At 46.5% G+C, this 288358-nt stretch overlaps 2 protein-coding genes and 2 long non-coding RNA genes across 6 annotated transcripts; 1 reads left to right on the top strand and 3 right to left on the bottom strand.

Moving 5' to 3' along the window:
* Positions 1-1719: 1719 nt before the first annotated feature.
* On the bottom strand, positions 1720-2586 carry LOC106992723 (uncharacterized). The gene is made up of 2 exons (XR_013402335.1): positions 2381-2586; positions 1720-1907 (listed from the first exon to the last, which is right to left on the bottom strand). It is a non-coding gene; the product is annotated as an uncharacterized LOC106992723 (long non-coding RNA).
* Positions 2587-62246: 59660 nt separating this feature from the next.
* Positions 62247-181219, bottom strand: LOC144333477 (uncharacterized). The gene is made up of 8 exons (XR_013402147.1): positions 180904-181219; positions 179148-179150; positions 176464-176474; positions 163255-163330; positions 110695-110817; positions 74069-74205; positions 70323-70395; positions 62247-63508 (listed from the first exon to the last, which is right to left on the bottom strand). It is a non-coding gene; the product is annotated as an uncharacterized LOC144333477 (long non-coding RNA).
* Positions 180103-200833, top strand: IGFBP5 (insulin like growth factor binding protein 5). Its single transcript, XM_001087664.4, has 4 exons — positions 180103-181226; positions 193856-194085; positions 194703-194822; positions 196050-200833. The coding sequence occupies exons 1-4, from the start codon at positions 180890-180892 to the stop codon at positions 196179-196181; spliced, it is 819 nt and encodes a 272-aa protein (XP_001087664.1). The 5' UTR covers positions 180103-180889; the 3' UTR covers positions 196182-200833.
* Positions 200834-208556: 7723 nt separating this feature from the next.
* IGFBP2 (insulin like growth factor binding protein 2) lies at positions 208557-237846 on the bottom strand. Of its 3 annotated transcripts, XM_077957524.1 has the most exons (6): positions 232271-232474; positions 231763-231987; positions 230882-231052; positions 212223-212452; positions 211006-211146; positions 208557-209052 (listed from the first exon to the last, which is right to left on the bottom strand). In XM_077957524.1, the coding sequence occupies exons 4-6, from the start codon at positions 212394-212396 to the stop codon at positions 208888-208890; spliced, it is 480 nt and encodes a 159-aa protein (XP_077813650.1). In that variant the 5' UTR covers positions 212397-212452; positions 230882-231052; positions 231763-231987; positions 232271-232474; the 3' UTR covers positions 208557-208887. The 3 variants fall into 3 exon arrangements, with proteins under 3 accessions (XP_077813650.1, XP_014966421.3, XP_014966420.3); XM_015110935.3 differs by lacking the exons at positions 230882-231052; positions 231763-231987; positions 232271-232474 and adding an exon at positions 237372-237846; XM_015110934.3 differs by lacking the exons at positions 230882-231052; positions 231763-231987; positions 232271-232474 and adding an exon at positions 213259-216650.
* Between the last annotated feature and the right edge of the window lie 50512 nt (positions 237847-288358).

Raw genomic sequence — 288358 nt, 5'->3', positions numbered from 1 at the left:
ATGGCTGCTATCACCTGCAAAGAATAAAACACCTGCTATCTGGCCCTATAACTCTGTCGGGGCTCTCTTGAGTGGCCCTATCACCTCGTATAACTCACAAAAGCTGCTGTAAGGTATAACTTGGGTCATGGTTGCTTACCTCATACAAGACTTTCATCAATAAATATTAAATACCCTAGACAGAAGATTCAAATGTTTCACATCCTGTAGTTCTCCACTATTATCAATTTCAAAATTTTCTTCTAAGTTTCAAATTTGAACATGTGATAGATCTCCTGGTACTATTAGATTTATTCTGGTTTTCTCCTGGACTATATGTCTTAGACTATATACACTATGTGTACATTTCTTAGAGTACATAGACATGTGAACAGGACCTGGCACATGGGCATTATTCAATAGTAAAACATGTCCTATGTAAATGTAGCAAAAATAGTGAGGGTGGTGTGGAGGACTGCGCCAGAATGACGCAGGGAAGGCTATTGACCTCTTTGCCTTTGCCTTCTCCCTGAGATTATGTCAGTGTATGCACAACATGATTACAGCCTACTACTGCCAGACACACTTATAACCCGTTACTGTAGCCAGTTACTACCAGAGGTCCCTGTTACCTGTTACCATGGCCTACTACCATAAGACATGCTTATATCCAATGATATAGCTATATTACTACAGCCTGCTACCACAAGAGCGACTTGTATTATTACTACATACACTACCTCAGGACACCCCGCTCTTGCGCCCAGGAACACCTGCCATAACATCTTTAAGCAGTAAATTGCCATCTCTCCGCACCCCTACACTAAGACCAAATGTGACCACCAAAGAGCAAAAGCAATCATCAAAGAAATGCAAGAAGCTCATCAACATCTAGGAAATAGGACAAAACCCTGGGGCCCACCTAAGTCAGCCGAACAAGAAAAAGGCAGTTTCTGCATCTTTCATGTTCCAAAGGAAATAGAGAATTGAGTTGTGAGGCCCCAACCTTACAGATTAGCTTTGGTCTTGCTGGTAAATGGTTTTTAAAGATTGCATTTATGATTCTCGGGGGGAGGCAAGCTGTGCTTAGCAGAACTTTTGCAGTTTAGTGGTAATGGATTGGGAGTAAGAGATGATTTGGTACCTTTACATAAGTTATACAAGGTTCACGTTTAATTACACAAGGGATTCTATAAAGCTATAAGAATTATTTGATCCCAAATTGCCCAAACACTACATGATATCTAGAGCATACTACCAGGAGAAGCTCGAGGATGTTGTCCTTTAAAGAGTTCCAAATGTACATATGCCTTTGTAAGCGTATGTTGTGTCTTTGCACTTCCTCACATTTACAATTCCGGGACTTCATGATGGATGACCTGGGCTTGTTTCTAGGAAAACAAGCATCTTCATTTCTGCTAACAAATGAATGAGAAGTGTGAACTGTGGTGATCTGGTGGTTCACCTGTCTTAGCCTGCACTGGACTTGTTTAGATGGTCTATCAAACCAAATAAGCCCTTATCATATCCAGAAAGCACCTCAATTTATCCCAAACCAAAGCCCAACCACAAACATCATAGTAAATCTTTCAAACAGGAAAAAAAGGGTAAACTACATATTTCCTCCTGACTCATGTGGTTCTCCCTCTACTTATCACACCCAACTGATTACATGAAGGGCTAGGGTTCTAAGGTCACCCAACGTCACTCTTCAGCTGAACAGTAACACTCAAACACACCTTTGTCAGAGAAAGAAGAGAAATTTTATTTAGAGACACTGGGGTGGAGAGGAATAATCAATGATGATTATGGTGGTCTTGGGCCTGTACCAAAAGCCTTTCTTAGTGCTGGTTGTGGGAGAACACATGGCCCAGAAAAGCCCAGATTCAAGCAGCTTCTTCAACCAAAACATTGACATATTCTGCTGACTAAAGAGACAAATAAGAATATTAAAGATATACACTCCAAAAACCCATGTGTTTTTCATATAGGGACCTTCCCAACTCAGTTTCTCAGAGATTCCATCAAATAACAGACCTTCAAAGAGTTTGAGAGTCCCACCTCAAAGAGGTAGTCCAGGGTTTGTATGATCTCTCTTTACTGCATGGACAAGATTAGAAGGAGGCTCTACAGCACAAAGAAGACAAGCCATGAGCACAGAAAGCCTGGCTCTTCACAGGACTCATGGGGAAACAGGGAGAGAGTTGGGTGGTTGTTTTTTATTGGTGGGTGGGTGTTGGTAAGGGAAGGGATTGTTAGAGAAGTACTGGGGCCAGTCTTTAGAAGGTGATAGGAGATCTTTGCTTATGAAGAGGCATGACAGTTTGGGAGACTGGCAGGCATGGGTGACAATTCCTCAGTCCTGAGAGTCCCCTTTATAATCAGAAAATGTCATCAATACCTTGTCTTCTCATTCCTTTTCAGAGATAATTTCCTTGCTTTTTGCCTCTGTGGGGAATATTTCAGATGACATGCTGAATACCTACATCTGCAGGCCTTCACCATCTTCTGTTCCTCAGCTCTGGTCAGTACGAGGTTTTGGTTGAAACAGCAATATCCACCTGCTCCTACTGTTGTCCCTCTCTCCTACCCTAAATCCATTTGTCCAAAGCAGTCCACCCATCATTTCCTTTATATAGTGGCTTATGACATGGACCCTCCTGGTAAAGGGTCCATGATTGATGGTGCCTTGTCACAATGGCTGAAAGTCAACATGAAAGCTTGGTTGAGTGGTTGGGGCAGTACTGAAATGTTGGATAAAATTAAGAAAATGCCTATTGGGATTCCTTAAATCAGCTGGCTTCCTATCAGGATAGCCCATTGGAACCCCCATGAATTACAGAAACCAAGCAAAATTCTCTATGCCTTTCAAATACAAGTCTAGCATTTTTAAAGCCTTTGTCTGCTGACACATTTAGGCATATATTCCTGGTTTCATTGCCTTACTTCTAGAAAGAGCTCCTGAGGGAGGATTTGAATAATGTACACTTTTTAAATGAATGTATTGAAGTATAATTGATATACAATTAACTGCACATATTTTAAGTGTACAATTTGATAAGTTTTGACATAGGTATACACCCATAAACCATTACTACAAATCAAGATAATAAGTACGTTCTACTGTGCTCCCTTTGTAATCTTCCCCTGCCCCTCCCCCAAGTTCTACTCTAAGTCCCCAAAATGTGGAATTTAAAGCTCTATTCCAGTTCATTTTCTAAATCTACTACCCCTGCCCTATCCCCTAGAGCCCCACAGAAATATAGCTTGAACTTCAAGAAGCTTACATCTGGCCGGAGAAGGCATCTTCTATTGGTAGATATAAAATGTAACTAAACAAAGAAGTAACCATAGAGTATAGGGCCTTTGTTTTGAGTCTTGAAGCACATATGGAAGTTGAATAGGTGAAGATGAAAAAAATAGTACAAATCACTGAATTTCCTATGAACACCTGTACTTTTTCTACTTTTTAAATAACCCAGTTTGGTTATAACAGAGGTTCCCTGAAGGAAATAATAAAGGACATGGCTAAAAAGCCAGGTTGGGGTTGGAGATGGGGATATGGAAATTGAAATGCTTTAGTCAAAATGTCTACATCTTGTAAACAATAAAGAGTTTCTCAGATTGAACTGAAGAGTAACATGATTAGCCTTGCTTTATGAAGTTTCACTGGGCAGCAGTTTGCATGAAAAAAGAGACTCCAGCCACCTCCACAGTGATGTAGCCCAAAGGCTGATGAAGGGCTGCCACCTGGCATCATAGAAACATGGGCCTCATAAAGGGGGAAGAGCCCAACAACACACCTGGGCTTCAAGCCTAAGCAATGTAGCTCTGGGTGGTGCCAACCAGAAGGGTCAGGTTGGCAAGAAGGTCCCAAGAAATGTCATCACCTCTCTTCCTTAAAAGCCTGGTTTCAAACACACTTCCTGAACAAGGGCTGTAGTGATTCACCCACTTCAAGAGGGCCAACTTCATGTTGAGGTCGTAGGGGGTGGAGGGGTGGAGGTGATCATCCAAGCATCCCCCAGTGTCCCTCTAATATCCCACCTCTTGCAGACGCCCAAGAGGCAGAGAATGCTACAGTTCTCTTGTCATTCTTTTAACATAAGACCTAAGGTTTTAATCCTGGGTAGGGCAACAAAGGCAGAAAAGAAGAGAAAGAAAGAGAAGGAGGTAGAGTTGTATTTAAACCACATATGTGATGCTGAGCTTAATGTATTCTAACTCTTCTCCGATTGTCAGATGCTCTGCAGGAATCACCTAAGGTAAGGACAGAGAAATGAGATGAGGTTCCTCAAGCGCTCACACAGTGCCTGACTCTTAGTAGGTCCCCTAAAAGTGCTCTGACCACCTCAAGTGTCGCAGCTTCCAGTTTTGCATGCCTTACTTTCAACCCCATTCTCTCAACCCCATGTCTCTATCCCATTTGTCTACAGGGCATCCTTGGGAACATTGGACCTGTCTGGTAGACATTCAACCTATACAAAACTAAAACCAATTTTTTTCTGTTCACATCTGTTTCCCGCTCCTGTATCTACTCAGCAGCATTCACTATTCACTTAGGGCAGAAGTCTAGGATTAAAACTTTACCCCTCCACGTAAATCATGTCAGTATTTTATAACACACCCCATTCTTCTCCAACTCCATGGTTGGCTTGGGTTAAATGGCTTAATATCACTAGAGAACTTACCATGTTGCAGGCACTTTCCTACAATAGATAACAAGTTAGACTTCAAGTCTTCTGTTGATAGCTGTCTTTATGGTGAACATTAAGTCAAAGATATCACCCTCTGGGTAACTGACCATCTTCCTCTGCATCCCTTCTGTGGCAGCAGTTAGAGCACATGCACTAAAATTAAGTAGATGTGGATCTAAATCCCAGTTCTGCTGTTCAGTATTTGCATACCCTTGAGCGATTTCCTGAAGCTCTGAGCCAGTAAGGAGGTGATCTCCAACTAGGTGTTTCGTCTCCTCATTAGTAAAATAATAGGATTGCCATTAAGCCTGAGTCCTTCTCTCTTTAACTTACTGAAGATTTTTAAGGCTGGGAGAAATATAATGATTTGTCCACATGTAGTAAGTTGAGAAGCTTGGATCCAGAAAATCAGTCTGACTAAATATTGGAGGAAATCATCCCAGGTCCCCTGCTCAGCCCTTCTCTTGTAGATTGGTTCACTGACCTCATGTGGACTTTGTGATATCCCAGAGAGGGGAAGACCCAGTCACAGTGGCCTAGCTTCTTTGCAGCTGGGCTCCTTCTGTCTCAGAGCTGAGAATACAATCTTCAGGCAAATGACTGGAAAACTACCTTCAGGCCCCTAACATCTCCCATCACTAAGTATAAGCACTAAGTGAGTGCATTCAGCCACACTAGGATACAGCAGAGCTGCATGTACCCTAGGACTCAGCCAGTTTCCTACAGGAGCATAGAAGAAAGCACCACTAAAGGAGAACAAGGAGAAGGAAGAGGAAGAGGGCAGTGATTGGCAAGGCTTGAGGGTAAGAGTAGGAGAAGTGAAGACAGGAGTAGTACCAGCTATGGATAGAGGATGTGTGTGAGGAGGGGAGAGGGGAGATGGTCATGGACCCAGTAATGAAGAGGCTAAGTTCATTCTCAGGCAAATGGCACAGCCTCAGTATGAAGCAAGTCATTTGCAAGTATTCCTCAATCTCCCATTATGAATAGGAGATTTGACCAGCTCTCCTGGACTATAAAGGTGAACAAGATAGGGATTTTTCAATTTAGTTATCTGGTATTTGCCATATGTAGTGCCTTAAGTGAGGCAGAACAGACAGGGTGGGCTTCATAGTCATGGGACCTGTGCATCACAAACGGTCTTGTGCCCACTTACCCACACTGATCTCAGATTTATGCTCTTCTGTCACCACTTTGAAATTCTTAATAACTTTTCAGCAAGAGACTAGCATATTCATTTTGCATTGGACTTCACAAATTATGTAGCTGGTTCTAGGGAGACATAACTTTTTTTATCTGGAGCATGTGGAGTCCTAATAAGTAACAACAAAGAAAGGTAGGGGAAGGCCGGCCCCAGGTTGGAGGAGAAAAATAAACAATTTTTCTGAGAAATGGCTAAACACAAATAACCTGTGGGCACAATGACCTCCTTCCCCACATAGACCCAGCAGCACAACGTCATTCTGCACATAAATCCTATAAAACCCCCCCTCCAGCCCCTGCCTCTTTGCAGACAGCCCCTTCTTTGCTGTGCTGCCCATTGCTTTCTTGCAACATACCTTCATACTTTGTCTAATAAATCTGCCTTTCTTTACCTATGATTGTCTTGGTAAATTCCTTTACTGCCCACAACACCAGCCCTAGCTAGTCACACCCACAAGAAAGCAGATGTCACAGGAAGTAGCAAGTAAGCTAGGTCAAACCAGAGCTAAAGAGGTAACAAAATCATAAGGGAAAATTTGGAAAATGTCAAGTTAGCCTTGTGTGCCCATCTGAAGAACTTCCTGTGGCTATCCTGCTCTAACCAGGGACTTTTAAACCTCAGTTTTGTCTTTCCTCTCTTGCAACATGAAGAAAGTGCACTTTTACTGTTGCAGTAGTCTTAGAAAACAAATATTTCCACATGGTGACATGGTCCTTACTAGAACCCCAGAACATTTCCATGGTATGACCTACTACATTTCCTCCCCACCAAATAATAATAATAATAATAATAATAATAATAATAACAGTAATAAGGCTGCCAAGTATCTGGAATTTCTTGATCAATAAAATCTGATTACTTCCACACTCTAAAGCATCTGGGTCTTTCCTTGGTCCTTACTAAAAACAAAAGCTTTGCTTTGAACATTTCTCTAGGCAAGTCCCATCTGCTTCCCCAGAACAAGAATGTAATGAAGAGGGAAGTGTTACTAAACCTTTGTGCTTTGGACCACAGAACTTTAGGATTAGAAAGAGCAGCAAAAGATCGACTTTTTTCTTTTTATTTAGTATAAATACAACTAAACCTACTTTTTGAGATCTCCAAATACGAGAATTCTGCCCCAAAGAACAATGGGGAAACCTGACAGTGATACTGTCAAGCAAGCCTTCATTGCCAACTCTCTCTTTTAAGAGTTTCAGGACATGTAGTAAAATTATGCTTTGAATCTGCCTGTTCTTCTCCCTCAATCACCACTAAGACTAGGAAGTAGAGGCTTGGCAAGCCAAGTCAAAGAGGTAGGGCTCATTGTGATGCTCTCTCTTGGCCCAATCTTGGTCAGTAGAGTTAGTCAGATCTCCTGTATCCAATGCACTCTACCAGCCTGATGGTCACAATGCTTTGAAATCACCCATTATGAAGCCATTGACCTTCTTCATGTGTGGCAACCTCAGCCTGTCTCTGCGGTCCTTTTCCCCCCTTGATAGCAACTCTTTCCCCGCTTTCAAAGGGTCAGGTGCCCTAAAACTCTGAATGATGGCCCTTGGCAGGTGGGATGATTTTAAGAGGGCCAAGGCTCCTGTACATGGCTCTTAGCACACAAGGGGAGAAGAGAAAAGCAGACCAAATGCACAGAAAATAAAAAAGAGGCCAGAAATTATAATTGCGGTGCATCATTGCATAGTGGCAGAAGCCTGGACTGGAGATTAAGAGATGTAGGTTTGAGATCTCACTTTGCCTATGATTTGTGACTTTGTCTGTTACCCTTCATCTCAAGGTCTATTTATTATAAAATTGTTCTCTAGCAACACTCCAACTCAAAGTTCCTTACTCCAGTTGGTGGATGGATTAAAACATATTATTCGTGACCACATGAGGCCAAATGATTTTAATATGTGTGATATTTTTGTACCATAACACCCTTTTCTAACACCCTGGGATGCAGCCCTACTTTTAACTTAACAGCTGAATGGAACTGTATTTCCAGTGTATTCGGAAAAAGGACATATTTTTTGTTACTATGTTATAGATGGGGATTAAGGGAGGCAGGTTAGTGGCTAGTGGTCAATGTGAAAACTTTATTTAGAACCCTCTGAAGCATACAATTTGAATTTTCTTTATGCACCATTATACCATGTAGTTTTATTGTTAGTGGGACTTGGAAAGATAAAAGGAACAGAAATGATCAATTTTCAGAAGTCTGAAAATAATTAAAAGCAAATGAAAGTTTGAATGCTCTCAAAATGAGAACTTGAAAGTTGTCCAGAGGTCATCCAAATTCATGCTCTGCCTCTAAAAAGGACTACTTTTTTCCAGTACTCCCTCTTTAATATTAGGTTCCTTCACTGTGATCATAGCAGGCATGCATGAAAGAAAAGGCTAATAGAGTGGAGACTCAAGGACAGGTTTGTTTTTAAGTCGAGTAGGGAAGGCACTATGGTGCAGCAGGCAGTCCTTGGCCTGGGGTCGGCAATCTTGTCACTATCCTGGCTCTTCCACCGCCCAGGTGTGGCCCCTGAGATAAGCCTCTTGGCTCCCAAAGAAGCAGGACAAGGTAGACCCTAAGAGCCTCCCATGACCATTGCTCTTGTGATAAATCTCTCACTTTAAGCACCCCAATCTCTCTCCTGAAAAAAGCAGAAATTGTTTACTGAAAAACAATTTGAGAATGCAGCAGAAAGAATAGGAGAGAAGCCTGATGGAAAAATGGGAAGGAACACCACCATATCTTCAGACAGACTCCAGGCCATCCTCAGAACCAAGATGCTGCCTATACCTCCAGAACTGGATGAAAAAAAGGTGTATGGAGTTAAGATCCTTCCCCCATTTTGCTCTGCAAACTACCCCTAGGCCTTGGTCTCTGGCCTCTTCTTATTCCCTACTGAAGACAGTGAATGTGTTCTGAGTTCAGAGAGCTCTGCCCCTTGGTGAGGCACCTCTGTCAGCCACTTTCTCCTCCTCCAATCTGTCCCCACGCCCCTTTGGCCTGTTCGAACAGCAGCAGCAGCAGCAGCAGCAGTAGAGAAGACAGGGTGTGCATGTGAACAGGGTAAAAGGCCCCCGCTTTCCAGCCGAGGTCAACATCTGGAGAGACTTAGATTTCAGAGAGGGATTCAGACTGAGTCATCGACATGTGTAAGGACTGTCAGCAACTTTTCCATGTTCCCTCTTCATAAGCCCCAAGTCTCAGCCTGCTGGGAAGATCCAGCCCTGTGAAGGCATCCGCTGTACTCCCCGGGAAAATTAATGGAGTGAGTTTGAATTGGAGAGGTGACATGGAATCTAACTAGAGATCTGACTTCCAAAACAGTGACACCCTAAGCCTACCTTTCCTAGCCTAGGAAAGGGACCAGTGAGAGCACTGGCCCCCAAGCCCTTTCCTGCACTGCAACCCAGGCTACCCATCTAGGAGATACAGACACCATCCTGTCCATTTACCTGTCTCCAGGCAAGACATCCCTGGGCCCCAAGAAAGAAAAGGCTGATAGTGTCTCTTCTCAAAAGGCCAGGAATTTAGTTATCTCTCTTTCTGTGCCAACAATGATCAGAACATAGTCATTTCCTTTCATCAAGGGGAAAAAAAGTTAAGTCCCACCAGGGAAGCTAAGGTATGAAGGAAGCAGGTTTATGGGGCTGTCCCTGTTAGTCCTATGCTGAGTTATTTGAAGTCACTCATATGTCCTCTCTGTGCAAAGATAGCAGGAAAAAAAAATGATGAGACAGTCAGCAGACTGGATTAACAGATGGTTCTCAAGGAAAGGCCTCATCCTGGACCTGCTAAGGGTTAGAAGTAGCTTACTGGGCTCTATCTAAATTGCTGCTAGCTTGAGCAACACTGGGGCAGAAATGGAAAGAGAAACAGAGACAGACAGCAGTGGCCAATGCTCAGCTCTGCTCCGTCCTCCCTCCAGGAGGTCCGATACAGGAGCCAACCCAAACAGCCTCCACACACCCCCGCCTTGAGTGGCCTGTGAATCGCCTACCCCGTCCCCCACTGGGTTTTCTGCTGGTCAAGTTTCTCAGCATGGGTGTCTGGAACCAGAACTGCTCCTCAACTCTGGGCAAAGGGGACTTTTTTGTTTGTTTCTTCATCAGTTCCCAAGTCTGGCTGTCTTCTTCCCTGTGATCTCAACTTCTCCTTGGCACAGCAGGTCTTTTGAGGGTGGGAGGGACTGAGGAGAGAAATAGTATCCAATCTTCAGGACCATCCAGAAAAATACCTCTAAAACCAAAGAGGCCAGTTCCTCTGTAAACATTATAGCCAATGGTGTCAGGCATGAGAGGCGGGCACAGAGCACCAGAGGACCTGTTGTGAGGACAATGTCTTCTCTCTTCCCTGCCTAGAAATGCCCCCACTTGTGCAAAGTCACTGTGATTGTGTTGAACTATCCTCATAATACACCAAAGCAGCTAGACTGAACACATATTTACTGACCACCTAGTGTGGGCCATGCTAGTACCTGTGGAAAATGCAGTAGAAATAAAAGGTACAGTCCCTAACGAGAAGGAGGCTATCACCAAAGTCAGATCATTTCAGAGATCACCTAGCCCAACCTGCTTATTTATAGAACAAGGGAGCTAACGTCCAGAGAAGTCCAGTGAGGACCAGAACGAAGACACACCACCTCCTGTTGAAACCAGTCTAACACACATGGCTGGCAATGCAGGCATAAAACACGATTTCACACAATTAGGGTTGGTTGTCTAGACTTTAAAGCCAAGGTCATATGGATAATAAACTCTGAAGAAGTTTCAAAGGACAGTGAAAATTTGGTAAGTTGGGAAGTCTTCCTTAGAGATGTGGGACAAAGTGGGAAGGAACAGGATTTAGAAAAATAAAAGGACTTTTTATTCACTGACCAAATGCATTTCACAAATATTTACTGAGCTTCTATTCTGTGGCAGGACTGATTAACTCCCAGGGAATATTCAGTGGTGAGCCCAATTTCTCAATTCCTGCTTTCACGCAGGTCCCTGCTCTCATGGGAGCAGGTTTGTAGAGGAAACAACCAGCCTTGAGTGGACACAGAAGGTCTGGAGTACCAACAAGCAAGCCAGTAGTCTGTTTTATAGAACTGCTTCTTTGTGTGAATAAAAGTCACCAACAAATCACCAACAGAAGGTCTCCAGAGAGACCTGCCTGGAAGAGGAAAACGGAAAGTGTCACATATGGTGGCTATTCAAGGAATCTGGGTTTCAAAACACAATTTGCCATCTATAGATATCAGAAAACCAGGGAGTGGGGCTTGAACTACATTCGCTCTTCTATTCAACCAACTTTTGCTAAGGATCTCCTGCACACAAGATGCTCAGTTCTTGAATGAGGATAATGGCAGTGGAGAGAGAAGGAGGGACAAATGGAAGAAATAGCAAACAAGTTCTATAGAAATCTGAATGAGGCGGGCACAGTGGCTCACGCCTGTAATCCCAGCACTTTGGGAGGCCAAGGTGGGCGGATCACCTGAGATCAGAAGTTCAAAACTAGTCTGGCCAACATGGCGAAACCCTGTCTCTACTAAAAATACAAAAATTAGCTGGGCGTGGTGGCATGCCCCTGTAATCCCAGCTATTCAGGAGGCTGAGGCAGGAGAAATGCTGGAACACAGGAGGCGGATGTTGCAGTGAGCCCAGACTGTGCCACTGCACTCCAGCCTGGGCAAAAGAGCAAGACTCAGTCTCAAAAAAAAAAAAAAAAAAAAAAAAGAAATCTTTTCAAAAGCATTTACTATGAGGTATAATGGAGGAAAAAGGAAAGGCTGGATGACTTATACACCAATAATCCCTCAATATATCTATTTGTAAGTGTCAAAGGCACTTCAAAGCCAGTATGTCATACCAAGTACATGATCATCACTCTCCCCATGTCTGGCCTTTATCCCCAAGAATGGCACCAGCATCCAGATAACTGCATTATGCAGAAACAAAAGCCACACCCTTGACACCATCTGTTTCACCTCCCAAATCCAATCCATTACCAAGTCTTGGTCTCTTGTCTCCTTTATATCTCAATTACCCTTCCTGGCCAGACCTAAGCCATCATCAAATCTTTCTCTCTACTGAACCATTGATGTTGACAGTAGCATCTCCCTTTACACAGTTCCTCCAGTCAATACATCACCCAGTTGGCACCCTCTAATCTCACAAGCCATCCTCTTAACATTTTCAAGTCTTCCCAATGTACTTGATCATGGTTTGATCTCTCTCTCTCCAACCTCATCCTGAACCATGCAGGGAGTTTCCCTCTGTCCTTCTCCAGCCAAAATGACTCCCTAAGTACTTATTCACTGACTTATGTAGACGCCTATGAATGGCTTTCTCCCTAGTGGGCTGAGAGTTCCACGAGCACAGTTTCTACATGTTTTTATCCTCCACTGATTTTCTACCACCTAAATGTATGGCATATGCTATGTGATCAATATCTGTGACCAAATTTTAAAAAATGATTAGGTTAATTGTTCTGAACCAGAGTCATTTTGTCCCTCACTTCCCCAGCCTCCCGAAGAAACAGGTGGCAATGTTTGGGAATATTTTGGGTTGTCATTAGTGTCCAGTGGGTAGAGCCCAGGGACATTGCCAAACATCCTAGGATGCACAAGACAGCCCACCAAAAGTTACCCTGCCCATTGTGTCAATAGTGCCTAGACTGAGAAATCCTGACCTAGACGAAAAAGAAGGAATATTTCTATTTTGATCTTACTGAATTGGGTTCTCTAGAGTCAAGTCCTTATAGAAATATATTTATTATCTCCGGATGCTGTGAGAGACTTAAACAGTGATGCATACACACACACTCAATGACTGTTACATTTCCTACAGGCAGGAGAAGCATATTCGAATGGTCTCTTGTACTCCTCCAATGCCTGGCACAGGGCTGGGATTCGGTTGCTCAATAACACCTCTGGGAAAGCCTCACTTAACATCAAAAGGACCTCAAAACTAAGGGAAACCCTTGAGCTGCATGAAAAGGACCACCTTATTTCACATATATGACCAAAGTGCAGCAAAGGTGAGTGACAGCACAATAGAGCCCCGCCCACCTGCTGAGCCACGCCCCTTCCCTGTCACAATGGCCAAGCCCTTAAATATCCAGACTCCTGGCCCCCGGGCCTTGCAAAGCCCCTCATTTTGGCAGAACTTACCATGTCGACCAGCCGCAAATTAAAGAGTCATGGCATGAGGAGGAGCAAGAGCCGATCTCCTCACAAGGGAGTCAAGAGAGGTGGCAGCAAAAGGAAATACCGTAAGGGCAACCTGAAAAGTAGGAAACGGGGTGATGATGGTGAGTGAGGAATGGGGAGGAAACTGCCAAACTTAGGCACATATTGCTGCCAGGCCCTCCCTCTTGGAGGCAGCCCTCACAGGACCCTGAAATCTTGGCCTGAGATTATTTCCAATAACTAAATGCAGATTTGAGCAATAAGAGTATTGATGGGAATGTTCTAATTGCGTCTCTGTTGCAAACCTGTCTTTTCCCACAGCCAATCGCAATTACCGCTCCCACTTGTGAGTCCTCGGCGGGCTCTGCCCTGGTGCACTTCACACAGCACCAGGCAGCAACAAGAACAGCAGAAGGGGGACTGCCAAGGAGAACTGATGTTAGATCAAAGCCAGAGAGGAGCCTATGGAATGTGGATCAAATGCCAGTTGTGACGAAATGAGGAATGTATATGTTGGCTGTTTCTCCTCAACATCTCAATAAAACTTTGAAAGCAGAAATGTTTCCTTTGATCCTTTGGTTGAAAAGACTTGAGTTCCTGAGCTAGGTGGGTTTGGGGAAGAATTGGCTAGTGTGAAACCATTAAATGTGACTTGGAAAATATCAAAAGTAATTTGTCCTCCAATTCCCTCCCACGGTGGTCCTACTCTGGCCACACACTATCACCATATTTGTCTTCGTCCCAGTGTGCTGTCTCCCTCCCTGACATGGAAAGGGAGAAGAGATAAAAAGGGAGAAATGCATTCATTAGCATAAACCAAAGGATTCAAGCTGTTTTTGTTAGAGCTTAAACCAAAGGATGCAAGCTGTTTTTGTCAGAGCTTATATCACAGAGGTGTTGAAAGCTAAACTCTAAAGACTTGGCCCGGAGATAGAGATCATTTGGAGGAGCTTTTAGAAGCTCTTAATTCATTGATCATATGGGCAGGATTAGCAGGCTAAGAGATGGGAACACCTTCTGGACAGAGATCAACATGCTATTTGTAAAGGATCCTATTAGTAACAGTGGAAGTGATGAGAGTTTAGATTTCTTTAGGTTATTTTGGTAGCTATGTTGGGCTTGAGGTGGGCAAGACTGAAAAGTGGGATATTGCCTCGTAGCATGACTCTGTCATAAGCCTTAGTCCAGTGTGCCTGGAAGTAAGAATTGTCTCAATCTGAGTAGGCCTTATTAATCATTTGAAAGAACTGACTTTAGGGATAGAGCTGGTTCTGCTCATTTAGGAAATTCCTAAGCCCTCACTTTACCTTGTCCCTGAGTTGTAACACAATTTATGTCTCTGGTCAAGGATATGACATTCACCCACTCAGAGGTGGATCGTATTTTTCTTGTGTTTCCTGTTGCCTCAGAGGTAGCTCCAGGGTAGAAATGAGACTCATATTTAAACTCAAGAACCAGCCACCCACATGGTTTCTGGGGAAGTAACCAGGAAAGGGTATAAGCAGGAAGGAATGAGGGGGCATGAGGTTAGACACGAAGTTTCCAGCAGTCAGGGGTGTGAGACATGGGAAGAGGACACTATTAAGTCTGAGCCTCATGCAAATGTGTGGGTACCAGGATGTTGGGATGAAAAGACTATTAAGGGGTAGCAAGGAGTGTTCCTGTGGGTCAGAAATCTAGAAATGCAATAAAAAACATGTTCATTTTTCAGATAAGTCATTTTACTTGTTGGGGTAAAATATTTCAAGTCCTCACTCTTCCATAACCCTAAGAAAAGAATGCACATGCTGATTCAGTGCTGTTTTCAAGTTCATGTGAAAAACATCTCTGCTGACCATCAGGCACACAGATACTGCAAAGTTTCCCATTGTCAGTTTCCCTTTTTGTCAAATAGGGATAGGGAAAATGCTTCATAGCCCGGATCCTCCATGGTTATGTCTATTTTACCTCCTAAATGTAAACTCAGATTAGTCTCAAATAATCCTGTGTGTATCCATAATGTCACTGAACGAAGCTCTAACTTCTTAGAAGTTTGCACATTTCTGATCTGGATTCCCTCCTTCGGAAGCTCTGAAAGAACTCATCAGCCATGGCTCTCACCCAGCTCTCATGCCCCCTGGGACTTTCTCTGCCTCTGTACAAAATATAAATGCTCCTTGCAACATATGAAATCTATAAAATAAATCCAAAAAGTAAAAATGGTTTAATTATTTTAATGTGCTTTTGCTGCTCTTGCTGTAAATTCTTTTAAACTTAGCCTTATAGGTTGGGTTCTCAGGGAGCAGAGATGGAGTTTGAATGCAAGATGTTTATTAGAGGTCAGTACTTGAAGAGAGAGGCTGCATGGTTGTACAGAAGAAGGAGCCGAACAAACCATCAGGCAGTATAGCCAGGCCTTCATACCCTTTATACCCTACCCGGCTGGGCTGCGCCTGTAAGAAATGGCATTTCCCTGCTGAGGCAGACTCAGAAGGGAGCATCAGCTGGAGGTTGCTTGGTGGACCACACACCTGCAATCTGAGCAGCTCACCTTGGTGTCTATTACAATTGCTCTCTGGATCATCTGTATCTTTCAGCTTCTGGTCCCCATCTTCCCCTTCTGCCTCTTCACAGCTTGCTGCCTTGCCACTTCCTGCTATGACTGTGTGTCGTGAGTCTTCAAATGCTCTTGTGCACAGTTCACTTCTTGTGGATTGCCAATTTGCACAAAGATGACCTCTCCCATAGGACAAAGTCAACAGTCAGGAACAAACTAGAATACCATGATGCTGAGTGTGCAATATTTACTTCCCTCAGGAAACTTGTTATGATTAGGGAGCCACAGATCCCTGCAGATGGTCCAAATGAAGACTTTGTCAAAGGGATTATTTACAGAGAAGAGACACCTAGAGCCTAGCAATGGGGTCTTCAGACCCTTAGGACTGAGAAGGAAAAAGGGCAAAATAGCACGACAGGAGCCCATTGACAGCCAAAACTGTGTGTGGGGAGGAATTGTTGTGAATGGACCTCCTGGTAAAATCTGTACTAGGAGGATCACAGCTGTTGTCAGGCTCAGACACAGGGAAGAAACATTCCGACATTTATCTAATCTCCCGCTGCTGCTCTCATTGGCAAAATTCAGAAGTCAGCAGACAAGAGACCCCAGGTGACACAGAGCATAAGGGCCAGCCCCCTGGGGCATCAAAGAGCTGAGAGTGTTGGATAAAATCTCCAAAAATCCAACAGCGATAGCTGACACAACTTTGTAGACAAAATCTCTTCTTTCCTTGGACTCCTTAGAAGTTTGCCATTTTATCAACCTGCTTATCTCCTCCCTTATGTTGTCATGGACCAAAGTCCCTTCAGAAGCAAATTGTAGACAGACAGAGTGAGAAGAGAGACTCAGAACAGTTACACGGAGCTCCTGAATCCTCACCTTAAAAAACTTGTTTTCATGTTATTTGCATGACGGTATTATCCCCAAGCCAATACGATGCAATGTTCTAATACAGTGTTATATCTTCACAATACTCTAAACACTGAAATAATCTAATCATTAGGACAGGCATGTGGTGAACAGCCCAAGACTAGCCAGAGCAGACAGATCCTCGCCTGATGACTTCAGCCTCTGCCCTCTTAGGTTGTGAAGGAATGGTAGCCGCCCGGAAAACTCTGCTTTGCACTAGGAACATTTTCCAGACCCACATATTGGAAATTTTTCAACACTGGCATTGACTTAGTCTCTGTACCCCAGGAATATTCATTCTGTCCTTCTGTTTACAGTTCCTATAGGCCCAGCACCTACAAGGTTTGTGTACGGGTTTTTGACCATGGGGACGCTCTTTCAGAAAATCCAAAGGCCTCACCCCCTGTGTGCTTTTTCTCCATTTCCCTAACCAAGGAGGACTTTGTTTCCTTCCCCTGTTTTCTCCAGAATGCTATGTCCTAAAGTCATCACTTGTTTGGACTTTTGGAAAAGTGAAAAATCAAAAAAAAAAAAAAGAAGAAGAAGAAGAAGGATCTTGGCCACAAGCCCTTTTGGGTCACCTTGACCTTCATGTGAGCTAACTTGGATATGGGGCCTCTGCTCCACTGGCTTCAGAGCCCGATGGGAGTGGCGAAGCCAGAGAACCCATGTGTGGGTGGAGAAAACCCCAAGGAGCTATGGGGAACACAGCCAACTCCCACCTTTCACCCAGCCTCCTTCAGATGACCCTTGGGTGGGACCTGCATCTGTGCAGCTGCAGGCAAACAGGAAGTTCTGGAGAAACGCTCAGGGCTATGTTAAGGAGGTGAAAGCCCAGAAAAGGCAGCAGGGAGGAGACTTTGTGCTCTGGGGGTAGCTGGTGCAAGCCAGACATGGCCTGGGGCTTGGCTGTTGGGGTCACCCAAAGGTTCTGTCCTTTGAAACAAGAGAACGGCAGCAGCCTGAAACCTCTCTCACTTTCTGGCTTTGCAATCTGAGCACTCACTTCCAGGCCTACGCTGGGAGAAAACCCAAACAGGGAAGGGTCTTAATTCCTGACCTCTAGGAGCAATGGGTCTTGGTTCCAGGTTGATCTGCCTCACTAGGCTGTACGTGAGGAAGCTGGCTATTTCAATAAAGCCTGCCTCTCCTCATGGCTGGCCCCACCAAGCCTCTCTCCATTCTCTCCCTATCCCTCCCATGGCACTCCAAACATGAGCTTTCTCCTGCAGCTGAGCCCTCCAGCCATTCCTGAGCTCAGCGTTTCAGAAGTAGTTAGCATCAGGGTACAAGAGGGTTGAGAATCAAAACCCAGGGGCCTGACTCCTTCTGAGCCAACTCCTCTGGCTTTGTTACCTCAATTGACCTATTAGTCCTGCCTCATTTTAAGCTTTGCACACCTCCTCTCCTGCAACTGGGACCATTTCATCTCTTTCAATGGCCCGGCATTATCATCGCTATAAGCAGGCCTGACCTCAGGCAGAAGGCAGTGAGGCAGCATGACACAGGATGAAGCAGAAAGGCACTGGGGTGAGTGGGTCTGCGTCTGAATGCCCACTCTCTAGCTGTGTGATCTTAGGTGAATTTCATAACCTCCATTAACTTCATCTTCCTTATCTGTAGAATGCCAGTCGTAAAATCTACCTCTCAGGTGGCTTGTAAGAATCTAAAATGCTGTAAATTACAGGCCCTGAGTACATTGCACGACCCCTCATTTCTCTTTCTGGACTGGTCTTTTAGGGATCATTGTGCCTGTCTGATCTTGACTCATGACTGCTTCCCAGACCTTAGTCTCAGGATACCACACCAGAGGAGGAGGACCCCACACTTGAGGACAGATGTCCCTGGCGGTGCCTGCCTGCTCAGCAAAGAGCTAGCCCCAGGCTCCCATTGTGACCTAGCACTTCAGCCTCTCCTGATCCTTTTGCCTAGGCCAGATCCTAAGATCAGAGAGTACCTACATCTCCCTGGGGCTTGCTTTCCTCTCCCATAAAAGTTAGGAGTTGGGGATGATCTTATCCCTCTACCTAGACTGTAGATTCCTGGGAGCGGGAGGCAAGGCACTCACAAGTGAGGGCATCAGAGTCACATCAAGACATACAAACAGCCATGGAATCTTGGGAAACAAATCAATGAGTCCACCTCTTAAAATATTGTAAAACATAAAATCTGAGTATGAATGTTGGTGAAAAGGACCAAGGATGGATCAATAAACCCACCAATTAGCACCATACTTATCTTTTTCCATTAGCACTGGCAAGTATCTTTAAAATTAATTAGGTATGAAGTCCCTGAGTCTAACCCACACAGGTTTTTACTAAAAAGATGTAAAGAGCTTGAATTTCACCATCAGCAGGGATCATCCTCAAAAATGCTTTAGAACAAAAACTTTTCTAAAAGTTGAAGGAAGGATAGAGTCTTCAACAGGCCTAGAAACTGAACCTTTATTTGTTGAAGTTCCCTTCAGGAACACAGAAGAACAACACTACACCAGCTATACAATAATACTTCTGCAACTGTATGTGCATAGAGTCACCAGGGGATCCTGATAAGATACAGACTCTGATTCTGTATGTCCAGGGTGGGCCTAAGAGTCTGCATTTCTGAGAAGCTCCCAGCTGGGGCTGATGCTGCTGGTCCAAAGACCAGAGTGAGTAGCAAGGACATAAGAATACTCAATGGGAAGCTCTCTCCAAACTTCCACAACCATTCATTACCCCTAACTGAACCTGAGCTGACTTCCCAGGAATATCAGACAAAAAAATGAAAGAAGAGATAAGAAACTGCTGTGAAAACAGTCAGGCTTCTCCCACCATGGCCACCACTGGACTCTTGAAAGGGGATCTCTGGGTTGCTTGCTTGTTTGTTTGTTTGTTTGTTTGTTTTGAGATGGAGTATCGCTCTATCACCCAGGCTGGAGTGCAGTGGCGCAATCTTGGCTCACTGTAACCTCCGCCTCCCAGGTTCAAGCAATTCTCGTGCCTCAGCCTCCCGAGTAGCTGGGACTACAGGCGCGTGCCACCACCCCCAGCTAATGTTTGTATTTTCAGTAGAGACAGGGTTTCACCATGTTAGCCAGGCTGGTCTCAAACTCCTGACCTCAGGTGATCCACCAGACTTGGCCTTCCAAAGTGCTGGGATTATGGACTTGAGCCATTGTGCCCAGTCAGATCTCTGTTTTCACCACATGACCCTTTCCTTTTTTTCCTTTTTTTCTTTTATGTGCTCCCCTATGCTACAGATCATGAGCCATATCATCCCCAACCTGCTGCTTGAAATGTGCATTCGTTTGCAGAGACAGATTCCAGCTCACTTAGAAGTGGGGTGGGGTGGGGAGAAGATGATATCTATTAGAAGAATGTGGAAGAGCTTAGGGAATACGAGGATAAGCTGAACAACTGGGCCTCATAAGGGGAGCCAGGCAGGCATCAGATGGGGCCTCAAGCCCACCCTGCTGTGATTGAAATGACTGATTGTTTCTCATTCTTACATCACTTATGCTAAAAATTCAGAGTCCCAGGAGACAGAAAATGATGACCACACTTGTGTTGCTATGGAGATAACAAGGGTTGGTCCTAAAAGGAAAATTGAGAGACTAATACCAAAGATGGGTATATGCGTGTTGATCAGTCAGATATGATGATATCCTCTACAGATACAAGAAACTATTTCCCTGCAATGCAAAGAATTCCAGGGTACCGGTGGCAAAGCATAAAAATAGCACACAACAGCCACTTTCTTGAACCCCTAAATCTGTGAACACACTTATAACATGCAGTTTTTTCCTGTAAAATGGCGATCTTAGCACAAAGAATTTGTTTAGAATACATAACATACATTTTACTTTTCACCACCAGAACCAGTTCATTCTCAACTCCATTATTTTCCCTGTCTAGAAAGTTTTACCACATCAGGAGAGGTAACAGCAAATGGGGTAGGAAGGAGGGAGTCATGGAACACTGAACTGCAGGTCTACACGCTGGAGGGATGGCCAGGCTCATTTGCTAGTGAGCATGTTTTATATTCATGCCACAGCAAAAAGAAACGTGCCTGGGGGTTCTAGACTCTTTATAAGAGTCCAGGATAAAGGCTGTGATGTTCTTGAAAGCCAAGAGTACAATGGCATAAAGGTGTGGTGGTTGGAGGGGACCCTGGCCTCAGGGCACTCATCTGTCCCTGCCTAACTCCTAGCAAGAAAAGACCCCTCTTCCTCTCCTTCCACTCCGAACAGCCAGGAAGCAAGACATGCTCTGGCTTATTCAGCAGACAGAAGCTCCTCGGGGTTGAGGTCTGTGGCTCGCCAGCCTGGGATCCACTGGGCGCATGCAGCTACCAAGCACTGGAAAGAGGGTGAGTTTGAATGTCAAAGTGCTCCTATTATAACAGACACACCAGCAACCAAAGGCACCGTGCAAGAGAAAGAGTGTCAAATATCTCATTCATAATTTTTTACATTGATTACATGTTAAAATAATATTTTAACTATATGAAGTTAAATCAAATAATGAAAATCAATATTTACGTTTCTTCTTTGCTTCTTAAAATGTGGCTGCTAGAAAAATTGAAATTACAAATATGACTTGCATTATATCTATTTCCATATTTGGATAGAGTTGGCCTAGGCTGCCCTAGGTGTTAACTCCTCATTCCACACACTTTCTGCACTTCGCACTTAGAGCAGTGCCTACTAGCCAGGCCCTGTGCTAGACAGAGCCCATTATCTCCCCGCACCTTTCCTCTCTCTCTGTCTCCTTCTGTCTTAGTTTAATCCTATAGGTCTAGATGTGTAGGAGGTGATTGCTGAGGCACTGTTGTGATGTTCTTGTTGTTCTCATGCTCATCCTTGTTGCCTTTGATGGATCTATATGATCACCTTATCTGGAAGTCTGGAGGCAAAATTGTTCACCACTGTATATCTAAGGTCCTTATGAATGGGCTCGAAGTTGATTGGTTTATAAGCATATAAAATGAAACAGAAAATGTGTTCTTTTTGATATATGAGGAAGTTTTCTATGTCACACACAGAGGAAAGGATAACTTGACACCTAATTTTCACCATGATCTACTCACACCTCTGCCTTTAACTCTCTTTCTCTCTCTCTCTCTCTCTCTCACACACACACACACACACACAAGCACACACACACACAGACAAAAAGTAGAGAAGAAAATATCAAGACACACAAACACACACACACATAGACAAAAAGTAGAGAAGAAAATATCAAGGGAGTGGTACTCAGCTTTAAATTCTATGTTATTTCCCATGTATTATTTGAAAATACTAGAATTTCACTAATTTTACATTTAAGAAGAAGAATGACAGCAATACTCATAAAACAACTATACCAGATACTCTCCTAAGAGCATTATATGTATTAATTTCTTTCACTCTCATCACAGTCCCATGAAGCAGATACGATGATGATCTCTACTTTAGAGATAAGAAATATTTCCAAGGTCACAGGGCTAGCGAGCAGTAGAGTTGGGGTAGAGCAAGTCTGTCCTTTCTCTGTGTGCTTAACAACTAAGCTATGCATCTGTGTTTTACAGGCAGAAGAAATGAAGCCTGGAGATTGAGAAAGATGCACTCAACATGGCTCGGTAAGTGACAGAGGCAAAACTAGAAATCTGTGCTCTATTGCCCTCCCTCCACCCCCACAAATGCTGCCCCACCCCACCTCCCCATCTCTCTACCCGCAAAACCAGACTACGTCATTGTCTGAAGTGAACGGGGGTTTTGATAGCAGACCTAGGATGCTTAGGGGTAGAAGACAAGGAGGAGAAGACAGACGATGTTTCCCATATCTCTTGATCTGATAGAGACAGGGCCAGTTGATTCAAACCCTAAGTAACAAACTATAACAGAAAAACCCAGCAGCCTGATTCAAATCCTAAGTAACAAACAATATCAGAAAAATTCAGGCTTTCCCAACAGCCTGTTCTAGACTCAAACCTTACAACAACAACTTAGCAGTTATATAACCTTGAACAAGTTATCTAGCTTCTCCGAGTGCTGTCATTTGCTCTGTAAAATTGAGTTAAGAACAGCTTCTAGGATCAGCATGCAGATTCACATGGAATCCACATACAAAACAATTTACACCATACCCAGTACCTCCTGGCTACTTGATAAACATCAGTTCCTCCCCAGACCACCCTGACTCTTCTCAAGGTTAGTTGGAACCAAACAGGGACCCTTGAAATCTCTGCCAATGGGTCTATCATGGAGGACAATAAGTGTGTAGATCTAGAGAGTTGCCCCAGGAGCAGAGGAGCAACCTCCACACCGGTCACTGCATAGCAAGTCGGGCAAGGGTTACCACCGAGACATCCACCCCACAGCCTCGCTCTGTGTTGCTAGAAAGAAAGAGGATTGTGGGCTTTCGCTTGAGTCACAGAAGCCCTTTGTGTCTCCCCGGAGAGGGGAGGGTGGGACCTCAGACTAACGGAACAGTGGTGGGCGGGGTGATCTGGCAGCCTCGATTTCATCGAAGAAAGGCTGGCTTGATGCCCAGCCTGGCGTGTTGCAAGGCCAAAGGTGGAGGTACCCTGTGAGGTGGAGACAGGTGTGGAGGAAAAGCAATGACTTGGAAAAAGGAGATGCCTCATTCTTATTTATTTTAGATTGCATTTTAACTAAGTAAATTCCATTTTTAAGACTTTTTGTGCTTAAAGGGAGCCCATTTTCCATGCCCCGGTTTCCTCAACAAAAACATAGGAACTCAAATATTGTGGAGCTCAGAGGACACTCCCAGGCCCATCTTTTCTATCTGCCAGTAGACACCACAGACGGCTCTCACTCCTACTGAGCAGATGGAAAACAAATAGGTGAGACCCCAAGACTCCCAGAGACTAGAAAGCACCTTCTCTTTCTAGGCCAACTTGACCTTCCATGGTTTTGGTTGGAAGGAAACTAGGCCAAAGACCAAAAGAAGGCTCCCTTCTGGAAAAAGCCCTCTTCTGTTTCTCACTATCACCTTTCTCTTTGAAATTCCTCCCAAATGTTAAAACCTAGTTCCAAGGATCTTTTCCTAATCAACCCAGGCAAAAATGAATAGGCTTTATCATCTCTCAATTCCTGGCTCACTGTGCACGCCCTTCTAGAAGTCCTCACTTTCTACGAATACAATGATATTATAGCTGCTAAGGTCTCGTGTTCCTAATGGAGTATAATTTCCCTGAAGACAGAACCATTATCAGCTCTGTCTCATCCAAGTGGCTCACAACAGGGCTTCTCAGGCTGGGATAATACCCTCCTTACTAACTCAGGGCTTATTGAATGTCTACCCTATACCCAGACTGTATTTATAGTTTCCCACATTCATCCAGGATGACAGCCACCGTTCCATAAATGTCTGTGGAGTAAGAGCCCCTTACACTATAGACTGGTGCTTGTATAGAATGAGTGGTCCAGGTACCGATTTCACCCTTCAATGTATATGCCTGTAAGGTGAGCAGGCATCAAGATCCACACGAAAGAGACAGGTTTTACCATGGGTGTGCTGAGTATCTGAAAGATACTCCCAATTTTATTCATTCCACAATGCCTCAATTCTAAATGTAATTATTTGGCCAAAGAGGGTAGAAGAGGGCTCCATTAACCCAACTGCTACTCCAGGCCTGGACATCCCATGAGGACAGGTAGTGTGACATTTTGTACTCTACTGTCTCCAGCCTCTGGTAAAGTGCCTGCACATGATAGTTGCTCAACAAATATGTGTTGAATAGATGGACAGATGGAGTTGATGCTGCTGACAAGCGACCACATACATCTTAAGAGGAGGATGAGAATGAAGAACATTGCAGTTAGAAGGGACTGTGAAGTTTTGCAAGACCAGCCTCTTATGTTTAGATTAGCAAATGAGGGCCAAGGTCACATGATGGAGTAGAAAGAGCACTGAACCAGAGTTTGGGAGACCTGGAAGCCTTAACTCTGACAAAAAAAAAAAAAAAAAACTCAGAAAAAGGAATAGTCAGTAGGGGTGCTGTTGGGGAAGCAGTCCTTGCCATATTACCACCACCACCCCTCCACCAATCAGGTCATGTGCTCTTAACACATGTATGTTTATGCTCTCCAAAATCACATTTCACATTCTCAATTCTATTCCTATGTAATTCTCTAATTGTAAGCTCCATGAAGCTTGCAGTGGGGGGTCATAGTTTTGGTTTGTTCTTTTCTCACTGGCCATGGTATCCCTAACATCCACCACCACAATTTAGTTACATATTAAATATTTGTTAAACACAAGAAGTTATTAATTATACATTCCTTCTCAATTGCATGCTAAATTTTTCATGCAGTCTCTAGTGGCTCTCATTGCAAATGCAGCCACCCTTGTAACTGTAAAGTTGCATTTCAGAAAGCTGATCAGAACTGAAGCGGGTTGAATTCGGCCCTAGAAAGCTGTCAAAAACCAGAAAAAGGCATGGCTATTGGAGCAAAATCGATTCTGCCTTCAAGATGGATGGGGTGTCTTTCAAAACTCAGACTGACACTAATCTGAGCTGGGATTGACAGACTTGCTCCAGGGTGCTAGGTCTGGGGAAGAAGGGAATGCAGAAGATTCTGCTAGTGGAACTGAGAGAATAAGCAAACAGCCAGCAGTAGCCAAGTGGCAGCTGGGAGAAAAGTTTGGACCTCAATTTGAGAAGGTTCGTACCTACAACGCCGTTGGCAAGAACTGGGTATCCTCCAAACTCAGGACCAAGAGAGGTAGAAGAGTTAGCCAAAGACTGATGCGTAAGCCCTGTCATTTTTTATTCCATTCTGTGTTAAGTTGACCCAGTTATGTGCCTATAAATCGTCCTTCCATATATAAATTGTGTATTAAGATGTTGAGCTCCCATCAGAAAATTGAGAGCCATTTCATGAATTTGGTTTATCATCCAGAAAGACTTTAGATTTAGAACATGAGTGATAAGGTAGATCATGGTTCTAATGTCTGGTCTGAGCAAGAAAAATGTGACAAACTAAACAAGGCAGCCAACAAGTCCCATAAACTGGGAGAGGAACCCTGGGGCTATGTCTGGGGTGTCCAGGAAGAAATTCCAGCTCTAAGATTTTTGAAACCTTGGTGTGTAGAAGTTGAAATTTAAAAACAAACAAACAAACAACAACAAAAAAAAAAACACTTCAAAAGCCAATCTATAAAAAATGCAAATGAGGCTGGGTGTGGTGGTTCATGCCTGTAATCCTAATAATTTGGGAGGCCAAGGTGGGTGGGTCACTTGAGGTCAGGAATTCAAAACCAGCCTGGCCAACAGGATGAAACCCTGTCTCTTCTAAAAATACAAAAAAATTAGCCAGGTGTGGTGATGGGCGCCTGTAATTCCAGCTATTCCTGAGGCTGAGGCATGAGAATCGCTTGAACCCAAGAAGTGGAGGTTGCAGTGAGCAGAGATCATGCCACTGCACTCCAGCCTGGATGACAGAGTGAGACTCTGTCTCAAAAAAAAAAAAAGAAAGAAAAGAAAAGCAAACAAGCAAAACGTTGGGCTCAGAAATTTCACCTCTAGGCATCTGCTATGGTTTGAACATTTGTGGCTCCTCCAAAATTCGTGTTGGAACTCAGTCCCCAATGCAACAGTATTAAGAGGCAAGGCCTTCGGAAGGTGATTAGGCCATTAGGAATCCACCCTTATGGATATAATTAGTGCCTTATAAAAGGGCTGGAGGGAACGAGATAGGTTCCTTTTTGCCCGTCTACCTTCTCCTATATGATGACTCAGTGTTCATCTCATCCAGAGGACCCAGCATTCAGGACACCATTATGGAAGCAGAGACTGGATCTACTAGACACCAAGTCTTCTGAGGCCTTGATCTTAGACTTCACAGCCTCCAGAACTGTGAGAAATAAGTTTCTGTTATTTATATATTGCCCAATGTCAGATTTTTTTTATAGTAGTATTTGTTCTAAGCCCAAAGTTTTGCTTGTTTGCTTTTTTTTTTCTTTTTTGAGACAGAGTCTCACTTTGCCATCCAGATGGGAGGGCAGTGGCATGATCTCAGCTCACTGCAACCTCCACTACCTGGGTTCAAGAGATTCTCATGTCTCACCCCTCGAGTAGCTGGGATTACAGGTGCCCATCACAACACCTGGCTAAGGCAGCATCTATTCTAGAGAAATCATTATATCTCTGCACAAAAAGTGTTCCATAATAGTCATGGCAGGATTTAATGTTAACAAGACTCTTAATATATTTATTTAACTAATAAAAATATACTGCTGCAAAGTCTAATATAGGCTTCTCCATTGAAGTACACCCTAAGGGACTAGTCAAATCAATAAAATTACATCTGTACCATGATACATTCTATAGCAATTTAAAAGTAGATATGTGTATGTGTGTGTGTATGCATAGACACACACATATACATATGCTCTGATATGGAAGATTTCCAAGTCATATTACTAGGTAAGCAAAAAATGTAAGAAGCAAAACAATACATATAGTATGATCCCACTTAAATTTAAGAGGATAAAAGTTTTCATATTTAGAAATAAAGTGGATGAGTGTGTGTCTATGTGGTGTGTGTATCTATATGTGCATGTGTATACATATATTTACAAGCACACATACACACACACAGTTTTGTACATTTTTTTATGTCTGCACCAAGCTGTTGACAGTGATCATTTCTGGGGGGAAGAGTGAAATTAAGTGGTGAACAAAGAAGACTTTTGATCTGTCTATATTGTTTGAGTTTTATTACACATTACTTCTATAATTAACTTTTTTAATTTCTTCAAGCTGCAAGCAATTTTTATCTGGCAATAAATGGAAACACCACCAGTCTTTTAGCATAGAGAGTTTCTTTGTTCTGCGGAAATTTCCCAAATGAGGCTTTTGATGATATAAAAGGACTTTCTTCGGTGCTCAAGATGTGGTTTCCAGGAGAAAAGGTTATTTTGGGGGATTAATATTCCCTGTGTTAACATGTCCCTGTGTTGGAGCAGAGCAGACTGGACTAGGAAGTTTGTAAGGACATGTGCCCTAGCTGAGAAAGGAACGAAAACCCAGAGGGATGGCAGGCCACTTATGTCTCCCTCAACAGCGGCATGCTCAGAGTTGGGGCCCTTGTGGTTAGAAGTTTGAGGATGAGAGGCCTGAAATATTTTCATTCTGTCTTTCATTCAACTCTGGCTGCAAGCTGTACTCTTTCTGTGTGCAGATAACTAAGTAAAGCCCCAAGTCACAAGACACCCTCTCTCTCTCTGCCCTGTGTGGAAACTCTCCTGCAGACCAAGGATTGGTGGTTATTGTGAATGGCATTGTTTCCATTGTATTTTTCAATAGGTCATTACTGATATGCAATAAAGCACTAAGCCTTTTTAAATATTTATTTTGTATCTGGCTACCTTAATAATCTCTTATTAGTTCTCCTGAATTTTCAGCTCATTCTCTCCATTTTTTCTCGGTATGCCATCTGTTATGGGTTGAATCGTGTTCTCTAAAAGGTATATGTTGAAGCCGTAACCCCTAGTCCTTCAGAATGTGACTGTATTTAGGGTTAGGATCTTGAAAGAGGGGATTAAGTTCAAATGAGGCTGTTAGAGTTGGCCTTAATCCAATCTGACCGATGTTCTTATAAGAAGAGGACATTTGGGCACATGGGGACAATCATGCAGAGACAACAAGAGGTGGCATCTACAAGCCAACAAGAAAAACCTCAGAACAAACTCAACCTGCTTTCTCCTTGATCTGGGACTTCCAGCCTCCAGAACTGTAAGAAAACCAGTTGTTGTTGCTTAAACCACCCATTCTGTGGTATTTTGTTATGACAGCCTTAGCAAACCAATACACCATCATACAATCAGAAAATACTCAGAATTTTGGCTGCTCTTCCCCATAGTTCTGCCACTTATTTCTGTTTCCTGCCTTATCCCATTGGCTACCATATCCATTCTTTTAAAGTTTAGGATGCAGTGCAAGACGGGAAGTCCTTATTTGACATTCCAATAGGCCTGTTTTTATTAACTAAGGCACTCAATATGAAAGAGCTAACTTCAAAAGGTATTACATGTTGTTCAATTAATCCTAAAAAGTTGACACTGTCATCCTGGTGACTAGATCAGCGGACTGAGGTTTCATGAGGGTAAGTGACTTGTTTTGGTTGAAATTCAGACTCCAGCTTTCTCTAGTTTCTAAACTGAATTCCTTGCTTACTCTATCTTATCACCAAACAATTGACCAACAATGAAAAAAGAAATTGTAAGTATTTATTAATCAATGTGATGATTGCTTCTTTCGAAGTCTTACATTGTCCTTTCTGCCACTAATGCTTGCTTTCCCTTCCTTGGTGGGAAGAGTGTTTTCTCTAAACGAAAGGCTGGGCAGAATAGCTGTAGAACAGAATGCACACTTCTTAGGGCTGCCTTCCCAGTCCTCTCTGCTATATGACTGCGGGAGGCAGCAAATATTAGCAGGAAGTATTTGGTATGGTGGCAGCTTCCAAAAAGATGGTTCCTGCCTCTGCTGTTCAGGAGTGTGGGCTATACAGAGTGGCTTACTTCAGTGAATGAGATACAGAAAAAGTGATGATATGTCATTTCCAAGGTAAGGTTAGAAAAAGACTGGCTTCAATCTTGCTCACTCTCTTTTGCACCCTCACTTATCGCACTAATGGAAGCCAGCTACCACAATGTGAGGGGCCACGTGGAGAGTGATGCATGGCAGGGGACTTAGAGAGGTCTCTGGCCAACAGCCAATGGGGAACAGAAAACCCATTCCAACAGCCTTCAAGGAACAGCATTCTGACAAGTGAGCTCGTTGAGTGGACTTAGAAGCAGACCTTCTCCCATTAAGCCTAAATGAGCACACAGCCCCCTCCTAACACCTTGAGTGCAGCATTCTGAGAGTTTGTGAGTCAGAGGACCCAGCTAAGACACAATCATTTTTCTATCCCATAGAAACCATGAAATAATGCGTTTATGGTTTTAAAATCACTAATTTTGGGGTTAATTGCTTGCACCGCAACAGATAATGAATAAGTTCAATTTGGAAGTGAAAGGACCTGGGTTCCAGTCTCACCTCCACCAATAGTTTACGACGAACCCTTAGGCTAGTACTTTTCCCTCTCTGAGAAGCTGACAGCTCCTCTCCTGTGAAATGAGGAATGTGACAGATAGCTCTAAATATCTCTTCCAGCTCTCAAACTTTATAAGCCTCTTGACACAACATCCTAAATCTTTTCCTATGTCCCCTCCTACTCTTTTTCTCCCCTTTCATGTGCCCTTTCCTTCCAGGCCCCCTGGCCTCTACTTGGGCTCTGTCATCCCTGCTCTTTCCAATCCTGCAGTGGAAAAGAGAAAATCTTCCTGGGGAAAGAGGTCCAGCTCCATGGCCCAGCCCAGGACTTTAGTGGAACTTCAGAAGCTAAAGACAAAAGGAAGGGATGCCGCTGCAGTCTGTGAATTTCTCCGTGACACAGACATTCACAGGCTGCTGCTAACTGCACACCTCAGCTCTCAGCCCTCAGTCTCCTCTTCAACTTTTAGGAGACTCATGTCATATGTTCTTCCATGTTCCCCCAAAGGAAGCTCCAAGAGGCTCTCAAAGCCTGTCACCTGACTTCGGACAACACCTGGGCCCCAAATCAGCCCAGCACAGTAAGTTCAGCAAATGGCATCTCCGGAGACCGGGGTCTTCGGCATAGAATGCTGACCTGGTGCTTTCTCCAGAATATCCGGTCTGGTTCCAGGGGAAGCAATTCACAGGCCTGAGGAGGAGGCAAATGGACCATCTGGAGGGTGGGGACTGGTTTGGGAGCAAGCGCTCTGGAGTTCAACTCTCTGTAATGCCGCCGGATTGCCTGGGTGACAAGGAGCAGGTTCCCAGCATTAAGCCTCAGTTTATATTTCTACAAAATAGAGAGAAATCCCTGAAAGATTTCTACCTCTCCTAACACATCTGCACCCACATTCTACAAACCTGTCCTCATAGACTTCTCTTCAACACCCCCAATCCTTCCTTAGAGGGCCCCCAACCTCTAAGAGACAGTACGAGGGGAGAGTGCCGGTTTCCTTAAAGACAGAACACATGGCAAAGGAAAACCACTAGTGAAATTTAAATACAGAATCTCTCCCTCTATTGCCTTCTGGTTCTGTTCTCTTGAGAACACTCATCCGTGCAGCCCAATGTAATAATGAGCAGGTCCTGGCAGCTGTGATAATAGTCCTTGTGTTCTCCAGAAGGGGAAAATGAGGTAGAGAAAAAGAATTAACTTTTTTAACGCATTTTAATTATTTTTTTACTACACTTGCATCTGTGAAAGGAATCTAAAAGGCTGGGTGATTCATTCAAGTTCAGAAGAGTGCGTGCCAGAAAGGCAGTGCACCTACCTGCTGACTCTTTCGACTGCGTGTAAAAAAGAAAAAACACCTGACTCAAATAGCTTAAACTTTAAAAGGGGCTTATTAGCTCACCTAATTTTAAAAGATGAAAGGTATGCTGGCTTCAATAGTTTCACTTGGAATTTTTTCTCTTCCTTTATCTCTGTTCTAACTTCAACTTCATCTTAACACTGGTTCCCCTACTGTTCTTCAGATAGCTGCCAGCAGCCCCCAAGGCTATGAGCTTCCTCGTTCACATGGAGAAGGAATGTAGGAGCTTCTTTGCTCCAGCATTCACAACAAAAGTCATGAAGTTCACTGGGACGTGACTAGCTTAAACCACCCAGAGGTCATCATTATTGGAGACTGGATATGCTATCTGACTGAGCTCCCTACTGAGCCAACAGCAAAAGAAGCTTCCCTGAACCACTTGAATTCCCAAATAAAACTGGAGGCCTCTGGGGAAAAGGAAGGCAAAATGGATACTGGGAACATAACCAATAAGAATCTGCTATAGATACAAAGAGGTTCTTCAAGTTCAGAACCTCAGGGTTTTAAAGTGAATAATAGCCATACTACCCACCCTTCCTGGACCTCTGGATGATGACAGAAAGTCACACCCCACCCAGACAAGTGTGCCCATGCACACACATAGACACTTATCCTCTTTGGAACCCAATTCCTCATCTGGAACATGAAATGTTAGAATAGATCATCTCTAACTGATGGTCCACTTCCAAGATCCCATGACTGTATATGAAGCGGATGTGTCCCCGGGCTCCCAGAATCCACATACAGACCTATGCTGGTTAGTTCTTACTACAGACCCAACTCTGCTCTTCTTGGGCCCAGGGGTGCTCCTAGAACCTATCTCTATGAACTCTGTACCAGGGCACTCTTGCCAACTGGCTCTGGTTTGGTTTGGCCAACAGAAGACATCAGCTTGAGATGAGGAGTTGGGAGGAAAGACATTTGGACTGTCTTTCTTTCTCCATTCCTACTTTGGGCCACATTTCAGTAGTGTCTGTTCCTCTAAAACCGGGCAGCACCTCCTCTACAATTCCAGCTCTCACTGGGATTCTTGTAACACTGATCCCTCCCCTTCCCCTCTAAGGCCAAAGTGTGTCCATGGCGTTCCATTGTTGCTAATCTCTAGGTGCCTTGGCATTTCTTATTGGTTTCTTTAAACCCGTCCACACCTTTGAAAGTAGTGCTTTGTTGGTTTTTTCATCTTTTTCTTTTTGTTTTCACTTGAACCATTTGAGTTGAACTCTGGAACCTGACTGATACATACTTTATCAGTCAGTGCAACATTCTTGCATCCCACTTCAAACATGCTTCCAGGCAAAAACAAACAAACAAAAAAAATAAACACTAAGGATTCCTTATTCTTATACATATGTGCACACACATGGAGATGGAAATAAATGGGTACTACCCTAGGGATACAAATAGATTTTAATTTCTATGACAATACTGCCAAATTGGTAGCACCCGTCAGGAACACTGAGTTGAGAAGGATTCTGTCTGTGGAGTAGGCTGAATAGTGGCCCTAAAAATGACAGACCCACATCCTAAAGCCCAGAACCTATGAATGTGACCTTATTTGAAAATACGGTCTTTGCAGATAATTAAGGATCAAGATGATGTCTTCTAGGATTCAGGGTGTACCCTAAACCCAATGACTGATCATTGAGAGAAAGGCCAACACAGATTTGAGACACAGAGAGAAGTTTGTGTGAAGATGAAGCACAGATTGGAGTGATTCATCTACAAGCCAATGGCTCCCAACAGCCCCAGAAGCCAAGAGAGAGGCATGGAAGAGAGTTGCCCTCAAAGTCTTCCCGAAGGAACCAACCCTGCTGATGTCTTGATTTCAAACCACTGGCCACTGGCCTTCAGAACTAAGAGAATACATTTCTGTTTTAAACCAGCAAGTCTGTGATAATTTGCCCAGCAGCCCTGGGAAGCTAATCCAGTCTGCACCTTAACTTAGCTGAACAGAGTCCCATGCAGAGTCCGGGGCAGGAATCTACCGTCACTAGGCTATCCAGTTTGGACTGCTAGGAGAGCCACTGGCTTGTGACATCTGTGCTCCAGTGGGCTTCCTTATGAAAATGTTTGTATGTGGGCATTCTAGACTCCAGGAAACCAGTGAAATGCAGAACATATGGCACTCCAGAGAATACTAAAAGATGACCCAAAAGAATACGCAGACAGTTACAGGTAGAGTCTCAGGTTTCCTTGTGAGTATATGCATGTGCACACATACTCACAGCCTGAAGGCAGAGATGGTGTCTGTTTCATTTAGTGTTCTTTTTCTGCACCTGTCCTTGTGCCATATGGTGCTTTGCACACACAAGGCACGGGATCAGAGTTTGATGAATTAAGGAAGGAGAGAAGAAAATGAATTCATTAGTTACTTAGTGAATTCCCAGGATATGGACTGGAGCCAAAAGAAGCAGGTTGCTCTTGCATACACCAACAAATCCCTTTGCTGATCTATCCCTCCAAATAGGCACAAAACCCTAAACTAAGAATCATAAATCTGTGGGAAAGTCAGAATATGAATCTAATTGATTTACCTGTGCCAAGAATTAGTTCAAACCTGTGTGGGCTCTTGCCTACAACCCTCAGACACACTGTCTTCTCCAGCACACTTGGGTATATAAGAAGGACTAAGTGACCCTGCTAGGTTAAACGTCTCAGTTTGATGACCAATTAAGGCAGCATGGCCAGAGGTCAGAGATGCAGACTCTGAAGCAAGCCTTCCTGGACTCAGATCCCAGCTCTGCTACTGACTATTGGTGTGACCAAGAGAAGATGAGGTAACCTCTATTTGCCTCAGTTCCTGAATCTGCAAAATGGGGATAATAATAGTACAACTTCATAGGGTTACTGTGAGGATTACATGACCTACTGTTTATAGACTCCTTAAAACACTGTCTAATACAGAGAGCACCACATAAATCTTTGCTGTTGTTATTCTTCCTTTTTGCACTCACGTATAGCTTGACCAATGGACAAATTAGAGCTCTCAGCCAAGCGTGGTGGCTCACGCCTGCAATCCCAGCACTTTGGGAGGTCAAGGCAGGAGGATCACTTGAGCCCAGGAGTTCAAGGTCAGACATAATGAGATCCTTATCTCTACAAAAAATAAAAAATAAATAAAAATTAGCCAGGCATGGTGATGTATGCCTATAATCCCAGCTACTTGGGAGGTGAGGTGAGAGGATCCTTGAGCTTGGAAAGTTGAGGTTGCATTGAGCCAAGATCTTCCCACTGCATTCCAGCCTAGGTGACTGGGAGACCCTGTCTCCAACAACAACAACAACAAAAAACGAGAAACCAAACAAGCGAACAAACCAAACAATAAAAACAACACATTTGAGCTCACAAAGCTTCACACTGGACCTCAGGGTATTCTGGTGTCAGATGAAGGACCGAACGACGGTGTAGGCATGGACTCACACCAGGAGCCCATAGTAGCCCATCATCAAAGTGTGAGAAGTTAGTGGGACAGGCTAAGTCACAGAAGAGAGGGCAGTGGAGGCAGAAAGAATGCCCTCCGTTCTCCAATACGGACAGAAATATTGCAGGAAGCTGGAGACCTTATATAAAATGCCTTCTTTGCTTTGCATGGTCCTCAACCCTCTTTTCTTCTTTTCTGAGTTGAGAACACTGTCATTTTATGAAAAGAATAACAAAGATGCATACATGCCTATAAATGGAAGATGAAGTGGTGACTGAGGGCTTCCTCCTGCCAAGGAAAACAAGTGCAAGGCAGCTGGAGAGAGAGGAGCCAGGGAAGTCTGCAGAACCAGAAGCACTCCATCTCCCTGGGACCCAGCTCTGGCCTGTGCAGGCCTGGCCGTCTGGGAACGGCAGCTCCATGGTCCTGCAGGAGAGACCTGCCAGGAACCTTGGGGCTGCAAATCAGGAGTTGCTGGGAGCTGAATGCTGCAATTTGCCATGGGAAAAGAAAGAGACAATTGGAGGCTGGTGGCCCAGAAAAACTGCTGCTGAATTTGACAGGCATCGACTGAATGATTGCTGTGTGTGAGGCATGGAGCCATGGGGCAGAAGAAGCAAGGCTGGCATGCTTTCTGTCCCTGAAGACCTAGAGTCAATGGGGAGGAGACCTGTGAAAGTGAGAGTAAGACACATACAGATGTGACTGCACCTTCCGAAGCATCAGCTCTGCTTTAAATCAGGAAGAACTAGGTTTCTGAGCAGTAGAGGGCTCGCTCAGTTTGAGGAAGTGACATTGGAGATAAGCTGTGAAGGAAAGGCAGGATTTTGACAAGGGGAGATGGGGCCACAGAAGGGCAAGTGACTGATGTGACCAGGTGTGGAGGCAGGGAGACAAAGGCACCTCTTGGTAGAGGGATGAGGGGGAGCAAGGGATCCAATTTGACAGGTTGGGCAAAAATGTGACCAAAGATGTTTAAGTGCACAATGTGGTAGAGCACTCTTGAAACCAGGCTGGGCAATCTGTGCCTGGTTCTGGAAGCAATGGAAACTCACTGAAGGTGTGGGGGGCTAGAGAGCGTGCGACCAGCACTGGGCTCTAGGATAACTTATGGGCAGCAAATGAAGATGGACTGGAACAGAAAGAAAGAAGACTCCTTATGGCTATCAGCCCTTGGAAAGAAGGAAACCTAAAGCTTTTGTGTGACTTAAAAAACAAAAAAATCTAGCCGGGCGTGGTGACTCACACCTGTAATCCCAGCACTGTGGGAGGCCAAGGCAGGCTGATTGATAGCTTGAGCCCAAGAGTTTGAGACCAGCCTGGGCAACACAGGAAGACCCCACCTCTACAAAAAATAGAAAACTTAGACATACGTGGTGGCATGCGCTGGTAGTCCCAGCTACTCAGGAGGCTGAGGTAGGAGGATCACTTGAGCCCAGGGAGGTTGAGGCTGCAGTGAGCCACGATTGTGCCATTGCACTCCAGGCTGGGTGACAGAGAGAGATCCCATTTCAAAGTAATAATGATAATAAATAAATAATCAAAATTCCCTACCACAATTTACCTATGAGGACACCACTCTGTCCATCCTTCCTGCCTCATCTTGTGCCACCTTCCTGTGCTCCAGCAGCACTGGCTGGCTTTCTGGTCCTCCGACGCACCAAGACTTTTTGATCTCAAAGCCTTAGCTTGTCTCCAAGATGGTCACCATCCCTTCCTTCCTTGAAGACACCAGCCATTTTCCCTTTGAGAAGTGGAGTCTAATTCTCCATGTCCTACAATCTGAGCTGGACTGTGACTTCCTTGATCAAGAGGATACTGCAGAAGTGATACTAGCCCAGCCTAGGTCTAGTCTTTAGAAAGACAAGTGGTTTCCTCCTCCCTGCTCACTCTGGACAAAGCCAGGCTCCATAGAAGAAGTTCAACCATCCCGAGCCCTCCATGCCATTAGGAAGCCCAAACTAGCCATGTGGAGAAGCTGCACGGAGAGAAAGCATTGAGAGCAACCTCCAGCTATTCCAGCCAGCCTAACCCAAGGGCCAGGCATGGGAGTGAAGGAACTATCTTGAATATCCATTCAGCCAAGTCCAGCCTTCTGATGACTCCAGCCCCAGCAGCTGTCTGACTACCGCTGCGTGAGAGACTCCAGTGGGAACTGACACCCAGAAGAGGCCAATCAATCCACAGGGCTGTGGGAAATAATAATACCTTTATGTTCTAAGCCACTAAGTTTTGGGGTAGTTTTGTCTTCTCTCTAGAATATTCTGTCTCCCTCACCCATACGCTCACATCCCCTGCGGCTGGTCATTGTCAAACTTCAGGCCCCAGCCCACACTAGGGCCTTCCTTTCCCACCCTACATACATACCCCGGGTCCCCACCACCCTGAATGTCATTGTGTTACTCACACTCCTTGCTCCCTTCCTGATGTGTCTCATAAATGACTTATTCTGTTAGTGACTGCTACCTCTCTCCCTTCACTAAACATGGGCTCTCTGAGGTTAGAAACCATGAATACTTGAACCACTATTTCATTACCATATCTAGCAGACAGTATGTGTTCAATAAATATTTGTCAAATGGGTGAATAAGTCATAATCTCTCTACATAGCACAGAGCCACCGACAGGATGATGATAAATTTCCAGAGCCCCAATGGTCTACCAAGCAAATAAGTGAGTAATTACATTTAGCTGTGACATTAGTCTTGCTCCAAGGGGTTCATAATCTAGTTTAAAAGTCTCTCAAATACGTTCCTTCTGTATCCCCCAAAGCAGCTGATCTAAAAACGGCTGCATAGAAGCTGTTCATTACATATTTGCTGACTTATTGATAGAAAATTGGATCACACATCCAGTCTGGTCAACAGAGCAAGATCCCATCTCTACAAGAAAATAAAAATAAATTAGCTGCCATGGTGGTATGTGCCTGTAGTCCCAGCCACTCAGGAGGTTGAGGCAGAGGATGGCTTAAGCCCAGGATGTCAAGGCTACAGTGAGCAGTGATTGTGCCACTCCACTCCAGCCTAGGCAACAGAGTGAGACCCTGTCTCAAAAAAAAAAAAAAAAAAGGAATAAAACTGAATTTTTAAAAAAAGCAATTTAATGGTTGGGTTATAATAGTAGCATCAATTCTGGGAGGTCTAACACCATTGGGATCCCCCTAAACCTAAAGAGATCATTTAAAAGACACTCAAGAGAGACTGAAGTTGTTTTCTTCTCTTTTACCAACTCTCCTCAATGCAGAGAAATGTACAGAGTATGTCCATCTCCATCTCCATGGTAACAGGAGGCAAGCATGATTATTATTCTTCACATAATTATAAAGAGCCTCTACGTGGTTATTCATTTATCAGATGAAGAAACTGAGGTTCATGAGGGAACCTCAGGGAATTCTAGGGAATTCTAGGAGCCAGCCACAAGGCTACTGTTTCTTGTTTCCAGTGGGAGAGGGGTTAGTGAGGAGGAATCCAATCAGAAGGCTGATAGGAATTTAAGGAATTCAAGGATGACGTCAGGCAGTCGAACACTGTGGATCGCCAGCCCTAATCAAATCACAGACGGGATTTATGACTCCCTTGCCCATCAGTGGTCCAAGTCACATTGTGTGTATCAACACCTCCCTTACCATGACAGCTAGTTTTGGTCCATACTAGGTGTGTCCATTTTTATGTTGAAGGGTGTCAAAATTATCACAAAGCTCCATTCTTTCTTACCAGACCAGTCTTATGCCGCTTTCTTCTCCTGTTTCTCCAGTACTCTTCACCTCTCTCTATGTCAGCCAGTCTTTCCTGGTTTTTTTCTTTCGCCCCTCTCCTAATGGTCTCTGAGTTTCTGCCTCTTTCCTGTATCCTGATGGTACTGCCGCATACTACCGAGATGGTCTGGGGTCTTTTCTCAGTCATCTTTGACCACAGGCCACCAGGAAGCCACAGAGGAGAGAGACGGCTCTTCTATGAGAAGTGGTTGGTGCAGGTGAGGAGATCTGTATTACAGGTGATTGGGAATCAGAAGACCCAAGTCCTTCTCCCATTTCTGCTACCTCCAGCCATGTGACTTTTATTCAAATGCTTAACCTCGTGAACCTCAGTTTCTTCATCTGAAAAATGAATAAACCACATGGAGGCTCTTCATAATTATGTGAATAATAATAACCATGCCTGCCTCCTGTCACCATGGAGATGGACATACAGAGTATGTCTATGGTGACATACTCTGTACATTTTAAATGCTAAATATATGTATGGAAATACAATTTCGGCTGTCTGGTCTCACCTAGATTAAAATGTCCTGTGTTCCTGTCTTGGCTCTACCCTTAATGACGTCACCTTAAATAAGTCACTGTCCCACGTTGAGCCTCAGAATCTTCAACCACAAAATAAGAGAGTGGAGCGACCTTGGAGGCATGAAATAGGACCAACATTCTGGGTCTATTTCACCCACATTTTTTTATCCCCACCATTGTGTTTGGTGTATGATAGGCACTCAACAAATGTTTGCTGAATGAATGCATGTGTAACATGTGATATTTATGAATAAGCCCTAAAAATACACATTAAAAGTGGCTAAAGGAAGTCTGGCTAGGAGCAAGGTGCCACATAGAGGAGGCTTCCAATGAAATCCAGCTGGTCAAGGGCAGATTCCCCTCTCCCTCCACATTTCCACACTGTCTGTCCCCATTCCCTGAGAACCTGGCCTGGGATGGCATTTCCAGATGAGCTCTGGGCAGATGCTGAGCATCTCTAAGCCAGATCACAGCGGAAGAGGCAGAAGTAGAAGAAGAGAGATGAGGTGGATATGGAAAAGATGGGAGAGCCCAGGAAAAGAAGGCAGGATGCTTCAAACTTTAGACTCTGACAGCAGAAAAAAACCTTTGCAATCAGGTGATCAGGTAGTGAAGTTTCTCATTGTCTACACAAGGAACTTAGGGGACAGCAAGATCATTGGTGATTAGAGCAGTTTGAATTTTAAAGGAGAACAAAAGTGTTGCTCCCTGGGATGCCCGAACTACTTCACATAATTTCCACCTCGCCAGACTTTGCAGAACTTGGAAGCAGGAACCATACCACCTCCCTTATCTTTCTGTCCTCTTTCCTCCAGGCTCAATTCGCCACCTCACCCTCACCCCCACATCCCCGTAGCACACAACAAAGAGACCAGATGTGGGGCAGATGCCCTGTAAATCATGAGGCCCATGGGCTGGGAGCAATTTCCTACTCATTGGAGAGCCCCTCCTCTGTCTCAATGCAGCCACATCTGTTTCCCTACATCATGGAGGGACCTGTTGGTCTCAAAGGAGGAATCCACAGTGCTTCTCTATCACCTGCCTGGGAACGGGTGGGAGCTGGAGGAGGACGGCCATTGCCAGAGACCACATGAGTACTGACCTCTGGCCCTGGCAGCAGCAGTAGCTGCTGTTGCAATGGGCCTCTGCCATGCCCCAGTCCTGGGGGAACATCTGCAGATCAGTGGTTGTCTTGGAATAGGCCATGGGAAAGTCAAGAGAAGCCACGGCTCTTGAAAACCATCCCAGAATCCCACTGGAATGCTGTGCCAGAATACACTGAGCCCTAAAGGTCTTGGGTTTTATGCTATTTTACTCATTTTTATTTTTTGGCTGCACTTTTAGTTGGAAATTCAGAACACTAAAGTTATCCCAGGGCATTGGTTCCAAGCATGTCACACAGCTCTCCTGCAGCTAATTACTACGGGACCTGTGTTCAGGATCCACAGCAAATGATGCAAACCAGCCTAGCCCCCAAGAACAACCAGTCTCTAAAAGAGACCCAGGTCCAGGGGAGCAAAGACTCAGACCAAAACCCACATCTTGTCTCCACTCCTTAAATCTTCCTGCCATGGCCAGGGGAACATAAGTTACTCGAAGGCAGGCACTTGTCTCATTCACTTCTGAATTCCCAGTACCTGGAGCAGCCCCTAACACACAGTAGGTCCTCTGCATTTGACTAAAGAAATGGGTAGGCCGGGCGCGGTGGCTCATGCCTGTAATCCAAGCACTTTAGGAGGTCAAGGTGGGTGGATCACCTGAGGTCAGGGGTTCAAGACCAGCCTGGCCAACATGGTGAAACCCTGTCTCTACAAAAATAGAAGAAAAAAAAAAGTAGCTGGGCACAATGGTGCGTGCCTGTAATCCCAGCTACTAGGGAGGCTGAGGTGGGAGAATCACTTGAACCTGGGAGGCAGAGGCTGCAGGGAACCAAGATCACACCACTCACTGCACTCCAGCCTGGATGACAGAGCGAGACCCCATCTCAAAAAAAAGAAATAGATAAACTATTAGGCCATACAAAAAGAATCTGCAGGCAGAGTGACCTCACCCCACACCACCGCTCATCTTATAACGTGATAGAAGAGGTGATAGGAAGGCAAAGGTTAACAAACTGGCCAATGGAATTCTGTTTTTGTACAGTCCATGAGCTAAGACTCCTTTTCACATTTTTAATGGCTGGAAAAAATGCAAAGAAAAATAATATTTTATGACACATGAAATACATGAAATTCTAATTTTGGTATCTATAAATAAAGGTTTATTGGAACACACCACTCCCATTCACTTATTGGTATTGTCCGTGGCTGCTTTTGCAGAACAGCAACAGAGCTGAGCGGTTGCAACAGAGACTGCATCACCCACAAAGCTGAATGCATTTGCTATCTAGTCCTTTACAGTAAAAGTTTGCCAATCCCTGGCCTAAAGAATCTCCCCAGTTAGGTACATGTGGTCTAGATCCCCAATGTTAACTGTGTGGAGTTAAGCATTGGTCTCTCGGCTCTTCCTTTTTTATTTTTGTTTATTTTTATTTTATTGCAAATTGACAACTTGTAATTGTATCTATATATGAGCACAAAGTAGTGTTATGATTTATTAATAAAATGTGGAGTCATTAAATCAAGCTAATTAACATATCCATCACCTCATGGCTCTTTCTTTCAAATTGAAGCCTTTCTAGAGTGGTTTAAATTACCCTTAGCAGTATAAATTGTTGGACAATTTCTCTCCCTGAAAAAGGGACCTGATCAAGGATAAGGAGAAACAAGGGAAGAAATATTCTTAAAAGGGTAAAGGACTCAAAAAGTGGAATTTCTCTGAAGAAAAACTGGGTGCACTTTGTAATGTTCCTAAGGGCTAGCACTCTACCGGGGCTTTGAGAAAGGACGCAGAACAGGAAACTTCTCTTGAGTTCACAGAAGGACCCCTTACCTTGCCCTGCCCAGACTGGCTCCTCCAATCTGGCCTCCTTCAGTACCTCATCCATCCTGAGCCAGTATGAACAATGCTGTCTTTGGATGTCTCATCTGCACCATTCACAGGGCACCACATACAGCTCTGAGCAGTGGAAATCATGGTATTGTTTATTTAGATCCAGACATAGCAAATGACATCCATCCCTTCCTCCCCAGTCAGCAAACAAAATGACCACCACTTGCCATCTCTGATTCCACGCTTGCCTCGAGACAGTGAACTCCCTGCAAGTACAAATTCTTAGTGATTTTTATTTCCCTGCACCTAACACAACACTTAACTTGTGGTAGGTATAATATTCAACTAAAACTAGTCCTCTCCTCTTTTTCCTTTTCTTGCCCTGTCATGCAGCTAGGAGATACATGGAACCCAATGCTCTTTCCACTGAAGTGGAAAGTAGGCTGCTAACAATCTCCCCAGAATCCTTGGAAGTGACTCCTACCCAGGGGAGAACACACATCTAGAATGTGAGCCTGGAATTCAGGTCAGCTTGGTGTCAACATTCATCCAGGGTCTCCCCACGGCCAGTGTGGCTTTTCTCCCCCTTAGATAGGCTAGGAGGGTCCGAGGTTCCGACTGAGTTCTCTTGCTGCACCTTGGGCAAGAGGAGAAAAAAACAGTCACTTGTCCACCTAACCACAAACCCCTGACCCTCTTCAAGGCAGAGGAAAGTAACTTTCCAAACTCTTCTTGAATAAGAAGAAAAGAAGCTCTCCTCTTTCAACAGGTATTTCTGGCTGCTGGGGAGGGTGTTATTAGTACAAGAATCTAAACACAATAGCGTGTCTGCTGGCAGCTGCCATTCCCATGGCAACCTCTGACTTTCACGGACTGCTTTGGATACTAAAGGCCTCAGAGACAGACTTCTAAAACAATCAAATTTTCAAAAGTGACTTCTCAGGGGACTTATTCCTCTGGCAGAACAGACCCCTCCTAAACTTCCATTTAAAGAGAAAACCTAAAATCTGCCAAAAAAAAAAATAACAGAAACCCCCATTAAGTGCTGTTATCACACCAGCCCTCAAAGCTATGGACATGGACAATATAGAATTTAAATTTCACAGGTGAAAAAAAAAAAAAGTGTAGTAAGTGTGAGTTGAGGTTGGCAGATGGAGATCTGGTGGACTACCAGCAAATGGAGATAGCCATGAAGAGGCATATTTGGGAAGGTAGTTCACAAACCTGAACCAGAAGAGACTCACCAGGAGAACACATTCAAATACCGATTCCCAGGCCCTGTCCCCAGATATTCTGATTCTGTAGGTCTGGAATGAAACCCAGATCATTTTTGAAAGCTCTTTCAGTGATTCTGATGAACATTCGAATTTGGAAACCAATCTGAAGCCTAATCCTTGCGCCTTCCCCACCATGGTCCAAGGGTCTCCTGGCTCTTAGCTCTTTCAATTCCTGCCAGCCCTCAGTTCTAGAACCAGAGTAAAAGAAACTCATTTTCTTTAAAATAAAAGGAAGAAGTCGCAGCCCTGAAGTGCACATGTGCTCTGTTAGGCACTGTACCCAGGGAACCTTGGAGCTGGAAGCCGCCTCCAGCTCTGAGCTGTGGGAAGGTTATGTCACGCTCTTGGGTTGCTGCCTGGTTTCCACTGGGGTTGCTGCCTGGTTTATTTTAGGTGCTGGGTCTGCAGGCTAGTACTCTGACCTTCCTTGGCTCTCCCCCAGGGAGCAGCTACCAGGCTCCTGCTGCATCAAGAGCTACAAGGTACAATTTCCATGGCATCCAGGTAACAGGAACTGACTGGCAGCAATAGCTGCGACCTGCATTAGACCTGGGGAAGCAGCCTGCTGGGGAAGAAAGGTTCCCGAATGTGAGCCTTTGCATGTGGTCTCAGCACGGCTATTCACAGCTGTGGGATTTGGGGCTAGCCACTGTCCCTCCATGGGCCTCAGTTTCTCAGCTATGAAACTGGGGGTTCAACAAGGAGTTCGGCATAGAATAGTGGAAGGAATGTAGATTCTGGGGCCAGAAGACTGAGGCTCAAATCCTAGCTTCATCACGGATGCTTTGTGATGTTGGGCGAGTGGCTCAATCTTATCGTGCATCAGTTCCGTCATCTACAAAATGAGTGTAATGGTGCCTCTCTCACAAGGCTGATGTGCCAGGTAAAGATGACGTGTGCCAAGTGCTTGGCTTACACACCACTGGAGATCCAAGACACCCACACCCACACTCACCCCCCCCCCCAGACATACACACACTCACTTCTTAACCGGGAACCTGATGAAGTGGGTGCCAAATCTAGATAGAGATGGTCTGGAGGAGGTTTAGAAGATGGAGGGAGTTCTCTGTGCAGAGCAGGTAGGAAGAAAGAGGAACATGAATTTCTGAAGGAAACGAAGTTTGAGTTGGGATTTTGACAAATGGAGAAAATATGAATAAGCAACTACAGGAGAAAACACTGAAGAATAGAAGAAAAAAAAATCTGGAATCTGGATTGGGAAATTTGGGTTCTAATCCCAGCCCTTTCACTGTCCAGCTTTGTGGTTTGTTGATATGCTGTCTCTGCTGCCGGAAAAACACGTTCTTTTCACACTACCAGGAAAATTTAGGCACACAGACACATTGTAGGGTGAGATGCGGGGAAGGGATTATTGGGTGAAGAGGGAAAAAGGAAAGAGGAACTCCCAGCACAGCGAGAGAGAGTCCTGCTAGCAGGCCTGCACCTTACAGACTGAATCCCAGGCCACTACGTAGGAACTGAAGACGACAGGCTCCTCCTCCCTGCGCCACCTGCTTCCACCTGTGCATTATTCAGAGCGAATCAGTCAGGAAAGGGCGGGTTTCATCCGGGACCAGCAGTCCAGTTTTTCAGCCTTCAGGCCTGTTTTAGGTTTTAGGTGGGTTTTTGCCAGGGACCCTTGTCTGTCTCCTGTCTCTATCACCTCTTTATCTATGGAATGGGGCTGTGGCAAAAATTAACAAGATGACTTAGGAGAAAGCACCTTGTATAGTGCCTGGAACACAGTAGATGTTTAGTGGATGGACGGATGGATGGATGGATGGACAGAGGATGAATTCCAGATGGGGAAAGTGGGGTGGGCAAAGGAATAGAAAGAGGAATGCCCAAGGCATCTTTACAGTCAGTGGGTATATCTGCACAGTTCAGCAATTTCTAAAGAGTGTTCGTGGAACTCTAGCCCCTCAGATACTCCTAAGGGGAAAAAAAACATATTCCCTAGTCAATTAAACTTAGGAATGACAGTTTGATATATCACTCTCCTGATGATTTGCAATAAATGCCAACATATAAATAATTCTGCAAAGTTTTTTCTAGTTTTATTTATACCCAGTAGTCCAGAAGCTAGTTCACTTCTAAACCAGTTTTTCACATTAAATTTGTTAACTTCACACTGAACTTGGCAGAGGTCTTCCTGAAGTAAACTAAGGGGGTGAAGCAGAGACCCTTGGAAGAATTACTTGGGGTTTTCTTTGTGTGCCTGCTGCACTCAGCTTCAGGAGCTGTCTGTGCAGCACTGTGTAGAAGCACCCTGGACAAGACAGGCAAGCATATTGAAAACAGGGTCCTATGCTTCCATGCAGTCCCCCACCGCTGAGCCATATGACCTTGGGCAAGTTCCTCAACTTTCCTTTGCCTCCATTTCCTCACCTATAAAGTCACAGTACTTACCTCACAAGGTAATTGCAAGAATTAAATGAGCTAAGGTACCTAGGGAGGTTAGCATGGTGCCTGGCACTTAGCAATCTGTCAGTAAAAATGGTGCCAGTATTATCAGGTCACCATCTGAATATTCTCAACCAGTCATTCTGTAATATCCAGCAGGACTTGGACACTGAGTCCTGAGGGTAGGAATCACACCAGTTTCTGTCTCCCTCTTCCTTGTGGGGGTCAACCTAGAGCCACACACCAAGAGGAAGTGAGTCAGACCATTGCAAAGGAGGCAACGATGGTGATGTCTGCTTCGTGCTTTCTCTGAACACACAGCAAAAGAAGGGGCCTCTTTAAGAAAAGCATCAGGTCTTGCAGGCTGGCAGTTGGCTACCAGGAGATGGAGAATCTGCTTAGTCATTTCTTAACAGCAAGAACAAATGGCTTAGAGAAGAAGCCAGCTATACTCCCTGGGAGGTCAGCCAAGTACCACCTAAAAAGGGAAAAACAGGGAAGCACAGAACCTCCGAGTGCCTGGATCTGATCAGAGCCTCGGGGCAGAGACAATTGGCTCCCAGTATCAGAGACCCATGCCCTCTACGAATGCCTCCACTCCAGGCTGCAGGGGGATGGCCCAGCTTCACCTCTGGCCAGAAAACCAAGTCCCAAGCTCTCCTCCATTTGTGGAAGAATGTTTGTCGCTCTGCAGAGGCCCTATGGTCAGTTTCTCCTCCTTGATTCATTCACTCATTTAGTTAATATTTATTGAATGCTTACAAGACATCACAAGGGATACAGTTGTACACAACACAGGAAAAGTCTCTGCACTGATGGAGTTCACATCTTAGTGGAGAGAGACAGAAGATACACAACTAAAGAAATAAAACAATGTCAGGGAGTGAGAAGTGCCTTAAGGAGAAATAAGTCAGGGTGAGGGTGAGAGATCAGTAGATTAGGAGCTAGAGAAGGATGGAGAGCTAGAGGTCAATGGATTAGGGGCTAGAGAAGGATGGAGAGCTAGAGGTCAATGGATTGGGGGCTAGAGAAGGATGGAGAGCTAGAGGTCAATGGATTAGGGGCTAGAGAAGGAAGCCTCCTGAAAGAAGGGGCCTCAGAATTGAAATGGGAATGGAGCAAATGAAGGAACTGGAAGAAGATCTGGAAGGAAAGAGCCCCAAGCACAGCAAGCGCCATGGCCCTGAGACCAAACTGAGCCCCACGTACTGAAGAGCAGCCAAACTGGCTACGGCCAAAGTGGGGGTGGTCAGGAGAAGCAGGAGAGAGCTACAGGTGAGGTCAAGAACCTGGGCAGGCCAAGGCAAGGATTGTGATTTTATTCCAAATGCGATGAGAAGTCCCTGGGAGATTTTGAATGGAGGAAAGAATAAAGAGCTCACCCTGACGACTGAGTGAGGAACAGACAGTGAGCGGTGAGAGCGGGCTCAGGGAGAGCCCTTGTGAGGCAGGTGCACAGCACAGGTGCGAGGTGATGGCAGGAAGGAGGTGAGATTTGAAGGTGGAGCAACAGGATGTGCTGGTCGATGGGATGCAGGCTGTGTGCGGCACTGAGGGATAAAGGGGGACTCCCAGGGTAGCTGCCCTTTTCCTGAAGTGTGGAAGGCTCTACCGCAGGAGGAACCTTCTGGGAAAGGAAGACAACGTAAGGCTTTGGATGCATGTGAGAGGCTGGAGATGCCTGTTGGACATCCATGTTGAAATGCCAACCTGGCAGTTGACTGTGTCTTAAAGCCCTTGGGATCCCTGTGTCCAGACAGGATTGAGTGCACAATCAGAGGCATACCATTTGAGAATGAGACCCTAGCAAAATTATTTAGTTCAATCCTTTTGTTTTGCAAAGGGGAAACTGAAGCCCCAAGAGGGGAAGAAATTCACTCAAGGTCAAACAGTAATCTGCGTGTAGTGCCAGAACCACAGTCCATGTCTCCTGTGCCAACCCCCGCAAGCTACCCTTCGAGTTGGAGCCTTCTTTCCAATCTTGTCAAAATTGTTTCCCATTGATTTCTTGAAGTTATTTGCACATTCCCTAAAAATTTTCCTTGTTTCACTATCGGGAAAGTTCTTATTTCTTTTTTCCTTATCCAACTTAATTTTCTCCATCTACAATTTAAACTCATTCTCCATTTTAATCATTGTTTTGTTTTTTTCAAAATGTGCATGATGTTGCTATACCTGACTTTTAAAACAATTCTGTTAGGTAGTTAGAGTATGCATTTTGGTTACAATTAACAGATGAAGAAACTATAAACATAACGGTCAGATAAATTATATTCAGTCCCATAGCTAGTTTGAGACAACCAAACCAGAACCTAGTGTGTCTTGAGTCTTTGCCCAGGATTCTTCCTTGTGGGCCAGAAAATATTTTTAAACCCAGGTCCTGCCATCCTTCAGCAGCTGAGGACTTCTAGCTCTTCAGAAAAAGGAATATAATTAACATCACCCTAATCTTACTCTTCTTCGATTCACATAACTCTTTCTCCTTTAAACTCTCCTTTCTATGGCACAGATTGTTTCCTATTGTCTAAATCCATTTCCTCTTTTTCCTGGGCACAGAGCTGAACTACCTTGCCCAGACTCTTCTGTATTTAGGTGTTTCTATGTGAGTGATTTCTCACCAATGGAATTTGACCAGAATTAATGCACACCCCTCCTAGTCGGTCCTTAAAAATCTCTCAGGCTCAATTGCCTATGCTTTTTCCTCTTCCACCAGCTCAATGTAAATGAGCATGACTACCTTGGAGTCAAGTACCTAAGATGTCAGAACCGCAAGGAGGAAAGATCCTGCTTCCCTGTATCACCACTTGGAGGAAAACGGCCTGCTCATAAGGGAAACACATTTTAGACCTTTTGTGAACAAGAAGTAAACTTCTACCATGCATGGGCCGTTGTATGTTTTGAGATTCGTTTGCTACAGCAGCTAGTGTATTGACCTGGGTTACAGACAACTGATTCCGGTTTAGGAAAACACTCAAGAGTATCTACATTCCAACACTTACACTTAGCATAGAACCAGTGGTTGAAGTAAAAGGAAGAAGCTCAGAGACCATAACCCATGCCCTTCCTTATTCAAAAAAGAGAAGAAAATGAGATCCAGAAACGGACACGTCTGGCATGCCTAAGGTCATGGCAGTTAAAAAGGTCTCTACAGCACTCCAGGGTTCCTTGTCCAGTGCTCTTTCTAGACCACGTTGCCACTCTACTAACAGATGGGGGTATGGTGTCCGAGACAGGCCCGAGAACAGGACTCAGCTGAAGCTCACTATGTCTTCCATGACTGTAACCTGAGTCTCATTCGTAGAGGTTTACACCCATGTCTTCACTCTCTGAGCTCAGGGAGGAGTAGCTGGTCACCTGCTTTCGTATAGTAACCTTTCTGACACTTAAGAATGAATATTAAATTACTTCTTAGTCCTGGCTTCTCCAGCACAGCTGTATTCTCACAAGTATATCTCAGTATTATAAAGAGCAAAAAGCAAATGTGACCATAACAGTCCCAAACCTTCATCATGGTGGTTGAAATGTAGGTCCACACTGAACTGGCCCCCAGCTCAGTTGTCTCTTCTATCGCTCAAAGATGTCTGCAGTTTTTGCTCATAGGACAGTGCTCTGGTGGAAGAAAAAGGGGATGGTTTGGGTTGAGCCAATGTTTTTTGTAGACACACTGCCCAGTCTCACACTTTCTGAGGTCCCTTGAGCACCAAGCTGGAGACTACAGCTTTAGCCCTGTCTCAGGTAGGTGATGTACAAATATATGCTTTTCAAAGACCATTCCAGGGGTCTAGGGGTCTTTCTTTTTTCTTTTCTTTTCTTTTCTTTTTTTGAGACAGGGTCTAGCTCTGTCACCCAGGCTGGAGTGCAGCGGTGTGAGCACAGCTTACCGCAGTCTCACTCTCCTGGGCTCAAGTGATCCTCCCACCTCAGCCTCCTGAGTAGCTGGGAATACAGGTGCATGCCACCATGCCCAGCTAATCTTTATATTTCTTTTGTTAGAGATGGGGTTTCACCATATTGTCCAGGCCGGTCTCAAACTCCTGGGCTTAAACAATCCGCTCACCTCAGCCTCCTAAAGTGCTGGAATTACAGGAGTGAGCTACCATGCCTGGCCTATTATTCCAGGGGACTTGAACCCTTCAGCTCCACACCCTTATCAATAAAAATACTTCGATCACTTATCCCCAATATATATAAGTAATGTCTTTAAATATTTAAGTGATATGCCTGTGCTATATATGAGTCAGTTATGTAGCATTCACAAAAATGAAATTTTTTAAAGGATGAGATTAAAAAACAAATGGGATTAGAAGTGCCAACAATTTTTTCCCTGACCCTAGTGGACCATTCTACTCCCCTCTTCAGAAAACATTTGGTCCAGGCTGGGCACGGTGGCTCATGCCTGTAATTCTAGCTCCTTGGCAGGCCAAGGCAGGCCCATGACCTGCGGTCAGGAGTTTGAGACCAACCTGGCCAACATGGAGAAACCCTATGTCTACTAGAAATACAAAAAATTTAAAAATTAGCTGGGCATGGTGGCAGGTGCCTGAATACTGGCACTTTGGGAGGCTGAGGGAAGTGGATCACTTGAGGTCACGAGTTTTAAGACCAGTCTGGCCAACCTGAGGAAACCCCATCTCTACTAAAAATACAAAAATTAGCCAGTGGTGGTGGGCACCTGTAATCCCAGCTATTCGGGAGGCTGAGGCAGGAGAATTACTTGAACCCAGGAGGCAGGGGTGACGGTGAGCCAAAATCACACTACTGCATTCCAGCCTGGGCAACAGAGCAAGATTCTGTCTCAAACAAACAAACCAAAAATTTGGTCCATCAGAACTTTTGGATGCCACAAACTGACAACCTACAGGCCAAATGTGGCCCACAGATGTGTTTTGTTGGACCTGAACAATGTTTTCTAAACTTTCTATTAGTTCCCAACACTTAAAAATTGGCGAAGTTCACATGAAAATCTAGAGATTTTTATCAATTTTATTCACTGCCTTATCCCCAGTGTCTGATACATAGTACACACCCAATAAATATTTGTTCAATTGAATTTCTAGCTTCTCTCAAAAAAAAAAAAATCAAGCTGGCATTTCTTCCTGGCAGTAATCGCCTGGAGCTGAGTAGTGATTACTCCCTGTAGCAGGGTGTTGGCCCACCAGTCCTGAAACACAGTCCCCACCGCTCCGTTGTCCTGCATCCAAACAGCTTCGTACTGGTGATTTGCCCCACCCCCATCAGCATCTGAACAATTGTTTCTATCTCAGGGTTTTCTGGCTATGTGATGGCCTCAGTCACCCTCCACGAGTTCAAACAAGAAAGTATTCCACCTGGAGTCCAAAGACACAGGTTTGAGCCTGATTCTACCAATGACCACCCTTGGGAAATTTGCTCCCTGAGTCAATTCTCCTAATCTGGAAAATGGGGATGGCAATACCTTCTTCACAGGTTGTTTGACAATCAAAATGAACAAGACAATATCTGTGGGCTGCTTTATAAAGTTTTATGGAAATGTGAACCCTTTTCATTGTTGCGGTTGCATTCATCCTTTAAAAGTATCCACGGTGGTGATAGTGATGGAGATTCCTAATGCCAAGCTCTTGAGCTCACCACACTTCCCTATATCAGCCATGTCTCTCTGTATATACACCCCTTTCCCAGCCCTCCCCTCTCATCTACCACTTTGGATTTCAGGGTTGAATGGGAAGACAAATGAAGGAACAGGCTGAAGAGTAAAGAAGACGCCACAACCCTCAAGGTTGGGTTCCATTTTTTCTACTAATATTGACTCCTTTATTTCACTCTCATTTCTAAGTCACCAAACCCTTGTGACTTAATTCACTGTCATTGTACCCAGTGTCTCCACTCTGCATCCTGAGAGCCAGTCACTCACTGCCTCCTCCTTATGTCCTTGAATCCAGGCCCCTCATGGACTCCTAATCTGGGTATTCACCCCCTGGAAATATGCCAAAGAGAGCTTTCCTATTCCACCTTTTTATCAGCAGGGAGACTATTTTTGTCACATATAAGCCTAACTTATCAGCAACACCCTCACCCCTCTCTCTCTCTCTCTCTCTCTCTCTCTCTCTCTCTCTCTATATATATATATATATATATATATATCTCCTGCCTTCTAACTCTCCCATAAATGTTTGCCAGCTATAGGTTGGATTATATGAAACTACCCGTGTTTAACAATTTCTGATGTTTAAAAAATGGCAATTTTTTGGTTCAACTTGATACATTTACTCCAGTGGCCCAGCCTTGGGGTTTCTGTGATCTCCACCTCTTCCCATGTTAGGCCACAGCCAGTTGTCTTGTCCATTTTTTGTGATGATTGCATGAGAGCCTTGAGAAAAATGCTTCAGCATTTCAAATATGGCAGGGGGTTTCCTCCCTCCCAAACCTGAGCTACAGTTGCCAGACGACTCTGTGAACTAGAAACCCTAGTAAAAAGTTATATTCCGGATGAAACAGATTCTTGTCTCTTCAGTTTCTTTCCTGCTCCTTAGGGGGAAAAGTTATAAAATATGCATTGCTGGTCTATGGTTTGGGAAATGGAAGCCTTTTTAAGGAAGGGGAACCTTCCCTCAGAATCAACCATGTCTCACCACCTTGGAAGTTTCACATTTTTCCTCCATGTGTTCTTTCAGCCCTTTGTGAAAGAAGTTCCCAAATCCCCGACCTCTTGCTTATTTTGCTCTGTTGATCAGCAGAAACTAACCCTACTACCTGCCACTCACCAGAAGCCCTCTCTCAACTTCCCGCTTAAGCCCAATGGGGAAAAGAGGACATTCTGAGACTGTTAGAAGAATTCCCTCAACTGCCCACTGATAACTGAAATTCTATATGGTAGCATGTCTTCGTCCACTGGGGCTACTATAACAAAATGTCTTAGTCTGGATGGCTTACAAACAGAAATTTATTTCTTTATAGTTCTAGAGTCTGGGAAGTCCAAGATCATGGCACCAACATGTTTGGTGTCTAGCGAGGAGCTCTTTCTGGCTCATACATGGCCCCTTCTCATGTTTCTTCACATGGTGGAAGGGGCTAGCTAGCTCTCTGTGGTCTCTTTTATAAGGGCACTAATATTCATGAGAGCTCCAGACCCATGAACTAATCACCTCCCAAAGGCCCCACCTTCTAATACCATCACTCTGAGGGTTAGGATTTCAACCTAGAAATTGGGGGGACACAAACATTGAGACTATAGCACGGTATAAATCCTGGAGCAGTAAACATTACTCCATCTTGTGGGGAGTCCTCTTTGAAAGGGCAAATTCCCCACATATTAACAGTTTACAAAATGATTCCTGGGAATCCTAGTGTTCCAAGACATATTTTTGGCTGTTCATAAAAAATGGTTTTTTAGGTCCAATAAATTTGAAAATTGCTGCATGCCATAGCCCCTCAAGGGAGTCCATAATACACAGCACCAAACTAAAGGCTCAGAGAGACCCTGCAGTGAGGAACAATTTAACTTTGTTTAATCTAGTCTCTCCTTAATTTGTCAAAATAATTATTTTTTTCATGGAATTTTTTTTATCACTTCTTGATCCTTTATGCCTCACAGAACACACTTTGTGAAACCCTGAGCTAGCCCATGAGGGAGAACAGATGAGTCTAACACTTCCTCTTCCTCTTGGGTATATGGAAAGAGCAGGGAGAGTGAGGATACCACACGTCTTATCCATCATCCCACCTACCCCACACCCCCACTCCTGGAAAGGAACGCCACTCACACAGGCTTGCATATGACTCTCCTCCTCTGCCCAGGACACACACAGTATCTGCAAAGAGCAAGACATTCCCAAGTGTCTGTTCAGCCTATCATCCATCATCAGTCTGGGCCCTGGGAAGCCCTGTGTGAGTCTGCAACACTCAGTTAAGACAGGGAGATCCAAGACGACCCCACCCAAAAGGAAGAAATTAGAAGGCCAAATATGATACGCTCTCTTTAGTTCCATTGCCCAATTTCAATTAGACACACCCTTGTCTCCAAATTCATGCAACCTATTCCCACCCAGGTGGGAGCCCCTGGAGCACCCTGTAGAAACCAGACTCGGAGGTGGTGCTTCTTGGCTTGGTGAAATTCCTTGTGATTCATCTGGATCCCACACTTTCACATTTCAATGCTTTCTACTTTTTGTTATTCTGTGTCATCTATGGAATTATCTCCCCACCTTGAATGTAAAATCCAAGAGTTTTGAGGTACTTTCTGTTTTTCTCCTTACAGCTTCTGGTTTTCAGTGATAGGTATGGAGGAAGTACTTAATAAACAATACAAATTTGTGTTTAACAGAATCTCTTCTGTTCTTACCCATTCCAGGAAAGAAAGGAGGTAAAATAGAAAAGTTCTCTTAACCCACCTCCTGTTACTGCCTCACAGATTCAACCAGCACCATCACTTTCCACTAAGAAACACACAGAGAAGCTCCTGGCACACTCCTTGCTCACAGCACTGGGCCACTCACTCTCTCATGCCCTGTGCACTTCTGTTCTCACTAATCGAGTTGTTTGCTTATCAAAGGTCATGTGTTCCCCAATTTGTTCATGCCAGTTGTGTTACTGTAGTTATGTATTTTAAATGAAGTTACTGGGACAGACACTCATGTTCCACTACACTAGATATTCTCCATTCACCCTCCAGGCCCATTCTCCCCCTCCCCCTTCCTCCCTCCTCCTCTGTGTCCCAGGAGGCTGACCTAGATGGACTGCACTAGTCAGGCTTCCTTGCCCTCTGGCTTCTGGCTGGATTCAGCCACTGGAAGGTAACAGTGGGAGACAGAAAGTAGGGGATAAACAGGCTGAGCTATTTCTTCCCCTTACTCCCTCCTTGCAGGTATTCAGCTCGATAGTAACTGAGCCCTCTGCCAAAAATCCTAACCCCAACCAGGCAGCTGTCTCTTGTGCTACCTGATGACATTAGACCTAGCAAGGATAGCAGCTAGTCACCGTTACTAGTTGCTAATCCCTGAGTGCTTTGCTACCCCCTGTTGTTTTCCCTCAACTCGGTCCAAACTTTATAGTTCCTTTGTTAAACTCTTGTCAACGTTCCTTTTGAGTGTCCCATCTCTTTCCTGCCCCCTTTATCTTGACCGGTCCACACACCCATAACTATTCTTCTCTCTCTTATTTTCTAAAAGAGCCCCATTTTATTCTGATACCAGGATCCCAAGTGCTTCAGAAAGCATCTCTCCTGCCAAAGGGTAAAAAAAAAAAAAAAAAAAATAAGACTTAAAGAGATTAAGTAACTGACCTAAAATCACACAGCACCAAAGTGGCAAAAGCTGGGGATGGGATCAAACCACCTTAGCCTGGGTTGCTCTGACAAATCAGAGAACCAGGCAACATCTTGCGGGTGGGTAGTTTACTCAGGAAAGTGATGTCACGGAGCAGGTGTGAGGGATAAGGGAACTGAAACAGTAATGAAGGGGGAACCAATACTAGAATATGTTATCAAATTGGTCATTGTTAAGAGAACTGCATGCTGCTTGCACCTGCATCCACCTGAGAAATCTTATGAGTTGTATCTTTTTGTCCATCTGAAGCAAGAATAGGGAGGTACATTTATCCATCAGCTCCCATGCACCATTGGCCAAGTGTTGTCCCCGCTCTGGAGTATTAACTGCTCTGCACTTGCAGGTGGCATATAGGGGAGAGCCTAGGGGTTTCCCACAGGTATTCCATACTGTGCCATCAGTAAAAACCCAGGAGAGATTACAGGAGGCAGTCTATACCAGTGTGAGGTGAGACAATTGTAGGTTACATCTTTGTAAAGTGGGTCAAAACCTCTGTGGAAGTGGTCAGCGCAGCAGAGGCTGGAAGGGGTGAGCCCAAGAGGGTATAAAATGATGCCCAGGCCGGGCACGGTGGTTCACACCTGTAATCTCAACACTTTGGGAGGCTGAGGCGGGCAGATCACGAGGTCAGGACCTCGAGACCATCCTGGCGAACCCGGTGAAACCCCTACTGAAAATAAAAAAAAAAAAAATTAGCTGGGCATGGTGGCGGGTGCCTGTAGTCCCAGCTTCTAGGGAGGCTGAGGCAGGAGAATGGCATTAACCCAGGAGGTGGTGGAGCTTGCAGTGAGCCAAGATCACGCCACTGCACTCCAGCCTCGGTGACAGAGCGAGACTCCGTCTCAAAGAAAAAAAAAAATGATGCCCAAGAAATGGCTGATACAGTCCACCTCTTTTACTACTCAGATCCACTCACACCCTTCATCCTACAAGCCCCGTCTACACAGAGTACCCTGGAGTGGTGACTGGCCACAATCTCCACAAAGACTTAATGCAAGATTATTGTGGAACCAGCTAGAGTCCCTACATCTGCATCTGTCCAGAAGCCATAATTAATATTCATCATCTCCTTCCTCCACCACCTTTTCTGGGTTCCCCCTTCTTAGTCAGCACTTTCGTTGGTCTGGGTTGCTTTCCAGGTGGGGCATCACAGGCTCTTCAGGGAAAGGTCTGAGTCTTTAGTTGCCTTGCCCTTTTTAGACCATGTGTGCTGAAATTGCTCATTCACCAATATTACTGGGCAAGGATGCCCAGTGCACCCCATGAGTTCCAATAGACTCCTCTCTGCCCTTCATCATATGGAAGCCACCATGGTTCCGCATATCAGTCTGGGTCAATCACCCCTGCCCCTACCCCAGGTAGCATAACTCCTTTCTTTGCCTGCTATTCCTTCAGCATGTAGGGCCTAAAATCACCTAGTAGTAAAGAAATGGTAGTGGATCTAAAGTACAACAACTTGTCATTCATCTCAGAGGTATGTTTCGGTATGTTCTAAAGCAGTGGACCCCTGAAAATCCACTTGATGTAGTAGATCTTTGGATCTTTGTGGAGTTTATCTCCCACTTTCTGGCATGCATGTGTCTTAATAGGGCCACTTCTGCCTACCAGATCCAATTAGCACGATTTCGGCACTATTGTGAGCAGAGAGTGGGAGAGATTGTTCTGAGAATTAAACTCTCATCACAGAGAAAGCATTTACCATCTTTGGTCTTTCTTCCTTCTCTCGTGTCATTCATTTCTTCTGTTCTCCCTAGTGCAGGTGCTTTCTTAAAGGTTATGGGGTCCCCATTTCAAGTCTTTGGTGTCATGAATCAGGTCCATGCCTCCCTTCTCGGGAGACTTACCTTTGTGATCCACAGGACCATGGGCTTCTGCAAGCATGAACCAAATCATAAACCTTGTTAAGAACTCTTCAGACTTAGGAAGTTCCAGACACAAAAATCTGTGAAACTGAACTAAATTATTTGAGTTGGGTTGATCCAAGGAGACTCGAAGCAATTCCTCAGAAGCAATGCTGCCTTTGTCCAAATTCCCCGTCTCTGGTGTCGAAATTGAAGAACAAGCGTTTCCACTAAGAGTTTTCACTGGGTCTCTTTTCCTGAAGAGCTGCCTTTCTTGGATGGTCTGTAACTATCTAGAATTCCCTTGAATGATCTGTGCACATCAGAGCCCACAAAAGCAACAGCAAGTGGAGAGAGCCATAAGCCCGAAGGCAGAGACTTGCCACAGAGACATATGGAAATATTTTGCGCCATATCACAGCTGACCTTTATCCATTCCTTTCCCTGTGTTATTTTATCCTGACATTTACCATGCACCTGCTGTGTGTTAAGCACTGTGCTTTTCTATAGATTAGTTCACTTTACGAGAAGCAGAAATTTCAGATTATCCACGGGCTAGAAGCATTGGAAGATGGTCTTAGGAAAGTCTCTGGCCTATCCAATATCTGTTAAATGTATGGGTGTGCTACATAATCTCTCAGGGTTCTTCCAGCCCAAATTTGCTAAAATTCTGTGCAGCTCTGAGATCTAGTTTCTCCTTCTAACAGAAGCCCCAGTGAGCCTCTCTTAACCTTGAGTTTCCCCCCAGAAAGCCAAGCTTGAGACAAGGACTTGAGTACAGCTGTTTTGAAGTGACTCCAGGAAATAGGAGTGGGTAAAGGGCAGGAAAGACGGAAGAAAAGAAGGGAGGGAAGCAGAGAGAGCGCATGAGGAAGAGAGGAAGGGAGGAGAGATTGAGGGAGGAAGGAAGAAAAGGAGGATGGAGGGAGGGAAGGAGTATAACATAAGACTGCATTATGAACCAGTCACCACTGCAGGAAATTGAGTTCAATCCCACTGGTATCCTCTAAAGAGCCATATAGAACGCACCTTATAATTGTCCACTAGAAGGATGAAAAGAAAAATGTTTATCTGCCTACTTCCTCTCTCCATCGATGAGAGGTTGTCCCATGGGTGTTAAATCCCTCCCAGTTTGCAATTATACCAGTGTCCAGAATTTCCAGACAGTAATATCAGAGAAGCCCCAGGGCAAAACAAGAGATACAAGACACAGCTTAGACATGGACTGTCAGGGGCTCCAAGCTGGTTATCACAGCAATTATGTAAAAAGTGGGCCATTAGGGTTTGTAAGATTGAGCAACCATACAGTATACTCCGTTAAATTTGAATTTCAGGTAAACAATAAATACGTATAAGAATGCCCTCATGCAATATTTGAGACTTACTTATACTAAAGTTTTTTACTGTTCATCTGAAATTCAAATTTGACTAGGCATCCCATATTTTATCTGGCAATCCATGTGCAATGCACACGTGGGCACAGGACGAATGCAATACAAAGCCCCAGCCCATATCTACCATCTCCTTTAAGGACCTTATCTATCTCCCTTGAGGATCTTTGAATTTCCCATTTCACCAAGCCTTGAGTATACAACTGGCTCGATCATGAGTGACGAGCTGTGATTCCTTTGTATAAGGACAGGAGAACTAACAGGAGAAAATGCAGGGTGAGGTGAAATGGGATACAGAATTTCCCATTCTTTGGGGACTCAAAGCCCAGGGAGGGAGTCTTGTGCTGGATACTGCCAAGACCCCATGCTGAGCAAACCCAGGCTGGTCCTGGACTTGCCCTCCATGCCCTTTGCTAGCTGAGGACATCTATAACAATGTTAAGATATGAAGCCCTACAGGGAATGAAGAAACCGAAATGTTCATTAGCACTACAAATGAGGATGCCAACGTTTAAAAACAGTGGTTTTTCCCTACAAATTCTTCTGTTGTTTTCAGGAAGACTTCTCATCTCAAAATATACCAAATGTAATTGTTTTAAGAGCATTTAGAGCTAGGAGATGTTTCCTATTTTGAGTTTAAAAATTGAGAAAAAAATAAGATGCTTAAAAATTACATTGCTTATACTTCCATGTTTCCATATACTGCCTATATTTCCTTTAGCTTCAAAATTTCCAGAACTTTCACATCTGTCCCTTGGTGAGGACTCCTCAGCCCCTGCGCCACCAGAAGCCTGCTTTTCCCCTGCCCAGTTCCCTCATCTAGACAGAATGACAGCTCCATTTGAATCTCCTGTGAGGGTAAGGCTAAACTGTATTGAAGCTGTGTTGTTTTTTGTTTTTTGTTTTTGAGATGGAGTTTCCCTCTTGTCGCCCAGGCTGGAGTGCAGGGGTGCTATCTTGGCTCACTGCAACCTCCACCTCCTGGGTTCAAGCGATTCTCCTGCCTCAGCCTCCCGAGTAGCTGGGATTACAGGTGCATGCCACCACTCCCAGCTAATTTTTGTATTTTTAGTAAAGACAGGGTTTCACCATGTTGGCCAGGCTGGTCTCGAACTCCTGACATCAAGTGATCCACCTGCCTCAGCCTCACAAAGTGCTGGGATTACAGGCATGAGCCACTGTGCCTGGCCTGAAACTGCATTTTCTATGTTGGAACCTTGAATCTGCCTCCCATGCAAGGCCTCTGGGAAAAAGGCTGAAGTTGCTCAGACACCTTCGCATTACATCAGCCTCTTCAGGACCTGATTCCAGAGCATCATTCCTATTGAGTCTCAGTTCCCCAAGTGAGATGGAAAGGACCACGGTGTCCCCTCCTCCAGCCTCCTTATTCCATGGGTGACAATACTCAATCCTGAAGGTGGGAGGTGACTGGCCCAAAGTCCATAGCTGGATTTTGCCATTTGATGGAGCCAAGAGAGGAGTCCAATATTCCTTCTGTTACCCAGCCACAGTCTAACCCCACTCCCCCATTCTTCTGTCTGACTGTGGAGTAAAGCAGAGCCCCATATGTAGGGACCAGTGTTCAAAGAATACTACAGTGAACATTTCACCTTACTGACTCAGAAGGCAGATGAGAGCCTCAGATGGTAACCATGAACAGCTTGTAGATGAAACTAGATGAAGACCCTGTTTCTGTCACTTAATCGTCATGTAACTTTAGCAAGTCATATAATCTTCCAGAACCCCTTTTAATCTGAAAAGTGGACAGGTGATCTCTGCTCAACTCCGAGTAATTGTGAGGAACAATGACTTCTCAGATATGATGGTGCAGAAAGGTGTACATGTAAGTCATTGTGATAGGAGGATATTCTGAAAAAATATGCCAATTATGGAAGTTTTGGGACTATATTCTGCATGAATGACCTCATACCACATGCTATGGATTGAACCGTATTCCCCCAAAAGACACTGAAGTCCTAACCCCCAGTACCTGTGAAGGTGGCATAATTTAGAAATAAAGCCTCTGCAGATAATAAAATTAAGATGAGGTTATTAGAGTGGATCCTAACCCAATATGATCCATGCTAAAAAGGGGACATTTGGACACAGAGACACACATAGAGGGAAGACAGTGTGAAAACACGGGGAGAATTCTAGCTACAAGCCAAAGCATGACTGAGGATACATGAAGCTAAGAGAGAGGCAGACAGCAGAATCCATCTCAGTCCTTGGAAGAAACCAACTCTGCTGACACCTTGATCTTGGACTTCCAGCCTCCAGAACTAGGAGGAAATAAATTCTGTTGTTTAAGACAGCCAGTTGGTGGTACTTTATTATGGTAGCTCACAAATACATTGTACAAAGTTAGTTACTGGTTCTATGTTTGTCATTACATCAACCGCACTCTTATACTGGCCCTGTTTCCCATCGAAGCAGCTCCTTGTTGCCCAGAGCTGTGCTGTCCCATACAGTAGCTGCTAGTCACATGTGGCTATTAAAACTTAAATATTGATTTCAGTAAAATTCAGCTCCTCAGCCACACAAGCCACATTTTAGGTGCTCAGTAGCCACTCGTGGCTATTGGCTACCATATTGGACAGTGCAGATACAGGCATGTCCATCATCACAGAGTTTCACTGGGCAGTGCTGCTGGAAGATGGTAGCAACTCACATGAGCCACAGAGTCATTCACAGTTGGGTCCCAGCCACACTTGTTCAGTCTCATTGACTGCCACACCCAGACCATGTGTTCTTCTGGGCAGGTGCCTCCACCTGTCCCTGCCTATTTTTGTTGTTGTTGTTTGAGACGGAGTCTCGCTCTGTCACCCAGGCTGGGGTATAGTGGCGCAATCTCGGCTCACCACAACCTCCACTTCCTGGGCTCAAGTGATTCTCCTGACTCAGCCTCCTGAGTAGTTGGGATTACAGGCATGTGCCACCACACCTGGCTAATTTTTGTATTTTTAGTAGAGACAGGATTTCACCATGTTGGTCAGGCTGGTCTCAAACTCCTGACCTCATGATCCACCTGCATGACTTTTTTCGTGTGGTGTCCTTTGGCAAGAATGCCCTCCCTACCCTGTACCCCACCCTACCCACTGTTCCTGTCTGCCGAAAAAGCCCTGCTCACTATTCAGACCCACTGTCAAAAGTGCCGTGCAGGGCTCCATGACCCTTCCAGGAAGAATCAGTCTGTCCCTTTCCTCTGGCTCCACAATTGCTGTCTCATTACATCTGTGCCATGATGTGTGTTTGGCATGAGGCTCTCTATTAAGCCCTTGAGGGCAGGGACTTTTATATATATACAAATATGTGTATATGTGTGTGTATATATATGTGTATATGTGTATATATATGTGTGTATATATATGTGTGTGTATATGTGTGTGTGTGTAAATATATATATTTGAGACAGAGTCACTCTCTGTCACCCAGGCTCTGGAGTGCAGTGGTGTGATCATGGCTCACTGTAGCCTCAAACTCCTCAGGGTCAAGCAATCCTCCCACTCCAGCCTCCCAAGTACCTGGGACTATAAGGGTGCACACCACCACGCCTGGCTAATTATTGTATTTTTTGTGCAAAAATTAGTCAGGCGTTTCACCACATTGCCTAAGCTGGTCTCAAACTCCTAGGCTCAAGTGATCTGCCCGCCTCAACCTCCCAAAGTGCTGGGATTACAGGCGTGGGTGACTGCACCCTGCCTCTATTTCATCTTTAATTGACAAATCATCATTGTGTAAAGGTATGGGTATGGGGTGCAATGGAGTGTTTTGATACACATACACATTATGGAATGATTAAATCAAGCTAATTAACATATCCATCACCTTAGATACTTATTTTTGTGTGTGTGGTGATAGTGGACATTTAAAATCTACTGTTGGTCAGGCGCGGTGGCTGACGCCTGTAATCCCAGCGCTTTGGGAGGCCCAGACGGGTGGATCATGAGGTCAGGAGATCGAGACCATCCTGACTAACACGGTGAAACCCCGTCTCTACTAAAAAACATATTTAAAAAATTAGCCGGGCGTGGTGGTGGGCACGTGTAGTCCCAGCTACTCGGGAGGCTGAGGCAGGAGAATGGCGTGAATCCGGGAGGTGGAGCTTGCAGTGAGCAGAGATCGTGCCACTGCACTCCAGCCTGAGCGACAGAGCCACACTTCAAAAAACAAACAAAAAAAAAAAAAACTACTCTCTTAGCAATTTTGAAATACATACACTACATTATTAACTATAGTCATCCGCTGTGTCATAGGTCCCCAGAACTGAAACTTTGCACCCTCTGAACACCACCATTTCCCCCCACCCCCACCCCACCCCCTATCCTCGCTTCCTCTCCCCAGCCTCTGGTAACCACTATTCTACTCTCTTCTTCTCCGAGTTGGACTTTTTTAGATTCCGCACAGAAGAGAGATCATGGGGTATTTGTTGTTCTGTGCCTGGTTTCTTTCACTTAGCACCATGTCCTCCAGGTTCACCCATGTTGTCACAAGTGACAGGATTTCCCTCTTTTGTAAGACTGAATAGTATTCCGTTGTGCATAATACCACATTTTATTTTTGTAACCCTGGGGCTGAACCCAGTGCTTGGCAGAGAGGAGACACCTGATCGATGTCTAGTTCATTTCCGTTCAGGTTTGGGGCGGGCTCCAGCTGCCTCGCTTCCCCATCACAGTGGTTCTCAGCTCTGGCTCAGCCTCAGTTGTTCTCCCCAAAGGGCAGGACTTCCCCACAGGCCCCTGGTTCCTTCCAGAGTCGGCGAAGATGTGGGGGAAACCCAGATTGTAGGCAGAAGCTCAGACCTTGGTGGCTCTGGGGAAGCCGTCAGCTAAACAGAGCATGCCCTGAACCCTTCTCCACGGCACAAGAGTTGCCCAAGCAGGGAGGTGGCGCCGAGGGGCCATCTCTGCACACACACTGACCATTCTCTTCCAGTGGAATATTCTGTCTGACCGCTCTGGCGACCAGCACTGGCAGCTCTCCCGGCCTCCCACGAGGACATTCTCCTCAGGGCACTGACCCACGTGCCTGCCCTGGCGAGCCCCAGGGTGACAGAGCCTCCCGTGGCTGAGAGTCCCCTGCCTGTTCCCCGAGCTCCCTTCCAGACTAGCCCATCCGCGCTGCGTTCCTCGCCGCCCCTCCAGCCGTGTCTCCCGCTCTTCGGCTCCATGTTGGGTTACCTGCCCCACCATCCTTCCAGCTTCCCTGCAGAAAGCTCCCTGCCGGTGCCGGCCTCCTGCCCATCTCCCCCACAGCCACCTCCGGCCGTAGAGAGCCCTGTCCGCTGGGCTCCGGCGGTGGCCTGAACTCCCTACCCTGATTCACTGAGACCCCATCTCCTCTCGGGTTGCCTACAGCAGAGCGTCCCTCCCCTGCTCTTTCACCTTTTCCATCCACCCCATCATCTTCCTAAAATTCAAATCGTTCTTCTGCTCTAGGCCTCAGCTCCTCCCAAAGTTCATGGAACAAAACAAAAGCCAAACTCCTCCCACAAGCATTGAAGCGGCTCCCAGATCTGACCCCTACTGACCCGGGCTGCCTCCCTTTCCCAGGGCCATGCCACACGCTGTCCCCCTCGTCTGCCTTTTGTCCACCTCCTGCGCCCCCCATGTCCCCGCCCCACACACTGTCTTCAGGTTCAGCTCACACACACACACCCTATGTGTGACGGGGGCACAGGGGGCTGCCTGCCATACTCACCTAGACGGCCTGGCTCATACATGACACCCAGGCACGTGAGCCGAGGAAACTCCTTGTGCCTCAGTTTCTTTGTCTGCAACACGGGGTCATACGATGCCTGCTGGTCGTTGAGCAGATTGAATGAGATGTGTTACATGCACACCGCGCCGTGCCTGGCACATAGCTGTTCATTCCCATCACTGGTATTGCTGCATGGTCTCCCGGGAAGATTTCGCCAAACCTGCCTCCTCCCTTTTCACCACATTTTGCCTGAACTCTACACTGGGGCTTTGCAGCAGGCTTGGTTTTGCCCATGGCTGCCTCGCTCCGAAGACACCGGGGTGGAGTCTCGTTCACCTGGCACCTCCCCAAGACAAGCACAGATGAGGCCCCGTGAATGTCGAATTCCTTCTGCTCCCGTCTCCTGAGCTCCCGCCACCGACACCCACTCCAAGCGAAGGCCCCTTTCACTCTGACTCCACAGAAGGCATGTGTCAGAGACTGAGTGTGTGACAGATGTGTGCGCGTGAGAGCATGAGTGCGTCTATGTGGGTGAGTGTGAGAGAGTGAGAAATGCATGTGTGTGTGAGGGCATAAGTGTGAGTGTGTCTTCGTGGGTGTGTGAGTGTGAGTGCATCTGTGGGAGAGTGTGAGTGTGACAAATGAGTGCAAGTGTGAGGGTGTGTGTCCATGTGGAGCACTTGCTGTGTGTAAGTTTGAGTGTGTGACAAATAGGTGTGTGTGAGGGTTAGTGTGTGTGTGTCTATGTGGGTGTGTGAGTGTGAGTGTGTGTGTGACAAAAATGGGTGTGAGTGTGAGGCGTCTATGTGGGTGTGAGTGTGTATGTGTGACAAAGTGTGAGGGTTTGAGTGTGAGTGCATCTGTGGGTGTGTGAGTGTGACACAGTGTGAGTGTGTGACATGAGTGTGAGAGTGTGTATGAGTGTGTCTATGTGGGTGTGTGTCTATGTGGGTGTGAGTGTGTCTATGTGGGTATGAGTGTATGACAAATGTGTGTGTATGAGTGTGTGAGAGTATGAGTGTGACTATATGTGGATACGTATCAGAGAGCGTGTGACGAATATGTGTGCAAGTGTATGTGACCATGAGTATGAGGCATCTATGTAGGTGTGTGGGTGTGAGAGTGAGCATGTGACAAATGTGTGCTCGCATGTGTGAGGGCGAGCATGAGTGCATCTATGTGGGCATGTGAGTGTGAGATGTGTGAGTGGGGGTGTGGTGTATGAAAGTGAGTCTATGTGTGCATGTCTGTGTCAGAGTATGCGGGTGTGAGTATAAGAATGTGTTAGAGAATGTGTATTGTGAGAATGTGTGAGAGAGTACTGTGAGTGTACATATGCCTGTATGAGAATGTGCAGGTGAGTGTGAGAGAGTATGTGTGAGTGCAGTGTACATGTGAGTATGAGGTGTATTGTGGGATTATGTGTGAGAGAGTATGTGTGTGTGTTTATATGCACATAAAAGATGTATGTGTGCGTGCATGGTGTCTACATGTGAGTGCACATATGCATGTATAAGGTGTGTGAGAGAGAAGATGTGTGAGTTGCATACCCATGTATGAGGTGTGTGTGTGTGTGAGTGCATGTATGTGTGTATGTGTGTAGCTCATGTTTATTGAGCATTTGCTGTGTGCCAGGCATTTTACTTATCAGCAACAAGTAAACTCACAGAGGTACTCATTATTTCCATTTTTTCAGAAAAGATAATAATAATTAGGTACAAAGAAATTAACTTGCCAAGGGAGCCCAGATTCAACCCAGAAAGTGTGACAATAATGCTTGTGTGTGCAACTACTAGAATTACTGCTAGAAATGGCTGCTTCTAGATTCTGTCTCACCCCCATGTCCCTGAGATCTGAAATCAAGGAGTGTGAGTGTTTATGTGAGTGTGAATGACTCAGTAACCAGGAAATGAAAACTGGGCAACTTGGGCAGGGGCCAGAAAGCAGAGTAGAAGAATGGGAACCACACAGAGGTCTTACGGTTCTCAAGCATTCAAACAAGCTGGTCTCTGCAGAGCGCCCCTCTTGAGCTGGGGCTGAGCGGTTTCCAGGCCTAGAAATCAGCCTGATACCAGGAGAGTGCCAGTTGGCCTGTAAGCAGCAGCCATTTGTTCCTGGTTGAAGCCAAGCCACTTGGAGTTGTAGGATCAGCAGATGTCAGGGCAGGGGTGGGGCTGCAGGAACCCAAGTGAGCAATCATCCCATTATTGGTCACTCACGCTTCCAGGGGAGCTACAGTGGTTGTTCCCAAAATGAGGCCCCAGGACCACAGACAGCAGGATTCACATGGAGAGTTTGCTAAATTGCAGATTCCTGAGACCCATTCTCCTGGATCACCCAGTCTCTGGGATATGATCTTAAAATCTGCATTTTTAACAAGAACCTCTGGTAATTCTGATTTGCTGTCAAATCAGAGAATCACCAGTCTACAGACATGCATAACTGTCTGTCTTAGAGCATTAAGAACGATGGGCTGGGCGTGGTAACTCACACCTGTAACCAGCACTTTGGGAGACCGAAGGAGGCAGATGACTTGAGCCCAGGAGTTTGAGACCAGCCTGGGCAATATAGCAAGACCTTGCCTCTATTTAAAAACAGGAAAAAAAAAAAAAAAGAGTGATAAAAATAAATTGTTTTTGTGAAATGAATGATATTCACAATATGTGCATTGGCGAAAGCAGTTTAGAAACACTCAGGATGTGAACCTGTGGAGACCTAGGCTGCACCTAGGATGGCTTCTGGAACTTGACCCCCCAGCATCCCTGTGTCCAGTCGTTGGCCAAGAGAAGCTTTAATTGCCTAATGCCAATAATCAGGGTAACCAGCTCCCGCCTTTGAAATTGTGTTGTTTCTGCCTTAAATAAACTGGTGGAAGATAAGAGGATCTACAAGGACAGAGATCAGGGACTTATTTAAGCAAAGCAGATGCCTGTTTGATCATGAATGCTTATCTAATCATCATAGGGATGAATCTGGTCTGAGACTTGCTTTCATTAGAAGACGCTGGCGAGGATGAGAAGGAACAGCTAATCTCACCCAACTTACGTTTCCTTGGTTCTACCATTAACCACTAAAAAGCACCCTACAGTTGTGCTCAAACAGATTGACTCAGGTTGGCTTGTAACAAGGCAGACAACCCAGTAGTGACTCACTTCTTATGGGACAAGCAGAAGACACACTTTCAAGTGCTCACAATTATAGTTGGGGTACCCTAGACCACCTGCTTTGGATTCACCTAAGGAGCTAAGGTGCAAATTTCTCAGTCCCTCCCCAGACCTACTGAATCAGAATCAACTGGGGTAGGGGGAGATTGTCTAGAAAGGACATGTTTTAGAAAGCACTCCAGTGATTTTCTGCACACTAAAATTTGAGAACCACTGCTAAGAAAATCTTTTCTTGCCGGGCGCGGTGGCTCAAGCCTATAATCCCAGCACTTTGGGAGGCCGAGACGGGCGGATCACGAGGTCAGGAGATCGAGACCATCCTGGCTGACACGGTGAAACCCCGTCTCTACCAAAAAAATAAAATACAAAAAACTAGCCGGGTGTGGTGGCGGGCGCCTGTAGTCCCAGCTACTCAGGAGGCTGAGGCAGGAGAATGGCGTGAACCTGGGAGGAGGAGCTTGTAGTGAGCTGAGATCGTGCCACTGCACTCCAGCCTGGGCGACAGAGCGAGACTCTGTCTCAAAAAAAAGAAAAAAAAAAAGAAAAAAAAAAAGAAAATCTTTTCTTGCTTCCCCACTCCCAGGGTCAAAGCTCATCACTGGTAAGGCCGACCTCCAGAGAACGAGTATTAACCACTTATCCTTCTTCCTTAATTGCATCTCCTGGTCTACTTCTGAGAAGAGGAGAGCCATCCAGGAGGCCAAAGTAGAAATAAGTCAGAAATAAGGGGGCTGTGGTTTGTGAACTCCACTGTTGAGCATTCAAACAGGGCAGGGCGCGATGACTCACGCCTGTAATCCCAGCACTTTGGGAGGCTGAGGCAGGCAGATCACAAGGTCAAGAGATCGAGACTATCCTGGCCAATATGGTAAATCCCCAACATGGAAACCTCTACCAAAAATACAAAAAATTAGCTGGATAAGATGGCACGTGCCTGTAGTCCCAGTTACTCGGGAGGCTGATGCAGGAGAATAATTGAACCTGGAAGGCGGAGGTTGCAGTGAGCCAAGATTGTGCCAATGCACTCCAGCCTGGCGACAGAATGAGACTCTGTCTCAAAACAAAACAAAACCAAAAAAAAAAAAAGAATTCAAACAGGAGAGTATACCTCCTCAACTCTGACCACCTTGCAAGGCCATCTGCCAACCATGGTCACCACTCAGCAGCTGCTAGGAAGATGGCGCCTGGCAGAGAGAAAATATCTCAAAGAAGCAGGGGTGAGAATGGCCCTGCAAAATTGGTTCAATGACTAAACCAGATGGTGCCATCTCTGATGGCAAAAGCTTCACTATAAAAACTAAGAGCACTCTGAAAACAACACGGTTTTCTTCTAACCTTGGAGAGAAGTATGAAAGAACCACAGGTGATGGCAGAAAAGTCTCAGACTATTTGTCTGCGACGTTACAAAGCATGCATTGGTTCAACACTGGGAATGGGATGAGGAAGGAAAAACGCAAGAAAAAAAGTAGGAGACAAAATAGTAGGGATAGGATGCATTATGAACAATGTCACCTGTACTGAGATCTGTGAAAATAAAAAGAAGCAGAATAAAAATTTCCTTACTGCTTTGGAGAGCAATTAGCTGATAGAAGGAATAATTACAGTTCAATGAACTGAAATCTCCATCCTGCCTATTTATTTTTGTTTTTATTTTTCTATTACTGTGTTTAATTATCTTCATCACAAATATTTTACATGCAGCTATTTTAAAGTGTTGGCTTAGATTAGGATCAGCCTTTGGTTAGTAAATAAATGTGTGTTTTTGCTCAAAATAAAATAAAATAAGGAATTCAAGCAAGAGGCAAACATCCAACATTGTTTCTAGCTATTATCCCAACAGGGAAGTTATCATTCAGGTGTATGCTTGTAGGACCTGACGAAGTTCTAAAATTTTTATAATTATTCCTGCATTTAGTAAAACAAAGATGTAGGCAGGTGGGGTGGGGAGGTGATGGGCTTGTCTTTGGAGGCAGCGAGGAAAGTGGAGCCAGGAGGAGAGTGTTCCACTCCGCCTTTATTGGGGGAGAAGCAAGTTAAAGAACAGAAAGGATGGCGGCAGTTCCCAAGAACAGGTAGGTTCATCACCTACCGTAATGAACCAAAATCACAGGGGCTGCTGTCCCTGGGGCAGGGACTCAGAGCCAGGCCTTGGACTCGATACTTGCCTTATCCAATCCCAACTCTCCCAGTCAGCCAAAGGTTATGTCTAGTTTTTATCTTTACAGATAAAGACACTGAAACTCAGAGGGGTTCAGTGACCTACCTGGGACACTCAGCTTGAAAGTGGCAGAGTCCTGAAGGTGACCTGCATCAGAAAGTGTTCCAGGCACAGGGGAGACATGGCAAGGCCTGGGAGTGGTAGGGAGCAGGAGAAATTCAAGAACCAGAACCTGAAGGGCGAGCCATGAGAATGGGGCACAGAGCATTTGGGAGCCGGGGAGCGGGGACCAGGCCTCTCTCCATGCTAAGTTATCGGGAGCACAACCAGCACTGATGAAGCAACTGCCATGTGCCAGGTGTCAGGGGAAGTGCTCCCTCTGCTCTCAGAGACTCTGATCAATGGGAAGAAAACAGACAAAAGAGCTCATCACTGAGTGACCAAGTGCAAAGACCCAGTGAATCCTGGGGCCAGAACCTGCAGACTCAGCAGCCTCTAAGCCCAGTTTGCTTCATATTTCAGTGCTTGAAAAGACAGGAGTCCCAGAAAGTTCTGCCTTCCCTCCTTTCCTCTCTTCTTCCCTTCCTCCTCGCTCCCTCCCTCCCTTCCTCCCTCCCTTCCTTCTCTCCTTCCTTCCTTCTTTCATTTTTGCCAATACAAACTATGAGCCAGACTCTAAGAAACAATTTCCCAAGCATCTTCCCCCTGCCCCGATGTCCATGATTCTGATATCCACTCCAAGAAGTGTGAATTTTCATCATTCCCATTTTAAATTATGAAGAAACTGAGTTCTCACAGCTGGTTGGTGACCCTGCATGGACTTGAACTCTGATTTCCAACTCTCTACGCCTTGCTTCGTGTTGTTTTCCCCATACCCTCTAGTCTCATCCTCGCTTTTTCCTTTCTGAGGCAGCTGTTGAAAAAACCCAGCCAATCCCATGAGCTCCACCCCCACTCCTGCCACGACTGCCATCAGAAGGCGGACAGGCCAGGACAGTAAAAGGGTGCACTGGCATGCTGCCCTGAGAGCAGCGGGTCATGGGCTGTGCCAGGGCTGGGCTCCAGCATGAGCTAAATCTGCCCCTTCCTTCCTGCCCCTGCCCCCTCAACCCGACCCTGGCCAAAGTGGCGGGGAGCAGGAGACTAAAGAAAAGAACATGTTAACCATCTGCAAATATTATGAGAGGTGTGAACACAGAGAGCAAGGATACGATGTATACCCACTCTCCAGGGCACCCAGGACTGGGGGCTGGGCTGGAGCAGCTGCTACAGGACCAATTTATAAAAGACACAAAAGAAAGATGAAGGTGGAGGGAGCCTGACCCAGACGGATTAGGATATGGAATTGCAGAGGGATAGGGGGTCAGGATACAGCTGTAGAAAGGCCTGTGAGATGGCCTGGCTTGAAGAATTTTCAGCCTCACCAGACCCTAGCAGTGGGGTTCACTGCCCCAGCCTCCTGGCTGGGAGTCCGGGCTGGGCTGAGTGGAGGAAGGTCCCTGCTACTGCCTTCCAGAGCTGAGGGGAAGAAAGAAAGGCTGACCTTTGAGGAGAGGCTTGGGGTGGGGATGAGGAGACAAGCACTCTACCCTGAAAGATGTGTCTGGCAGCAGAATCTAGAATCCTGGCTGACCCAGAGCCTCATCGTGTGCTTTTTGTTTTCTGTAATGACAAAGATAAAGAGTGGGGAAAATAAACCAATGAAACATGCAAAACTCCTCTCTCACCTGCCTTGACCCTGAAGAAAGCAATCCCATTGGCAGGCTAGGGGCCGGAGGGAGCACACAAGTTCAGTAGCAGGCTCCGAGGTCCCGCCACCATGAGCAGTAACTGGTAGCCTGCTCCACCTCTTCCCACTGCCATCCCCTGGCTTGAGACGATTGTCAGGCTAAGCTGCCCCTGAGATGGACACCAGCACGGGTCACTCAATCTCTGCAAGTGTCGGTCCATCCCCTTACCCCCGCAGCTGTCAGGCAGCCTCTTTGAGAACAGGCTCTGGTTACAGGGTATAAACAGGCCACAGCATCAGCTGGCCCTGATCTGGCCCATGCTGCTGGTGCTTCTAACTTGAGGGGTGGGGAGCGGTGACAAAGCTGGAGGAGGGATTTGCAAAGTGGGATGGCCCCTCTCTCTGCATGCCACCTCGTCCCCTCCTCCCCCACTCATCTGAATTTTCTCCAGAGAATAGAGATCTTCCTTCCCGGCAGTGGTCATGTGTGCCAGTCCCCGTGACCTTGGCATGGGCTGCAATGCACATGAGCAGCCCATCTTCCAAGTCAATCGTGTCAGAAACATGCTGTTTGAGACCAAACACCACTCCCTGTCATCACTGTGCCGACACAGAGATCCCTTTCACTGGAGCAACAAAATCTTCTATGTATTTGTCTTCCTTCCAACCCTAACCAGTGGGATTGAAAGTTTGTATCTTTTTGGCTCTAGGAGACCCTTGCTGTACCCGAAATGGTATTCTGAATCTCTAAATGCTCAGCCAAGACCTGCAGATGATTAGGGTAAGTGTGCAGTGGGGGCTTCCAGAGTAAATGTTGCAAACCCAACAGAAGGGGCCACTCTCATTCCGGAGGAAAAAACAGAAATTCAAACTGATTTTCCTACTGAAGGGCCACCACCGTATATCCTTCAGAACCAAGGATTGCTGGGGCTGGAATTCTGCCTGGTGACTGAGAACTTCAGAAAGCAGATGACATCTAGGGGACCCATCCAGGTCTATAAATTCCTAATACAGCGCAAATATCCCAAATAGAGTAGAAGAAATCACTGGAAGCTGAAGCAAATAGTATAGATCCAAGGGGAGTGATCAGCTATCAAAAGGGCAGAAAGATTGACTTGACTCAGCCTCAAGGCCACCTCAAGGCTCCTAACTGGCAGGCTTGTGGAATTGTATCTGTAGCTCTCACTTGAGAATTATAGATCAATTTCAGATCAGACCAATGGGCTAGATTGCTGCTATTCAATAGCTGTATAACCTTGGGAGTCTCTTCACCTCTCTGCTAGTCTGTTACCTTCTGATAACAGGCAAGGATCTCCAAATCAAATTCATCCACATGCGCAGATCAATCCACACAGAGGAATGACACAGAGCCTTTGTTATTTTTAAGATGTGAAAAGACAGGGGTGACTAGGAGAACAGGGGCTTTCAGAAACCGAGAATGTGGAAGGCCACCTCTGAATGGATAGAGCAGAAAGAAGAGGAGGCAAGGAACAAAAGAAGAACATCAAAAGACTGAGCTATGGGATCTAGAGGAGGCTCTGTGCATTTCCAACAAGGCCAGGCCAAACCAGGCAGAAATTCTGTGGTTTTAGCTATGCAGCTACCAAGGTCCTCTGCTTTCTATCATTTAAGAAGTAGGTTTGTGCAGGTTTGGAGTGTAGCGTGTATGTGTGTTTTAACTTGGCTAACTTGAAACTTCCTTCCCCCAGATTAATCAAAGAATCAGCATATGACTTACCCAGAATATAGGTCACAGAATTATAGAACGTTATTGCACGAAGAGGCCTTTGAGGATACACACTTGTAGAAGCACACACACACCAAGAGTGGCTTAATAAATGCATGTTGAATGAGGACACTTCATTACAGGGTTAAAGAATTATTCATCTATTCAACAATTACTACATACCTATTATGTGCTGGACCTGTGTTAAAATTAGGCCAGTCGCACAAATTCATCTGCTAGAGCAGAAAAAAATATATATTTGATTCAAGGCTGTTTAGCAGTTTAATCAAAAACTAAACTATTTTTTTAAAAGCCCTGAATGATATTTTTTCCCCTATACTTGGGCAATCAGGCATATGGGCCTTGGCATAAAAATGTTCCAGATCCAAGTTGGAGTAAGGCATGTGGCTAAAAAGACCTTCAAGCACTTCCAGTCCTTTCTACACTCCTGGAAGGTTTTTAAGAAAAAAAGATGAAAAAGAAACACCCTTTGGTTTCGGTGTGCACTCTCTGTACTTGCATCTGTCTCTTTGGATATGGTTGGCCAAAGAGTCTGCTAAAAATATAATGAAAGAAGAGGGGTGGGAAGGGGGGAATATAGAGAGAAAATTGAAAAAACTAACCCTGTTCCTTGCTGGCTGCCTCCCCCCACAAATTCACCACAATGTTTAAGCATGTCACTATTTATCCCTCTTTTTAGCCATATTTTTGACACTTGACATATGGTATATACTGTCTTTTAAATAAAAGGTAAAAGTGCTGTCATTTTTATTCTTCCTGTTGGACTCATGAGTCTCTGAGACTGAGAAAAACTCTCTAGCTTCAGGCAGGTCTTTGTTCTGATTTTGCTGCCTCCCAATGCCTAGGAGGCAGGCTGGGGAGTGGTGGGAAGGGTGTTTGAGCCAATGCCCATTGTATGGGTAGCAGAATCCACCAAGATCCTGAAGGTATACGGGAACCAGTTTAATAGACTTCCAAGGACCAGCCAGCTGGGAATACCCAAGTCTCCGGTTTCTCAGGTTCCAGGATCTGTTCATCCATGTCATGGCTGGAGTTTGCCCAAAGGGAACAGAGGAAGGGAGCTCGGCAGGAGTTAGTCCGGGAGCTGGGTGGTTGGATCATTGGGCTTCTTGGAGTTTGCTTCAGCTCTTCCCTTTCAGCAAAGGTTACTGGAGCAGGCTGGGCCTACTTGGGCTAGGAGAGCTGAGTCATGCATGGGAAGGGACAGCAGCAGCTATAAATTATCTTGTGTGTAAGGCTGGCTTTTGAAAACTCTGGCTTTGGGCTTAGAGGCTTTATTTATATCTCTCACAGGAGTATTTTTCAAACTCATGGCCATGCACTCTGTATTGCTTTGGGGACACTCCAAGCACCTGGTCTCCTCTATGATGAGTCCTGCAGGTGACAGTCCCCAGAGGCCCTGGGCCTGGACTCTGAGTCTGCTGTCACTCACATCCACACGTACACCCCTTGTTGCCAAGGCCAGGACCCCATCTCACACATAGAAGCATGTCCAACGTCATTGGCACGATGTTGTGTGCAGACACACAGATGACATTCAGCCAAACACACACACACACACACACACAGTCTGTCTCGCGCTCTCTCTCTCTCTCTCCTTCTCTCTCTCTCTCTTTCTCCGTTTCTCCCTTTCTCCCCATATGCAAACTACTACAACCCACTGGTTCCCTGCCCATTTCAGAGACAGCCTCTGCTCACTGTGAAACCTGCAACACACAAGAACACTCCACAGGCTGAAGGGCCTCTCCAGGAGTCAGATGCCCACTTCTCTGGCTGAGGAGCATTTTGTAACTGACTGAACACATTTTTTATGTGCTTTGGTAATTTGGTTTGCTTGCTGTTGTTGTTGTTACTCGTACCTTACAAAGTGGATAGCGAGGTACCATAAAATAGAAGCTGCCACATAATTCACACTCTTGAGAACAATTTCTCTGGTCGAATCCTCGCAAATCAGAGTGAGGTGCCATGGAGACGCAGGTCCTCCCTCTTAGATTATCTGGCAAAGAGAAGCAAAATTTCCTGAGCAGAGGTGAAAGAAGGGGCAAGGTTATCTCTTCTAATAAATGTGAATGCTTTTGTCTCTTCTTAGCCCACACTGACATTTTTTCTGTATCTTCCACCTCCCTAGCCTTTTCTTTTCTCTTCTCGGCTTTGTAATTCGATGATTTTTGATAATTTAATAAATTAGTGATTGTTATTTATTTCCCTTGGTTTATTTACCATTATTTGTTTTTAATCAAACAAAGTCTCTTCAAGATAGATAGAAAGTATCTCATTGTGGCCACTTTCCTGAGAGACACAGGAAAAACAAAACACTTTGTTGCCTAGGATCACATAGGACAGTGGCTGTGACGGATTTGAGTCCAACACCTCCAGACCCTGCCTAGCAGCTTGCTTCTGGAATGATGACCACAGGTCCCTCTAATTCATCCAGCCCAACTTCTATCCTCTGAGCCCTGTGTCTTCTTATTCAAAGGACATAGGACTGACCTCAACACTCATCACTACCTTTCTGGGAAGCGGTACTCCTAGACTTTGAGGCTAGATTTTATGGGGCTGTCTTTGCCTGTCAGTAGAAAGGATAGTTAGGGCTCTCCATGGGGCAGCAGTGATCCTACTGTTGATTGCCACAAGGCCAGAAATTTGAAAAAAATGTCATAGTTCTTCATTAGGTTAGTGTTCCCCAGTTCCTCCCTTTTCCCACCTGATTTCCCCATCATGATAAGCATACGCTGTTCACACATATCTAATACTCTTATGCCACCATCATCTCCAGCTATCTTCCAAGCACAGATATATATATGAGGAATCACTTTCTCATCCCTGGATCATCCAACCATCTTTCTCCCACCACTCAAACATTACTTAAATTTCTACTTCTCCCACCGGCTTTTTCAGACAATTTACTACACAAAGCACTAATTCCTGCCACATATATCTCATGGAAATGTCTGCACCTCATCCTTCCACGGCTGTTCAATGCTTACAGTTTAGTTGTGCTTTTCCAACAATGGGGTGCATGCCAGACAGCTCCACCTGCCCCTCCAAGTCCAACCTTCTCCCTCCTGCTGAGCCTCAGGAGACCAACCCCTAGGGGCCCTATCAAGGGGAGTCCCTTGCCCTACAGTTTTCATTTGGATTTGGCCAGTGGGAGGCACTATCTGGAAGTCAGAGAGCATGAAGAAAGGGGAAGCTGGGAATTTATTCCCTCATTCTCTCCTTGCAGCATTGTTCCAGGTTGTCTGGGCTCCTTACAGCTCCCAGCTCCTCTCTTTGGAGCTACTGTATTAGTTTCCTGTGGCTGCTATAATGAACTACTACAAACTTGGTGGGTTAAAAACAACAGCAATGTGTTCTCTCATAGTTCCAGGAGGACAGAAGTCTGGAATCAAGGTGTTGGCAGGGTCACGCTCCCTCTGGAGGCTCTGGGATCAACGGGATCTGTTCTCTGCCTCTCCCAGCTTCTGGTGGCTGTCAGCATTGCTTGACTTGTGGCCTCATCACACAAATCTCTGTCTCTGTAGTCACATTGCCTCCTCCTCTTCTCTGTGTCTTCTCTTCTAAAATCCCTCTCTTTCATCTAAAAAGACATTTGTCATTAGATTTAGGGCCCACTTGGATAAACCAGAGTAATCTCCTGATCTCAAGATCCTTAACTTAATGAGATCCGCAAAGACCCCTTTTCCGAATAAAGTCACATTCACAGGTTCCAGGGATGGCCACCAGGCCCAGCTAAATTTTTTTGTATTTTTAGTAGAGACGGGGTTTCACAGTGTTGGCCAGGCTGGTCTCAATCTTCTGACCTCATGATCCATCCACCTTGGCCTCCCAAAGTGCTGAGATTACAGGTGTGAGCCATTGCACCCAGCCCGTGAACATTTCATTACTTTCATTAAGCTCACTTCTAATCACCCAGTTTGTTTCCTGACTGGTACAGGCATCTTGAGGTCAAAGGCATCAGATAAAGCATCTGTGGGACTCACCCTATGCACTCTATGCAGAAAGTAAAGATTTATTGATGATAAGGATAAAAATGAGAAGAAGAACTTCAAGAGAGAAGGGGCCCAGCCCTCAGAAGCAGCATCATAGCAAACATTACATGCAGTTCCTTCCTAAACTCAGTCACGAGTATGAAATGAAGGGGTAGAATTAGAATGATGCTAGATTCTTTCCAGACCCTTTCTGTTAAGACTATTCCACTTAGAATATTTCAGCAGCAAATAAACAGAACCAAATCCTCCTCCAATCCTGACTCCAATGACTTGAACGGTGGGTCTCAAACTTTAGCATGCACCTGAAGGGCTTGTTAAAAGGCAAACAGCTGGGCCCCACTCCCAGAGATTTTGATTCAGTTGTTCTGGGTAAGACTCAAGAATTTGCGTTTCTAACACGTTCCCAGGGGATGCTGATTGGCGTTTCTGGTCCAGGGACCAGACTTGGAAAACCACTGGCTTAAAATATATGAAAAATTTACTCTCTCATATTTAAAAAAAAAGATGCCCTGGAGATGGTGGCTCCAGGATTGATTAACTCAATGGCTCAACCAGATCCTCAAGGACATGGTTCCACTCTGCCATTCTCAGCATGTCAACCTTGACCTTAACCAGGTCCTTACAGCTGCAGGCTGGGTCCAGCAGTTCCAGGCATCCCTTACAGACTGGATAGTGGCCAGCAAAAGAGATCAAGCTTCTTAAGAACTGAGAACTCTTCTAGTTGGTGTCTCCTTACATCATATTGGCCAGGATCACACCACATGCTTGTACCTAAACCAATCACTGTAAATGAGAAGAGAAACAGCAATGATTGGCTTATACCCATCAGTCATATGAAGGAAGAGTAGACACCAACTATGCTGATGGGCTCTGGTGATAGTAGAGAAAAGGGGGTACATGCCTGCTTAGGTCTTAGGTCTGCTAGAGTACTTTTTGGGTGTTGTCTGTTCGGCAAACATTCCCATCCTCTTTCATCTGCTACTTGGAGGAGTGGGCATAGGACTAAGGACGAACAAAGCCTAGTGGTCTGTATTTAGGCAGCGGTGACATGTAGCCCAAGTAGGGAAACTGAGAATCTTTCCCTGAGTTGCAGCAAAGAATACTGTAAGGGGAAAAGGCATTCTCTTTCTGCAGAAGTTGCTAAGCAGGGACAGCTGGTGGTTATGTGCCTCCTAGGAGACGAAAGCCTCTGGGAAGTACTCAAAATTAACTAGCAGTCAGAGAAGCACAGATAAGCAGAGATGAGCAAACAGTAATTGCTGCAGCTCTTCCCCTATTTCTGTGAGGCATCTCAGTGCCCTTCGTATCTCTGGAAGAAATGTCTCATTTGTCTACACTAATTGGAATTATGTTTCTGTTCTCTGCAACCAAACAAATTCAGATTTAGACACTGGTTCTGTCAGGAAGGACAGAGGGGAAGCAGATCTGAGGATTACAGAAGGGTGGAGGTGGCTAGCACCACCTCAGCTCCCATCTAGAACCTCCACTCTTGGCCATATCTTCCAGACTGGGAATGAACAAACAGAACCCCTACCCAAAACCCCAGGTCCCAGCCTACTCCATGATTGGCAAGCAAGAAATGCACAAGGCCCCTAGGACCTTCAAAGACAGGGCAGAGACAGAGAAAAGACAAACCAGGTTTAATGGGGCACCACCCCTTTCTTTGGAAAAGGAAAGTACTCCTGGCCACAGAGACTGGGGAGCATAAGAAAACAGTCTGCACTCTCCACATTTCCCTCATCTTCTCCAACAGCTGCTAGGGTGAGGGCAAGGTTAGGGCATCTTCCCGCAGGTGGAGAAGTGGACAGAGGATTTCTCCAAGGGTAGATTTCACAGGGAGGAGGACCAACCCCAGACCCACACTAGGTTTCCTCGTGGGACTTTTTTTCCCCTAGGGAAGAGAGTTCCTCATGCATGTGCTAAAACAGAAAGTTGCTTGTTTAATTTTTTCTTTTTTTTTTTTTTTGAGACCAAGTTTCACTCTTGTTGCCCAGGCTGGAGTGCAATGGCACGATCTTGGCTCACTGCAACCTCTGCCTCCCGGGTTCAAGTGATTCTCCTGCCTAAGCCTCCCAAGTAGCTGGGATTACAGGCATGTGCCACCATGCCCGCTAATTTTTTAGGAAGACTGATTTTTGTGTTTCTAGTAGAGACGAGGTTTCACCATGTTGGCCAGGCTGGTCTTGAGCTCCTGACCTCAGGTGATCCACCCACCTCGGCCTTCCAAAGTGCTGGGATTACAGGCGTGAGCTACCATGCCTGGCCCTAAATTTTTGTTATTGATACATAACAACCTACATATGCGTGGAGCACATGTGATATGTTGATACATGCATAATAATGTGTAACGATCAAATCAGGGTATGTAGGACATTCATTACCTCAAACATTTACATTTCTTTGATGTTGGAAACATTTCAGATCTTCTCATCTAGCTATTTTGAATTATACAACATATTATTGCTAACTGTGGTCACTCTACTGTGCTGTCGAGTACTACAACATATTCTTCTAGCTGTATGTTTGTACCCATTAACCACCCTCTCCTCCCGCAACTCCCCACCCTTCCCAAACTCTGGTAACTAGTATTCTACTCCCTACCTCCATGAGATCCACCTTTTAGCTCCCACATACACATGAGAACATGTAATATTTGTCTTCCTGTATCTAGCTTATTTCAGTTAACATAATGACCCCCAATTCCAGCCATTTTGCTGCAAATAAGGAAATTTCATTTTTATGGCTGAATAGTATTCTACATGTGTGTGTGTTACATTACTTTGAATGGCAAAAATCGCAATTACTTTTGCACCAACTTTATATATAGATATCATACACATACATATATATATATACACATCTCACATTTTCTTTTTCTTCCTTTTTTTTTTTTTTTTTTTTTTTTTGAGATGGAGTCTTGCACTGTCACCCAGGCCGGAGTGCAGTGGCGTGATCTCAGCTCACTGCAAGCTCTGCCTCTCTGGTTCACACCATTCTTCTGTCTCAGCCTGCCGAGTAGCTGGGACTGCAGGCGCCCACCACCACACCTGGCTTTTTTTTTTTTTTTTTTTTTTTTTTTTTTGTATTTTTTGCAGAGACAGGGTTTCACCATGTTAGCCAGGATGGTGTTGACCTCCTGACCTCGTGATCCACCTGCCTCGGCCTCCCAAAGTGCTGGGATTACAGGCGTGAGCCACTGCACCCAGCCATGTCTCACATTTTCTTTATCCATTCATTTGTTGATGGACACAGGTTGATTTCATATCTTGGCTATTTTGAATAGTGCTGCAATAAACCTTGGGATGTAGGTATTCCTTTGATATACTGATTTCCTTTGGATAAATACCTAATAGTGAAAGTGCTGGATCATAGAAAAAACAATTTTAAATTTTGAATTTTTTTTTAACGATCTTACTAGTAAAGTATACTAGTAAATCAGCAAGTTCTGCTAAGGCAGTAGAAGTCTACTCAAATAATGTTTCCATTTCCAATGACTCATTAAGTACAATAATTACAACAATTACCATCACTTCTGTTTCCCTCATGCTTTCTATTGATCCACATACTCTGCCCCTAAAACTGCGCTAAGCACTTAACAAAGAATTCACATACTAATGTGTGGGGTATCTGCATGACCCCGCCACAGAATAAGAGAAATAAATTGATCTTTTTTTCCATTGGCAATGGAATGACAATTTTTACTTTTCTTTTTCCTTGTTGCCATCCATAGATCTATACCCATTAGCAATCACAGAAAAAGAGCAGTAGGGGAGGAGTTCAAGAAGAGATGAGAGATAGGAAAGAAGCATTATAATTCGGCAAAATGTGAGTCAGGGAACCTCCCTTTTTCTAACCCCTGGAAGCTCTGGCTAGAGCTCATCTTGCCTCCAGATGCAGAAAGCAGATTCTACAACATAGAGTCACTGTCTACAGCCATATCACCCTGAATGCACCTAATCTCAGAGGCTAAGCAGGGCCTGACCTGGTTTATACTTGAATGGGAGCCACCACAGCATCGCTGATGCAATCTCTAGACTAAGTGGTAGCTGGGCCCAATGTGAGTTTTTGGCAAGAGGAAAATAATAGAAAAGGAAGAGAAAGAGGCATGTGTTTCTGCTCCTGTTGAAATACTATTTGTCCTTTAAGGCTGCCTGCTCTGTGAAGTTTTCTTCTAATTCTGTCCCATCCCACTCACCCCTGTCAGACATAACTACTCTTCCTCCATCCTGCCATAGGCATGTGTGATAAAAGAAATCAAAGAGGACTATCAGTCTTCTGTGCATAGTGAGGGTGCATGTGTCTAAAGCAGATTGCAGAAATGTTTGCAATTCTTTTCCCCTACTCCCATCAAGAGCTGGAGCTCTTCCCCACTGCTGGATTTGGCCTTGTAACTTGCTGGGGCCAACAGAACATGTTACGTGTATTCTAAGCCTGTCTTCTAGAGGCTTTGCAAGCTGCCCCTTGCCTCCCTGGAACCCTGCCTCTGCCACCTGAACAAGCCCAAGTCTGCCTGGGAGAGAATGAGAGAGTATGCAGAGAAAGACTCCAGTCATCCAGGCTATCACTGACCAGCCTGGCCCATCAGCCAGCCTACAAACACTTAAGCGAGTGCAGTCAAGAGCCACAGAGCCCAATCCGATTCAGCAGGACTGCCCTGCTGGTTTGGAGACTCCACAGCAGTGATGAAGGAATGTTGTCACACATCGCTAACTCCAGGGGTAGCTCAACATGCAAAAGCTAACTGATGCAGGTTGCTGGCCCCTCTAAAAGGGAATGCCAAGAGGGTGGTTAATCTTAGATATATCATTCCTCCACTAATATATTCTTGGGACATTCCTGATTCTCAACCAAAGCTCACAGACTGGAGAGGCATAGGGTGCAATGGAATGGAACTGAAATGTTGATAAAGGGCGGAGCACCCACAAAGCACGCCATGCATGCACTAATGGAACGGTCTGGCTCTTCTCCACGTCCCCAAGGCATGAGCTTGGGAAAAAGGTTACCTGATCTCCAATGCCTTTGTCTATTAATTCATTCAGGGCTGGATTAATCCCTGCTCAGCTTCTCCTCCACCTCCCCCACACCCCTGTCCCCAGTCTGGCTGCTCAGATGATGTAAGCAGTAACCAATCTTGCGGTCGGGGCAGTCAGCTGGCTGGCTCACTTCCGTATCCATTAACGGAAGGCAGACACTTTAGAAAGAACTGGAAAATATTACCAACCACCCACTCCACTCAACTCCCCACCCCTTGCCCCCAGTCTCCTCTCCCTGTCACATACACCCTAACCTCAAGAGACTGGAGCTGGAAAGTACTGAAGCCAAAGAAAGAAGAAACTGGAATTGTAGCCCCACAGACCTCATGGGTTGAGTCAGGAGACCCCTTCAGGCATGAGAAGTAGTCTTGGTAGAGACAAACCAGGGCTATCTGGGGAGCCCCATCAACTACCCTCCCCGTCATCCTAGGCACCCTCCACTCCAGGGGCTTTTCCATTTGGTACTAATGAAATGGGTATTCAGGGGCCAGTATGTCAACATCAGTGGCGGGAAGGGAGTCACACAGAAGATGCCCATCCCTTATCAGAAGCCGCTAGACTCCCTTACAGGGGCACAATGGGGACCCAAAGTTGATGACTAGGATGGATATGGGCAGACGGAATGTGGTCTGTTTGCTGAGTTCAGGGTTTTCAAAACTTATCAATAGTTACACTACTTTTCTCAACATCTACTATGAAAGGAGAATTCTACCATTGAAAAGCCAGCCCTTCTTCCTGCTTTGGAAACTTCTGCCCTTTGAAAGTGCCCAGAAAAATGCACAGTAACACCCCCAGATTTGTTCCTCAAAAGCTGTGAGGTCTTGGGCAAGCCCCTTTACCTTTCTAGGCCTCAGTTTCCCTATTTGAAATGTGCAGATAAAAATGCATCCCTACTTCACAAGAGTTTTTGAGTAAAGGAAAAACAATAATGTCAATAAAAGCTGGTTGCACAATAGTTCATGAAAAATATGTGCTGGACGGGATCTCTGTACTTTCCACTCAATTTTGCTGTGAATCTAAAATTACTCTAAAAAATAGTTTATTAATTTTTTATAAATGCTGGACAAATGAGTGTGGAATGGATAATAGATGGCTGGGCCTCTTTTTTTCAATGCCTACAGGCTGTAGAAAGGAAGATCAACGTTGAGGGTGGGATTTCTAACCTATAAAGTCTGTTAAAAAGGTGGGGGGTTTTTTTGGTTTTTTTTTTTTTTTTTTGAGACAGTCTCCCTCTGTCACCCAGGCCAGAGTGCAGTGGCATGATCTCAGCTCACTGCAACCTCCACCTCCCGGGTTCAAGCAATTTTCCTGCCTCAGCCTCCCAAGTAGCTGAGACTACAGGTGGACGCCACCATGCCCAGCTAATTTTTGTATTTTTAATAGAGACAGGGTTTCGCCACGTTGGCCAGGGTGTTCTCCATCTCTTGACCTCATGATCTGCCCACCTCAGCCTCCCAAACAGCTGGGATTACTGGTGTGAGCCACCATGACCGGCCAAAAAGGTGGGTTCTTAATCCATCAGGGTAAGAGGATGTATCTACCCTGGAAAAAATTATTGGCAGCCCCCAAACTGGAGTTAAATTTACATGAGGGATGAGAGGCAGCACTTTAAAAGGAAAATGGCTCTCATCGTTCATGTGTGTTTCCGCCCAGCTTAGGGTCAACCACTGAGAAAGTGCTATTCAAGGAAGGAAGACACTGAATGCATGTCTCTTACTCTGTCTGCCTGTCATATGTTCTTCTGCTTCTAAGAAATGCATCCCCCTTCCTCTGCGATGTCTTCCTTCCACCCCATGCCAGCTGTATTCTACTAGAAGCTTCCAGCTGTGAAAACAGGCCTCCCTGATCTCAGGTAGGGCACAGGACCCAGGGAAAGCCAATGTTCCCTAAGACTTTTTTAAGTTAGACCTCAGGGGTAGGGGGGAAAGGCAGCTCCTCTTCAGGGTAAAAATGGCAGGCCATGAAACCTGGCCATTGCTGGCACCCTTGGTTCCAAAAGAGAGTCAGAGTGAACAAGACTAGTACATGGGCAGAAACCAAGATGGGGGACGGTGAGTCCTCTCCGTTTGTCTTTTCCCTGTTCCCTGTTGACCCTGAGGCCAGTTGTACTCTGCCCTCCCTTAGTTCAGTTACAGGAACCAACAAATCCCCCTTCTAACCTAGGCTGGATATGGAAATTCTGCCATTTGTGACTAGTATAATCCTGGCTACTACAACTCTGCCTTTCTCTCTCAAAAACAGTATAAGTCACTGGGAGAGAAGACATGATAAATAAAGCAATTAGAAAGCCACTCAAAATAGCACTAGATTGGGTAATTTTGAATTAACTCAACCTTGCATTTATTTTTTTCTTTTCTTTTTCTTTTACTTTTTCTTTTTCTTTCTCTTCTTTGTCTATCTGTCTCTCTTTCTTTCTTGGCATTTTTCCCCAGCTAGCCGCTGAAAATGTAAAGATGAGGAAAACATACACACAAAAAGTTTGCAATCTAGCAATGAGGAAGCCATAAATATAACATGCGATATGCAATTTATACCTGGTGGAGGTGTATAGCAGCACTAGGAAAGCATAGAGGAGGGTTAATTTATTCTGAATGCCAAGGAAAGGTACTGTTGAGGCAGGATTACTAAAGGTGAGCTCTAATGGGTTTTGCAAGAGAGCCAAGATTGGGAGTTTACAAGAATGTAGATGGCATAAAGGAGACATAAATCCCAGAAGATTCCAGGGATGACTAAAAAGAGCAGGAATCATAGTAGAGGTGGCGCCTGAGGTTGCTTAGAGCCCTGGGCAGCACAAAGAACCAGATGTCTTGCTCCTACCTCCTGCGCCACCTTAGCATCTATATTCAGATGCTCTGCTGCTAAGGAGACCCCATGCCTGGTCCACAATCTTCTTTCTACTGCCAACCACCGTATCACCTTCACATTGAAGATCCTGTCCCTCTTCTGCTTGGTTTCACTTACTCATAACTTCAGCTTAGGGCCATTAGGGAACTTCTTGCCATAAACTGGCACATTGTCTGTGCTTTAGCATCTGGTAGGGAAAAGCAGAGAGTACTAAGCAGGCTAAAGCTCTACACACCAGGGGTTGGCAAAACGTGGCCCGCAGGCCAAATCCAGCCCACCACCTGTTTTTGTAAATAAAGTTTTCTTGGATCACAGTACGGGTCATTCATTTACATAGTATCTGTAGCTGCTTCTGTGCTACCACAGCAGAGTTGAATAGTTGCAGCTAAGACCACATGGCTGGTAAAGCCTGTAAGATTTACTATCTAGCTCTTTCCAGATAAAGTTCCCAACTCCCACCCTATAATACTGCTTCCTCTGAATTTTAGTTCCAGACTCCCCAGTACCAACCTTTATAGTTGGATTAAACCTTTTTTTTTTTTTTTTTTTTTTTTTTTTTGAGACAGAGTCTTACTCTGTCACCTAGGCTAGAGTGCAATAGTGTAATCACAGCTCACTATATCCTTGAACTCCTAGGCCCAAGGGATCCTCCTACCTCAACCTCCCAAGTAGCTGGGACTACAGATGCATGCCACCATACCTAGCTAATTTTCTCTTTTTTTTTTTTTTTTTTTTTTTTTTTTTTTTGTAGAGCTGGGACCCTCCCTGTGTTGCCCAGGCTGGTCTTAAGCTTCCGGGCTCAAGTGATCCTCCTGCCTCAGCCCCCCAAAATGCTGGAATTATAAGTGCAACCCACTGCACCTGGCTGACTAAACATTTTAATGCATCTATAAAAAATTGGCACTTGGGAATGATGGAGCCATCTTAGACCCTTGTCAGAGAAGACTAAGTAGAAAATGTAGTCACTAAACTGGCTCAAGCCATGAGAATATTTTTATACACAACTAAAAAATGTGGAAAAGTAACTCTTGAAATTTTTTTCCCTTAGAACTTTTTAGGGAAACTCTTTGGTACCCTCTTTCTTTTTAAGGAACACTCAGGTCAGTCATAGGACATTTTTCTCAGAAGCTTGAAAGATCATTGCATCACCTGCTACCCTTGAGTCCTGCACAAATTCTGTTGCAGCCTGTCCCAGAGCAGCAAAGCTGATTCAGTTTCTAAAGATCTCCCCCAAAGAGCATTTCCCAGCCTTCCTCCTCTTAGACGCATCCTCCCCCTTGCCCACCCCACCCCCTTCCTGAGCACCTGTTGCTACAACAAAGAGAAGCTCAGGGTTGAAGTTTCTGGGCTTGTCCAGGTGATAAACTGAGGCCATTCAGAGGAGATAATGCCATTTGATGGTTGAGCTCTTTTCAATCATCAGGGAAAGCACTGAGTGGAGAGAGGCATTCAAAAAAGCTCCCTGGATATAAAAAGGTGATTACATCTAAATGGGAGACGTGTCACTAGGCAAAGCACTCTGCCAGTTGACACACAGGCAACTTCAATGGCTAAACGGCTGCAGGCAGGGTGGGATTTGTGTGGCTCTGGACTCAGGACAGCTGCAGCTCTGCTAAGGGGACAGGCCTTCCTTGGTCCCTCAGTAGTGAGAGAGGCCACAGGCTGCCAGCACAAGCACTCTGCTGGGGGTTCTGTCAACCTTGCCTAAGCCATGAGCAACTCAGGCCAATGCTCTAACACTCCTGGAAGACAGGTCGGTATGAACTCCTCAAAGACCCAAAGATTTGAGGACTGTGGACATAGCCAGTTTTAATGCTTAAAGATCCAAGCTTAACTCAGCATTTTTATTCGCCTGGTTTTGTTATTCTAGATCAGGAGTCAGGCACCATTTTATGTAAAAGACCAGATGGTAAATATTTTGTCCTTTGCGGGCTGTCTGGTCTCTGTTGCAGCTACTCAGCTCTGCTGTTGTTGTCTGCAAGCAGCCGTAGGCATAAATAAATGAGCATGGCTACATTCTGAAGAAGCTTTATTTATGGACACGGGAATTTGAATTTTATATAATTCTCATGTCACAAAATATTATTCTTTTGATGTTTTTCAACCATTTAGTGTAAAAGTATTTTACTAAACGTTTTACTAAAATGTAAAAGTGTTTCTTAGTGCATAGGCTGTACAGAAATGAGCAGCAAGATGGCTTTGGCCCATGAGCCACAGTTTGTAGACCCTTATTTTAGGGGGTTCTATTTGGGAGAGAAAGAATTACAGGGAAAGATTGTCTGATTTAGCTCTATGAAGAGTTCTAAATGTATCAACTATGATTAATAACTTGCATACACACAGCACTTTAATGTTAACAAAATGCATCTGTGCTGTTATTCAATACCCACTGCAAGCCTGTGAGTTAGGTATTATTATGCCAATGTCTAGATGAGGAAACTGAGAGTCAAAACAGACACAGCCAAGATCAGACAGTAAATGGGAAGCCCCAAGTTCAAATACAGTATTCCACCTCCAAAGGCAGAGCTTTTCCCACTGCATCTTGGGGGAGCTTAGATTGTCCATTTCACCAAGTGTTTATTAGGGCTTGAAGGCAGCAGATGGGGATGAACACCTGGGCAAAGGCACAGAAGCAGGGGAGTCAGAACCTCCTGGTTGCTTCATGTTTTCCTTAAGGCCATGGACATTCAGGAAATTGACAGCTACTGTTCTCATTAGGAGCAGAGCTGACCATGCCCAAAGATACAGAGTAAGCCAAGTTCTCCGATGTGGTATAATCACTCAGCCTGGTCACCATGGCTGTTGCTTGGATTCGTAAACCTCCAGCAGGTCAGCAGGTGTCGTGGGGGACCCAGAGGTCAGCCTAAGGCCTTTCTCCAATGCCTGACCAGGAGCATTCCGTAGCGGAGTAGGCACCCATCTACATGGAATGATATCTGGGACCCCTAAGAGAAAGCCCTACTCCTAACACTCTTCAGCTGAGAAGAGACCTGAGTCTCTTCAGCTTTATGCCGTATTTTTAGAGAAGGCACTGGACATAGGGTGCTTGGTATGGCTTCTTGTCTCCACTATGGTGCCACACTGTGAGCTGACCTTTGGCCAGTCACTTCCTATCTCCACATATCAGTTTTCACCTGTGAAGTGGGGGAGTAATGGCAATGTGGGGAGAGTTTGATGGTGGTTTTTATGTGGTATCTAACATGGTGCTGGCAACACAGTAAGATCCCAAGAGGTGTCAGTTTCTTCTTGTCCTGAATCTTCATCTTCATGTCTTCTTGTCTGCACTGTTCTGCCTGCCTGGAATGCCTTTTCTTCCACTTCATTTTCCTGGTAAGCCTCCCCCAACACTCTGCCCATTACATACAAACACCTTGAGGAGTCACTTCCTCACTGGGCAATGTTATGGGTTGACTTGGGTCCCCCCAAAAAGACATGCAGAAATCCTAATCCCCAATACTCAGAATGTGACCTTATTTGAAAATAAGATCGGTGCTCTTCCTTTCCAACTTGGGCCCAGCAGAATGGCTCTGCAAAGAAGGGTGACAAGAAGAAAAAGGGCCGTTTTGCCATCAACGAGGTGGTGACCCAAGAATACACCATCGACATTCACAAGTGCATCCATGGAGTCAGCTTCAAGAGGCGTGCCCCTCAGGCACTCAAAGAGATCCAGAAATTTGCCAGGAAGCAGATGGCAACTCCAGATGTACACATTGATACCCGTCTCAACAAAGCTGCCTGAGCCAAAGGAATAAGGAATATCCCATACCGTATCTGTGTGTGGCTGTCCAGAAAACATAATGGGATAAAGATTCACCAAATAAGCTCTACACTGTGGTTACCTACGTAGCTGTTACGACTTTCAGAAACCTACAGTCAATGTGGATGAGAACTAACTGCTGATCATCAAATACATCAAATAAAGTTATAAACTTAAAAAAAAAAAAGTGAGCAGGTCACAGTGGCTTACACCTGTAATCCCAACACTTTGGGAGCCCGAGGTGGGCAGATTACCTGAGGTCAGGAGTTTGAGACCAGCCTGGCCAACATGGTGAAACCCCGTCTCTACTAAAATACAGAAATTAGTCGGGCATGGTTGGTGTCAGGCTCCTGCAATGCCAGCTACTCAGGAGGCTGAGGCAGGAGAATTGCTTGAACCCGGGAGGCGGAGGTTGCAGTGAGCCAAAATTGTGCCACTGCATTCCAGCCTGGGTGGCAGAGTGAGACTCCATCTCAAAAGAAAGAAAGAAAAGAAAAGAAAAAAGAAAGAAAAGAAAAGAAGGAAATAGAGAGAGACGGGGCAGGGAGGGAGGAAGGGAGGAAGGGAGGAAGGGAGGAAGGGAGGAAGGGAGGAAGGAAGGAAGGAAGGAAGGAAGGAAGGAAGGAAGGAAGGAAGGAAGGAGAAAAGAAAGGAAGGAAGGAAAGCAGAAAAAAGAAAAAGAAAGAAAGAAAAAGAAAGAAAGAAAGAAAGAAAGAAAGAAAGAAAGAAAGAAAGAAAGAAAGAAAGAAAGAAAGAAAGAAAGAAAGAAAGAAAGAAAGAAAGAAAGAAAGAAAGAAAGAAAGAAAGAAAGAAAGAAAGGAAGGAAGGAAGGAAGGAAGGAAGGAAGGAAGGAAGGAAGGAAGGAGGAAAGGAAGGAAGGAAGGAAAAGAGAGAGTGAAAGAAAGAAAGGAGGGAGGGAGGGAAGGAAGGAAGGAAACAGGGTCTTTGCAGAGGTAATCAAGTTAAAATGATGTCATTAGGGTGGGTCTTAGTCCAATAGGACCAGTACCTTTATAAAATGGGGATACATGGATACAGGGACAGATACACACTGAGGGAAGACCATGTGAAAACACACAGAGAGAAGATGGCCATGTGACTGGAGTGATGCAGCCACAAGCCAGTGAACACCACGGATGCCGGAAAACACAGAGGCTAAGAAGAGCAAGGAAAGATTCTCCCTGAGGCCCCTCAGAGAGAGTATGGCCCTGCTGACACCTTTTTGACTGGCTTCCAGAACAATCTATCAATTTCTGCTGTTCAAAGCCACTCATACTTTGGTTTTTTGTTAGAGCAATCCTGGAAAATGAATACAGGCAACCTCAGTATTTCATTCGACACTTGCTCCATTACACCAAACTTTAGTCGACATGCCTGGCTCCTCTCCTGAGTTGCAGGCTTACCTCTGTATCCCCAGGGTCTAGACACTGCTGGGAGGTGATCTCTATTTGCTCCATATACTGAATTAAAGTTCCATTGCCCTGCACACTCTGAGTCTGTGCCTGTGTGACTGCCTGTGTGTAACCACTTTGTTGATCCAGTGACATTACATCAGCAGGAGGCCAAGGATGAGCTATTTTTTTCTGGCTGTATATTCCGTGAATTAAAGACTCAACTAGGAAAGGCTCGGTGGTCAGGCCAACAGGTCTGCCCCCTCCTGAGTTTATGAATATCTGCTCCCAGTTCCTTTGCCTCTCATGCTGGGCTGGCTGCTGCCTTGCCACGTGAAGCCTTCACCCTCTCTTCCCCAGCTGGCACCACCATCAGCAATTCCCTTTCTCCTTAGAAAAGGAATTTCTCATGCCTCTAATCCCATCACTGTGCGAGGCCAAGGCAGGCAGACCACCTGAGTTCAGGAGTTTGAGACCAGCCTGGCCAACATGGTGAAACTCCATCTCTACTAAAAATACAAAAATTAGCTGGGTGTGGTGGCTGGTGCCTGTGATCCCAGCTACTCGGACGCTAAGGCAGGAGAATTGCTTGAACCCAGGAGGTGGAGATTGCAGTGAGCTGAGATCATGCCATTGCACTCCAGCCTGGGTGACTCTGAGAAAATAAGACTCTGTCTCAGAAAAAAAAAAAAAAAAAAGAAAGAAAAGAAAAGAAAGAAGGAAGGAAGGAAAGAAAAGGAATTTCTCAACCAAGAAAAAGTTGGAATGCTCTAAAGTAACTTCAATCAAAAGAAAAAAGAGGCCAAGGGAAGAGAAAGTAACATGCTAACACCTAGAAGCAGTAGGTCACATGGCCCAGAATTCTACCACCACCGGTAGCCCAAGATCACACACAGCGCTCTCAGTTCTCATTCTCACCTGTGACCCAGGTGGGACATTAAACCAAGCTGCTCATCTTTCTAGCCCAAGAGAAAAATGGACCCTCTCTGCTCCACCAAGGCTGGTGGAGGTTCCAGACTCTCCAAGAACCTGCTTTCTTGATCTTTGTCTGCATGTGGCTCCCCAGCCTTTGTCTCTGGCTTTGGACCTCCTTGCAGAGCACTCTGTCGCTGCCCTGGCCCCTCCAGGTTCCTCTGAGCCCTGCCCTGGTCTCTGCTTTTCTGAGTGAGAGCACCTGCACTGCAAACTGGCTGCAGAGAGTCCCTACCTTGATTCCCCTCTGCAGTCTCAGCCACGCCAGCTCCAGGGAGCCACCTCTCTCCATCGGTCCCTTCTCTGTCTTCTGCAGATGCCTGTCCCATGTTCATCAATGGTATATCAAGATGATATCTACCTTCAAATGGTCTATTTTCTTCCTAAGGAAGTGACTTTATTGTTTATTCAACAAATATTTATTGAGTACTATTATGGATTGTGTCCCCCAAAAACATATTGAGATCCTAACCCCCAAGACCTGTGAATGTGGCTTTATTTGGAAATAGGGTCTTTGCAGATGACCAAGTTAATATGAAGTCATTAGTGCAGGCCCTAATCCAATATGACTGACCTCCTTATAAAACAGGGAAAATCTGGACAGAGTCATGCAGAGGGGAGATGATGTGAAGACACAGGAAGAATGACAAATATAAGCCAAGGTATGTCTAAGGCTACTCGGAGTTAGGAGAGAAGCCTAGGACAGATTCTCCTTCTCAGCCCTGAGAAGGAACTAAGCCTGTCAACCCCTTGACTTCAGACTTCTAGCCACTGGAACTGGGAGACAACACACTTCTGTTGTTTAAGGTGTGATACTTGGTTACAGCAGCCCTAGGAAACTACAAGTCAAGTGCCCTCATTCTAGGATCAAAACTCCATGTCTTCAGGGAGTTCACATTCTAGAAGGGGACAACAAACAAGAAACAATTAAATGAACAAAGCATGGCAAATGTAGGTAGCCATAAGTACAGTGGAGAAAAATAAAGCTGGGAATGGAGTTAGAGAGTACAGGGGAATGGGAAGCACTGCAATTTAAAATAGAAGAGTCCTGTAATCCCAGCACCTTGGGAGGCCAAAGCGAGCAGATCACCTGAGGTCAGGAGTTCGAGACCAGCCTGGCCAACATGGTGAAACCCCATCTCTACTAAAAAAATACCAAAAAAAAAAAAAAAAAAAATTAGCCAGGTGTGGTGGCAGGAGCCTGTAATCTCAGCTACTTGGGAGGCTGAGGCAGGAAAATCGCCTGAACCTGGCAGATGGAGGTAGCAGTGAGCTGAGATCATGCCACTACACTCTCGCCTGGGTGACAGAGCAAGATTCTGTCTCAAAAAAATAAATAAATAAAATAAAATAGAAGAGTCAGAGAAGGACATTCCAAAGAGGGAACATTCAAGCAAAGAACTAAAAACTGTGAAGGAGACATCCGAGGAGATATCCATGAATAGTGTGGTTCAAGTCTAGGAAGCAGCACATATTGAGCGCCCTTTGTATGCCACCCTGCCCAGCTGGGTGCCAGGCAGGGTTGGGAGGGATGATTGGAAAGGCTGCTGTGGTGAGAGGGCTGCTGGCCTCCATGTCATAGCCCTACCAGCCTCAGATATATGTGCCAACATCATCTCCTGGTGTGATTTTGCACAGCCACACAGATCAGCAGAAGTGAAAGAAGACTATTCACTGCAGATAAGGTTTTTTCCATAAACCTGTAATTATGAATAGCATAAATATGTTTCATTTTTATGTAAGTGAAGTAAGACTGTTAACTTATTCCAGTTATCGTTTGAATTATATTGTGATTTTTATAACCTTGTTTTGTCCTTGGGTCCATTTTCAATCGATGTCGGAGTCCTCGAAAATGGAAGAGGCCGTGACCTCTCTTGACCTCTGAGAGGCCCTGGCACACCAGGTCCGGTGCTGGGTTCTGGCAATCTAAGAACAATAAGGTGCAGTCCCTGCCCTGGAGAACATGAGGCCTTGCTAAGAGAGAAGGGTATGTAAACATGTCATTTCAACAGAATGTTGTAAATACTCTGATGGGAGCACATGAGAGTTCTTTGGAGGGCTTTTTAAAGTTCTTTTTTTCTTCAGTACAAGGGAATCTTGAGGCAAAATTCTATATGGACTAGTTGTTTCCAGACACAATCTTACACTAATTGCTTGGCCAGGCATGGGTTTAAAAAACAAATCAGTCCAAGAACAGTGGCTCACGCCTGTAATCCCAACACCTTGGGAGGCTGAGGCAGAAGGATCACTTGAGCTCAGGAGTTTGAGACCAGCCTGGGCAACAAAACTTCTGACTCTTCTATTTTATTTTATTTATTTATTTTTTTGAGACAGAATCTTGTTCTGTCACCCAGGCGGGAGTGTAGCGGCATGATCTCAGCTCACTGCTACCTCTATCTGCCCTGTCTCTATAAAAAATCAAAAAGTTAGCCAGGCTTGGTGACACATGCCTGTGGTCCCAGGTAGGTGGTAGGCTGAGGCAGGAGGTTCACTTGGGCCTAGGAGGTGAGGCTACAGTGAGTTGTGTTCACACCACTGCACTCCAACCTGGGCAACAGAGACAGACTGTTGAAAGCAAGGGAAGGGGAGGGGAGGGGAGGGGAGAGGAGGGGAGGGGAGGGGAGGAGGGGGAGGATAGGAGAGGAGAAGGGAGGGGAGGGGACAGGAACGGAGAGGAAGTGGGGGAAGGAGAAGGTGGTGAAAGGGAAGCGGGGAGGAGAGAGAGGGGAAAGAAAAGAAAAGAAAAAGCAAGCACAAATCAACCCCTTCTGAGTACACTTCCCTCCAGCTGATGAAATTTTCCTAACCATGACCCTTTGGGGTCACCATCTTAAAAATAAACGGGGAGCTCTTTAACCAAAAGAAGATGCCAAAGTCCTAAAGAAATTGACCTCAACAAAGCCTCACTCCTTCTCCAGCAGTTTCCAGCTCCATCGTCTTAATCTTCCCATGAGAGTTGTGCGTCAAAATCTTGACCAGTCTCCCATGACCTTGCCATTGCCTCTTTCACCTCATCACTTGCTTCTTCCTCCCACTGCCAAAGTCATCCAGTCACTTCCATCACCTACTTCCACATCCTCACCACCCTCTCCACCCTAACTTACTCTTTTTTGCCTCTTTCTGTCTGTAGAACCCTGGGAAAAACCCTTCACCAAGCCATCAAGCCTCACAGGCCTTCTTTCAGGACTAGCTCTTCCTGCCCTGGCTGCCATACACGGCACTGTGGACCTCCCCCTCCTGAAATGTCTTCATTCTCGGACTTTCCAGATGAACTCTGCCCTATTTCTTCTGTCCCAGACCATTCTCGTTATCCTCTTCTTTGCCTTCCCTTCCTCCTCTTTCCCCTTAAACATGGGCATGTGCTAAAGTCCAGTCCTTTCTGAATATCCTGCTTTCTCTTCCTTGCAAACCTAACTTCTCATGGCTTCCACCCTCAGTTTTACAACAGTTACTCCAAAAGCCATAGCTCCATCCCTTACTTGATCAGACAAGCCAACTATCTACCCAGATTTCTGCTATTTTATATCACAACTGCCTGAGATTCAACATCTCTCAGCCTGAACACAATTTCTCTCTCACCAAATCACCCTCTTTCTGACTTCTTGACCCCAGTTCATGGTAGCACCATCCTCGTTATCCTGACCTGACACTTCACAGAAACATCTGATTCTTCACCTCTCCTAAGTCCCCCATACTCAATCAGCTGGTACTTTCTTCAAAATTTCTCTGTCACTTCTCCATGGCTATTTATTCTCATTGCCATTGTCCTCCCTCATCAGGACTATACAAGTAATCATCACACGTACCTTCTCCCTCCTGCCATTGGATCTTTGAATGGAGAACCCTCTTCCTTCCTAATCTACTTACTCCACGTCTATCATCCTTAATTCTTCACCCTAACATCACTTCCTCAGGGAACCCTTTCTGTCTGTGTCTGACTCTAAAATCCACACTCCTCCATCTGACAATGGATAAAATAACCAGAATATGTAAGGAGCTGAAACAACTGGACAGGAAAAAAATCTATTAATCACATTAAAAAATGGGCCTAAAAACTGAATAGACATTTCTCAAAAGAAGACAAACAATGGCAAACAGTATACGAAAACAGGCTCCACATCATTGGTCATCAGAGAAATGCAAATCAAAACTACAATGAGATATCCTCTCACCCCAGTTAAAATGGCTTTTATCCAAAAGACAGGCAATAGTAAATGCTGGTGAGAATGTGGAGAAAGGGGAACCCTCATACATTGTTGGTGTACATTAGTACAGCCACTATGGTGATCCAACAATCTCACTGCTAAGTGTACGCTGAAAAGAAAGGAAATCAGTATATCAAAGAGATATCTGCACTCCCATGCTTATTGCAGCAATATTCACAATAGCCAAGATTTGCAAGCAACCTAAGCATCCATGCACAGACAAACAGATAAAGAAAATGTGGTATCTAAGCACAATGGAGTACTAGTCAGCCATAAAAAAGAATGAGATCCTGTCATTTCTAACAACATGGATGGAACTGGAGGACATTATGTTACATGAAATAAGCCAGGCACAGAGAGACAAACATCAAATGTTCTCACTCATACATGGGAGTGAAAAATTAAAACAATTGAACTCATGGAGACAGAGAATAGAATGATGGTTACCAGAGGCTGGGAAGGGCAATGGATGGGTGGGGTATGGGGTGAGGCTGGTTAATGAGTACAAAAATAAAGTAATATAAAATGAATAAATCTAGCATTTAATAGCACAAGAGGTGACTACAGTCAACAATCATTTATTGTACATCTTAAAATAACAGAGTATAATTGGAATGCTCATAACACAAAGAAAGGATAAATGCCTGAGGCGATGGATACCCCATTTACCCTGATAGGATTGTTACACATTATCAAAATATCTCATGTACCCCATCAATATATATACCTACTATGTACCCATAAAAATTAAAAACAAAATAAAAAACATACCCTGTTATAGGAACTCATAGTCCCATGTTCCTCTCCAGGAGTTACCATAGTTGAGATTTTATATTTTTTATGTGATGATTTGATTCAAGTTGGCCTCCTTACCAGGCTGTCACCTCTAGGAGTTGGAATCATATTTGTTTTTTCTCATCACTATCTCCCCAGGCTCTCACAGGGGCAGGGTACCTAACACATAGCAGATGCTCAATACATATGTGTTTTGTTTGTTTGTTTGTTTTTAAGTGAAAGCAAGTTTATCAAGAAAGTAAAGGAATAAAGAATGGCTACTCCATTACCAGAGCAGCCTCAATACATATTCGTTTTGAATTAATGGCTTTTTTCATGACACTCTCTGTCAGACTGACATTAGTACAGCCACTATGGTGATCCAACAATCCCACTGCTAAGTATATGTTAAAAAGAAAGGAAATCAGTATATCAAAGAGATATCTGCATTCCCACGCTTATTGCAGCACTATTCACAATAGCCAAGATTTGGAAACAACCTAAGCATCCATCCACAGACAAACAGATAAAGAAAATGCGGTATCTAAGCACAATGACTAGTCAGCCATAAAAAAGAATGAGATCCTGTCATTTCTAACAACATGGATGGAACTGGAGGACATTATGTTGCATGAAATAAGCCAGGCACAGAAAGACAAACATCAAATATTCTGCAAGTATTTTGCAAAGGTGACCACAGCAGTATTTCTGGTCCCATGTGCTGTTCCTCCACCAACAGGGGATTCTACTTCCCCTCCCCTTGAACTTGGGCAAGATTTTGCAACTGTCTTAATGAGTGGAGTCAGCACATGACTTCTGAAGCTGTGTTGGAAAAGGCATTACAGTTTCCTGGGTCTCTCAAAACGCTTGCCCTGGGAACCCAGACTCCGTGTTATGGGGAAGCCCAGCCTACATGGAGATGCCATGGACATGTGTCTGGGAGGCAGATACAGCAGAGGACTCAGTCGACTGCAGTGTGAACTGCAAACAAGTGAGTAAACAAGCCTTCAGATGACACCAGCCACAGCCATCAAGTCGTCACCAACTTTCCAGTCTTCTAGCTGGAGCCCCAGACATTGGAGAGTAGAGACAAATCATTCCTGCTATACCCAGTCCAAATCTCTGAGTCACATAATTTGTGAGCATAACAAAAGATTGTTTCATGCCACTGCATACCGTGCAAAAGATAACCCAGCCACTTTCTCATCTACACCTGCAGTGCCTCCCACTGCCTGCAGGACGTACTGTGTGATCCTTGGCTTGGCCTTCCCGTTCCAACCTCTTTGTCTCTATTTATCACCCTCTAGAGCAAACTGCTACTCCAGCCCAACTGATCTACTCATTGTTTACCACTATCCTCTGTCCCTTCCTCCCTTCACCGTATCCTCACTGTTGCCCATAACTGCAATGGCCTCACCTCCAGCCTCACCAAATTCTCCCCATTGCCCAAGGCTCGGCCTCTTCCCTAAAGCCTCTAAAGCAATCCCAGGTAAACAACACTCTCAGTCTTGCAATCTAGACTTTCATTATCTAGTAATATCATTTTCTAAATGGAAAAATCAGAATCCATGGTCTGAATTATTTTTATAATTTGTGCACTTACTTTCAAGGAGAATTTCACACAAAAATTAAAACTTACTTCCATTTAGTGATGTACTCAACCAATAGCCTTCACTGCAAAGTATAAGATTAAAAACCTCATAAAGTAGGCGTGGTTATTATTTTACAGATTGAGAGGTGACAACGCACTAGCAGCGCTCACTCGCTCTCCCCAGCTCCCTGGCCTCCGCGTCCACTCCGGCTGTGCTTGAGGAGCCCTTCAGCTTGCTACTGCTCCATGGGAGCCCCTCTCTGGGTTGGCTGAGGCCGGAGCCTACTCCCTCTGCTTGTGGGGAGGTGTGGCGGGAGAGGCATGGGCAGGAACCAGGGCTGCACGCGGCACTCGCAGGCCACCCCGAGTTCTGGGTGGGCACGAGCTCAGCCGGTGGCACCTTTGGAGTGGCCCTCTGGTGCCACCGGCCCTGGGCAGTGAGGGGCTTAACACCCGGGCCGGCAGCTGTAGAGGGTGCTCCAGGTCCCCCAGCACTGCCAGTCCACCCGCGCCTCGCTTGAATTCTCACCAGGCCTCAGCCATCTCCCCATGCGTCAGGGCTCAGGACCTTCAGCCCACCATGCCTGAGCCCCCATTCCCCGGCAGGTGGGCTCCTGCATGGCCGAGCCTCCCCAGCGGGCGCCCCCCACCCTGCTGTGTGACGCCCAGTCCCATCAACCACCCAAGGGCTGAGGAGTGCTGCAGGCGGTGCAGGACTGGTGGGCACCTCTGCCCAGGGCCCTGGCATGGGATCCACTAGGCCAAGCCAGCTGGGTGAGGACTTGCAGAACTTTTATGTCTAGCTGGAGGATTGTATATGCATCAATCAGCACTCTGTATCTAGCTAATCTGGTGGGGACTTGGAGAACTTTTATGTCCAGCCAAAGGATTGTAACTGCACCAATCAGTGATCTGTGTCTAGCTCAAGATTTGTAAACACACCAGTCAGCACTCTGTGTCTAGCTCAAGGTTTGTAAATGCACCAATCAGTGCTCTGTGTCTGGCTAATCTGGTGGGGACTTGGAGAACTTTTGTCTAGCTCAAGGTTTGTAAATGCACCAATCAGCACCCTGACAAAATGGACCAATCAGCTCTCTGTAAAATGGACCAATCAGCAGGATGTGAGTGGGGTCACATAAAGGCATAAAAGCAGGCTGCCAGAACTGGCAGTGGCAATCTGCTCAGGTCACCTTCCACACGGTGGAAGCTTTGTTCTTTCGCTCTTTGGGTCCGCGCCACGTTTGTGAGCTATAACGCCACGGAGGTCTGCAGCTTCGCTCCTGAAGCCAGCAAGAGCATGAACCCACCAGAAAGAAGGAACAACTCCGTATGTGTTGCCTTTATGAACTGTAACACTCACCATGAGGGTCTGCAGTTTCACTCTTTAAGTCAGCGAGACCACGAACCCACCGGAAGGAAGAAACTGGACACGTCTGAACATCTGAAGGAACAAACTCTGGACACATCATCTTTAAGAAACAGCTGTAACACTCACCGTGAGGGTCCGCGGCTTCATTCTTGAAGTCAGGGAGACCCAGAACCCACCAATTCCAGACACAAGATGAGGGAACTGAAGTTTAGAAAGATTAAATAAATTACCTACAGTCATATACTTAATTTTGGTGGAAATGGGATTCAAGCCTGCATCCTCTTAAGACAGCACTTACTGCTTAATCTAGTAATTAAATATGTACAATGTTATAGTATGTTTTCCTTTTATAAATGTTCATTATAAAAAGTAATACATGCACGTAATAAAAAAATGTCAATAGTATCTGAGAATGCAACATGAAAGCAGATCTATCTCCAAATCCAGACTCTATTCCAGACTCCATCCAGTTCTCTTGTGTCTTTCCAGAAATATTATGTGCACATGTAAGCATCTCTTTGTTACACAGAGGGCATACTATTTACAACATTTTCTGTTTATAATATCTCTTGGCAAGCATTACATATGGACATGTATAGAGTTCCTATATTCTTTCCCTGGCTGCATAATATTCCATGGTTGCTTGTTAATGATCTTGGAGTAGCCAGAAGCTAGAGAGAGATGGAGAGAAAGAGAGAGAAGGAGGGAGCTGGATGGAAAACTACAGTAAAATGAGAAGGGATGAGGGGAGGCCAGTAGGCCTGGAGGAGGAAAGCCTGATTCCCGGGCAGACTGCAAAGAGAAAGCAAGCCTGGCTGGGAACAGAAGTGAAAACAGAGGAGGCTCTGAATACATTGTACACAAGTGGGCCTCAGAGGTAGGGGGAAAGGAGTTATTGAGCTCCACGGGGTGAACATTTACCTCTAACTTCTTTCCTGATGACTTCATCATCCCTCCTGAGGACCTCCCCACTTTTTCCAACTCCACCGTTTTTTAAAAAGTACCCCACCCAAAAGAAAACAAACATGTTACTATTTATTCATGCAAGAAGGCCCAGGAGACACAATAGACAGCAGCACCAGCCTAATTAAATGAAATGGGGTAGGTGTAACTCAAACCACCTCAGGAAAATATAATCTGCCACCAAAAAAATTCCCACCATTCAGACCACAGGGAAATCAGACCAGCCTCCTCGCCAGGTTCCCAAGCAAAGGCTGACTCTGCGGGCAGCAAGATAAGAGAAGGTCGGCTTTTTGCCAGTAGCCTTCCTCCCTCCCCTCTCAACTCTGTGCACCCCCATGGCCCCCCACCTCTCTGAGCTTGTTCACCAACATATCAGAGCTGCTCCCTTTGTGGGCTGGATTGTTTAGCTAATTCTCCCATGGAAAATGGTTCAGGTTCAGATTCCAGGCCAAGGCAACCAGACACCAATTGCAAATCCAAGCTTGGGGATTGTATCTCTTTCACCACTTTGAGACACATAAACGGCATCTCTCCTCCCCACGTAGCTTTTCTCTCCACCTAGGGGAAACTCAGAGATGCTCCAAGTTGGACCCTCCAAAGCTAAGACATGGGAAGGGTACTGGAGAATCTCTGAACTGGCCTTCTCTAAATTTAGATGTGGACTCTGAGAGTCAGAAGGTGAGCTTGACCTAAGGATGTGCTCCTGGGCACCTTTGTCTGAAGAGCCCTGGGGCCAGATGAAAAATCTGACTATGTCTCTAGATTTCCCTCATCAACTGCAGGAGAGCTCTGGAATTAGACCTGCCTGGTCAGGTCTCAACTGTACCACTCTCAATTGTAACTAGGTGAGTTTGGGTACAAGCTTTATCTCTTTTTGCTTGATCTCCTAATCTGTAAAATGGAAAGAACAGTTTCTTTCCTCCTTCCCCGACAGGATTATTGTAAAAATTAAATGAGGCCACCCACATAAAGTTCTTGGCACACGGAAGGTGACCCAGAAGTATGAGTTAGTTTCTTCCACCTGAACAAGACTATACCCACCCCCTCCAACCTCACTCCAGTCCTCCTTTCATGGGTCCAGTGTAAAAGTAGGGGGCTTCAGACAGGGCGCAATGGCTCCCACCTGGAATACAAGCTACTCAGAGGCTGAGGTGGGAGGATTACTTGAGCTCAAGAGTTCAAGGCTACAGTGAGCTATGATCGCACCACTGCCCTGTAGCCTGGGCAACAGAGTGAGAGTGATTGATGCATAGCAGGCATGTGTTCCAACTGTTCAAACCTGTGTCCACCCCCCGCCAGGCCAGCTGTCTGAAGCACCATGAGTCATTCTTCCAGGCCCCAAGGGCTTTAGGGATCTGTTAGCTGCAGTGGCTGTGAGTGTTAGTCACTCTCAATTACAGAAGGGGGTGATTGTGCTGATAATCTGAAAATGTAGCTACCCCTTGCTATAGGGTTTCTAACGCTCCAGGAACTCAGTCCATCCTCAAGAGCAAAGCTGCACTGTGACCCTAATGCCATCCTTAGCAAGGCCGGAGAAGAGCCAGGGCCTGAGCACTGGGGAGCAAGGCTCTTCCCTAACCCCTCACTTGCCCTCCCTCTCTTCTCCAGGTGGAGCCAGTCCCAATCCCTTGACCTTGCCACCAAGCTCTAGTTTCCAGCCATTTCATCACCTCTGGGTCCTTTCTCTGAATGCTCTCCAGGTTCCCCTTGTCCCTCTCAAGCTGCCATCCGTCAACACCCGTTCCTAAGCTCTTGCCCTGTTCGGATGACTGTACTCAGAGCTGGCCCTGGGGCTGCGGTCAGAGTCTGGCCAGGGTAGACAGAGTATCGTGGGGAAATGACCTCATAAGTCCTCCCTCGTGGAGTATTTTTAGGCACCACTTTCCTCCCCCTCCCACTCAGCTTCCATGCACTTCCAGTGCAGTCCAGAACTCTCTGGAATCTCTAGGGGTGCTGCAACTCTTGTTGTTTTCCCAGTGTTTAAGGGGTGGAAAGTGTAACTGCCCCTCCAAACACTCAACTCCTCATCCTTTGAATGATTCTTTTTCATTTCTACTCTGCTTCTTTTCAGAAAATAAAGATAGACTCCTGTCAAATTTTGAGGGATCCCAACCATCACCCCCGAGGCAGGCAATTCCAGCGCGGTGGCTGCATTCCCTCCTCTATGTGGCTATGGTGTGGTTTCCTTTGTTGCTAATCTAGTTACATGTCACATAGACTAAAATCCTGTGAGTCTGCCTCCTCCTCAGTGTGGGGAGAGACCCAGATCCTCTCCAAGAATTCCAAGTGGAATCCAGAGATCTCAGAGTCTACGAAACAGCAGCGTGTGACCATGAGAACTTGAGGCTGGGTCCCGGGGTATCAGGGTCTCTGTTTAGTCTCAGCTTCATTTTGCCTATCTTTCTGGAGAAGTTGTTTTACTGTTCTAGTTTCTCTGTATGGTCTTTGATTATTTTTTTTTCTTTTTGACCATCAATGAACTTGGCCACCAGTGCATCCACAAGTATCCACATACCTTTCAGGACCTTGAGATAGAAGAGATTCTGATGCTACCAGGCACAGCGACCCATCTCCTTCTCACCTTCATGCTCTGCCCCATCATTGCCAAGCACCTAATCTAAAGTGGGCCCTGGAAAACCAGCTCAAGGCCATGTCTGGCCATGGCTACCAGTCACTCACTGGATGCTAAAAAATGAGGAAAACCTTCCCAGCCTGGGACAAAGGGAAAGGGAGGAAAGGCTCAGTCAGGAGGTTTGGAGGATCCTGTCCCATCTCCATCTCACCCAACTTCAATGAACCCAGAAAGTACGGAGGGAAAGCATCTCAATCCAAGCCAGATGGAGAACAGTGCTGGCAAACAGCTGGCCTCAACAAATACTTGTTGCTTTTTTTGCATGATAAATGCTGCTGACAGCCAGAATGGCTGGAGAGGAAGGAGGCAGAGCTTCTCCTGGGCCCTGTATGTTCAGGCAGGATTTGAATTGAAGGCAACCTAGGGTCAGCTCCAGCGGAGTTTGGGGCTTCATACTGAACACAACTCAATAGTCTCAAATCTCTTTGTGTGTCTCACCAGTGAGGTTCTCCTTGCCCAGAATAGCCTCTGCTCACCCCACCCTTGCCCCCTGTCCTCACCCCCTGACATGCTCCAGATCAAAGGCTTCCCTTCATGAGCAGTCCCCAGTGCCCAAATCCAAAAGCCTCTCTCCCATCTTGGAGGGCCCTCACCAAGCACTTTGCTCAGAGCTCTGAAAGTATCCTTATCTCCTCCCACCACAGAGCAGGCAGGTGCCCATGGTGACAGCCCATTTGGGCAGCCTTGGGGAATATAGCTGCCTCTTGCAGCATTTGCTAAGTCAGAGGCACACTGGCAGGGAGCCAAGACAGGCAGTTAGAAGTGAATGGCTTTCAGGGGAGATGGCCAAGAGGACTAATTTGTGTCGCATACACAAGACATTCTAAAGAGGTTCCCAAACCTATCAGCGAGAAACTAGATGGAAGACTGGATAGAGTTCCCAAAGATACACCAGCCAGAGCACAGAAATCATGTGCGGGGGCTTTCTGTGACCCAGGTTTTCCCCGGTCATATATAACCCAGGAAGGTCGGATTACATGGAATGGTGGGAGGCTCCTCCAGGATTATGGGCTGTCTCTGTCCTCCTCAGATGTCTGAATTTCATCACCCACAACAGAAAGGGAGGGCAGAGCACAGCCCAGAAGCAGGAGCACCTCAGCTGCGAATGTATAGAATATTGAAATCAAAAAGCAAATGAAGACAAACACCATACAGGCTGAGCTGCTAGGCTCCAGCGCTGAACTGCCTGTTTGACATCCCCCTCTACTGCTCACCTGTCTGCTGGGACCTCACTATGCCTCAGTCTCCTCTTTCATAAAGTGGGGATAATATTATCTACCTTATAATTTTGTTGCATGGATTAAACAAGTTTATATATGTAGAATGCTATATGTTTGCTACGTCATTGTTGCTGTTGTTCAGATAAATTGCAAAAATGAAGAAGTCACAGGTAGAAGTTGAACGTGGAGTTCAGTGTGGAGATCAAAGAAAGAAGTGCCAGCAGGAAGGAAAAAGAAAAGTTGTGTGGGTGTGTGTGTGTGAGTGTGTGTGTGTGTGTGTGTGTGTGTGTGTGTGTGTGTGTTTGAGACAGGGTCTCACTCTGTTGTCTAGGCTAGAGTGCAATGGTGTGATCAAGGCTCACTGCGGTCTAAACCCGGGAGGTCTCAACCTCTTGGGCTGAAGTGATCCTCCCACTTCAGTCTCCCGAATAGCTGTGAGTACAGGCACATGCCACCATGCCCGGCTAATTTTTTAATTTTTATAGAGACAGGAGTCTCACTATGTTGCCCAGGTTGGTTTCAAATTCCTGGGCTCAAACCCAAGGGCTAGAATTACAAATGTGAGCCTCCACACCCGACCAAGAAAAGTAGTTTGAGAGATGTGGGGAAATACCCAAGATATATTGTTAAATGAAAAACAGCAAGGTAACAGTATGCATTTTGTGATACCACTTTAGAAAAATAAATAAAAAACAAGGATTTACATAGAATACTTCTTATGCAAAGAGTATTTGTGGACGCATACCCTACAAACTAGACAGGGGAACTGGGGAGATAAGGATGAGCAGGAAAAGAGAAAGTTGCTTGTCACTATAAGCTTTGTTATGTTGTATAAAATTTTGGCCAGTTTCAGTGGCTCACGCCTGTAATCCCAGCACTTTGGGAGGCTGAGGTGGGAGGATCCCTTGAGCTCAGGAGTTTGAGAACAGCCTGACCAACATAGCGAAACCCTGTCTCTACAAAAAATATAAAAATTAGCCAGCGTCCGGGCATGGTGGCTTACACCTGTAATCCCAGCACTTTGGGAGGCTGAGGCGGGCAAATCACTTGAGGTCAGGAGTTCAAGACCAGCCTGGCCAACACAGTGAAACCCCATCTCTACTAAAGACACAAAAGTTAGCCAGGTGTGGTGGCACACACCTGTAGTCCCAGCTACTTGGGAGGCTGAGGCCACAGAAACACTTGAACCTGGGAGGCAAAGCATGTGGTGAACCGAGGTCACCCCCACTATACTGCAGCCTGGGAGACAAAGCAAGACAAGAAGGAAGGAAGGAAGGAAGGGAGGGAGGGAGGGAGGGAGGGAGGGAGGGAGGGAGGGAGGGAGGGAGGGAGATGAAGTGGTTCTTAACCTGTGTTTTGTGGTGTTTGCTCATCATGATCCTGTCACGTGTGTGCTTCCAAAGTTGCAAAGCCTAACACTGTGTTACACCTAGCCAGGCATCGTGGTGCACTCCTATAATCCTAGCTACTTGGGAGGCTGAGGTTGGGGGATCACTTGAGCCTGGGAGGTTGAGGCTGCAGTGAGCCATGATCACACCACTGCACTCCAGCCTGGGCAACAGAGTGAGACTCTGTCTTAAAAGAAAAAAAAAAAACTGTCACAGATATATGTTTTTATAAAAAATAAACTAATAGGTAGATGAATGACTGGGTGGATGAAAGAATGAGTGAGGTGGGTGGATATATGGATGGACAAATGGATGGATACATGGATGGATTGGTGGATAGGTGGGATGAATGGATAGATGGGTGCATGGATAAACTGATGGAGTAATGAATGGTAAAAATGAGGAACAATGTAAGGCAATTGCTGAAACCCATGATTGTGGTTGGCTTTGGTGTGCCAGCCACCATGGAGTGACAGGGTGAGTCAACCTTGTTTTCAGTGCCAGGAATGAGCAGATACCGCGTTCTTTCTGCTTAGTAAATAAAAAATTAGGAACCACCAGAAGTTTACATTTGAATTTGTTGAAAACTATATACTCAATCAGGCCAACTCCCTCCTCACTCTCACATATTAGACCACTTATGAAGAGGGAAAGGACAGGGTGGGGGGACCTGGTCACCTCTGAAGAGATGAGAAGCAGCACCAGGGGTTGGAATAGAAACAAGGCAGCAATAAGCAGGCCAGGAGCAGAGACAATGTGCTTGCAAATTGTTTCTCAACTGTGAGCTCCCTCAGGGCTCAACCTTAGCTCATTCTACCATTGTGACAGACACTGCAAGTGGCCCCAGTGAAGCAACTTCCATGGGGATTTGGTTTTAAAGTCAGCGTCTAAGGGAAAAGTCTCGTGTGGCCAAGCTTTGAATTCCCTCCATTGCAGAGTACACAACACTTCTCAACAGATCCAGCAAGGTCTGCTTTAATTCCAACCTTGTAGAAAGGGATCAGTTTCTTCAATTGTGCAGCCAGTGAAGCAGTTCAACTGTGTTTAGGGGCCGTGTTGTAAACACCATAGTCATCCCCCACCTAATGAGCTGCTTGCACTCGGGGAGGTACTTGGGGATAGAGAGGCTGGGAGGTGATGGCAGATTGACAGCACCCATCTCAGGCTCACGTCATCACACACACCGATTCAACTTGTTCATTCTGTCCTCTGTCTCTTTGAATTACATGTATTTGAATTCAGGTTATTTAATGTGACTCCATTTCCATGGATGCTCACTTTATAATGACTGAAATAAAGCATCTAACATAAAGAGGTTGACTACCCAGAACCATCACCCCCTAAGAAAATAAAAAAAGCAAAGGGAAAAAAGGAGGTATTAACACTTGTGCTGTACCCGGAATTCTACCATTGGAGGCCATCTGGAACTAGAGGATCATGATAAGCTGCACCAGGGTAGAGGGAACTGATGATACATTGTCTTCATATCACTAGCTTTAAGGAGTAGCTATCTCACTGAAGCACTGGAGAGGTGGGCAAGTGCCAACACCATGCTTTAATGCATAGTGCAACAAACAGAAGTGCCAGGAAGAGGCAGAGACTGTCTTTTGAAAGGACAGCCCAGGGAAGCGGCATTTTGTTCAACCCAGCTTGGCTTCTTAAGAGCACACACTTCCAGGGCACACCCTGGGTACCATTGAAAAGCCATTTCTAGACTCAGTAAGAAAACTGGAAGCTGACCCTTTACGCTCTCAGATGTCCTGGTCACAGGTTCTCCACTTTGTCTCAGGTCCCATATTTGCCCATCCTCTGTCTTTAACGTACATGTGGTTAAACTATACCAGACCTCTGTTGGGCTGTTCATCCAGGCAAGAGCACCTCCCTTAATGCTCTGTAGGGATCGCTATACTCCCCAAGCCCTTCAACCTGATTCTCCTCCCCTCCCATGAGAACACATCTAGCTGGTCCTGAGCACTGAATAGGAGTTTACTAAATGGAGAAGAGACATGGCTTTCCAGATAAGGGGTGGGGTGCTTGGAGAGGGGCCAAGGTATAAAATGTCATGGGTGTTTGGGGGAAAGGGAACTAGTGTGGTTGGTATACAGGGTGGAGGGTAGGGACTGCAAGGAGATATAACTAGAGAGATAAAGTTACTAAAGGGAAAATGTGACAGCCCTGTTCATTGGATTTACTCGAATAAGCTACCCATTCTGCTTCTAATCTCTCCCCACTCCAACTCTGCTTATACATCTCTGCCAAATAAAGCTTTGACGTTTCCTAAAACACTGCTTCCATCAAATTACCCAAGAAACTTCAGTGTGCCCTGCTTGTGAGAGGTCAAGTCCAAGGCCCTGTTTGGGACTTCAGGGCCTTCCTATCAGTTCCAGCTCACCTGCTTATTCTGCAGAAATCCTCCAGGGCATGCTCTCCTCTAGCCAGGGAGACAGTCTCATTGCCCCCGCAAGCCAAGGCCACCCCGCCTCTGGGCCTTTGCTAATACGCTCCCATCAAGCCTGGAAGGACCTTAAGGGCCTTCTCCACAATCAACCCTATCTCTTCTTCGTGGCCCAGCAGGAATTCCACCTCCTCTGGGAAGCCAGGCTTGACGAGTCCAGTGTTCTTCTCTAACCACCACTGCAGTGAGTTTAGAACTTAATTTTTTTTCTTTCTGTAACAACTTTATTAAAATGTAATTCACATATGAGTCATCCATTTAAGATGTACATTTCAATGGTTTTGGGTATATTCAACACTGTGCAACCAGCACCACAATCTGTTTTAAAACATTTCGCTACTCAAAAAGAAACCCCAAGCCAGTTCCCCGCCACACTCCTCCATTCCTTCTCACCCTCCAGCCCCAGTCAAACACTAGTCAATTTCTTTTTTTTTTTTTTTTTTTTTTTTTTGAGACTGAGTCTCACTTTGTCACCCAGGCTGGAGTGCAGTGGCACCATCTCAGCTCACTGCAACCTCTGCCTCCCAGGTTCAAGCGGTTCTCCTGCCTCAGCCTCCTGGTCAATTTCTGTCTCTATATATTTGACTATTTTCTGCCTGGCTGCTTTCACTTAGCATAATGTTTTCAAGGTTCAGCCATGTGGTAGCATGTATCAGTACTTAATTCATTTTTATTGCCAAATAATAGTCCATTGTATAGTTATACCACATTTTGCTTATCTATTCATCAGTTGATAGACATTTGGGTTGTTTCCATTTTTTGGCTCTTAGGAATAATGCTGCTATAAACTTTAGTGCATTATTTCGTGGACATATGTTTTCAGCTCTCTTGGGTTTATATACCTAGAAGTGGAAATGCTGGGTCTTACGGTAAGTCTATATTTTAACTTTTGAGGAGCTGCCACACCATTTTCCACAGAGGCTACACCATTTCACATTTCTACCAGCAATGCATGAGGGATCCAGTTTCTCTACATCCTCACCCATATTTATTGTTACTATTATAATCATTAGCAACAGTTAAATGCAATGGATTTTCTTGAAATTAAATGAACTCTACATGGTGAACACCAGTTATCTTATGCATTAATGGGTAGTTATGTTTTTGATATTGGAGATTTGAAATGTAGAATACTATTTGTAAAGATTTTAATTGTAAATATTTCACAACATGAAATTCAGGTGATAATAAAAGAAATCATGAGATCTTCTGTGGTGAAGGGAAAAACTAGAGAAGCTATCATTTAATCCAAACTCATAACTTTTCAGAGCAAATCTTAATTTTAACCCAACCTCTTAATTTTAATCAGAGTCACCAGAGGACTTGTAAGGATCCCACATCCCTTATCCAATTTCCTGCTAAGGTAAAGTGATTAGAATAGGCGTTAGATCCGATACACCTTCAGGGTATAAGAATACTTCCCTGGATGGATTATGAATCTGGTCAAATGTGGAAATTCCCAAGTATTTTTTATCTTTTAAATTTGATTTGATGTTAAGCAAAACAACCAGGTAAAATATTGCAGGTCTGTCCCTGACCCACCACCGTCAAAGTCAGAAGGCATTTACTAATGATCATGTACTGACACTGCGCTGGGTTCTGTGCAGGCGGAATGCCAGAATCCCTGACCCCTGGAATTGACAAGCTCAGGCAAGACTGGCTGAGCTACTTCTAAGCAACCAGGAAGAATGGAGATGAAGGAGAGAAGAGGCAGAGGAGGGAGACACAAGACACAGAGTGGAGACACAGCGTGGTGGGTACCTGATAAGGATCAAACTGGGCTGCACGGAGGTGGGGACAATTCATGAACTGTAATGGAAGAGTTAGCTACACATGAATTACAGCCCTGTTTACCCTTCTCCTTTAATGCTAATCATTTGTTGGTTTAAGTGCAGCTTTGCATCTAGACCAACTGTGTTCCATGCTGGAGCTCATGCTGAGCCTGACTTCCTGGGGAGAATTCCATCAAATGCTAAAACCACGTTATTTATCTGTAGGCACTAATAGTGGCCTGATAAGTCTGAACCTTTTGAAAGCATTAGCTTTCTAAATGGTTTCTTCAACAAAAGAACATCGCCACACCTCCCACCCTGGATTTGCAAATTGTTCTTCTCTGATACCGACCATATCACTGATCTCCAGGGTTATATAGGCAAGTCCAAGGTGAGTGAACTGAGAGAAACAGAGCTTGGTGTACAAAGACAAGGTGACCTGGAGGCCTTTCTGTAGGAGGTGTGGTTTAACAGGAGCAAATTGCCAAGTCCCAAACCCTGCCTTATTTGTGAATATAATTGTGGACTCAGGAAGTATAGGTATTCTTCTAGAAGAGGGACTTTCTAGTGTCTTATAATATTGGTTGGGGGAAGGCTCAATAATTCTTTTTCCTCATCCCTTTATCGTTCTCTTCATCTACATATTTTCTAGATCAATACCTCATTTGGGGGTGGGAAGGGGGGTGTCATGGCTCTTCCTGAAGCTTCTCATACCCAGTTTTCCATCCTCCATCGTCCCCAAAGCTTCTCTAGGTGAGAGCCCTGAAACTCAAAAACCAGAAAGTGCATGAAGTAAACCAGCCCCTGAAGTAGGAAAGGCTGTTGTGAGCTCAGAGGACACCTGCTCCCCCACCCCCAAACCCCAGGCCCCTCTTCTCTCCAGGGCTGGGCCCCCAGCCTCACTCCTGCCACCCGCCTTGGGGAGCTAAAACAAACAGTTCTTTGGAAAGGCAATGAAAAGAAATGGCTGAGTCAGGCCTTCTGTTTAAACAGTCCCCACCTGTTCCCTCACCACTCGCCTCCCCCCACTGCCCACCCTGTGCTTCCCCCACTTCCCTTTCTCTTCTTTTCTTTTTCCCTTTGTTGCTCATTTTCAAAAGGGCAGAGTTGACAGCTCTTGCCTTGAGCAAAGCCAACCCCAGAGCCAGTGAGCAGCGAGGAGTGGCCTCGGGCTGTGACCCAGTGCCTTCCTGCCCCTCCTGCCTGGCTCCCCAGCCTCCCACCCTCAGCCTGCAGTGGCTGTGTCTGGTCAACAGGCAGTGAGAGAGAAGGGAGGAGGGACTTAGTTACCAAGAAAGAGAATCCCAGCCAGAAACGAGAGAAGACCGGAGAGGACATGAGAAGGGACAAAGGGAGACAGATAAGGTGCAGCCTCACAAAGGGATGTGCCTTCTCATTGGCTGGAACTCACAATCACCCCATACACCTGTTGCTATGTGTAAAAATAATTTCCTGGCATTGGAGGAAATGAATTATTTGCCCATATTAAAAATTAAGGAAAAGAAATGTTTCCAAAGTGACGCAGGTTAAGTTAGACATTTCCCTGACCAGCTAACTGCTCCTTTCCAAACCGATGAAGCCTTTTAGAGCTCCCCTGCAGGAACAGTAACTGTCTCTCCAAGTCCACTGCTGGCTCTTTGAAATCAAAAGTCTTTTTTTAAATTACATTTTCTATTTTGAGAAAATTGTAGAATAATATGCAGTCGTAAGAAATAATGCAGAGATCTCCTGCACTCTCTACCCAGTTACCCCAATAGTAACATCCGGCAAAACTATTGTACAATAGCAAACTGGGATATAGATTTTTATAGCCAAGATACAGAACATTTCCAAGACCAGAACCGCTCATGTTGCCCTTATGTAGCCACACCCACTTCCTACCTATCCTACCCAGTACCCTTAACCCCCGGTAAATACCGATCTCTTCGTTTCTATAATGTTTCTATTTTGAGAATGTTCTATAAATTGAATCATTCAGCATGTGACTTTTTCAGATTGCCTTTTTTCATTCAGCATAATTCTCTAGAGACTGGACCAAGTAGTTGTGTGTATCAATAGTTCATTCATTTTTGTGGCTAAGTAGTGTTCTATCGTATGGCTTGACCACAGTTTGCTTAATGCGCTCACCTGTTGAAGGACACTTGGATTGTTTCCAGGTTTGGCTGTTACAAATAAAGCTGCCATTCATTTTTGTGTCAAGATAAGTCTTCATTTCTCTGGCATAAATGTTCAAGAATTGATTGCTGGGTCCTATGAAAATTGCAGGTTTAGTAGTATACCTTTTAAAAGTATTCTTTAAAATTACTCCATACGTATGTCTAGAGGTGTTCCAGGCTGGGAGGTGAGCAGAAGAGGAAGCTGGAAGTAGAAGGAGGGGGTCTTGGGGACCTTGATTCTTGGAGCTGAGTTGCTACCAGTACACCCCCTGTGTCTATACCCCACAGTGAATGTGAGCCAGCAGCAAACCAACTGTGGTGGGTAGAAGAATGACCCGCCTCCCAAAGATGGCTATGCCCTCATCCCCAGAACCTGTGAATATGTTAAGTTACATGGCAAAGACAAATGAAGGCTGCAGATGGAATTGGGGTTGTTAATCAGATGACCTTGAGATGGGAGATTATCCTGGGTGGTCCAGATGGCCCCAATGTCATTACAGAAACCTTAAAAGTAGAAAGAGGCAGAAGAGGAGAGTCAGAGAAAGCAAAGTGACTATGGAAGAACACCCCAAACAGATGATGTGGTTGGTTTCAAAGATGGAGGAAAGGGGCCACGAGCAAAGGAATGTGAGCAGCTTCTAGAAGCTGGAACAAAGAAAAAAAGCGGGTTCTCCCCTAGAGGCTTCAGAAAGGAACACAGTCCTGATTTAACCCAGTAATACCTGGGTCAGACCTCTGACCTCCAGAAGTGTCAGATAATAACATTCCTGCTGCTCCAAGCCACCAGCTTCATGGTTAGGTTGTATCTTGATGCTCTCACAGATAAGCTCTCAAGGCAGTGATCCTCACTGTGTTACAGCTGCAGATAGAAAACAAATGCACCAAGTGACCTCTATGTGGATTTCAGCCTTCAGAGTTGACCACCGCTGCTCTGAATGAGCAGACTGCAGCTGCCTGCCATTATGAGGGAGAGACCAGAAACTCCATACATGGCACTTCTCTTAGCTCACTTGGCTGAAGACACCCTGGTCTTTCTTTGTGTGTCTAGACACTTTCCAACACAGCCACAGGCTTCCTGCCCACTGGACCTGCTGCCTGTGCCGTCTTTCCCACGTACCCCAGCCTGTCTGGGCCTTGTTTCATCCCTTTCCAAGGTACCATCTTCAGCATCAAGGACTCTTGGAGTCTCAGTCCAGCAAACCCACACACCAGCCCAGCCTTACTCATCCTGAAGGCTTAGAGTGAGAGTTAGGACTTGGAACTTGTCTATGGGGACTCAGTACTTAATTAATACAAACCCATGTGGCCTGCCTCTCTTACAGTCAGAGATTGCTCTGCAAATGCAGGCAGTGGATGGTTCATTCGCATATTAATGACCTGGGCTTTTTTCTCCCTGATAATGACCCTAGGGAGTAGTGAGCCTTGGGTGCGGATGGAGGAGATCCAGAGAAATAATGCCAAAAGGATCCTTTCATGAGGAAGCAGAAGTGAGATGATGACTCTCTCAATCAGTAGTTCTCAAGGGAAGTGGGAATCAGAATTACCTAGGGAATTTTTTCAACACAGCACACACAACATACACATTCTACTCTATCTGAATTATTATAATTCTATGAGGATCACTGCCTTGAGAGCTTATCTGTAAGAGCATCAAGATACAACCTAACCAATAAGCAAATAATACCTATGAACCACTCTACTCAACACTTCTCCCAGCACACACACACACACACACACACACACACACACACACACTTTTAATTTGATCAATTGTTTTACATCTAGTTAGGCTTTGGCATAAAGCCAAGACTAAGAAACTGGTCTAGGCTACAAGACCCCTCTAATTAGCAACCTCCCCCCAACTGAGTCCTCCCTCTCACCTTCATGTGGCATTCCACACCTAGCCTACTTTCTCATTTGATACACGGGTTTGGACAAGAGGAGGTGGAAAGGAAAATGGATAGGTTGTCACTCCTCCAAAGATTTCCAGAGATACAACCAAAGAAAATATCCCACTGACAATGAGACCTCTGAAACAGCAAGAATACCTCCCTCACTTATTTAACAAATATTTGTTCTGCAAAAACATAAGAAGTATCACCCAGGATCAAGCCAAAGGTGTGTGTAGCCCACTGCTGCAAGCTCTCTGACCATGTGCTGGAGCAGGCCATCAACAAGGGCAGCAGCCCTCAACCAATCACACCTGACCCTCACAGGGCAGCCAACAAATCTGAATAAGTATGCTCTTTTTTTTTGCCGCACCTGAGTGCACACACTGTCAGGGCAGTGGTGGTCCTGTGTCCTTTTGAGGTGACTGTACCATGTAACTCAGTTGAGAGCAGGTGCTCCTTGCATTGAGTAAGGGGGCAGGGTGCCTTCCAAAGAAGGAGTACATGCTCAGTGGAACATGCGAGCACCACTGGTGACAATGTATGGGAGCATGGTCAGGGTCATACAGAGTTCTGCGCATCAGGAGTTCAAGATCAACCTGGGCAATATAACAAGACCCCTGTCTCCAAAAAAAATTTTTTTTTAATTAGCTAGGTGTGGTGGTGTGCACCTGTTGTCCCAGCTACTCAGGAGGCTGAGGTGGGGAGATCACTAGAGTCCGGGAAGCCAAGGCTGTAGTGAGCCATGATCATGCCACTGCACTCCAACCTGGGCAATAGAGCAAGACCTTGTCTCATTTTTTTAAAAAAGGGAGACAAGAGAGTTCTGCTCATAAGGACCACGGCACTGAAAGGAACCCAAGATAAATATGAGGTGACTGAATGCTTTCTTGGATACTAAAACACATCGTTGATTGTATTGTAATAATCACTGACTCATCAATTGCTATCTTCAGTTCTTTCATCATATCAAGCGTGTTTCCAATATTATAAGTACAAAGTGATTGGAAACCACTAGATTAGACACAGACCTGAATCCCATTAATTTCACTGAAGTTTTTCTGTGACCCACCTGTACCACCTTTGAAAGGTAATAATCTCACCAGAATGTATTCATGGCTCCATAAAATTTAAGTTCTGTTTTTGTCTTTTTTTAGTTTTTTATTGATACATAATTGTACATCTGTATGGGATACATGTGATATTTTGATACATGCATATAAGAGATAATGATCAAATCAGGGTAATGAGGATATCCATCACCTCAAACATGTATTATTTCTGGATCTTGGGTATGTCCTCTTAAATTGTCTTCTAAAATTACCCATTTCATCCTTCTAGGGATGCTCCCTTCTTCTCATAGGGAAGGAGTTTAAAATCATATCCAGGTTCACCATATTTCAACCCTGAATGGCTTCATAAAAGTGTGCTATAGGCCTCCATACTTTCAGGATGAAAATCCTCTTTAAAAGCAGATGGAAGGTCTTTCATGAACCAGATCTATTATTTTTAGATAATAGCCTCTCTATTGTTTTCATTTGAGACCCGGCAACTAGAATGTGTTTGCACCAAGGTTTGTATGAGGAGCAGAGCAAACACTTCTGGTTTCAATATCCTTTTTGACAAAGTTCAACACCATGCTGGCTTGCTTTCTGCTACAGCTAACAACCCTGTCTTCAGGAAACAGTCTGCAAAAGACTCTTAGTTTCTGTTTTTAGGGCTGCAAAATTCCAATAAAAGTTTAAAAAGTCTTGCCTAACCCTAAAAAGTCAGGGTGAAGAATTTCCCACCCCTCACATATGTGTAGTAAACTTAACATATTTTTTATTATAAAAGCAATATAAGTTCACTGCAGAAAGTTGAAAAATAGAGAAAAGGCACAAAGAAAACAAAACTCGCCCATATTCTCTCTGTTATTTGTATATAAATATTTTAACATAAACAGGATCATACTGTATCTAACTAGATCTAACCTGCTTTTTGGATGTATTAATAAGACATGAACACTTTGACAAAAAAGCTTGATCAAACTTTAGTAAGGATATTCTAAGGCCTTGAGGTCTCAACCTTGACCTCCATCTTTGTCAGGCCTGTATTGACCAGCTGTAGCAAGAATCTTGCAAAGTGGGTTTAGAACAACTCCTCCAACCTTGATATCAAATACCTCATCCTCCCTCCTTGGTGTCTGACCACCCTGGTCTGCCTTCAGCAATAATTCCATCAAGTCTGTTTAGCCAGAACCCCCTCCCTTATCCTTGATGTTTCCTCTTAGCAATTTTCCATCCACTGACTCCCACCCTGCACCTGGGCCATAAACGCCCCAACTGGTCCATGCTGTATTCCGAGTTGAACCCAGTTCTCTACTGAGGGCTCTCTCCCCCCATTGCAATGGTTCCAGAATAAAATCTGTTTTTACTGTCCTAATGACTGTATGTCGGGTGTGTCCTCTTAAATTGTTTTCTAAAATTACCCATTTCATGCTTCTAGGGATGATCTGGTTTTCTTTAACAATTTTCTCTTGTTATTTATGTAGATCTTTTTCAACATAATTTTTCACGGCAGATGGCATTCTATCATATGGATGCATCATGATTTATTAAACGTATCCTTTATTGTGGGCTAGTCATCCATTCTTAATTTTTCACTACTTCAAGCAATCTTTTTAAAGAGTATTGCATATTGAATCCTAACTTATAGCTCACCACAGAGAAAAAGGATATGAAACGTAAAGTGAATCTTCAGAATGCTAATTTTATGACTGTGTGACAAGTAGCTAATGGCTATTCATTTAGGCTGATGACTTTGACAGGAGCAAAGATAGAAACAAACCAAAACTCTTTACAGAAATTTATATGACAGCCTGAAGATGGTAGTTGCTTTGGTAGGTTTGGAACAGTAAGTACATCAACCAACTAAATGATAGTTCATTGAATGTAAAAGGCATTTATTCATTCAATCTAAAATAATAAGATGTACCATTTAGTTTAGGTTCTATTAAGAAAGGGGCGGGAACACTGCTAAGAATCACATGATCTTGTCATTTGTAAACAGCATCCTGGTTGTTCCAAAAACCAAAGGCCCCAGGAAGAAAGTCTTGCTAAAGAGATGGTGGGCAGGAATTGGATCTGGGTTGGAAGGGAATCAGCAAGCAGCCAATTCTAAGGTAGTTTCACCCTAAACCCAAGGCCTGTATTTAGAATATTTCAAATAGACACCCTATGACTTTGATGAAAATCAAGTTGGCAGCTCCAGAGAAAATCAGCCTGGGATTGCCAAAGCATGATTATTTTATTAGATTGCATGTTATCTTGAAATGGTAAAATAGGCCAGGCGCAGTGGCTCACACCTATAATCCCAGCACTTTGGGAGGCCGAGGCTGGTGGATCACCTGAGATCAGGAGTTCAAGACCAGCCTGGCCAGCATGGTGAAACCCTATCTCTACTAAAAATACAAAAATTAGCCGGGCTTGATGGCACATGCCTGTAGTCCCAGCTGCTTGGGAGGCTGAGGCAGGAGAATCACTTGAATCCAGGAAGTGGAGGTTGCAGTGAGCCAATATAGTACCACTACACTCCAGCCTAGGCAACAGGTGAGATTCCGTCTCAAAAAGAAAGAAAGAAAGAAAGAAAGAAAGAAAGAAAGAAAGAAAGAAAGAAAGAAAGAAAGAAAGAAAGAAAGAAAGAAAGAAAGAAAGAAAGAGAAAGAGAGAAAGAAAGAAAGAAAGAGAGAGAGAGAGAGAGAAAGAAAGAAAGAAAGAAAGAAAGAAAGAAAGAAAGAAAGAAAGAAAGAAAGAAAGAAAGAAAGAAAGAAAGAAAGAAAGAAAGAAAGAAGTGGTAAAATAAGCCTGTGACTTGCCACACGGTGGTTTAGTCCATCTCACCTACTCACCGCTCCCTGACTTTACCAGGCTACTTAGCTCCTCTGTGTACTTTCCAAAGTAGTTTTCTCTGCCTGAAACATCCTTGTTCATCCAGAAAATACAACTCAAGGCTTACCATCTTGGGGAGACTTTCCCTGACCTCCTCACCAAGGAGGAGCTGGAGCTGCCAGCCCCCCGAAATAGACCACTCCTTCCTTAGACCTACCGCTAACTATACACCCCACTTCTGGATAAACTAGGCCCTCTCAGACCAAAACAGCTTGACAAAGACAAACCTGGCACGGGGCTCTTCGCTTGGTGTTGCTGACTCTAATAGCCAGAATCTTGCCTGATTGTCAAGCAAGATTGTCACGGTCTGGTAACAATAAGCTTACCCTGCGGGCTCTTTAATTCTGAATGTTTTGAAGATAGTGAAAGGATTTGATGAGAAAGGCAGAGCCCAAATGAGTTCTACATACATTTTACTAAAAAGCCCACTTTATCCTGTTCAAGGCAACCACCAGGCTAGGGAGTGTCCTCAGATCAGCTGTCAGTTTCCCTCCCTCTGAAGCAGTAAAGAGCCTTCACCTTAGGGAGTGGGTTGTTCAGGCATGGCCTTCTCTCCTCCAGCTGGCACTCACAGTTCCTCCAGTCCTCACCTGTGCATGCCACGTCTTATTCTGCATTGCCAGTTCTCAGTTACCGAATCTCTGAATTGTTGAGTTTGTTTTTAAAACTGTTCTTAAAACCCAACAAAAACCCTCCCTTACTAACAAGCCGTGCAAGGAGCTTGGGTCTGTTTGTACAGCCCAGCAGCTTTCTCTCTAATCTGGGCATGAGGATCTCAGACTCCCAGTGTTCTCTCTGCCTGGGAGGATCATTTCAAATTCCTTTTGGCGGGAAAGGGAAGTTCCTACCAGGAGACTTGACAAGAAAGGATCAATTCGTTCATTCCTCAGCACCCACAGCAACTCAAGAGCTTTACTGTTTAACCACTTTGTGCCCACTCGTCTGTAGACACCAATAATCTTAATCACACTGTGTTTTAATTAAGGATTCCCATATATATGTGTCTGGAAGTCCCTGGAAACCTGGAAGCATGTCTTAATTATCTTTGAATTCACAGCATTGAGCACAGTGCCTGCCACCCTCAATAGGTATTAATTTAAATGAATAACTGAATGCGAAAATGAGGTGGATTCAAACTGCATCTGCTTTGTGAAGAGATCTGGAGCACTGAAGTTCGAGCTGATAACACTCCCAGACTCTTGTCTCCATTGTACACCATCCTGTGTGATCACCAGTTGCTGAAAACATGCTCCTCTTTGTCCTTTGGTTTCTTTCTCTGTTCCCTTTTCTCACTGTTCCCCATTTCCATCTTCTCCCCAACCTCCAAAAAGCACATAAGATTTAAACGAACAAATCATCTATCTACATAAAGTTTGTTCGGAGATGGCATCACACCCTAGTAAAATCGCTTGGCACAGTTAAACAGCTGAAGTGAGATTGTGCAGACGGTGCAGGAATGCAGGAAATAAACAAAGGAAAAAAGCAAAGGCCTCCAGGTTGAGGTCTTTGGGAGAGAGCCCATTGTCAGCTGCCTCTGCCACCACATTTTTTTGGACAGGATCTCCCAACATTATCCAGAGCACACATGACGGAGCCTCCTCTGTTGGGGTGCCAGAGCAGCTTCTCACTGTCACCCCCACAGCCATCTTTCTCAACAGAAAGCATCCCCTGGTACAAAGCAATCTGGGCTTTTACCCTCGGAGGATGGACAACTTCTGTCTGTGATGAATCCTACCAAGCCCCAGTTACCAGGTGTATCAGTCAGAATGGACAGGCAAAGTATGCTTTATAACAACCCCCAAATCTAAGAGGCTTAAAACAACACAGGTTTGTTTTATATCACGTGTGCATTGCAGACCTGCTGCCATGCACCTCTTCTCCCTCCAGGATCCAGGCTGATGGGGCCAATCATCGTCAGTGTCAGTGACAGAGGGCAAAAGGGGAAGAGTGCAGTGAATCCCACACCATCTCTTAAAGCTTCAGACAGGAAATGACAACCATCACTTCCACTCACATTCCATTGGCCAGAGCAAGTCACTGGCCGTGTCTGTATTCAAGTGGGTAAGGAAAGGTATAATAAAACTATCCCATGCCCGTGTGAGCCCCAATGACCAGCACACACTGTGTCTTCCATGAAGTTGGAGCCCAATTAATCTATGTTTAACAGGAGAAAAAAAAAAAAAAGATTAATGTCCCACTAGGGAAAAGGTAAAGAAAGGAAATGAAGCAGGAATATGCAAGACGAGAAGGGAGATAAGTACAGAGATGCTCTATGCAAAAGAAAGACTGACCCAGGGGAAGGGCCCAGGAGTCCTGAGTGAGTGGAGGTAGCTTGTCCCCTGTCTAGGGATCGGGAAATGAAACCGAAAAGGACAGAATTATGGAAAAAGACAAAAAGAATATGGTAGCAGCCAGAGGTAGAGCAGAGATGGTGAAAGAGGACATTTAGAAAGTCTTGTTATGTGGGATATGCTATGCCCTCTTCCGGCAGCTCCCCCTGCTTTAGGAGTGTGATTTGTGGGTTTTGAAAGTGACAACATGCTGAGGCTGGTCTCAGGGCAGGCACCAGGCAAGGCCAGAGTCTGCCAAGGAGGCCCAATTACTGTCTACAGGCCAGAGTCAAGTTTCATTTTGTTTTGTTTTCCTGATCTGGCTCCAGTGGATCCATCCCTCATCCTCTGCTGTGTCCCAGCCCCAACCCAGGTGCATGCACTGTGCTCTACCCCAGGGCCACACCGGGCCTGTTCAGCACTCCCCTGCTTTTGTGTCTTGGTGCTTATTGTCTTTACCACCTCCTCAGCCCCAGCCTCAATGTCTCCCACATTTTCTTCCACCTCTTCCACTCTCGAAATCCTCCCTGCTCATCAAGCTCCGTCTCAGAGACCACCAGTTCCCTTGAATCACCAAGTCAAGCTGCTCGTCCTCTCTGTGCCACAGCCGTCCCCCTCCTGGAGGAATGCCGTTATACTAGAATTACTGTTGACATGCTGTTGCCCTTGAAAGACCATGAGACCCTGGAAGGCAGGGGATCATTTCTACTCAGCTTCCATTTTTGTCCCCAGCTCCCATGACAGGATTGCATCATGACCACGATGATGCTAATAGGAACAATCGTGACAGATGAGGTTGGTGCTGGGCCCTCTTTGAAGGGCTCAAGTCCATCCTCATTTTATCTATACAACCACTCTGGCGAGTGTGATGCCTTATTCTCCAGTTGAAAACCTGGCGACCCAGAGAGTAAGTAACAAGTCTCAAATCCCACAGCTCTGGAGTCAGACCGGCCTCTATGGGAACACTTTCCTCAGTACTTACCTACGTGTGTGCCATTAACACCAGTGGCCAGTTGCTTCTCCAGAGTTCTGAGCACACACAACTCAGTGGTGGACTGGGATTTCAGCTCAAGTCTTGCTGACGCCAGAGATTATGTTTTGTGGCAGAGACCACAAGAGGCTCACCAAGCCATCATCCTTTACCCCCAGGCACTACATTTCCCTCCTGGTATGCGAGGTGTGGCCATGTGGGCGAGAGTGATGAACACCGCCTATTGACCAGGCCATGGAAACTTTCTGTACAGGCACCCATGGCCTCTCCTCCCCAACCCCTGCTGCCCTGTGAATGCAAGGCTCCAATGGAGGACACTGAGCTAGATGGCTGGTGTTTTCATGAAGTAGAGTCCCCTACCCTCTGCCCCTGCCTGAGGGTCCCCACCTCCAACAGTGTACCCCTCCACCCTGGAGATGTGAGCAAGAAATCAACATCTATTGTGTTAAGCCATTGAGGTTTGGTTGCTGATTGTTTAAACCACACAAACCTAAACAGCACTCCCTAGATTGTTAATTGTAAAGCAATATTTAGGGCAAATGGCAAGACTGCAGCAGTTTTATTATCTTAGCAAGAACCAGGAGAGGGTCCACAGGCGTGCTTAGAAGATTTGATGTCCATTCATCCATTTGAGGCTACACACCTTGAGGGCAGGCCACAGACTAGAGTCCTAAGAATGAGCTGGACAAAGGTTGAAGGGAGGTGGAGAAAGCTGAGCCAAGCCCCTGAAAGCAAGGAGGAGAATCAGAAAAACGTGTGACTCAGAGTGTGCCTTGGAGAGTCTTCAGGGCAGAGCAGGGTGATTTCTGTCTACAAGGACAAACTGGTGCAGCTGAGGGCAGCTCCAAAAAGGAAAGGAGTTAAGGCTCCCTCCTGCCCTGCATGCTTGCCAAGTGTGAGAGGAGCCTGCATGGCTGCCATACTGGATGGGCAGCCTGGGCCACCCAGCTGAGATCTGGCCAAGTTCCTCCCCAGGTGGCCCCCTGAAACACGAGCTGGCATTGTTTCCAGGCAGCCTGCTTTCCATTGCCACTCTCTTTCTTTCTCTTTTTCTTTCTCTGCAATCTCCTCTCCCTACCACCTCCCTCCTACACATAAGTCAATGCATTAGGGAGAGATTGACAGTCCCCTGGGGCAGAGAACACCCTAAACCTACAAGCAGACATCCCTCTGCCCACCCACACATTGTGCCCTGAATATTTGAATGTCAACACCCAGGGTGCCCTGCCTGCCCATGCCAGAACCATTAAACAGCCAATGCCAGCATCTGGATCTGAGAGCTGGCAGAGCTAGGTGTGCCTCCAAATGCAATATGTTTGCTTTCAGACCAGCTTGAATGGGGAAGGAGCTGCTTTGCTGGCAGCCTTGGTCCCCATGACAGAGCTCTTCTAGCTTGGCTCAAACTAGCATAAGGCAAAAAGAAACCTGCATGCATTAAGAAGCCATTTCTGAAGCCATCTGTCCAGGCTCCAAGGCCCCTATACTACCCACCAAGTCCTCTCACCAACACAGCCTTCCAGATTCTAGTGCAGTCCAGCCCTCAACCCAAGACTGGGCTGCTAGAGAACTTTCTCAAAACCCAGATTTGGGGAGTATTTCTGCACCCCTATCCCATAATTTCAGCATGCAACAGCTTTCTCTTTGCATTCAGAGAGGGGAAGCAACTTGCCAAAAACCACACAGGTGTGATGAGACCCCAGCCTTGGTCCTAGTGTCCTGGAGTTCTCCCAATCAGCTGAGAGGTATCAGTTCACAGTTCCAGAGAACAGCTTGGGAAAAGCCGACTTCTCTAGGTCAAGAAGGAAGGGGGAGTCATACAGGGAGTGCAAATAAAGCACCAGGCAAATATCTGAGAGAACAAACATAAGGAATGATGATATATGTTAGGGAAGGGAGTGGATGGATCCAAAGAAGAAAATGCAAAAACAGCAAGCAGGACATGACCTCCATGCTCAGCATTATCCAAGGAGGGTTCCTTTTGTGCTGAGTAAATAAGACCGGTCTGCTTCTGCCCCTATAGGAATATTAAGCACCATTCCTGATTCAGGTAGATATTTAACAGCTCAATAATTCATTCATTCATTTAGTTAAAACTGTTGTGCTCATTGTGTGTCTGACATCATGGTGGCAACTGAAAGATTAAAGATGTGGCCTCTGTAAGGTGGAGCTTTCCTACGCTCATGTGTATAGCCAGCCCCTTTCCTCCCTGCCATATTCAGATGATGGCTTTCCAGGTGGCAAGGATGTGTCCCCCTGAGTTATCCATGCTCCCTTGCCACCTTCACCCCTACCCAATAGCATAGGGGTAAAAGTGAACTCTGGAACCACACTGCTTGTTTTCAAAAGTAGGCTCTGCTCCTTCCCAGCTTGGGGATCTTGGGTAAGTTCCTTAGCTGTGTGCCTCAGCTGTTTCAGCTGCAAAGTGGAGTTAATAACAGAACTCCCTTCATAGAGTTGAGGACTGAATGAGTTAACACACAGTGTCTTAGCACAGTGCCGGATGCATAACAAGCATTCCATAAACAGTAACTGTTGATATCATTGAACTGACCACACAACAAAAGTCACTACCAAACATAAGGAAGCAGTTGTCAATGGCCATAGACCTGAGCAAAGCTGAAAGGTTTGCATAGAAAACCAGACAATGAATCTGGCCTCCTTGCATGGACTCTAATCAGATAAATACAGGAAATCAAGCATTTATACATCTACAGGCCAAGAGATAAATGGATTATTGGAATGGTGATTGGCTAATAAGTTTGGAGAATTTCCTATTTAAACCTAAATATGAAAGACCCACTCCCGCTCTCTGGCTCTCAGCCATGGCACTGTTGTAGGAGAAAAGGTAGGTGAAGTGGGATGGGAGTTCCACACAGACTTCTGAGAGGGTGCTATGGCTCAGAACCAGGAAAGGCAGGGGTCCTAACAGGAGATCAATGTAAATCCAAGTCCTTGAGAAAGGTGATAGGTGGCCATGGCTAAAGGTTTTCACAATTTTGACACCATACTTTCCCTGGTGTCTTCCCACCTGCCCTCCCTCATCCCAGCCCAGGGTGGGGTCAAAGACAGAAGGATTTGGAAGGCTGGACCCGAAGTCCCAGGAAAACTCCTTTCTCTGTTCCCCTGGATTAGAAGATTAGGAAAACAAAGGAGCAATTCACCAGTGGATTCTGCAATTCTCCCATATTAGACTCAGCCACGACTGAGTTTCCACCATCTCAAGTGGCTGGAGAGGGGGTTGAGACCGGCTGTCTGGCCTTAAGCAGTGTCATTGCACAGATGCTTCTCCCAGAGATGCTCCTCTGCCTTCCTATGCATGCAGTGTGGAGGAGAAGGGAGTGAGTGTATAAGTGTGGACACGTGTACGTGTGTATATGGGTTGCTTAGGGGAAAATCAGAGGCAAGGGAAATAGGTACTGAGTCAGAAAATCTTCCACAGATCTTCTGTTCAGAAAAATGCATGGTTCCCACCCAGTTTTCTTAAATCAAGAAGACGGACAATGACCATGGAAACTGATACAACTGAACTGACTTCCAACAGAAACACTCTGCAAGACAGAGACAATTGGAAACTTGTGGAAAATTGATGAAGAAAGAAACATGCCCACAATTTCATCATGGACAGAATTTGGGTATATTTCTTCCAGTTTTTTTCCTCTTATGTTTCTTTTAAAATATGTATACTCATTATCATGCAGTTCAAACTTTCCTGGGTCCTGTGATGTCTTCTTTTTCTTAACACTATATCACAAGCATTTTTCCATGTTCCACACATTTTTATCCATCTAGCTTTCTTATACGATGAAACCGAACTGGAGGATTGATTGTTTTTGTTTCTCTTTTTAAATTTTTATTATTTTATTTTTCCATAAGTTATTGGGATACAGGTAGTATTTGGTTACATGAGTAAGTTCTTTAGTGGTGATTTGTGAGATTTTGGCTCACCCATCACCGAAGCAGTATACACTGCACCATACTTGTTGTCTTTTATCCCTCACCCGCACCCCCGCTTCTTCCCCCCAAGTCCCCAGAGTCCATTGTATCATTCTTAGCCATTGCATCCTCGTAGCTTAGTTCCCACATATCAGTGAGAACATATGATGTTTGGTTTTCCATTCCTGAGTTACTTTACTTAGAATAATAGTCTCCAATCTCATCCAGGTCACTGTAAATGCTGTTAATTCATTCCTTTTCATGGATGAGTAGTATTCTATCATATATATATATACCACAGCTTCTTTATCCACTCATTGTTTGATGGGCATTTGGGTTGGTTCCACAATTTTGTAATTGTGAATTGTGCTGCTGTAAACATGTGTGTGCAAGTATCTTTTTCTAATAACGACTTCTTTTCCTCTGGGTAGATACCAAGTAGTGGGATTGCTGGATCAAATGGTAGTTCTACTTTTAGTACTTTAAGGAATCTACACACTGTTTTCCACAGTGGCTATACTAGTTTACATTCCCACCAGCAGTGTAGATGTGTTTCCTGATCACCGCATCCACACAAACATCTACTGTTTTTTGATTTTTTGATTATGGCCATACTTGCAGGAGTAAGGTGGTATCGCTTTGTGGTTTTGATTTGCATTTCCCTGATCATAAGTGTTGTTGAGCATTTTTTCATATATTTGTTGGTCATTTGTTTATCTTCTTTTGAGAATTGTTTATTCATGTCCTTAGCCCACTTTTTGATGAAATCGTTTGTTTTTTTCTTACTGATTTGAGTTCATTGTAGATTCTAGATATTAGTCCTTTGTCAGATGTATAGATTGTGAAGGTTTTCTCTCACCCTGTGGGTTGTCTGTTTACTCTGCTGACTGTTCCTTTTGCCATGAAAAAGCTCTTTAGTTTAATTAGGTCCCAGCTATTTACCTTTGTTTTTATTGCATTTGCTTTTGGGTTCTTGGTCATAAAATCCTTGTCTAAGCCAATGTCTAGAAGGGTTTTTCCAATGTTATCTTCTAGAAGTTTTATAGTTTCAGGTCTTAGGTTTAAGTCCTTAATCGATCTTGAGTTGACTTTTGTATAAGTTGAGAGATGAGGATCCAGTTTCATTCTCCTACACATATCTAGCCAATTATCCCAGCACCATTTGTAAAAAATGGTGTCCTTTCCCCACTTTATGTTTTTGTTTGCTTTATTGAAGATCAGTTGGCTGTAGGCATTTGAGTTTATTTCTGGGTTCTCTATTCTGTTCCATTGGTCTATGTGTCTATTTTTATACAAGTATCACGCTGTTTTGGTCACTATGACCTTATAGTAGGGTTTGAAATCAGGTAGTGTGATGCCTCCAAATTTGTCCTTTTTGCTTAGTCTTGCTTTGGCTATGTAGGTTCTTTTTTGGTTCCATATGAACTTTAGAATTGTTTTTTCTAAGTCTTGAAGAATAGTGGTGGTATTTTTATGGGGATTATGTTGAATTTTTAGATTGCTTTTGGTAGTATGGTCATTTTCACAATATTGATTCTACCCATCCATGAGCATGAGGTGTGTTTCCATTTGTTCATGTCGTCTATGATTTCTTTCAGCAGTGTTTTATAGTTTTCCTTGTAGAGGTCTTTCTACTCCTTAGTTAGGTATATTCCTAAGTTTGTTTGTTTGTTTTTTGTTTTGGTTTTTTTTTTTTTTTTTTTTTGTAGCTATTGTAAAAGGGGTTGAGTTCTTGATTTGATTCTCCACTTGGTCACTATTGTTGTAGAGAAGAGGTACTGATTTATGTACATTAATCTTGTATCCAGAAACTTTGCTGAATTCTTTTATCAGTTCTAGGAGTCTGGAGGAGTCCTTAGGGTTTTCAAGGTAAATGATCATATTGCCACCAAACAGTGACAGTCTGAATTCCTCTTTACAGATTTGGATGCCCTTTATTTTTTTCTCTTGTCTGATTGCTCTGGCTAGGAGTTCCAGTACTATATTGAAGAGGAATGGTGAGAGTGGGCATTCTTGTCTTATTCTCAGAGAGAATGCTTTCAACTTTTCCCCGTTCAGTATTTTGTTGGCTGTGGGTCTGTCATAGATGACTTTTATTACATTAAGGTATTTCCCTTGTATGCCAATTTTGCTGAGGGTTTTAATCATAAAGCAATGCTGGATTTTGTTGAATGCTTTTTCTGCATCTATTGAGATGATCATGTGATTTTTGTTTTTAATTCTGTTTATGTGGTGTATCACATTTATTTACTTGCACATGTTAAAACATCCCTGCATCCCTGGTATGAAACCACTTGATCATGGTGGATTATCTTTTTGATGTGTTGCTGGATTCTGTTAGCTAGTGTGTTGTTAAGGATTTTAGTATCTATGTTCATTAAGGATATCAGTCTGTAGATTCTTTTTTGGTTATGTCCTTTCCTGGTTTTGGTATTAGGGTGATGTTGGTTTCATAGAATGAATTAGGGAGGGTTCCTTCTTTCTCTATCTTGTGGAATGGTGTCAAAAGGATTGGTACCAATTCTTCTTTGAATATCTGATAGAAGTCTGCTGTGAATACATCTGGTCCTGGAATTTTTTTGTTGTTGTTGGAAAGATTTTAGTTACTGTTTTAATCTCACTGCTTGTTATTGGTCTGTTCAGGGTATCTAATTCTTCCTGATTTAAGCTAGGAGGGTTGTATTTTCCATAAATTTATCCATCTCTTCTAGGTTTTCTAGTTTATGTGCGTAAAGTAGTAGTAGCTACTATTCATAGTAGCCCAAATGATCTTTTTTATTTCAGTGGTGTCAGTTGTAATATCTCCTGTTTCATTTCTTAGTGAGGTTATTTGGATTTTCTCTCTTCTTTACTTGCTTAATCTTGAATGGTCTATCAATTTTATTTACCTTTTCAAATAACCAGATTTTTGTTTCATTTATCTTTTTAAATTTTTTTTGTTTCAATTTCATTTAGTTCCGTTCTGATCTTGGTTATTTCCTTTCTTCTGCTGGGTTTGGGTTTGGTTTGTTATTGTTTCTCTAGTTCCATGAGGTGTGACCTTAGATTGTCTGTGCTCTTTCAGACTTTTCGATGTAGACATTTAGGGTTGTGAACTTTCCTTTTAGAACTGCCTTAGCTGTATCTTAGAGGTTTTGATAGGTTGTGTGATTATTGTCATTCAGCTCGAATAATTTTTTAATTTCCATCATGATTTCATTTTTGACCCAATGCTAATTCAGGAGCAGGTTATTTAATTTCCATGTATTTGCATGGTTTTGAAGGTTCCTTTTGAAATTGGTTTCCAGTTTTATTCCACTGTGGTCTGAGAGAGTGTTTGATATAATTTCAATTTTCTTAAATTTATTGAGGCTCGTTTTATGGCCTATCACCTGGTCTATCTTTGAGAAAGTTCCATGCGCTGTTGCATAGAATGTGTATTCTGCAGTTGTTAGATGAAATGTTCTGTATATATTTGTTAAGTCCATTTGTTCTAAGGTATACTTTAAGTCCATTGTTTTTTTGTTGACTTTCTGTCTTGATGACCTGTCTAGTGCTGTCAGTGGAGTATTGAAGTCCCCCGCTATTATTGTGTTGCTGTCTATCTCATTTCTTAGGTCTATTAGTAATTGTTTTATAAATTTGGGAGCTCCAGTGTTAGATGCATATATGTTTACAATCATGATATTTCCCTATTGGACTAGGCCTTTTACCATTATATACTGTCCCTCTTTGTCTCTTTTAACTGCTGTTGCTTTAAAGTTTGTTTTGTCTGATGTAAGCATAGCCACTCCTGCTTGCTTTTAGTGTCCATTTGCATGAAATGCCTTTTTCCACCCCTTTACTTTATGTGAGTCCTGATGTGTTGGGTGAGTCTCCTGAAGGCAGCAGATAGTTGGTTGGAGAGTTTTTATCCATTCTGCAGTTCTGTATCTTTTAAGTGGAGCATTTAGGTCATTTACATTCAATGTTAGTATTGAAACGTGAGGTACCATTGCATTCCCCATGCTCTTTGTTGCCTGTGTACTTTATTTTTTGGTTTTATGTTTTTGCTTTTTAACTTGTGTTTTTGTTTTATAGGTCCTGTGTGATTTATGCTTTAAAGAGGATCTGTTCTGAGGTGTTTCCAGGATTTGTTTCAAGATTTGGAGCTCCTTTTAACAGTTCTTATAGTGCTGGTTTGGTAATGGCAAATTCTCTCAGCATTTGTTTGTCTGAAAATGACTGTATCTTTCCTTCGTATATGATGCTTAGTTTCACTGGATACAAAATTGTTGGCTGATAATTGTTTTATTTGAGGAGGCTGAAGATAGGGCCCCAATCCCTTCTAGCTTGTAGGATTTCTCCTGAGAAATCTGCTGTTAATCTGATAGGTTTTCCTGTATAGGTTACCTGGGGCTTCTGTCTCACAGCTCTTGAGATTCTTTCCTTCAGCTTAACTTTGGATAACCTGATGACAATGTGCCTAGGCAAAGATCTCTTTGTGATGAATTTCCCAGGTGTTCTTTGTACTTCTTGTACTTGCACGTCTAGGTCTCTAGCAAGGCTGGGGAAGTTTTCCTCTATTATTCCCCCAAATATGTTTACCAAGCTTTTAGAATTGTCTTCTTCCTCAGGAAGACCAATAATTCTTAGATTTGGTCATTTAACATAATCCCAGACTTCTTGGAGGCTTTGTTCATTTTTTCTTATTCTTTTTCCTTTGTCTTTGTTGGACTGGGTTAATTTGAGAACTTGTCTTCAAGCTCTGAATTCCTTTCTTCTACTTGTTCAATTCTATTGCTGAGACTTTCCAGAGCATTTCAAATTTCTAAAAGTGTGTCCCAAGTTTCCTGGATTTTTTGTTTTTTCTTTAAGCTATATCTATTTCTTTGACTATTTCTCCCTTCACTTCTTGTATCATTTTTTGAATTTCCTTGCATTGTACTTTGCCTTTCTCTGGTCCTTCCCTGATTAGCTTAATGACTAACCTGAATTCTTTTTCAGGTAAATCAGGGATTTCTTATTGGTTTAGATCCATTGCTGGTGAACTAGTGTGATTTGGGCGGGGGGGGGGGGGGGGGGGCGCGGTGCTGACGAGCTTTATTTTGTCATATTACCAGGGTTGGTTTTCTGGTTCCTTCTCTTTTGGGTAGGCTCTGTCAGAAGGAAAGTCTAGGGCTGAAGGCTGTTGTTCAGATTTTTTTGTCTCACAGGGTGTTCCCTTGATGTACTCTCCCCCTTTCCCTGTGGATGTGGCTTCCTGTGAGCCAAACTGCAGTGATTATTGTCTCTCTTGTGAGTCTGGCCACCCAGCAAATCTACCTGGCTCTGGGCTGGTACTGGGGGTTGTCTGCACAGAGTCCTGTGATGTGAACCATCTATGAGTCTCTCAGCTGTGTAGATACCAGCACCTTTTCCAGTGGAGGTGGCAAGAGGGTGCAATAGACTCTGTGAGGGTCTGTAGCTTTGGTGGTTTAATGCTCTATTTTTGTGCTAGTTGGCCTCCTGCCAGGAGGTGACACTTTCCAGAAAACATCAGCTGTAGTAGCGTGGAGAGGGACCAGTGGCAGATGGGGCCCTAGAACTCCAAATATTATACACCCTTTGTCTTCCACTACCAGGGTGGGTAGGGAAGGACCATCAGGTGGGGGCAGGGCCAGGCGTGTCTGAGCTCAGACTGTCCTTGGGCAGGTCTTGCTGCGGCTGCTATGGGGGATGGGGGTGAAATTCCCAGGTCACTGGAGTTGTGTACCTAGGAGGATTAGGGTTGCCTCTGCTGAGTCATGCAGGTTGTCAGGGAATCGGGGGAAAGCCAGCAGTCACAGGCCTCACCCAGCTCCCATGCAAACCAAAGGGCTGGTCTCAGTCTCACCGTGCCCCCCACAATAGCCCTGAGTCTGTTTCCAGGCAGAGGGTGAGACTGGGCTTGAAAACTTGCCCAAGGCTTTACACCTCCCAGAGTATTTGGGGTGTCTCCTGGTCCTATGGGAGCAGTCTGCTTCCTTCAGAGGGTCACTGGGTTCTCTCAGGATTGCTGGTTTGTTCTTGCAGTCAATCTGATGCTAAAATTCACAATACAAGCCTCCACATGCTGCTCTGTCCAGAGCTGCAATCTAGTCCTGCCTCCCATCCACCATGATCTGCAAATCCTTGGATGATTGATTGTTGAAGGTATCCAACATGATTCACAGCAGAGAAGGAAAGACCAAAGTCACCATATTGAAGCTCATCCAAGGCTACTTCCAAATACACTACGGGAGGCACAATCTTTTCAGTTGCTTTATGATACAAATAAAATAAGAGAAAGCAATGAAAACTGAAGCTGTAAGGAAAATTTTCTGACTATAAAGATAATTGTACCCTAACATGGATAAGGAGTTCCTTAGATCTTTCTGTATGGGGTGAATTGAGGTCAGTTCTTCCTAGATGCCAAGAGATGCACCAAATATCTTACCAAAAGGGTTTAGTATTTGATAATTCTTAATGGATCATTTTCTTCAATTTCTGCTTTCCTCTACAAAGCAAATTGATACACATTCCCATTTCCTAGAACCACAGCAGCCTCCCAAGTTCAACATAAACAGTCTTCTTCTGCACTTTCTCCAGGCTGCGCATGCTCATTAGTGGCATTGAGGAGAGCCTAAAAAATATTCCTTTACAATGAATTGGGGGTTCATTGTAAAATGGAACTTTTAACAAGTGCTGGTAGATCCCATGATCTTGTTTGTGACAGTACTTAGTGTCTACCTTCCTATTCTCTAAAAAGCAATGCCAGGATGGGCCTTTAATACAATATCTAAAGCAGAAGTATGTTGGCTAAACAAGGAAGGGGTGGTTCTTAGATGGGCAGGTATTGCATTAATGAGGGAATGACCTTTGGAGAAGTAAAGACCTGTGTGTGGGCAGAAGTCTGTGTGGAGCAGAGAAGCTTCCAACCTGAGTGTGGAGAGTTAACACATTCTGCCACTCAACTCCCCTCCTCTGGTCCATGGGGCAGGGAAGAAGTCATTCAGAAGAAGAAGGAGAAGAATCCACCCTTCCTCACTCTCTAGCTCCCACAGAGACATCAGCTGCACTCAGCTAGTCTAAAAAGACTAAAGACCCAGCTCTATGGGGTCTTCATGGAGCAACCCACTAATCGCTTTGGCACAGTTTTGTCACGGCCCACAGAAGTTAGGAAAGAATAAAGATGAGAGTGGACCAGAAAGGCAAAAGTTAATAGTCATAATTTGGAAGGAAAAGAGGTTCTTCTCTTTGAGGTCATTTGCCTGAATTGCTGGGAGGAAAATGGAAAACTTTTTCATGGCAATTATAATTGGAGGTTTGAGGAATCAACTGATGCCATTACTAACTGGTGCCCGTCCTCTACCTTCTTTTCAGAGCCCTTCCTAACTGCTTCAGCTTCCAGCATCTGAGTTCTCAGGCTCCCCACCCAACTGTCCATAGAAGAGTATCTTCCTAACTAGGAATGAACAGGTGATGGGGAAGGGATGAAGAAGGATAGAATCATTATAACAAAGTCTCTGGACAAAATTAAAGTGGAAAACCAATGTCATCTAGCTCACAGGACAACTAAGGCCCCAATTTGGAAAGACATGTGATTCCAAGTCCTAAGTGGAGATGAGATTACAAAGTGAGACATGGATGCTGGGGGGAGAAAGAGTTGGTGATTCTTACAATTAAGTCTTTAAAAGCTATAACATATCAACAATTGGAAAAAGGAGCTAAAATGTCATCTTGAAAATCCCATTTTGCAAGTGAAGACACCCAGCTTCAGTTCACCCAGATGGCCTGCCAGAAGTAACGTGGCAAGTCAGGGCCAGAGCCAGAGCTGTGGCCACAGGATTCTGAATCCAGATCCAGGGTTCTTTGCATTGTTCCATGTTCATATTCTCACCACATGTAAGCCCCTGCTAAGCCTCACTGGGATATTCCCCTCTCCCACACATCCCGCCTTGAGTGCGGATTATTTCTCATCAAGGCTATGCTTGATGCTATTGTACAGCCTGAGGTCATGCAATAGGGAGAGAAGCATGCACAGGGCAGGGCATCAACCACAGAGGACTCTGGGGAAAGTCTTAGAGGAAGGGTGAATGGCTGAGAAATAGAAAAGGAGTGAAGACCTCAAAACATTCAGAGTGGGAAAGTTGAAAAGTTTACAGCAATATTGGAAGAAAAGCTAAGAAAGATTCAGCTTTAGACAGAGCTATAAAATGTAAACTTTTGTGATCTGTGCCCCAACCCTCCTTTTCTTTGCCTTTTCCTCTCTCTAACATTGAGTTTCTCTTCTTCAGGAGCAAAGTTTTCTTCCAAGAAGAATCTAATGAGCACCTCTGAAAATTCTGTCAGGCAGATGACATAGGATGTCAGAACTAGAAGGGACCAGGACATAACATTGCCAACCCAGCCTGGAAAATTTCTTTTAATCTAGACCCTCAGTAATAGGGATCACCATCATCTTTGTTGAAGGCCAAGAATGTAAATCTAAACCCTTAATAGCCTGCCTGGCATATTGCAAGCCCTCAGCAAAAAGGACTGAAACTATGGAGTTTCTCCTAGACTCTGCATCCCACCTCAGGAGAGTGTGGCCTCAGTAGGTATTTGCAGGGCGTGATCAAATGCTATTGCTTGCATATGTCCTTTCAGGGTACTCTGCCACAGGTTTCACTCAGGGGCTCCCCTCTGGTCACCCCAAGTATTTGGAACCATATTCATTCCAAGAGGTCATTATCCCTTCTCTACTTGAATTCAGGAGAAGTGGAGATGAGACAACACCTCCCCCTCCTTTTCCTTGGCCACCACAAGACTCACACACCAAGTTGCAGTTATATGCAAATTTCTTTGTTGAAGAATTAGGAAAAACTGTCCAGGGACCGTGGCTCATGCCTGTAATCCCAGCACTTTGGGAGCCCAAGACGGGCAGATCTTCTGAGCTCAGGGGTTCGAGACCAGCCTGGCTAACATGGTGAAACCCCATTTCTACTAAAAACACAAAAAATTAGCCAGGAGAGGTGGCACATGCCTGTAATCCCAGCTACTCGGGAGGCTGAGGCAGGAGAATAGCTTGAATCTGGGAGGCAGAGGTTGCAGTGAGCCGAGATCGCACCATTGTACTCCAGCTTGGGCAACAAGAGCAAAACTCCGTCTCAAAAAAACAAAGGGGGGAATTAGGGAAAACTGAAAAGAATGATCATTTAGTCTGGACAAACTTCTGGTGAACTGTGAATAGAAACTCTCTCTCAGCTCCCAAGGGAAGGCATCTAAGGCCTAGGCTTTCTCAAGGAACACATCGTCTGTGCGGGGCTGCCACATTGCACAACTCAGGGAAGCGTCATTCACATAACAGTCTGTGTGAAGGCTCCCCTGGCCCTGTGTGGGGCCTGACCTACCCATAGCTATCAAGGCAGTCTTGTGTCACCCCTAAGTTGACCCACTTGCGCTCAGATCATTCACACGCCCTGAAGCTCCTGCTTCTTCAAGTCTCTGTGTCCTAAATACCACTCTCCTTCAGGAATCATCTTCTCCTTTCCATACAAAAACGTCTGTATTCCCTAAATCATTCCTATGCTTTACTGTCTCATGTAGACCTATCCATGCAGCTATGGTCAGCATTGGTATGTTGGCCTCACTCAGTCTCAGAAATACCAGTAGAGAAGAATGGCCTCCAGTCCCATAAGCAAGAGTGAATATGGATCCTTTCATTCTCCTATCAGTGATAGCTGTCCCAAAGACAAATGTTAAATGGGAGTGGGAGTGAGAAGGGTGCAGCATGAACCACAATGGGAGAAAGCTCTCGCCCCACCCTTATGGTCAATGGGTATCCATTATAGTATGACAAAGATTTGGTTTATTTGGGGCTGTCTTTTATGGATAGTCATCCCCACCAAAGGGCTACTCTGGGGTTTACTTGTTACTCCGTCTAACCAAAAGACTTTAGTAATAACCTGCATGATCCCCAGATAGCAGAGCTTCTCCAAGTATGAGCTCTGAGGGGCCATATTGTTGGGAAATTGGATCTTGGGGGATTAAAAAAAAATCTTAGCTATCACAATGATTCATAGTCTCTAAAGGGTCACACTATATTAACAGACATAGAGTATATGGGGGAGAAGGGGAAATGATATGGGAATCAATGTCTTACAAGGCTCCTTAGGGGAGTGATAATTTTAAAAAGTTGAGAAACACTGCTTTAAAAGAGGAGGGAAACAAGGATAGAGGGAAGTTGTCATTTTTTAGTGCTATCATAGTTAGTGTTGTTATTTATTACCATTATCATCATTATCATAATTAGAAACATTTCATACTCATGCCCTAAGTTAATCCTGCTGACCATCTAAAGGTGTAGATACTATTTTCTCATTTAAGATGTTGAAACTGAGCTTTAGAGGTATTGTCCAAGGTCACACAGCTAGTAGTTGGCAAAGACATGATTTCAACCCAATTCTGTCTGACTCCAAAGCTCGTGGTCTCAGCCATCCTAGAATACTGACTGTAAAAGGGAGAGTAGCAACAGAACAGCACATCCCTACATCCTACCCTCTACTCTACCAATCTAAGTCTAGCTTTCAGACCATGGAAAGCAGTCGGGTTGTAAGAAAGGAGACAGTCATATCCTGAAAAAACTCTAGGTTGGGTTGAGCATGGGGTGGAAGGAAGATGATCTTGCTCTTTCCTGAGTGTGCCCCTTCTTCCTGCCCTAGGAAGCACCAGCCTTTGGAACCAGGAGCCTGGAACCCAGGGCAGAGAGAGAAATAAGAAGTCCCTGGTGTGTGTTCAGCTACTGCTGCCGAAACCCCAGCTGGGGCTGCAGCCAAGCCCAAGAGATGAGATGACCTCTATACAAACAAAACTTCCCCAGGCGGTGCTTCTGCAAATATAAACATGGACTCACCACGTGATGGGTTCAACCAGTTCACATAAACACCAAAGAAAGAAAAAAATCCAAGGGGAAAAAATATGCTTTAAAAGGACTGAGCAGGGTATATAGTTTTGTGACTCAAAGAGGGGAAGATCAGGAGTCAAAGGGCCCTGAGTCTAGTGGGCCTGCTATCAAGTCACAGGGGCTCTTCCAAACCTGCACACAGGAAGCCTGCACCCCTTCCCAGGGTGGGAATCCTTTGTCAGGGGCAGCAGATCCATGCACGGTTGACTTTTCCTCTATATCTGAAGCACACTGGGCTGAACATCCCTGAAAAACAGAAAGGGTAGTCCTGAAGCAGCAGGGCCAGCTGTTAAACATCAGAAGGACTGCCCCACTGCCAGGTGCTTTCGCAAAGGGAGGGTACCTCAAGAGGTCCATTTAAGCTTAGGAACTATGTAAGCTGAATTATTTGGAGGCAGGGAATGGATGGGGTGAACTCTGAAGAAACAGCACACCCTTTCTTTCTGCCCCTACGTCCCCCTACTCTGTTGCCTGTGCTGGCAAAGAGGATGTTTTCCTCTGCAGCCCTGTGTTATCTGTGGGAATGCTAGCAGAGTCTCTGTTGTTTTTGCAAATAATCCACACCACTCCTGCGAGAAGAGCCAGCTCTGCAGAGCATTTGCAAAGACCACGCTCTCCTGGACCGGAAAAGCCTTGACAGCACTCATTTCTGACACCCATGACCCAAAATAAACTGGCCTAGGAGAAGGTTGGCCACTGGACCCGGTGGGCTGTGGGGATGGGATGCTCGGTGCTGCTGTTGTGGTCTCCCCAGTGTTTCCAGAAGAAACCACAGAGCTCTGGGAACCCACAGCAGCCAGGGCAGTCAGATGTCTCCAACTCTGAACTGAACCAAGAGGACTGTGGATGCTGCTTCCAACCCCACCCCTGCATTGGGATTCATTCTGCAGGCGCAGCCTCCTGGCGGCTCAGCAGGGCATCAGAGAGGCCCACCTTGGCTGCAAAAATAGCACTGAAACCCAGTCCAGCACAGGAATGGGAAAGGGACAAGGGAAAAGATACATGAGCAGGCATAGCCTGTAGGAGACTGGAAGAAACTGGGAGGCAGTATAGAGAGGGAATAAGGACGGGTGGATTGCAATGTATCAACACTAGCAAACCCTACCTACATTGTTGCACCCATTTACTTTCATAATATCACATGCACGCACTCAGGCCCCTCCACATGTGCCAAACCAATAATAGGTACGTCCTGTAACAACAGAAGATATTGGAGGCAACCCAGGCCAGTAGACTCCTAACTCTACCACGTATCTGTGTAACTTTGGGCGAGTAACATGACTTCTCTGTATGTCGGTTTTTAAATGGGATAAACGATAGTACATATCTCATAGAGAAACTATGAGAATTAAATGAGTTAATATTTGCGAAGCACTTAGGACAGTGCCTGGCACACATCAAGCATTATTAGCATTGGTTCAACAAACACAGGCTCAAATGAACTTACCTTATATTTAATGTCAAAGGGCCCCTCACCCTATTCTTCTTTTATTCATTCATTTATTTACTCAATAAATATTTATTGAATGCCTTCTGTATGTCAAGCTCTATGTTAGCACTGCAGCTGTAAAAATGAGCAAAAACAACCATGGTCTACTCACTCTTGAGGTTCAGAGTCTAAACGGCATCTCTTTTGATTAACTTCTTCTCCAAGTAGCTATGACCTCTGTCCGGTGAAACCAGCCTGACCTAAATAAAATCTTGCGTAGGGGCACACAATCCTGACTGCGGAATCTGAAAAAGAAAGTTGGTTGTGGTTTTACAGCTGTCCCAGTCTTGGCCTACAGATGCAAAAAACTGCTGGAGTCACTGAATGAGCCCCAGTGTCAGAATGCAGGTGGTGTAAACCCTGGCTTAGTTGAAGTGGCCGGTTCTGTAGATTGCCTGGCCCAGACCCCATTCCAGTTCTAGCAGGCTTTCCTCTACTGCAGAGGCTAGAAACTGAAAAACTACATTGCTAAGATGCCCAAGCAGTGAAACTTTTGGATGTGATCTGAGACCTATTCACCAGATACATTCCTTCTAAGACTCCGATTTGGAATCAAGCTATGAGGGAAGAGAGGACCCACGTGGGATGTCCATTTCACTGGAGCTGACCAGTCTGCAGGCAGGTACATGGAGCAGCCACTGTCGCTCTGGCTTCCCGATTCAACAGGCAGCTTCCTGATCATGGCAGAGGCAGCAGCTCCTGTGGGGGCCCAGTTCTGCAGTGTGGTTTTGGGAGCCATCCCGGAAGCTTAGCCTAGACTCTTTTTCTTTAGTCCTCCAAGTTGGTCCGTGATACATCTATACCTCTTTATACATCTCCTTCATCCTGTACTCGTTGGACTGGATTCCACTGTCTGCATCTAGAAATGGAAGAATCCCCGAAGAAGAGGTGACCACCCTTAACAATGTAATTATGGTTAAACAAAGGCCTAAACCTAATCAAAAAACCAGATCCCCTAAGGTGCCAGGAAGGAGAAGTCACCAATTTCTTTACTGTCTGGCCAGAACCAACAGCACAACCAGCCAGCAGATTCAACAAATCCCTGCTTGACATTTTTCTTAACAGTAAACTTCTCCTGTTTACCAGGCAGAGAAGAAGTATGTCTACACAGGCCATGATGAACTATTGTAGATTCTGCCCCACTTTAGCCCTTAGGCATGAAGGACTGCTGGTCTCTCTCAAACACAAATATATCCCCCACCCCAAGGCATTTGCCCTTACTGTCCTGCCTGCTGGGAAGTGACTTTCTATTACATTTCCCTATTATATAATATCCTCTTTGTGGCACTTACGAATTATTTTATTGATTTATCTGCTTACGTGTTTATTATCTGTTTTCCCCCCATTAAAACATAAGCTTTGGGAGATCAGGAGCTCTGATTTGTTCACTCCGAATCCTTAGACTATAGAATATGCCTGGTAAATAGTAGGGGCTCAAAACAAATGCGTTGACTGACTAACTTGTTCACCGATTCTAATTCTTCAAACCTACTTCCTAAGGTCAGAGGCTTTTGAGTCAACCAAAAAGACCCAGCAGGCAGACAGGGTATGAATTAATCCCTAGTACATCTTGAGAACAGAAGGGGCTCATGGGTTAAAACATAAAGGTCAATGGCAGGGAAAACCTTCTCCCCTGAGAAATTAATAAGTTAAATCAGACGGAAATAAATTTAATCTTCTCCTTCTCCCCTTATTATCCTAATTGGTTTAATTTTGTGGCAACTTCTCAGCATTCTCACAATGGAAAGCAACTCATGTTGCGTTGGTAGCCCAGAAAGTAATTATCCTGTGGTTTTATTCTAATTCACTAACAGACACTTTGGCTTTAAAGGCCTCTGAGAGTGAAGTAAATAATGAAGATTAGAAAATGCTTTTACCATCCCTTATTCTTTTTCAAAATTTTAAACCATGATTTAAAATAAGTACATATGACAATTATGTTTTTTGAAATTAAAGTACATGATTTAGAGTACAATGTAAAACATAAATAGATGCAAACACTGAAATACAACTGGGCATCTCAGTTGCTGACCTTAACTGGTTTTGAATATTGCTGAATATAGCCTTGGTTTTATTCCAGAACTGAGCAAATTAAATGCTTTCTGATTATCCTAACTTGGACATAAAGTCTCCCCAGGGCTTATTCCAAGCCTGGTGTTCTTTGTATCTTTGTAGCAGTTTTTGTTTAACGAAAAAAAAAAAGAAGAAGAAAAGTTCAAGGAGCATCTATCCAACTTTGGTCTCTAACAAGAGAGACCTTGAATGTCCTACTTGCAGTTTATCAGAGAAAAGTCTAAGTTGTCCTCTCAAGTTCCCAGCTCCCTTCCTGCTCCCTCCCCATCTTGCTGCCCACCAAGAAGAAAATAAAAAATCAGACAAAACTTTTCCACCCTCTTGAGATTTTTAACCCAACACAATCACTTCAGCCTTCCCAGGACATGCCTGCCATGGACACAGACTATCTTACAGAAAGAAAAGAAAAGAGCAAAATAGAAAAGAAAAAAGAGAAGAAAGGAAAGGGAAGGAAAAGGAAGGGAAGGAAAGGGAGAAGGAGAGAGAGAAAAAGAAAAAGAAAGAAGAAAGAAAGGAAAAGAAAGGAAAGGGAAAGAAAGAAAAAGAGAGAGAAAGAAAGAAAGAGAAAGAGAGAAAGAGAGGGAGGGAGGGAGGAAGGGAGGGAGGGAGGAAGAAAGGAAGGAAGGGAGGGAGGGAGGGAGGGAGGGAAGGAGGGAGGGAGGGAACCAGTAATTCCTCCTTTGCTCCATACTTATCTTAACAGGCAAGAGCACTGCTTAAAAAGGGAAGGATGCTATTTTCAAAAGATGTGCAAAGTGATTTCTCTACCATGGGCATCACCCACATTGCACCCAAATTTATATGCAAGATCCTTTGAAAGTCCTGAACAAAGTGGCAAAACAGAGACAAGCACAATCACCATCAGAAGGAAAGGAAGGTCTTGGGAACAAGCCCCAGATGCCTCAGGCTTCCTGCCCACCCCAGCCCTTCTTCCTTCTCAATTTGGTGACATGAATATCTGGTGTAGGAGCCTCTCCTCAAGTTTAATCCACCGCTTGTCAAGCAGTGGGTCAAATTCTCCCAGCTGTCACCATGAGTCTGCTCTTCCAAACAGATGTTGACAGTTTGGTTTACAAAGAAGGAAGCTAGAGAAGTGGAGGAGTGGGGTCTGGAAACATGGGAGGGAATGAGACGTGGCTGTCAGAGGACTTAGCAGGCCTGTTAATTCCATGGCACCCTTATTTTCTAAGAGTTTTTCGCTCTGTCTGATTGCATAGCCTCAATTCCTTCTACTGCGTCTCCATCTCGGCCCCTTTCTTCCTTCGTGGTGGTTCCTCATGATTGGAAACCTCCAAGGGTCATTTAATGTGGTGGTTCACAGATTATAGAGAACAGTAAAATGTCCCCGAACGTTTGAGTCCTACTTGGGAATACCAACTCATTTTCCAAATGCTCACCCAGGGGAGCTTCTGAGGCAAGTAATGGAGCCCCCAACTCAACCTGAATCCAACAATAAGGAGACAAATCTTCTCATGTCACTGGAAGAGCAAAAGTAGAGCGACTTTATACAATGTCACATTAGCAGTCTAGTGACATTCTCTAGGCCCCAGAATGTCACCTTCCCCTCTCTCTACACTGCTATCTACAGCCCCTATATGGTCCCTCCTGGCTACACAAAGCTACCAAGAGCAATGCAAACTAAAAGCTTTCACATTCAACAAGAGAAAGCAGAGAAACTTCTGCCCCAGGCATGGAATATAAATCTTTCCACCATCGAATCTGAGTGGGCTAATTTGGGTCACTTACATGAACAATAGCTGTCATGCACCAGCTTAAACTAGTAGTTCTCAAACTTTTCTGACATGGAAACATTTTAAAACTCTAAAAATTATTGATGACTCCAGAGAGCTTTTTTTTTTAGGTGAGTTACATCTGTAGATAAGTGTTATAGTAGGAATTAATACTGAAAATTTTAAAAAATATTTATCAATTCATTTAAAAATAACAATAACAATCGTATTACATGTTAACATCAATAACATATTTTATTTTTTTTGAAACTATGGCCCTTAAGAATTCAGTAAGAAGTGTGGCATTGTTCCACATCTTTGCAAATCCCTTTTATTTCCAGTTTAATAGAAGACAGCTGGCCTCTCATATCTGCCTCTGCATTCAATCTGTTGCAATATCACATGACAGCTCGCCTCTGGAAAACTTCAGTGTATACTTGTGAAAGAATGAAAGCGAAAAAGGCACATAATGGCTTAGTATAAAAATAGTTCTGACCTCCCAGACCCCCTGAAAGGGTCTCATGGCCACTCTCTGAGGACCGCTGGCTTAGCCTCACCAGGCCTGCCCTCCGAATCAGGGGGTGGGGTGGACGCTTGAACAAAACAGCTCCTGTTGGAGGTGGAAAGGGGCGCTGAGTTTGAGTAGCAACGAGCAGTGTCCCTTCACCATATGAAATACACACAAACAGACAACAGCTGCCATCTACCATCTCCAACATTTCATTTAAAAAGAGCATTTTGATGTCAAAGATATAGGGTGAACACAATTTCATGATAAAGGGTGAAGGTATTGATTGAATGCCTATAAAGTTTTATGAAAAACATACTACACAGTCTGGGCATGGTGGCTCATGCCTGTAATCCTAGAACTTTGGGAGGCCAAGACGGGAGGATCACCTGAGCTCAGGAGTTTGAGACCAGCCTGGCCAACATGGTGAAACCCTGTCTCTACTAAAAACACAAAATTAGCTGGGTGGTGTGGCACATGCCTGTAATCCCAGCTACTCGGGAAGCTCAGGCAGGAGAATCACTTGAACCCGGGAGACAGAGTTTGCAGTAAGCTGAGATCGCGCCATTGCACTCCAGCCTGGGTGACAAAAGCAAACTCCATCTGAATGAAGGAATGAATAAAGCATTTGATATCAAAAACATAGGATGAACACAATTTCGTGATAAAGGGTGAGGGTTTTGATTGAATGCCCATAAGTTTTATGAAAAACTTACTACACTGATAGGAAATGGAAAGAGAGGAAGAAGACAGTGGATGGGTGGTCTCCGGCTTGAGAAGAGGTGAGAAAAGGTGGCAGAGGAGGACATTTACTCAAACAAAGAAACAGAGAGGAAGCAAGTTTGGGGTAGAAACTTGAATTCCACTTTGGACATGTTGAGCTTGACCAGGACCTGGAAGATAGCCAGGTCAGACAACTGAATATGGAGATTTGGGGCTCAGATAGCTCCAGAATTCTAAAATTTGGGCTATACAGAAAATGCATAAAGGAGGAAATAAAAGTCACCCAAATTCTCATAACCCAGAGGCAACTGTGATTAAGACGTCGTTCTAGTTTCTAACAGACATATTCCTTGGTTTACTGAGAGGCAAAGCAGTGTGAAGGTTAAAAGCAAAATCTCAGAGCCAGGAGCAAAGCCAGTTATTAGCTCTGTGACCGTATACCCTTACACAAGTGATGGCCTTCTCTCTACTTCAGCTGCTTCATGTGTAAAATGTGGATCATCATGGTACCTATGCTAGAAGGAGGGAATTTCAGGAAAGGTGACCCCCATTAAGTCCCCACCTTGTTCATCTCAGTAACCCCTTAATTTAGCACAGTTACATGGCGAGTGCTTGATAAATATTCAACTAATAAATATGATTTTCACAGATGATATATAAGGAAGGAAGGAATTAAAACCGCCCCAAAGAGGAAGTTTAGGAGGACTTCCTAACTCAAAACCATGTAAAACCAAAGCGCATATTCCCCAGAGATATTTCCCAACGTGATAGACTTCAGTCAGTTTCAGATGGGAGCAGAGGCAGAGGAATGGCCACAGTGACCCGTAATGACTCTAAGGGCCTGAGCAGAGGCAATATGTCCTAGTTAAAAAACAAACATTAAAAAATCATCTGGGTTTGAGTCCCAGCTTGTAGAGGTTTATAGAACGTGAGGGTTTATGGGACTTCAGGGATCTTCCCCACTTCTCCCACAGCACACATGCAAATCCCTCCCACACTGTCACCATCTTGCAACCTGACCTCTAATCCCCATCTGACCACATCCACGATGAGGGGACTTATTCTCCAAAGAGCCCATTTTAGCTACAGGTCCTTGGAAAGATCTGAGGCAAACCTCTTTGAAAATATCATTGACATGACATTTTCTGTCCTAGAATGGCAAAGCTGGTTGATATCCTAGCCGGAATGTTTATGAGACTGACTCTGCCTTTTCTCTTGCCCACGGGAGATACCACCTCTAGTAAGAACAAACAAACCCACCTCAGCAGATGCTGTTTTAGAACACTTGATCCATTTTTCCAAGTAGTTTTTTTCAAATAAGAAAAACCTCTGCTAACTCTGTGAACTTGATTAAATTTCTAACCTTTCTTAGCCCTCCATTTCCTCATCTGTAAAATGAGAAAATTAGATTAGACAACTTCTCACTGAAATCTAATCTAAGACTAACACTGCAATCCTGTGATTACCCTTGCAGGTAAACTGGCAGGTGGGGAGAGAACAGGTACACAGGATTTATGTGGGAGTCAAACCTGAGCTCCAGGTATAAACCAGCCATGGCAATTAGCAAAGGCTGGAAACATGGAAAGGAGGTGTATTTGCACTTGAGAGTCAATGGCTGCCCAGGGCTCCAGGTGCACAGAGAAGGCCAGGGTCTCAAGCTGCTTGAGGACACGCCCACCTGAAGGGAAGGCCCCACCTGCCCAACGGTTGTCAGGGCTGTAGAGGAGGGTGCTCAGAGCTCCACCCAGAAGCCAGAACTTCAGAAAGTGCCCCCCTTCCCAGGTATAGCTCTGGGACTGCAAGGTGACTGGGGAGGCAGGTGACTATCTGGGGAAGGTTTGGCAGGGTCTTTTCTAGGTGAGGTTTCCAAAAGTTCTTAACAAGGCTTGGGAAACCACTGGGCAGATTATAACTGAGGATGGATTAATACTGAGCATTAGCAGTAAGACATCAGGGAAGTACAAGCAAAAATAGGAAGTTATACATTCAAGGTCACAGCCCAGAAAATGCCAACCATGGTATGGATGAGATGGGGATGGCGCCAAAATGCCGCTGCTGTGTTCCCCAGCCCCGTTCCAGCGCAGTGCCAGGGCAGGAAGAGTGCTGCCATGGACAGGGTGGGCTCTAGCAGAGATCATGGAGCTCAAGTCCCACCACACTCTGATTCACAGCTGTGTAACTTGGACCAAAAACTTAACCTTTCTAAGTTCAATTTCCTCGTCTGTATTACGGGCATAATAATAGTATCTACCTTGGCCGGGCGCGGTGGCTCAAGCCTGTAATCCCAGCACTTTGGGAGGCCGAGAAGGGCGGATCACGAGGTCAGGAGATCGAGACCATCCTGGCTAACACGGTGAAACCCCGTCTCTACTAAAAAATACAAAAAACTAGCCGGGCGAGGTGGCGGGCGCCTGTAGTCCCAGCTACTCAGGAGGCTGAGGCAGGAGAATGGCGTGAACCCGGGAGGCGGAGCTTGCAGTGAGCTGAGATCCGGCCACTGCACTCCAGCCTGGGCGACAGAGCAAGACTCCGTCTCAAAAAAAAAAAAAAGAAAGAAAGAAAATAATAGTATCTACCTCATAAGGTCCTTATGGGGATTAAGTGAGATAATTTTCCACAGCAGAAACCTAAGATGCACCCACTAACGTGAGTAGCAGTGGCAGTCAGAGCAGCAGTCATTGTCATCTTACAGATCAGCCCTCGCCCAGCCCTGTGCCAACAATGAAGCTCCCGCTTATTCTCGAAGTTCCAGAGTTTGGAGGAGATGATGGAAGGGAGGAGGCAGGAAGGAAAAATCAACCCCAATGATAAGCCTGAAGAAAGAGTCCTTTTCTTCTCTGCAGGCCACCTCCCACCCCCATCCCCTGACCCAGCTATGCCTCTCATAGCTTCTGGCGAGGAGTCTGCAGAGACCAGTGGCAGAGGGCCCACAGGCCATCTGGACTCCCACAGGGGCTGCTGGAGTGGTGGAGAGGCTAACCCCATAGGTGACAGACAGGGAGCCTATGGGACAGCAGGGGACCACACACTCAATGGAAAGACAGGAAAAGAAATGTTTTACAGTGATCTGAAAGGGGAGAAACAGGAAAGCGTTGGCTAAAACAGTGTGGAAAGTAGAATTGTCAGATAAAATGCAGGACACCCAATTAAATCCCAATTTCAGATAAGGAATAATTTGTAATACAAGTATGTCCCAAATAGTGCATAGGATATATATATTTTTTTTAATTGTTGGTTATCTAAATATCAAACTTAACTGGACATCCTGTATTTGTATTTGCTAAATCTAGCAACCTTAGCAAGAAGTACCACTACAGTAGGCTGAAGAGGGTCCTCTGTGGGCAGGAAGAGGGGAGCTGGACTCCACCTGGCAGAGGAGGGGAGGCGGCAAGGTCAGACCAAATGTGCAGAGGAGTTGATGGGGAACCCGATGCATAAGCTGTGAAAGATGACAGAGGCTGCTCAGCCAGAAAAGGAAAGGAAGAGCTCTACAGATCTCATGTACAAAGGCCCACATTCTGAAATAGCTGGGAGTTTTTGGAGAAACACTGGCATCCAGTGTGGCTGGAGCAGAGGGCATGAAGCAGAGAGGGCCGAGGCAGGACACCTAGCAGGTCCTCTCGAAAAGGGTCTGGGCAAGGTGACTCTGGTTCAGGGTATGTTTGTGTAGAACGTTTTTAGCATCACCATGTGCTGGACTTTCTTCCTGAGGCTACAGTAGTGAACAGACAGACAAGATCTGCTCTTATGGTGCCACTTATTCTAGCATTCCAGACAATAAACTAGCAAACAAGATCATGACAGAAAGAGACCACCAGAACTGACCACCACTCCCATGCATATCTGGTTAATTCTAATTCACCTTTAGGTTCTTTCTGGATATTGTGTCGTTGAGGAAGCCTTTCCTAAACCCCTTAGCTAGGGTTAGGTGCCCCTCTTGGTTTTCCCAGCACCTCCTGGACTTCTGCCAGCACAGCACTCAGTACCCTTGTTGAAATGGGGTGTTTACTTCTCTATGCCACATACTAGATCCCAATACACAGGTGCCCCTTATAATTATGAAGCTTTACCAAACTCAGAATGCAAAGTGCTAGAACAGGGGACCCAAGGATGCTCAAAGTCTCCTACGGTAATTTCCTTAGGAGATTCCTCCTAATGAAACCCCTCCTCCTAGGTAACCCTTGTCTCAGATTATTTCAAGGGAACATTGACTGAAAGTAGAAGAATATGCTGCAGAATATCTTTAGTTGTTCTTTCTAGATCTATAAGAATTGATGTTCCAGGAGAACCTGAATGGTTTGCTATTATTGTTAGTGTGTTTTTCTGTGTGAGATAGTATGAAATCATGCTGTTTCGTTTTTGGTGTGGTGGTGATGGTAAGGGCAGAGAGCACAATGGGGTGAGTGACTGGAATAACCAACTTCAGGTTTAGTGGGCGATGTCTAATTTATGTATAGATGTGTGTTCAGTGTGCAGGTGCATATGTCAAGATAGACATCTAGACATGTTGGTACGCTGCAGGCAAGCTGCCCTCCTGTTAGAGCACCTGGGATGTACAGATTTGGAAAAGGCCTCCCCATGCAAGCAACTGTCAAGAATGATGGATCCTGAAACCTCAGGGAAGAGGAAGGCACAAACAAGAGGCCTGAGCTTTGAGAACCTGTTGGAACTTAGTTCCATTCTCTCCATCCTTGACTATCAATGACCAGTGATTGGTGGTTCTTTCTAGTTTGCCTAGAGGACATTGGAGCCTAGAAACCAGAGAAGTGATTGGAGAGGTGGTAAGAACAGCTATTTGAGGGAGAGGGGCACGGTGGAGGAGGGTGATCATGGGACGAGGAGGCAATGGGGCAGAGACCCAATGGGGAACACCAAGAGGTGATTTTGCATGTTGGAAAGAAAACTGGGATAGTTTTCCTTTAAAACTACTGTTTTGGATAGGAAATCCTATTCTCCAGCTATAATACTGAGTATCTTTCTCCTAATTTTCAAAGCTCGATGGCCTTCCCAAATTTCCCTGCCCAATTTATCTTTCCTTTCACTTCCCATTCCTTTGTTTCCCACTTCACATCTAAAGGAGACTGGAAAATGTTAAAGTCAACAGGCACTATTTCACCAAGTTTTAAAATAGCAGTCGGCCGGGCACGGTGGCTCACAGCTGTAATCCCAGCACTTTGGGAGGCCGAGATGAGCAGATCACTGAAGGTGGGGAGATCAAGACGAGCCTGACCAACATGGTGAAACCTCATTTCTACTGAAAATACAAAAATTAGCCAGGCATGGTGGTGGGCGCCTGTAATCTCAGCTACTCAGGAGGCTGAGGCAGGAGAATCGCTTGAACCTGGGAGGCAGAGTTTGCAGTGAGCCAAGATCGTGCCACTGTACTCCAGCCTGGATGACAGAGAAAGACTCTGTCAGGAAGGAAGGAAGGAAGGAGGGAGGGAGGGAGGGAGGAAGGGAGGGAAGGAAGGAAGGAAGGAAGGAAGGAAGGAAGGAAGGAAGGAAGGAAGGAAGGGAGGGAGGGAGGGAGGGAGGGAGGGAGGGAGGGAGGAAGGGAAGGGGAGAGAGAGAGAGGAAGGAAAGAAGGAAGGAAGGAAGGAAGGAAGGAAGGAAGGAAGGAAGGAAGGAAGGAAGGAAGGAAGGAAGGAAGGAAGGAAGGAAAGGAAATGGCAGCATTCCTTTTCATGTGTATGGTAATTACCAGATTGAAAAGCATTTCCATGTATGCAATCCCATCTGATTGTCAATCAGCCCTCTGAAATAAGAAAGGCAGTCATTATTTTTCTTGAAAGATAAGAAAACAGTAATGGGCCGGGCGCGGTGGCTCAAGCCTGTAATCCCAGCACTTTGGGAGGCCGAGGCGGGCGGATCACAAGGTCAGGAGATCGAGACCACAGTGAAACCCCGTCTCTACTAAAAATACAAAAAATTAGCCGGGCGCGGAGGCGGGCGCCTGTAGTCCCAGCTACTCAGGAGGCTGAGGCAGGAGAATGGCGGGAACCCGGGAGGCGGAGCTTGCAGGGAGCCGAGCACAGCGTGAGACTCCGTCTCAAAAAAAAAAAAAAAAAAAAAAAAAAAAAAAAAGAGAAAACAGTAATGGAGAGGCCGGGTGCAGTGGCTCACGTCTGTAATTCCAGCACTTTGGGAGGCTGAGGCGGGTGGATCACAAGGTCAGGAGGTCGAGACCTTCCTGGCTGACACGGTGAAACCCGGTCTCTACCAAAAATACAAAAAATTAGCTGGGCATGGTGGCGGGTGCCTGTAGTCCCAGCTACTTGGGAGGTTGAAGCAGGAGAATGGCATAAGCCCAAGAGGCGGAGCTTGCAGTGAGCCGAGATGGTGCCACTGCGCTCCTGCCTGGGCCACAGAGCAAGACTCTATCAAAAAAAAAAGAAAAGAAAAGAAAACAGCAATGGAAAACTAAAGACAAGTGTTCAAGATGATGTGTCTGGAAAGGAGCAAAGTGGAGAGAGGTGAATCCCTTTCTTCTTAGAGTTCTTTCTGTAACACCACACTGCCTGAAACCTATGCTCTTTACTGCTTACCAGAAGGGAGTGCGATTTACTCTGGACAAGAGGAAAGGAGTAGAAAATAACATCAAAGTTTCTTGGAATGGGAGCCCACTGCAAATGCTCCTCTGATAGGGAGATACTGCCTGATCCATCCATTCTGAAACTATGTGCAGAACCACTGATACGGGTAGCTGCCCCTCCTCCTTTACCATGTAGCCCTTGTAGGTTGGGTGGAGTGTGACCCACCCCAACTCCAAAGACAGGCCCTAATTGGTCTAAACCAGTCAGATAATCCCTTTCAATTTACCGTAAGAGTTGATCCAGGAATGAGCAATAATCCAAATTTAAGTGAAGCAGCCCATGGCATTCCCCTGGGAATCACAGTGATGGGTTCAAGTTGGCCCAATGGGAGTGAACCACAGGACCAGCCCCAACCTCATGGGCATATGACCTTTAAGGTCAAGGCCCCATACTTACTGGGTCTCACAGTTGGTGTAATACTCGGTTTTGCCTTCTTGAAATTCTTAATCATTGTTGAACAAGGGGTCCCACATTTTCCTTTCACACTAAACCCACAAATTACGTACTGTCCTGCACAGAACTTTGGTCTGTTGGCGGCGGGAGGATAAGAACAAGAAGCATGCATCCATGGTCGTGGCGGGCTGCCATCTTCAGCCATTGGGCAAGTCAGCCTGAGGATGCAGCCAACATTTAGAGGAGGACAGAGCTCAGAGAATCACAGTGAGCTGCGGTCCTGATGGAGCCCAACCTAAAGCAGCCGCCACTCAGTCGGACTTCTCGGTATTACCAACTAAAACATCCCCTTCCTGGTTTAAGCAAATTTCAGGGAAATTTTCTATTACTTGCAATTGAACACATCCTAACTGATACAATGACTGAGGATGACTGTCAGTGCAGTAACTTAGCATCACACCTCCAGGGCAGAATGCAGTGGCCTCAGCTACTTGCTCTACATATTCGCACTTGGGTCTCTCTCGCTCCATAAAACCTGTCCTGTCCACCCATTCCAGGCCCCAAAGGAGCCCCCACTCCTCCATATTTCCAAAGCAATTCAACCAAATCAACACACTTTTCTTGATCATTTGGCATAGGACGCGTGCTAAAGACCAAGCTGGGCTGAGTCATTCATGTGCCTTATAGTGTGTGTATTTATACAAAAAGCATTAGAAGTATGACATTTAGAGCTGGACATGATCTATCAGATCGAGTCCAACACCACTGCATTTTCCAGAAGGAAGAAAGCCCACAGAGAAAGTGGCTTGTTCTAGGGCACACAGTGAGTCAGAGGCTGAGCCAGGCCTGAGTCTCCACCCCTTACCCCCAGCTTTCTCCACCCCACTCTGCCTCTGGAACTGTCCAGGTATTTCTACACATAAGTTGAAAGATTGAGTTTAGTCCCACTAAAGTTGAAGAAGGTGCAGTAACTCTGCCAGTCATAAAGAGCTTGGTTCACAAAATCCCTTCTACCTTCTCTAAGAGTTAGACTCCACCATTTACAAATGTCAAAAATCTTCCCAATATCTGATCATAATAAAAATTGCTTCTTCTCCCTATTGCAATTTATTTATTTTTAATTTTATTTTATTTGAGACAGGGTCTCGCTCTGTTGCCCATGCTGGAGTGTAGTGGCTCAATCTCAGCTCACTGCAACCTCCGCTTTCCGGGTTCAAGCAATTCCCCTGCCTCAGCCTCCCAAGTAGCTGGGACTATAGGTGCGTGCCACTATGCCTGGCTAATTTTTTGTATTTTTAGTAGAGACAGGGTTTCACCGTGTTCGCCAAGGTAGTCTCAATCTCCTGACCTCATGATCTGCCCACCTCACCCTCCCAAAGTGCTAGGATTACAGGAGTGAGCCACCACACCTGGCCCCTATTGCAATTTAATTATTCATCTTCTGGTACTAAATTATCTGGGTTCACTTCCTGAAATCTTGCACTTACTAACACTGTGATCCTAGGCAAATTTTTCTGCATCTCTATGACTCAGTTTCCTTCCCTGTAAAATGAGATAATAGTTCCTACCTCAAAAGAGAGAAACAGGGATGAAATAAATTAATGAATATGAAGTACTTAGAGCAGGCCTTGCACATAGTAAGTGCTTAGTAAAAGTTAGCTATTATTACTATGATTATTATTATACTCTCCCTAGTGATATGGCACATGGCTGTCTTGCATTGACATTTAACCCTTAAGTTGATGTTTATCTTTTCATAGATATGCGCTTTACCCTCTCCCAAAGCTCCTTCAGGACAAAGGCCATGCCATAATTGATTTATTTCTCCTATAATACTTGACCCACCTCTTCCTCCTCTACTAGTTGGGATCCAAGAACTTCCTCCCCATAAGCTTTAGAAAAGCCTAGCTTTGCAAGATGGGGATCCAACCAATGAACTTTAAAAACTGGCCAGTTCAGAGAAGAGTCCGTGGGCTCCTTGAAGTGGTAGAAATAAGTTACCTGCCCTTCATGCCAAGGTAGACAGGACCAAAAACAAGAGGGCTCCACTACAGCTGAAGAAATTTGAGTTAGGTATCAAGAACTTCCTCATGGTATTGGGCTCTGATAAACTTTCAAAAAAAGGATCATGGTGTTTTCTTTTCTGGATATTTTTAGAAAAGGCAGAGACTGCTTTATTTCTAGCATGATTAGCATGAGGTCCTCCCACAGCAGACACGTAGACATCTAGTGTTCTTTTGCGGGCCTGGGATGAAGGCAGAATAAAAACACCAGAGCCCTGGGCCCCAAGTCCTGAAAACCTCACATCCCAGCAGATCCCCTGGGGCATCCATCCTGGCCACAGAAGCTGGGGTGTCTCTGGGTTGGGACGGGAGAGAATGGTTTGGGGACAAGGAAGGCAGGGATGAGGTTGAGAGGAATGAATGACATCATCTCCCTACGGTATTCTGAGCTCCTTGGGAGAAAGGTGTGGTGTAAATAGCAGGTATTATTATTATGAATCAGAATTTCTTCTTTTTAAATCCCTTATACACCTTAATTCTCTTAACAATAGACCATTTCTACGAAAGAGAACAAAAGACTTGCAAGGTGGCTTTCCAAAAGAGTGGAGCATTTGGGATCCCTTCCACCAGGCTTCCCAGGCTTTTCTTCTCTCAGGGATCAAATGTCACCAAGTGACCAGACACCATTCTGTCTAAACAGGAAACTCTCTGTTCCCAACCCCAACCTTCCCTTCCCAACCCCCATTTTACTTACCCTTTGACCTGAACATAAATATTTAATGTCATTTGTTACATGAAAATTATCTGTATTTATCCTGTTTATTTACTGGCAGTTCCTTAAAAACAAAACAAAAACTACAGGATTGGGTCAGACAACACCAGTTTGTCTGATTTTTCCACTGAAGTCGTCATTTCTGTATTTGATTTAAGTCACTGACTAGTTGCTCCCCAAACACACCATAGATTTTTTCCAGCCTTCTTGCTCTGGGCCTTCCTCCCTGCCGTATCTCTTCTCTGCCTGGCAAAATCCTACTCACTTTTCAAAACCTATTTCAAGTACCCCCTCCTCTGCGGAGCCTTCCTTGAGAGACCCCTCCACCCTCTGCAGGCTGGATCCACTGCTGTTCCCTCTGTGTTCCTGCAGTGCTTTGTGTGTTCCATAACATAGGTGTGGGAGGCGAGAAGGTGGAGGTATCCAAGCAGGACTCTGGAATCACACTGCTTGGTTTCAAACACAGGCTCTATAGATCCCTAGTTTTGAGACCCAAAGCAGGTGTCTTAGCTTTGGGCCAGGGATCCCATCTTAGTTTGGTTTTTTGTTGCTGTTGTTGTTGTTGTTGTTGTTGTTGTTGTTGTTGTTTTCTGAGATGGAGTCTTGCTCTGTTTCCCCGGGCTGGAGTGCAGTGGCGCAACTTCTACCTACGGAGTTCAAGTGATTCTCCTGCCTCAACCTCCCCAGTAGTTGGGACTACAGGCGCGCACCACCACGCCCAGCTAATTTTTGTATTTTGACTTGAGACGGGATTTCACTGTATTGCCAGGGTGGTCTCAAACTCCTGATCTCAAGTGATCTATCTGCCTCGGCCTCCCAAAGTGCTGGGATTACAGGCATGGGCCACAGCACCTGACCCAATTTTGTTCGTTTCTGCTTGACAAACTTCTGACTCTTAGGAGATACTATGCAATTCTCGGAGGATGGATAATAGGGAAAAAAAGGAAAGTAAGCAGAAGAATAAATAAAGATGGGGCTGGGAGAATGAGAAGGACAGGGGAAGAAAAGAGGAACAAGTTTTTAAAGAGGGAAGAATCTATCATTTGGCAGTGGTTGAGATATCCAACATCTAACTCCTAAGTTAGTATCCCACACCCTAACCCGACAGCTACTCTGGGCTTCTGGTTTGGGGGCTACAGCCAATCTGTCAGCTAGCTCTGCGTTCCTGCACCCCAGCGAGGTCTTGGGCTGAGGCTTGCCTGCAGCAACAGGATGAGACGTGAGCAGGCAGGTTACAACAGTCCGACCTGACACCGTGTGCAAAGTCTGCCTGTAGGGCAGGACCTGGCTTTGGGACTATCCTGCCGCCTCCCCTACTAAGCCAGATCTGCTTAGCCTTGAGCTGGAAGAAGCCTATAGCTGTAGAACTTGGGAATCAACTTATCCTTTTAACACACAAGCCAGACCATGCCACTCCCTTGTTCTCATGGCTCTCATGGTGTCCTCAGTCCCTTAGGAAACAATCCAAGGTCCTTACCATGGCCCCAGCGCCTGGCTACTTCTCTGCACTCTGTCCTCACCTGGTCTCCTTGCTGTTTCTCAAATATACCAAACAGGCTCCCTTCTAATGGCCTTGCATTTTCAGTTCCTTTGCTGAGGATCCACTCCTCCAGATATACGTGTGGCCTGCTCCCTCCTTTCATTCAGTCTCTACCCAAATGTCACCTCTTGGGAGACATCTTCTCTAAGGTGGGCCCACCATTCTCACCCCACTTACCTGCCGAGTTTACCTGCATGACACTCATCTCATCTGACATTACATCCATTACCTATTGCTCACTGCTTTATTTGGTTTTCACCTGCCTCTGCTCTAAATGTGCCCTATGACTGTAGAAGCTGAATCATTGAAGTGCCTGTCACATAGTAGGTACTCAGGGAACAACTGTTGAGGACAGAACGGAGGAATCCATTCCCCTCATTCTTGGTGAGAATCTGGGGACCCAGAGTGGGAAGAACTTGTTCAATGTCACCTTTGCCACTTTGTGTAGACCTAAGTTCACCCACATCCCCTGGCTCCCAGATGGAGGTTTTGGTGCCCATTCACACAGACTGTGACCTGGGAAGGGCCACCTACCCTCACCAGTCACCTACACAGACCCCAAGGTGGACTCTGCAAGGGGGTCTTAAGCATAGAGAGCCCAGTGCATGAGGGCACCTTGCACCCAGGTCTCCTTCTGTGCTGTGCCTAAGTCTCTTCTCATCACTTACCCATTCTGAATCTGAATGAAAAGGTGCTTTTAGACACCAGCTCAAGATGATCATGGGCTGGGGGTCACCAGTCCTAGACTAGGTCCACAGAGGTTAGGACAAGAGCCCACTGGATTTAGCTGGAGTGGGGTTAGAGGGCAGAAGGCATCCCTGACAACACAGGACAGCCAAGTCTGAAGTTGGTGTCCAAGACAGGGTGAAATATTTTGAGAGTCCTTCAGAGACAGGGGAAAGCCACTGCTACACATTTATGTAGCCTCCTCTTGGTCCTTCAGCATATATGTATTGAGTGACTACTACAGCATTCTGGTGTATGCAAGGTCAGGTGTGTGCAAAGTCAGATGTGTGACAGGCGACTTGTGGGGCCTCTCACAAGCCCAAAGAGCCTGAACCTGTGTAACCTGGTCCTCAAAGAACCTCATTCTAGAACAGCTTGTTCATCAGTGAAGTGCCAGCCCTCAGGGACAGGAAGTGCCCAAAAGAGAAAGTGACACAACCTCCCCACTCTGCTTCAGCAACAAGGGATAACAATGACACCCCCATAGCTGAGTCATGGACGCTGGGATCCATGGCTCATTCTGACCATCACCCTGCCCCTAAGAATAAGTAACACTTTCTTTCTCCCAGACAAGTGTGGGTCATTCTTGGAGCTTCCTCAGCCTCATTAATTCCACAGCCTCCTTTTTTCAACTTTCAGTGACCAGTGGCCCTTTCCATAGTAAAGTTCCTTCTGAAGTCTGCCTTTATACTTCCCTGCTACTTCTTTTAAAGTTCTTTCTTCAAGTTAGTTTCAGTTATTCATCCTAAACAACTCTCTTGACACCTGGACCTTTTTGCACTGTTTATTGAAGAATACATTTAAAAAATTAATCAATTGGTCCTCCACAAATATGTACTGGGTATCAATTATATGCGAGAATCTATGGTAGCTTTAGGGAGAGGAACAAAAGAGAAGGCAGAAGGGAGCGCAGTGGATCTGCAGACAGAGATCTAGGTTGGAAATTCCAGCTCTGATACTTGTCTCCATGAGAGCAAATCCTCATTCTCATGCCAGGTTTATTATCTGTGAAAAGGGATGAGGAACTCTTGCTCTATCTATCTCATTGGGCTGCTGTGAGGCTCAATAAAAATTGTCAATAATCGGAGACTTTACAAATTGTAAAATTCCATAGAAGTGTAAGTGAAACGCAATATGGTACAGTGGAAAAATAACTGAACTTAAAACCACAGGTTGAGCAGGGCCCAAGGACTGACTGTGTCATTTGCTTCCGTTGGGACTTTGGGAAAGTCATTTAACCTCAGTTTCCTTATCTATAAAAATCCCTTTTGGTGAACATTGAGATGCTGCCTGCAGAAGCATCCATCATTAGCTGCTGGTACCTAGCAGATCTTCAGTCTGTATTTGTTCATTCATTGGCAACCAACCAAGGGAGAGCTGTGCTTGCAAGTGGACAAAGAAGAGAGGCAGCAGCAGTGAGCACCTTGGTCTGATCAGGCTTGAAGGGTCTGCCATGGAGCAATGAGAAATGAGACTGGAAGGACTGTGAAGGAGGCACAGGGCAAGGGAAAATGCCAGACTAAGGAGTTTGCACCCTAGAGAGTCATTCATGGGCATTAAGGAGCCATTGATGGTTTTAGAGCAAGGGAGTAACAAATGAAAAGTTATCTGGGGAAAATGGCTCCGGAATGGGGAATGCTCTGGAATTGTCAGGTTCTCCATTCCAGGGCTGCAAAGCTGGAATGGAATGTGGGTTTCAGAGGCCTAACTAGCACCTCCTCTGACATAGCCAAGCCAGAGCAAAACGTGTTCAGACTTATGGAACTTAGGCCTTGTATTAGTCTTCTATGAGTGTGTAACAAATTGCTTCAAGAATTAGTGTCTAAAAAGAAAAATCAACACTTGTTATCTCATAGATTCCATGGGTCAGAAATTTGGGAGTGCCCTAGTTGGGTAGTTTGGACTCTGGGTCTCTCATGAAGTTACAGTTAAGATAGCAGCTGGGGCTGCAGTCATCTGAGGGTCCGACTAAGCTGGGATCCACTTTCCAAGATGGTTCACTCACAATTGGCCCATGGGTGCTGGCTGTTGGCAGGAGGCTTCAGTGACTCACCTTGTGAACCTCTCCACAGGGCTGTTAGAGAGTCCTTACGGCATGGCATCTAGACCCCAGGGCAAGTGTCCAAGAGAACAAGGCAAAAGCTACAGTGTCTTTGCAACCCAGCCTCAGAAGACACACACCATCACTTTCCTGGTATCCCATTCATCACACTGACCAATCCTGATACAGTGTGGGAAGGGTCTCCCTAGGAGAGTGATCAGGGTCATTGGAGCCTGGCTACCGTGGTAGGGAGAGTGTCATGTTGAACGGAATGATCCTGGAATCAAATAGACCAGGGCTCAAATCTCAAGTCCTTGACTTACTCCTTGTATGACCTCAAGCAAGTTGCTTAAATCCTCAGTCTTTATAGAGCTTCTTCTCTATAAGGCAGGAACAAATGTAATGGTGCCAGCATCATGGAAAGGTTGTAAAAAGTCAGCAAGATGATGCCAGCACATAGAGTGCCAGGCTAGTTCCAGCTACAGAGTTCACGCTCTTGTTTACTGTTATAACGGACAGGCAGGTTGAAAGAAGGCAATTCTAGATGCACAAACCATCCCTGTGGTCAATTGAAAAATGCCTCCCAAAGATACCCATGCCCTAATCCCAGAAATTGTGCATACATTACCTTATATGGCAAAAGGGACTGTGCAGAAGTAAACAAAGGATTTGGAGATGGGGAGATTGTCCCAGATTATCTGAACGGGCCCAGTGATATAATTACATAGGTCTTATGATAAGAGGGGCAGGCAGTGGATATAGAGAAAGGAAAGGGTGATGTGATGACAAACAGAGGCAGAGATTGGAGTGATGCAGCCATGAGCCAAGAAGCTAAGGTGTGCCAACAGCTAGAAACTGGAGGAGGCAAGGAATAGATTTTCCCCTGGAGCCTCCAGAAGAAACCAGCCCTGCAACACCCTGATTTTAGCCTTGTGACTTTCAGGACTATAAAAGAATAAATTTGTGCTGTTTTAATTCACTAACTTTGGAGTAACTTGGTACAGCGGCAAGAGGAAATTACTACAATCCTTCAAGGGTACCTAACTGACACCTGCAGTCTAGGGAGGAGTACAAATAGGGAGAGAAAGGATGGCAGAGGAGGAGGGGTAGGTGCACATTACTGAACTGCCTCCAGGGAAATCCATCACCCTCTTGCAAGGCAGAGTGACAGCCCTAATTCTGAAGGCTCTGGAGCTACCTAAGTGAGAGGAATGGGTTCAGAACCCAAAGATGGATAAGGTAGAAAGCAGAGGGTGACAGCTGTTTTGAAGTTGACTGGCCAGGCTTGTGGGCTTAAAGTGCCTTTTTGCTTTGCAAGAAATAAAGCTGTGTTGGTCAGTTCCTGACGGTCTCGGTGGCCCTGTTCCAAGATGGGCATTCTGCAAATGTCTTTTGCAGAATAAGACTAGGAAAAGCCATCTCCAGAAACCATGGGGAAGGGGAAAGAAGGAGGCTCTAGTGAGGAGGGTACTGTAGACGCCTGTAAAGAAAAAAGGCACAGAATTTAAAGGCAGAAAATTTTCTTTTGTCTCCAACTCTGCCACTTGCTGCTTAGGGACACTGAAAAGGTTCATTTCACCTCTCCAGGTCTCAGTTTCTTCATCTGTCAAATGAGATTGTTTCAAGGATTACATAGGGGAATGCATGTGGTATAGTCTATAGAACAGACATACAGTAAGCAATTAATGTTAACTATTATTATGGTGACCAATTTCATTTAGAAAGCAACTGTTAAGTGTTTACTATACATAAGGCGGTGTAGATGCCAAGTGAGTAAGCACAGTCTCCCTGCAGGGAGAAGTACCTCATACTAGATGGATGACACCAAAGAATCCCTCTGCTCTCCTGTGACCTGTGCTGCTCACCTGGGTACCACTGCACAGGAATGATGGCAAAAGGTGAGAACTCAGCTCTAGGCATAGCTGATTGGATAGGGACAGGAGAGGAGTGATCGCCCAGCCAGGAGCTGCACCAGCCACAGTGCCCTCTGTTGCATGCACAGCCACCTCCAGGCATCCTCGCCAGTGGACCTGCTCTGGTTCAATGCAAAGGCAACACTTCTGCCTCCAGGGGCCATATCAACTGTTTATAGATGGAGGTTCTCACTGGCACAGAATCTCAGTCCTTCCTGCTGCAGCAAACTCTGAATGGGACAAGAAGGCAGGAGGGTCCTGTTCACAAACAAAACCCATGTGGTCTCCCACTATAGCAATAACAGAAGCTGATACCTATGCTCACCATGTACCAGGGGCTATGCTGAGCAGCCTTCTTAAGGAGGCATATTACCATTATACCCATCTGCCAGATGAGTAAACTGGGGGACAGAGAGAAATTGAGTAACTTGCTGCAGCTTACGCAGACGGTAAGCAGAGACTCAGGTTTCAAATCTAGTCATCTGACTTTGAAGGCCCTGCCCCCTCACCACCAGGCCATGCAGGGACACTGTCCCTGGGACCCACGATACAAGGAAATTACCCTCATTGATGGCCATGGCTGCGCCCATGCTGAAAGGCAGCAGGTGCTCACCTGGAAATTCTGGGATTTTAAGAGGTTTCCTGCCTGGAGAGATCCAGCCAGACTGCACTTGCCCCTGCAGGATCCTGGCCCTCCCCCTTCCTCCTTCAGGACCTTCCCTATGACATCCCCCAAGCCCTTTTAGGAGCTGGCTCCTGAGTCACTGTGGAAAGAAGCCTGCCTCGACCACCTCCTTCCCAGCATCTCCAGACCAGCCCTGTAGGAAAGGTTTCTTGGCTGAGGACACTAAAATGTCTCAAACCCCTCACAAGCCCCTCCCAGGCAGGGAATTAAAACAAAAAGACAGAGAGGGAGAAGAGCCATCTGAGAACGGAGTCTTTGCCCCAAATGCCGTGCCAGCCTCACACATCCTGTGGACTGGAGCCCAACAAGTTGCAACTCACCCAGGGTTCTTCCCTCCAGCTGCGTCCACTAATTATAAGGGAAAAGTTGAAAGGAAGGTTTCAAATTTTTCATGATGGTGCAGTTTTCTCTTTTGCTCTTCTTTCTCTCTCCTCCAGTCTCCCTTTCCCATTCCCTTTCCTTCTCTTCTCTTCTGGATCCTGGCAATAGGCTCCCCCAGATAGGTACGGGAAAGTACCGTGCGCACTGAGCACAGAATGGTGTACTGCAAGATCCTTCCAGAGGTCATGGAACCGAATCTCTGCCTCCTTACACAAAACCGTCGCTCACCCCTTAGCACCCTTGAGAAGGAGGTGAACAAATGACCTCTCCCTCTCATAACAGTCTTTAAAGTCTTTATGGTTTATTTCTCACTGTACCAAAAAACAAAAATGTATATCCATACATAAAGATTCAAAGAAGACTTTTCAGATCATCCATTGTCCCAGAACACAAGATAACACACTATCAGTATTTTAATGTACAGTAAACTCTTGACATTCCCAAGGATTATATCTCGAGATCTTCATGAATCCCCCAAATTTAAGAAAGTGGGAATATCAGAGACAACCCCGAGAGCCTTTACAAAGTGGTTCTTAACTCTTGATCTACATCCGCAAAGACTTAAGGAAGGGATGTCCTAGTTTAAAGCTGAGTTATGGATGAAGTGCCACCCACTTTACCGACGAGGAAACCGAGGCTAAAGGGGTATATGGTTTTGTCTGTGACCCTGAGCTAAATGAGAGTTCAAGGTGTGGCAAAGAGGAGAAAAATGCCTTGGCAGGGTCAGCAGGGAACTAGCTGGTGCCTGCGTTGGCCAATAAATTGGAGGGACAGGGAAAACAGCAGAAATCCTGCCCTCCCATGTGCACTAACACGTTGAGTCCCCCCATTTGACCAGACCCAGCTTTTCCAGGAGCTGGAGTCAGGCATATTGTCTGGGTCTAGAGAATGAGATACTGGTGGGCTGAACAGCCTGCCCTGGCCCAGGAGGCCCCTCACTCACTGTGGTGAAGTGTGGGCTTCCAGGCATTAGAGCTGGGACCCAAATGTCTCCCAAGAAGGTAGCCAAGAAGGCAAGGAGCAGATGCTTACCCTGGATGCCACAGGAACACTTGGTTCCAGAGGACACGTCCTACCAGGCAAACAGGAGAGCTTGCCAGAGCTGGAAACCTGGAACCAGCTTGCTTCCTCACCTCCGTCCCACACTTAACACTACTCAATATTGGTCAAGTCTTCTGACAAACTAGCATCAAACAGTGGCAAATCTGCCCTGAACAAAAAGATCCAGACATCCCAGCCCGGTGATGGCACTTACACCGCTATTCCAGGGCAACCAGAGTGCTCTGAGGAATCTTTTTTTTTTTTTTTTAAGACAGTCTCACTGTGTGGCCAGGCTGTAGTACAGTGGCACGATCTCGGCTCACTGCAACCTCTGCCTCCCGGGTTCAAGCGATTCTCCTGCCTCCCCCTCTCAAGTAGCTGGGATTGCAGGCACGCAACACAATGCCCAGCTAATTTTTGTGTTTTCAGTAGAGACGTGGTTTCACCATGTTGGCCAGGATGATCTCGATCTCTTGACCTCGTGATCCACCCACCTCAGCCTCCCAAAGTGCTGGGATTACAGGCATGAGCCACCGCTCCCGGCCTGTGCAATCTTTTGGAGTTTGTTGCAACCTGTGATGCCGGGGTGCCCACCCTCCCTCCTCCGGGATCCAGCCAGGGGCTAACAGCCCTCACCTGCCACTCCCTTTGCACAGCCCGGAGCCAGCTGTGTGGAGTCTGCCATTCCTAGACCGGCGGAGGACTGATTCAACTCCTGCCAAAGCTCCCTGAGTCCTAGCCCCAAGCTTTTTCTCGCCGCGCCCACAAAGCCCTTGCTGGATGCCCCTCTCTCATGCACTCACACCTCACTAAGATTTGATTTTATTTTTCACCACCACGCCTAAGCTCTTAGGGCTTCTGACTTCATATTTTATCTCCTTGGTGGCTCGTCAGAGAGAAGAAAGAGGAGTGCAGGAGAGCGATCCGAAATAATGACAGAAAGAAAGGGGGAAGATCACATATGACTCTAAGACTCCCAGCTAGCTCCTTCTTCCTAATGACCTAGTGGGGAAATTTAATTAAGAAGATCCATCAGTCAAGTTTCTGGAGGGCCTCTGGAATTCTCCAAGGATCTCCAAGGACTTGAGAAATGTTTCGAAATAGAAAATTAACAATTATGGAATAATTCAAAAAACAAAACAAAACAAACACTGAAATGACCTCTGGCCTAGATAGTCCTATTTGCTTTGGTACCCCAAATGTCCTACATGCAGATGTACATGCACACCAGCTCCACACAAACCTGAAGATGCCAGGGACTGGGCCCACCCAAGAGGAGTTGCCAGAGTTAACAAATAAAAATATAGCACACTCAATTAAATTTGAATTATAGACAAATAATTTTTGTGGGCACCTGTAATCCCAGCTACTTGGGAGGCTGAAGCAGGAGAATCACTTGAACCCAGGAGGCAGAGGTTGCAGTGAGCCGAGATCGCGGCACTGCACTCTAGCCTGGGCAACAAGAGCAGAACTCCATCTCAAATAATAATAATTTTTAAAATAAGTGTGTCTACTATGGAGTGGGAGACACTTTTACTGCAATTTATTTGCTGTTTATCTGAAATTCAAATTTAACTGGACTCCCTGGATTTTATCAGGCTTCCCTAACCCTAAGGCATCTGCTTCTAGGCTCTCCACAGAGGTACTCTCACCTAGGCCCACATAAACATTCTATCCATGAACGTGAACCTCGATCCATTGTCAATTCTCTCTATTTGCATGTAGTCATCTAAAAATTACCCAGGGCTGGGGAGCTAGGGAGTAGTGCATTTTTTTCATGCCTCTTACCACCTCCCTGACCCCTGATCTCACTCAGGAATGTCATCCGTGACTCGAAATCTAGTCATCTGATTTTGGAGGCCCTGCCCCTCACCAGGCCATGCAGAGACACTGTCCCTGGGACGTGTGGTGTAAGGAAATTGCCCTCATTGATGGCCATGGCCCCTGCAATGTTGAAAGGAAGCAGGTGCCTGCCTGGAAATTCTGGGATTTTAAAAGGCTCCCTACCTGGAGAGATCCAACCAAACTGCACTTACCCTTGAGTACTAGGAGTACTCAAACTCACCAAATGTCAAGGACCTTTGGCATCCCGGAAGGTTCTCAGCTCACCCGTTCTAAATTCTCCCTCCACAGCAGTCCTGGGAGAGGAAGTTTGGGTTAAGAAAAAGGCTAAAAGTATTGGCTCATGTAAAAAGTTTAATTTCCAGATGCTAGAGAAAATCAAAGAAGTGGCTTAGATTGCTTTTTCTGGTTTCTAAGGTAACATCACAGAGATGTCCAGGTCAGTGGGGGTGCTGTCTTGGCAGCTGTCTTGCTAAAGGGCCAGAGGAGTGCTTTGTGCCTGTTATGAATGGTCCCGACCCTGCACTCCATAGAGACAGACCACGGCCCTGGAGCCAGGGTCTCAGGACATCTCTAATTCTTTTCCTGGCACTCAGTCTGGAGAGCTGGGCATCCGCCAAGTGGGTGGGCTGTCTCTCCCAATAGAGAAGAGAAAAGATCTCCCAAGTATCTGGTAGGACTCCTTGAAACATCTCCCTTGGGGCTTTTCCCTTGGTCGGCATGTGAGAACAAGACTCCCTCATGTTTCTGACTCACTCTGAAATGAGTTCTGCCCAGAGCTCGGGTCTCTAGTTGGCAGTTTGGCAATGAGCCTGGGATAGTGGGGAAAGGAGGCATTCTTCCCAGGTTCCCAAAGCTGACTTGCCTCAGATACCCAAGCCCCCAGCCAGCCTTCTTCTAGGCTTCTATTTCCAGGTTGGGAGAATGGGTTCACTGAGCCAGCCAGATATTGTGGGAAGGACCAAGAGATGACGTCTGTGAATGTATGGTGAATTCTCAAAAAAATAGGGCTGAGATCCAAAACATCAGGCATCTTGCGAAGGTAAGATAGAGTTTAAAACTTTCAAAACAGATTTTATGTCTCCAGAATCTCTCCCTTGAGAAATTCAGAGTCTGATCTGTGGTCTCCTTGAACCCAATCAATTAAAAAAAAAAAAAAAAAGAGTTACAAGGCTTCCAAAGGGGGAGTGGGGGAAAGGAACAATGAGGCCAGGCGCAGTGGCTCACACCTGTAATCCCAGCACTTTGGGAGGCCAAGGTGGGCGGATCACCTGAGGTCAGGAGTTCAAGACCAGCCTGGCCAACATGGCAAAACCCCATCTCTACTAAAAATACAAAAATTAGCTGGGTGTGGTGGCAGGCGCCTATAATCCTAGCTACTCAGGAGGCTGAAGCAGGAGAATCGCTTGAACCCAGGAGACCAAGTTTGTAGTGAACCGAAATTATACCATTGCACTCCAGCCTGGGAAACAAGATCAAAACTCCATCTCAAAAAAAAAAAAAAAAAAAGAAGAAGAAGGAGAAGAACAATGAGAAGAAGAGTTCAAACTGCAGCAAGAGGAATATTGCTGGATGCTACAGGAGTTTCCTAAGCGTGAAAGTTGTCTAGCACGAAAACTGATGGAAGAATGAACTCCTGTCGTGCAGCACCTTGCAGAGTTGACATTCCATGAAGACACAGAATCCCCAACCCTTCAAGGTGAGAGAAGAAGAGGACTTCTGTGACAGCCAAGCAGCACTCAAAATCAGAAAATCCATGACAATGTTCTCATAAAGCCTCTTTGGGTTGCAAGGAACAGAAACCTTCTCCAACTAGTTCAAGAGAATAGAGCAGTGGTTGAAAAGGTAACAGGAATGTCGTGGGATAATGGGGAAGATGTCATGGGTCCCTGGAACAGGAGAACCAAAAGCCTTTGTGATCCAGGGCCACTGTCTCTTGATTCCATCTTCCTCGCCTGCTACTATGTGTTCATCTTATCCTTGTTCCAATATTCCATCTTCCTAAGCCTTCTCACCTCCCACGACTGCCCCTAACTGATCCTTCCTCCTGTGTGCCTTTCATTCCCATTTATGAAAGAGAGAATCTAATTGTCCCAGACTCACCTATGGGTGGATCCTGATGGGATCAGGTGTCCTGCCTTGAGCAGTCACCGTGATGGGGCAGGAGAGGTTCGAAGCACTAAAACTCACTCCCCATGAACAGAGGCAAGACACACAATCATCATTATGCCTGGTACAGAAGGAAATGGGAATACACTAAGAGGAGAAGCCAAGGCTATCTTAAAAAGAAGGAATACTCTTTGCTAGCCACAGTGAATGTGAAGAGTTGGAACTTCAGGTGGAAAGCCCGTTTACTTATTGAACAGTATGCTTAAGAATGTTATGTATATTATCCCATCTCTCATTCCTACCAACCTTGCATTGTGGGTTAAATTATTCTGTTTTACAAGTAAGGAGCACCGAAGCTCAAAACGGAACACACCAGGGTCACTCAGCTAACTGAGGGAGGCATCGTGGTCCAACTCAGTTTTGCATGACTCCCAGCCGGTATGTTTTCAGACAGAGTCAGACACTGAAGAAGGGTGTCCCTCTGAAAATTGAGTCAAATGAAATGTAGACAATTCAAGTCAAGCTACTCTCCAAATCACCCTACATGAGGAAGAATGGGATGGGAGAGGAAGGCCGGGGGAGGTAAATGGATTTTTCTTTCTGATAAATAGGAAGGATGCAGAGGTAGAAAGATGGAGGACGTGTGGCCTGAGGACTCTGGGGGTAAGGCACGGGGTGGCAAAGAAAATGAAATCCAAGGCCATAGAAAAGTACATACTTTAAAGGAGTGGGGTTTTTTCTTGTTGTTCTTTGTTCCTGTACCAGAAGTGCCTATTTAAAAAATAAATAAATAAATATCTGCTGTTGCTCCAGCAACGAACAGAGCCAGAGTCCTGCAAGGCCTTTGCCAGGTCAAGAGCTTTGTCTATTCCCCCACCCCCAACATTTCTATTGTCAAGGAGGAAGAGCAGAGGCCGCCGAGACACACCACTCAGAAGACTCAGCAGAAACCCAGACCTTGCTTGAACTAGAAGGGAAGTTAAAGACAGGTATAGGGAGGTAGGTGGGGGGAGGAGGATACTACAGACTCTGCCCAGTGATACCTGAAGACAGTGACCGAGGCAGACACCGAAATCAAGCCCTGACGTGGATCTATATGGAAAGTAAAAGGACAGAGAACAGAGAAAAATGCTCAAAGCTAAAAGAGACACACACACATACACACTCCCAGAGACCTAGAAACAGACACACGCACAAAGCGAGAAATGTGGGCCAGAGAAAGAAAGGAGGGCTGCCTTGTTTATTCTCGTGAAAGACATCTGGATTTCTCGGTGAGGTCTCCACTTAGGTCCTTCTCTCATTTTCCAGCTGGACTGGCTGGTGGAATGCTGGCTGCAGAGGTGCCGTGAGTCAGCACCAGATCCTAGCTTAGTCCCGCTGCCCCTCTGCTCTGCCTTGTGCCAGACCACACAGCCTTCCGCCCCTTCCTGCCAAGCATGGCTCAGCTCCCCGTCCAGGTAACACACTTCAAAGGCACTGGGGTAAGATGGGACAGGCTGGGCCAGCCTCGGGATGGGAGCAGTTTCCAAAAGGCCCCAGCCCAAACACTCCTCATCAATTTTCTAGAATGTCTTCCCTCTGCCACTCCCTGCCCCACTTCCCTGACACTTTGAATAACCCCTGGAAGTCAGAACTGGAGAACTCAGTTTTTCACTGGGGCTGTCAGCCTCTTCTGCACTTTGAGTCTGTGCAGTTTTAGTATTGTAGGGTTGACCAGATGTCAGTCAGTGTCAAAGCGCAGCCCTGTAATAACACAATTGGTATGTTCTTCCCTGAAGCTGGTCGTGCTCTCTGGGAGAGTCAAAAAGACAAGGGGATGTTTAAATGGCTAGGAAGCAGAGGACATCTATCAAGGTGTGTGTACTATAGAGATGCCTGTGGGAGTGAGTCTTAATCCCCAGCCCCCAAGCTGGTTGCCTGCATCTCTCTGAAGATAATTACTGTATGCTACTTTGTACTAACTATATGTGTCCAGTCTTCCATAGAAAACCATAAAGATCTCTGCAATCAGGAAACATACTCAACTTTGTGTTCCTGGTAACACAAAACAAAGCACAGTGCCTGGTGCTGAAGTACTCTCATGGAACATCAGCTGACTTGGGTTCATTTGCTGGTGGCTTCTTCTGACTTTTTAAAAACACTAGAGAACTTTAGAACCATGAAAACAACTTAATGTTTCTTCTTCTTGTAAGTCCTTTCTCTCTTGTCAATTAGGTTCATGCTTGAGATCCAGCACTGACCCAAGGACTCAGAGTTTAAGGATGATGGATGACCCATATGTCGTCTTAGACATGTAACTTAGCCTCTATAACAACGCCCAGTAAAACTTTTTGCATTTATGGGAATATTCTATATGTGCTCTGTCCAATACACTAGCCACTGGGCACATGTGGCTATAGAGCCCTTGAAATATAGGTTGCAGTGAGCCAAGATCATGCTGCTGCACTCCAGCCTGGGTGACAAAGCAAGACTCCATCTTAAAAAAACAAAATAAAATAAAATGAAATGAAAAGTGATGGATCTGAACAGACATCTCTCCAAAGATAGGCAAATGGCCAATTAGTACATAGAAAGATGCTTAACATCATTAGTCATCAGGCAAATCAAAATCACAATAGATACCACTTTATATACAGTAAGATGATTATAATCAAAGAGTCAGATAATAATAAGTGTTGACAAGACTGTGGACAATTGGGACTCTCATACACTGCCCCAGAGAATGGAAAAAGATGAGCTACTTTGGAAAACAGTTGGTCATTTCCTCAAAAAGTTAAGCATAGAGTTACCATATGACCCAGCAATCTCAATTCCAGGTATATCACCTAAGAGAAATAAAAACATATGTTCACACAAAAAAACTTGTATACAAGTGTTCATAGAAGCATTATGCTTAATAGTCAAAAACTAGAAATGACTAAAATGTCTATCAACCGATAAATGAATACACAAACTATGGTATATCCATACACTGGAATATTATTCAGCCATAAAAAAGAATGAAGTACTGATACATGCTGCAACATGGTTGAAACTTGAAACCATTATACGAACTGAAAGAAGCCAGACACAGAAGACCACATATTATATGATTCCATTTACATGAAATATCCAGAATAGGCAAATCTATAGACAGAAAGTAGATTAGTAGTTGCTTAGGGGTAGGGGATGTTGGGGAGATTATAGGGTAATAGCTAAATGGCTCAGGGTTTCTTTCAAGGTGGTAAAATATTTTAAAATTAATTTTGGTGATAGTTGCACAGCTCTATGAATATGCTAAAAATCATTGAATTATATACTTTAAATGGTTGAATTATATGGTGTGTGAATAATTATATTTCAATAAAGCTGTTACTAAAAAGATACCCCAGACTTCTCAACTAGCATTGATCCTGCTCACATTCCCCAGTGGCCTTTAACTGGGCCACGCCTTTCTCTTCCTGTTGCTGTCACATTGTATGGCTAAGAGAAACCAACTTGCTTATAGCCAATGCCTGTGGCAGAGCCCCATCCATGTATGTCTAGAAAGGAGATGGCAGCTTTACTCATGTTTCTTTGGGCCTGCTGGGAATTTGGACTTGGGTTAGGAGTTGGGGGGCACTGGCTACTACCCCAGGAGTTCAGGGGGAAATTCGCTCTAAAGTAGTTGGGTGCCTGCTCTGAATTGGGCCACCTGAGTCGACCTCCTTACTCCCAAGCTCACTGCAGTGCTGCCTGGGTGGTGGCAGGAGGTAGGGCAAGTAGTTCTTACTCTGGGGACAGGGACCACTCTGAGAATCTGAACCTTAGGCATAAATGACCATCCTGGTAAAGAGTGAGGCTGAAAGCATAGAACTCCTAAGCACGCCTCACACCTCCCAGAAGCTGGTGGGAAAGGAGTGTGCTGAGACATGTGAGATCACCATGCTCCCGCCAGCCACCTCTCTCTGAAATCTGGTTGGAGAGATGGCTCGGCCAGCCCTGGATCTGGACAGCAACTTGCTCTGAGAGGAGACTCTCAGTCACCTGAGTCAGCCTCCTCATCCTTGAGCTCACTGCAGTGCTGCCCAGGTGGTGGCAGGAGGTAGGGTAAGGCAGGGATGTGGGCTCCCTGCCTCCTGCTTCCAAACCACCTCTCTTATTTCCCATCCTGCACTCCAGGCACAGAGCTGGCAAAGGGAGGGAGAAGGCACTGAGGAGCAAGTTTGATCTGATTTCCAGGCCTCTGTCTGCCTTAACCAATTTCTGCAATGCTGGCCTCTGTGGTCAAGTTGAGCCACTACCAAGAAAACTCGAGAAATATAAATGCACACTTCTCTGGGACTCAGGCTAAGCAACTTCTTGGCAATCTCAAGAGTCTGCCATCCTACCCAGTTTATCCCAGCTGTTTCACACACTCATTTCTCTCCATAGGTTCCAGTCTCTTCTCACCTTGACATGATGACAAGCTCTTGACTTCCTTCACCATGATCAAATCAAACAGGTGCCCTTCATCCCTCCTTCCTTCCTGGAATCACTTCTCTGCCTTCATGCCTGTACAGAAACCAAGCCCCTCCACCCACACCAAAAAGTATCTGTTCCAGCTCTCTTCCTATGTCCACTCCCTGCCTTCGCCTCTTGTCTCCCTTGTCACCAGCTTCTCCACTTCCCTCTCTATTTTGCAGAAAACTAGGGTTTTCCTAGGACCACTGTATCAGTCAGAGTTCTCCAGAGAAGCAAAACCAATAGGATAGATGAATGGTTGAATGGTTGCTTGAATGGATGGATGGATGATGGATGGATGGATGGATGAATGGATGGATGGATGGATGAATGGATGGGTGGATGGATTGATGACTAATACATAGATACACAGATACATACAGAAATACATAGATACATAGCTAAAAGGAGATTTTTTTTTTGTTTTGTTTTTTGTTTTTGAGATGGAGTCTCGCTCCTCACCAAGGCTGGAGTGCAGTGGTGCAAAAGGAGATTTTTTTATTGGATTGGTTCATGCAATTATGGAGCCCAGGAAAGCCAGTAGTGTAATTCAGTTTGAGTCCAAAAGCCTAAGAACAAGCAGAGCCTCTGGTGTAACTCCTAGTCCAAAGGCCTGAGAATTGGAGGGGATTGGGGGTGAGACTCAGGGGAACTTTGAACCAAGAGCTCTGATGTCCAAGGGCAGGAGAAAATGGATGTCCCAGCTCAGGAAAAGACAGAGCCAGTTCGCCCAATCTTCCTTGCCTTTTTTTTCTATTTGGGCCCTCAATGAATTGGCTGATGCCAGCCCATGTTAGTAAGGGTGAATCTACTTCACTCAGTTCACTGACTGAAATGCCAATCTGTTCCAGAAACATCCTCACAAACACACCCAGAAATAATGTTTTACCAGCTGTCTGGGTGTCCCTTAACCGAGTTAAGTTGACACATAAGTTAACCATCACAGTCATCGATCTAGCCACTACCTCTCTCTTCTCTCTTCTAAGAATGATCTCTTAGACTGGTTGGTCTGTACTGATGACTCCAGGTGGTGGCTCTCATTGACTTCTACTCTTGGCAACCCACCACCCTTTCCCTTAATTCAGGCTTCAGTGGTGGTTCTTCACCATGCAAAACCAACCATGGCTTCCCCAGGCAGGCAGGTTAGCATGGTTAAGTGTAGAGACTGCCAGCTCAAAGTTCCTGAGCTCATAGCCCAACTCTTCTACCTAGTAGCTGTGTGGTCTTGGGCTTGTTTAAGCCATTCAGTGCCTCCAGTTCCTCAGTTATAAAGTGAAGTTAATAAATGTGCTTTCCCTTATTAGGCTGTAGTGAAGATTAAGTGAAATAATGCATGTCAGGTGGCTCGCATGTAAGAAACCTTCTATGAAAGTTAGCTAATGGTGTTATTATGGTGATTTTCGTCTTTCCCTTAGAGCATTCCTAGTTCAAGAAGGCAGAGACTGATGCCTCAGTTGCTCCTTTTATTTCCAGACTGTTCTTTCTCTGTTCCTCTTTTCCTCTCTAGCAATAACTCGGGCTCTTCTCCTAAGCTCAGATCAGGTGCTCTCTTCTGCACAGTGATTCTTCGTGGGAGGTCATGTTCATGTTGCCACGATTTTGTGGATGATCCCCAGATAGGTACCACCAGCCCCACTTGTTCCAGTCCTGTGGGCTCCCCTATGCTCAGGACGCTTCACCTGGATGTACCCTCTCCACCTCCTTTTCTCCACCTCTTGCTTCACTGCTTCCTCTGCCCAGATCATCTGCCCCCCACCCCATCCTCCTGTATGTCCAGACTCTGGAACCTCACCTGCATCCTCCATTGACCCACTTTCCCCAAACACTCACTTTTATAGATAACCAAATTTTCTTCTCTAATAGAGAGAGGAATCATCCCCCTCCCTACTTACTAGTCAGGAAATGCAGGTGAGTGTTCAGAGTATAAGAAGAAAGATGCCCCATAAACATAATACTGTGCCTGGACTGAAGGGCCATGTTTTCATTCTATTTTAAAATCTAGTCAATGGAAATGAGGGGAGTAGATGGAGCTGTGTATATAGGGTAGGGTGGCCATGGAGTGATAGGAGAGCCATCTTTTGTGGCTGTTTGAAATTTTCTACAATGAAAAATTTGTGTTAATATAATCAAATAACCAGTCAAATTTTTGGTGGGGGAGGGTGAGCCAATGCTGTTTTCAGAGTCCCACATGGTGACACTAGGCAAAAAGTGAATTGCAACTGTCCCCCTTAAACCCATGTCTCCCAGTCCCCAGCCAGCTAGCATCCTTCCTGTTTCTTTCCAGAGCTGTGTGCATATGTAACCTCTGTTTTATAGCTGTGAGAAATAGGTAGGTAGGTGGATAAATTCGTATGTACACAGATGATGACAGTTAATCAGTAATGATTAGTGTGCCTTCAGTTTCCAGTCACTTCTGTTTCGGGCGAGTAGGGGATTCAGTCCAGAGACCACTGCAGAGCTTAGCGTATGACCGTTTATCTCAGGATTTGTAGAACACAGAGCATTTTCTCCCTGTATTTCATATTCCGGGTTCTGCCTGAGTCCAAGATTTATACAACTCCCTATGTGTTTGCGGACCAGAAACCATCTGATGCAGGTGACCAAATCTTTGGGGCCTTTACTGGTGGTGCCTCATTTAAACTTTGACTTTGAACCTCTAGGGCCAATATTGACCTCACTTGTTTATTCCCAGACTATTGAGTAGAATTAAGTCCCATTCATTCCAGACTCCCAGCCCTGGCCCATATCAACCCCTAGGAAATGCCCCAAGTGGACTCCGGCTCTCTCCAACACAGGCATCTCTCCCCACCCCCAATACCCCCCTACTCTCCCAGGCCCTTTCCCATCTGGTTAGGTTTCTAACGGGCTGCAGAGAGCAAGAGATTAGCAAGGATTTAATAATTATCAACAAAGAAAATTAAAATTTGTGGGGTTTTTTTGCCTTTAATATTTTAGCAATGTAAAAAAGATAACAAGGAAGAGAAGCTGGCTATTGAGTAATCAAAAGAAAAAATGGAAAGAGGAAAGGAGGAAAGAAATAGACTTCATTCATTTACTCACAAATATTTGAGCGTCTACTATATGTTGGTTGCTCTTCTAGGCCCTGGGCAACACAGTGGTGAACACAGCCATCAAATTGCCTGCTCTCATAGCACTTTCTCTCCAGGCATAATTAAGGCCCAGAGAAACCATGAGAAGAGAAATGCAGATCTGAAAATTTTGTCTATAAAAATATTCACAGAGGCCAGATGTGGTGGCTCATGCCTGTAATCCCAGCATTTTGGGAGGCCAAGGCGGGTGGATCACCTGAAGTCAGGAGATCGAAACCAACCTGGCCAACATGGTGAAACCCTGTCTCTCCTAAAATACAAAAATTAGCTGGGTGTGGTGGCAGGTGCCTGTAATCCCAGCTACTCAGGAGGCTGAGGCAGGAGAATCGCTTTAACCTAGGAGGCAGAGGTTGCAGTGAGCCAAGATGGTGCCATCGCACTCCAGCCTGTGTGACAAGAGCAAGACTATCTCAAAAAAAAAAAATAATAATACAGAAAGGTAATTTCAAAAGACATTATGAATAATAATTACCACTTGAGTGTGTTATGGATTGAATTGTACCCCCAAAATTCATATGTTAAGTCTGAAGCTCCAGTATCTCCAAATGTGCCCTTATTTGGAAATAGGGTCCTTGCACATGTAATTAGTTAAGATGAGGTCATACTGGAGTAGAGTGGACCCTTAACCCAAAATGGCTAGTGTCCTTCTCGAAAGGGAAAATTTGGACACAGATACACACACAGGGAGAACACCATATGAAGATGAAGTTATGCTGCCACAAACTAAGGACCTACTGGAAGCTGAGAGAGAGGCCTGGAAGAGATCCTTCCAGAAGTGATGCCTTCAGAGGGAGCATGGCCCTGTTGATAGCTTGATCTTGGACATCTAGCCTCTAGAACTGTGAGACAATAAGTTTTTTTTGTTTAAGCCATTCTGTTTGTAGTACTTTGTTAAGGCAGCTTTAGCAAACTAATATACTTTGTAGTAGGTGCTATGCTACTAAGTGATTTACATAGATGATCTTATTTAGTCCTCACAACACCATTGATAGGTACCCTAACCGACTTTACAGAAGAATAAATTGAACCAGAAGAAGTTATGCAACTTGGTCAAGGATGAGCCACTTTAATAAAAATAAAACAGTGATATTCAACATTTGGGCCTCAGAGAAACGCACCTTCCACATTCAATCTATGCCAATTGGGTAAATCCCGTATCTCTGTCCACTCAGTCTTTTTGAGTTTGTGTTGTTGTTGTTGTTTTGTTTTTTGAGACAGAGTTTCACTCTAGTGCAATGGCGCGCTCCTGGCTCACTGCAATCTCCACCTCCCAGTTTCAAGCGATTCTCCTGCCTCAGCTTCCCAAGTATCTGGGATTTCAGGCATGCGCCACCACACCCAGCTACTTTTTTGTATTTTTAGTAGAAACAGGTTTCACCATGTTAGCCAGGCTGGTCTCGAACTCCTGACCTCAGATATTCCACTCGCCTCAGTCTCCCAAAGTGTTGGGATTACAGGCGTGGGCCACCGCTCCCAGCCTGGTCTTTCAATCCTTGCTTTCAATAGATGTTCTCTTGGTTGACTTGTGGTTAAGATGCTTTCATTCTCTGCTTGGTAATCGAATTGTTGCATTAACCTGTTGTAAGTCTACACAAGGAGAAGGACCTATTAAGTCATAATGTTTATGCTGTAAACAGTATCTCCCCCTTCTTCATTCAGCAACAAATTGGTAGCCAACTCTCCTGGTCCCATGACATCTCTGTATGTAGCTTCCAATATACCCCCCATCACACATACACACACGAGCCGTAATACTGGAGACTGTTCATGTTGTTTATATTTAATGTGTGGTTTTGCCCAAGATTTGTCATTTGGTTGTGTGTAGATTTTTTGTCCCAGCTGGTCAAGTGTGTCTGGCTTAGAAAGAAGCTCTCAGAGGATAAGTCCTGAGTCTATTTTAAACCCAATAATTGCCTAGTTAAACTGAGTGACTTCACAGTCTTGCCAGCAGACCAAGAGTTGGAACAGAATCTCTGCAGATCAGCTTCCTGGAGCTCTAGTCAGCTCAAGAGTCTATGAAACTGTGAACCCAGCTTTCGGTTCATGGTCGAGCGTCTGTGTTCCTTGTATTAATGAGGAGGTAACTCCTTGGGCCTGGACCAAAGAAGCAGCCACTGAATACCATTTATGCTCTCCTTGAGTACAGAGCCATCTTGGATGAGAGTGAAAAAGACAGTGAAGGAGTACACCAGTATTTCTCAAACTGGAGTGATCTAGAAATATATTCTATGCTAGTTGTTTTGCAATATATGTGTGTATGTGTCATTTTGCTAATAATCTTGAAAATAAACACATTTTAGTTCATCTGCATGGCCACCTAATTCAGTTCTAGAAGACTTTTTTCATTTTCTAAGGCATAGAACCCAAGTAACACCACTTTCAATGTCATTTGCTGATGGGCTGAAGAACAGAAGCAGACATGTTCCTGAGATGATGTGTGGAAGCTGAGTGAAGGCTGGGTAACACGGTGCCATGTTACAAAAAGTGAGGGTTTGGCAGTACCATTGTGTTTTGTAAGTAATTTAAGGACTTTTCATGGGGAATCTTGATTATACTCATTTTTTGTATTTCAAGATGACTTTAAAACTAACCACTATGCAAGACATGACTCCACTGTTGTTTAAAAAACAAAAAAAGAGTAGTGGGAGGATTAAATCACCAGAAAGAATATCATATTTGTATGCCAAGCTCAAAAAAACTTGCACTGTCACAGTTAAACCATAATCACAACATGAGTAGTGATTTATTTTCAGCAAAACATCAACCAAACACCAATCAACACACAAATTAATGTTGTCATTTGCGCTTTGTTGAGTTTGTAACTTTAGTTGGGTTTATTTACATATTAGTTGGATTTTACAGTAAGGTTAGCATACAGAGCATACACCTTAAAATGTTTGTACATATTTAAGTTACATTACAATTAACATATTTTAAGTCCAACAATAGGGGTCTATTGGAATTTTTGTAAATGTTTATAAGTTACATTTGCAATATACAGGATTGACCAGACTAGTATATAAAAGAACATAATAGAAACACATCAACATAGACATTACCAACAGTCAGGCATAACTATGCAAAGATAAACTCAGGTGTTTAGGAAGATTTTAGAAGATGCTGGAATAATTCAGGGGTGGTAAATGTTTTTCTTTCTGTTTTTTTAAGACAGGATCAAACTCTGTCATCCAAGATGGAGTGCAGTGGTGCAATCATGGCTCACTGCAGCCCATAGGCTACCATGCCCAGTTAATTTTTGTATTTTTTGTAGAAACAGGGTTTTGCCATATTGCCCAGGCTGGTCTTGAACTCGTGGCCTCAAGTGATCTCCCCACCTCGGCCTCTCAAACTGCTAATAGGCGAGAGCCACCACACTCAGTGTTTTTCAATTAAAAATAACTTATTAAGTGCCTTCTGTGCTAGGAGCTATACTAAGGAGAGGAGGAAAACCAAGATGAATAAAATCTGGGATGCTTCAAGCCTGTCAGTTCAGTAGGGAAGATGGGACTATAGCAGGTAATATTGATTAAGCACTAACAAGATTTACAGGGACTGCCTCACTCAAGGCCCACAAGAGCCCTGTGGAGTAGACAATATATTCCCCACTATTTTACGAAGAAGACACAGAGGATCCCAGGGGCACCAGCAAGATGCACTTAGGAAATCACACATGACAGTCAGCAAAATCCTCCAAAGTAAATGCAATTTCATCTAGGTCTTTAATGACTATTAGCAGCTCACCAGTTAGCAGTGAAGAAGAAAAGTGTGCCTGTCAGAATGAACAGTTTGTGCAAAGGTGTGGGGGCATGGAAAAGCTTGATTTCTCTAAGGAAAGAAGGGTTTAGATTGACCCAGCTGGGAACACGGCCAGAGGCAGCTGCTTTAAATGTTTCAGGACTATCCCTTAGCCCCAGTAATGGATCAAATCATGTCACTGGACCCATGCTTTCCACACTAGTAGAAAAGCAGTGTTTCCTGATAAGTTTAGGTACGAAGTTTAGCTCTTCCAACCAGGGCCATTGCATAGAGCTGTGCAGATTGTGTACTGCACAGCAAGGGCCCCAGTTAAGTGGTGCTATTCACAGAACAAACGTAGACATGTACATTCATCATGACAATTTCCTGGAAGAGGCAGCAAAGTTTCCTGTCCTCACAGAATCTGTATTTTATAACAATATTCTGATGGATAGAAGTAAAGTATCTTGAGGAAGGTCTTTTCCTAATTCACACAAATTTACCCTCTGCACTAATAGTGGTAAGCTAGCTCTTACCACTTCTCCCTCCTGAACTGTGTGAAATCTCAGCTGCTAACCATGCACTGTGATTTTACTTGGCCTTTTCACAGTTCATGTGAATCATATTAAACCTGCTTCTAGTAATTAACACTCTCTCCCTCTCCTCTTTTTCCATGTGATTCCATTTTTTCTACCTACCCTCTCTCTCTCCCACCTAGATCTGGAGCTACCAACACTGTCTCTAAATCACAACAGATCACTTTTCCCGGTTAATCTCATTTTCCAAAATTGAAGCAACTTCTGAGCGGTCCATTGTAGGAACATGCCAGATCCCATGATCCAAGAAGACAGAAGGGCTCCAACCAGAAACAGTATTTATGGAGCCTGCCCTGCTCTGCTCTATCTGTCTGGAACTGCTCCAGAAGCCTCCTAAACATCAATTCGTGCAGCTATTAACTTATATGCAGCTCACATCAGGATATAAATCACTCTGCGTCACAGCTGGCTCCGGCTCCTTTAACAGCCAGCCTCAGGGTCAATTTAGACTCTAGTTAAATTGCCACCACTGCAAGCACCACTACAAAATTAACTCTAAAGTAGCACGTGGTTTCACCCTCAAAAATCACTGTAATTCTGCTCTATGAGAAACTACACATAAAACCTAGAAAAATATTGTGCAGAAAGGATACAGAGCTATTTCAGGATAGTGGCTACTTCTGTCCAGGGAAGGAGATGCAGGGATGGCATGCATGGGAGGTGAGCTGTGACCTGTCCCACTCTACTTCTAACAAAATCTTTGGCTAGGCGCGGTGGCTCACGGCTGTAATCCCAGCACTTTGGGAGGCCAAGGTGGGTGAATCACAAAGTTAGGATTTCAAGACCAGCCTGGCCTACATGGTGAAACCCTGTCTCTACTAAAACTACAAAAATTAGCCAGGCACAGTGGTGCGCACCTGTAGTCCCAACTACTAGGGAGGTTGAGGCAGGAGAATCACCTGAACCTGGGAGGCGGAGGTAGCAGTGGACCAAGATCATGCCACTGCACTCCAGCCTGGGAGACAGAGCAAGACTCCATCTCAAAAACAACAACAAAAAGTCTTCAACAACAATGGCAAAAAGTGAACATGTGTTAAATAAGCATAGAGAGTAGAAGGCACATGCTCTATTATCTTCTGTTCTTTGAATGTTTGAAATATGCCATAATTACCTTTTTTTAAACAGGGGGAATTTTTATGAATTGTGGCTGAAGATCACTTCTGATTATTCCTCAGAGAAGGCTTAGGACACACACCCTTTGATGAACCCAAAGTCATCAAGTTCCTACCCTGGCCATACCTTTTCTCCAAAGAAAAGTAAGCACGAACATAGCATCTGGTGGGACACAGAGGGTTTTGCACCTGAGGCTGGCCTGGTGCTGTTGGGGTAACAGTGCAGTGCCGATGCTGGGGTGGCCTGTAAGTGGACCCACAGGGTGTCCGTACATGTCCCTCCATCCATGCTTTTTCTTTCCCCGCTCCCCCATCCCCATTGTTAAACACTTCTACCAGTATCTGCTTCTTTCCCTTCATGAAAGGAGGCATGTTTCTAATGATGTATCTATCCTGCCACCTAGCCTTCAGCAATAGCACTACAACAAAGCTGCCTCATGCTGCTCTTCTATACAGACCTGTCTTGCTGAACCTCCCAGATCTAGGCAAGGACCTGAACAACGGGTTACTTTCTTTATTGAACATCACTGTGCCTTAGTTTGAGACCAGCGCAACATGACCACAGCATTAGTATTCTTGATGTATGTTGGCCTCTTGGAGAGACTGAAGTCAATGTCATGAGGTCTTTAAAAATTGAATAAATTATACAAATAAGCCTGAGAGTGGTGGGAGTGACGCAGAAAAGAGAATGAAGATCCTTAGCTAACGTTTTTCCATTCTGACCAGCAGAATCCATAACACTTTGTGTCCTACTAAAAAGTCTAGCTTTCCCAAACTGTGTTATCAGACATCATCCTTGAAAATCACTTAGAAACTCACAGAAAATGACCACAGGTAAGGAATCCGAAGCTTTATAAAATAAAAATGCTATCCATACTTGGAAAAGTTATCCAGATAAAAGAGCATGAATTTTTCACTTGGTCGCATTTCTTGAAAGTTGGTTTTGATAAGCAGTTAATCTTTTAAAGGAAAGAGGAGGGGTGATCTCCGGGGAAACGGGACACAAGTGGTTGATATTTAAATACTACTTCCCCGAAAAAGATACAGTTAACAGGTATAGAAGCTAGTCGATGCTAGAGTTGGGAAGCCCATGAGAGCAAAAGCAAGCTGGCAGCAAAGGGGGTCTTTAGGAAGGGAACATTTGTATATGGCAGGAATTAATGATCCCCTCCCAATTAACCTGGTTGATGCAAACTTTTTTTTTTTCCTAGAAGCAATTTTCTAAAGGTGATTGTGAACAGATCTAGACCTCCAGAATGGAGGGGAGGGGAAAATGGAATCAAGTAAGGCTCATAGGCATCCTCCATAATCCCGTATCCCGCAGTAACAACACCAACACCTTCCCACTCCACTGTAATATGTTAATTATGGACTCAGAAGCAAAACCCATCTGGCCAGTCCTCCATCTTTGGATGAAATTACTACAGACAATCCCAGGCTGAGAATTCTTCTCTTATGCCCTCTCGGGAAGCCTATCCCAGGGTCTCTTGGACAACAGCTCCAGTCTCTGAATCCCTCATAACATAAGCCCATTTCTAGGTGGAGATAAAGAATGGCTGCTTAGCACACCAACATGGCACATGTACATATATATAACAAACCTGCACGTTGTGCACATGTACCCCGGAACTTAAAGTATAATAATAAATAAAAAAGGCTGCTTAACATTTATAGTCTCACAGAGTAACTTCTCTCCATGGCCCCTGTACTGCTCTGCCCCAGGATCCAGCTCCCACCATATTCTCCTCCTCCCTTCTCTCCACCCTTTTTATCTTTTCTGTGAATGATCTCCACTCCTTTTACCTGTCTTCACATATTGTATTATCCAGCCATTGGAAGTCGGCTACACAAAAAGAGGTGTCACTAGAGGCCATCTCTCTCAGAATACAGGGTGGCTGGAATGAGGCAACTCATGTTTCTTTGGAAGGGGTACCACAATTTCCCCCAATCATCTTAAAAGCTACCAGTGTGCCTGGGGCAGGCCGAGCTGTTAAGGGTGTGCAGAAAGAAATAGGAGCAGGGAAGAGAACGTATTGCACACATTCTGCTGCCACTCTTGTAGTCTGAACTTGACACAAATGAGAAAATAACACATGATCTCGCTCACTTCTAAAATATTTCCATCAAAGTTTTGAATATTGATTTGTTCCTACACCTTACCAAGCCCCCAGACAGAGAAAAGAAGAAATTAAGATGAGCCTTGCTGCTATTTTTTGTTTTAATCATTACACACAATTCTCCCTCTCCCAGCCACCATCTAAATCCCCTTTGGCAATACAGGCAAAGACATAACTTTAAACGTTAGCCTTGTTTTAAAATGTGCCTTTCGGCAAATAGATAAGTGAGAAGAGAGATCAGGATCTGGGGGTGTTAACGGCATAAAGTGAGATGCTCCTGAACTGAACAAGCAGGGAAAAATATTTTCTTAAAAGCAGTCCTCCAGAAAGAATTCTTATCATAGATAAGGGTGCAGTCTAGTGGCAAACTTCATGAAATGCAGCCCCTTCTCCAAAGGAGAGTTAGAATCCTTCTCAAGGGAGGAAGCACAGTGTGAAAAGTGTAACAGCCCACCCCAAGTCCACCCAGCAGGCGCAGTGACATTGGTCATTTCTCTCTGACTTGCCTATGAGGTTCATGGCCCACTCATGTCAATTTCAAAAAAAAAAAAAAAGCTAAAACCACCACCTTCGTTTTTTGAGGCCTTAGTTTTCTTTCATTTTACTAAAGAAAGAGGTTCTAGTGGCATGATTGGGTTCCTGGTCAGGACTTCTTCCCAGCAGGTCCTGTGGCCCTAACAGCTCATATTCCTGGGATGTGCCTACAAGCACCAACTAACCTATCACAAGGTCTCCTCCTGCTACTCTGCCACCCACTCCCTCCGGGATGTGGTCCTGCCCAATAGAAATACCTCTGCAAAATGACAGAGAAGGAAGTGTCACTCCAATCCACCTTTCTTCCCTCTAAGAACCCCACACACAAGGACACTTTAGGCCACCATGTAAGGTTTTCAGACTTAGATTTCCTCCAAAGTGTCCATCTCTGCAACTCACTGCTCTTAAAATGTATGAATGTCCATTCTTGCAGGTATACAACACACACACACACACACACACACAGAGAGAGAGAGAGAGAGAGAGAGAGAGAACCTCCCTGGCCAACGTAGCTGAAGGAAAGTGGTCGCCTCCTCATCATGAGTACAGAAACCCCCTGATTAAATCCTCTTCTCCAGACCTTTAGTGGAGAAATTCAGTTTTTCTTCTTTTAAAAAAAAATTTAGCTCACCAGCCATCACTGGCCATCCTACAGTACCTGTCCCCCAAGCGCACACACGGACATGGAAACAGACACCAGCATACAGTCAATTGCAGAAGCTTAGGAAGATTTCTTGGGCATGGTATATCCGGTTGGCTAATAAGAAAATACGTCTCCCTTCAGCCTGTGCCTTGACTAGTTAAGGGATAGTAGGGAGGGGGTGACCAAGTTACTCTCCTCATTGTGTTCATCCTGCTCCGAAGAACTCTGTCTTCCACTGGCCCCTCCACCTCCTCCCCACACTCGGTAGCCCCAGCCTGTCCCCCTTGCCCCTTTCTTACATTCCGCGGGGAGGAGGGCGCTGTTCAGGGGAGAGGAGAGCGCTGTTCAGGGAGCGAAGGGGAGCCCCCTTGTGTCTAGAAGGCCTCTCCCCACCCCCACCCCGTGTGAGTTTGTACTGCAAAGCTCCTTGGCATCCTTGCCTGAGTTGGGTGTTGGGAAGCTCAAATTGCAGCTACAAACTGGCTGGCAGCCAGGGGCCGGCTATTTAAAAGCGCCTGCTCGCCCGGAGCCTGTAGTCTCTTTGGAAACTTCTGCAGGGGAAAAGAGCTAGGAAAGAGCTGCAAAGCAGTGTGGGCTTTTTCCTTTTTTTGCTCCTTTTCATTACCCCATTACCCCTCCTCCGTTTTCACCCTTCTCCGGACTTCGCGTAGAACCTGCGAATTTCGAAGAGGAGGTGGCAAAGTGGGAGAAAAGAGGTGTTAGGGTTTGGGGTTTTTTTGTTTTGGGTTTTTTTTTTTTTTTAATTTCTTGATTTCAACGTTTTCTCCCACCCTCTCGGCTGCAGCCAACGCCTCTTACCTGTTCCGCGCCGCCGCGCACCGCCGGCAGCTGAGGGTTAGAAAGGAGCGGGGTGTGTTTTAGATTTTAAGCAAAATTTTTAAAGATAAATCCGTTTTTCTCCCCCAACCCCAACGCCATCTCCACTGCCTCCGAGCTCATTATTTCGGTGGTTGCTTGGGGGTGAACAATTTTGTGGCTATTTTCCCCCTATAATTCTGACCCGCTCAGGCTTGAGGGTTTCTCCGGCCTCCGCTCACTGGGTGCACCTGGCGCTGCCCTGCTTCCCCCAACCTGTTGCAAGGCTTTAATTCTTGCAGCTGGGACCTGCTCGCGGGCACCCCAGTCCTCCATCTCTCTCTACATTTTTGCAAGTGTCTGGGGGAGGGCACCTGCTCTACCTGCTAGAAATTTTAAAACAAAAACAAAAACAAAAAAATCTCCGGGCGCCCTCTTGGCCCCTTTATCCCTGCACTCTCGCTCTCCTGCCCCACCCCGAGGTAAAGGGGGCGACTAAGAGAAGATGATGTTGCTCACCGCGGTCCTCCTGCTGCTGGCCGCCTATGCGGGGCCGGCCCAGAGCCTGGGCTCCTTCGTGCACTGCGAGCCCTGCGACGAGAAAGCCCTCTCCATGTGCCCCCCCAGCCCCCTGGGCTGCGAGCTGGTCAAGGAGCCGGGCTGCGGCTGCTGCATGACCTGCGCCCTGGCCGAGGGGCAGTCGTGCGGCGTCTACACCGAGCGCTGCGCCCAGGGGCTGCGCTGCCTCCCCCGGCAGGACGAGGAGAAGCCGCTGCACGCCCTGCTGCACGGCCGAGGGGTTTGCCTCAACGAAAAGAGCTACCGCGAGCAAGTCAAGATCGGTGAGCGCGCTCAGTGTGCCAGTCAGTTACGCGGCGCACGGGCGGGGGACACGGGACCGGCTGGGCCCGCGCGCTTTGCGCAGCAAGTGGCTTCGAGCTGGGGTGCAGCTCGGGAGTAGTCGGGGAGGGTCCTTGCACCTCGGAATTGGAGCCCTGGAGGATCCTGCTACCCTGGGGAACTGTCTAGCCAAGTCTATCCCAGCTTTCGCTCTTTCTCCTTCCTCCTACCTCCTACCTACACCTTGCCCGCCCCCTCCCCCACCCCCCCTACTCTGTCCGAATACTGATTCTGAGTTCCCATTCGGTCACAAGGTCCAAATCCCCTGGTACCCTATCTCCAGTCTGAAAGAGTGTATGTTACATTATCAACTTCCTCCTCCACCCACCTCGCGCCCCGCATACGTTTTTTTCTGAACTTGGAAAAAAATCTCTTTTGTTAAAATATTCTTTTAATTGCGGCCTGGAGAGAGAGGCGTTACCCATCTTCTGAGCTAATTCCACCTTTGTCCCTTTTGGCCCCTCCACCCCCGTGCCTCCAGGCGTTTCTATCCCTCCACCCCTACACACACACCACAAGCACCCCACATTCTTGGTAACTAATGCCTTTCGGGTGGAAGCCGTGAAGCCCCTCCCATGTGCATAACCATTGCTTTTGATTGAAAATGATTGCCTGTGGTAGATGGTAAAACATACTTAACTGCAAAATGACTTTTATTTTATCCCAGGAAGGGAAAAAATGCTTTAGGAGCGCGGGGGTGCGGGGTGGGGATGGGGAAGAGTAGGAAGGAAGGGTTTGGGATTCTGTGCCTGGTGTTCGTTTCTGAATCTAATTCCTTTTTCCCCCTCTCCAATTCAGATTTTACCTAGGATGAAAGGTGGACATAGGGCTGGGAGGCAAAAGGGGATGTGAGATTCAGACCTTTCAACTTCCTCGCCTGTGCAGATTCCCGGCACCACCACCATCTCCACCCCCGCCCCGCAATTCCTCCCTCCGCAATGCCCCCCCCACCCCGCCCTCCCCAGTCTCCTAAACCAGATCAGAAGTGGGTGTGCAGTAAGTGCATGAGGGGCCCTGGAAACGCAGAATGCAAAATTCACGGGGCGGAGACAGAAAAGCCACGCACTGGGAGCCTCGCCTCCGCTTGCCCCGCCCCCGGGTTGCCCCGCCCCCAAATTCTCGGCGCCAGAAGTCTAGGGTTGAAATGATTGACACAGCTACTTGTTCAATCAGAACAGTTCTACCCCCTTAGACTGAGTTTCTTTTTGGAAAGAGTTACCTGATCTTTAGTTAAAAAAAAAAAGTTAAATAAACTACATAAAAGTCTGGATTCTAAGACGTCAAACTGGCTATTGAGTCTCTCCAATAGGGGTTAAAACTTGGCTAAACAATGTTTAATTGGCATAGTTTAGTTAGGGGGACAGTTTAGTTACGGGGGCAATCCCCTTCTCCCTCTCTGTCCCTTTCCATTACTCACGAGCACCCTAACATGAGTTTTCTGAAGTGCAAACTTCAGTCACTATAGTGCAGGAGAGGAGTGCGTCCGCGCTTGCCAGGAGGCCGGAGAGCTTCCTGTGTTCAGCCTCTGTCCCCGCAAACCCTGCAGGGTTTGAGTGACGCAGGCGCCAGCCCCTCCAGCTTTGCAAGAGGTAGTCGATCTCCAGGTTGCAGCCTGCAAAAAGAGGAAAAGGGGAGCACGCGCAGGCCCTGGGAACCCCAGAGACCGGCTTGTGAGGTTATTTTTATTAAGATCCACTTTTCAAAGGCGGTCCTGCCTGCCTTCATCTTGGGGGATGTGGATTTGGAAAAGCCTAGCGGAGGGGGAAAACATTAATTGATTTCCTGGCTGGGAAGCGACCGCCCTGGGTAACAATCCAGTCACACCGAAAGTACGTAAGGTGTCACTCAGCAGCATCCTGGCTCCACTTATTATTTGCCAAGCGTGTAGTGTGATGTGGCTAGTGTGAAGGGTGTGCACGCAGGGCGCACGCGCGCTCAATTGCTAGGCGAGCACGGAGGGCGCATCACACACACACACACACACACACACACACACACACACACACGACACTTCAGTCCCAAGCAAGATCCCTTGTAGAATTCCCTGCCGCCCCTTGCCCAACCCCCACCTTCTGAGTGCCCTTGGGCCAACCCGAAGCAGCCTCTTCTACCCGCCCCCTCCCCAGCACTCCTCTCCGACTCCACCCCGCCGAAGGCAGGTGCCCGGCCGGCTGCTGTTGCGGGTTGGCGGCGCTCCACCGCGGCTGGTGCCGACATCTTCGTCCCGAACAGATGGGATGGGAGTGGGCGCTCCTGGAAAGGGCGTTTTAGCCGGACAACCATTGGGCGGGTCCCCAAAAAGTTGGAGATGGTGTACAGACCGTTCTTAAGAAGAGAGAAATGGACAGAGAGAGGGAGAGTGCCCTTTTGGTCCTTTAGCCAAAATTCCTGCTTCCCAACCCATCTCCCTCGTCTTCCCCAAGCCCGCCCCGCCAAAATCTGAGCTTGCAGATATGGATTCTCCCCCTCCCTCCCGCAGTTGCAGCATACACAGACACACACACACACACACACACACACACACACACGATATATTATATCTATATAAGGCGTATTATATATTGTATATATGCTATATACTATATTATATATATTTATATGTAACCAAACATATGTAGAACCCAAAAAAGGTGCATTTCTGGAAGCAGAAATGGGGAGCAGAGGGGAGTGAGGTGGCAGGCAGCCAAAGCCTCTGGGAGAGAGAGGAGAGGGCGGAGGAGACGGTGTTTTGCTAGGCGGTTGCTGAGCAACTGCAGAGGGAGTGGGCCCGAGAGCCGGGTGCTGAGAGCGAGCCTGGCTCTGCATTTCATTCCGACCAGTTCAGGAGCAGAGACAGATATGGAAAAAAGAATGTGTGTGAGGCTGGAGGGAGATGAAAGACGGGAGTTATTTGTTGGGCAAAGCTCAGTAAATAGCGGTGAGTGGAGGGAGTCCAGGAAGTGCTGGGTTTGCTTTCCGGCATTTTTGGTGGGGAATGAGGTTTGATGGGCTGGTCCCCAGCACAGATACTGGGGTTCAGGTAGGTCTCCTCTGTGCTGGTGAGACATTCAGTTTGAGATGTAGGGAACCGTGGGTTCTGGGTTTCTGTTCTGTCATTAAGAAATGAGACACCGTGGGACAAAAAATAGACTTCTGGAAAAGAAAGCAAAAGCATTACCTAAATAAAAATGAATTCAGCCTTTGCTACTTTGAGGGGTTTGGCCTCCATCACCCTGGCTTCAACTCCAAGCTTGGTCTAAAATGCCATGTTGAAGTCAAGTTCCAGAGTTAGGTTTATTGGCCAAATTTATGTCTGGGTTGAGCAAGATCATGGAAAACTGAAGGAGCCAAATTCCTTTCCCACCCGCACCCCCTCCCTCTGAAACAAGTCTTTGAGAGGATGGCCGTACCCTGAGCCAACCAAAACGGGAGTTGGGAAGATGAGATGGGGCTTTAACTGGACTTTTCTTGCCACCTCCGCCCACCACCACCCCTTTCTGCTGTGTCAGCTCAGACTGGAAGAACAAGCAGTTAGCCCTAGTGAGAGCTCATTTTCTTTCCATTTCTCTTTTTCCCCCTCCTCGCCCCTCCCTCCTACTCTTTCCTCCGCCATTCTCCATCCACCCCCCAACCCCCACCCCAACTCTAAGGCATCCCCTGAGGGCTTGAGTTTTAAGTCAGAGCAGCTGTGAGTTAGTCCGGGGCTTGGGCTGGATTTGAGCAGGCAGGTGGGCCTGCAGCTGCAGAGGGAGGACCAGGCTGACCCTAGGAGCCAGAGGTCATCGTGAGGGTTACAGCAAAGGGCATGGGAGCAGGAATTCCCTGCAGAAGCCCTGGCCCCCTTAATGGAAGGAAGAAGAAGCCAGCGGGAAGGGGAGGTAATACTTGTGTAAAGTTTCTACTTTGTACCTAAGCAATGCCTATGAAACTTTTAAGATATTTAGTGTGTGGAAAACAAAAACTCTGGAGAAGAGATCACCACACTCCAGACCCACTACATCCAGAAACTGGAAGAAGATCTTAAAGAGCAGGTACCAACCAGGAGCCGGAGCAGAAGGAAAGAGGGCGGGAGAATGGCTGCGCTGAGTCAAGCAGGGGATTCGGAGGGGTTTGTTTAGTTTTACATTTGCTTTTTCTCTACAGTTGGTCCAAAAGCTGCAATTCCCAGACACCATCCTTAAATTGCAATCTGGACATGTTATTCAAAACAGTAAGATTGATTACATATTTGCAAAAATAAATAATCAAATAAACAAGGAAGGCAGTGTAGGCTTCTACCCCCTGCTCCACAATACCAGCAAAACCTCCCCTTTTATTTCCAGTTTCATTTATTTCCATAAATTCTGTTATGATGTCATTTCTCTCTCTCTTTTTTTTAAAAATATAAATCCAGAGGAGTGACTGAACATCTCTGTGAGGGGGAGAGGTTATATTCCCACCTTGGCCACTATGCTGTTGGTTTAGAGCACCTAACCAGGTTGGTTAGTGCCTGGCCACTCAGCTTAGCTCAGTCCTAGTGTCTCTCCAGGAATTGTCTGGGTATTGGTCAAAGAATGTTAAAGTTGGAAGGAACCCACACCCATCATCACAGTCAAGGTCCTCGTTTTAGGATGAGGATACTGAGGCCCTGAGTGGGGAGTCACTTGCCCAAGATGTGGCAGCAGGGTTAGAGGCAGAAAAGGGGCTGGGACTCAGCTCTTCCCCGCAGGGGCTCCAGCACTGCATTCAGCCATTCCTGGCTTTCTCGCTAGTCACGTGCCTGGGCCTGGGCTAACCTGCAGTGAGGCCTTTGGCAAACACTGCCAGATGCTATCACCCCATGACATCATAACCCACAATCTGAAGGCGCTGTTTTAGGGGCAGTAGGAAAAGGAGTGAAGCGGCCCCAAAGCCCTCCCCAAAGGAGAGAGGGCCACACTCTCTTATTTTCACACTCACTTCTGTCCCTTTTTCTACACAGTCTTGCATACAAGCCTGGCTTAGGCTAGTGGTTTGTCAGGGAAAGAGGACCTGGAGGGTGTGAAGGAGGGGTGTTCAGTCCAGCTTTCAGGTCCATGCGCCAAACCTCATTTTCTACATTACAGGAAGCTCTCCTGATGTGGAGAGGCAGGCAGGCCCTGGCTGCCTCTGGGCTGTGCAGCGGCCTGTAGTCTCGAAGAACACGGTGGAGAAGTGGCCCGCTTCCAACAGCACAGTCCTCACGTGGTGCCAACAGAAAGCAGAGATCGAGGGAGGGTGTGGTTGGATGGGGCGAGTGCAGTAACTAGGGAATTTCTGCATCCGAAGGAGAGAAGGAAAACCATGCACTACCAAAGCTGATAAGGAAGAGAGCATGAGGGCCCCCTGGCTTTCATGGGCAGGTGCCTCTGAGATCTTTCAGCAGGAGAGGACAGATGCGCTTCCAGAGGGCAGCTGGGGACTTCCGGTTGCTGCAGGAAGTGCTGAGAGCCTTTCTAATACATCCTGGAGGCCGTGGCAGCTCCTCCTCTGGGATGCTTAGGAAGGAGGCAGATAAGATAGGCCCCTTTTTCCAGTAAGTCAGACCTGCCAGGTGAACTATAGGAACATTTTAAACTAACTCAGTTATCTCATGTTTGACCCCTCAACCTAAACCATCAGGCCCCTTTCCCTGGCCTAAAATAAGGTCCCACTGAATATGCACTCAGAGCCAGGCCTCAGATGACCTCTGTTGATTCTCTGAGTTGTTTTATGTGGGTTCCAGTTATCCTGAACTGGGACTGTGACACCCCTCTGTCACCTCAGCCAGGATGACTCTTCTTCCAGATCGTTTAGAATAGCACTTCCAATTGAAACATAATACAAGCCATATTTGTCATTTTTAACTTTCTGGTAGCCACATCTTTTTTAAAAAGATTTTAAAAAGCAGGGAAATTAATTGTAATAACACATTTTAACTGAATATATCCAAAATATCCTTTCACCACATGCTCAAAATAAAACCATTATATTGAGATATTTTACATTCTTTCCTTCATATTTAGCCTTTGAAACCCAGTATGATTTTTATACTTACAGCTCATCTCAATTCGGACACTAAATTTTCATTGGAAATACTTGATCTGTATTTAGGTTTCATAAAATTTACAGTTGAAAAAGCAGATTCACATACCTGAGGCATTCCAAACATACTTTAAAATCTTTCCAATAACTGAGTTCAGTATCCATTTTTAAATTTAAACTAATTAAAATTAAATAAAAATTAAGTAAATTTTTAAACGTGGTCCCTGAGTTCCCCGGGCCACATTTCACGTGTTCAGTATGTATCTCCACGTCGCTAGTGGCTACCAGCAAACCCCTCTCTCACCTGAGAAGGGAACTGCTGTCCCCACTCTTTCCTTTTGCTCCCAAAGAGTCAAAAAAGAAGAGTCGCAGCTTTCGTTGACAGACAGGGCTCCCTTGTTTGGTCCCTAGCAGAGCCTGGGCACCTTCTTGGGGGCCTCGGGAGAGAAGAGTAAACCTTGCTTGCTCCCTGCCGCCCCCTTCTGGTCATGCAGGACTTTGGGGGAATGTGGCTGCAGATGGCAATGTTCTGAACTAGCTGTGATGGGTCCTGATAGGAAAGTGGCCAGGAGAAAAGCAGCCCAGCGTTTCTTCCAGAGGCTGCTCCCCACCTATCCCCCCACCATTACCTTCTCATTTGGGGTATGTATAGGGAACAGACACTTCTACTGAGCATGCTTCCCCTTCCCCAACTCCAAAAGCTTGGCTGGAGATTCTCTCAGGGACTTGTGCATAAGTGTGTATTTCCTATGTGTACAGTTATTGCCAGCTGCTTCCTAGGGACCAAGAAATGTGAGCCAGAGTCACAACCCCAAATCCTAGCTTGGCATTGGAAAAAAGCAAGGAGCCTCTCTTTACCTCTGGTCCCTGGACAGTGGGGCAGATGTAGGTGGGACCGCAGCCCCTTACTCTGTGAGATGTCACCTTCCCGCCTATAGCATCTACACTGTGGAGGGCTGTGGGCCGCCTTTTCTCTATATATCTTTAGGGAAGGAGACTGAGTGCCCTTAATGCCGCATGAAGGAATGGGGTTAGGCAGAGGAAGGACTCCCAGGGGAAGCTCTCTAAGTGGAGACGGGTCTGCCTCCCTGTCCCCCACGGCAGGGTTATTGTGCTTCAGGGCAGGGGCATGGATGAGATAACCTCTCAAGGCATGAACTGGGCTCTAAGCCCCAGCTTATATTACAGAAATACTTCCAGACCTACTTCTCTTTGCCTCTTGGGCAGATTTACACATCTCTCCATTTAAAGGTTATTTATTGAATACTATATGCTGGTGAGACAAAGAGAAATGACAAAGCTCTGCCCTTAAGAAGTTGGCTATTTAAATTCCACAGAGGGGACTAGAATGAAACCCAGAAGAAATTCAGATCCCTTTTTCATTCTTTGTAGAGAGATTCTAGGCGTCCTCATCTTATCTTCTGTCTAGAAAAGGAGATGGGAGAATCTCCCCAGGTCTGGGTGGCCTGGCAAAGCCCCACACTCTTCCTGGACTGTGAATTTCAAGGATGCCTGTGTTTCTTCGATTTTTGTAAGCTAAGGCACAATATCTGGGTCACCTAGTTTTCTCTTACAATTGATTATTAGGTCAAGCAAGATAGAGTGATAAACTAACACCAGCCCAGGAGCAGGCTGTTAATGGCACCGGGGTGTGACTAAGAGGTCCAGGGGTCGGGGGGTTAGATTTTAGGCAGGCAGGTCTCCACCTGGATCCATCCATTGCTATGACTAGCAAGCAAGGTGGAGCCAGAACCGTTCAGAAGACCATGTGCCTGCCTCTGCGGGAAGAGAACAGCCGTGGCAAAAGGGCAGGTTTGGAGAAAGTGGTTGAGCTTGGGCACGGTACATGCATTGTGCAATTGTGCAGACTGTAGTATTTCTCACCCTAAGACGCCTCTGGGTCTGTAGCAGCTGGACTTGCACCATGACACTCTCTGTGTTTGCCAGGACATAGAGAATGGTGCAGTCCTTAAGCACGTGTTCATGTTACCGTGGGGAGAGGCCGATGTACTGTGTGTGCCTCTGTGTATGCTGCTGCACTGGGGTGAATGGGGAACGCCTTACAAATGAAAGAGGAACTGAGTTGGCCACCCAAAAGTGGCAGGGGCTAGAGGCATTGGAGAGCCAGTGGGAAGGACTGGAGGTATTATATAGAAGCCAGAGATTTAGATCCCACCCCAAAGGTAAATACTGTATCCAGATAATATTATCATCATCCCCTCCCTTAGTCATTGAATAGGATTATGAAGGTAAAGGTCCAGCCTCCATAGCTCCCAGCAGGAGAAATGGATGCCGTGCATTCCACATTTCCCATCCTCTGCAAAACCCTCTCAGAACAGTATCTCATGGGCGGGGAAGTCTGGAATATGTCTCTCTTCCTTCCTGGATCGTTTTCCAGTTGCAGGTTACAGAAACAGCAGAATGCCATGCAGAAAGAAGCCCTGTTCCCCTCTCCCTCACCTGCCTTCACTCTCCCACACATGGTTCTCTCCGGGCCTCGCTTGTTTGTCTCCCTGACTCTTTAAATATATGCTACAGCCACACAAATGAAGGAAGGGATTCGAGTGATTATTACAGAAGTAGGAGAGGGAGGCACCCAAATTTCAGATTTTTTTTTCTTCAAGACAGGGTCTCACTGTGTCACCCAGGCTAGAGTGCAGTGGAGCTATCAAAGTGGAGCAATCACGGCTCACCTCAGCCTCAACCTCCAACCTCCCGGGCTCAAGCAATCCTCTGGTCTCAGCCTCCTAAGTTTCTCAGACTACAGGCGCACACCTCTATGCCCAGCTAATTTTTGTACTTTTTTTTTTTTTCGTAGAGACGAGGTTTTACCATGTTGCCCGGGCTGGTCTCGAACTCCTGGGCTCAGGCAATCCACTCACCTTGGCCTTCCAAAGTGCTGGGATTAGAGATGAGCCACCGTGCTTAATTCCAAATTCCAGATTTTAAAAACGCTTCCAGTCCCTAGAAGTGAGCCCATGCTGTGTGGGTGCCAGTCTCCCACGCCCTCTGCTGGCCACATGGAGATATTGACCTGTTTGTCAAACAGGTTCCAGTGCTGACTGTTGAGTTTTTTTGCTGTTCACGTGCAGAACAATCTTCACCAGGAAGTCCTCCTGGGTATCCTGCCTAGATCCCTTCTGCAACCTCAGTTCATTTTCTCTTGATGAAATAGCTCAAGAGTAGCCAGTCTACTTGTTCCTTCTTGTTTTATCTAAAACTTAAACCCTTCCAAAATTGAAAGCCTATTTATGACTCAGCCACAGAGCAGCTGAGTCGGGCTAGCTGCTTCTGGCACGCAGCTCCGGTCTTACTTTCCAGCCCTTTAATCTCCGTGGCTCTGCCCTGGCTCCCCTCCAAGTTTCCGCTGTCTCTCTGGAGCCTACAGGTGACCACAAGACCCTGATTAGTATCTTCGACCCTGGACTCTGCTGCTGCCTAAGGAATAGGTCCCATGGGGTTAAGTGGCACCAGAAACTGGGAGGCACATCAAAATGTTAAGCCTGCTCTTCAGAAGCAGCCAAAAAGCTTGCAAGCTGGGGAAGGTGTGCCCTCAGGAGACTCGCCTTGGGGAGGCTGGGAAAAGGAGAGAGTTTGTTCTTAGTTCCTTAAATGAAGAGAGATACCAGAATCTACATGTTGTATGCTAGCATCATGGTTGCTTGGCCCTGGGGCAGTATTTGAACACTTTCAAAGAAAAGAGTAACAGAGGTCAAAATAAATTTACCCCAAGGTTTGTCAAACCATTGTCAACAGCCCCATCCCCCTCCCAGAAAGGGTGACTCAAGGTTAAGGACAGCCCACAGCACTTAGAAAAAGTCCCAAAATGGGAAGGGTCTTGAGAAGAGCTGTTGAGGGAAGGCTGTGGGCCACCACGCTTCTGTGTCCACCAAGGCCAAAGAGAGAGAGTAAGCTGAAATGACAGCTGGAGAAGGGCACCCTCTGACCAAATGGACAGAGCCTCCCCCAACAGGTAGCCGGAGGAGGATGGAATGGCACCCCCATTTCAGATGTCCTTAAGGACTAGAGAGATAGATGCTTATTTCTGCTTGGACACAGGGGATTGGCTAAATGGCCTCCGGAAAGGATTCCAGGAGCTGCTACACCAGCCACAGGAGAGGAGCCAGGTTCCCAGGCTCTCTCCCCTTGAAGAGGTGACAATGTATTGGCTCTCCGGGCCAGGCTGGGGCAGCCCACTGAAGGAGATGCAGAGACGCGTGAGTGCGCTGGTCAGCAGCCAGCCCACTCCCCCACCTGCCCTCACTTTATCCAGTTACAATCTTGTTTGGGGAAGGGGTCCAGGCTTCTCCAATCTGAACACCCCTGCCCCCAGGCTTTCAGTAGCCACCATTTCCTGCCTGCCCCTCCCCCCACAGTAGTCAACTACTTTTTCAGGATTAGAATGCTTGGTGATGTTGAGGTTGAGTGGTGCGGCTCCAGTCCCTCAATAAGACGGGTCCGAAAGCCCTTCTGTACGATGGTTAGCACTCCCTCTCCTTACTCCCTCTTCTCCAAGATCCGAGCCTCCAGGCGAGGCCTGTGTTACTAGATAACGGAACCCCAGCCTTTCAATTTGTACAGAGTCCCCAAACCAGCCTTGCTTCTCCCTCCCTCCTGCCAATCTCACTTGCTCTACAACCAAGAAAAGTCAGTTTACCCCAGAACATGACCCTTTTAACTAATCCCTAAAATCCTGCCTTCCACCTACCAGGGATGTCACCCTATTGATGAGTTGTCACATCAGGGTTTGATAGAGGAGAATCGGGGTACTGGGACATCAAGGCACAACTGGGAAGAGTGGGTGAGAGGCCAGAAGGGGTGCCAGGAATCTCAGGTTGAATTTTGTTCAGGGAGAGCCCGCCCACCACCTTGTTATTTGTTTTCTCCGAGTCATGATCTTCCTCTCCAGTAATTACCTCCCTTCCTTTCCTGTGAATAAATACCCAAAGCAACTCACCACCAGGAATGCTGCGAACCCTTGGAGGCTTCTTTAGGGCAGGGACCTTCTCTGCCAAGGCCTTAAAGATCAAATACCTATTTCATGAGACTTGACAAATCCTGAGCCAAGAGAGAAACAGATGCTTGGCTGCTTCCTGCCACCTGCCATCCTGACCAGGTTAGGCCAGGTGTTCAAATGCCTTTCCTAACTCACACCTGGAACTTGCCCAAGGCTGCAAGCTCAGAAGTCGAGTTCTACACCTGCCCAGAGGCATAAAACAGTGTCTTCTCAAAAAGCTTCTCTTTTCCCCACCCCCACTTCCTTGAATTCTGCCCACTTCTTCTGTTCCCCATCCCAGATGTCTGGCAGTCACTGTTCCTGGACATCCCAGCGATCATGGAGTGGGTGGAGAACAGAATTTTCTTTCATCTCATTTTGGTTATTTAATATCACTCAAAGCTCTATTTTCTCTTTCCAGTATTTGAAAAAAGAGGGAAGCAATGAAGACAGGGCCCCCCACCTCCACTCACCCCTGCACCTGGTCCCACTGTGGGGCATTGTGGCCACACCCCGCCCGCCTGGAAACAACAATCTAAAGTTCCCCCACTCTGGTTCCTCTGAGGCTGGGTGAGGTCAAGGAGCTGAGAGGAGAAGGGGACCCAGGGATGGATGCCTATGAGATAAGAATTTAGGGGAAATCTGCGCACCAAGAAAAGGCCAGACGGGTAGAATTAAGGATCAACAAATACATGAACAAAGTCTTACTTCTCTAAAGGTCAAAAGTCAGCTAAGTATAGACTGTCACCAAGCCACTCCTATATATAACTGTCCTGGTCTCAGCCAGCTGTCAGCCTCTCTCAGTCCGGAGCTGAGTAACGTCCCAGCCTCCCAGGCCCCCGAGCACAGCACCAGTTCTGAGCCAGAGCGGGAGCGAGGCCTCTGACTTCTACTTGGCCCCACGCCAGTCCCCTCCGGGCCCACATTTCTGGCTCTCCTCTCCCCTCCCCTCCTCCTGCTGTGTATGAAGGTCCTCACCACCCTGCTGCTCCAGACCCCAGGACCCCCTCCTCCCAGGTTCCCCAGGTCCAAAGAGACCTCGACATCCAGCAGCTCTGAAAGTGCAAAGATCTCACTAACAGGACAGACTTGGCCCTTCTCGTCCACGCCCTGGCTGTGTCATCTTCCTCCGTGGACCCAGATTCCCGCGTTCCTACTTCTCAGCCCCACCTCCAGCCATGTCCCATCTACTTGGCCATCCCCCAGCAAGCAAACCGCTCACTACCACCTTCATCCTTGCAGGGGCCACTTTCCTTGCCCTTCCTCCTTCCTGCCCCCAGAAGGTCCACTCTGTCCTCACCCATCCGTCCGTCAGTCTCTCAGTTCTCCTCTGTGAGGTCTCTCTGTCTGCACTCTCTGCGTGACTCCAAGCATGCCAGAAACTTCCCACCACTTAAATGAGCATCCGCTCTGCTTCCTGGTTCTTATCCCCCTGCTTTCAGAGTGCCCCAGGAGGGCAGAGACACATCTCCTTCAGCCTTTATGACTCCCCTCACCCCAAACTGCCCAGCCCTGGGCTCTGACCGTGTGCACCTTGGCCCACGGGGGCTGACCCTCCGGTTCCTTCTCCTGCAGAGAGAGACTCCCGTGAGCACGAGGAGCCCACCACCTCTGAGATGGCCGAGGAGACCTACTCCCCCAAGATCTTCCGGCCCAAACACACCCGCATCTCCGAGCTGAAGGCTGAAGCAGTGAAGAAGGACCGCAGAAAGAAGCTGACCCAGTCCAAGTTTGTAGGGGGAGCCGAGAACACTGCCCACCCCCGGGTCATCTCTGCACCTGAGATGAGACAGGAGTCTGAGCAGGTACATCTCGGGGATTCCCTCATTCCCTCCTGGCTTTTGACCTTTTCCTGCATCTAAATGGACATTCATGGCAGCAGGAGGTGCTTAGGCTAGACCCGGAAGAGGACCTGCAGCCAACCATGGTGGCTCAGCTTAGGATGTGGGAGGAGAGTTTCCAGAGCGTACACTTGTCAGGGCGAAGGGCTTGTGCTAGTAAGTGGGAATAGAGGCAGTGCTCATTTGCGGACAGTGTGTGCCAGCTCAGCGGCCATGCACCAGGTACCTGGGCCCTGCAGCTGTGTCCAGTCCGAGGCAGAGACTGAATATTCTCCTAGAGCATCTAGACACGGGCACCTCTGGACATGGTTACTCAGCAGAAGAGAAAAGCTGCAGGGGAGGGGGTGACCTGGAACACAAAAGAGAAAGTATGGCTCTGTACCTGGCCAAAGGCAGGCTTTGTGATCCCAGCGCACGTGACAGGTGACAGGGAGGAAAGAGCTTTGGCAGTAGATGATTAGCACCGAAGGTGGTGACTTTCCTCCCGAGACCCTTCGGCCCCCACCCCCGGGCCACTCGTCAGCGCAGCTGGGTGGTTTTCCCTTGGTCTCGCCATGCCTCTCACCCTCCTGTCCACACAGGGCCCCTGCCGCAGACACATGGAGGCTTCCCTGCAGGAGCTCAAAGCCAGCCCACGCATGGTGCCCCGTGCCGTGTACCTGCCCAATTGTGACCGCAAAGGATTCTACAAGAGAAAGCAGGTACGTCCCCTGCCCTGAGCTCCCAGGCTCAGATGGCTCCGAAAATGGCACCTGCCAGGAAACTCCACCTTGGGCAAGTGCCTAAGATTTCCACCGTTAACCGCTTACTGTTTCCCAGGCCTCAGATACCCATTCATATACCACGATCATGACTTTCCACATTCCCTACTATGCTACAATCCATTCCCTCATTCCCTCCTATGCCGTAATCCACTACGCTTTCCACAGGTCACCTTAGCTAGGTGAATTCATTGCAAGAGGAAACTCTGTAACACTATCGCACAGCACGTATCATTGGTGTACCACACACTCAGGAGTTTAAGCCATATTTTCTCTGTGTACCACCTGAAATCAGCTCACGTCCCTTCACAGCCAGGCTCCCCTTTGGGCAACGGTTCTCAGATTTCCAAGGGCATCCGATCCCTGGAGGGCATGGCTGAAGGCTGGGCCCCACCCCTATAGTTTCTGATTGGCAGACCTGGGGTGGACTCTGGGGTGGACAGGTGACCCTGATGCTGCTTTAAGGGCACCAATAATCTAAATGTAAGAGCCAGGCCACACTGGGGCAAATCGTGGCTCTGCCACTTACTAGCTATGTCCCCTTACTCATCATTTAATGTCTCTGTGCCTGCACCCTTGTGTAAAATGGAGAATGAGGAGTAAGTGATTGATCTTTGTAAAGCACTTAGAACAGTACCTACTGCATACCAAACGCTGAGTGGTGTCTGGTACAGGATAACACCACAAATGATGCCTCCTCCTGTTATTATTATTGCCATCGTCGTCATTATTGGATCATAACTCTCTTGAGAATCCCTGCAGAGTTTCAGGCTGGGGGGGACTCTAATGGGTAATATTTTAAAAGGGACTGTAAGCCAGGCACAGCGGCTCACGCCTGTAATCCCAGCTACTCCAGAGGCCGAGGCAGGAAGATCACTTGGGCTCAGGAGTTCTAGACCAACCTGGGCAACATAACAAGATCCCATCTCTGAAAAAGAAGGAAAGAAAGGGATTGAAGGAGCTAGCCAAGGGTAGGCTGCCTAAATTCACATTTTTCCCTGGGTCTTTCCATGAAACAGGGACACTAGAAACCCAAGGGTTGGGTCTAGCGCCCTCAACTCTCTGGAGATGAGAGAGTCTTGTCTTGGGGTAGACAAGAGGCAGGACAGGGAGGAGCAGAGCCCCAGGGTGCGGCGTCCTCACAGCCTGTTGCTCTCCTCACCCCAGTGCAAACCTTCCCGTGGCCGCAAGCGTGGCATCTGCTGGTGCGTGGACAAGTACGGAATGAAACTGCCAGGCATGGAGTACGTCGACGGGGACTTTCAGTGCCACACCTTCGACAGCAGCAACGTTGAGTGATGCGTCCCCCCGAAACCCTTCCCTCACCCCCTCCCACCCCCAGCCCCGACTCCAGCCAGCGCCTCCCTCCACCCCAGGACGCCACTCATTTCATCTCATTTAAGGGAAAAATATATATCTATCTATTTGAGGAAACTGAGGACCTCGGAATCTCTAGCAAGGGCTCAACTTCGAAAATGGCAACAACAGAGATGCAAAAAGCTAAAAAGACACCACCCCCCTTTAAAATGGTTTTCTTTTTGAGGCAAGTTGGATGAACAGAGAAGGGAAGAGAGGAAGAATGAGAGGAAGAGAAGGGAAGGAAGTGTTTGTGTAGAGGAGAGAGAAAGACGAATAGAGTTAGGAAAAGGAGGACAAGCAGGTGGGCAGGAAGGAAAGGCACCGAGACCAGGGAGGGGCCCAACTTTCACGTCCAGCCCTGGCCTGGGGTCGGGAGAGGTAGCCGCTAGAAGATGCAGCCCGGGATGTGGCATTCAATGACACTCTTGGGGCTTCCCAGTATGGATTGGTCAGGGGGAGAAAGGAAAAGGCAAAACATGCCAGGGCCTCTCCCGGATCTGTCTCCTCCTCTAGCCAGCAGTATGGACACCTGGACCCCTGAACTTCCTCTCCTCTTACCTGGGCAGACTTGTCTCTCCCCAGATTTATAAAAACAAAAATGCATTCCATTCCTCTGAAAGCAAAACAACTTCATAATTGAGCGATATTAGATAGAGAGGTTTTCGGAAGCAGATCTATGAATATGAAATTCATGTGCATATTTCATTCCCCAGGCAGACTTTTTTAGAAATCAATATATGCCCCAAAATTGGAAAGACTTGTTCTTCCAGGGTGACTACAGTACATGCCGATGCGTGCGGTTTCAGCCCTCATTTAATTCAATTTACAAGTAGCACAGCAGCCTCTGTGGGGGAGGATAGGCTGAAAAAAAAAAAAGTGGGCTTGTATTTATCTACAAGACTCCATATAGTCATATATAGGCATATAAATCTATTTTTTCTTTGTTTTTTTCTTTCTTCTTTTCTTTCAAAAGTTTGCATTAACTTTTCAAAGTAGTTCCTATAGGGGCATTGAGGAGCTTCCTCATGCTGGGAAAACTGAGAAAACCCATATTCTCCTAATACAACCACCCGTAATAGCATTTTTGCCTGCCTCGAGGCAGAGTTTCCCGTGAGCAATAAACTCAGCTTTTTTGTGGGGCACAGTGCTGGACTTGACAGTGATTCCCCACGTATATTCTTCTGCACCCACCGAGCCAGGCAGAGGCCAGTCCTCCGTGGTGCAAACAGCATGCGCCTCAGTCCATCCCATTTTAGTCTTTAAACCCTCAGGAAATCACAGTCTCCGGACATCACACCACATGAGCCCAACAGGTCCATGACGGATCCACCCGTCCCGCCCCAGCCTTTTCCTTTCATCTGAACAGAACGTGCATTTTTGGAAGCCTCCCTCACTCTCCACACGGGCAGAGCAGGAGGGAGACTGAAGTAAGAGATGGCAGAGGGAGATGGTGGCAAAAAGGTTTAGATGCAGGAGAACAGTAAGATTGACGGTTCCGGCCAGAGTAGATGTGGGGAGGAACAGAGGGCTGAAGGGACTGTTCCATTCTAGCTTTGGCACAAAGCAGCAGAAAGGGGAAAAGCCGATAGAAACCTCTTTAGCTTCCCCACCCTGTATGTTTTCTGGGATTCGAGAGGAAAGAGAGGAAAATGGGGGAATGGGTTGCAAAATAGAAATGAACTTAATCCAGGCCACAGAGCCAGGGAAGGTGGGTAACTTTAGGAGGATGCTAGACTTTAGAAGCCAGATAGGAAGAATCAGTCGAAACTGGCCATGCTTTGGAAGGGACAAGACTATGCGCTCCACTGCCCACCTTCAGCCTGCAAGGAGGCACGGAGGCCCACGAGTCTTTCCGGCTCTTCCTCCATTCTGGCCAGTCCCTGCGTCCTCCCTGGGGTGGAGGGTGGAAGGAGGGCCGGAACAAGCAGGGAACGCATGATTCAGGGATGCTGTCACTCGGCAGCCAGATTCCGAACCAAGAAAACTCCCATTCTCCAATGACTTCCTCAACCAGTGGGTGGCCTTGTGACTGTTCTTTAAGGCTGAAGATATCCGGGAAAGGGGGCTTGGACACTGGCCAAGGAGACCCCTTCATGCTGCAGACACAGCTCTCTTCACTCTTTGCTCATGGCATGACACAGTGGAGACTGCCTCCAACAACGAATTTGGGGCTACGAAGAGGAATAGTGAAAAAGCAAATCTGTTTCAACTGATGGGAACCCTATAGCTATAGAACTTGGGGGCTATCTCCTATGCCCCTGGACAGGACAGTTGGCTGGGGACAGGAGAAGTGCTCAATCTTCATGAGACAAAGGGGCCCGATAGGGCCAGCAGCCACAAGGACTTGACCTGCCGAGTCAGCACGCCCCATGTCTCTGCACAGCTGTGCCCTAAACCCAACTCACGTTTCTGTGTGTCTTAGGCCAGTATCCCAAACCTCTTCCACGTCACTGTTCTTTCCACCCATTCTTCCTTTGCATCTTGAGCAGTTATCCAACTAGGATCTGCCAAGTGGATACTGGGGTGCCACTCCCCTAAGAAAAGACTGAGCCAGGAACTACAATCTCCCCCCACATTCCTCCCAGCCTGGACCTGAGAGGGGCTCTCTCTTCGCCCACTGTGTCTGGACTTTGGGCGGGCTTCTGCCCCTCACATTGGCTTTTTGCTGCCAGCCATCAGGTGGGGGATTAGAGCCTGGTGTGAGTGTGCCAGACTCTTCCGGTTTCCAAAGTTCGTGCCTGGTAACCCGAACCTGTGAGTCTCTTCTGCATGCAGGGGATTCTCATGGCCAGTTGGTCACTCCCTAGAGAAGCTGGGCCTTCATGGACACATGGAACTAAGCCTCCCAAATGGGAGGTCTGGCTGGGCCCAGGGTGGGAGACCCTGGGAAGGGAAGCACTGGAGGAAGACGGCACCTCTTCCCCCGTGGCAGGGTGCAAGGTAGGCAGGTTTGGAATGGTGTGGGCGTGGCAATTAAGCAGGGCTCTCTTTGACTCCAGGCTGGCCTTTGGCCGACTGCCTGCTCACCCAGAGACCTTGGACTCCAGGCTATCCATGGCTCTGGGTCTAAGTGCTGCCCACTCCCACACTCACACCCACAGAAGAGACCCACAGAAGGTCTCTCCCATCCGCTTTAGACTCGTGCCTCACTCCAGCAGTAGTGAAGATCCTCTGTCTTTCCCACGACTGCCAGGAGATAGGGAAGCCCAGCCAGGACTGACCCTCCTTCCTCCAGCCTGCCCCGACCCACCTGGCAAAGCAGGGCACATGGGGAGGAAGAGACTGGAACCTTTCTCTGACAGCCAGGCCTAGACAGACAGGCCTGGGGACACTGGCCCCATACGGGGAGGAAGGCAGGCGCACGAGGTCCAGGGAGGCCCTTTTCTGATCATGCCTCTTCTCTCTCACCCCATCTCCCCCCAACCACCTCTGTGGCCTCCATGGTACCCCCACAGGGCTGGCCTCCCCTAGAGGGTGGGCCTCAACCACCCTGCTCCCACCACCCAGCGCTTAGCGAGACAGGGCTGCCACGGCAACCGCCAAGCCCCCCTTAAGGTGGGACAGTACCCCGGACCCATCCACTCACCCCTGAGAGGGCTCCAGCCCAGGATGGGAACCTCAGAGAAGAGCTCTAAGGAGAAGAAACCCCATAGCATCAGAGAGGACACGTCTGGCTTCCAGGAGAAAGGAGGCTCCGTTTTGCAAAGTGGAGGAGGGACGAGGGACGGGGGTTTCACCAACCAGCAACCCGGGCCTTGTACTGTCTGTGTTTTTAAAACCACTAAAGTGCAAGAATTATGTTGCACTGTTTCTCCACTTTTTATTTTCTCTTAGGCTTTTGTTTCTATTTTAAAACATATTTTCTTGGTTTTCTAATGGAGTATATAGTTTAGTCATTTCACAGACTCTGGCCTCCTCTCCTGAAATCCTTTTGGATGGGGAAAGGGAAGGTGGGGGGGTCCGAGGGGAAGGGGACCCCAGCCTCCCTGTTCCCGCTCACCGCACTCCACCGGTCCCCAGTCACCAGCCGGAGTCTCCTCTCCACTGCCACTGTCACACAGTAGCCCACATGGATAGCACAGTTGTCAGACAAGATTCCTTCAGATTCCGAGTTGCCTACCGGTTGTTTGTTGTTGTTGTTGTTGTTTTGTTTTGTTTTTTTTTTTTGAAGACAGCAATAACCACAGTACATATTACTGTAGTTCTCTGTAGTTTTACATACATTCATACCATAACTCTGTTCTCTCCTCTTTTTTGGTTTCAACTTTAAAAACAAAAATAAATGATGATAATCTTTACTGGTGAAAAGGATGGAAAAATAAATCAACAAATACAACCAGTTTGTGAGAAAGAAAAAAAAAAAGCAGAAAAAAAAAAAACGAAAAAACCATCTGAATGCGGAAGAGCTTAAGCTCGGCTCCTGTTTAGCATTTTGTACTTAAGGAAATAAAACACCAACAAAGGATCTCACATTTTCTTAAAAAGTGAAGATTGCTGTATACTATTTATTCAACGTATAATTTATGTTACTCCTTGATCTTTGTCTTTTGTCATGACAAAGCATTTATTTAATAAAGTTATGCATTCAGTTAGCCTACGTCGGCTTCCTCCGAGGGCTCAGGGAAGGCAGGCAGCAGGGGAGGCGAGCCCCCGATTCTCCTCGGGCCACAGCCGGGAGGGGATGGAGAAAGGCCCCCGGCGGGATCAGGGCTGAGCGACTGCTCCGTCCAGAGAGAACCCCCCATCCCCCATCCCCCAAGACAAGCCCTCCCACTGGAGCTCCAGCAGCCCCTTCCCCATCCATTGGAAAGCCACCACAGTCGCGGAACCCAGGGCAGCCTACATCACCTCCTCAGGCCTCCATTTCCTTGTGGGTAAAACCTCATAGAGCTGCTGTGAGGATTCAGCCAGTTAATGTCCCCAAAGCCCTGAGAACTGGGAACATTCGGCACATGTTCCCCTACTGTTCTATTAATGATTATTACCATCTTTCCATCTCAGCCCTTGCTATGAAGTCAAGTGGCCTTCATCCACCCTTAGACAAATGAGAAGTTTCTGCTCCTTGGAGAAGATTTTAAGGGAGGCATTTCCAGAATGTTCCTCAATCCCTCCTGCCACTGCCTTGTAAACTTATAACTCCTAGGAACCTCTGGCCAAGATAAACTCTCCCTCTGGTTCCTACCCAACCTCCACCGCTGTCTGTGCCCAGTGAAGAGGAAAACCCAAGATGGCACCCCTGATGTCAACCCTTGGGCACTGAAGAGCACAGTTCTTGCACCCTCCGACCTTCTGCTGCCTCACCCTGTTGCTTTCCTCCCTCCTAGGCCCCTTCGTCCCGAGGCTCTTCCCCTACAGCTCCTCCCGGTTCACAGAGCTGCACAGCACACTGCCCGTTAGGCAGCCCACTGACGGCACCCCCCAGAGCCTCAGGTCCGGGAGCACAGAGGGGAGACGGAGGCGGTGGCATCCTCACTCTGCCCAGCTCAATGGCTGAGGCTGCCCAGAAACCACGTGTCCCGTCCTGTCCTAGTCACAGGACAAGTGGAGTCACCGGGAAGTCCTTGCCTTGCCAGTGGCCTGATTTGCCACCAGGCACACCTCCTTCTGGGGTGGCTGAGCCACTTGCCTGACACCTGTCAGCACCAGGTCCCTCAGGTTCACAGAGTAGTCTATCCAGCCAAAGAGCACGGCGTTTGGACGCCTGTCACTCAGCCCGCCCTGTAGTCACCTGGGAAGCCAGGGAGGTTCCCACGCCGCTCTCTCAGGCTACCGGGGCCCAGCAGTGGAGGTAGAGGAGGAGGAGGTGGAGGATGCATTAGGAGGTGCACAGAGGGAACAGGCATCTTCTCTGCTTTCCTTTCCAGGGGTGCCTCGAGTAGGGGGACAGCAAGAGGAACTACAGGAAGGCCTCCCATGTGGCACCTCCTGCCCCCAGACTGTCTCCTGGCTTCTCCAGGGGAAGCTGCTCACCCTACTATTGCACACACACTGCCTGGAGCAGGTGGCAGCCAGGATCCTTCTCCCCATTGCTCCTCCCCGGAGGCTGTCACACCCCGCCCCCCGCACAACCCTATCCCTCTCCACTGTGGTCCTCTCTTCCCCTTTCATCTCCTCCTACACATATAACCCACATCTGTGAATCCCTGCTCACAGCCCGTGGCCATCAAGGATTATGGCTCTGGACGGACTACTCCACCCCTGTCCCCCCACCACCCTGCACCACCCGTGCTCAGTGGGACAACCCACACAGCCCCTTAGCGACAGCACCATTCCCCTGGGGTCCTCGCGGTTCAGCAGCCCAGAAACTCTGTCTCCCTCCCTCTCCCCAGTGGTATGCTGCTGGTCCCAGCGCTGCGACACACCATCTGCCTTTCCCTCCATCCACTTAAGCCACACTCTAAGCTCTGGGACCCCCAAGGTTCCACATTTAAAATCTGAAAACCCCACTCTCCCATTCTAATCGTAGTCTACCACGAGACTGAGAAGAATGAGGCAAGAGACCGGAGACGGTTTTACCTAAGAGAGACAGAGAGCCTTTGCTCGCCCCTGCTCGAGTTTTCAATCCATCAGCCCTCTCTGGCTCTGCTGCTTTGCCTAAGGAGACTGAAGCCCACAGCGCCACGCTTGGTGTCAGCTTGTCTTGGGCTCCCCTGCCCTGCAGCACCTCAGCCCTGTCCGGTCAGCACTGTCCCTCCTGCATGGCGCTGCTGAGCCCCGCGGGGAAAAGTGCCACTATTGGGTGAGCTGACATCCCCCCAGAATCCCCAGGCTCAGAGGGCCCCACATCCTGCCTGGGAAACCTATGAGGGGCCCCAATCGGGTTATTTCCCCCACTTTGCCCTCATTTCTCCAATGCATTATACCACCTTCCCTCATTCCTAGCAAACACCCTTACCTTCTCCCTGTCAGAGAAAACCAAGGCCAGCAGGTGAGAACCTTCCCGTCTCCCCATCCCAACCCCTACAAAGCTACCCATAAAACCACCCACCACACTCTTGTCTCCTCCCCTGCCAGTCCTCCTCTATTCCCAAAGACAGCCGCTTCCTGTGCGCTCCCCACCTGCTGTTCGGCCCCCCACCCATCAACCATCCCATCTCCCCTGTGTTGGTGACAGAGGAAAGGGGGAGGGAATAGAGATGAACCATGGCCTGCAGACAGAACTGATGGACCTGCTCAAGAATTGACATCGGATGAGAACGAGGGAAAGTCAGGGCTGTCTTCTCCACCCAGTGTCCCTCAAGCAACTCAAATACAATTTGTTCCATGTTGAACTCATCCTGTAAGCTCAGGCACTTGGCCTCTCTTATCATTTTATCATATGCCTTACAAAGTAGAAGTTCAGTAACAACACAATTTGAACTCATCATCTTCCCCACTAAGCCATCCCTCTTCCTTCTCTTAATGCTTCTTTAGCCCCCTCCTCTTCTTCCCCGTTCTTCCTCCTCCTCCTATTTGCTGTCTCAGAGAATGACACTGCATCCACCCAGCTGTCCAAACCCAACCCCCGGCCTCAGTCCTGCCTCCTCATTTACCCCTTCCATCCGATAAGCCACCAGGTGCCAGGAATCAGTGACCTCACAGACCACCCTCACCCTCAGCCCTTCTCTCCATCTCCCTGGCCCTGATTCATTCAAATCATGCTCACTTCTCCCCTGGATCCTTGCAATTCCTCCTGCAGGAATGTTCCACCCACTCCCACTCCATGTCTTGTCCTCCACGCCAGACATCACAGTTGCAGTTCACTTTTTTTTTTTTTTTCTTTTTTTGAGATGGAGTTTTGCACTGGGGTGCCATGGCGCAATCTCAGTTCACAGCAACCTCCGCCTCCCGGGTTCAAGCGATTCTCCTGCCTCAGCCTCCCAAGTAGCTGGGATTACAGGCAAGTGCCACCATGCCCAGCTAATTTTGTACTTTTAGTAGAGATGGGGTTTCACCATGTTGGTCAGGCTGGTCTTGAACTCCTGACCTCAAGTGATCCACCCTTCTCGGCCTCCCAGAGTGCTGGGATTATAGGCGTGAGCAACTGTGCCCGGCCCAGTTCACTTTCTAAACACCAATCCAATCATGCCCATCCTCTGCCTAACTTCCCTTCTTGGTACTTAACTTTTGGTCCAGAGTTCAAATCCCTCAGCAACACACCCCAAGTCGTTCCTGATGTGCCCTGGCTTCCTCTTCCTCTCGCTCCTCTTCCACCTGCCGCCTCCCTTCACCACACGTATCCCCAGCCATGCGCTGGTGTCCAGGGTCATCGTTCATCGTTCAGTCATGACTTGAAGGTTTTGCAGGCCAGGCATGGTGGTGCACTCCTGTAATCCCAGCATTTTAGGAGGCCAAAGTGGGAGGATCACTTGAACCCAGGAGTTCGAGACCAGCCTGGGCAACATAGTGAGACCCCCTGTCTCTACAAAATAAAAATTAGCCAGGCATGGTGGTGCATACCTATAGTCCTAGCTACTTGGGAGGATGAGATAGGTAAGAGGATCGCTTAAGCCCAGGAGCTCAAAGCTGGAGTGGGCTATGATCAAGCCACTGCACTCTAGCCTGGGCAACAGAGTAAGACCCTGTCTCTAAAAATAAATAAATACAGACATGAAAATAAGATAAAGTCTCTGCGCATGCTGCTCCCTCTGTCTGAACCCCAGCCCCCAACACCCACACCTGCACACACATGCATGTGTGATGCACACACGTCCTCCCGCTCCTCTCCCCAATCTCAGCTTCTTCCTTCCAACTCTGCCTTCACCCTCTCTGAGACACCTTCCCTGACACCAGACTTAACTATTCCTCCTAACTGCCCCACATCCCCTGCTGGAGGGGTACCGCCATCCATGGAGGGCCATCTCTGGGTCTCAGGGCTGTTTCCTTCCACAAGAATCTCAGTCCTCCAGGACAAAGGCCGTAATCTTCTTCATCTCCATCATCTTCATAGCCTGGCATCCTAACACTGAGCCCGGGATACAGTGAGAGCTACTGTGTGTGTGTGTGTGTATGTGTGTGTGTGTGTGTGTGTGTGTGTGTGTGTGTGTGTGTGTGTAATACAGTCTCACTCTGTTGCCTAGGCTGGAGTACAGTGGTGCAATCTCAGCTCACTGCAACCTCCACCTCCCAGGTTCAAGTGATTCTCCTGCCTCAGCCTCCCAAGTAGCTGGGACTACAGGTGCCCGCTGCCGCACCCAGCTAATGTGTGTGTGTGTGTGTGTGTGTGTGTGTGTGTGTGTGTGTGTGTATTTTTAGTAGAGATGGGGCTTCATCATGTTGGCCAGGATGGTCTTGAACTCCTGACCTCAGGTGATGCACCCGCCTTGGCCTCCCAAAGTGCTGGGATCACAGGTGTAAGCCACCACGCCAGGCCGAGAGCTATATTTAGGTAGCACTTACCATGTGACAGAAATTATTTTATATTCTCAAAGCCAATCTTTGAGATAGAAACTATCCCAATATTTAAAGAGGAAGTAAATGAGATTCACAGAGATTAGAAATATGTCCAAAAGCACATAACTCAAGAGAGTCCAATTCTGTTCAAAGACCACCTCACCTCCACGGCCACGCTTTTAACCACCACATCTTATTATGTAGCTAGTATTCAGGACACATCGAACAGATTCAGGGACGACAGTGGTGACTGTCCAAATATAGAGGGCATAAGAAGAGGGGTAGCCCCATGGGCATGACCTGTGCAGTCACACAGGGCTGGCGCTTGGTTTAATGTTCTGCTATTTCTGTCTTCACATTCTTAGTAATTTCTGAATAAGAGACTCCATATTTGTATTTTGCCCTGGATCCTATAAATGAAGTCAACCAGTTCTCCATAAGAACCACACAGGAAGCAAGTTTCAATGCAGACTCCCAGGCTCCTCCCCGAGCTTCTAACCCAGGGGGTCTGGGATAGGGCCAGTAGTAACAAGGTCTCCAGCTGACTCTTTCTGGACCGCTCCTCTTCAATGCCACAGACTCTCCAAGGCCCGATGTATGCTCAGCTGCAGTTCCACAAGCTGCCACACAGTGGCAGTATAGCCCCGGTGTTTGCTTAACTTTTAAAGAGGCAGATGTGCCTGACATCTGCAAGATCCCCGCCCAGCCAGCCATCTTCCCACATGGATGCAATGATGCTTCCTCTCGGCAAAGGTTTCTAGCTCGCACTGCACATCAGTTAGTGTGGTTCCTGCAGCTAGAGCCACAGCAGAGGTGCTGCTCACCCACTCACCCATAAAAGCTACCTCTTCAGAGGGTTGGGTACAAGAGCACTTACGGTAATGGAGGGGAAATGGGCAAGGAGGCTGTGGCATCCTCAGAAGCCCTCTGCAAAAGTTCAAAGAATGGACAAGGTGGCAACCCTGGGGCGTGAGGTCTGGCAAACAGCTGACCCAACAATGGTCCCATAGTAACCCCTCCCATTTTATACAGTCCTATAGTTTTCAAAGCACCTTCACATCTAGTCTCACACTGATTCCACCCTGTTATTTGAGGCTGATAACATCCCCAACAGACAGATGCGAGAAGGTGGATGGCATAGCCCCAGGCGATGGAAAACGAAGTGGTGGGAAGGGATCCAAGCCCAGGTGTCCTGACTACGGCATTCTTCTTGCCTTATCCCTGGTCCACAATCACCATGGAACCTAAGGAAGGAAAAAGAACCTGCCTGGGCTCCGTGGCAGACCATTACATCAGAATGTCTGAAGCTGAGGTACTGGCATGAGTTTTTGTTTTTGTTTAAGTGCCCCCGTCGAGTCAAATGTTCACCAAGATTGAGAAACACCAGGCTTCCCAGGAGAGCAGGCACGGGCTGCTCCACCCAGGGATAGCAGCTCCACCCGGGCACAGCAGCCGCGGTGCTGACTGCTCTTTGCAGCAACTGAGAGGACCGGGGGACGGGCCAGCTGCAACACGCATGCGCTGAATGAAAGCCAGTCAGACCCCACGCAGGGACTGCTGAGCTTCAGGCCCCAGGTCCATTCAGTGCCCAGAGCCCTCTAGGCCCTCTCCAAGCATCCCGCCTGCTTCCACCCACAGGGCTAGTATAATTCAGGGGTGGGTGGGTGCCACGCGCTGGAGTTAGGGGTCCCCAGACCCAGGGCAGGAGAGTTTGGGCACTTCTGGGGACCCTTTCCTCATCTGTAAAGTGTAACTAACTATAGTGCCTGTTTCATGGATGCACAAGGATCCACTGAATGAATACTTTTGGGGCAGTGGCCAAGTGCTGGCCTTGGCCCGGGGCAGCCTAGAACACACCCTCCTGGCAGGACTCCATCTATTCTTGGGGATCTGGTTTTCCCGCACTCCAAGAAAGCTCATCTTGTGCCATTTCCGAAAGCTGTCTTGCATTCCAGCTACACTTATGTCACACCTGGTAAAGGGCCCGCCATCCCTCCGCCTCCCCACACTCACCAGATGGAAGGTCTGGAAGGTAATGGATTGGGCCAGGCCCCTGGGGAGCCCCTCCTCTGTGGGAAGGGATCAGACTCCAGCCACAGGAGCGGGGAGTGACAGGAGAGGCCAGGCCCTGGGCCACGTGCTGAGGAAGGTTAGGGGGCAGGGACTGTGGGCCTCGAATGCTGAGCTTTCTCCCCCCATGGCGCGTCGCAAAGGCAGGGGTGGGGGTGCATAAGACCCCTGGAATTCACTGGAGTTGAGAGGCCAGAAGAACAGAGTGGCAGAGGTAGGTGAGCTCTGATGTGGAACTCTGCTAAGGAAACAGAACACATTCTGTCTCCTTCCACAGTCTCTCAGCCTGCACACCTTGACAAATCACAGCACTTTGTTTCAATTGATATTTGCTGGTCTGGAGACCAAATCATTTGGTCGCCTGAATTCTCAGTGGTGTCATCTTTATGAGTAAGCCAGTTAACCACAGCCCAACTCCCTTTCTTTGGGGGCTGAACAGAAATGTCTCACCCTGGGCAGGAGGGAGTTTCCTTTATTTCAGGGGCCAGACAACCCCAATCCCAACGTTTCCTGTTCCTTATCTCCCACTGCAGTGTTATCTGAATGTGGGAGGGAGGAAGCTGGACCCACGCTCCACGTCTCCCCTGACCCCCACCCCATGACTCATGCTGCCCCTCTAAAGTGCCAGGCACGGGCTGCATGGGGGCAGAAGCCTCACCTGAGAGTCCTAAGGCTGCACTGGAGGGTTTGATCTGGATTCAGGAGGTTCCCATTATTTCTTATTGCCATTTCATGAATGGGAAACGGAGACGGGGCCTTTCCCATTTTCCTAGGAGCCAGGGGCAAAGCTGGACGCTGGTGAGTAGGCCAACCTAGGCCAGGCTCCGCATCTCTCCATGGAAGACCCCAAAGACTCAAGCAAAAGACACACACTTTACTTTTCCTTCCTTTAATCTTATGCAAAAGGGACACAGGGGTTCAAAAATAAAAATTTCTCTTCCCCCTCCCCAAACCTGTACCCCAGCTCCCCCACCACAACCCCCTTCCTCCCCCGGGGAAAGCAAGAAGGAGCAGGTGTGGCATCTGCAGCTGGGAAGAGAGAGGCCGGGGAGGTGCCGAGCTCGGTGCTGGTCTCTTTCCAAATATAAATACGTGTGTCAGAACTGGAAAATCCTCCAGCACCCACCACCCAAGCACTCTCCGTTTTCTGCCGGTGTTTGGAGAGGGGTGGGGGCGGGGGCGCCAGGCACCGGCTGGCAGCGATCTACTGCATCCGCTGGGTGTGCACCCCGCGGGCCTCCTGCTGCTCATTGTAGAAGAGATGACACTCAGGGTCCCCCCGGATGGTGGGGGCTCCCTGGATCAGCTTCCCGGTGTTGGGGTTCACACACCAGCACTCCCCACGCTGCCCGTTCAGAGACATCTTGCACTGGGGAGAGAGGAGAAGAGCGTGGAGGAGCCCGCAGCCAGCAATTTTCCTTCCCTCCCTCAACCCGGCATCCACTGAGCAGCCACCCCTTGCAGCTACCCACGCACTGCTGGGTGGAGCTTCGCAACCTCAAATATGCGCCAGGGAACCTTGATGAAATGCAGATTCCCATTCAGGAGGTCCCTGGAGGGCTGGAAATTCTGCATGGCTAGCGAGCTCCAACGTGACGCTGACGCTGCCCGCCCAGGGACCCCTCTGATTAGCAAGGCCATTCAGGACGCCCGAAGACGAAAAGACTCAGTCCCCAGTCTCAAGGGAGGTCCTATCCAGTGGAGGGAACCCAGCCTGCCGAAGCTTAGTCACACTGTAAGGTGCAAACCCTCATGTTGCGATCAAAATCAGTGTGTGCCAGGCACTGAGTGAGCAAAGACACACCGCTCGTTCAGTTTCTAACAAATACAGTCATTTAATCCTCACAACCACTTTGTGAATTAGATGCCATCATTATCCCTGGTTTGCAGATGATAAAACTGAAGCACAGATGGGCTAAGCAACTTGCCCAAGGTCACACAGCTGGTAAGAAGCATAGCTGAGATGGAAGCCAGGTATTCCCCAGGCATTCCCACTCCAAGGCCTCTGTCTCATGCATAAGCTAACTACTCCTGCAAACCACATTAGTTACCCAAAGACGCAGCAGACAGCCCGTTTTCCATGAGAAGTGATCGAGATTTTTTTCTTCTGAGCTCCAAATGGAGTTAGGCGGCTTACATTTAGAGGGCATGTACACAAATAGCTTTTAATACTAACTAATATTTAGAGGGTCAAGGTGCCGGGATGGTGAAGAGGGTGGAGGAGAGGTGAGACCCCTGGGCCATCAGCAGAGCCCTGTTCCCACCTTCTGGCTCCACACATCCACACTTTAGGTCAGCCCAGACTGCCATTAGAACCACCAGGGCAGCTTTATTAAATCCCAGTGCCCAGCCAGGTGTGGCGGCTCATGCCTGTAATCCCAGCACTTTGGGAGGTCGAGGTGGGCAGATCACCTGAGGTTAGGAGCTCAAGACCAGCCTGATCAACATGGTAAACCCCATTTCTACTAAAAATACAAAAATTAGCCAGGCGTGGTGGCGGGCACCTGTAATCCCAGCTACTCAGGAGGCTGAGGCAGGAGAATTGCTTGAACACGGCAGGCGGAGGTTGCAGTGAGCCGAGATCGCGCCACTGCACTCCAGCCTGGGAGACAAGAGCAAGACTCCATCTCAAAAACAAGAAAAAGAAAAGTATGTTACAGGGAAAATATTGCATATGCACACTTGACTATTAAAATGTGTATGAACAGAAGGTGGAAAGAGGAGGGAGAAGGGCTCCTGAGCGGTTTACTTAAACTTCATTTTCTCCAATGTATTTACAGTGTTGTTCTAGATGGCTTTTCAAAATCTTTCCAACAGCATTTCTCCATCCCTGACTCTTCATTCCCTGAGATACTTCGAAACCGTGAAGGCAACTTGGCCAATGGTTGAAATCAATGATGGTGAGAGTGTGGCTCTCAGATTATCAGCCTCACCTGAGGCTTGTTAGAGCTGCAAACCTGACCTACCATGTGGCAATTTGGGGGCGGGGCCAGGAAGAGCTCCAGGCGATGCCAATGTCCAATCAAAGCTAAGATGCTTGGTTTAAGCCACTTCCCTTCTCCAAGAGCCTCCTCCTAACCCAGACTCCAAGTGAGGCCGGTGAGTGGTTGGGCGAGTAGAGCCAGCACTGATCCATCGCAGGCAGGGAGAAAAGCCGCACCCTCCCCGGCCTGGCAGCTCCAATCCCCATGGTGACAGGAGTCTGAGTCTCTCACTCAGCTCAGACCTCAGAGGATTATAGGCGGGTGGGGCAGAAACAAGCCACATCTGGGGCCCCGGGCTGAGGAGGAGACGCTCTGGCCCGGACTGGCCCCACACTCACCTGTTTGAGGTTGTACAGGCCATGCTTGTCACAGTTGGGGATGTGCAGGGAGTAGAGGTGCTCCAGAGGGCCCCGCTCATCCGGAAGGCGCATGGTGGAGATCCGCTCCAGGACCTGGTCCAGTTCCTGCTGGCAGGGAGTCTGCGCACACAGACAGCAGGAGACGCCCAGAGTGAGGACAGCAGGCCCACGAAGCACGCGCCAGGCGCAAGCTCAGGGAGAAGCTGCTGCACGGGGAGGGGACTTTCCCATGGTCACACAGCCAGCAGGGGGCACAGGGACTTCTGACAGCCTGCCCGGGAATCTCCCTGCCATGCTGGGTGCCCCACCCCAGCCCCTAAAGAAAGTTGTATGAATGGGAACGTTCACTCCTCTCCTTGTTCTGTGACCGTGGCTTTCATGTGTCAGAACGGGCTCTACCTCCAAATATCGATCCAAGTGGCGGTCTCCAGAGTCTCTATGCCCCCACCCCATGCCCAAGCTCCATTTCTTTCCATAAAACCAACCAGGGCCAGGACCCAAGATGGCAGAACTGGGAAGGAAAGAGGAGAGGAGGTAGCTCAGTGAGAGAAGCATATGGCAACAAGAGTGACTGAGTTTCAGGCCAGGTGCAGTGGCAGGCACCTGTAATCGCAGTGCTTTGGGAGGCCGAGGTGGGAGGATTGCTTGAGTCCAGGAGTTTGAGACCAGCCTGGACAACATAGTGAGACCCCCATTCCCACAAAAAAAAAAATACAAAATTGGCCAGGTGTGGTGGTACATGCCTATACTCCCAGCTGCTTAGGAGGCTGAGGAAGGAGGATCACTTGAGCCCAGATGTTGGAGGCAGCAGTGAGGCGTGATGGCACCACTATACGCCAGCCTGGGCAAGAGAGTGAGACCCCATTTCAGGGGGAAAAAAAAAAAGAGTAAGCAAGTTTCAGGGACTCTGTCTTCATCTCTGGGATTCATTTTCTTTGTCTATGTTCCAAAACCGTACAGAAATGTGGAGGTTTTAGAAGGAAAGAACATCAAGAAACCACATGTCCAGTCTATTTCACAGCCAGAGATACTGATTGCCCCAAAGGTCAGTATGTTCCACAACTATGTTTGTGGAAAGAAAGGTGCTTTGCCCACAGGTCACACCAGACGAGGGTCCTATTGGGATGCCCTCCTCCAGCTGAGACCCCACTTTCCTTGTCCTCCCACCCCTCCCACCAGGCCTGACCCTCACTGACCCTCGCAGGGGGTGGTCGCAGCTTCTTGGGCTCCTCCAGGCCGAGGTGATGTTTGCCACCCTTGCCCATCTGCCGGTGCTGCTCAGCGACCTTCTCCCGGAACACAGCCAGCTCCTTCATACCCGACTTGAGGGGCTTCCGGCCTGCACTGCCTCCCCCGCCCAACATGTTCATGGTGCTGTCCACGTGGTTCTCCACCAGGCCTCCTTCCGAGTGGTCATCGCCATTGTCTGCCGAGACAGGAAGGGAAGAAGAGCTCCAGGTCCAGTTTCCCAGAGAGACATGCCCTCCGGGAGCCACCTGGACTGTAACGATGATGAGGGTGGAGATAACGCACGGCTAATGCGGGTGCTGATAGCCTGTCAGGGCCCGTGCTGAGCAATTTACACAGATGATCAATTTCAGCTTCACCCTAACTCTTAGGTGGGTACTACCAGCACCCTCCCCAACTTTCAGAGACAGAGAATTTGAGGCTCACAGAGGTCAGTTACTTGACCAAGATCACAAATCTGAAAAGTGATGGATTCAGGATTTGAACTCAGGCTGTCTGGCTCTAGAAGAATGACAGGGACCCTCTTACAAGGCTGGGGCAGAACAGAGGCGCACAGAGGGACGAATGTATTCGAAAGGTCCTGACCATGGAATGGGTTTAAGTCCTTTTTGGGACCCCCCAGATTCTCCCACCATAACCCCCAGTTTAAAGTTCTTCATTTTTGGTCTCGAAGAGCACCAATTAGTTGAGTTTTCTTTAAAACTTGTGCCACAGACATCACTGGGCTGCAGCGTGTATGGCAAAGAAGTGGAAGGCCACATCGCCACCCAGAACCTGGTCCCAGCACCCTCCCTGCTGTCACCTTGCATTTGCCCACCTGGCCCCGCCTGAGGTCCCATAGTGCTGCTCCGAAGCGGCTACAGCTCTGCCCCACTGATGTTCCCTCGTTCCCAAGTCTGTCTATGCAGCCCACCCCAACCCCATTATACTGAGAGCACCAAGAACAGGGACTATGACTCCTTCCACTTCATAGCTTCAGCTTACTGCAGGGCACGAAGCTTCGTGATGTCTGTCCAAGAAGCATCCATGAAGTCCCCTTAGACTTTCTTCAACCTTTTGTGTGCACAGCCCAGGTGAAGGAGGCCTTGAAAGCAGCTCCAGCCTGCCACGGTCTCACTCTGGCTGACGCACGTCCAGCCAAGGGAGGCAGAGGGGATCTGAATCGCACAGCAGAGCTGTAACCGGGTGACAAGCCCCGGCAAGCTCCAGAAGGGCAGGGCCTCACACCGCCCAGCCCCAGCCCCAGCCCCTTGGAATACAGCAAACAGCCCCAGACCATCCCACCCAGAGCTGCTCTCCTGCAGGTCCCAACAAGATCTGGGTGGGTGCAGAGGGGTGTTTTTCAACCAATCTTGCACATTTTCTCTTCCCCATTAATGCATCTTCAAAAACTTACAGCCCTGAGAACACAAATGAATAACTCCTATTCTATACGAGGGCTTAACTCACTCACCAACTAAAGGAGGGGGCGCCTCTTCCATGCCAGGGACAGCACCGGGTGCTGGCACTCCAGCAGCACCTGCTGTCAAGGCGTGTCCAGCATAGGCCTCGGCATATGGAGCATTTGATGGAGGTTTGCCCCGTCCCTCCCCCTCCCTCCGAGCCTGATAACTAATCAGTCTTCACTTGCAGGGCGGCAGCATCCTTTAGAAGCCAGCACGCCGTCCCCAGGGTAGCAGCACTGGTTAAAGGGGTGTAGTCAGGTTAAATCCCAGCTCTGCCATTTTCTGTATCAGCTGCACATGTTCTCCCCTGCACAGACCCTCTCTGTGCCTCTACTTTCTTAACTGTAGGTTGCTGGATAATAACAATTCTTTTTTCAAAGAGCTGTTTAGAGTTATGATGAAAGAAAAGCAGTTAAAAGACGACTTAGGCCGGGTGCGGTGGTTCACACCTGTAATCCCAGCACTTGGGGAGGCTGAGGCAGGTGGATCACTTGAGGTCAGGAGTTCAAGACCAGCCTGGCCAACATGGTGAAACCCCATCTCTGCTAAAAATACAAAAAAATTAGCCGGGCATGGTGGCGCACATCTGTAATCCCAGCTACTCGGAAGGGTGAGGCAGGACAATCGCTTCAACCCAGGAGGTGGAGGTTGCAGTGAGCTGAGATTGCACCGTTGTACTCCAGCCTGGGCAATAGAGCAAGACACTGCTCAAAAATAAATAAATAAATAAAAATAAATAAATAAATAAATAAATAACGACTTGGAGCACAGAAATTTTATATGCAGGTTGCTAGTGGCTATTACGCTGATGGTGATGACGAATGCCCCAGTTATCTACTACTTCAGCAGCATGGAACCCAACCAAGAACAGGGAAACCAAGGAAAGTAAGCTCTGAACATCCTCATAGCCGTGTCCATGGCTGCGCATGTTTAAATGTTGGCATTCTCCACTCAAGACGAGGGGAGAGTCATCCCGTGAAGAGCCTTGACAGTTCACAACAGTGCTGCTCCAGGAAGCCTGGCTTCTGGGTGTCTGCTTTCCAAGGCTGCCGCGGAAGAAAGTCAACAAAATGGAAGGGACAAAGAAGGAATGCATGTGGACGGTGGCAAGAAGGATCAAATGGCAGAGAGGAAAGAGAACACTAAGAAAACAAAACACACAAACTCCGGGTACATTTTGTGCGTGGCAAACAATGAATGCCACACCCCTCAACGACCCCTGGGGATTTCCGTGTCTTATAGCCCAAAACAAGAATTATGTTGATGACGATGATCTTGGGACATCAAAAGGGCGAGGGAATTAAAAGTCTACCTATTCATCATTTTAAAAGACTTATCCAAAACTGTTGAAAGTCAGAAAAAAAAAATCGAAACATTTAAATGTATAAAAAACCTCTGAAACCTGGAAAATTCTTTTATTTAGAATGGCGATTCCCACAGGGGCTCTGGGGAGCCTGGGTTGTACCATAAATGAAGCCAGCAGAGATTAAATTGTTCCAGCAGCCCGGCAGCCCAGCACCACCAGCAGGAAAAGGCCGATTTAGCGTGCACCTCCAGGCTAGGTTGGAGTCCTGCCCCACCATGTCTAATCAGACCCAGACACCAGCCCACAGCTTTCCTCATCCATCCTGCCCTGCCCCCTGGGCTCCTCCACATGGACAGCAGCAGACACCCAGGGGCCCAGAGAAGCAGGCTGAGTGAGTCCCCCTGCTCAGCTGCCTGCCAGGTTCCCAAGAATAGGGACACTGAGTCACCCCATCGTGCAGTACAGATTTATTCAGTGCCAGCAGGTCCACACCCTCCTAGACGGGTGGTGTTGGGGGGAGCAACCATGGAGAAGAGCCCCCCTTCCCTCTTCAGATGGACCCCAGAGGTCAGGAACAAAAGGGTGAAAGAGAAAGGCCGGGGAAAGTCTGAGATCAGACAAACCTGGACAACAAACAGAAGAGGTCAGGTTCACTCAACTTTCCATCTCAACACTAACCTCTAATGCAGCACACAGACGCCCGTGCAGCGCACACACTCATCCCCAGCCTCCCTGCCTCTGTCCCACTGCCCTTCCCAGACAGGGTTCTGTCCCCAGACCTGAGTGGGACCATCTCAGGCTCCCTGCCCCTCCCCTCTTTAGGCACCAAAAACACAGGAGGAGAGCAAAGAAGCTAGAAAGTCTTCCCACGCTCAACCCCTGCATCGGAACATAGAGAAGAGCCCTTTGCCTCCACCCCAGCTACTCAGGATCAAAATGAGAAAGATAAAATGAAGTGGGAACGTCCAGTTCGCCGTCACCCGAGCCCTTGGTAGCTGAGATCACCCTTGGCGTCACCCTGCTTACTGCACCCTACCCAGCTTTCTGCCCACAGCAGCAGGAAGGATTTCTGGAGACCTGGATACCGCATTCAGAGGGTGTTAGAGAAGACAGGGGCTCTGGGAGTCTGCCGGCACTGCACCCTGCCACCATTTCTGGAACTCTCCACTGTGTGGACACGAAGTCTGTGATGCTCAGAGGCTCACCTGGCTCTACCCTTTTGGGAAGTGGCTTGGGTGAAAGCAGCCAGTCTCTATTATGGCTATAATGAATGACATGTTGTCTGGTTGGAGAAGGGAAAGGTGGCTCATGTGTAGCTCTATCCAGGAGCTTCTGAGAAGGCTCTGCTCACCCAGACTCGATGCCTGAAACATCCTCTGGGATTGGGGTCTCCACCTCAGCACTACTAATAGTGGGCCAGATGATCCTTTGCTGCAGGGGGCTAACTGTTTACTCCAGATGTTGGGCGGCATTCCTGGCCTCTACCCACCAGAAACCAGCAGCACCCTCCCCAGGTTGGAACAACAAAAAATATGTATTCATTCGTTGTCAAATGGCCCCAGAGAGGCAAAATCGCCCAGGGTGAGAATCACTGTTCTGGAGTTAGGCTTTTAGCCCAACATCTGGAATTTGATAGCCAATTGCTGAAATGGCTCCAGGCCCCATAAAAAGCTAGTCTAGCTCCACTCTATTCCGCATCCACAGCTAAGACCCCTCCGCTACCCTTCCATCTGCAATCACACTAGCCCACAGTTTCTTGGGGACAGGGCACAGGGTCTTCTCTGGGCCTCCCAGAGGACTTTCAGCCTGCAGCTCCCCCTCTTCATTAAGCCCTCTTGTACCACAGACAGTGGCCAAAGAAGCATCCCTTGGCTGCATCCCAGAGGTCAATCCAACATTAATCCTCAGAAGAAGGCCCTCTGCAATCTCTGGAAACACATTTGAAAAAGGAGAGGGGCACACACAGATAAATGTGCATTTGGGCCTGAAGGCGCCAGGCAGGGCCAACTTGTCCATTAGGCTCTGGAGGCACAGTGTCTAGGACATATTTTTATTTCTATTAACATCAGAAAAAAAATTATTTTAGATTAAAAAGTCTTAATATATAATATGAATATATTTGCACTTATTAAACAAGTTATAAAATATGGTTTTTTGTTGATTTTTTGTTTTTTGAGACAGAGTCTTGCTCTGTCGCCCAGGCTGGAGTGCAGTGGCATGATCTCGGCTCACTGCAACCTCTGCCTCCCGGGTTTGAGCAATTCTCCTGCCTCAGCTTCTCAAGTAGCTGGAACTACAGGCATGCATCACGATGCCTGGCTAATTTCTGTATTTTTACTAGAGACGGGATTTCACCATGTTGGCCAGGCTAGTCTCGAACTCCTTGCCACAGGAGGCCCACTTCAGCCTCCCAAAGTGCTGAGATTACAGGGATGAGCCACCACGCCTGACCGTATTAGTCCATTTTCACACTGCTATAAGGAACTGCCCGAGACTGGGTAACTTATAAAGGAAAGATCTTTAATTGACTCACAGTTCAGCATGGCTGGGGAGGCCTCAGGAAACTTACAATCATGGTAGAAGGCGAAGGAGAAGCAAGGCACCTTTTCACAAGGTGGCAGGAAGAAGTGCCAAGCGAAGTAGGGAAGAGCCCCTTATAAAACCATCAGATCTCATGAGAACTCACTCACTATCACGAGAACAACATGGGGGACCCGACCCCCATGATTCAGTTACCTCCACCTGATCTCTCCTTTGACACGTGGGGATTACGGGGATTACAATTCAAGATGACATCTGGGTGGGGACACAAAGCCTAACTATATCACCTTGTCTCTGCTAAAAATAAAAAATAGCCAGGCATGGTGGTGCACACCTGTGGTCCCAGCTACCTGAGAGGCTGAGGTGGGAAATCACTTAAGCCCAGGAGTTAGAGGCTGCAGTGAGCCATGATCATGCCACTGCACTCCAGCCTGGGTGACAGAGTGAGACCCTGTCTCTAAAATGAAAAATAACCCACAGATGTCATATGCAAACCTGGCTCCAGGTCCCAGGAGGCAGGGGGTCAACTTGGCAGTGTTCCCCCAGGAGGACAAAGTTGATTTCCTGTCCTGAGATGTCCCAACCTCTCTGAGGTGAAGGTCAAGTTTGTCCATCCTCACAGAGGCCACCTGGATTCAACGGTATGTTTCATTCCATTTCTTTATTGATCTCAGCAGTGCCAATGAACACGCCAATAAGATGAAGAAATCCACAGGCCTGGTTTGCTTATGCAAGGTCTTTTAAAGATGGTTTAACAAGACCATGCGTCAGCATCTGTTTCTTTCTCCGAAACAGGCTTCTGGACTCAAATTCAGTGGCCAGATCTGAACTCCACATCTTGAAGTAGAAGTCCAGGGAAGGGAAATGAAAGACTTGACTCGGCAGAGATCAGAAAGCACTGTAGGCTGAGAAAAGCCTTCATTCCTTGTTACTGTTCCCAGCCAAAGAGATTCAAACTCCAAAATCTAACTGCCTGAGTTGGAATTCAAGTTTTTACTACTGAGCTGTGCAGCACCAGACAAGTTCCTTAAGCTCTCTGTGCTTCCATTGTTCATCTGTAAAAAGAGGACAAACAGGATGCACCTCCTATGGGCCACTGGGAGGATCCAAAGAGATGCTGCCTGCATCTACAGTGAGGGCCTGGCACACAGTTAGGCGCGCATGGGGTTAGCTCTTAGCCACTTCCATTTCCTGCCTACCAGGGAAGTACCCACATAGTGCCCCCCGCCCCAGTCAGACAAGGGCATCACACGTTACCAAGTTCCTCCCATATATCCTCTTATAGGCTGCAGGAACAATCCACAGGAAAACATTCCAGATGTTGAACTCCAGCTAGAGATGGAATTTGCCCTCAGAACAAAAATACCAAGTTGTATTTTTTTTTCTGCCTAAGAGAGTTAAGTTCAGAATAATATTTATTAAGCAACCACTTATGTATGCGACTCCATGGGCTATGGTGCAAAGGTCACTATAAGAAATGGTTCTTAGCAACCCAAATGACATCAATGGAAAAGGTTCATGGGCTTGGAAATGGTTGATAGAAACCTACAAGGCCCCTGAAGAGACTTTCCCTGTAGATTAGTAAGCACTAGCTCTTCTCCCCTACATAGCATCTGGAGAAATGGGTCAACACAGAAGCAAGGGATTCCACATATAGTAGGTTAAGCTTTTCCAAAGAGAAGTCAGGGAGATGACAGACAACTCCAGAGCCATTAGTTGGGGGCCTGAAGGGCAGGGGAGAACTCCCACCCCTGCCTTGGGTAGATTGCCATACCTTTCTACCTAAGACCCCTAGAGGAGAGCTGGAGATGAGGAAGGCAGATGGGATGAAAAGAAATGGACTGTTGTCCCATTTTACAGATGGCAAACCTGAGCCCAGATGGACTAGCATCTGAATTCACAGGAGCAAACACAACCTCTCTGCCATATCAGCAGTGCTTCACAATTATCATGGGGTCCCTACATTGTCTTTTGGCCCACCCTTACTAATGTAGCCAAGGAGAGCAGCTGGAAGCTGACAGCCCAAGAGAAAGAGCCTTTATTGTTCACTTCCATGCATTCATACCCAGGTTTCCAAAAAAATTTTGGCATAGCCCATTTTTCCAATGTAATCCTGTTTGTTGCATCAGTGATCTTACTCATCAAACTCGTGTTCGATAGAAACTGACTCCCATAAAATCTCATTTTCTCCTAGCACTACGTTCTGACCTCAGTGCTGTATTTGGAAATTGGTGATTCCTGATCTAAGAGAGGCCTGAAAAAGCTTGCTTAGGAAACTAAGCCCCAAGAATCTAAAAGCACCTCCCCGGTCCTTCCTGCTCAGAGTGTGTGGCCTTGGTCCTTATCCAGACCTGGTGAGGAAATGAGAGCTTTTCCCTACCTAGAACAATCACATCTTCCTAACAGTTCAATGGGTCTCCCTTCTTTCTTCCTTTCTTTATTCTGAAGAATGACTTTCTCCTCCTATCTCATGATTATCTTAAAATCTAAGAGCAGGGTTGGGGAAGAGGAGTACCACAGAGATGATCTAAGCCAACCCTGAACCTATCATTCCTCCAGTGGTGTTCACCTCTTGCAACAGGTAATAGCATTCCAAGCCTTTCAAGAGTTAATTCTGAGTAATGGGCCAGGGGAATGAAGGCTGGCTGCAGCTTCCTGGTTCCACCCTAGCTGGGCAGAAAACTCATATGGCTCCGTCTTCGTTAATTTCTCCCAAAAGGCACTTAGCCTTGACATATGTTGGGCAATAGAATTAAATACTAACCACCATCCTCCTCCCCCTGCTCTCTAGACGACTCCACTAAGATCCGTAACAGTGGACGATTCATTAACAAACTGGTATGAGCAGTGAACACCAGCAGTCAAGAACCCTGAATGCCAGCACTGCCCCTTGAGATTCACTCACGAGTCAGAACCTTTAACCTCTCTGAGCTCTAATTTCTCAAGTCTGAAAAATGATATTAACAATTCTGCTAAAATGATGGCTGCTATTAAACAGGACATGGTATTTTTACCCCTCAAACTCTCATTTTGGGCAAAACCAAGCTTTAGAAAAAAATGTGTGGTGGACGGGAATGGTGGCTCATGCCTATAATCCTAGCACTTTGGGAGGCTGAGGTGGGCAGGTCATTTGAGGCCAGGAGTTCAAGACCAGCCTGGCCAACACAGCAAAAACCTGTCTCTGCCAAAAATACAAAAATTAGCTGGGCGTGGTGGCGCATGCCTGAGGTCCCAGCTACTTGAGAGGCTGAGGCACAAGAATCACTTGAACCCAGGAGGTGGAGTTTACTTCTTGAGTGAGCCAAGATTGCACTACTGCACTCCAGCCTGAGCGACAAAGCAAGACCCTGTCTCAAGAAAAAAAAAAAAAAAATGTGTGAACAATCAATTTCTTGAATGGGTAAATAAAAGCTATATCGGCCATGTGAGCAGAAGGCTAGAAGGCTAGGTGATGTCTGATCCGCAGAATGGCCAAATGCATGGAAAAAATGAGTTATGAGAGAGTTCTGCCATAAGATCTATTTGCATATTTCTTCTAAAGCTTGGTTTTGATTGCATAAATTCTATATATTGCTAAATATCAAAGCTCTCTGCCATTTGATGGAAGTCCTTAAGCAAGAATGAATTTGCCTAAATTACTTTAATTTTGTTTACAGAATTTAGGGGGAGGGACAAAGGGAAGGAGGCTAGGCAGTGGCTCATAATCACCAAGCATGCTCAGTTGAGACAGGGCTCATAAACACACCAGCACATACAGGAAACAGCTTTTGTTGGAGAGAATTCAAAGCCAGTCTGGGTGGTCACCAAACTCCATCTATCATGTGGCCACTATGTTCAATAGCACAGCCCACCAACCGGCTGGGATTAGTAATTCAGGCCATGCTAGAGGTAGAGAGGGAGGCAGAAGTTAGGAAAAAGGAAGAGTAAAATGGGGGTTCTATTTGTTACCTTTTTAGCTAAAGTTTAACCTGAGGTCCTGAGACTTTGTGGGTGAGTAACACTGTTCATGTGTCTTCCCCTGACTTTTTTTTTTAAAGGTCAGAGGGAGCAGTGGCCTCTCACACTGGAATTCTGAATAGTGTGCACAGATGTCTGTCATGGTATAAGCTGGCACCAAGGACACATACCAGCTTGGTTAATGACATCCTCCCGACTGATCATTCTATCTCCTGAGGATACCCAGTTTCATTCACTGTAAACTCCCTTCCTATTCCTTCTCACCCCCTGAGCCCTTCCTTCCTGCAACGGAGCCAGCCATGCAACACCTGACATCTTTCCATCCTTCAGCAACAGACCAGTCACTCCTGAGCATGGTTTTCCAACACAGGTGGTCCCTCCTCTCCGAGTTTCCTTTGTGGTAGTAAATGACTGCAAACAGCCTTTTCAGATGTTTCAGATCCACAAGTCCCCTAGGTTAGAAGACTAAATGAGTGCAAGAACTGGCCTTTCTCTTCTGAGAATCATCTCCCTCCACTTGGAGCTACCACAGGCCAATCGCCCAGCTGAGTGCTGAAGAGCTCAGTGACCTCTGTGTTGAGTGGCAAGCCTAAGAGGCACTGGCCACTGCCCTTCCACGGTGACAGAACACCTACAGGAGATGATGCAGCACCAAGGGAGGGCAGAGAGGCCCCACCGGGCTGATGAATCCCCTCCACATCAAACCACTCTGCAAACTCTTTTTGGATTTCCTTTGAAGTACCAGCTTTTGGGTTTGAAGTCTTGGCCAAGCAGTCCTAGTGTGGGAAGAAGGACTGAGGTTCGATCCTGACTTGGCCACCACCCCTAGGATTCTGAGTGATGCTAAGCAGGGTGTTGAACTTGGGCAGGTGTCAGCGTACTCGTGTGTAAATTCAGGGAATTAGACCAGGTCAGAGGATCCCAAACACAGCTCTTCATCAGAAATCATCTGACGACCTTGCTAAAAATAAGAGCCCTGGACCCCAGCCCCAGAAAGTCAGAGGCAAGGACTAAGGAATCTGTATGTTGAGTGATACCTCTCCTCTCAAGCTCTGGCATTGCCAGGCCCCCATGCCTTTGTGATTCTCTCTGTTCTGTCTGGGTTTCCTGAAGAACTTCTTGGTGAGGAGAGAACAATGCCTCCTCTTTTCAAGAGAGGTGGTCTCAGGTACACGCTTTGCAGAGACACAGCCTCGTGAGCTCATCCACTCATGGGTTTGTAAACATACACATATGCTTGCTTGGATACATGCAGAGGGGCCTCTCCTGGCCAGGCGTCATGGAGGTTTCTAGAGCATGCTCTCATGCTGCCATCTCATCTCGGGCTCCCCCCGAGTGAGCAGAAACAGCACAGCCTCTCCAGAGCCTCCCTGCGTGTACACTCTCCAAAGGGCTCCTTTATAAACATCAGGGTCATTCCTGGAATTGCAAAGACCTGGGGAGGATCAGGGCTGAGGCAGACAGTTTGAGAACACAAAAACATGCTCAAATTCAGCCAAGGTCCTCTGGGGCCCTGTGAGCCACGCTGTCCTTGAAGAGCCAGAGAAATTGATATCAAGATGGCAAACAGCACTATCAGCTTTCACGCCTTTCCACGGGTCCCAGACATCTCTCCTCGGGTTCAACTAAAGCCATCCAGGAACCTGGCAAGGTGACCTAGTTGCTGAGGCCCAAGTGAGTAGACTGTGCTTTGATTCAAACTTGAACCAGGGACTATGGGAATGGGAAGAATGTGCCTGACCCAGCAATTCTACTTCTCTCTACATGTGCACAGGGACACATGTACAAAAATGGTCATTACAGCATTATTTGTAGTGGTAAAAACACTATTAGCAACCAGATCCAAAAGTCTTTCAACGGCTGAATGGATAAATAAAATCAGTAGGGTAATACAAAGGAACAATATATGGCAGTTAAAAAGAATATCTCTGACCTATGAATGTCAACATTAGATCTCAGACATCTAATGTTAAGAGGGAAAAGAAAACCTCCGTGTACATTTTCAATTTTTTTTCACAATATTGGACAATATTGGTCTTCTATCACATATATGCATATAGATGCAATATATGGAAACATAGGCATATTAGTCATCTATCATACATATGCAAATCTACTTAGCTAAGAAAGATAAACACTAAGTACTGCATGCTAGTGGGCTAAATATCAACCACTCACAGTTCTGGGTGGTAGACTTGTGTTATTACATTGTTCTTTGTACTTTTCTGCATTTTTTAAATCTTCTTTTAAAAAAGTCACCTCTCAGGGCCGGGCACAGTGGCTCATGCCTGTAATCCCAGCACTTTGGGAGGCCAAGGCAGGTGGATCATGAGGTCAGGAGTTCAAGACCAGCCTGGCCAATATGGTGAAACCCTGTCTCTACTAAAAATACAAAAATTAGACGGGCATGGTGGCGCACGCCTGTAATCCCAGCTACTCGGGAGGCTGAGGCAGGAGAATCGCTTGAACCCAGGAGGCGAAGGTTGCAGTGAGCCAAGATCGCACCACTGACTCCAGCTTGGGTGAGAGTGAGACTCCGTCTCAAAAAATAAAGTCACCTCTCACACCAACCACCCCTCACCTTCCTCATCAAGCAGAGCTGTCAGTAACCTCAAGTGTTCCTGAAGCCCTACTGGAAGAGGACCAAACAATAGTGACATGGTGGACGTCACCACCACTCTCATTGGCCAGGGCCATGATGTTACCAGGGTCACTTGTGTACCAGTCAGAACCTAGCCCTGGGCTCCTGGCCAGTTCTCTATGCCATGAAGAACTTGGAAATGAGTCAGAAAGAAGACCCAAAGATAGCAGAAGAGGGTCACAGAATTAAGAAGGGGGAGATGAAGTAATCAAGATGACTCAGGCCTGACAACTGAAAGCCAAGGGACAAGCCCATCCCAGTGCTGCCAGAGGGTGCTGAGTGGTGGAGGTGTCCAAGGACCAGGAAAACCCAAGGGAAGGGAAAGAGCTGTTCTGTCTCCCCAGGGATCAGAGAGAAAACAGCCTTAAACTAAAACAGGAGAGATCCAAGTTAGAAGCCTTCCAAGAATTTCATAAGAACAAAACAAGTGATAAATTGCAGATGGGAAGAAATTGCACAGACTCCCTCTGGTATAACTTAGTAGAAACCTTTTGAGGAGGAAGAAGGATGAACAATATGGCCTCCAAGTGTCCAAAAGCCACTAGATTGCATTGATGAAAAGCACTGCTGTAGGTGGGAGGATGGGCTTGAGCCTGGGAGGTGGAGGTTGCAGTAAGCTGAGATCGTGCAACTGCATTCCAGCCCGGGTGACAGAGTCAGACCTTGTCTCAAAAAAACAAATAAATAAGGGCCTGGCACAGTGGCTCACGCCTGTAATCCCAGCACTTTGGGAAGCCAAAGCTAACGAGTCTCACCCTGGCTAACACGGTGAAACCCTGTCTCTACTAAAAAATACAAAAATTAGCCGGGCATGGTGGCAGGCACCTGTAGTCCCCGCTAATCGGGAGACTGAGGCAGGAGAATCATGAGAACCCGGGAGGCGGAGCTTGCAGTAAGCCGAGATCGCACCACTGCACTCCAGCCTGGGCATGAGAGGGAGACTCCATGTCAAAAAAAATAAATAAGTAAAATAAAACAAATAAAAATTTTAAAAAAATTTTAAAAAGAAAAGCACTGCTAGGTAAAGTCTTCTGGTAATTTGTCCCAACTTTCTTCAGAGCACTCTAGCCTGAGTTCATTGCCAAAAAGCTGTAGGTCTGTGCATTCTCTTAGTCCTTCTAAGGATGGAAGCTTCCTGAAGACATAAACTTGATCTTAGCTTCCATACAGCCTTCCATACTTAGTGAATGGAGGACAGGAGAGAAGACATTCCGTGTCCTCAATTTACATTTTTGGAAGGAAGACACCGTGCTTTTTTCTTCCAAGACTGAAGAAGGAGAAGCCTGTCCAACTTGACTCTCTTACTTTCGTAACTTTATTCACCATGAAGGGACTTCATTGTTTAACATCAAGCTCTTCCCAAGAGCCTTGGTCAAAAGACTAAAAGAGCTACCTGTTTATTTGCATAGGACGTATATACATCTCTACTGACTTGGTTTCTTTTTTATTCACCTTTCTAAAATGCTTTTCTTGTCCCCCTCCAGCATGAAGAAGCATGTGTTACAGGTGGTATGACAACTGCTTTATCATATGTTCTCCCAGCTGACACACAGCATATACTTAATGTTTACACATTAGAAAAGGTGACCATCTGATATGGTTTGGCTGTGTCCCCACCCAAATCTCATCATGAATGGTAGCTTCCACAATTCCTACATGTTGTGGGAGGGACCCAGTGGGAGGTAATTGAATCATGGGGGTAGGTCTTTCCCATGCTGTTCTCGTGATAGTGAACAAGTCTCATGAGATCTGATGGTTTTATAAAGGGGAGTTTCCCTGCACAAGCTCTCGTCTGCCACCATGTGAGACGTGCCTTTCACCTTCTGCCATGATTGTGAAGCCTCCCCAGCCACATGGAACTGTGAGTCTATTAAACCTCTTTCTTTTGTAAATTTCCCAGTCTTGGATATGTCTTTACCAGCAGCATGAAAACAGGCTAATACACTATCAAACAGCATCTAGCACTTGCCCAAGAGTACCCTGTTACATTAAGTCTTTTTCTCATTCTTCTGGTCTTTGCCTCACCATCTAGGGCCCATATCAGCAAGAGTGGTTAAGAGTCAATAAAGGCAGTGAGCAAGTAGAACCATGAGATGGGATGGGAAGGACACATGCTTCTCCCACATTCAAACAACTCAGTTTCGATGATGCAGTCCCACAGCCCCACTCCCATGGTGTAACAAAGGCTGAATCCTACCAACCTTTCCCATCACCCTCCCCTTCCACTGTCCTCTTCTCCATCCCCATAACTCTGCTCTCAGATATTCCAGGCCTGACAAATTGAACCCACAGGATGCAAAAAGAAATTTAAAACCTGCAAAGATGTTCAGGATTGCTGGCCACTCTCAAACCAGCACAAGAAGTGTCTTGAATATAAATAAGTGTCTTTAAATAGGTCACCATGCTTTTCTCTGTCTTCAACTAAAGTTCACTAATTTTGTCTGATAGTATATCATATCAATCACCTTCCTTGGCTATGCTCTCATGGTTTAAGAGGCAGTGAACCAACCCAGAGACAACCAGCAGAGCCTCAAGTGGGAGTCCTAACTTCTGGGGTATAAATGGGACATGGTTGGTCATTAAGCTGTTGGTAGAACCACAGGCACAATGGTCATGACTGCCCCCTGGAAAACTCAAATACTGACTCCTCTCTGGACTCACTGAAGGCTTTCCAAAGCAAAGTGGCAGCTGTCCAGGTAAGTCACACTCAAGGGAAAAAGTCACACCTGCTAACAGGATTCTTGAAATGACCAATCAGAAAACATCCAAAAACAGGTTTCTGCCATTCTCCTGTTCTGTGTTTCAAGAATCAGAACCTGCACTACCTCATTTGATTATCCGAGTTTCTGTGCTACGTGGCTTGCATGTTTACTGTTATTATCAAGCAGGCACATGAGGTTGATAATTTCTTATCCCCTTCACACTTGATAAATGAGCTAGAGAATTGGAGGCCAACTGCACAAAGTCATGTAGCCAGTGGCCAAAACCAAGCCCAGGTTGTTAACCAACCAGATGGTACCTGGTCACTTGGCATCACCTAAGGAAAGACTCTCAGGCAAGACCTTTTAGCCCCAGGGCTTAATTTCTTCCCCTCCCCATCTCTATGGGACCCCAACTTTCTCCAGAAGTAGGCTATCAGTCACGTCAGCAGCCCCGCCCAACCGCAAAAGCCTCTTTGATCCAGTAAACCCGTCCTACCCCACCCCCTTTATCCTGCCTGACACACCTCCTGCCACTGTTGCTACAGCAACCGCTCAGCATTATCAGGAAGTCACAGGGGCAGGACACAGGGCACAAGGGAATTGCCATTTTCATTTTTTTCTTGGCCTTGGGCATTTTAGAGAACAAGTTCACCACCCAGAGGCAACTTGGCACCTCCATCCAGAAGTAAAGACAATAGACCTAAAAGAAACTTCCTAGAGAGTGGCATAAAGGAACATTTTTGAGAAGATATGCCTTAATTACTACCTCCCAGGGAAAAGGAGCTTTTCCAGAAAGCAGTATATAATTCACTGCTTTTCTGCATGTGTGAGTCTGGTGAAATGGAGAGCTGGAAGAAGAATCTAGAGACCCAGACTACAATCTGGTCTGTGCTTGCCTTGGCAGTTGAACCTGAATGTAGCCTTGATTTCTTCATTTGTTAAGTGGAGAGAATTGAGGCTAAAACAGAGCTGGGGCAGGAAGTGGGAGGGGGGAACAATATAAAACAAACAAACAAAAAAAACCAAAATGAGCTTTCTGGTAGAAGCACACAATGTCTAGAAAAAAAAGCCATTTTGTTTATCATTGTTATATCACTTATTCTTTGAGGTGGCACCCTTTGTTTAGTGCCAATGACTGACTCTCCACCCCAGAGACCAACCTGAATCCTTCCAGCTGAAACACCCCCCTCTTCTCAATTTCTAATAGAATGGAACACATTGAGTAGGCACAACTTCCTCCCTACCTCCAACCTACCAAGGACTTCCGGGGCTCAGTCTCCCTCTTCCCTTTGACTTCCTGGCTCAGACAGCTCAGTTCCTTGCATGAACACAGGCTGCCACACCTTCACAGTCCTCCACTAATTAGAAACCTCCCCAGGCTTCACTAGAGGCCAACTCCACCAGGGCCTATGGGCGAATTCCACTGCCCAGCAGCTGGTGGTTTGCCAGCCCCTGCCCCCTTCTCCCCAATCTTCCCTCCTGCCCTGCCTCCCAACAGCCAGGAAGAGATGTGGGGCTGGCAGCCAGAAGGGCCCCAAGGACTGCCAAGTGTCCCTCCCCCCACCCACAGAAAAAAGGAAAGAGAAAAATTCCTGACTACAGTCGCTCTGTATTTCTTTCCGGGAGAGCTGGCTTTTTGAGCAAAGTCTCCCTCTGAGTCTTGACTGACACCCAGGGGCTGAGCCAGCCCAGATCTTCCCTGGCTTTGTTAAGGAACAGGAGTGGCCGGAGAAGGAGGAGGGAAGAGTCAGGGGTTAGCAGCCAAGGAGGAGGAGAGGCATAGGGAGATGGTCCATTCTTCAGGAGAAGAAAAAAAAATCGACATCCCATCCAGCCTGCTCTTTGTGAGTGTGGAGGGTGGGAGCAGATGAAATTACTCTGGAACTGAAAACCAACACATTTCTCTGGACCTACTATCCCATCTGTAAAAGGGGCTTTTCCTTTCCTGCCTCCACCATGGAAGCCCTCCAAGAGTCTGAGACAAGTTTGTCCAACCTGCAGCCCAGAAGAGCTTTGAATGTGGCCCAACACAATTTCATAGACTTTCTTAAAACATTACGAGATTTTTTTTGCAATTTTTTTTAGTTCATCAGCTATGGTTAGTGTTAGTATATTTTACATGTGGCCCAAGATAATTCTTCTTCCAAGTGGCCCAGGGAAGCCAAAAGGTTGGACACCCCTGGTCTAACATGATCATCCACCCCAGATTCCCAGTGGCAGTACTGTGCCTTGTCCCCAGCCCTGATTTCACCGTAAGTGTATTCTGACCCTCCGAGACTGAAGCATCTGCCTTCTCTGCTTTCCTGGGGCCTTGCCTCGTTAGATGCTGGAAAAGAAAGTCTTCGGCATCATTGTGCACAGACAGGCTGCCATTTCAGAGGGCTTTTTGGTACCACAGATGGAATCAGACATTAGGTAGAACCCCAGTACTCAGAAGACACTCCCCCAACCCAGCGTTTCTATGGAGAATCCATCAGCCCCTTGCAAAATGAGATGCTGCTCCCCAACTCAGGAGTAAACTCTGGAGACAATGTAGCAAGAAAACATCACTTTTTTGGAAAGAGCTTCCAGTTTCCTTGCCAGGATCAAGTTCAGTGCATTCTGGCATCCCAGGTTCGGAGATGTGGAAGGTCCATTTTCCTGGTGCAGGAAATGGGTGGCATCGGGGGTCCTCACTGGCTTTGATGACTGCACAATTGCACACCCTTGAGCATGCCATATGTGCTAAATGTGCTTGGACCACTTGGATTCGCTAATACTTAACCCTATTATTCTGAAGTCTGGATCCTTGTAGACTTCCCCTGGAGGGCCATCTATACAGAGAGGACCTTCCCCCACCAGGAGATTTAGTTTCAGGGATTCTCCAGAGCTCTCTGGACACTGATAGCCAGAAGCCTAGGTCTTCTAGGTTGGCTGGCCAGGTGAAGGAGGAACTCAGCCCTGGGTTACCTGCTTATGAACAGCAAGGCCAGCATGAGAACCCACGTGTCCAAGCTCTGGGGCCACCTCTGTTCCCCATAGTCCCTCCAACCCCCATTCTAGACACTGCAGAGAGAAGCTCCCATACCAGAAACAGTCAGTCCTAGACCTTAGGACATGGGATCCAAAGAGCACTGCCCAACTAATCAATTAAAAATGCAAGCCTAGCCAGGTGCGGTGGCTCACGCCTGTAACCCCAGCACTTTGGGAGGCCGAGGCGGGCGGATCACATTTAAAACACAGTTTCATTGCCCTTTCCACAAGCGGCCTCGCTACAGCCCCGTGAAAGTAGGTTGGAGAGGTATGGATATTTCCATTCATAGGTGAAGAGATGGAAATCAAGTGACTCATCACCAAAATGCAAGAGCTTAGGTTTTATATGTAGTTTATAGCTTTACGCACATCTGCGTAGCTGACCCAATGAAGTATTATCAATTTCGGATTTACAAATAAGAAAACTGAGGCTTAGCAAGAAGAAATCTCTTACCTTGGGTGATTAGTACATGGTAGACCACCTGGAATTTGAACCTCCAGAAAGGAGTGGCATGCCTGACCTTTCCAGTCTGGCTTTCATTTTAAAGGCTAGCTAACTGTCATGGAGGAGACATCGCTTGCCAAGACTGTTAAGGCAGCTAACATGTACAAGAACCTACTATGTGTCAGGTACTTGCCATTATCACAGCCACCCTAACACGCACCCTGGAAAAGAGGTAAAATCATTGCTATTTTACCAACAGGGAACTGGCATTGGAGGAAGAGCCTTACTAACTACTGAAGTATTAAGAGACGGGTCTGCAATGGAACCCAGGTCAATATGACAGCAAAGGCCAGGCTGCCTGCGCCATCGTCTGCTACCCAGCAGCTCTTCTCTCAAGAGGCCCACCCTGTGACTTTTTTGTCCCTCTTGACTGACCTCTGTATGCTGGCTACTTACAACTGTGAGGTCCCCAAGCTCCAGGACTTGTGACTCTCCATGGAGTCAAGGGAATCTACATCATTGAAATCTGGCAGAAATTTACTGTACCCCATACATCACCTGCACATGGCAGCTGTCCAGGAACAAAACTGCTGGCCAATACGGTCAAAAGCTTTTCTCCGCCAACAGCCCAACTCCTTGTCCAGCCATGGAGGTAGAGGGGTGCAATGGGAAGGTACCCAGGTTAGCCTCTCAGCACTTTGGTATCGCTGAGTCACCCAGTGTCCACACCTGTGAAAAGGAGGTAGAACGGCCTCTCTCGCAGGGAGGTGGAAGACAGGAGACAAAGTAGGCACAGAAGCCAGTTCATAATAGGGTGAGGACAAATGCGAGCACCACCAATCTCCTGGCAGCTGCCTGCCATCTCAGTGAAATGCTGGCCAGGGACAGGAGAAGCAGAGGGGTCTAGAATATCTGCCAACCAGGTCACCAACTTCCCTCATGAATTCAAGGCAGCATCTCCCTCTTCTATGCCTTGGTTTCAGCAGAAGCCGTGCTAGTGCTAACCCTTATAGGAGAGAATCCCCATTCCCTGGCCTATAGGAGTCCTTTCCCTCAAAGGCCAGTCAACCACCCTCCTCATTTAAGGATTCCAGTTTTTTCAAGCATTATAGTCTCCAGTCACCTACATAATATCCCTCTGATTGGAAGGATCTCTGAGGTTAAGACCACTATATTTTCCACACCATTTTTGAGCCCCGCCCACCTACCTAGCAAGCAGGTGTTGTAGCTGAGCTGGAGTGGGAAAGGCATGGAAGGGAGAAGTGTGGGAGAGGAAAGAATGGTCTGCAGGGACCAAGAGGACAGCATGGACAAGGCAGGAGAGGAAAGAGGGAGTCGGGAACATAGAGAGAAAGGCTGAGACAAAATGCACTCCCCAGATACAGAGTTCCTTAAAAAATTAAAATAGGCCAGGTGCAGTGGCTCACACCTATACTCACAGCACTTTGGGAGGCCAAGGTGGGAGGAAAACCTGAGGTCTGGAGTTCGAGACCAGCTTGGCCAACATGGTGAAACCCCATCTCTACTAAAAATACAAAAATTAGCCGGGCATGGTGGCAGGTGTCTATAATCCCAGCTACTTGGGAGGCTGAGGCAGGAGAATCGCTTGAACTCTCTGGAGGCAGAGGTTGCAGTAAGTCGAGATGGCGCCATTGCACTCCAGCCTGGGTGACAAAGCAAAACTCCATCTCAAAATAAATAAATAAAAAGAAAAATACAAATGAAAATAACAATTCCCAGATACACAGACTCTTTGCAACAACAACAACAAAAAAAAAAAAAAAAACACTAAGCTTTTTTCTTTTGGGTACAGTGTTTTAGTACATGAGAAGGACCAACAACAAAAACAGACGTGGACATGGCCTCACAGCCCCTTTCTGTTCTGCTCCTCCTTCATTCCTTTCAGCAGCCCCCTGTACTGTCCTGCTAGGCATCGTAGGTATTTACCTGTTCTCCATTCCCTTTGGTGCAGAATTTTCAGAACTTCCTCATATCAAAATCGAACAGTTGTGGCCAGGTGCGGTGGCTCATGCCTGTAATCCCAGCACTTTGGGAGGCCGAGGCAGGCAGATCACTTGAGGTTCAGGAGTTTGAGACCAACCTGGCCAACATGGTGAAACCCTGCCTCTACTAAAAATACAAAAATGTTAGCTGTGTGTGGTGATGCACACGTGAATTCCCAGCTACTCGGGAGGCTGAGGCAGGAGAATCGCTTGAACCTAGGAGGTGGAGGCTGCAGTGAGCCGAGATCATGCCACTGCACTCCAGTCTGGGCAACAGAGCGAGACTCCATCTCAAAAAAAAAAAAAAAAATTGAACAGTTGTACCTCCCATTTTCTATGGGAATGAACAGCCCAGCCGAGAACCAACTGGAAGCCACCTGATGACTGTAGAACAGTTCTCTCCAAGTCAGCTCTCAAAGGTCAGATAATGAGTGAATGGATATGCTCCTACTTTCGGGTAACCCATGGCTTTTGCTTTTTTTTTTTTTTTTTTTTTTTTTTTTGAGACGGAGTTTCACTCTTGTTGCCCAGGCTGGAGTGGAGTGGTGCCATCTCAGCTCACCACAACCGCCATCTCCCGGGTTCAAGCGATTCTCCTACCTCAGAGTCCCGAGCAGCTGGGACTACAGGCACGTGCCACCATGCCCAGCTAATTGTTGCATTTTTATTAGAGACAGGGTTTCACCATATTGACCAAGCTGGTCTTGAATTCCTGACCTCAGGTGATCCGCCCACCTCAGCCTCCCTAAGTGCTGGAATTACAGGCGTGAGCCACCGCGCCTAGCCAACCTGTGGCATTTTTTTTTTTTTTTTTTTTTTTGAGATGGAGTTTTTTTGCTCTGTCGCCCAGGCTGGAGAGCAGCAGTGCAATCCCAGCTCACTGCAACCTCCGCCTCCCAGGTTCAAGCAATTCTCCTGCCTCAGCCTCCCAAGCAGCTGGGACTACAGGCATGCTCCACCATGCCCAGGTAATTTTTCTATTTACTTGTAGTAGAGAAGGGGTTTCACTATACTGGCCAGGCTGGTCTCCGAACTCCTGACCTAGTGATCCACCTGCCTCGGCCTCCCAAAGTGCTGGGATTACAGGCGTGAGTCACCACGCCCGGCCCCATGGCATTTTTATAGAACTCATTTCCAGCCCCGAGCCTGAAGGAATGATTTGCCTGAAAGTCTTAAAGCTCAGTACTGAAGTAGGCCAACAGTGAGTACTATCTAAGCCTCCCTCTTCCCTCTGCCTGACAGGAAACTCAATAGTCCACTTGGCCAAGAGCCATTGTGTAGACAGACCCTCGGGAATACAACAGATGGGTTTTTCTCTGCTTCCAGGCTCTACTACCTATTCTAACCCAGAGATTCCTGTGCCCCATTTTTCTCAGATTCCTTAACATTGTTACATAGAATTTTTCTGTTCTCAAACCTTCCTCAAATATCTCGTCTAAAGAAGTGGGTCATTATGACCACACAAAGGGACCTATCGCAGTAAATGTTTGGGGCGTATATGGAAGGCGAGTAGGGAAATTTCAAACAAAGACCCGGATTCCGCAGCTTCCTCAAACTGCAGTCCACCATGGGCAATGGCAGCCCCAGGCGTCAGAAAGCATGCCACTTGCCTCACTGGTCCAGAATCTGTCCGGCCACACCCTTCAGAGAGGCCCTGCCTCCAAGGCCAGGGTGCACACTGCCACACCCTGCTTGGTCTCCTAGACAGGCGCTTCCCCATCTCCTTCTTTCATGAACAGTGGTGACTGGTGACTCAGGCAGCACTGCTTAGCAGAACTAGCGCTGGGAGTCCTGTCCAGATGGGGGGAAGGGAGGTGGAAGGTAGTGGTGTTAACAATCAGTGACAGTAGATCCCACTCATTTCCCTAGTCTATTTTACGACTTTGAACTCAGTATGCAAATTTATGCAAGACGAGATGCAAAGCAGTACTCTGAGCCAGAAGTCCCGTTGCTTTTTCCCCCTTTTTTTTTGAAGCTGCACTGAACCACTGTAAATCAGTGCTCGCCTCTTCCCCCCTTTATTCTTCCCAGGCAACTGCAGATGCAGAGCCTCCCCAGGCCCGCCCGCCTGCCTGCCTGCCTGCCTGCCTGTCTGCCCGCCCTGGGACTTTGAATGACTACACATTTCTATAGCACCTTTATACGTGCAGCGGGCCAGACGGCCACTCGGGCGGCCCCACCCCTCAGTATAATCCCCTGCATTGTACACGGTAGGGAAGGAGGCTGGGGAGATACTGAGGGAATCGGTCTAGACCAGCCTTAATTTTGAAAGGGCCTGGCCTGGCCCAACCCTGTTCCCTCCTCGACCCTGACATTTCTAGGCACTTCTGTCCTCTCCACCACCAAACACATACACATGCTTTTAGAGTCCCAACTTCAAGCAGATCTCAGGGTCTCCTTTCGGTTTTTCTTCTAGGCCTACCCACCCCTTCCCCCAAGTCTGACTTCTCAGTTTCTTTGAACCAACAAGCCCCAGCCCACCATCCCCGTGGGATACAGGCTCACCACCACCCACTCCTTCCACCCACTGATGTGCCCACCCCCACCCCTGCATCCTTGCCATCCCCAGGAAGCCAGCAGCAACACAGCCCCTGAGTCCCGGGAACAAAGACAAAAGAGCTAACAGCAAAGCCGGAACTGCTGAGGTTCGCTGCCTCGAAATAAGAGGGTATGTTTAAAATTCTCAAAAGCAACCTGCTCAAAGAGGAATGCAGGCTGGAGGGGGGTGCTCATTCTTCGGAGGGGAGAGAAGAGGGGACGGGAGATGGAATGGGAGGCAGAGGATTCAGTGCTAAGATCTCCGTCTGGGCCAGGCCCCACCCAACTCGGACCCAGCACTCTCCATCCAGTGACCCCAAGTCTCTGCCCCAGCCTAAGACCCTCTCCCGCACAAAAGCCTCCAACCTTGACCCCTTTTCCTCCTGCACCCTGAGGCTCCTTCCCGAAGTGCTCCCCTCCCCCAGCCCGACTCTTTCTCAGGCACCCCTGACATTGGTCACTTCTTTTGAGTGCACCCACTCAGCTTCCAGCCCCGCCCCCCACCTTCCACCCCTGCTTAACATCCCCTCTTCCCAGGCTGGTGCACAAAAATGCGGAAGGCGTCTGGGCACTGGGGAGGAGAAGGCAGCTGGGGCAAGCTGGCGGAAGGGAGTCCCATAACCAGGCAGAAAATCCAGAGTGCCATTCTTCCCATGAACTCACCCCATTGTCCCTGGCCTCCCCTGACAACTCCCCCCCACCCCCTTCAGGCTCCAGGGAAAAGTGAATGGGAGAAAATCTGCCGCATCTGTTCCTGGCTAAAGACCCTAACCGGCTTCAGGGATTTGGGAAGTAGAATTGGTTTTCAGGCTTAGAGTGAAACGAACGAAGAGTAGAAGAAAAAAAAAAAGTAAAACGTTAAAGAAGGAAAGGCATCACACACTTTATTAAAACCGTCAGCAGCCGAACCATCCTATGAACTTAGAGGCCTTTCAAAAAGTTCACCCTGCTGAGGAAGATGTTTAGTTTGTCAGAGTTCAGCTCAGAAACTGCACAGCACCTCCCCGGTGGACCACAAGGGGTGATGAGGAGGAACGCAGGACTAGGGGACAGGCACCCCGCAGTGAAAGGATTTCGTGGGGGCTTTTTCCTTTCATTGTTACTTTCTAAGAGAAGCAGGAGGGAAGGGTTAACTTGCAGGCAGGCTAGGGAAGGAAGCGAGCCGAGGAAGAAGAAAGGGACTGAGAGGCTCCACTCAGAGGAAGCCCTAACTTGCTCTGTACTCCAGATCAAAATGTGCTAAAGAAACAGAAGAAAGATTTCAACTCTGACCCCTAATTCCATTCTCAAGGAGAACAGGGGAAAAAACAATAGCAGACCAGGAGAAGGGAGGCGGGCTGGTGCATGGGGTGGGGGGCTTACGAAGACCTCAGAAGCTAAAAAGCAAGATTCTTGTTTTCACTTTTTCTTTTTAAGTTTGATAAACTTAGACTCACTTGCTTTTTCAGCAACAGCAGCAGGCAGCGGACACTTTTCACCACTGTCTCCAAGAGGAAAGAAAATAATTACAGCTTCCTCCCGACCACTGGGGCAGAGGCTTTCGTAATTTAAAAAAAAAAAAAAAAAAAAAAAGTGACCTCCTTAGAGACTGGTTGTGTCCCTCAAATAACTTTTTGGGAGGGATGAGGGCCCCCGAACAAAGAATATCGGGTCCCCATTCTATCCTACAGGAAGGGGTCCCTCAATTTAGGATACGGGCGGGGGTGGGGGGTGGCAACGCATCTCTCTTGCCTTTCGATCTGGGGCCCAGATGCGAAACTGCACAGCCTGGCTGCCCCCGTCCCGGGAATGCAGCTGGCGATCCGGCTTAAGTTACATTGATTCAGCTGCTAGGAGACCCCTCGCCTACCAAATGCCTCCCTTTTATTTTTCCATTCAACGTGGTAGCAAGAGCCCTGCTCGTTCCCTAGGGAGAAACAGTAGTGTTCGTTTTCATTTTTCTCCTAAGCGACCCATCCTACAAAGTACCAAGTCCTTTCTTTCTAACTCACAACCCCAGTTGAAGGAAGGGTCCCTTGGGACGCCGGGGACGCCGGTGCCTCCTCCTAGCTTACCTCCTCTTCCAAGGTTCCTGGCGTCACTGGCACCCCGCAGCCTCGGCCTCCCAGCAGCGATCCCACCAGGACCCTTGGGTCCTCAAGTAGTGCCCCAAATAAGATTCGAGTTCCTACTCCCATGGATCTGACCACCGTCCCCCTTCTCAGCAAATCCCTCCTCCAGAATAGAAGTCTGGGTCCGTTCCACGCGGGTAAGACTATGGCAACAGGGATGCCTTTCCTCTCCCCATTCATCCCCACCAAATGAGTCGCCACGGCTCTTCCACTTGCTCTAACTCCAGTTCCCCTCCCTGGGCCTGACTTCCCGGTCCCGCTCGCAACAGTCCCCCTTGATCTGGTCCAAGGTCTCCGCTCTGCCGCCCTTAAAAGAGTCCGTGAGGTCCAGCCGCCCGTCGGGCTTCCCCGCTGCCCTCCAAGTTTCTCCCAACTACTTGCTCCAGCCGGCGTTACCTGCAACCTGCTCCGGGCTGGCGCCATACTCGGCGTCCCGGCGCTTCTCACAAGTGCCCTCGCCCATAACCAGCGCCTGCAGGGGCAGCTCGGAGCCCGGGTGGGGATAGCAGCGCAGCCCCTGGCCGCAGCGCGGGGTGTAGACGCCGCACGCCTCGCCCTCCAGCCGGGCGCACACCGAGCAGCAGCCGCAGCCCGGCTCCCGGACTAGCTCGGCGCATGGCATGCGGGCTCCTCCGGCCACCGCGGCCACCGCGGCCGGCGGCGCGACCGGCGGGGGCCCGCAGGCGGCCAGGCGCTCGGGTGTGCAGGGAGGGCAGCGGAACAGCACCTCCGCGTGCGCCCCGCCGCCGCCGCCGCCACTCGCGCCCAGCAGAAGCAGCAGCAGCGGCAGCAGCGGCGGCGGCGGCAGCGGCAGCGCAGGGCAGCCCACTCTCGGCAGCATGCTGGCGGTCGGCAGTGCGGCGCGGCGAGCAAGCGGGCGGGCAGGTGGCACGTCCCTGCGAGCGCGGGAGCCGCCTCCTCCTTTTCTTCCTCCTCCCTCGCCGCCGCAGCCGGGTCCTAAAGGGCCGGCTTCTCCCCGCCCCCTGCCTTCTCCCCTCCCCCTTTTGAAGACCACTCCCTTCCCCCCGACACTCCCTCGCGCCGGCAAGTGCGTGCGCGCACGCCCGCTCGCACACCCCAGCGTTGGCTGCGGGCTCTGGGGGTCGCCTACTCTTCCCGGGCAACGTCCCTCCACACTCTTCTGGCCCTGACTCTGACTCCTGGAGAAGAATACGGATAACTCGCGGGTTTGGATAGGACCGGCGTGGCGGTGGAGAAGAGCGCGTGCTTTTGTCTGCTCTCAGTTCAGTTCGCGAGGACTTCGTTTGCGCACTTCCCATGTAGCCGGCACTGGGCTAACCGCTGGTGAACACAAAGGACATACGGCACCGTTTTGACCTTCCAGTAGATTTCAGTCGGCTCACACCAACTCCTTCCATCCCTTGATATCACCCGCCACTGACACGTGGCTTGGAACAATGACTTCTTGTTGGGTGGTTCCTGCGGAGTTTCAGACCCGTCTAGACCAGACTAGACCCAAACAGCCCCAAATGGTCTTAGTGACTATTGCAGTTTTGCAAACCTGGGAGCTCGTGACTACAACCTATGAGAACCCTAAGTGCAATGCCCCGCAAAACCTGCCCCCTTCCTCTGCCCCAGACCCCCTCCCTTCTCCGCCTGCTGAAATAATCCCTTAGCACCCTGGGCCCCCACCTACAAATCTCGAGGCACTTGTTGCAGGACAGATCCCAGAACACCCATTTGCAGGGGTCTTGGAGAGGTCAATAAGCTCTCCAGGTGTGAGAGACCCGCTCTGGGGTAAGGCCATTTATGGCTGTCTTCAATAATGCAGATGGACAAGGATGACCTCCTTTCATTGTTCTGTTTGATTTACTGAGTCATCTACCCAAGCTGCCCCCAACCCCCATCATTCCAGGCTGGACTCAGCCATAATCATCAACCATCTCCTGGGTTGTGACCCTAACAAAGACCCCTGTCAGAGAGATTCCCTGGGTGAGAGATGAACCATTAAGCTGCCTCCACCGCAGGTTTAATCTCCCTATACCTCAGCGCCCCTCTTCCCCAACCAGACCCCTCCACTCTGGCTCTTTCTAACTTTAAGGCTCAGAGCCTGTTTGATTCAATTCAACAGCTAGTTAACCCAGTGGCCACCTGACTCTGAAGGTGACCTAGATGCCTCCAGGAAGGCAAGTTCCTAGTCTTAAGACACTAAGCTGGGAAGAGTTACGGGGAAAGACTTTGGTAAGATAATATAAATAAATAAATAAATAAATGAATAAATAAATAAATAAATAAATGTTTATCAGAGGCTTTGAATAAAAGAAATATTTTGGTAGAGAGGTGATGTGGTGGTTGAGGAAAGGGGAGTTTCTTGGGTGAGTGGGAACTGAAATTGAAGCTTGTAATTCTACCAGAGGAAATGGACCGTTAGCAAGGGCACAGGCAGAGGGAACACCTGAAGCAAAAACACAGAAATGGGGCCGGGCGCGGTGGCTCACACCTGTAATTCCAGCACTTTGGGAGGCCGAGGCGGGTGGATCACTTGAGATCAGGAGTTCAAGACCAGCTAGCCAACCGTGGCCAACATGGTGAAACCCCATCTCAACTAAAAATACAAAAATTAGCTGGGCATGGTGATGCACGCCTGTAGTCCCAGCAACCTGGGAGGCTGAGGCAGGAGAATCACTGAGAGCTGGAAGTTGCAGTGAGCCAATATCGCACCACTGCACTCCAGCCTGGGCGACAGAGTGAGAATCAGTTTCAAAACACACGCACACGCACACGCACACGCACACGCACACAGAGAGAGAAATGGGAAAATGAGGCTGGGGATCAGAAAGTCAGTCCACTTCAGCCAGAGTGCAGGATGCTTGCAGAGAGCAGCAGGAAGGCAGGAAAATCCAGCTGACTGTATGGAGGTTTGGCTTAATATGCTAGGCAGTAAGGATACAGCATCCATGTTTGAGCAGAGGAAGACACGGACAGAGCTGGACTTCTGGAAATCATTAGCACTATGTAGAGTGCCGATCTGAAAAAAAAAAACAAAGTAAAAAAGTAAAAAGCACTATGTACAGTACCAATCTGAAAAAAAATAAAAATGAAAAAGACACAGGAAGGATCGTGATCATTCCAGCTTCATTCTCCCTGGTGTCTCCTGCCTGCTTTGTAAGATGTTTCTGTTGGCCCCACCCACTGAGCTCCTGCAGAGTAGGGACAGGGTCTAGAACAGCACTGTCCAATAGAAATCAACTGCAAACCGCAAACTTGAGCACATGTGCAATTGTAAATTTCTAGTAGCCATATTAAAATATAGTAAAAAGAAATAGGTGATATTTATTTTAATAATATTCTTAATTTGGCGGTATATCCAAACTACTATCATTTCAGTGTGTAATCAACACTAAAATTAATGAGAGTTAACATTCCTTTTCTTATACTCAATCCTCAAGTTCCAATGTGTATGCTATACAGCACATTTCAGTTTGAAATAGCCAAAGTTCAAATGATTGATAGCCGTGTGTGGCCAGGTAGCTAGCAAATTGGACAGCCCACAGTTCTAAATACTGCCTGGCACCAGATAGGCACTCAATAAATATTTGTTGAGTGAATGAAAAGTACAATCTCTCAAAATATTCCTGGCAGGGCCCCTCATTCTCTTTCTGTCTTAATTGCAATGCCCAGGAGCTGGGGATGAAAGGCTGTGATGAGTCTATTAAGAGGCTAAGAGTGGCTGGCATTCATTCATTCATTCATTCATTCACATGCAGCTGCTCACTTACCTTTTGAGATTCATTCTCTTTCCACCTCCTTTAAAGTTCTTGATCTTTTAGCCAAGAGCAGTGGAGATGAGCAGGCAAAGTGATGCTGACTTGACAAATGCAAAGTACTCAATGAGATTTCACTTTCTAATGAGCCTGAAGGCCACACCCAATTCTTTTCTCCTAGTTCCCAGATTAATGGCCAATTTTACCCTTCCCCACCCTAAATACACACAAACACATAACAAAATAATCCCATCTTTTTAAGGCTTTTCCTAACCTCTCCTGAGCCAGGCCAGCTGCTACGGAGGCTTGAATCACAGAGCATCCTCAATCCATTGAAGCCTAAAGAAGTAGCGGGACTCAGCCCAGGACCCAGAGCTGGTTACTGGCTGGCCTACAACTTAACCATTTTGCTTATTACTGTAGGCCCAGGGCTAGAACAGTGCCTGCACAGAGATGCTCAAAGAATATTTGTTGAGTGAATCCAGGTTCTCTGCTCCGTGTCTCTTGCTTTGCCCATCCCATTGGTCCTGGAGCATTCTTCACTTTAAATTTCTCATGAGTCCTCTGCAAAGTTATGTCCTTAGGCTTCAGAGCCTGTCTGTGCCCAGCAGTAAGGACTGGCTGAGAGATGGGGACAGGCTAAGACTGGTTTTCTCCCTTCCCCTTAATCCCTGCCTTTTTCCATCTCAACCATGTTTTATAAACCCCACCCTTACATGGTTTACTGTAACTAGGTACCATCTGTACTATTATTTAAATAATTTTTTTAAAGTAAGGCAATTCACTCTTTTTTTTTTTTTTTTTTTTTTTTTTTTTGCTTACGATCGTTTTTAAAAGAAACTTTGTATCACTACCATAAATGGAAATGCAGTATTGATGGTCATCTATAGATGGTAACCATAAAAATAAACACAATGAAAACAAAACAATGTTATTTGATTTGAGCTGGATACTGTTGCCTGCTGAAACTTCTGAGGCTGGTAAACTCTCCCCAAGTTAAGAAAGATGAGACAATCTAAAAGAAGCATTCAAGTTAAGTCGACCCAAGCTGAGATTTTGTCCAAGTCATCAGGAGAGGAATGTTTTTAAAAAATGTTTTGAAATACACATGCAAAAAAAGTAGATAAACTAGATAAATATCCACAAATTGACGGCACCATATAACCAGCTCCCAGATCAAAAAGAACATTGGCCAGGCACAGTGGCTCATGCCTGTAATCTCAACATTTTGGGTGGCTGATGCAGGCAGATCACTTGAGCCCAGGAGTTCAAGACCAGCCTAGGCAACATGGTGAAACCCTGTCTCTACAAAAAAATAAAAATAAAAATAAATAAGCTGGGCTTGGTGGTGCATGCCTGTAGTTGCAGCTACTTAGGAGGCTGAGGTGGGAAAGTCATTTGAGCCCAGGAGGTCAAGGCTGCAGTGAGCTGTAATTATGCCACTGTACTCCAGCCTGGATGACAGAGTGAGATGCTGTCTAAATAAATTAATAATAAAGAAAAGAACATTAACAGCATGTAGAAACCCTTTCATGCCCCTGCTGGTTATTATCCCTATGCCCTGCAAGGATAAACATTGTCCTGACTTCTACTGGTGTGGATGAGTTTTCACATAAATGAAAACTTACAATAAGCAGGGTTTTTTGTTTTGTTTTGTTTTGTTTTGTTTTGTTTTTTGAGACAGAGTCTCGCTCTGTTGCCCAGGCTGGAGTGCAATGGTGCGATCTCAGCTCATTGTAACCTCCACCTCCCAGGCTCAAGCACTTCTCCTGCCTCAGCCTCCAGAGTAGCTAGGATTACAAGTGTCCGCCACCATGGCCGGCTAATTGTTATATTTTTCATGTGAACCAAAAAAGAATGCAAACAGACAAAGCAATCCTAAAGCAAAAAGAATAGAGTCAGAAGCATCACATTACCTGACTTCAAACTATACTATAAGGCTACAGGAGCCAAAACAGCATGACACTAATACAAAAACAGACACATAGACCAATGGAACAGAATAGAAAACCCAGACATAATGTTACAAAGTTGAGAAAAATAAGCAGTGGGAAAAGTACCTATTCAATAAATAGTGCTGGGATAGCTAGCTAGCCATATGCAGAAGAATGAAACTGGACCCTTACCTCTCACCACATACAAAATTGAACTCAAGATGGATTAAATATTTAAGTGTAAGACCTCGAACTATAACAATTCTAGAAGAAAGCCTAGGAAACACCATTCTGGATGGCAGCCTTGGGAAAGAATTTATGACTCCTCAAAAGCAACAGCAACAAAAACAAAAATTGACAAGTGGGACCTAATTAAACTGAAAAGCTTGTGCAAAGCAAAATAAGCTATCAGCAGAGTAAACAGACAACCTACAGAATGGGAGAAAATATTTCCAAACTATGCATCTGATAAAGGTTTAATGTCCAGAAACAATTCAACAAGCAAAAAAGCAAATAACCCCATTAAAAAGTGGGCAAAGAACATGATCAGCCACTTCTCAAAAGAAGACATACAAGTGGCCAATAAACATATGAAAACATGCTTAACAACACTAATCATCAGAGAAATGCAAATCAAAACCACAATGAGATACCATTTCACACCAGTCAGAATAGCTATTATTAAAAAGTCAACAAAACAACAGATGTTGGCAAGGCTGCAGAGGAAAGGGAACATTTATACACTGTTGGTGGGAATGTAAATTAGGTCAGCTACTGTAGAAAGCAGTTTGGAGATTTCTCAAGGTACTCAGAACTACCATTTGATCCAGCAATCACATTACTGGGTATATAGCTAAAAGAAAATAAATTATCTTACCAAAAAGACACATGTACTCATATGTTCACTGCAGCACTATTCACCATAGCAAAGACATGGAGTCAACCTAGGTGCCCATCAGTGGTGGACTGAATAAAGAAAATGTGGTATATATGCACCATGGAATACTACGCAGCCATTAAAAAAAAAAAAGGATGAAATCATGTACTTTGCAGCAACATGGATGCAGCTGGAAGCCATTATCCCAAGCGAATTAACACAGGAACAGAAAATACCACATGTTCTCACTTATAAGTGGGAGTTAAACACTGGGTACTCATAGACATAAAGATGGCAACAACAGACAACGGGGGCTACTAGATGGAGAGGGACAGAGGGGGAAAGGGTTGAAAAACTAACTGTTGGCTACTAGGCTCACTACCTGGGTGTTGGAATCATTCATACCTCAAACCTGAGCATCACGCCACAACACATATAATAAACCTGCACATGCACCCCCTGAATCTAAAATAAAAGTTGAAATTGTATTTTAAAAATTCCTCCTATTTTATCATACATATATAAACCCCACTGTGAATAGCCCACTGTGAATAAAGAAGGTGTTCAAACAGAACTGGTAAATTGAGAAAAGATGGAAAGTGCTCACGTCTGTAATCCCAGCACTTTAGGAGGCCGAGGCAGGTGGATCCCAAGGTCAGGAGATCGAGACCATCCTGGCTAACTCAGTGAAACCCCGTCTCTACTAAAAATACAAAAAATTAGCCAGGCGTGGTGGCGGGCGCCTGTAGTCCCAGATACTCGGGAGGCTGAGGCAGGAGAATGGCGTGAACCCGGGAGGTGGAGCTTGCAGTGAGCCGAGATTGCGCCACTACACTTCAGCCTGGGGAACAGAGTGAGACTCCGTCTCAAAAAAAAAAAAAAGATGGAAAGTGCCAATTGTTGGCAAGGATAGGAAGCAAGTGGAACCCCAGGTACTGCTGATAGGAGTATACGTTCATACATTTACTTGGCAAAACTTTTTGGCTCTGTCTACTAAAGCTGATCACATGTGTACCCTATGACCCAGAAATTCCATGTCTAGGTACGATTACAGGTGTGAGCCACCACGCCCAGCCATCATACTTGTTTTTAAAGATGGGGTTATTATATGTCACTCTGGCTGGAGTGCAGTGGTTATTCACAGGCACAGTCATAGCGCTTTGTAGCCTCAACCTCCTGGGCTCAAATGATCCCCCTGCCTCAGCCTCCCAAGTACCTAGGATTACAGGCACATGCCACCATGAATGGCTTATATCCTTTTGTTCATGGGGGAGTTCTGAGTTTGAGTTTTAGTTGTTGTTTCAAGAGGAAGGGAAGAAGCACAAAAGGATAAGAGCATTGCTTGAGCAGAGGAAATGTCCTCTAGTTTTTATACATTCCCCAGGGATTTGCCAAAGACCAGCATAGCCTCCTCCTTGGTGAACCCTGAAACAAAATGAACAGGGGCGAGGACCTCTGGCTTTTCTGACCCAGATCCTTGGAAAGAAACTCCCTAATGGAAATCTGGGGAACATCATTACGGAAAAGATGAAGAATGGAAAATGTGCTTTGTGATGATTTTCTGAACAACCATCAAGGGGCAGGTCAACCACTCAATCGATCACTGTCATCATCTTTGTCTTCAGAAAATCTTAACCAAGTGCCTCCTCCCAGATGATAGGTTAGGCTTTGTGTAGCCCTGCCATCTAGAAGTTGCTGATCAGGTTGGATGACTCCACAGTGACCAAATGGAAAGGACACAAAAGAAAAGAAACAGAATAGAATGTAGGCCCTGGAGGCAGGTAGGAGTTAAGCGGAAAAAGGGCCTTGGGACCAAGCTGCCTAGATTCATGTCCACCTCCTCTGCTTACTGGCTATGTAATTTGGGGCCAGTTATTTAACCTCCCTCAGCCCCAGTTTCCTCATCTATAATAAGGGGTGATAATAGTACCTGTTTCAGAGACTTGTTGCAAAGAGTGAATTAGGCTGGGCACTGTGGTTCATGCCCGTAATCCCAGCAGTTTGGGAGGTTGAGGTAGGTAGATCACTTGAGGTCATGAGTTCAAGACTGGCCTGACCAACATGGTAAGACCCCATCTCTACTAAAAATACAAAATTAGCCAGGCGTGGTGGTGCAAGCCTGTAATCCCAGCTACTGAGGAGGCTGAGGCAGGAGAATCACTTGAACCCTGGAGGCAGAGGTTGCAGTGAGCCAAGATCGTGCCACTACACTCCAGCCTGGGAAATAAGAGCAAAACTCTGTCTCGAAACAACAACAACAAAAAAAAAAAAAAAAAAAAAAAACAGAGTAAATTAGGCTTGGCACAGTGGCTCATGCCAATAATCTCAACAATCCTGGAGGTCAAGGCAGAACTGCTTGAGGCCAGGAGTTCAAGATCAGCCTGGGCAACACAGCGAGACCCCATCTCTACAAAAAATTAAAATTAAAAAATTGTCCAGGGATTGTGGAGGGTGCCTGTAGTCCTAGCCACCCGGGAGGCTGAGGTAGGAGGATGCTTGAGCCTGGGGATTCAAGGTTACAGTGAGCTAGGATTGCAGCATTGCACTCCATCTTGGGTAACAGAATGAGACCCTGTCTCTAATTTTATTTTATTTTATTTATTTATTTATTTTTATTTTATTTATTTATTTTATTTTTTTTTTTTTGAGATGGAGTCTCGCTCTGTCGCCCAGGCTGGAGTGCAGTGGCACGATCTCGGCTCACTGCAACCTCTGCCTCCTGCGTTCACACCATTCTCCTGCCTCAGCCTCCCGAGTAGCTGGGACTATAGGCGCTCACCACTACGCCCAGCCAATTTTTTGTATTCTTTAGTAGATACGGGGTTTCACTGTGTTAGCCAGGATAGTCTCAATCTCCTGACCTTGTAATCCACCCGCCTTGGCCTCCTAAAGTGCTGGGATTACAGGAATGAGCCACTACGCCCGGCCTCTAATTTTAAAAAATAACAAAAATGTTAAATAAGAGTAAATAAAACAAGGTGAAATCCTTAACCCACTGCCTGGTATACAACCCTCAGCCAGAGACAGTCCTGCCATTATGATTGCGTTAGGCAAATGAGAGGCGCCCATGTCTTTTGGCATGTTGCAGGAGTAGGGTATGATGTTTAGAGTTCCTTAGGGTGAGGTCAGGAAAGCACTACGTCCCTCCCTCTGTAAAGATGGGAAGATGTTTGCAGAGGAAGGAGAAATTCAAAGGGACTACTTGGTTGGAAGGGATTGGAGTTGTTCCCCAAAGTGTAATGAGGAAAGAGAGGGAGAACTGGATGCATATTGCTTCCAGCAAGTGTGCTCAAGAGTAACAGAAAAGTAACAGAAAAGAAATAGAAGAAACCAGAGCACAGGGGTCCTCAGAAGCCTGGAAGAAAGCATGGAAACCAGCCACAGGGTTTGGAATCTTATCCGCACTCTTAAGTCGAAGGCCTGGCTGGTCTGCATGGCCTGGGTAACAGGCAGGGAAGTGCAGTGACAACAGGAAGAAAGGAACAAAACTAGCAGCGCTAAGTCCATGCAGACACCTTTACAGGTGCTATTTCATTTAATTCTTACAAGTGTCAAATGATGCTTAGACAATGTAAGTGACCTGCCCATGGTCATGTAACTAGTATGTCAAAACCTTACCTTTCCACTACTTCCAAGGGAACCAAGAAATGACAACTCTAACTCAGGACCTACTGCCAACCTCAGGGTGTGTGGCCTTGGGCATGCTGTGGCACTCTACTCAATTTCTCTGAGTTTACTCAAGTTCTTCTGAAGGATGAGGGCATTGGACTGCATGTTCTTGGGCACTGGATGAAGGAAATGATGATTCACAGAGGCAGTTTGGTGTGATTAAGAGCAAGGATTTTGAAGCCGCATGACCTAGCTCAAGTCTTGGTTCACCCTACTGCGGTGGAGCCTGCTGATGTTCACCTTTATCCCATTCTCTTTTCCTTCCTTCACACACAGAAGCTTAGCTCGCAGTCACAAGTGACTAGCTGTGGGCAGTGAGCTGTGAGTGAGATGAAGTGACGTGTTAGTCCTAGTCTGAGGCAACGGAACAAAACCTACATGACTCCTCAGTTTCTGTCTTCTTCATGTTTTAAATGGTGAGGCTGCAATATGGCAGGGTCTCCACCAGCCTGGATCCTGAGTGACTGTATGGATTAGAGATTAGAGCCTCCTGCCTTGAATAGCTAATGAGTGTGAATTAAACCTCTGTTGTTTTAAGCCATTAAGATTTGAGAAGGTTGTTATTGTAGTATAGGCTAGTCTATCCTGACTAATGCAACCATTTACTAGCTGTGTAAACTCGGGTAAGTTTCTTTTTTTTTTTTTGAGATGGAGTCCTGCTCTGTCACCCAGGCTGGAGGTGTGATCTCGGCTCACTGCAACCTTCACCGCCTGGGTTCAAGTGATTCTCCTGCCTCAGCCTCCCGAGTAGCTGGGACTACAAGCGTGTGCCACCATGCCTGACTGATTTTTGTGTTTCTAGTAGAGATGAGGTTTCACCATGTTGGCCAGGCTGGTCTTGAACTCCTGACCTAAGGTGATCTGCCCACCTTGGCCTCCCAAAGTGCTGGGATTACAGGCGTGAGCCACCCCCCCGGCCCATCCGGCCAAGGTTCTTAACCTCTCTGTGTATCAGTTTCCTCATCTATAAAATGGAGACACTGATAATCCCTACCTCATAGGGTTGTTGTGAGCATATAAATAACAATATTTTAAGCACTTAAGACTTAAAAACAACGTCTAAAATATTTAAGTACTATGTAAGTATTATTTATCACATTTATTTTGTAGGATGTTTTTCCAGTAGCAATAGAAATTGTCAGTTTCAATTAATATTCAAACATGCAACAATAGATCTGAGTTTGCATCCTGATGTTGCCACTTGCTTGTTGGATGAGTTCAAGCCAGTCATCTGACTTTTCCGAGCCTCTGTTTCCTTATCTTTAATGCGAACAATAATGTCTACCTCAAAGGGTAGTTGTGAAGATACTGTGAGCTCAGCACCTGGCATGTTGTAGGCTCAAAAAAAAAATCCCTTCTTGATTTATATTTTGTAGGCAGGGAGTTTGTGATGATTCTCCTTAAAAAGGAGATACCAAGGCACAGAAGGGAAAACTCCAAATATTCTACTACTAGAAGAAGCTTTCCAGACCAAAGCAATGGAACCCCACCTGGGACTAACCAGATGGCCAGCCTCATCCCCTATTCCGCTCATAGCTCACACTGCCATTGCCTTGTTCTCATGACCTTTCCCGTATAACAAACCATCCCAAAGTTCAAGTCTTGAAACAGTCATTTATCTTACTTCTTGTGGTTCTGTGGGTTGACTGGATTCAGCTGGGCTGTTCTCATGTGGGCTCTTTCATGTGGTTATAGCAGACGGTGTCTGGGACTGGAGTCATCATCTGAAAGCCCAGCTCAGCTGACACCCAAGAGGGCTGCGCACTCCCCTGGGGGCAGTGGGTGCCGGCTACTGGCTGCGAGCTGAGCTGGCTGGTTAACTACGGCACCTGCATCTGACTTCTCCTGTGGCTCAGGTGGCTCAGAGCATGGTGGCTGGGTCTGGGTTTTGAGAGGGAGTATCCCAAGAGTGAGTGCTCCAAGAGACCAAACGGAAGTTGCAAGTCTTTTTTTTTTTTTTTGAGATGGAGTCTCACCCAGGCTGGAGTGCAGTGGCACAATCTCAGCTCACTGCAACCTCTGCCTCCCAGATTCAAGCGATTCTCCTGCCTCAGCCTCCCGAGTAGCTGGGATTACAGGTGTGTGCCATCATGCCCAGCTAATTTTTGTATTTTTAGTAGAGATAGGGTTTCACCACATTGACCAGGCTGGCCTTGAACACCTGACCTCAGGTGATCCACCCTCCTCGGTCTCCCAAGTTGCTGGGATTACAGGCGTGAGCCACCATGCTTGGCCCCAGAAGTTGCAAGTCTTTTTGGCGTTGAGAAGTCCCACAGCATCACTTCCCCTACATCCTACTAGACACACAGAAGGTCAGCCCATGTTCAAGGAGGTGGAGAAATAACGAATGGGACAGAGATATTGTGGAGGCCATCTTTGGACAGCGTAATTGGCACAGCATCCACACTTCCTCACTGACGGGACATCTGCATAGAAGCCAGGCCTTGTTCCAAGGAGTTGAGGGGCAGCTCCACTCACCCTTGTCTCCTCTGACTGCTGGTCATTCCCTGGGAAGCAAGGGCCAACTGCTGCTCTCCAGAGGCAGGCCAATTTGGATAAATGAGTCAACCCTCTACCAGGCCAGGAGTCCTGCACAGCTTCTGGGGCTCACAGTTTTACAAAGAGCACTATAGACAGAGCTCCAAGCCTTGGGTAGAGGCGCTTCCCATTAAACACATTACAAACAAATAGAAGTTCTTTCCCTCCCCTTTTGGAAGGTTGCATTGGGGTCAAAGAGTTGTGGAAATCCTTGATGGCTCAGGACGGGGGCCTTTTGCATCTGACAGAAAGGGGTGTTGAGCAAAGCATCCCTCAGCCAGAATTTTCTAGATGAGAAGTTGGCAAACTTTTGCTGTAAAGGGCACCGTGGTAAATATTTTAAGCTTTGCAGGCTTCATGGGGTCGCAAGGACTCAGCTCTGCCATTATATCCCAAAAGCAGCCAAGGGCAATATTTAAACAAATGAGCAGGCTGTGTTCCAATAAAATTTTATTTACAAGAACAGATGGCGGCCAGAATTAGCTTACAGGCTGTAGCTGGTCCACCCCTGCTCAAGGGCTTCCTCAGTTTTAGAGAGCAGATTTTCAAAGGCTTCCATGCCCGAGAGATAACATAGGGCCTGAAGGATCACTTCCCAGCCTGTATCCAACCGACCCCCATTAAAGCAGCCCTCCGCGTAACCCCAAGAAAGCCCTAGAATGCCTGTGAGAAAGGCCAGCTCCACAAATGTCAAGTTTTTTATGAGGGTCCCCACACCCTCCCAGGATCCCAGGGTGAGGTGTTCCCAGTCCCCAGCGTCCCCAGAGGAGAATCTCAACCCAGCCCCGGCCAGGCCCTGGCAGGCCCTCTCTGTTCAGTCAGGACAAGATTCAGATGTGCACCCTGAGACTTCTTGGAGAAAGGAAGAGAGACAGGCGGCAGAAGGAAGCAAAGCAGATGCCGCGAGAACGGGCCTGGGAAAGGCTTCAAGCAGAGTGCAGCATCTGTGGACAATGTGAGCGGCACTGCGGCCTCCACTGGACGGCCCGCCCCCTGCTTCCTGCTGCAGCTTTTCTTTCGAGGAACAAGACTACATCTGTTTGGCGATATTCTATCTGGAATCGTTAAATAAACCTTTCAGGCCTGGCAAACAACAGCCCATCATATTCCAATGGGGGAGCTCCTGAAACGCAGCAGACTTCTTAATCCTAAATCTGTCTGCTGGTTCCCCCCTCCCCTCCAAGCAAATCCCTGCTCGCCCCATTCCCTAGCCAGCGACTCGGAGAAAGACGGCACATTTGCCACCTTCAGCTCCTCTCAACACATCAATCCTTGTTTTGGAGTCTTCATGTCTACCTTTTTACTTTTTTTTTTTTAATTTAATTTAATTTAATTTTTTTTTTTGAAATGGAGTCTCGCTCTGTTGCCCAGGCTAGAGTGCAGTGGCACGATCTCGGCTCACTGCAACCTCCACCTCCCAGGTTCAAGCCATCCTCCTACTTCAGACCTCCTAGTAGCTGGGATTACAGGCACACACCACCATGCCTGGCTAATTTTTGTATTTTTAGTAGAGACAGGATTTCACCATGTTGGCCAGTCTGGTCTCGAACTCCTGACCTCAGGTGATCCACCCACCTCGGCCTCTCAAAGTGTTGGGATTACAGGCATGAGCCACTGTGCCCGGCCTTCATGTTTACTTTTGGTATTATTGTACTTGGTGGTTTCTCTCTCTCTTTCACTAGCTCAATGGTCTCAGCCACACAATACCGTCTGAGCAAACTGGTCCAGGCCCCCACAATTATCTCATCTCCTCATTACCCCCACCCTCACCCTCCTGAGGCCACTGAGTAGCAGGCAAAGCTAAACAAATAAAGGATGGGAAGCCACCCAGCCAGCATTTCCAAGGGCCTGGCAATGGGAAATTACAAGCTCACTGATCAGATTGTCTTTACGCCCCACAGACACCAGCCTGCCCCATAGACACACTACACACACACAACACACACACACACACACACACCCCCCGCAGAGACAAACTGCAATGCAGGCTATAGACCCTGTGTGCCCAGCTGTGCACACAGCCCTCTCCCCTTCCCAGTCTCCTCACTCCCTTCCCTCAATGCAGCAGACACTCATTGTCCTAACTCCCCTTTCCAGGAAATCTCTTGCCTCAGCAGAGAGTCATGTCATGGAAAGCAAGAAGTTGCTGTAGGCACATTTGATTTCTGATGAAATTGCTGCTGGATGGTGGTGAGAAATGAGTTTGAACTACATCCTTCTGCCTCCCCAACTCTTTCCCGCCTGGGAGAAGGATGTATAGACTACACGCTGCAATTTCACAGACAGGCCTTGTTTCTCTGTTGCTCTGTGATTAAACCTCTGCCTCTCGTTTCTAATCAGAAGCCAGGTGGTGAGGCTGTTACCGCTCTACCAAGACAGAGGGAGAATAGGGGAAGGAATAGGAGGAAATGATGAAATAATCCAATTTGGAAACAGCCATTGCAGGGTGGAGGTAGCCAAGAATCCCTCCCTAGGGGAGAAGTAGAACCCTCAATTTGGAGACTCTTTATAGGGCAGTTTGGGGATTAGAAACATTCTTTGTAGGAGGAAGACTCTCTTCTAAAATGATTCCTGATTCAGGCCTTGCAGAGCACCTTCCTAAAGGTGAGGCAAACTTCATCTAGCCTGTTTCTCGCTCGTAACACCAGGCGTGGAGCCCCCCTCAAAGCTGTCCTAAGATCTGAGTTTAGGTTGCTTTGTGTTTCTTTTTGTGCCCTACCTCCCTCTCCCTGATGACACTGAAAGCTCAGTGAGGGCAGAGACTGGTATTCTCTGATTCCTGTGCCCCCATCCGTCCTCTCACCCATCTCACCCATCTCCCCACAACCATCCTGCCTGGCTTTGCCTATGGTAGAGAGGTTACTGTATTCTCATTCTCCTGCTATGCCTCCAAGTGAGCAGCCTTGGTGATTCTCTTTTGCATAGGTGGAAGAATCGCAGCCTGAGGAAAAGCAGCTCACCCCTCAGGGCCATTGGATGATCCTGTAACTCCCAAAGCAACAGCCATTCTATTTGGCATTCCTGCCTTTTCATCCTGACTGTGGCCAGGCAGGAAAACACAATCCAGCACCATTGTGTTCAGGGCTGACACCAAGCAGTATTTCCTAAACATCAGCCATTCAAGAACTTCTTCCTACTCTGTGCGTTATCTTTGAACCACTTCGATTATTATTTCTTTAATATTTATGTTTAAATCACTCATTTATTTATTTATTTATTTAGAGACAAAGTCTTGCTCTGTCACCCAAGCTGGAGTGCAGGGGCGTGATCTCGGCTCACTGCAACCTCTGCCCCCAGTGTTCAAGCGATTCTCTTGTCTCAGCCTCCCGAGTAAATGAGGTTACAGGTGCATGCCACCAAGCCTGGCTAATTTTTTTTTTTTTTTTTTTTCCTGAGACTGCGTCTTGCATTGTCACCCGGGCTGGAGTACAGTGGCACGATCTCGGCTCTCTGCAACCTCTGCCTCCCAGATTCAAGCGATTCTCCTGCCTCAACCTACCAAGTAGATGGGATTACAGGCGCCCGCCACCACACCTGGCTAATTTTTTGTATTTTTAGTAGAGACGGGGTTTCACCATGTTAACCAGGCTGGTCTCCAACTTCTGACCTCAAGTGATCCGCCCACCGGGGACTCCCAAAGTGTTGGGATTACAGGCGTGAACCACCACATAAGGTCACACTTATTTTATTGAAATAAAAACACTGCAAGGAATAATATGCCCCAAAACACAGCTTTAATATATTGTTTTCCTATTACACATAAAGACAAAATACATAACTTAAATAAGAGATCTTCCTTCTAATCCCACCTAAAATCAGCTTGTATGCTGTATGTTGCTACACAATGTAGAAAATATTTTAATCTTTTGGCCAAGGTAAGTGATAGACATGTCTCTGAGACTCAGTCCATTCATCTATAAAATAGGAATAATAACTTCTGCTCTGCCTTCATGAGATAATAAATACCTCATGGAGGGCAATGGGCAGTATAAAGAGCTATCAAGTAGGAAGGGGATTTTTAACAAAGGACATGGCCAGGAGAATGGCATAAGATGTAATAAACTGGGAATTTTGTAAAAGAATAAATTGCTAAAGGGGAAGAAGTGGAGTGTTACACATACCCAAAAGAACAGGAGCCCTGCACCAGATACTGCTAAGGAGATAGAAATAGTAGAGAAATGTACAGACTATTAAAAGAAACAATACACACCCACGGGAAAAACACAAATAAAAAAGGCCTATAGAGAATTATAACCCTAATTATAATTCTACAGAGCTATGAAGGCAACACAAAGGGACGATGAGCCTCTAGATGAATCATGGGGAATTCTGCAGTCTTGCAGCCTAAATTGTGGGCTGGGAGGACTTCCTGGAGGTGGTGTTAGAAATCAGAGCTCTTGTCTCCTCGGTCATGAAGGTGTTTCTGGGATCCTTTTTCTGTCTCCCATATCTGAACTCCACATTCCCCTTGGGTTTCAGCCGTGAACAACAGGTGCCTGCTGGAAATGGTTTTTCTGGAGGCTGCTGGTGGTTGGCAGGACCTCGGGGCCCTGGGTAGCAGCAGCATCATGTCTCTGCAGTACCCCACAGTGCCCAGCACCCACAGTCTCTCCGAGTCCTCTCTACGGCCATCCATCACCCCCTCTCATCCACAGCTCTCCATGTGCACTGACTTCCCACTTGAAATCGTTCCCACTGCCGCCTCCAGTGAAACTTCTCTTGCTCACTTTCTGTAAAGCTTTTCTCTCCTCTCAGCAACTTGTCACAGTGCAACTATTTCTATCTCTTACATTGCTGTTTCTCCCTGTCACATTGTAGCTTATCTTGGGGTTGGTCTGTCTCTCTTTCCCTCTCTCTCTCTCTTTCTCTGTGTTCTATGGCTCTTTTTCCTCCATTGGTATTATCTTCATCCTCTCATCACCTCCTAATCCCCGGAACGCCTGATCCGCTGAAGGCCTCCTTCTATGACCCAGCCCTTTCCTTCTGTAGAGCAGATCTGAGGTGACTCTGCTATAATATAATAATAATCAGTGGCCAAGGGACTCTAAGGCAGGGGTGCCCAATCTTTTGGCTTCCCTGGGCCACATTGGAAGAAGAAGAATTGTCTTCAGCCACACATAAAATACACTAACACTAATGATAGCTGGTGAGCTATTAAAAAAAAATTGCAAACAAATATCATAACGTTTTAAGAAAGTTCACGAATTTATGTTGGACTGCATTCAGAGTCATCCTGGGCCGCAGGTTGGACAAGCTTGCTCTTGCTCTAAGGTATCATTGTCTGGGGGTTGGGCAGAAAGGAGGTTTTAGAGGGTCACAATGAAACCTCTACCACAATTGCAATAGACACACACCCACACCCACCTACACACCCACCCACCCACACACACACACACACACACACTGCATGGCTAGGGTGCAACATTGGGCATCTTGCCGATACTTGCAAAACTGTGCCTTCTGCCCAAGAGCCAGAATGCAGAATCAATAATTATTTCTATCCACATCTTTACAAAATAGTAAACAACCCCAAGGCTTAGCCAATCAATGACCTCAGTTCCTGCTCTTTGTCCAGAATCCTGCTCTCTGGACTTTCCCTGTATAAGGGGCATTTGAGTTGTAACACAAAAGAACTCAGAGCTCAAAACAACCAGAGCAAGCACAGCACACTTTAGAGGTACTTACTGGGGAGTCCTTGTCCCGGCTCTGCCAGATAACCTACAAGGTGACCTATTTTGCAAGTCATCACACCTTTAGGAGCCTCAGTTTCTGCAACTGCAAAATGGGGTAAGAACACCTAGTTCATGAGGCTTTTGTAAGGATTATGTAGAATCATTCTTGGAGGTTTCTGGCAGGATGTCTGACCCAAAGAAGGGATTCAGGTCAATGTTTGCCAAACCTGGAGTCGAGTCTTTGCCGTGGACATTTGCCTCTTGGAGCAATCTCTTGACTTTGAAAACTCTGATCCACGATATAGGAGGCTCTGTGTTCTTTAAGACCATCTGATGGCACCCTGAGTCTGGTCTCTCCTTCCCTGAGCATAGCAGTTCCAAGAGGACCCACCACGTGACAGCAGCGCCCGTGCATGGAGACCTTCACCTTGCATTGTGCCATCTGCCACTGCCTGCCCATCCGACTTGTTCCTGGCTGTCTGGAACAAGACCTTCTCTCTGGGGAAAATATTATTGTTTTTTTGGCCACTTGTTTGATCCTCCAGAGTCAATATTTGCAGCGATAAGCACAGTGTGATGTAGCCAGTGGAGTTGTTTATAACTCTGCCCCTATCCTATTGGGTTCTGGTTCCTTCTGGGCCACATTGTGAGGTGAGCGGGTGTGCATTTCAACAGCAGTTGGTCCTGTGTACTCACCAAAACTGCTTTGGAAGAATATGGAAGAGGAACTGGATTCTGTTTGCTCCTGTCTCCTGAAGGTGTGCCCTCAGCCTACGCTGAATGCTAAGCAGGGATTTAGGTGACCTTCCCAGGAGGCTGGCGGACGCCTTTCCCTCCTAAGCCTTTCCAGTAACACAAACCTCAGGGCTGCCCCAGTCTTCTCTACTAGATAGTGAGATCCCAGAGGAATCTTTCTATAAAAGTAAGATTTTCTGTTTCCACTTCACATAAAAATGCCTAGAGAGATTTTCCACACAGTTTGGAGGGCTTATTTCAAATGATTTGACTTAAAATATAGGCTCTGAGGAGTGGGCAAAAATCCCTTTGAAGTGGCCCATAGGAGGGTAGCCATAAGGCTGGAGGGGTGGCCATTCTCTGGAAAGAGTGACTACTCAGGGGATACCACGAGAGGCCACAGTGACATCTGATTAGGAGAGACAGGCTGCACGTATTAATCCATGGAGGACAGAGATGACAAACATGGTTTCAACTGTGAGCTCAAAACCAAAAGTGATGAGGCCGTGCAGTCAACAATCGTAATTGAGCTGCTTCTCATGTGGACAGCTCTATATACCACTGAGAGAGTAGAAGCAAGGGTGGATATTTTTTCTTTTTTCTTTTCCTTTTTTTTTTTTTTTTTTTTTTTTTTTTTTTTTTTTTGAGACAGAGTCTCTCTCTGTCACCCAGGCTGGAGTGCAGTGGCCTGATCTCGGCTCACTGCAAGCTCCACCTACTGGGTTCATCATTCTCCAACCTCGAATAGCTGGGACTACAGGCGCACAGCACCACGCCCAGCTAATGTTTTTGTATTTTTAGCAGAGACGGGATTTCACCATGTTAGCCAGGATGGTCTGGGTCTCCTGACCTTGTGATCCGCCCGCCTCGGCCTCTGAAAGTGCTGGGATTACAGGCGTGAGCCACTGTGCCTGGCCAAGGGTGGATTTTTTTTACCATGGGGAATGGTTTTCTGGAGAAATACAGGCAGCCTGGCTAGCTAATAATAATAATAATAACAACAACAACAAGAGAGGAAGTGGAGGAGGAATAGGAAGGAGAAGGAGAACGGAGGAGGAGGAAGGGAACAGTGGCATGGCTGGGTAGTCCACTATGTGCCAGCCTCTTAGCAAAGTGATTTCCAAAAGTGATCTCATTTAATTACTTCATTTAATCATCACAAAACCCCTACAAAGCAGCTCTTATTATCTCCACTTTTCAGGTGAGGAAAGTGATGCTCTGAGAAGTTAAAGCTACTTGCCCAAGGTCATGCAGCTTACCAAAAGCAGATACTGATATGGTTTGCCTGTGTCTCCATTCAAATCTCAACTTCAATGGAATCTTCCAGAATTCCCACGTGTTGTGGGAGGAACCCAGGGGGAGCTAATTGAATCATGGGGGCCTGATCTTGCCCGTGCTATTCTCGTGATAGTGAGTAAGTCTCACGAGATCTGATGGCTTTATCAGGGGTTTCCACTTTTGCGTCTTCGTCATTTTCTCTTGCTGCCTCCATGTTAGAAGTAGCTTTTGTCTCCCGCTGTGATTCTGAGGACTTCCCCAGCCATGTGGAACTGTAAGTCCAATTAACCCTGTTTCTTCCCAGTCTCGGGTATGTCTTTATCAGCAGCGTGACAACGAACTAATACAGATACTGAGTGAGATTCTCCTGACCTTGATCAAGGAACGTCCAACAAATCCATTTTTGATGAACTCATTATCATGCACTGTGGACAGTTGAGCCCTTATTGTTATCCTGCATTTGCCACTTCCTTGATTGTTGTCTCGTCCCTTTAAGGCAATGGGATCCTTTGTATCCTCCTCTTGAGCACATGTTAGGTCCCAGTACAAGTTGGTCAAATGAATCAAGATGACTGGTGCCTTAGTCTGTCAATCAAGGATCTGAGATTGATGTAAACCTGCCCTGAAGCTCTTGGGAATTTTGGAAGCAATTGCTACATGCCAGACACAATTTTAGTTGCTTGGGATACATCAGTGAACCAAACGGACAATTCCCTATGCTCTGGTGTAGCTTACAGGGGTAGGGGAGCAGCAGAAATGACTAGCAAACACTCTTAAGAGGTTTCTGCTCACTGCCTTCTTACTGAGAAAGCAAAACTTTGCCCCAATCTGCTTTCCAGATAGTCGCCAGAGAAGATTCTTTTCCCAATATAAATGTGATCAACTCATACCCCTGCTCAAAACCCTCAGTGACTTCCCATGGCTCTTAAGATAAAGCTCCCACACCTTAGACCTGCCTTCAAGGTCTTGCATAGGATCTCTGCCCCTGGCAAGCCTCATTCCACAGCCAGTTCCCCCATCATAAGCTCTTCCAGTCCCTCCCCTTTTACTGTTCAACTCCTCCTTCAGCTATCTTCTCATGGAAGACCTGTTCTCCCTGCATCAATCTCTCCCTACCAACTCCACGGATCTGTCACACTTCTCATAGTTACAGCTTCACATTGATTTGTGCAAATTTCTGATGAATGTGTGTCTTCTGTACTGAACGGTAAGTTCCCTGCACATAAGGAATGAGTCTGCTGCACTCCCCACCGTGTGTCCAGAACCTCACCAGGGCCTGGTACAACACAATGTGCTGAATAAATGCCTGACACACCATCATTCTCTCCACCCCATACTGCCCATGGTCTTCTCATCTGATCTGTGCAAATCTCCCTTTTCCAAAGAATCAAAAGGGCGGGGGATCCAGAGCTATGGGCAAGGTAACCACGGCACCTAAACCTCCAATCAGGACTGTGGTCTCACAGTGCTTACAGGTGTGAGCCACTGTGCCTAGCCGTAGGGACTTCTTAAGAGTCCAAAGTTTAGACAAGGGTTTGCAAACTCAGATGTCTATATGTACCAGAAAGCGTGTATTAATCAGTTAGATAAGCAGAGAGCTGTGATGATTCGTACATAGATGCTTCTTGACCATTGGGAATGGTGGGGACTGTGCCAAGGGGAGAGCCCATGTACATCTGAAGGGGTCAGCTTCTGCTCAGCTCCAGCTGATTGTGGCCTGGCAGGAATGAAGGTCCAAGGTAGCTAAAGGGGCTCATTTCAAAGCAAAATCAGTTCTCCTGACTTTTCCATGAATTCTCTCAAATTGAAAGTATTGGCGAGTAATTCAAAATTATAAAAAGAAAAGAAAAGAAAAACATAGTACAAAGCACACCCAGCATGCTGATGAGCTAGATGTGAGTATAGGATTGGTACTGAGTCCTCTGTGTAGACTTTTTAATTAACAGTAGAGGTATACTAAGGAAAGGGAGACACAGGCAGGGCACACCAGTGCAACCAGGACCACAGCTGCCTACCTGCTGACAAAGTGTGGTGTTGTCTCCTGTCCACCACATGACAGGGTCTGCAACAACGTTCTCTCCTAGCGTGAGTGAGATGTGTTAAGGTATGAGTAGTGGTTATCAGACATCAGAGAATATCTTTAGCTTTCCAGATACATATCAGGAAGGAGCATGTCCTACACTTTAAAGGATGCGATAGCCCAGGTGTGGTGGCTGAAGCCTGTAATACTAGCACTTTGGGAGGCCAAGGCAGGCAGATGACCTAAGGTCAGGAGTTTGAAACCAGCCTGGCCAACATGGCAAAACCCCATCTCTACTCAAAATACAAAACTTAGCAGGGCGTGGTGGCACATGCCTATAATCCCAGCTACTCGGGAGGCTGAGGCAGGAGAATCGTTTGAACCCGGGAGGTGGAGGTTGCAGTGAGCCAAGATTGCACCACTGCACTCCAGCCTGGGTGACAGAGCAAGATTCCATCAAAAAAATAAACAAATAAACATAAAATTTTTTTTTTTTTTAAAGATGCTATGAATTAGCCAACAGCTTGCTGCAGTTGTCAGAGGCGTTCGAACCAGAGTGACTCCATCTTGAGTAGGGGCTGGGTAAAATAAGGTTGAGACCTACTGAGCTGCATTCCCAGGAGGTTAGGCATTCTTAGTCACAGGATGAGACAGGAGGTTGACAGGACTCCTGTCAAGATACAGGTCATAAAGACCCCGCTGATAAAACAGGATGCAGTAAAGAAGCCAGCCGTAACCCACTGAATCCAAGATGGCAAGGAAAGTGACCTCTGGTTGTCCTCACTGCTCATTATATGTGGAAGTTACTCTATTTGGTCTAAAAAGGGGAGGAATCCTCAGTTTCAGGAATTGCCCTGTTTTCCCAGAAAACTCATGAACAATCCACCCTTTGTTTAGCATATGATCAATAAATAAACATAAAAATAGCCAACCAGCAGCCCTTGGGGCTACTCTGCCTATGGAGTAGCCATTCCTTTGTTTCTTTACCTCTCTAGAATACACTTGCTTTCATTTTACTCTGTGAACTCACCCTGAATTCTTTCTTGCATGAAATCCAAGAACCCTCTCTTGAGGTCTGGACTGGGACTCCTTTACCAGTAACATAATGACACCCCACTGTCCCACATTTCTCTCTCATGGTCTGCCTTCTGCTGCCCTTGTGGAGTCCCCATTTTAGTGCCTATTTTGTGACTCTGGTTTTGTGGCCCTTCCCTCTCATGGCTTAATACCTTCTCTTCAGACCCCCATAACTGCCCTTGGCTTCCCTCATCAACTCCAACCTGGCCCCAGGGTGGACCTAGTGCTCGGGTCCAATGCAGAGATTCCAGGTTTCACCCTGTAGGTCCCGTGAGTCAAGACAGAGAAGAGGATGGAAATGTCACCATGGAAAGAAGCAAACTTTAAGATCAGTAATTATTATAACAGCCCACAAAGAGTGAGAATAGAAGCTGTGTCCTCAGAGATTCCCAGAAAGTCAGTGGACAATGATCTTGGTTTGGTCAACTCAAGTCAAGAAGCATCTACAAATAATCACACACGCCCCCTACTGTGTGTCTGGTGCCCCACGGTGCTTATGTCATGAACTTGTAGAATTCTTGCAACAGTCCCATGAGGTAGGAGTCAAGATTGTCCCCATATTACAGAGGAGAAACTCAGATCCATAGAGGTTAAGTCACTTGCCTCCAGACATTTATCCTCTTTCCAAAACTGTACTCAACTCCTGAGTGCTGCTCCGAAAGAGTGCCTTTCAAATCACCTCTGTCAAAGAACCCGTTTTTGCACCCTAGTTCATCACAGACTGACACTTTTGTAAAATACAATCATAAAGTGAATGACTAGCAAAACAATTAGGCATTGGAAGGTGCAGCAATGTCAAATTATTCCCGAAGTTTCTGAATGTTCTCTGTCTCTATCCTTATCACATTGTGGTGCAGCAACACAGTACCCCAGCAGCACAAGCCACATGCACCCGGGGTAGCGCTGTGCCAGTCCATCTCACTACACACTCAGGCTCTCAGGATGTAAAGTACTTTTGGGAACCTCTTGTCTATATTCCAGCGGCTGAACTGTTCACCTCCATGGGTTCATGACTCTCGCGCCGTGTTTCTGGTTTTTGTGATTTTGGGAGAGGCACCCCGTATTGTACAAGAATGAGATTAATTAGCCCCTCAAGTCCCTTTCAAAACCAAAATGCTGGGATTCCATCTCCTTTTACAGCACCCCAGTTCAGCAGGACGTTTGCAGGGCCAGCTGTTTTTGTTCTTGCATTCATTAATAAAAGTAGTGAATGCAACAAGAGCCACCCTTTTCTTTCCTTTGTCTTGTCTGAAAGGGGGCAGGGAGGGAGCAGGAGAGCCTGCAGACGCAGGGGACGTGTCAGACGTGCGACAGGAAGGGCTCAGCGAGGCGAGAGCGGAGCTGTGAGGAAGGAAGGCAGGTGGGCGAAAGGCGGGTAGGGGGGCCAGGAGGGGGCCGGGTGGCCCCACAGACAAACACATGGAACTAATCGCCCCAGGCAGGGGGTGGGGGTGCACCTGAGAATTACAGAAACACCTGGCCTGCTTTCTGGAGTAGGGGAGGATTGAGAGCTGCTGAGGAAGGGGGTTGATGATGGAGCAGGCTGGGCGGGATGGAAGCATATGGGAGCTTACTCCAGGACCTTATTGTGATATCTGGGCTCTTGGTGATTGGAGGGTGGGTACTTCTTATTGTTTGTACAGTCAGGGTCCAGCCAGGGAAGCAGGAGGGAGGGAGTTTGCTCGCTAAGTCTTATTCAGAGACTTTAATGGAGGGAATTGGTTACAGAAGTACTAGAAAAACTTCCTTGGACTGGAGGGGTGACAAGAAGAGGTGCTTTTTCAGAGCCCGGGAGCAACAGTCACCGTATAAAATACAGGACACCGGTTAAATCTGAATTTCAAATAAATAACAAATAATTGCTAGTATTTTAAAAGCCAGTATAGAATGCATTAAATGCCACAGAATTGTATAATTTAAAAAGGTTAAAATGGTAAGATTTATGTTATGTGTACTTTATCATAATAAAAAATGTAATATAAAAATGTATCTGGTTGGGCCGGGCGTGGTGGCTCCCGCCTATAATCCCAACACTTTGGGAGGCAGAGACAGACGGGTGGATCGCCTGAGGTCAGGAGTTCGAGACCAGCCTGGCCAACATCGTGAAACACTGTCTCTACTAAAAATACAAAAAAATTAGCCAGGTATGATGGCACATTCCTGTTGTCCCAGCTGCTAGGGAGGCTAAGACAGGAGAATCTCTTGAACCTGGGAAGCAGAGGTTGCAGTGAGCCGAGATCACTCTACTGCACTCCAGCCTGGGCGACAGAGTGAGACTCCATCTCCAAAAAAAAAAAAAGTATCCAGTTTATCCGCAATTCACATTTAACTGGTGGCCTGTATTTTATTTTAAAAATTTAGCCACTGTACATTCTAGCAGGCACTAGAATAATGGTGGGGGCTGCCCCCAAGGGAGCTGGGTCCACAAAGGAGACACAGCTGCTGCCCAACAAGGCAGGAAGTGGAGGGACCGGAGGAGGAAGAATGGCGAGCTTCTCCCCTCCTTCTGGTGGCCCTCCAGTGATCTACCAGTTCCTCCAATCAGCCACGGCTACCTGGAAGCCAGAGGGCAAAGGCACCTCAGAAATGCAGGTGCAAGGAAAGGACTGAAGAGCAAGCATGCAGTCATTTTAAATGACCCAGGAAGGCTGGACCTGCCTGGCCCAATAGCCGCAGTTATATTTTCTGTGCAGGCTGAAATGAAGCTGCAGGTTCAGTGGTGTTATCCCTGAGGTTCTTGCTCTCGCTACCCTGATCCGTGGATAAGTAGTTACTGCTTGCTGCCAAGGACGCAGACATGAATGCATGTGTGGAGCAGCTTCTGTGCACAAAGCTCCCCACTAAGAATCCAGGAGAAGTGCTTCAGTTGGGAAGTTCGGGATATGGTTCCCCAATGCCCATTCATTCATTCATTTATTTATTCAGCATCTGCTTATGAGATAGGCATGGTCCTCGGCAATTGAGTAGATGGTAGTATAGAAGGCAGACACATTCCACATTCTCAAGGTACTTATGAATCTACTCTGTTGGGAAGATATCAAATGCAATGAGAATTAACTAAAATATAAGATGTAAATGGTAAATTCAAGAAGAGTCTAACAGAGCAATGAGGAGGGTGCACACGATCAGGAGAAAATGGACAGTAGAAGTGATGCTCAGAGAAGGTAGCGAGTGCCTGGCATGAGGCCAGGTGCTGGGGAACAGCAGAGCAGAACTGGGCATTTGCTCACCTCTCTTTCCAGGAACTCATGATGTTGCCCACAAGAATCTCCAGATGGCAACTACAAATATCTCTTTACTCTCTTGGCTTCTCATAACCCTGCAGGGAGGCCCTTGGAGGGAAGAGAACAGATTTGGTTGTCTCGAGCTCTTGGGTTCACGCCAGGCTCGGCCTCTAGCTCTGCGGGTCCTGGGGCCTCAGTTTCCCATCTGTGAAGTGAGGGGTGGCTTTGATGATCTCTGCGCCTGCTCTGTGATTCCTCACGTTCTGTGATGTCAGCACTTCTGTGTTCCAAATCTGCTTCCCTCTTACTGCTGACAGCTCTCCAAGTGGCAGGAGCTACAATCAGTCATTTGTCACTCTGGAGCACCAAGCTCAAAGCTCTGAATGAATGACTCAATGAACATGTACGGGTCACCTTGTGCAGTGACAAAGATTCTTTGCTGCGACAAACTTCAGTTCAACTTCTGAATCTCCTCGGAGACTCTTTCTTGTAAAATCCAGTTTTAGCAAAGAGCCCTGCTAAATCAGTTTAGCAAGAAGGTCCCCGATCCTTGTGATCTGGACACTGTTTCTAGCTGATCAGGTTCCTCATCCTCCACCATCCCCCAGGTGCTGTCTGATCACCCTGGCCTGTCTTCAGCAAGAATCCTGTTAGCTCTGTTTGGCCAGAATCCCCCTTACCCCTAATGTTTACTCTCAGTAATTTTCCATCCACTGACCCCCACCCTGCTCCTTAGCTACAAATCCCCACTTGCCCAGGTGAGCCTGGTCTCTCGTCCCTGCTGTGAGACCTTATTGCAGTGGTCCCTAAACGTATAGGGATAGTCCTGAGTAAAGTCTTCCTTACTCTGGTTTAGCAAATATCATTGAATAATGTCTTTCTTTAACAGCAGGAATGTCCGAATATTGGACCGTGGCTGTTGCATCAGGCTGGGAGGGTTGAATCCTGGTTCTGCCACTTACCATCTTGAGCAAAGTTATATGAACTCTCCGGCGCGTGTGTTCCTTCATTTGTAAAATGGGAATAATAATAGTACCTAATAGATTTATAAGACCGAATAAAATCATGCATGTAAAACTGCTGAGAACTATGTCTATTTGCTTTCATTATTTATAAATATCATTATTTATTAATCACCCTTCATAGATTTAGAAGCCAATAATAAATTCACTCTCACTGCCTATATTTATCGTTTTTCAATCTGTGGTTTATGAATCATTAGTGGATTATGAAATCACTTTAATAGGTATAATCGTATTCGTGTTTAATGACTACTTATTATAATTATGTACAAAAGATAAGCATATGGAAAAAAGAATATAATAGAAATATTAGTGTATCACATGTAGTAAGCGTAAGTATCTTCATGTGAAACTTGATTTTTCAGGATGTATGGTGTATGTGTGTACACATGTGTGCACACACATAGTGTAGTTTGCTGGGTTGTGATGTAAAATGTGTTTCTTACCAGGTGTCATAGTCCAAGAAATTTGAAACCACTGCTTTAGGTTAAATCACCATTCCCCATAATTCTGCCCTTCATGCTTTTCAACACTCCAGTTCCCCTCTGACCTTCAAGCAAACACCACTTCCCCTTCCTCCACCTCCTCCTCCTCCCCTCCCCTTCCTCTCCTCCCCTTCCTCGCACTGTATTCACCCCTTCCTTCACCCTCCCTGCCTCTGAGAATCAGAACTGCTCGGCCTTTCTCTCCCTGGAAGCCCAGCTTCTCCTCCCCCACCCTCCCACTGTAGGGTGCCAGAAAGGTGCTTTGGGTGCCAGACAAGGTGGGAGCCCGGAAGCTGCCACAGATGCTGGTGGTGGCTGGGGCTGGCAGGAAAAGAGCCGGCGGCCAAGGGATGCGGTTTGGCATTTTATCATCAGAGCATGCTCCGGGTTAGGTACAAAGCAAAATCAGAGGCCTGGGGTCAATTGTGAGGGAAAGACGTTCCTGAGGGGAGAGAGGGATTAAGCTGGAGGGAGGATGAAGAGGAGAGAAAGAACTGAAAGACTACCTGGAGAGGAGTCCCCGAAACAGGAGGCAAGGAATGTTCTTCAGGAGCCAGCTGGGGAAGAGAAGCGGCCTGGGTGCAGGTGAAGGAAAGGCTGGGAAAGGCTGGAAGTGATGTCTCGGGCAGGCAGGGGCTCAGCCCAGCAACACCACTGGCTCAGTCTGCGGAAGAGGTTTTCCTGGAGGGCCGTCTCACCCTGCCAGGCCCTCCTTCTCCTCACTGAGGGAACTCTCTGGAACCTCACAAAATCAGGAATGGCTTGCTCAGGATTAAGCCAACCTAGCTGTGGCCACCATCACTGTAGCCAGGGGACCCCTTGGCTTCATACTTTGCAGCTTCTGCCCTGGCAGTGTCTGGGCAGTGTCTGGGGGATGTTTGCTTTGCAAAAGAAAGCCCAGTGTCTGGGCGGGGCCTTGCAGACAGCCAGGACCCTCGGTACACAGCACCTCCTCTGCCCTTCTGTCAGGTTGAGAGCTGAGAAAATGAACAGACCGCTCCACCAGCTCACCGGCCCTCTCCTCACACCCAAACTCCAAGACAAAAGGGACATTTTCTGCATCCTCCAGAGTCTTATCCTTGAAAGTATCTCAGTGGCTTCACACTGAAGTCCTGGGCAGGGTTGGCAGGACTGGGTCCCTGAGAGGCTCTAATGCCTCGGCCCATCTTGGCCTCAGTTCCCTCAAGAAAGCAGATCTGGGAGTCACTTGGCTTTGGGTTCTGTCTGGAATTGGCCATGACGGGCAACTAAGCCACCTCCCTAGTGGGGATTCTTCTTCCTCATCTGTGCAAAGAAGGGCTTCTATGGAATGGCGTTGACCTTGATGATAAAGAGTTCTTTAACAGGTGCAGGGGACAGACAGGTAAAGGGAACAAGTAAACCTTGCTAGGTGTAACAACAGGCCGTAGCAGGGATATGGCAAACTGGAGAATCCTTGCTGTGTCTCAAGGGGCAGCTACTACTCCATTCCAGACAAAGATGCTGAAAAATCTGTGTTTTTATGTGAAATCTCCAAAATTGTAAATGTGGACACGTAATTTCAAAATGTCCAACCATCATGCAGGGCAAGCAAAAATGTCTGTGAGTCTGACTTGACCTGTAGGTACCAGTTTTCTGCCTTATCCAAGTGGTTCTCAAACATGAGTGTGCATCAGAATCAGCCAAAACGGCTTGTTAAAACAGACTGCTGGTAGCCGGGCACCATGGCTCATGTCTGTAATCCCAGCACTTTGGGAGGCCGAGGCAGATGGATCACTTGAGGTCAGGAGTTCGTTACTAGCCTGGCCAACAAGGTGAAACCCCGTCTCTACTCAAAATACAAAATTAGCCGGGCATGATGGCACATGCCTGTTATTCCAGCTATTTGAGAGGCTGAGACAGGAGAATCGCTTGAACCCAGGAGGTAGAGGTTGCGGTGAGCCAAGATCTCACCATTGCACTCCAGCCTGGGTGACAGTGAAATTTTGTCTAAAAACAAACAGACAGACAAACGAACAAAACCAGATTGCTGGGCCCACCCAGAGTTTCTGCTTGATGGAGCCTCAGCTTCTGATGGAGCTGACCTAGGAAACATACTTTCAGAACCACTGCCCTATACTATAGGAATACCAACACCACCGCCATGTTATTCCTTACATGCTGCCAAAGCCACTTGTCGTAAGGCATCGTTGAGATTCTGGGCCCCTATTTTGACAGAGTGATGATGGTGATGATGATGAATGAAGTAGGCACTGTAAATAGCACCTTATTTTAGATGGAAATAGCTATTATGTGGTGGATCTGAAGCCAGGCAGGCAGACCCCAGAAACCACCTCCCCTGCGCAAGCCTTCTTCTTACACCCTATATCTGTCTTAGTCCATTTGTGCTACTTTAACAAAATATCTGAGGATGGGTAACTTTTACAGAATAGAAATGTATTTCCTGCAGTTCTGGAAGCTGGGAAGTCCAAGATCAAGGCGCTGGCAGATTCAGTGCCTGGTGAGGGCCAAGTTTGTGCTTCCAAGATGGTACCTTGTTGCTGCATCCTCCAAGGGGACAAACGCGAGGTCCTTGCATGGTGAAAGGGACAAACTTGCCCCCTCAAGCCCTTTTACAAGATACAAATGTCAGAGCCCTCAGGGCCTAACCATCTCCAGAAGGCCTCACCTCTTAATACTGTTGCGTTGGGGATGAAGTTTCAACATGAGTGTTGGAAGGGACATGAACATTGACACAAACATTCTAAGTACAGCACTGTTACATATTCAGATCCTTCAGGTCATGCTTTTTTTTTCTTTTTGAGATGGAGTTTTTTTGCTCTGTTGCCCAGGCTGGAGTGCAATAGCGTGATCTTGGCTCACTGCAACCTCTGCCTCCTGGGTTCAAGCAATTCTCCTGCCTCTACCTCCTGAGTACCTGGGATGGGATTACAGGCACCCACCACCATGCCCGGCTAATTTTTGTATTTTTGGTAGAGACAAGGGCTCACCATGTTAGCCAAGCTGGTCTCGAACTCTTGACCTCAGGTGATCCACCCACATCAGCCTCCCAAAGTACTAGGATTACGGGCATGAGCCACCTCACCCAGCTGGGTCACGATTTTTAATGCGTGTATCTTCATGAGTCAAAGCAAATTGTGTGTTAACATTCAATGAATGTTAAGCTTATGATGTAACTGCAGATCCTGCTACAAAAAGGAACATAGCAAGCAAGGCAAATGGGTAGGGAGTGATGGTGGAGGAGGACTAGGCCATGCTAAGACAGTAGTGTGAGGAGGAAAAGTAAGAGCTTTTCCTCACCCTCTGCAAGGTTCATGGCTGACTCCCCTATAACAGAAGAACAATTAACAAGGGGAAAACTGTACCAATTTAATATAAATTTATGTGACACAGGAGTCTTCAGAAGTGAAGACCCAAAGACATAAAAAACTCTGTATTTTTATGCTTACGTTTGATGAAGAATGAACAGTTATGTAAATTATGATTGGACAAAGATGGTGTGGTCTAATGATGAGAAAGTGGGGGAGACTTAGCAAGGCCTGTTTGTTCAGATTCTTCTTGGCATCTCTCTGTCTTCATTCCTTTTCTCTGGGTATAGGGCAGGACACCTATCACATGAGGGTCTTATGACCTACTTTCAGGGGAGGTACGTCAGGGAATTATTTAATGGCCAGTTCTCACGCAGAAAGGTGGGAGAAGCTGGTCACGGTGGCTCATGCCTATAATCCCAACACTTTGTGAGGCCAAGGCAGGCAGATCATGAGGTCAGGAGTTCAAGACCAGCCTGGCCAACATGATGAAACCCCATCTCTACTGAAAATACAAAAATTAGCCAGGCGTGGTCACGGGCGCCTGTAGTCCCAGCTACTCGGAAGGCTGAGGCAGGATAATCACTTGAACCTGGGAGTGGAGGTTGCAGTGAGCCGAGATCGCACCACTGCACTCCAGCCTGGGTGACAGAGTGAGACTTCATCTCAGAAAAAAAAAAAAAAAAAAAGGAGGGGGGCGGGTAGAAGGTCAGAGAGTGACCTCCAAGGTTCTGCATTTGTAGCACGGGGGTGTAGGTGTACAAGATGTAGCATTTGTAGCTACCCCGCATTTCCTGCAAGGGTAGCATGTCCTGCACTCCATCAGTAGCCAAGGAAGGCCTCCACCAAGGAGCTGACATTTGAGCAGAGACCAGTGAAATGAGAAAGTAAGGAAATGAGGGAGAGCAGCAAGCGCAAAGACCGTGGGTGAAAACAAGTGTGGCGTGTTCTAGGACCTGCAAGTAGACCAGCGTGACAGGGAAAGTGAACAGAGAAGAGAGTGCTAGCAGATGAGGTTGGAGAACTGGGCAGGTATCTTGAAGGTCATGCCAACGAGTCTGCATTTTATGCTAGGTGGGGTGGGAAGCCATGGGAGGGCTTTGAGCAGGGGAGTGACAGGCTCTGATTAGGTTTGGACCAGGCTCCTTCTGATTGCAGGGTAGAGACCAGAATCGAGGAAGATCAGAGTGGAAGAAAATGGAGCTGGTGTCTCAGTGACAACATGCCCACAGATGCCCAAAGATGCCCAATGGATGAGCTGCTGCAACCTGTCTCAGCCATGGGGGATGGGAGAGGAAAGTGGAGAAAGGAAAAAAAAAAAAAGAGTAGAGAGAAAAGAATATGTAATGCAAAAATTAAAATTACCTGATAAGTCAGGACATGGGAAGTTCTGGCTCCCTAATGGGGACCCAGGAAGATGTACGAAGAGAAGTAAAGCCACTTTCTATGGACACGGAGAAGTTCAGAACACGCAGCCGCCCAGGTTTCCTGGCTCCCAGTCTTGGCACGCAGTGCTCCACCTTCCTGGGAAAGTCAGGTATGAATCTGCGGAAAGATAGTTTCAGCTTACAGGGCGCTCTTCTATTAAGCTTATCTAAAATGCTTAAATTTTAAAATTTTCCCATTAGGAGGCATGGAAATATTTGAAAATTAAATCGTGTTGATGGTTGCACAAATGTATCAATTTATTACACGAAAAGTCAGCCAGGCACAGGGACTCACATCTGTAATCCTAGCACTTTGGTTTTTGTTTGTTTGTTTGAAATGGAGTCTCATTCTGTTGCTCAGGCTAGAGTGCAGTGGCATGATCTCGGCTCACTGCAAGCTCCACCTCCCAGGGCAAGCCATTGTCCTTCCTCAGCCTCCTGAGTAGCTGGGACTGGAGGCATGTGCCACCACCCCCAGCTAATTTTTGTATTTTTAGTAGAGACAGGGTTTTGTCATGTTGGCCAGGATGGTCTCAAACTCCTGACCTCATGATCCGCCCGCCTTGGCTTCCCAAAGCCCTGGAATTACAGGCGTGAGCCATGGCGCCCAGCCAGTCCCAGCACTTTGGAGTCACTTGAGGCCAGGAGTTTGAGACCAGCCTTGGCAACATAGTGAGATGCTGTCTACCAAAAAAAATTTTTTAAATCAGCCAGGCATGGAGGTATGAGCCTATAGTCCCAGCTACTCAGGAGGCTGAGATGGAAGGATCACTTGAGTCCAGGAGTCTGATGCTGCAGTGAGCTATGATTGCATCACTGCACTCCAGCCTGGGCGACAGAGTGAGACGCTATCTCAAAAATAAATACATAAGTAAATAATAAAAGTCATCAAACTGGATACTCCTTAAGGGTGAACATAATGGTATGTAAGTCCACCTCCATAAAGTTATTCTAAAAAGAAAAAGCATTTGCCTATAAGGGAATCGTTCTTTGAACCCCGAGCCTGTCAGAGTTTGCCTATCATTAAAGAGAACTAGAAAGAAATAAACTAAGGTATTAACAATGGAATCATTGGCAATTTTGACATTTTCTTCTTTGCTTATCTGTATTTTCTCATTTTCCTACCATGGACATATATTATTTGCCTGATGAAAAGGAGGCATCAAATCTTATAAATCATTGGCACTGTGATGCTACAGATTACTTTCTGCCTTTTCATGGACTATTTCATTTCTGTTTTTCCACTGTGAAGTTTTAATTTAGCTCAAAAATTCCACAACTATTTATGGAACGCTTATTTTGTGCCAAGCACTGTCCTAGGCACGGCAGGAAATGGAAAAATTAATGAGACATGATCGGATCTCTTCTGTCCTGTTGGGGAGACAGATAGCCACACAAAGAACCGTACTGCCAGATGGTGTGGATTACAGGCGCAGAGACGGAAGTAGAAGGTGCAAGGGGAGTTCAGTTAATCAATTAGTCAGCAAAACTGCTTTTTAAAGGAATCCCTGTTACTATTGCAAACACTTGTGCAGAATTAATCCCTCTGGCCTTACAAGCTTGCCAGATCTCTGGTGGCCTGAGCTATGTGGGTAGGTGGGACTTTTTTGGTAAGGAGCTAATGGTTACTGGGTATCTATTATGTGATGGGCACTGTGGTTTACATTCATTTAACCCTCACAACTGCCCGAGGCTAATTTAGTGCTTAATCGCAAGAAGGAGGGGAGTACGGAATACTGGTTAGAAGACCAGGCTCTGCAGCCAAGCCACCTGGATTCCAATCTAGTCTACTGCTCACTAGTTATATAACCTCTAACAAGCTTCTTAACCTCTCTGTGCCCCAATTTCTTCATTCATATAATGGGGATAATAATAGTACACACCTTGTAGGATTTGGGGCCAGGACTGAACACATCAACCATAAATAGTTGTCCCAGTCCCTGACAAACAGAAAGCTCTCTAGGATGTTACTATTTTATATTTATATTCCACCAAGTACATATTCATGTTACTTTGCATTTCCTTTTTCATGTCATGCTTCCATTACTTTTCCTAAAAAGCCAATTATGACAATGATTTGGCAAACATTTTTGATCGCCCACTACATATATGATACTGTTTTGCTTGCTGGGAAAGCAAAGATAAATAGCCATGACTCCACTCTGGGGGTGCTCGTAGGTTAGTGCAGGAGAGAAGCACAAACACGAATAACACGACAGGGCTGGTAATTAGGAACAGTGGTTGCCTAAGTTGCCCTAAAGTCCCAGAAAACATTTCTCTCTCTGTGTCTCTGTCTCTCGTTGTTAAAATGTGTTTCCCATTATCCTGTTTATAGTATTTGCCTGCAAAGGAAAGCGGAAACTAACATTCTCTGGAAGTCTGCCATGCGCCGGACATAGTGTGATCATCCATAAGAGCAGAAGGTTCCCCATGTGCCAGGCACCTTTCTGAGCACTGGATACACATTATCTCCTTTATTCCTATACATGAAGTATAGTTATTATTATCCTCATTTTACCTACAAGGAAACTTGCTCTCAGAAGTCAAATAACTTCCCCAGGTTATACCACCAAGAAATTACAAAGCCAAGGTTCAAATGCAAGCCTGTCTTCTCAACACAATGCCATATCTCCTCCCAATGTAAAATTCTATATGCCATCTAATTCTCACAATAACTCTTTGAGATAGATGCTGTTAGGCCCACTTTTATGCATGAGAAAACTGGGATTTAAAACATTAAATTATTACCCCAAGGTCAAAGAGTTAGTAAGTGACAGGCCCAGCTGCCTCCAAAGCTGTAGTCTTTGCCTAGATAATGCGAAGACTCCTGTTTCCTCCCGAACAGGGTGAAGTTGAATTTTCACCCAGGTCTGTGAAAAAGCCCCCTGGATTGGGATATGAGAGAGGGTAATTCCAGTCTTGACTCTGCCACTTATTAGCACAGTGGCCTTGGGCAAATTTCTTTCCCTCTTGGGGTCTTGGGGTATATCTATCAAAAGATAATTTGGGGCCAGACACGGTGGCTCACACCTGTAATGCCGGCATTCTGAGAGGCCGAGGTGGGTGAATCACTTGAGGCCAGGAGTTCGAGACCAGCCTGGCCAACATGGTGAAACCCCATCTCTACTAAAAACATTTAAAAATTAGCCAGGCATTGTGGTGGGCGCCTGTAATCCCAGATACTCAGGAGGCTGAGGAACAAGAATTGCTTGAACCTGGGAGGCAGAGGCTGCAGTGAACCGAGATCGCACCACTGCACTCCAGCCTGGGCAACAGAGTGAGACTCTGCCTCAAAAAATAAAAATAAAAATAAAGTTTTTTTAAAAGATAATTTGGTTTTCACCCTTCCCAAAAATCCCCAAAGGGATGTCATAAACAATAGGCTGAGACCAGGCTCTGCTAGAGTAAACCTAGAGTGGGAGCCTGGGGTGATGCCCAAGGATGGAAGAGGGAGGAGGCTCCAAAGATTACACCCTCACAACCGTGTTCCAGCCACCTCTGATGGGAGAAGCTCTTCAGTATTCCATCTGCCAGAGGCTAATTGCAGGAGGACAAGTATATGACTTTTTTTTTTTTTCTTTTGAGACAGAGTCTCGGTCTGTCACCCAGGCTGGAGTGCAGTGGCATGATCTTAGCTCACTACAACCTCCACCTCCTGAGTTCAAGCGATTCTCCTACCTCAGCCTCCCAAGTAGCTGGGATTACAGGTGCCCACCACCACACACCAGCTAATTTTTGTATTTTTAGTAGCGTTGGGGTTTCACCATATTGGTCAGGCTCACATAGGGGAGGTGTTGTTGGAGATTATAGGGAGTGAGCTAGAGCCCACTCCTGAATTACAACAAACATCCCTTTGTGGTGCTTTCAGGGATCCAAACAATAGATGGGTCATTGATACGGATGTCGCAGAAGAATAGCATGTGGAGGAAATATTTGGTTTCAGTAGTTTAGCCCTAAGGAGTGAGGAATTTGTTTAGTTAGACATACTGAAGATGAAGACTATACTTCTGAGAACAAGCCTGAAGCCTGTGAGTCTCGAAAGCCAATCTGCTGAGCTCACTGAACCCCAGAAGCCCATGTGCCCCTTTTCACCATTTCCCACATTGGTAAGACATCATGAGGGGTAGACGCTCACTCTCTGATGGTTTGTCACTTGCCTGGGGTTGGGGCAGGGTTTGGGAATGGGGTAGAGTGATTGCCCACGTCGGATCGTGAGAGTCACGCTCAGAAATGGTGTATCAATTCAATTTGGTCTCTATGAACCAGTCATCCACGACCAGGACTGAGACTCTGTTGGTCTCCTGCCTATAGCCTCTGTGATATCTGTGGAGCGAGCTTGCCATTAACCCAAGTTAATGGCCACTGCAACTTATTTTTATGGTATGTTTATTTTTACCACAAGAAACAACCACCAAGAAAAGGCATTTAGTTGATGGTAGCAGAAAAATAATACAGAATTGGGACCACAGAGGAGCCATAAGCTGGCTGCCCTTCTGTCTCGGGAGACGGGGAGGTGGAGTTTTCCAGGGAAGAACAGCTCCTGGTGCACAGGTGTTCGGGGTAAGTGGAAGGATAGAGGGGCCTGAGCATGCGTGGGAAAGGAACCGGCTGCAGGAGAGTCTTCCCTTAGAAAAAAAAGAAAAAAAATGAAACCTCGAGATGTCAGCAATGGAAGGGATTAGACAGAAGGGGGGAAAACCATGGGAGGGAGCTGTGGGGAGGGGCTTAGTTGGATGAGATATGCTTTGGGGTGGAGCTGGCATGGCAGAGGTTACCAGAAAGTTTGTTTGTTTATTTATGTATTTATTTGAGACAGAGCTTCACTGTGTCGCCCAGGCTGGAGTGCAGTGGCGTGATCTCGGCTCACTGCAACCTCCACCTCCCAGGCTCAAGCGACTCTCCTGTCTCAGCCTCCCAAGTAGCTGGGACTACAGGCATGTGCCACCACGCCCGGCTAATGTTTGTATTTTTGGTAGAGACAGGGTTTCACCATGTTGGCCAAGCCAGTCTTGAACTCCTGACCCCAAGTGATCTGCCCGCCTCAGCCTCCCAAAGTGCTGGGATTATAGGAGTGAGCCACCGGGCCTTGCTAAGAAATTATTATTTTTTAAGCAAATAGTTTAGAGAAGGCATCAAGACCTAACTCTCATTTTAAGTATCATCTCTGCTGTGCTCCACAGTACGTGGCCGTAAGAAACCCATGACACCCTCCCCTGGAATTGTACCCACGTCCCACACGGACAGATGCTCCACTCCTCCACTTCTTGGCAGTACTTCCTACAGCCCCTGGGTGAACTTCTCCAGCTGGCTGTGATTGACCTCCAGAGGGCATGACCATGGCTGAGACTCAGCTTTTCATGTTCCCAGCTCTGGCTTGGGGAGTCACCCCAAGGAAGCAGCAGATTAAGGAGAAATGTGAATGCATCCTTCCTGAGTGTGGGCTCCCCCAGAGAGAAGACAGACCCCATGGCCAGCACTTCAACGTATTTTGAGCTGTGGGAATTAGGGGCTTGGACAATTTGGGAGAAACAAGGCTTTTGTCTTTAAGGAGTTTACAGCTTCAGGAGAGGATATCATATCCCGTAGCTGTGACAAATCAAAAAATTAAAAGTAGTCTTTCCAAGGATGGCTTCAGTAGTTTAGCCGTAAGGAGTGAGGAATTTGTTTGGTTAGACATACTGAAGATGAAGCCTATACTTCTGAGAATAAGCCTGAAGCCTGTGAGTCTCGAAAGCCAATTTACACACCACGCAGAAAACTGACGGGTCTCAGGAAAACTAAAATGAGGAAAGCTAGCAGAGGCCCAGGCAGACGTCAAATTAATTTCTAGAAACAGAGGACAATCTGCTTTGGCTTGGCAAAAATTAAAATAGAACTTAGATGAGCTTCAGTGTGAATGGAGGTGGGGGGAGTTCCTTCCTTTCCGTTGATGGGATGTAAAACCCTCACTAGCCAACAAGCTCCCCCAAGAAAGACAATGCCACGTGCCTTCATTGCCCTAGTGAGCTGTGGGATGTCTGTCCCCCAGCAGGGTCTCTGTTACTGTGTGTTGAATGAATGATGGATCCAATAAAAGGAAAAAAAAAGCGAAAGAATGACTGGATAAAGCCCCATTCCAGCCCATGTTCCCCTGATAACAGTAATAAAATGAAGGACAGAATGGACTGAATTATTACAGTACTTTAACTTTGTTTAACTTTGTGAAAACACTATGTTTAGCTAGGATAATGGGAGTACTTGGACTGGTAATAAACAAATAAATGAGCAAAGCAATAATGTCTTACATTTGAAGTGATTTACAGCTTACAAAGCTATTACACACACATTTTTTCCATAAGAGCCTGTAAACCACCCTGTGGCACAGGCATGACAAATATTACTTTCCCCTTTTGATGAACAATGAAACTGCAATTTAAATAACTTAAATAACTACAATCACAGTGCTCAGGGTGGCAGAGGACAGATTTAAACCCAGGGCTGAGTCCAAACACTCTTCCCGACCTGTGGTTCTGGCTCTCACGGGGGCCTATGCTCTGGAAAAAATAATTCCACTCCTGTGTTCAGCCTGGTCCACTCCTCGCGGAATCTTCTTTTTCAATCTAGGTATCCGGGAATAACATTTGGTCCTGTTTTGTGTGAGTTTTAAATTTTGCACAAATTATGCAATTAAATTACAAAATGTGTAACACAAGCCTTCATGTCTTCTCCCACAAACAAAAACATCCACTTACCACATCTCTGTGAATATCAGAAATTCCCCCAATTTTCCATCTGGCCCTTCTCATGTTGTGTCTGGTGCCTCCACTGTCTGGGTCATTTACCTGCTCATTTCCCCAGACACTGGGTTTCCTTTCTTGAATTTAAGCATTTTGTCATGCCATTTGTTTCTTCACTCACTTCAAATCTCTATTCGCCGCTACTTTACCCCAGGACCCTGGAGTGGCTTTTTTTGAAGCTGGTGTCCACTCACTCTTTCCCTCCAGAGCTTTGGCCAGCTGGCCCCAGAAATCTTCCAGTGGCCCATCAGAGAGCAAGCTGGCAGAGCTGTCACTCCCGCCATGGAATTCAGGTAAGGTCCCCAGGGGCTGTTGGTGCGCACATCTCACGAGCCAGCTTTGCTAACCTGTCACTTTCTGCTCTATGGAGATGGACTTTCTTTGTCTTTCCTCATTTGCTTTCTTTTTAATTGACTGCCTCGTTTCCCAGCGGGCTTCACACTCTGCCATCTTCATTATTCTGCCCTTTTCACGGGTCTCACTAAGCTTTTCTCTTCTGTCTCAGATGGTGCCTTTACACTTCAGCCCGTCTCCCACCCACTCAGCCTTCTTAGGTGGCTTGCTTCTTCCTGCCCGGTTGGATGCCAGGAGGAACGTCAGAGGCCCTCCAGTCCCAGGATTCCTAACCTGGAGCCCTTGGGGCCCACCACTGAGTTTCACAGGCACGTCAGTGGGGCAGCTGTGATGGTTTGAAGTCGCATGTAACATCTCCATTTTTCTGGGGAGAGAATCCATAGATTCCCATTTCCATCCCATTCCCAGACCCTTCATTTTGCTGATGCATAAACAGAGGCCCACAGCAAACTGCTGGATTGGAGAAGAGAGCTGCTGTTTGGGGCATCTGTCGTGTGTGCTCTGCTATATCTCTGTGGATTCCCCTGCCCTGGAGGTGTCCCGAGGGAAGAGAAGGCTTTTCCTTCCTCCTGAGCTTTTCCCTTTGTCTTCTTGCTTTTCCACATGGACACACACGGTGCACACACAGACACACTTCCTCATACTTGTACTGTGTTCAGGGCTGACTACATCATTTGTGAAGCCAAAAGCAAAATGGGAAGTGGAGCCTGGCAGGGCGTGGGGAAGTGGATCTCCCCTTCCTGTGGGTGAGCCACTGCCTCAACCTGTAGAGGACAGGCGATCTCCCTAGGAGTTGCAACCTTGATGCCTGGGTACCACGGTCCCTGGAATGAGGGTGAATGAGAAGCACATACACAGTTGTCCAATGCAAAAGTCACAGCATTGCAACCCTGGGGAGGGACATAACCTCGCCACATGTGAGATACTGTGGAACATGCCCAACTCCAGGCCTGTCTGTGGCTGCACCCAGGCCAGGATGACTAATAGTGGAACGTGGCCCATCAACACTCTGGGCAGAGGGGAGCCACCACTATGGAGTTGGGGGTGGGGAGAGGGAGGCCAGAGTGGGCTGTAGAGAACCCATCCCAGGGAGACAGTCGGGGGTGGACCGCAGGTGAGACGAGGCTTCAAGCCTCCTGTGCATTATCCCGTCGGACTTGAAATACAAACACAGCTTAAGAAAAAGTACTAAGATTCTCAAGGAGGCAATAAGCAGAGCATCAAACCCAAGCACGGATCCTTCTGCACTAGCATGTGCCATGAAGCCACTCTGACATGTTTCAAAGCACGACAGCATCCTTGCCTTATGCGCCCCCCTAGGCAGCCCTTTGAAGTCATTGGATCAGGTGTGCCTTAAGCCTCATCTTACAGACAAGACTTCAGACATTACACGTAGCCTAGGCACAGGAGTCTCGGATCAGAGAGTTCAAACGTGGGCTCAGCCACTTACATCACCCCCCTGGGCCTCAGTTTCCTAATTTGCCAAAGGGGACTAATCCTCCCTTCTTCAGGGTTGTTGTGTGATTACAACAAATTGCATATAGAATTCTACAGTGCCAGTGGCAGTCAGAGTACTCAATAAATGTAGGTATCAGCTTTTCCCAAAATCATATTCTTGAATGCCCTTCACTAATTTTCAGCATTCACCTGCCATGTGTACCATTATTGGCTTAATATTTTAAATTTAAAACTAGCTAATTTTTACGCTTTAATAAATTTATAGGGTAGCTTTATTCTAGCGTCAAAAATGAAAGACAAATATTATTCATCTTAAGTAGAAAGTAATCATAAAAATAAATGCATGGGCCAGGCACAGTGGCTCACGCCTGTAATCCCAGCACTTTGAAAGACCAAGGCAGTGCCGGGTGCAGTGGCTCATGCCTGTAATCCCAGTACTTTGGGAGGCCAAGGTGGACAGATCACCTGAGGTCAGGAGTTCGAGACCAACCTGACCAACATGGTCTCTACTAAAAATACGAAATTAGCCAGGTGTGGTGGCACGTGCCTGTAATCCCAGCTACTCGGGAGGCTGAGGCAGGAGAATCGCTTGAACCTGGGAGGCAGAGGTTGCAGTGAGCTGAGATTGCCCCATTGCACTCCAGCCTGGGCAACAAGAACGAAACTCTGTCTCAAAAAAAGAAAAAGAAATATGGGTGGGTCAAGTTAGGCCAAGAGATCAAGATAAACCTGACCAACTACTAAACATCTAAAAATTAGCCGGTGTGATGGCAGGTACCTGTCGCCTCAGTGACTCGGGAGGCTGAGGCATGAGAATTACTTGAATTGGGAGGTAGGGTTTACAGTGAGCCAAGATCACACCACTGCACTCCAGCCTGGGCAACAGAACAAGACTCTGTCTCAAAAAATAAGTAAACAAATAAATAAACACATGGAAAATGACAGTGGTGTGAAAATCTAGCCAGATAACTTGGCTAGCTTAGAGTCTGTACTTCCTCTTTGTTAAGGAAGGAAATTAGCAAGTGTTTAATACTTAGTCCCCCTGAGACTTAATCTGCAGGGAATCATATGTCATTATTCAAATCAATGTTTTTTTGTCTGTTTGTTTGTTTGGAGACAGGGTCTTACTCCATCACCTAGGCTGGAATGCAGTGGGTGATCATGGCTCACTATAACATCCAACTCCTAGGCTCCAGCAATCCTCCCACCACAGCCTCCTAAGTAGTTGAGACTACAGGCACATGCCACCATACCCGGCTAATTTTTGTGTGTTTTGTAGAGATGTAGTCTCCCTTTGTTGCCTAGGCTGGTCTTGAACTCCTGGCCTCAAGTGATCCTCCCACCTCAGTCTCTCAAAGTGCTGGGATTACAGGCATGAGCCACCGCGCCTGACCCATTCAGTGTTCTTTAATGCCTTGCCTGTCCTCTACCAGTTAACATCTCTTGTACCATGATTCGCCTGCTAGACTTTGGGAAGTACCAAACATGAGGTTTGGAAGTGATAGAGTCAAAGTTCACAACATATGTATCATGAATGCAAAAAAATAAAACCCACACAAACCAATACCAAATGCTGTTCATGGACACATGGATTGAAAGAATCCATATCAGTTCCTTGACAGTGACTGCCTCTGAAGAAAGAGAGAAGAGGAAAGGGCTGAGGGTTGTGGTCAAACTTTAACTATCCTTGAAATGTTTAATTATTTTATCAAAAACACTTGAAACAAATGAGAAAAATGTTTTACAGTTTATTCGGTATACCAAGGACATCTATATTTAATAATCTTTATATGCTTTTTTTTTTTTTTTTTTTTTTTTGAGACGGAGTCTCGCGCTGTGTCACCTAGGCTGGAGTGCAGTGGCGCGATCTCGGCTCACTGCAAGCTCCGCCTCCCAGGTTCACGCCATTCTCCTGCCTCAGCCTCTGAGTAGCTGGGACTACAGGCGCCCGCCACCACGCCCGGCTAGTTTTTTGTATTTTTAGTAGAGATGGGGTTTCACCATGTTAGCCAGGATGGTCTCGATCTCCTGACCTCGTGATCCACCCGCCTCGGCCTCCCAAAGTGCTGGGATTACAGGCTTGAGCCACCGCGCCTGGCCTATATGCATTTTTAAAAGAAAATAAAATTTAAATTTTATTTTAAAAGAATAAATTTTAATATGTAAAAGAAAATAAAGAGAAAGAAGAAAAAAACTTTGATCAGGCAAAATGTTCCCAGAAATAGGTTCTGGGAAGAACTCAACACATGCTGATAAGTAAGAGACTGTATCAGTCAGCTTGGGCTGCTGTAACAAACAGCACAGACCGAGGTCAGGAGACTGTTCTATAAACAACAGAAATTTATTTTTACAGTTCTGGAAGCTGAAAGTCCAAGATCAAGGTATCAATAGAGTTGTTGTCTTCTGAGGTCTCTCTCCTTGGCTTGTAGATACCATCTCCTTCCTGTGTCTTCACAGCTTCTTCCCTCTGTACATTTCTATGTCCCCATTTTCTCTCTTTTTTTTTTTTTTTCCTGAGATAGAGTCTCACTCTGTCACCCAGGCTGGAGTGCAATGGTGCAGTCTCAACTCACTGCAACCTCTGCCTCCTGGGTTCAAGCGATTCTCCTGCCTCAACCTCCCGAGTAACTGGGATTACAGGAGCACACCACCACACCCAACTAAGTTTTGTATTTTTAGTAGACACGGGGTTTTAGCATGTTGGCCAGGCTGCTCATTTCTTCTTCTTATAAAAAAACCAGTCTAATTGGATTAGGGCTTGCCTTAATGACATCATTTTAACTTAATCACCTCTTTAAAGGTTTTTGTCTCTAAGTACAGTGACATTCTAAGGTACTGGGGTTAAGTCTTTAGCATATGAATTTCGGAGGGGACACAAATCAGCCCATAATTGGGACTTTCACTGGTGCCCTGTGCTGACTTACCTCTTCATCCAGGAGTCTCTCACCTCTCGTTACTGACTCTGCTGCTCTCCCCTCCTCTTTCCAACATCCAGGCGGGATCTTCTGACCGCTCCACTGCCTGGCCTTTGCTGACCCTTCCTGGCTTCACCCCTGCTTCCTCTAGCCAATCTGCTGAGGACCTCCCTCCTCACCCAGCTCAGCCCTGCCTGCTGCCCGAGTCCACTCCCATCTGTGGAGCCTCCACTCAGGAGCCCATGAATCAGCTTCCACCCAAGCTCCACTCTGCAGCTCCATACAGCTCAAACTACCTACTCATGAACAACAACCCGAAGACGTTTCTCCTGTCTCAGACCTGGCCATCAATGCCCATTCTCCTCTATCTGGTCTCACTTCTTGAGATGTGTCTCCCACAGGTATGTCTGTGGCATTCCTCTGCCCGTGTTCTCTCTGTACCTCTTATCATTTTGAGGTCACAGGTTGTATCAGTCAGCATCCAATTAGAAAAGCAGTAAGCTCTCTAGAAACTTACATCGGGGAACTGTAATGTAGGGAACTGTTTACATGGAGAGGGAGAGCTGAAAGGGCGGAGGATGGTAAGGAGCATGAAAGTGGTAGGTCATGCACACCAGGGCAGCACCTTAGAGAAGGTGCAGCAACCAGACAGAGGCAACCCTGTTTATGGTGCTGCAACACTGACTCTGACTTGTGTAAGCCCCAGCTGTGAAGTGGAAGAACAATGACCTTCTACTACATCTAAGCCACTGTTACTTGTAGTTTCTGTTAGGGCAGGCAAGTTCATACAAAACGAATGTGTCTTTTTTCTTTTTTTTTTTTTGAGACAGAATCTCTCTGTTGGCCAGGCTGGAGTTCAGTGGCACAATCTCAGCTCACTGCAACCTTCACCTTCTGGGTTCAAGCGATTCTCCTGCCTCAGTCCCCCAGCTAGCTGGGATTACAGGCGCATGCCCGGCTGATTTTTTGTATTTTTAATAGAGGTGGGATTTCACCATGTTGGCCTGGCTGGTCTCAAACTCTTGAGCTCAAGTGATCTGCCCACCTCAGCCTCCCAAAAGTGCTGGGATTACAGATATAAGCCACCGCGCCCAGCCACATCATTTTTTATATTGCTTGTTTTGGGGCAATTTGCAAAGACAAATTGCCTTTCCCTTCCCCTTCAGCTTGGCGACAGAGCCGTGGCCATGGCCTTGTCATGTGAAACAGACTTGAGGCATTCATTATATTCAAATGAGTACTGGAGCTACAGTGACCAGCTGTGTCTGTTTGTCCAGGAAAAGGGGGCTTCCTGGGACATGGAAGTTTCAGTGCTTACACAGGGAAAGTCCCTGGCAAACTGGAGTGGGTTGGTCACCCTACCTGCTCCTTGTGCTTGTAGCAAGCATGTTTCTCAAACAGAAAAGCACTGGTCGGCATCCCTGGCCCTGGCCCTGGCCCTGCCCCCTCCCTCCCAGACACACACACACACACACACACACACACACACACACACACACACACACGAGGGTCCAAACCACTGTGCAGACAGCCACCCTCATTGAGCCTGGTTACCTCCCAGTGTCTCTGTACTTGAGACACAGCAAGTTTTTCCCTGCCCACCACTTCATTTCTGAAGACAGTAAACACCAGCTCAGCTGCAGCCTGCCCAGAGTCACCACCCCGGTGCTCTTCCAGCAGCCCTGGCCCTTTGCACCTGAGTCATTCTCCAAGATAAATTCCATTTCTCTGGATCTGAGATTCATGTCACATTCCTTGCTTCTAGGAACTTGCTTGACCACAAGTATGATTCTCTGGTCCCACGGTCTCTGCTGAGCTTCTGTGCTCCCCTTCTCTGCAGGAAAAACTCTGGGTGAGGGCGTCCTCCTTAGCCAGGGTATGTCTCTCATCCTGCTTTCAACGGTGTGCAGCTATTAATAGATGGACTGGAAGGAACCATGGACTGAGCTCCATCCCCTGTATTTGGAAACCTGCCTCTGCCTCTGTTCTCTCCATAACATTGGGCAGGTTTTTCATCCTGCAGAGCCTCAGCTTTTGGGGGCTGAAAAATGCCCCCCCAAAGGATATCCAAATCCAAATTTCTGGAACGTGCAAATGTTACCTTATTTGGAAAAAGAGTCTCTGTGGATATAACTAAGTTAAGGATCTTGAGATAAAAAGATTATCCCGGTGGATCCCAAATGCCATCACAAATGTTCTTGTAAGAGGGAGGTAGAATGAGATGACATAGACAGAAGAGGGAGTCAAAGTGGCCCTTGAGACACAGATTGGAGTGATGTGGCCACAAGTCAAAGAATGCCAGCAGTCAGGGAAGCAGCAGGACTGATTTTCCCTCAGGGCCTCCCAAGGGAGCATGGTCCTGCTGTTATGGGCTGAATTGTGTTGCCACCCGCAAAGTAGTATGTTGAAGTCCCAACCCCCAGTGCCTCAGAATGTAGGTATATTTGGAGATAAAGTCTTTAAAGAAGTGTGTGAGTTAAAATGAGGCTGTTAGGGTGGGGCCCTGCTGCAACAGGACTAATGTCCTTATAAGAAGAGGAAGGGACTGGAGGCTGAGGCAGGAGAATCGCTTGAACTTGGGAGGCAGAGGTTGCAGTGAGCTGAGATAGTACCCACTGCACTTCAGCCTGGGTGACAGAGCAAGACTCCATCTCAAGAAAAAAAAAAAAAAAGAAAGAAAAGAAAAAAGGAAGGAAGGAAGGAGAGAGAGAGCAAGAAAGGAAAGAAAGAGAGAAAGAGAAAGAAAGAGAAAGAAAGAGAAGGAAAGAAAGAAAAGAAAGAAAAAAGAGAAGGAAAGAAAAAGGAAAGAAAGAAAAAGAAAAAGAAAGAAAGGGAAGAAAGAAAAAGGAAGAAAGAGAAAGAAAGAAACAAAGAAGGAAGGAAAGAAAAGAAAAGAGACACAGCAGGGATGTGTATACACAAAGGAAAGACCATGTGAGGACAAAGAAGTGAGCAGGAGCCCCCTGCAAGCCCAGGAGACAAGCCTCAGGAGAAAAGCCCCGCCAACACCTTGATCTTGGACTTCTAGCCTCAGGAAATGTGAGAAAGTAAATTTCCATCTTTTAAGCTGCCCAGTCTGTGGTTATTTGTTATGGTAACCTTAACAAACAGATACACCTGCCCACACCTTGATTTCAGCCCAGCAATACTGATTACAGACCTCTGGGCTTCAGAACTGCAAGAAAATACATCTCTGTTGTTTGAAGCTCCCCCGCCCACCCCAGTTTGTGGTATTTGTTGCAGCAGCCCCAGAAAGCTAGTACAGGTGGTAGATAGTACCTATCTCAGAGGCTTCTTTGAAAGATGGAGGGAGGTCACAGGTAGACTTGCTTGGCTTTGTGTGAGTACCCTCTACATTTTCATGGCATCTGAATTCTCCTCTCATGGGAATTTTTCTATATGTTTATTTTTCTGCCCAAGTAGAAGCCAAAAAAAAAAGACACACATGCTATGGTGGCATTTTGGGTCATCTTCTCTCCTTTCCTTTTTGGTGCCTGTTTCCTGCCTGAATGTTCCAGCTTCCTTCAGTGGGCTCCATCTACCAGAGCTCCAGGTCAGCTAACAGTGAATCATTGACATATCTGCCTCATCACTTAATAGTAACACAATAGCTAACGCTTATGGAATACTGATTCTGTGCCATGCCTTATGCTAAGTGCTTTCCCTAAATTAGTTCGCTTAATCCTCTGAGCATCCCTTTAATATGGACTGCTATTATTCCAATTTTACACAGAGGGAAATTGAGTCACAGAGAGGTTAAAGAGTTTGCCCAGGCCGGGCGCGGTGGCTCAAGCCTGTAATCCCAGCACTTTGGGAGGCCGAGATGGGCGGATCACGAGGTCAGGAGATCGAGACCATCCTGGCTAACACGGTGAAACCCCGTCTCTACTAAAAATACAAAAAACTAGCCGGGCGAGGTGGCGGGCGCCTGTAGTCCCAGCTACTCGGGAGGCTGAGGCAGGAGAATGGCGTAAACCCGGGAGGCGGAGCTTGCAGTGAGCTGAGATCCGGCCACTGCACTCCAGCCTGGGCAACAGAGCGAGACTCCGTCTCAAAAAAAAAAAAAAAAAAAAAAGAGTTTGCCCAAAGAAGTGACAGACGTGGAAGACAAACTCAGGTTGTTGGTACCCTTACCCACTCTGACACCTTAGGAGGGGAGGGATCCATCTTATCTTAGTTAACTTTAACTCTCCACTGTGTGCTTGGAGCACAGTTTGGACTCAGTGAAGGCTTGATGGATGGATGGATGGATGGACGAGTAAATGGCACTTCACACAGACCAAAGGAAAGGCAAGAAGATGCTCTTCAGGGCTCTGCTCTGTCCAGCTTCTCTTTAGCTTGACTCTGCTGCTGTTGCTACCATGACAGTCCCAATCTACCCACCATCCTGCATGGCCTTTACTCACACCACACCCTCTCTGTTCTCTGCCTCTTTTACTTTGGGGCAGGGAGAACCTGAGTTGAGCAGCAGCACCTGCGATCCCTCACCCTCCATCCACTCACCAATGGCCTCATGGCTCCTTGTGAATGGAAGACACTGGAATTCTTAGGAGCCTAGTGAGGGAAGTCCAGATCCAACAAGATTATGGAAATTGTGAGGGGCTGTGGACACACCAGACATTATTGCTCTCCCAATTTATGGAAGAGGACTTAGGTCCTCCTTTAACATCTCTAGACTTAGGTCTAGAGATGTTAAAATACTTGCCCAAAGCCACAGAGAACTTGATGTCAAAAACATTTTTAAAAGAATGTAAAGTTAGCATCATAACTAGAATCTGGGGGGAAAAAATGCAACAAACTATTTCTTACTTGTCCAGAATAAACTAAGGGCTGATATAGTTAATGCGGAAGGAAGGAAGGAAGGAAGGAAGGAAGGAAGGCAGGCGGGCGGGCGGGCGGGCAGAAAGGAAGGAAGGAAGGAAGGAAGGAAGGAAGGAAGGAAGGAAGGAAGGAAGGAAGGAAGGAAGGAAACAAAACAAAACTTGATGCTATGCTTGATTCCCAATCAAGTGCCCTTTTCAGCATACCAAGTCAATAAGAAAGCAATCCAATCTAGAAGAGAGAAGATGGGACTTCAGAGCCTGGTTCCAATTCTTACCAGTTGTGTGTTGTTAGGCAAATTATGTAAATTCCCTGAGCCTGAGTCCCTTGGTCCATGCAATACAAGAAGACTATCTACCCACCATCTGGCCGGGCTCTCCATCACTGAGAGACTTCTGGGAGAGAGGTTTTGATTTCAGAACTACATATGTGAGAAATTGACAAGTTCCAATCTTATCTGGGCTCACTGTACCTGCCAGTCTCAGCCCTTTCGGGGAAGAGGGTAGTTTCCTATTAGTGACAAGAAAGGGTCCTGAAAACCTTGGCTCTACATCAGTGACAGCTGCATCTGTCTCCAGATCAGAACTGGAAAAATGATGAAAAATTAGCGGCTAATTGGAACACCTCCCTCTCTGAGTAATACCCTATAACATCACTTTGTAGTCAAGAAAATATTTACCTGGCAATTATATTTTAACATAGTCAGCTGTCCCTCCTTTGTGATGAATGCCTAATCACTATGGAAAATAATCTCTTCTCTAAACTGTATATTTCATGACTTAACCCCTGCCAAAAATGTATTCCCATGTCCCTTTTCTTCTTTAGAGTTTAAAATACACTTGAATAGAGGGAAACAGTCAGTTGTTTGTTTGTTTGTTTGTTTGAGACAGGATCTCGCTGTGTCACTCAGGCTGGAGTGCAGTGGCACAATCTCAGCTCACTGCAACATCAACCTCCTGGACTCAAGCTGTCCTCCGACCTCAGCCTCCTGAGTAGCTGGGACCACAGGCATGTACCACCATGGCTGGATAATTTTTGTATTTTTTGTAGAAATGGGGTTTCACCATATTGCCAAGGCTGACCTCAAACTCCTAAGCTCAGGGAATCCACCCACCCCGGCCTCCCAAAATGTTGGGATTGCAGGCATGAGCCCCTGCACCCAGTCCAAGCAATGATTTAAATAGAGATCTGCAACCACGTTTTCATTGAACATAAATCAGGCCAGCCCCAGTGTCATAATCGCAAGCTCCTAGAGCAAGTTTCTCGAAGAGGCTCTAGTGACAGTTTGGGCTAGGTCATTCCTCATTTTGGGGGCTGTCCCGTGCATTGTAGGATGTTTAGCAGCATCATTGACCTCTACCCACTGGATGCCTGTAGTACCTGTCCTCCAAGTCATGACAATAAAAAGCGCTGCAGACATTGACAAATGTCCCCGAAGAAGTGGGGTAGGGGTGGGGAGAAAAAATCACCCCCAATAGTAAACTAGTCTCCTAGAGGGAAAGCCTGGGCCTGGGGGCTTCTCTTTGCTCTGCCTCACCCGAAATTAAGTACTTTATAGAAATGCTTGTATGGCATTGCAGCTGAATTAAATATAGGAGTAAAGGTTGGGTGAGCATGGAGGAAAATATATGTATTATATGCCTCAAATACACAAAATGTACACATCTGAAAAGACTGTTTGCAAAGCTAGTTTCTGGAACACGATGCACAGTGAGTTTTTCCTGGGATTTCAATATTTAGTTAGGCATGTATGGCGACACTGCAAACTAGATCAGCTGCGACTGTTTGTGACTTAACGTGCTCTTCTTTAAAATGGCTGCTCTCCCAGACACGTCCTCCTCCGATGTTGTTTGCTGTTATTCCATTTTGCTGCAAAAGGAAAAAGAGTTTCCACTGTAGAAATTCCTCACCAACTTGTTAAAATGTACGAAGAATGTTTTGAGTCTACGGCATGTATAAAAATGGTATGGGAAGCTTGGTGAAGGGTGGGAAGAAGCCAGGCTTGCTTAGGGCAGAAGGTGGCTCTCCACATTTGACTGAGCTGATGCTGGAAGCCACATCTAGCAGCATGATGTGCTTGAATCTCCCG

This window comes from Macaca mulatta, chromosome 12 (assembly GCF_049350105.2).
Source record: "Macaca mulatta isolate MMU2019108-1 chromosome 12, T2T-MMU8v2.0, whole genome shotgun sequence".
In the NCBI taxonomy this organism is placed as follows: Eukaryota; Metazoa; Chordata; class Mammalia; order Primates; family Cercopithecidae; genus Macaca; species Macaca mulatta.
Note: the sequence above shows the minus strand (reverse complement) of the source record. Positions and strands in the feature narration are given on the sequence as shown.

Coding starts and splice junctions, on each gene's coding strand:
- IGFBP5 (XM_001087664.4), top strand. CDS start 180,890: ATGATGTTGCTCACCGCGGTCCTCCTGCTGCTGGCCGCCTATGCGGGG. Junction 194,086..194,702: donor TGAGACAGGAGTCTGAGCAG/GTACATCTCGGG, acceptor CTGTCCACACAG/GGCCCCTGCCGCAGACACAT. Junction 194,823..196,049: donor GATTCTACAAGAGAAAGCAG/GTACGTCCCCTG, acceptor TCCTCACCCCAG/TGCAAACCTTCCCGTGGCCG.
- IGFBP2 (XM_015110935.3), bottom strand. CDS start 237,816: ATGCTGCCGAGAGTGGGCTGCCCTGCGCTGCCGCTGCCGCCGCCGCCG. Junction 212,453..237,371: donor CAGCCCGGAGCAGGTTGCAG/GTAACGCCGGCT, acceptor CTGTCTCGGCAG/ACAATGGCGATGACCACTCG. Junction 209,053..211,005: donor GCCTGTACAACCTCAAACAG/GTGAGTGTGGGG, acceptor CTCTCTCCCCAG/TGCAAGATGTCTCTGAACGG.